At 41.4% G+C, this 288358-nt stretch overlaps 1 protein-coding gene and 2 non-coding genes across 17 annotated transcripts; all 3 read right to left on the reverse strand.

Moving 5' to 3' along the window:
* Positions 1–24557: 24557 nt before the first annotated feature.
* Positions 24558–175143, reverse strand: HUWE1 (HECT, UBA and WWE domain containing E3 ubiquitin protein ligase 1). Of its 15 annotated transcripts, XM_063804867.1 has the most exons (86): positions 174990–175118; positions 174672–174770; positions 172583–172722; positions 168465–168602; positions 142654–142722; positions 136817–136915; positions 135973–136179; positions 133943–134095; positions 122825–122887; positions 121077–121154; positions 120156–120203; positions 120001–120069; positions 119522–119621; positions 118104–118204; positions 117340–117490; positions 117081–117208; positions 116329–116469; positions 115998–116103; positions 114392–114640; positions 113771–113872; positions 113209–113289; positions 105926–106032; positions 105556–105733; positions 104329–104420; positions 103117–103328; positions 97441–97498; positions 96114–96290; positions 93178–93423; positions 91960–92093; positions 91152–91246; positions 88690–88881; positions 83717–83933; positions 83029–83151; positions 81892–82129; positions 80926–81156; positions 79530–79652; positions 78934–79029; positions 78078–78347; positions 76918–77070; positions 75828–75955; positions 75536–75617; positions 74058–74234; positions 73234–73393; positions 72606–72964; positions 69895–70090; positions 68461–68628; positions 67203–67348; positions 66715–66781; positions 65310–65524; positions 61359–61570; positions 60435–60617; positions 56829–57001; positions 56335–56483; positions 55507–55582; positions 54592–54690; positions 53872–54005; positions 53517–53685; positions 51949–52177; positions 51115–51293; positions 50732–50821; positions 50416–50570; positions 49143–49188; positions 46401–46688; positions 44404–44659; positions 44077–44207; positions 43032–43246; positions 42667–42955; positions 42432–42534; positions 40725–41271; positions 39435–40035; positions 38470–38591; positions 38202–38358; positions 36792–36924; positions 36323–36525; positions 35604–35731; positions 34228–34324; positions 31443–31598; positions 30626–30871; positions 30100–30217; positions 29319–29459; positions 28148–28435; positions 27914–28019; positions 27157–27274; positions 26285–26466; positions 25809–25966; positions 25423–25709 (listed from the first exon to the last, which is right to left on the reverse strand). In XM_063804867.1, the coding sequence occupies exons 5-86, from the start codon at positions 142696–142698 to the stop codon at positions 25571–25573; spliced, it is 13377 nt and encodes a 4458-aa protein (XP_063660937.1). In that variant the 5' UTR covers positions 142699–142722; positions 168465–168602; positions 172583–172722; positions 174672–174770; positions 174990–175118; the 3' UTR covers positions 25423–25570. The 15 variants fall into 15 exon arrangements, 13 of the variants coding, with proteins under 13 accessions (XP_016798453.1, XP_063660941.1, XP_063660938.1 ...); XM_016942964.3 differs by lacking the exons at positions 25423–25709; positions 114392–114640; positions 172583–172722 and adding an exon at positions 24558–25180 and having other exon boundaries at positions 25776–25966; positions 174990–175143; XM_063804871.1 differs by lacking the exons at positions 25423–25709; positions 172583–172722; positions 174672–174770; positions 174990–175118 and adding exons at positions 24558–25180; positions 172277–172559 and having other exon boundaries at positions 25776–25966; positions 35649–35731; positions 43080–43246; positions 67203–67345; positions 118104–118225.
* MIR98 (microRNA mir-98) lies at positions 47984–48102 on the reverse strand. The gene has a single exon (NR_032010.1). It is a non-coding gene; the product is annotated as a microRNA mir-98 (primary transcript).
* On the reverse strand, positions 48954–49035 carry MIRLET7F-2 (microRNA let-7f-2). Its single transcript, NR_035555.1, has one exon. It is a non-coding gene; the product is annotated as a microRNA let-7f-2 (primary transcript).
* Positions 175144–288358: the final 113215 nt, after the last annotated feature.

Raw genomic sequence — 288358 nt, forward strand, 5'->3', positions numbered from 1 at the left:
GGGAGGCCAAGGTGGGGGGATCACGAGGTCAGGAGATCGAGACCATCCTGGCTGACACGGTGAAACCCCGTCTCTACTAAAAATACAAAAAATTAGCCGGGCATAATGGCGGGTGCCTGTAGTCCCAGCTACTCAGGAGGCTGAGGCAGGAGAATGGCATGAACCCGGGAGGCGGAGCTTGCAGTGAGTGGACATCCCGCCACTGCACTCCAGCCTGGGTGACAGAGCAAGACTCTGTCTCAAAAAAAAGAAATCCACCCGCCTCAGCCTCCCAAAGTGTTGGGGATTACAGGCGTTGAGTCACCACGCTGGCCAACAGTCATTATCTTAAAAAAGGGTCTGTTCAGGTGTGGTTCATCTTGGTCTTCTTTTCTGCAAAAGGTGATGAGAGAACAGGGAGGAGAAGAAAAAACAATGGTTCTCCTTGGTGGGTCTGGATCTTAGGCAGATAAAGGACTTCAACTTATATGGGAGAAACAGTGGGGGATTTGTGGGGAGGTCAGAGAAACCTTGAGGTTTCTCCAGTTCAGCATGTTAAAATGCCATATTTTGGGGTATCAGCTTCTGAGCCCCAACGTTATCACTACAAATTAAAACTACCTTTTCCCTAAGGCCCTACAAGCAGGAGCTAGTCAACTTGGCTTTGAAGAAACATCACTCCAACAGCTTATATTTGGACAAATGTTGTATGCACAAACCAGAAAACCTGTCAGATTGCCACTAATTTTCACAATTGACTTCCTCCAGACTCTAGAAATACTAGTTTATAGAGTACTCCAGACATTAACCCTTGTTTTTCTTCTGTTTTCATAGAAATTCCTCTTAAAGGCCGGGCGCTGTGGCTCATGCCTGTAATCCCAGCACTTTGGGAGGCCGACGTGGGGTGGATCATCTGAGGTCAGGAGTTCGAGACCAGCCTGACCAACATGGTGAAACCCCGTCTCTACTAAAAAAATACAAAATTAGCCGGGTGTGGTGGCACATGCCTGTAATCCGAGCTACTTGGGAGGCTGAGGCAGAAGAATCGCTTGAACCCAGGAGGCAGAGGTTGCAGTGAGCTGAGATCGCGCCATTGCACTCCAGCCTGGGCAACAAGAGTGAAACTCCATCTCAAAAAAAAAAAAAAAAGAAATTCCTCTGAAGATCTATTTGCCTGCCTCATATATAAAGACCTAGCTTTGAGAGCGCATCTGCAACACCATCTCCTGAAATGAGACACAACTATTTAACTGAACAGGCTGGGCACAGTGGCTCACATCTGTAATCCCAGCACTTTGGGAGGCTGAGGCAGGAGGATTGCTTGAGGCCAGGAGTTTGAAACCAGCATAGGCAACACAGTGAGACTCCATCTCTACAAAAAATAAAAAATAAATTAGCATGGCATGGTGGCACATGCCTGTAGTCCTAGCTACATGGGAGGCTGAGGCAGGAGGATCCCTTGAATTCAGGAGTTTGAGGCTGCAGTGAGCTATGATCATGCCACTGTACTCCAGCCTGGGTGACAGAGCAAGACTCTATCCCTAAAACAACCAACCAACCAACCAACCCTGAATCAACCTATTCTCAGGACTAAAAGCATGATTCAAGAAGATATGGGGCTGGCTGTGGTGGTTCACGCCTGTAATCCCAGCGTTTTGGGAGGCCTGAGGTGGTAGGATCACTTGAGACCAGGAGTTCGAGACCAGCCTTGGCAGCATAGTGAGACCTTGTCTCTACAAAAAAATTTTTTTAACATAAAAAATAATAATAAAAAAGAAGATACAGAACAGCACACTCAATTTTTTTCCTACTTGTTCAAATCTATGTTTTCTCCCCCTGTGCTTATTTCTTATCTCAGAATGTCTAACCCAAATCTCTCCATAGCTACCAATTCTACTTTAATATGTGAAACTTTCCGAAAATAAAGTTTCAAATGGGGGACTAAAAAAAACCAAAAATATTGCACCCCAAAATATACTTCTTTGACATATTTTCAGATGGCTATTCAGAGGGCCTGCAGACAGGAATAGCCCTGCAAACTGCCTTTTGTGGAGGACATTTGCATCTGTAGACAAAATCTGCATTGATGAAATAAAGAGCCAGGCTTTCTCCACCCCCACCCTCTTGTCCGGATCTAGCAAGGATTGGCTTGTGGGAGAGAGAGACTGAGAGTCTGACACCTATGGGGGTCTGACAGAAACGTATTCTGAAAGCTGCTACCAGTGATGTTTCTTTCTTTTCTCTTTTTCTTTCTTTTTTTTTTTTTGAGATGGGGTTTCGCTCTTGTTGCCCAGGCTGAAGTGCAATGGCGTGATCTTGGCTCACTGCAGCCTCTGCCTCTTGGGTTCAAGCAATTCTCCTGCCTCAGCCTCCTCAGTAGCTGGGGTTACAGGCACCCACCACCACACACGGCTAATTTTTTTGTATTTTTAGTAGAGATGAGGTTTCACCATATTGGCCAGGCTGGTCTCGAAATCCTGACCTCAGATGATCCACCCATTTTGGCCTCCCAAAGTGTTAGGATTACAGGCATGAACCACCGCTCCCAGCCCAGTGAGGTTTCTTCTGCATAACAAGACCACCTTTGCTACTCAGGTCTTTCCTCTCCTCTCCCTCCCATAACCAGTCTTGCTTTGTTCCCCTATTATTTCTGTAACCTCAGGATGGTATAAAACTTCAATCTTCTGGTTCTTTCTTTGAGTTTTCATATTTCACATGACTTCCATTGTATTAGTTTGTTCTCACACTGCTATAAAGAACTACTGGAGATTGGGTAATTTATAAAGAAAAGAGGGTTTTTTGTTTGTTTTGTTTATTTATTTATTTATTTTGAGACGAAGTCTTGCTCTTGTCATCAGGCTGGAGTGCAATGGCACGATCTCGGCTTACTGCAACCTCCACCTCCCAGGTTGAAGCGACTCTCCCACCTCAGCCTCCCGGGTGGCTGGGATTACAGGCACCTGCACCACACCTGGCCAATTTTTGTACTTTTAGTAGAGATGGGGTTTCATCATGTTGGCCAGGCTGATCTCAAACTCCTGACCTCCAGTGATCCACCCACCTCGGCCTCCCAAAGTGCTGGGATTACAGGCGTGGGCCACCGCACTTGGCCAAAAAGAGGTTTAATGGACTCACAGTTCTGCATGGCTGGGGAGGCCTCTGGAAACTTACAAAGATGGCGGAAGGTGAAGGGTAGGCAAGCACTTCTTACCATGGTGAAGCAGGACAGAGAGAGAAAGAGCAAAGGGGGAAGTGCCGTACTCAGATCTTGTGAGAACTCACTCACTAGCAAGGGGGAAGTCTGCCCCCATGATCCAATCACCTCCCACCAGGCCCCTCCCCTGACTCATGGGGATTACAATTCAACATGAGGTTTGGGTGGGGACACAGAACCAAACCATATCACCCATGCACATGTGTACACATTAATACATTTTGTATGCCTTTTCTCTTATTAATCTGCCTCTTGCCAGTTGATTTTCAGTGAATCTTCAGAGAGTGAAGGGGAAGTTTTCCCTCAGTCCCTACAATGAGTTAATCATACTTTTTTTTGTCAGTGGTTAAAATGCTTTTGTGAAAAAGAAAAATGCTTTCCTCATCTGTAGTATAGGACTGTCAGAAGACAAATTACAACAAATGTAGTTTAAAGATCTCAGTTGTCTTTATTCACGATTCTAGAACCAGGCCACATATCATTCCATAAAACTGAATAAGTGTTCCAATGAGCTAAGCAGAAGAGGTTGGCTTCATAGAGAGAGACTGAAGAAAGCGGAAGCAAAGAATGAAGAGCATATTAGTCTTTCCAAAGCTGCTTTTTTGTAAAGGGGAGACAGGGAGACAAAGCAAAGTAAGGCTGATTAAAGCTGACTCTTAAACAACATAGATTTGAACTGTGTGGGTTCACTCATATGCAGATCTTTTTCAAAAAATATATAATAAACATTTTTGGATACTTGTGACAATTAAAAAAAAAAGCAGGCTGGGTGTGGTGGCTCATGCCTGTAATACCACCAGCACTTTGAGAGGCCAAGGTGGGCAGATCATTTGAGGTTGAGAGTTCAAGACCAACTGGTGAAACCGTGTCTCTACTAAAAATATACAAAAATTAGCTGAGCATGGTGGCACATGCCTGTAATCCCAGCTACTTGGGAGGCTGAAGCAGGAGAATCACTTGAACCCAGGAGGTGGAGGTTGCAATGAGCCGAGATTGTGCCATTGCACTCCAGCCTGGGTGACAGAGGGAGACTCTGTCTTAAAACAAAACAAAACACAGGCCAGGCACAGTGGCTCACGCCTGTAATCCCAGCACTTTGGGAGGCTGAGGTGGGCAGATCACGAGGTCAGGAGATCGAGACCATCCTGGCTAACATGGTGAAACCCCATCTCTACTAAAAATACAAAAAAAAAAATTAGCTGGGCATGGTGGTGGGCACCTGCAGTCCCAGTAAGGGAGGAGACAACCTCTCATATTGTCTTATGCCCAATTTCTGCTTCCAAAGAAAGAAGAAGTAAAAACTAAAAGGCAGAAATGAAATCCACAGGCAGACAGCCCAGTGCCACACTCTGGGCCTGGTAGTTAAAGATCAACCCCTGACCTAATCAGTTATGTTATCTATAGATTCCAGACATTGTATGGAAAAGCACTGTGAAAATCTCTGTCCTGTTCTGTTCCGTTCTAATTACTGATGGCATGCAGCCTCCAGTCACATACCCCCTGCTTGCTCAATTGATCACAACCCTCTCACGTGGACTCCCTTAGAGTTGTAAGCCCTTAAGAGGGACAGGAATTGCTCACTCGGGGAACTCAGTTGTTGGAGATGTGTGTCTTGCCAAAGCTCCTGGCCAAATAAAGCCCTTCCTTCTTTAACTCGGTGTCTGAGGGGTTTTGTCTGTGCTTGTCCTGCTACATTTCTTGGTTCCCTGACTAGGAAGCGAGGTGATTAGTGTACGGTTGAGGCAGTCCCTTAGGTGGCTTAGGCCTGCCCTGTGGGGGACTCTGGCCAGCTTGAGCAACGCGGATCCTGAGAGCGCTCCCGGGTAGGCAATTGCCCTAGTGGAACGCTTTGCCAGAGCAGCACGTGGCAGGCCCCTGTGGAGGATCAACGCAGTGGCTGAACACTGGGAAGGAATGGGCACTTGGAGTCCGGACATCTGAAACTTGGTAAGACTAGTCTTTGGAACTTGCCCACTCCATTTGAGTGGAAGCGTGGCCTGAGCACCCATGGTATGCCTGTACTGGCACTTTGGTTTTTGTTTTTGACTTGACTTGGATTGCTTGATACTTTGGTTTTGGTTTTGACCTGGCTTGGATTTCTGGATACTCTGATTTTGGTTTTGATTTTGGTTTGGTGTAAACTGTAAAAGTGTGTGTGTGCCCTTTTTACCTGTTCCTTGTTCTGTGGTGTGCATGTGGTGTGAGCATGGTGTTTTGTCTCAAAGGAGCATGAGTCAGGCACAAAGTAAGCCCACCCCACTAGGAACTATGTTGAAAAATTTCAAGAAAGGATTTAAGGGAGACTATGGAGTACTATGACACCAGGAAAGCTTAAAACTTTGTGTAAGATAGACTGGCCAGCATTAGAGGTGGGTTGGCCATCAGAAGGAAGCCTGGACAGGTCCCTTGTTTCAAAGGTATGGCACAGGGGAACCTGTAAGCCAGGGCACCCAGACCAGTTCCCGTACATAGACACTTGGTTACAGCTGGTTTTAGACACCACCCCCCACCCCTCCCACCACAGTGGTTGAGAAAACAGTAGCATAAGTGGCTGGCAGAGGCAAGGAAAGACCAGCAGAGAGAGAGAAAGGAAAGAGACAGAGAGGAAAAGAGGCAAAGAGAGAGAGGAAGAGACAGATAGGAAGAGACAGACAAAGAGGGAGTCAAGGAAAGAGAAAGAGGGAGTCAAGGAAAGAGAAAGAGGGAGGCAGAGAAAGAGACAGAGGCAAAAGGAAAGTCAAAGAGAAAAAGAGACAAAATCAAAGAGAAAGAAAGAGATATACAAGTAGTTAAGAAAAAAAAAAACAGTGTACCCTATTCCTTTAAAAGCCAAGGCAAATCTAAAACTTATAATTGATAATTGAAGGTATTCCATGTAACCCTGTAACACTCCAATACCACTTCATTGTCAGTGTGAACAAGGGCGTATCCCAAAAGCACTGAGGCCTTCCTATCAAAAATCCTTAACCCAGTAACCCGTGGATGGCCCAAATGCATTCAATCTGTAGTGGCAACTGCTTTGCTAACAGAAAAAAGTAAAAAAAATAACTTTTAGAGGAAACCTCATTGTGAGCACACCTCACCAGTTCAGAAGTATCTTAAGGAAAAAAAAAAAAAAAGGATGATTTAACATTAACCACTGATAATTCCCTTAACCCAGCAGGTTTCCTAACAGGGGATCTAAATCTTAATTACCATACAAAGGTCCGACCAGACCTAGGAGGAACTCCCTTCAGGACAGGATGATAGATGGTTCCTCCCAGGTAATTAAAGAAAAAAAAAAAGCCATCTATACCAATTCTAAGTTAATTTGGACTAAACAAGATCTTATTAATAGCAAAGGATAATTTAAATCCCAAATTTACAAGGTTTTCAACAAAAGTAAAGTTTGCTAAAAGTTAACAGTGTAACATGTATTATAGTAACTTCTAATCTTGTGGCCTTAGACAGTCTAGTCCACAGACATAAAGGAAGTTAGCTTTGGAAAAGAATAGTAATCATATTCAAAAAAAAGGGAAAGAAAGGGGGGGCAGAATTTATGTAAAAAGAGTGTTATATGGTAAATTCTTGTCCTGAAATAAATTAACTGGTTGTTTAAAGAAAGAAATGTTTGTAATAAGTCAGAAAGTTGAGGCATGTCAAAGAATTGTCTGCAAAAGTCGTGAAAGAGAAAAATGTTATAAAAAAAGAATTTATGAAAGAAATGTTGTATAATTTAAAAGTAACTAGGCCTCTTGAATGTAAAACTATTGAAAAAAAAACAGTTTATGTGCAAGGTATATAAGGAAAGTAAAATATACCTTTGGTAAAAGGATTATAAGGAGGCATAAGAATGTAAACTTTACCTACATTAAAAGGTTAAAAAAATGATTGTTTTGAAGGTTTAAGCAAGTTTTAAAATGTTAATTGTAAAGAAAATTCTGTGTGTAAACATATTAGTTAAAGTTAAAGGGGTATCATCCAGTTTTTCTGTGAACTGGACGTTAAAGTAAAAACACAATGAGTTTTTCTTAAAGCACCAACCTACTCTTTAACAAAAATTATAAAAGGTTAAAAAGAGTCTATAAAAATCTTACCTTATGGTCCAACATTAAAAATTGAATAAATATGTATACAAAGTTTTATTAAAACTAAGTTTAACATTAATAACACACTAATATAAAGGTGAAGTTTAGCTTATCTGGTATAAAAATCATACAGGAAGCATTGTCAAATATAAAATGGTGTTTGGCTTCTTTAGTCCAAAAACTAATAAAAATAGGTGCTAAAGGAAATTTCTCAGTAGAAAGGCACCAAGAACTATAAAGTCCACTGCTGATGTCCCCACATTAAAAACAAAAGGTCAGTTTCTTAGAAATTATATACTTGGTTTACCTTCCACTTTCCTTTCCCTCAAAACTAAAAGTCTTTTAGCACATGTACCACCCCTAGAATTTCCAGTAAACCAGCACCAGCCTGAAGATCACGTTCTCATCAAAGGGTGAAAAGAAAGGAAACTCTAGCCAGCCTAGGAAGGCCCCTACCTTGTGCAAACCACCAAGACTGCTGTTCGTACAGCTTAAAAAGGATGGACTCATCACACCTGAGTGAAGAAAGCGCCACCCCCTCCAGAGTCATGGGCCATAGTCCCAGGGGAAAACCCTACCAAACTAAAGCTAAGAAAAATTTAACTCTTTCGTCTATTCTATTACTCTTCTTTCCTTGCTCTATTGCTGACCATCTAGTTATAACCAAGTCAATTTTGCCTCAAACTATTGCATTTAATGCTTGTCTTGTTATACCCTGTGGGGACTTGCCAAGTCAAAGACAGCTCTCTACTTCAGAAAAGTACCTCTGTCCCTCCTGACTCTCCTCAGACTGGGCATTAGTAAATTAGGACCATTTAATCCGAGGAAAGTTCAATAAAGACTCTAGTGTCAACCAGGAGTCTTGCTCCCCAGTGTAGAGCTTTTATGCCATAGTTGGTCCAAAGTTCTGTGGACCACTAAAGAGCAAGGATGGACTGCCCCAACTGGTTTTTGTAATTTCCTAAAATCATACATTCATTTTACTAGATAATCATAGAAGTTATAGACTTAAAACAAACTTTGGCAATTAAGACAGGATACCAAGATGCAAATGCCTGGTTGGAATGGATCAAATATTCCATCTGCACCTTAAACAAAAGCAATTGTTATGCTTGTGCACATGGCAGGTCAGAGGCCCAGATTGTCCGCTTTCCACTAAGGTGGTCCTCCAGTCGACCAGGTGTAGGCTGCATAGTAGCTCTCTTCCAGGATTCTACAGCCTGGAGTAATAAGTCAGGCCAAGCTCTCTCTGCTATATTCCAAAGTCCAGTACCCTGCGGGTCAGCCCCCAAGGGCCATCCAGCCTCCATCTCCCAACACTAAGTTCACTTCGTGTCTCTCACGACAGGGAGGAAACTTAGTGCTCCTTGGAGACCCGAAGGGATGCAGTGAGCTTAATAATTTTCAAGAGCTTATCAATCAGTCAGCCCTTGTTCATCCCTGAGCTGCTGTGTGGTGGTATTGGGGTGGACCTTTACTGGGCACTCTGCCAAATAACTGGAGTGGCACTTGTACTTTAGTCCAATTGGCTATCCCTTTCACCCTGGCATTTCATCAACCAGAGGGAGGAAAAATAAGACATCATAAAGCAAGAGAAGCCCCTTATGGGTCTTTCAACTCTCTTGTCTATTTAGACGCAATTGGAGTCCCACGGGGAATACCAGATCAATTTAAAGCTTGAAATGAAATAGCTGCAGGATTTGAATCAATATTTTGGTGGGTGACAGTTAATAAAAATGTAGGTTAGATAAACGACATCTATTACAACCAACAGCAACAAGCTTTTCATGAGTTAAAAGAAAAACTCATGTCAGCCCCAGCCCTGGGGCTACCTGACCTGACAAAACCCTTTACACCCTATGTGTCAGAAAGAGAAAAAATGGCAGTTGGAGTTCTAACCCAGACTGTGAGGCCCTGGCCAAGGCCAGTGGCCTATCTCTCAAAACAACTAGACGGGGTTTCCAAAGACTGGCCCCCATGTCTAAGGGCCCTGGCAGCAATGGCCCTGTTAGCACAAGAAGCAGATAAACTAACCCTTGGGCAAAACCTGAATATAAAGGCCCCCCATGCTGTGGTAACTTTGATGAATACCAAAGGACATCATTGGTTAGCAAATGCTAGATTAACCAAGTACCAAAGCTTGATCTGTGAAAATCCCTACATAACCATTGAAGTTTGCAACACCCTAAACCCAGCTACCTTGCTCCCAGTATCAGAGAGCCTGGTTGAACATAACTGTGTAGAGGTATTGGACTCAGTTTATTCTAGTACGCCCAACCTCCGAGACCATCCTTGAACATCAGTAGACTGTGAGCGGTATGTGGACGGGAGCAGCTTCGCCAACCTCTGCAAAGTAACTCTGAAGAAGATGACAAGCCCTGCTCCAGTCACACCCGGAAGCTGACTGGTCCACGCACGGCTGAAGCATGAGACAACTCATCGTGGGACTCATTTTCCTTAAAATTTGGACTTTTACAGTAAGGACTTCAACTGACCTTCCTTGGACTGAGGACTGTTCCCAGTGTATACATCAAGTCACTGAAGTAGGACAAAAGGTTGCTAGGATCCTATTATTTTATGGTTATTATAAGTGTGCTGGAACTCTAAAAAGAACTTGCTTGTATAATGTTATTCTATACAAGGTATGTAGCCCAGGAAATGACCAACCTAATGTGTGTTATGACCCATCTGAGCCCCCATGACCACAGTTTTTAGAATAAGATTAAGTACTGAAGACTGTTGGGGGCTCATAAACGATACGAGTAAAGTGTTAGCCAAAACAGAAGAAAAAAGAGGTGCCCAAACAAGTCACCTTGAAACTTGATGCCTGTGCTGTCATTAATAGTAATAAGTTAGGAATAGGATGTGGTTCTCTTAATTAAGAAAGAGGCTATATGGCAGAAAATAAGTACATTTGTCATGAATTAGGACTGTGCGGAAATAATGTGGATACTGGTCTTGTCATTTAGGCTACTTAGATAAAAAATGGAAAAAATCCTGTCACCTTCAGCAAGAGAAAAGTGGCCCTTCCCGTACCAGTGGTGAGTGTAACCCCTTAGAACTAGTAATAACTAACTCCTTTAATCCTCACTGGAAAAAAAGGGAACGTGTAACCCTGGAAATCAATGGGGCTAGACTGGATGCTCAAGTAAATATCATAGTTTGAGGAGAAGTTTATAAACGCTCTCCTGAGCCAGTATTTCAAACCTTCTATGATGAACTGAATGTGCCAGTACCAGAAATTCCAGGAAAAACAAGAAATTTGTTTTTTCAATTAGCCGAGCATGTAGCCCAGTCTCTCAATGTCACTTCATGTTATGTATGTCGAGGAACTGTAATGGGAGATCAATGGCCATGGGAAGCCGGAGAATTAGTACCTATAGACCCAGTTCCTGATGAATTCCCGGCTCAAAAGCATCATGCTGGTAACTTCTGGGTCCTAAAAGCCTCAATCATTAGACAATACTGTACAGCAAGAGTGGGGAAGGACTTCACCCTTCCTGTGGGAAGACTCAGCTGCCTTGGGCAAAAACTGTATAATAGTACTACAAAACAGCCACCTAGTGGATTTCAAACAATACTAAGAAAAATCCATTTAGTAAATTCCCAAAGTTGCAAACTGTGTGGACCCACCCGGAGTCCCACTGGGACTGGACAGACCCCACTAGATTATACTGGATATGTGGGCATAGACCTTATGCCAAATTACCCTACCAGTGGGCAAGTAGTTGTGTTATTGGCACTATTAAACCATCTTTCTTCCTAATGCCCATAAAGACAGGTGAATTCCTGGGCTTCCCTGTATATGCTTCCCGTGAAAAGAGAAGCATAGCTATAAAAAATAAGAAAGATAATACATGGCTCCCTGAGAAAATCATACAATATTATGGGCCTGCTACTTGGGCACAAGATGGCTCGTGGGGATACTGGACCCCCATTTACATGCTCAACCAAATCATATGGTTACAAGCTGTCTTAGAAATAATCACTAGGCTGGGTGCAGTGGCTCACACCTGTAATCCCAGCACTTTGGGGCCGAGGCGGGTGGATCACGAGGTCAGGAGATCGAGATCATCCTGGCTAACATGGTGAAACCCCGTCTCTACTAAAAATACAAAAAATTAGCCAGGCGTGGTGGCGGGCGCCTGTGGTCCCAGCTACTCAGGAGGCTGAGGCAGGAGAATGGCATGAACCTGGGAGGTGGAGGTTGCAGTGAGCCGAGATTGTGCCACTGCACTCTAGCCTGGGCGACAGAGCAAGACTCCGTCTCAAAAAAAAAAAAAAGAAATAATCACTAATAAGACCGGCAGAGCCTTGACTATTCTAGCCTGGCAAGAAACTCAGATGAGAAATGCTATCTATCAAAATAGATCGGCTCTTGGACTACTTGCTAGCAGCTGAAGGAGAGGTCTGTAGAAAATTTAATCTTACTAATCGCTGTCTACACCTAGATGATCAAGGGCAAGTAGTTAAAGACATAGTTAGAAATATGACAAAACTGGCACATGTGCCTGTGCAAGTGTGGCATGGATTTGATCCTGGGGCCATGTTTGGAAAATGGTTCCCAGCACTAGAAAGATTTAAAACTCTTATAATAGGAGTTATAATAGTAATAGAAACCTGCTTACTGCTCCCTTGTTTGCTACCTGTACTTCTTCAAACGATAAAAAGCTTCATTGCTGCCTTAGTTCACCAAAATGCTTCAGCACAAGTGTACTATATGAATCACTATTGATCTGTCTTGCAAGAAGACATGGGTAGTGAGAATGAAAGTGAGAACTCCCACTAATGAGTGAAGTTCTCAAAGTGGGGGAATAAGGGAGGAGACCACCCCTTATATTGTTTTATGACCAATTTCTGCCTCCAAAGACAGAAGAAGTAAAAACTAAAAGCCAGAAATGAAATCCACAGGCAGACAGCCCAACGCTGCACCCTGGGCCTGCTTAAAGATCGACTCCTGACCTAACCAGTTATGTTATCTATAGATTCCAGACATTGTATGGAAAAGCACTGTGAAAATCTCTGTCCTGTTCTGTTCCGTTCTAATTACTGATGGCATGCAGCCTCCAGTCACGTACCCCCTGCTTGCTCAATTGATCACCACCCTCTCACGCAGACCCCCTTAGAGTTGTAAGCCCTTAAGAGGGACAGGAATTGCTCACTTGAGGAGCTCGGTTGTTGGAGACTTGAGTCTTGCCAAAGCTCCCGGCCGAATAAAGCCCTTCCTTCTTTAACTCGGTGTCTGAGGGGTTTTGTCTGTGGCTTGTCCTGCTACACCAGCTACTTGGGAGGTTGAGGCAGGAGAATGGCGTGAACCTGGGAGGAGGAGCTTGCAGTGAGCCAAGATCGTGTCACTGCACTGCAGCCTGGGCAACAGAGCAAGACTCTGTCTCAAAAAAACAAACAAACAAACAAAAAACTGTTAGTGGCAGCAAATCCATATGTGTCTGTGGCAATGTTAGATATGAATTCTAAATTTCTCTTCAAAGAATCAATATGTCAGTATGTTCAGTTCTTTGCCTTGTACTTTTAAACTTAACTTCCTCGTAAAGCAACCTTTTTTGATTACCTGCTCCACCCTGACTCATTCCGATTACCTGCTCATTCTCCACCCTGACTCATTCTGATTTCCTGCTCTGCCATAACCATTTTTCCTGCCAAACCACTCACCCCATTACTCTCTTTAAATTAGCCAATTGAATTAGTTTAGCCTGTGTGGTCTAACCCTAGCCAATAGGGAAAAGACACAGCAGCAGGTGCCACATGCGTCAGGGATAAGAACCCCTTCCCCTCCCTTGTCCAAGTGTGTGCTCACCATTGCTCCATCTGTAAGGGTGCACCCTTCTATAGAAGTACATTGCCTTGCTGAGAATTAAAAAGAATATTTTATATTCAAGTGCTATTTCTTTTGCAGCACTGAAACTTTATTTATAACAGCAACCTCAATTCTTGCCTCCTTGAAGAAAGAATTTGACTGAGGGGTACAAGGCAGAGTGAGAGACTGAGGAAAGTTTTAGAGCAGGACTGAAAGTTTATTAAAAAGCTTTAGAGCAGGAATCAAAAGAAGTAAAGTACATTTGGAAGAGGACATAGTGGGCAACTTGAGAGATCAAGTGTGCATAGTTTGACCTTTGACTTGGGGTTTTATACATTGGCACGCTTCCGGGATCTTGCATTCCCTCTCCCCTGATTCTTCCCTGGGAGTGGGCGTGAGCATGCATAGCAGCCTGCCGGCGCTTGGGAGAGGAGCATGCACAGTGTGTTTACTGGAGTTGTACGCATGCTCACTTGAGGCATTCTTCCCTTACCAAATGTCCCTAGAAAGTCATATACATCTTAGTGTGCATGCGTGAGTCCACTTGTCAAACTCCTGAGATATTGGGAAGCTGTTGATCACCAGTTTCAGGTTTTTCTATCTATCAGGAGACTGCCTTTCCCTGGCACTGGCTGCAACCAATTATTATTTTAGAGAGATAGTTAACAACCACTTGACCATCACCTGATGGTCACCTGACATTCCTGGTTAGGGGGGAGGGGGCAGGGCCCTCTCCTGCCTTGCTCATGTCTGACTAGCTACCCTACCCTACTGTAACAAAACCACATAGCCTAGAAATATTGAAGACATTAAGAAAAAGGTGTGTCATGAATGCATAAAATACATGTAGATGCTAGTCTGTTTTATCATATACTACCATCAAATATACACAAATCTACTATAAAATGTTAAAATTTATCACAACTTATGGGCCAGGTGCAGTGGTTCATGCCTGTAATCCCAGTACTTTGGGAGGTTGAGGTAGAGGATTGCTTGAGCCCAGGAGTTTGAGACCAGCCTGGACAATGTAGCAAGACTCTGTCTCTACAAAAAATAAAAAATTAGCTGGGCGTAGTTGTGCATGCCTGTAGTCCCAGCTATTCAGGAGGCTGAGGTGAGAGGATCACTTGAGCCTGGGAGGTCAAGGCTGCAGAGAGTGGTGATCAAACCACTGCACTCCAGCCTGGGCGACAGAGCAAGACCCTGTCTCAAAAAAAAAAAAAAAAAAAACCCAAAACAAAACATGCACAGAAGCTGGGTGTGGCGGTGCACACCAGTATTCCCAGCTACTTGGGAAGCTGGAAAAAAAAAACAAAAAAACTGAGGCACACACTTAGAGATTGTACATGGTACCCTTCCCAGTTGAAAGAAATATAAACAAATGTAAAGATGCAGTATTAGATTATAACTGCATAAAACTGTAGTACATGCTGTACTACTGTAATTATTTCATAGCCTGTTGCTATTGTGATGAGCTCAAGTTTTACAAGTATCTGCTTAAAAGGCTGTGTGATGCGTCTTCTCCCTGAGCAGTTAATCTCTCCAGTAAATAGTGTATCTCAGAAAAAGTGATCTCTCACAGTTCTCAAGTATTTTTACTGTGTTTAGTGCAATACTGTAAGCCTTAAATATTACCACAGGACCCATAAAAAGTGCCAATAGTGATGCTGGAAGTGCTCCCAAGAAGCAAAGAAAAGTCAAGACATTCCAAAAAGTTGAATTGCTTGATATGTGCCACAGATTGAGGTCCGCAGCTGGAGTTACCCACCATTTCAAGATAAGGACCATTGTAAAAAGGAAAAGGAAAATTTTGAAGCCATTGCTGCAGCTTTGGCAGCAGGTATGAAAACCTTGCGCTTTCTGTGAAATACCTTTTTATCTTGTATTTAAAGTGCAGCTTTTATGTGGGTGTAGGATTGCCATAAGAAAGGCATACCTATAGATTCTAATTCTAGAAAAAGTGAAGTCATTACATGACAAAGAAAGGTGAAGGATCTAAAGCTGGATAATTTAATGCTAGCAAGGATGGTTTGATAATTTTAGAAAGAGGGTTGGCGGCCGGGCACGGTGGCTCACTCTTGTACTTTCCCAGCACTTTGGGAGGCTGAAGTGGGAGGATCGCTTGAGCCCAGGAATTTGAGACCAGCCTGGGCAACATAGTGAGACCTTGTCTCTACTAAAAGTTCAAAAAAATGTGCTTGAACCCAGCAGGTCAAGGCTGCAGTGAGCCCTGATAATGCCACTGCACTCTAGCCTGAGTGACAGAGTGACACCTGGTCTCGAAAAATAAAAATAAAAATAAAAATAAGAAAGAGGTTTGGTTTAAAGAATGTCAAGATAATCCAGGCATGTGCAAGCCTGTAGTCCCATCTACTTGATAGGCTGAGGCATGAGGATCAACTGAGCCCAGGAGACCAGGAGTTTGAGGCCAGCCTGGGTAACACAGTGAGACACTATCTCTATAAATAAACAAATAATAAACAAACAGACAAACAAATAAATAAAAAAAGTCAAGCTAACAGGAGAAGCAGCTTCTGCCAACTAAGAGACAAGTTCCCAGATGCCATTAAGAAAATCATTGAGGCCAGGTGTGGTAACAAGCCTGTAATCACAACACTTTGGGAGGCTGAGGTGGGAGGACTGCTTGAGCCCAGGAGTTTGAGACCACCCTGGGCAACATAGCAAGACCCCTTCCCTACAAAAAAATAAAAAATTAGCTGGGTATGGTGGTACATGCCTGTAGTCCCAGCTACTCAGGAGGCTGAGGTGGAAGGATGACTTGAGCCCAGGGGTCAAGGCTGCAGTGAGCCATGATTGTGTCACTGCACTCCAGCCTGGGCCAACAGAGTGAGACCCTGTCTCAAAAAATAATAATAATAATAAAGAAAATCACTGAGGAGAAAGGATATCTGCCTGAACAGGTTTCAAATGCAGATGAAAGTGCCCTATTTTGGAAAAAAAGATGCCACAAAGGACGTTTATTAGTAAGGAATAGAAGTGAGCAGAAGGATTTAAGGCAGGAAGGGACAGACTCACTCCTCTATTTTGTGCAAATGCTACTGGGTTTATAATCAGGACTGCCCTTACCTATATAGCTCCTAACTTCCGAGCCTTGAAGGAGAAAGATAAACTACCAGCTGCTGGTCTTTTGGTTGTACAAGAAGGCCTGGGCAACAAGACCCCTTTTCTGGATTGGTTCCATTGATGTTTTGTCTCTGAAGTCAGAAGTACCTTGCTAGTAAGGGAGTGCCTTTTAAAGTTCTTTTGACATTAGACAATGCCTCTGGTGACCCAGAGCCCCATGAATTCAACACAAAAGGCACTGAAGTGGTCTACTTGCCCCCCAAAACCACATCTCTAATTCAGCCTCTAGATCAGAGAGTCATAAGGGGCTTTAAGGCTATTACACACAGTACTCTAAGGAAAGGATTGTTAATGCTGTGGAAGAGAACCCCGACAGTGGGAACATCACGAAAGTCTGGAAGGATTACACCACTGAAGATGCCATCATTGTCACAGAAAAAGCCATCAAGCCTGAAATAAATTCCTGTTGGAGAAAACTGTCCTGATATTGTGCAGAACTTAACAGGATTTATGACAGTACCAATCAAGGAAATCACAAGTTTGTGGATATGGCAAAAAAAGGTGATGGGTGAAGAACTTCAGGATATGGATCTTAGTGAAATTCAAGAGCTAATAAACACCACACCAGAGCAAGTAACAGAAGACGTCTTGATAGAGATGAGTGCTTCTGAACCGATACCAGATGATGAGCAAGAAGACGTAGAAGCAGTGCCAGGAACCAAAGTGACATAAGACAATCTGGCAGAGGGTTCTGATTACCAAAGAATACTTTTGACTTCTTTTATGATGTGGACCTTACTATGATATGGGCACTGAAACTAAAGCAAACGGTGGAACCATATAGAAAGATTGGTACCATATAGAAACATTTTTAGAGGCATGAAAAAGCAAAAGTCAGACAGAAATTACAATGTATTTCTGTAATTACACCAGTGTGCCTGCCTCTTCTGCTTCCTCTTTCACCTTCTCCACCTCTTCTGCCTCTGCCAGCCCTGAGACAGCAAGACCAACCCCTCCTCTTCCTCTTCAGCCTACTCAACAACAAAGATTGAGGATGAAGACCCTTATGATGGTCCACTTCCACTTAATGAACAGTAAATCTCTTTTCCTTATGATTTTCTTAATGTTTTATTTTCTTTAGCTTACTTTACTGCACGAATACAGTATATGTTACATATAACATACTAAATGTGTGAATTGACTATATCGAGGGAGGGACCTGATGGGAGGTGATTGGATCATGGGGTGGTTTCCCCCATGCTGTTCTCGTGATAATGAGGGAGTTCTCACAATATCTGATGGTTTAAAAGTGGTAGTTTCCCCTGAGCTATCCCTCTCTCTCAATATCTCTCCTACCACCTTGTGAAGAAGGTGCCTGCTTCCCCTTCGTCTTCTGCCATGATTGTAAGTTTCCTGAGGCCTCCCCAGCCATGTGGAACTGAGAGTCAATTAAACCTCTTCCCTGTATAAATTACCCAGTCTCAGGCAGCTCTTTATAACAGCGAGAAAATGGACTAATACGGAAAACTGGTACTGGAAGACTCAGGTACTGCTATAAAGATAATCTGAAAATGTGGAAGTGATTTTGGAAATGGGTAACAGGCAGAGGTTGGAACAGTTTGGAGGGCTCAGAAGAAGACACGAAGATGTGAGAACATTTGGAACGTCCTAGAGACTTGTTGAATGGTTTTGACCAAAATGCTAATAGTGATATGGACAATGAAGTCCAGGCTGAGGTGGTCTCAGATGGAGATGATGAACTTATTGGGAACTGGAGTAAAGGTCACTCTTGCTATGCTTTAGCAAAGAGATTGGTGGCATTTTGCCTCTGCCCTAAAGATCTGTGGAACTTTACACTTGAGAGAGATGATTTAGGGTATCTGGTGGAAGAAATTTCTAAGCAGCAAAGCATTCAAGAGGTGACCTGGCTGATTCTGAATGCATTCAGTCAATGTTCACAAAGAGATTATCTGAAACTGGAACTTTTATTTAAAAGGTAAACCGAGCATACGAGTTTGGAAAATTTGCAGCCTGACCATGAAGTAGAAAAGAAAAATCCATTTTCTGGGGAGAAATTCAAACTGGCTCCAGAAATTTACAAAAGTGAAGAGGAGCCTAATGTTACTCACCAAGCCAATGGGGAAAATAATCTCCAGGGCATGTCTTCAAAGCAACCCCTCCCATCACAGGCCCAGAGGCCTTTTAGGGAAAAATGGTTTTGTGGGCCAGACCCAGGCACCCCCCCCCCAACCCCGCCCCTTGCTCTGTGCAGCCTCGGGGCTTGCTGTCCTGCATCCCAGCCTCTCCAGCTCCAGCTGTGGCTAAAAGGGCCAAGGTATTGCTCCAGCCTTTGCTTCAGAGGGTGCAAGCCCCAAGACTTGGCAGCCTCCATGTGGGGTTGGGCCTGCGGGTGTGCAGAAGACAAGAGTTGAGGTTTGGGGCCAGGCGTGGTGGCTCATGCCTGTAATCCCAGCACTTTGGGAGGCTGAGGCGGGTGGATCATTTGAGGTCAGGAGTTCAAGACCAGTCTGACCAACATGGTGAAACCTTGTCTCTACTAAAAATACAAAAAATTAGCCAGACATGGTGGCATATGCCTATAATCCCAGCTACTCTGGAGGCTGAGGCACAAGAATTGCTTGAACCTGGGGGGCAAAAGTTGCAGTGAGCTGAGATCATACCATTGCACTCCAACCTGGGTGACAGAGCAACACTCAGTCTCAAAAAAAAAAAAAAAAAAAGAGATGAGGTTTCAGAACCTCCACCTAGATTTCAGAGAGTGTATAGAGACACCTGGATGTCCAGGCATAAGTTTGATCCAGGGGTGAAGCCCTCATGGAGAACCTCTACTAGGGCAATGCAGAGGGGAAATGAGGGGTTGGAGCCCCCATGCAGAGTCCCCCCACTGGGACACTGCCTGGTGGAGCTGTGAGAAGAGAGTCACTGTCCTCCAGGTCCCAGAATGGTAGATCCTCTGATAGCTTGCACCATGCACCTGGAAAAGCCGCAGACACACAATGCCAGCCTGTGAAAGCAGCCGTGGGGGCTGTACCCTGCAAAGCCACAAGGGAAGAGCTGCCCAAGGCCTTGGGAGCCCACCCCTTGCATCAGTGTTGCCTGGATGTGAGACATGGAGTCAAAGGAGATTATTTCAGAGCTTTAAGATTTAATGACTGCCCCACTGGGTTTCAGACTTGCATGGGACCTGGGGCCCTTTGTTTTGGCTAATTTCTCCCATTTGAAATGGGAACATTTACCCAATGCCTATACCCCCATTGTATCTTGGAAGTAACTAACTTGCTTTTGATTTTACAGGCTCATAAGTGGAAGGGACTTTCCTTGTCTCAGATGAGACTTTAAACTCAGACTTTTGAGTTAATGCTGGAATTAGTTAAGACTTTGGGGGACTGTTGGGAAGGCATAATTTGTTTTGAAATGTGAAAAGGACATGAGATTTGGAGAGGTCAGGGGTGGAATGATATGGTTTGGCCCCATGTCCCCACCCAAATCTCATCTTGAATTGTAATCCCATGTGTCGAGGGAGAGACCTGGTAGGAAGTGATTGGATGATGGGAGTGGTTCCTCCATGCTGTTATCATGATAGTGAGGAAGTGAGGAAGTTCTCATGATATCCGATGGCTTAAAAGTGGCAGTTCCCCTGTGCTCTCTCCTGCCATCTTGCAAAGAAGGTGCCTTGCTTCTCCTTTGCTTTCTGCCACGATTGTAAGTATCCTGTGGCCTCCCCAGCCATGCAGAACTGTGAGTCAATCAAACCTCTTTCCTTTAGAAATTACCCAGTCTCAGTTCTTCATAGCAGTGTGAAAACAGACTAATACAGACTGTTTATGTTATTAGTAAGGCTTCTGGTCAAGAGTAGGCTATTAGTTATTTAAGGATTTTTTTTTTTTTTAAATGGTGTTTCACTCTGTCACCCAGGCTGGAGTGCAGTGGCATGATCTTGGCTCACTGCAACCTCCACCTCCCCACACAAGCAATCCTCCCACCTCAGCCTCTTGAGTAGCTGGGACTACAGGTGTGCACCACCACACCCAGCTAATTTTTTTGTATTTTTTGTAGAAACGGGGTTTCACCATGTTGCCCAGGCTGGTCTCGAACTCCTGGACTCAAATGATTTGCCCACCTCAGCCTCCCAAAGTACTGGAATTACAGGGGTAAGCCACCAAGCCTGGCCATCTTTTTTTTTATTATTATATTTTTTGTAGAGACATGGTCTCACTGTATTGCCCAGGCTGGTCTTGAACTCCTGGACTCAAGTGATCCTCCTGCCTTGGCCTCCCAAAATGTTGGGATGACAGGTGTGAGCCAACTGTGCCTGGCTAGTATTTGAGTTTTTGGGGAGTCCAGTCATACGTGGACTTTCATTGGCACGGATGGATGGTCAGTCCCCCATCCCCCACGTTGTTCAAGGGTCAATTGCAGTTAACATCAGGTAACTTCAGGCTTTTTTGTGTAAGGATTAAAGCAGAGGGAGCTTTATTATCATGCTGATTGAAGATTTAAACTGACTTGTTGGGGAAATTGGATGTTCTCTCTCTCTCCTGATTTGTTGGAAGGTCAGGTAATAACTTAGTTTAGGTTTGGTGAAGTGGAACTTTAGTATGGGTGACTCCATTTTTATTTTGTTTGGTCTGTTGGAGCCTAGTGCAGGAGCTTAGTTCAAACCAATGGCCTCCTATAATTTTTATTTAACAGGACTGATATCTCCCTGCTACCTATCTCAAATGCATTGTAAAATTTAATAAATTATATATCTCAAAAAGGGTGTTTTGAAACATTTCAGATGTATAAAAGTTATGAAGTTTCACAGTACATAGCATTACAAGGAAAATTCACTCACGTACCCAGCACAACCCAGCTTAAGAAACAAAACATCACTGGGCACGGTGGCTCACGCTTCTAATCCCAGCACTCTGGGAGACCAAGGTGGGTGGATCACTTGAGCCCAGGAGTTCGAGACCAGCCTGGCCAACGTGGTGAAACCCTGTCTCTACAAAAAATACAAAAATCAGCCAGGCGTGGTGGCATGTGCCTGTAGCCCCAGCTACTTGGGAGACTGAGGTGGGAGGATGGCTTGAGCCCTGATGGTAGAGGTTGCAGTGAGCCGGGATCGCACCACTGCACTCCAGCCTGGGCAACAGAGTTGAGACTCAGACTCAACAAAGACAAAATATTACTTTAAAAGAAAAGAAAAAGGCCAGGTGCAGTGGCTCACATCTGTAATCCCAGCACTTTTGGAGGCTGAGGTGGGCAGATCACAGGAGGCCAGGAGTTGAAGACCAGCCTGGCCAACATGAAGAAACTCTGACTCTACTAAAAATTTAAAAAATTAACCAGGCGTGGTGGTGCACACCTGAAGTCCCAGCTACTTGGGAGGCTGAGGCAGGAGAATCTTTTGAACCTGGGAGGTGGAGGTTGCAGTGACCCGATCATGCGCCACCACACTCCTGCCTGGGTGACAAAGCAAGACTCTGACTCAAAAAAAAAAAAAAAAAAAAGAGAAAACATCACCAATGTAGTTGAAGCCCTGTGTAATGTGCCTCTTCCCAGCCACATCCCCTCTGTCTACCCCTGCATTGTCCCATAACTTATCCTCAACATTGTGCAAGATTTTATCATCCTCATGGTTTTTCATACTCTTCATACATGTTGCATGATTTTGAGCAGGTCTTATATGTATGTACCCTCCTGAAACTTTTTCTTTTTTTGAGATAGGGTCTCACTTGCTACCCAGGCTAGAGTGCAGCGGTATGATCTCAGCTCACTGCAGCCTTGACCTGTCTCCTAGGATCAAGTGATACTCCCGCCTCAGCTTCCCAAGTAGCTGGGACTACAGGCACGCACCACCACGCCCAGCCTGAAACTTTATCATTGAGATTGTGCATGTGATGTATGCAATTGATATTTTTACTACTGTGTAGGATTCCATTGTAGGAATTTGTCACAATTCATTTATGTTAGGTAATAAGTTTATGTGAATAGTTTGTTCATTATAGCCAAGTTTCTTGCTAGACTGTTTTAAGTTCCAATACTTTTTGTTTTTTTTTTAGACGGGGTCTCGCTGTCTCCCAGGCCGGAGTGCAATGGCGTGATCATAGCTCATTGCAGCCTCGATTTTTGGGGCTCAAGCGATCATCCCACCTCAGCTTCCCGAGTAGCTGGGACTACAGGCGTGTGCCACCATGCCTAGATTAAAAAAATTTCACTAGAGAGGTCTTGCTATGTTGCCCAGGCTGGTCTTGAATTCCTGAGCTCAAGCAATCCTCCCACTTTGGCCTCTGAAAGCCTTGGGATTCCAAGCATGAGCCACCATGCCCCGCTCCAATAACTTTTGACTCCGTTAGCAAATGTTTAAGTTATACCTTTTGTTTCCTGTTTTACTGAAATAGAAAACTGCAGAATAGCAGAACAGCACTAATAGTGATAATTAGCCACCTTATCTTTCAAGTGTGATGTTGGCTGTTGGTCTGAAACTACCTTATCAAGCTAGCTTTACCTTTAAAGGTTGCCAGGAATGGTTCTTGAATGTGAACAAATGCCCTGCCATCTACGGGCAAAGATTTCTCATCTGACAATGAGGCGATTAATATTACACTACACATATCCCAGGGGCAAATCACACTTGATCATGCTCTATTTTTGTAGTATCCCACTGAATGAGATTTGTTTCCATTTCCCATAGGATTATTCCATCTGTACTCCACATCCAACCCCCAACCTCCAACCCAGGAACCCCCCCCCTTTACTTTCAAATTTAAATTACCTGCCAGACCTTTATTTCAAAGAACCAGTTAATCTTACTGCTTATTGACAAATTCTACTCTTTCTGCTTATTTTTTTTTTTTGAGACCGAGTCTCATTCGGTCACCCAGGCTGGAGTGCAATGGCGTGATCTCAGCTCACTGCAACCTTCGCCTCCCGGGTTCAAGCGATTCTCCTGCTTCAGCCTCCCAAAGTGCTGGGATTACAGGCGTGAGTCACGGAACCTGGCTGGGACTGGCGCGGTGGCTAGGACTGCCAGTAGCTGGGACTGCAGGCGCACGCCAGCATGCCCGGCTAATTTTTGTATTTTCAGTAGAGACGGGGTTTTGCCATTTTGGCCAGGCTGGTCTCGAACTCCTTATCTCAGGTGATCCACCCGCCTCAGCCTCCCAAGGTGCTGGGATTACAGGTGTGAGCCACCGCACCTGGTGTATCTCTTCCATTTTAAAGTCCTGCTGGACTCTAAGCAACTAAACTCCTGCTGCCTTGAATTATATGACCCCTCTCTGCTTAACCTCAACTCCTGCTCAGCTTTAGGCTGCAATCCAAGTGCACCGACGATGGAAAGCTTTCCCTGACCCTCCAGGCTAGGTCAGGCACTTCTATGTGCACTGAGACCCCTTTCTTCATCTGTCACAAAACTAATCACTGTCTTCACCTCCCTACTAGAAGCTCAGTAACACGGATGGGGCAATTCCTCTGCCTTCTCAGTCATCAAAGCAGGGCCAGGCACAAAAGAGTGGGAATACTAAAAAAGGGGAAAATGGCTAGCAGCCTTGGCTCCAGGACCAGGGGATCAGGTTAAAGACACACCCTTTCTTTCCTAGACCCACACTTTGGGACAAGGTCAAGGGGACAATCTGTTCAGAGGTAGCACCCCAGGAAAATGAGAAAAACCACACAAGGCAAGCACCACTTGGGGTTATTTTTTCTAACTAAATTTTTATTAAATTATTTTTTTCTTTGAAGGCTGGAACCATCGAAGTCCTTAGATCAGCTTTAAGCACTGGATGGAGTAAAAACCACAAGGGACTACAAGGTGATCTGTGAACAGACTGGCAGACAGATGACGAGAGAGGGAGTGACGACAACAAAAATAGACAAACAAAAAGAATGGTCTTCTGGTGACCTAGTTAAATTACTCGCTTATTAAAATTAGAAATAAACAAACATTAATGAAATAAAAATCTAAAACTGAGCCCCAGACTCAAGACTACTAGAAAGGCTCACCAAGTAAAACCCTCAGTTGGGTCAAGTGAGCTCTCTGAATGTTTTGTACAACCTGCTGCAGTTTGTTCCCCTTGAGCAAGGTGATACTTTGTCCTGGGCTGCAATCTCTAACACCATCACCATCCCCAAGTGCAGCTCCCATTCTAAAAAAAAAAAAAAAAAACAGATGCCCCTACCCCCAATTCCTGGTGAACTGCTCATCTCTCCTGACTGCAGAAACTGACTCTGAAGGAGGAAGTTGCACCAGTGGTGGAGGCAGGTGGGCAAGCGGGTAGGGCAGGGATGGTTTCCTGGAGAATCCATCTTTTCTCCAGATGCCTAGCATGTGCTTAAGAGTTTTTTTTTTTTTTTTTTTTTTTAAGTTTGAAAAAAACTCCATTGTGAAAAGTGAGTTATGAAGAGTGCTCTTTATTTGAAACCTCCACAACACAGACGCCAATCTTGTCTCGCATTGAATCATTAGCTGTGCACATCAACACATTCCAAGCACAAATTAAGAAATGCAAACAGAACAAAAAAATATATATATATATAATTTTTTCCCCTATCCAAAGGTTTCAAGTCTCAATGCAGCAAATCCTTCTGAACACAGAATCTGAGGAGCACACTGTTCAAACAGTTGGGACAGACAGGTCCCTGCAAAGGCTACTGCCTTTTTAAAACACATGGGGTGGGGATCATGGACGGCATGGAAAGGGGAGAGAAGGTGAGGAAACAGGCGGCGGGGAGAGAATGAGAAGAGGAACAGGTATGCGCTGGGGAAGATGGGGCAGCTGGGACACACACGGTGAGTTGGTGGATTTCATTTATTGGTTTTTGACAAGTTCTTTCTGGTTCTTTTTTTAACTCCCCCCTCCCCAGGTCCAACAATGGTAAAAAAAAACCCCACAGAGTTGGGCAGGGCCTTATTAGGCCAGCCCAAAGCCTTCAGAGCACTCCTGGATAGCCAACAGTAGCATGTGGCGGAGCTTCTCAAAGCTCTCATAGGCAGGCAGATCCAGCTGATTAAAACTAAGGAAAGAAGAAAGATCAGTTTGTGGTGAGGGATGACAGATAACCAAATCTGTGTGTTCCCATGGTGCCCACCAGCCCCTCCCCTCCCTGAAGAAACCAACTCCCTGCTTCTTGATGACTCCCAATCTTGTCTCAGCCCAGTATATCCCCCTTTATCTGGCTCCCAAACTGGCCATCAGGCACCAAAACCAAAAATCTGACCCTGTCACTCCTCCTTAAACACCCTGGCCTCACTCGCCCATAGGCTAAAGTGCAAACTTGAAGGAGGTTTTCAGAGTCACTGGTAATCGGACCTCTGCTGAGCTCTTTAGACTTTTGCTCCCTGCAACTCCTCCTTGCTCCAGTCACGCTGGCCCTGGAATACACCATGCTCTCTTGTGGTGCTGTTTACCTGACAGTGTCTCCCCAGCCTCCACTGTGTCTAGCACATCTCATCTCAGACATCACCTCCATAGAAACACCAAATTGTGAGTTACCCAAGGTCCAGGACTCAGCCACATTTGCGTTCCCAATCTTGGGTAGGGTCCTGAAAACATCAAGTATGCAAGCTCAACCTAAGCACTGAAAAGGAGAAACAAACCCTTCCTTTTACCATGTGTGAGCTGAAGGCAGGCGATCTGTGGACCTGTCATCTCGATGGATCTGAAACTTCTGAATGCCATTCATGCCTTCGAGGGCAGCAAAGCCTTGCAGGGGTACCTTGGAAGTACCCGTGACAAACTGGAGGAACTTGGCACGGTCAGCTTGGTCGAAAGAACGCAATGCTCTCCAGAACCACTGGATCTGTAGGAAGGGACCCATGAAGCCAGTGTTAGGTAGAAAGCTCCTAGAAGCAGGGTGGGGGGGATGGAATCTAGGAAACAGGACTGGACTTGGTATCTGAGGCAAGTCCCTTCTGTGGGATGAGCTTTAGCTCCTTTCATTCATAAGACGGCCAAGAGAAGTCTGCTATGCTTCAGGAGAACAAAGAGTTAGATATAGGTAGACTGTCTTCTACATGCAACTTCCTCTAAGAGTACTACTGGTTTATTTGGTATCACACAAACTAGCATTGCCTAGGGTAAGAGGACCATATGAGAAGGGATGCCAGCAGCAGCTCACCTGAATAGAGTTGGACTGGTACTTGTGGTATTCAGTGTTGGATTTCAGATCATCGATGTCAATGGTGGGCAGTCCTGATATAAGCAGCTCTAACTCCTGCTCAGTGAAGATGGAAATGAGGCGCTTTGGAATGATCTCATAGAAGCCTTCTAAGAAAGCCGCCAACTGCTTGCGGATGGCTCCTGGTGAGATAACCAAAAAGCCAAATGACTTCTAAACTCACACAACCGTAGAGGTCAGAGATCCCCCATCTGGCTCCCATCTACCACTGTTAGCTGGGACTACAGGCATGCACCACCACAACTGGTTAATTCTGCCCAGGCTAGTCTCAACCCCCTGGGCTCAAGCTATCCTCCTGCCTCAGCCTCCCAAAGTGCTAGGATTACAAGTGTGAGCCACTGTGCCCAGTGAAGTTAAGCTGGGTTTTTTTTTGTTTTTTTTTTGAGATGGAGTCTCACTCTGTTGCCCAGGCTGGAGAAGAGTGGTGGGATCTCAGCTCACTGCAAACTCCACCTCCCGGGTTCAAGCAATTCTTCTGTCTCAGTCTCCCGAGTAGCTGGGACTACAGGCGCACGCTGCCACACTTGGCTAATTTTTTATTTTAGTAGAGACGGGGTTTCACCATGTTGGCCAGGCTGGTCTCAAACTCCTCACCTCAACTGATCCGCCCACCTTGGCCTCCCAAAGTGCTGGGATTATAGGTGTGAGCCACCGTGCCCAAAGTTAAGTATTTTTGATCAAGTGTTTTGTCTTTTGTGCAAGGCATTTGTGGCTCTGTCATAGCAGAGGAAAACAAAACATGCCTATCAAATGAATCAAGTCTGACCTCTTCTCATATTGAACAACTAGAGGTCTAGGAACATTTCCCCTACCTGTCATTCTCATCTGGCATACCAGGTGTACATACTCCTTCTTATTCTCCTCTGTTACCAAGATGTTGGCCCCATTGGGTTTGAGGTCACGAACTTCACAAACTCCAAACTCTTGGACCTAGAACAACCAAAACACCAATCATACATATCAGACTTCGTCTAGGATGGGATTAGATACCTAGGAACACACCCTAAACCCCTTGCCATGTCCTGGGCAGAGAGATGAGGCAAGTCCATACAAAACAGTGACTTTTTCTACTACTCATAGCTCGCAACTCCCCTTATAGGGAAAGGCTTTGGGTAGGAAAGAGGAAAATACTCTTTGGCTCTAAGACCCACAAAAAAGGCAGAAGAGAGTAAGGCAACTATCAGTGGTAAAAGGGAAAAGGGAATGGCTAACATACGTAACGGAATGTAATCTCTTAGGAAAAGAATTTAGGAGAAGAGTAACCTTAATTGCCTTCATTTTCCCCCCACTTACATTTGTACGATTTTTCTACAAAGACCTACCCTTGGGAATGAGGAATTATGTACTGGAGTTTTTTTTTTTTTTTTATAAAGGTGAAACTAGGAAATGGCCTGCAAATTCTGGTTTTCCTGTTTGTGATGTCACTCACAAACACCTGCTACAGCTTTAAGAAGTCAAGATGCTTCCTTAGAACTATGAGAAGGTCACGCAGTGCTAGTTCTAAGGTGAACCTGGAATGGATCTTCCAGATTGGCTGGGATGTGCTGTGATTAGGATTTCCTGACCTACCTCAGTGCTGAAGGTGAGGTCATAGCCTAGTGTGGAGACATCATTTTCCAGCAGATAAACCAGACCTTGGTAGAAGTGGTAATCTTCACTCTCCATATCTGTATATCTAGAAAAACACAATTATACAGGGTCATGGTTTGCGAGTGGGGGGGGAAGAAGGAGCACAAGGATGGGACACAAAAAGACCAGACCCCCAGGACTGAAGACAGTCCCAGGACTATGCCTCATCCTCACCTGACTGACTTGCCCAAGATGTGTTTGTAAAAGGATCGAGTAAAGTAGCACTCCAGAAGACGGTTGTCATATACAGCTTTGGCCACAATGCGTCCGACAAACTTGAAGTAGCTGAGGTGGTTGGGGTTGCAGTGGGAAGATGGATTGATGGTGTAGGTGACTCGATCACCAGGTGAGGTACGGAACAAGGCATACATAGGGTTAAACATCTCTCGAGAGATGATCATATACCACTCCCGCAGGAGCCCGCCAGCGTCCTGCCCTTCTTCTCCTTCAAATACTATATACCTGCATAAGAAAGCAGAAGCAGAAAAGAGCTGTGCAGAAAACCCAGGATACATCCAGTCATTTGTGTGAGTGAGAGACTGTGAAGCAGTGTCTGGGGAGTGCAGTGTCAGATGAAGAGGTAAACAGAGAGTGCCAGGACAGCCCAGAAATGGGGTGGAGATCTGGGAGCAAACAAAAGCACCACTGACAGAGGAGATGTCCCAAAATAGTCAAGGTTAACAGATATTCCAGAAAACACCAATAGGAAAGGTATCAGAGAAATAAATGAGGCCTTGCTTAGGTGAAGTGGGGAGGGGAGAAAAGTGGTATTAGAGAGGGATAAGCCCAGAGTCCAAATTCTCTAAAGGTATTTGGTGGTGGAAGAACATGGCATACAGTCTGTCTAGGGAGACTCCCTGACTTCTTGTGATTACACAGTTGGAGAGCCCACAAGAGATGGGGAGGAATCATTAAACAACTCCAATAGGTCTTTCATCTCATCAGCTCCTACACTCAGTATTACAAACTGCTGATCTCCTCTAGGTGGCTTCAGAATCACCAGTGAGCAGTTACCAGTTTGGTGGAGGCCACTCATACATGGTCATTCCTAGTATAGCAATATTAAAGCTCTCATTGCAAAGCCAGCAGGTATATCCTTATAAACACCAAAGACTTTCCTGTCTGTCTGGGAATTGTTGGGTAGCTTAGCTAAAGGGCCAGCCAGCAGGGCAGGCCCAGAAGATAGGAGACAACTCAGTAAGATTATCTAAAACCAGATTCCTATGGGGAATTCCTATTAGGGAGGGCAGCACCTCCCTAAATTTGAGGCTAGAGCAAGCCATCGCTACTGTGCAGGAGGCCCCACCTCCCACCCGCCATCTTTTCTCCGTTCCTGGGCCCTTACAATCGATTCTTCATTTCTTCAGGGGATTTGCGATGCAGCTCACGATAGGAGTCTTCAAACACATGGTCACGACGGACATGCACAGCCATGTCTTCTTTCCGGAGCCCCTCATCTAAACGCTCCAGCTCTTGGCGGAAATATCTTGGGAGGTAGAAAAGGAAGGAAGATAGGATTAAGGGTGGCAGAACAAATTTGTTTGTGTGGTTAGGAAGAAGACCCACAATGATGCTCCTTCTATCCTCCAAACACTTTGATCTCTGCTCCACACCTGTTTGGGAAATGCCCAGTAGTTGGGAGAGGTAGATCACTCATTACCAACTCTAAATTTTTCTTACCTCCACTGAGTAAGGGCCCACAAAGACTGTGACATGTGATTTCTGCCACAAGCAGGTAAGCATGTATACATGCACGAGGAGAAGGAGAGGCATAGGGATGACTCCAGGAGTGTTGTGGAAGCCCCTGGAACCCTGCTGTGTGTGTACTATGGCCACCTGTGCCTCCTGTACTACCCCCAACGGATGGAACAGAACTTTAGAAATTGTGTGGTTCAAAAATCATGTGACTCTGTTTTGCTGATGAAAAATGCAGATGGGGTGGAGAAGCCCAGGAGTATTTAGGTATGATGGCCATCAATGCTACAGCTGTCTCTTCCCTCCCCACCACCACCCTTCCAAGTGCTGTCACCAAAGGAAATTTGTGGCCTCAAGAGTAACTTCAGAGGCGAGTTACCATTTGGGGAGTTCTCACCACCCCTCTACCCCCGAATATCCAGGACACATACTTGCGCTTGACATCGAAGTCGAGGACACGAATGTAGTCTACCAGGACAGCAAAAGGCCCATCAGCAAGGTGGGTCGTGGACTGCCGTAGGATCTGGTTTAACACAGTGCGGTGAGTCTCTGAGGGGAGAAGTGACAGCAGGAATTAAGCACATCATCTGCCCCAGAAGCTGTAAGACAGCCAACCAGCTAGCAACTCTCTCTTCCTTCCTCTTCCTTATTTCAGGGCTCTAAAAGGACTAGTCAAAACCAAGGGCCAACCCTTGAGGTGTGAACGTGAATCTGAGCATTTCTATTCTAAACCTGAGTATCCTGAGGCCAAGGGAAACCATGCAGGGTTTACGTGCACGGGTGTGTGTATGTACACACACACACACACACACACACACTCTCTCTCTCACACACACACACACACACACACACACTCTCTCTCTCTCTCTCTCTCTCATCAACTAAGGATTAACTGTATGAAACAATCCTGTTTAAAATGAAGCCTTCTACACCTGGCAGCCTAAAAGTTCCCCGTACCTGCAAAGCGAAGGAACTTCTGTGTGTCAGGGGGCAGGCTTGAGGAGATGTGCATAGATGAGGGCTCCCGGGAGAAGAATGGGTCAAGGGAGGAAGGCGTGGCTGGGGTTAAGGGGGCAGGGGAGAGTGGAGGAGGCTCGTCCTTGATGTGTGCCAGCTGGCTCTCACGGGTGTCTCGGACAGGAGGCTTGCTCTCCCGCTCTGTGGCATGGACCAGAAAGAAGGCCTCGACAGCAGGCTGTAGCACTAGGGTTAGGAATGATGGAGAAGTAACATTTTACTCTGCAAACTTCAACATGCAAACCTCTTTGCCATCATAAACAAATTATAAAAATAAATAAGGAAGAAGAAATAGTGAAAACTAGGCTAGGTGTGGTGGCTCACACCTATGATCGATCCTAGCACTTTGGGAGGCCGAGGTGGGAAAATTGCTTGAGCCCAGCAGTTTGAGATCAGCCTGGGCAACATAGTGAGACCTCATTTCTGATTAAAAAAAAAAAAAAAAAAAACAATGAGAACTTGCAGGGAAATATGGTAGAATCAAGTCACAGAGGAACTTCCTTGAAGCCAAAGAAAAATGGGATAGCTAACCAGTTATAAAGATTCCCTTTGTCTATAAAGTGAAAGACACCAACTATTAAAAGAGAAGGTCAATCTTTTTTATACTGAAGTCAGAGAAAAAACACTTCTCTTTTGAATTCTCATTACAGAGACACTGAGGGAGAGGAGTAACCTGGAAGGAAGAAAAACAAGCTGGCAGGAAGGGCCCCAGAGCAGACCACTGGGTTGGGACCTGGGCCTTTAGGACACAACTCACCTAGCACTGCATGCTGGTCATGGGATTCCTCTAGTTCCTTTAGACACTCCCCAAGCATGTCCCACAGCTCGTCCAAACTCAGCTGCTCGCTGAGCAGGGGTAACTCAGGTGGTCTCTCTTCCTTTTCCTTCTCCCCCTGTGGGGTTCCATCGGAGGCTGGAGGGCACACAGAAGAGAGTCAGAAAGTCTTCAAAATTTCCCTTCTGCTTAGATCTTTCTAGACCACACGCACCAACTAATATACAGAACAAGTAGAGGGGACCACTGGCCACTGAGTGGTACTCACCGAGCAACATCTGAAACAAGGTCTAGGACCTGCACTGGATGGCATTTACATTAAACAGAATAAATAAAATAATGAATCTGGTTCCTCAGTTGCGCCAGCCACATTTAAGGTGCTCAAAAGCCACAGGTGCTACTGCAGATCCAGACAGTGCTAGTCTAGTCACTGCCTCACTAGTTTCAAGAGAATCTGTGGATTATTTCAGGGTACTGTAACAACAGTGGAGCTTTGGATGGTTGCCTTCCAGTTTACACAGGACGTTTTAGGACACTATTGTCATTGAATTCTGACAGCTGGCCTTGGAAAGTAGGCTGTCTTTTCCTCATTTTGGTTTCTGAGGAAGACAGCACCAGGACATCAAACTAAATCTTTCTAACCTTAAGTCTAATGCCTTTTTTTTTTTTTTCCCTGAGACAGTCTTGTTCTGTCGCCCAGGCTGCAGTGCAGTGGTGCGACCTTGGCTCACTGCAACCTCCGCCTCCCGGGTTCAAGCGATTCTCCAGCCTCAGCCTCCTGAGTAGCTGGAATTACAGGCACAAGCCACCATGCCCGGCTGATTTTTGTATTTTTAGTAGAGACTTGGTTTCACCATGTTGGTCAGGCTGGTCTTGAACTCCTGACCTCGTGATCCACCTGCCTTGGCCTCCCAAAGTGCTGGGATTAGAGGCGTGAGCCACCACGCCCGGCCTTCTAATGCCTTCTAAATTAGTCATCTTGTCCTGGGGCAGTTTAAAACCCTGAGAAGCCATGGTATGACAGATGGAATCCCATGGCTGGTACTTTTCCTGATACTCACTGGGGGCTTATTCTAACCTCTGCTCAGTAGCTAAGCAGCAAGACACAACCCCATCTTCTGGGTGGGGAGTAAGTGACTGTTTTCTCATCAACCCCCGATCCCCATACACCTGGCCCTGCTTAGGTTTCTTCCTGACCTTTGCTGTTCATCCTTTACCCAAATCCTGACTATTCTTCAAGGTTCTGACAGCCTTAGGTTTGAATCCTGGCTCCGGTACTTGCAAATCATATGACCTTAGGTAAAAGAAGGTGAATACAGAACACGAGAATAATATCTATCTCCCCAAATCCTGATGAAAGATAGGATAACAATGGTTGTCCTACAAGAATACTATTCCATGGGAATGTGTTACGAGGGTGCCAAAATGTATTCTATGTATGACTGACTTTGAGAAATGCTGCTAACAATAGCATTCATCGTGTGCTTCTCTAACCACTATACATGTTTTAACTCATTTAATCCTAACAACTGAACATTCCTATTTTAAACAAGGAAACCTAACAAAGAGGTTTGCCTCAGGCCCCAGAAGCAGTAAATGGGGGAGCCAAGATTTAAAACACGGGAGACTAAGGCTGGTCGGCCGTGGCTCATGCCTGTAATCCCAGCACTTTGGGAGGCCGAGGCAGGTGGATCACTTGAGGTCAGGAGTTTGAAATCAGCCTGGCCAATATGGCGAAACCCTGTCTCTACTAAAAATACAAAAAAAAATTAGCCAGGCATGGTGGCAGGCGCCTGTAATCCCAGCTGCTTGGGAGGCTGAGGCAGGAGAATCACTTGAATCCAGGAGGCGGAGGTTGCAGTGAGCCGAGATTGCACCACTGCACTCCACCCTGGGAGACAGAGCTAGACTCTGTCTCAAAAAACAAAAAAGAAAGAAAGAAGACATGGGAGACTGAAGTGAGAGGATGGCTTGAGGCCAGGAGTTCAAGACCAGCCTGGGCAACATAGTGAGACTCCATTTCTATAAAGATAAAAAAAATTAGCTGGGCATGGTGGCCTGTCCCTTACAGTCCCAGCTACTCAGATAGCCAAGGCAGGAGGATCGACTGAGCTCAGAAGTTTGAGGTTGCAGTGAGCTATGACTATGTTACTGTATCTTAGCTTAGGTGATGGAGAAAGACCCTGCCTCAATAATAAAACAAAAGATTTAAAACACATGCTGGGCTGGGCGCAGTGGCTCATGCCTGTAATTCTAACACTCTGGGAGGCCAAGGCAGGTGGATCACCTGAGGTCAGGAGTTTGAGACCAGCCTGGCCAACATGGCAAAACTCGTCTCTACTAAAAAAAATACAAAAACTAGCCAGGTGTGGTGGTGGGCGCCTGTAATCCCAGCTACTTGGGAGGCTGAGACAGGAGAATTGCTTGAACCCAGGAGGCAGAGGTTGCAGTGAGCAGACATCGTGCCACTGCATTCCAGCCTGGTGACAGAGGGAGACTGTCTCAAAAACAACCACCACAACAAGAGAAAACCCCACAAAAACATGCTGTCTGAATGCATGATATCCCACCATTTTCTTTCCTTTACTACAGGAAAGAAAAGTGTGCCTTGGTTGTCAAACACCTGTCATCATTTACAGAAACCAGGGTTTACTGGAACAAATGGGAAAACACTGGGCTTATATATGCTGGGAGCAGGGGATTCAGCAGACATTCCAGAAGACTGGCTATCCCTTTTGCTCGGCTGGAAACAGGAAGTAGTACTGACCAATGGATTGAGTATCTTGAGCACTGGGAGATGGCTGGTCCACATCCATGGGTGATTCCTCCCTCCGGACAGACGCCTCTGACTGGCTAGACTCCGACTGGATAAAAGGGAGACAAAAATCACATAAGGGTGCAACTCTGCTTTCCTTAGAGACAGGCTAGAGGTTGGCCCTTCCACTTCTCATACATTGAGCTTGCAAAGAAGCTTCCCATATTTGGGTGGGGAAAACTGTAGCTATCCAGGACAAAAGGATGCCTTTCCCAACTCTTCTGCTTTTCTCCACTGTGTTTTGTAAGCTTTTCCCAATAGCTCCTTGGATGCCTACATTTCCTACAGTCTACAATCCAGACCTGTGACCAGTCAGAACTAGCCTCCTGTATATAGACTTCAAGTCTTCTTCTGTTGTGTGTGTGTGTGTGTGTATGTGTATAAAAAATTCAGATGGGTGGAAGGTAGGTCTGCTCTTTGTTTCTCTTTGCTCACAAAAGGGGAAATAATAGGAGAATTAGAGCAACCTCTCATGAGTGGGATTATTTAAAAAGCCGACATCTTTTCGGGTAATGGGAAAGAGACTCGGCAGAAAAAATACTCCAGAATAACAGCTTTATTTTCCCTTTCTACCTTCCTGGAGTCACTGCCCCTAAGTTCAAGGCTTTTCCCTGCCTACTCAATAAAACCATACTGTATAATAGTAATTATACGCAAAGAAATATCGGGTCTTAGGATACCTTTCTTGGATCTTGGAAAGGTAACTTACATGTTGCAAGGACAGGAAAACAATGAGGGAGTGCCACAGCATACACATGTGATGCCAGGCTTTTACTGCAGCCACTCAATGCCGGGACCCCAACACTGAGCTGGCTACTTAAGTACCTGAAGGTCTCCTCCTAAAAGTGCCTGAGTGCCTAGGTGCCAAGGGATTATGGAGAATAAAGGCAGAGGGCAGGGTGCAGGGAGCAGCCACAGACAGAAGTGGCTGTGTGGGATATGTACCAAGCTTGGGGGACTTTCAATGGTAGGATTCCTGAGATGTTTCTGATGTACCTGCATTGTTCCATGGGACTGAAAAAAAACTTCACCCCATAACCCCTCAGAAACCAGACAACACTTAGCATCAGGCAGTTTGCAAAAGCGCCACTGTTGACTGGATAGCTGGGAGTGGGGTATGATGGCCAAGCTTTAAATCAAATCAAACCAACAAACCAATCAACAAATAGGAAAACACCAACAGAAAGTAACCCTTTTGTCCAGAAGCATTCATATAGCAAACTTAATGCAAAAGCATACAAGGTAAAGGCAATGAAACCCCACTGATGACATGGTGGGGGGATGAGTGGAGAGACAAATGAATGAGGGGCCACAGGCATCATGCTAACCGTTGCTGCTTGTTGCTGTCTCCGCGCCCTTTGACCCTCACGTACCATTTGTATAATGGCATCAGCCTCAGCCTCCAGCTGCCGAACAGCTGCCTGGATGCTGCTAGCTGAGCCTAAACCGGAGGAACCTGGGAGAAAGAGAAAGAGGAAGGCAAGATATAAAATATAGGAAGAGGGAAAGCCCAATATTCTCTCTCCTATCTCCTGGGCTGCCACAGGGCATCTTGCTGAGGTCTTTTGAGCTTTAGCTCAGGAAGCTTCAGAGTGCTCATCATCAGGCGCTAAGATTTACCATTACAGATAAGGGCAGGGGGCATGATGCTAGACAGACGGATGGTTTTGTGCGAGAGGGTTCTGTGGGACAGGAGGAAAGAGGTAGGGAAAATGATTTGTCAAGCCACGGCTTAGTTAGAAATGACCAAGGAAGCAGAAAGGAGATGCACCTAGTGAGTTAAGTCTTGTTCAGCAAAAGGCTGGCCCCCAACTTCCCTGCCAGATTTCCACTCCCCCTTAATTCCCACTCCCCCTAATGAATTTCCTACGCAGATAGCTTGAATGAGATGTAGAATGCAGCCATCAACATTCTGAAAAAAGGATAATCATTTTCCTTTTGGAAAGGTCAAACAGGAAGGAGACAGGCCGTTAAGTCCTGCACCTCCAAGGAATCTGGCTTTACCGCCACCAACCCTTCCCCTCAACTGGACACTCTAGTTCCATACCTAGCCTGCCTGTCTGCTTGGCTTTCTTGTTAGCCCGGCGCGTGTCGTCCCGGAGCTGGATGATGACCTGTAGTACCCTCAAGAAGAACTTCTGGGTAGATGTCTTGGATGTCAACATGGACATAGAAGGCAGCTGGAGCTCCCGGCCACCCAAAGGTCGCTTCTGAGATGCCACAATTACCACATTCTCAGCCATGTCAAACCTGGATAGTGTAGAGGTGGCTTGCGTATATTGACAGCATCAAAGTATAAACACCCAAAGCAAGCAAGGCTTCCTGGTGTCAACCAGAGGGGTAAGGAAACTCAGAAGGAAATCTTCCAAGTAGGAAGTAGAAAAAAATGGGTCAAGTGTGTATAGGAAAGATACGAAAATCACCCAGAGAAATAAAAAAGACCAGGAAACCAGCAAGAGCCATCTTCCAGAATATCCCAGATTCAAGCCCCCAGCCAAAGGGTGGCTACCACCCACCTGCTCTGCATTTTGCCCTTCAGCTTGGTGGTCTGTGGCTGCTCCTCAGGCAGGCCATCAGGAGAGAGGGTTTCACATTGGGCTCGCCGCTGCTGCTCGAGGTTGTATTCCCGCAGCTCGGCCAGCAGGGTACCTGAGCAGGCAGAGGAGTCAGCAAGTGTTCAGAGACTCCCCTGGTAAAGTGGCTAAAAGCCAAATCTCTCTAAGACACCTGCTTAGGCCACTCTTCATTGCTCAGCTGCAGAGAACCTAGAGCGAGCTGGAATCGTGCTCTGTTCAGCTTATTATGCGTGTCCACGAACCGTCACCTGGGACTACCAATTCACCTATGGCCACAGGGATCTGCTAAATCTGCATGAAATGAGTTTCATGTAGAAGAGAAACAGTATCTCCTCTGGAGCTAAACAGACCATGGTTGAAATCCCATATATCTCTCAAAATTACTGAGGTTCTGTGGTGGTTTCAGGCAAATTTCTTGACCCCTTGCCCAATTTGCTAACCAATATTAATACTGGGATGGGAATATTACTGCCTAACCTCACAAGGTTGCTGTGAGAATTAAGAGATAATTATATGGTAGAGTGCCTAGACAGTGCCTGGCCCATAGGTGTGGAATAGATGGTGGCAGCCAAGAGAGAAAGGTCAGAGGCCAAATTCTTTCTGGAAGAACGTTGTAATTTTCATGCAGCAAAGAACACCCTGAGTTATACAGGCCAACCAACTCTCCCATCACCCCAGACTTAGGGACATGGGGGTGAAGGAGAGAGAGAACTAAGTATGTAGCCAAGATCTAGGGAGACTCATGATTGGGATGAGGGTGGGACAGGGTAGACAGACTCTATGTTGAAAGAAAACCTGGCTGTACTCCTTGGTCCAATCACTTTATCACCCTGGGTTTTGGCTTTCTTCTCAGTAAAACAGGGAGGAAGATGATAGAAACGAGGTAATTTGTAACTGTTCTTAGAATTTTTGTACCCTCAAAATTACACAAAAGCAGAGAGTACTATTCTGACTCTATAATTCCTGAGGCTGAATGCAGTGTAGGCACATACTTTGAAGGGGTGAAGCTGCCTCAGCTGTCTTATCATGGGGCTCTTACGAGTGCCCAGCATGGAGAAGAAAGGAGGCACTGCTGTTCCCATGTGTTCTCTTTTCCCTTCATTAAGCACCACTGTGTGCCGGGCAGCGGGGATGAGGAGACAAACCCAGCCTTGCTTTCAAACAACTGAGCAGGGGAAAACAGATGATAACCCAGGGTAATCTGTGTTACGACAGAGGGAGCATGGAGGCTGTGTTATAGGGATATGGAGGTATCTGATTCAGCTTGGGGATTCAGGAAAGGATTCCAGAAAGAGGAAGCACCTAAGTGGAAACCTTCAGAAAGAGAAAATGCTTTACTCCTGCTATTACCTATTTGTTTACAAAGGGTATAACCCAGATGGCGGGCTCCATTCAGTAGCAGCTTGAGAACAGTGTCCCGGGTCCCAGAGTCCCCCCGGGAGAGCTGCAGTAGTACGTTGGCTGCATCCTCTAAGCCTTCCTCAGAACAAGAGTGGGATGTCAACACCTGAGAAAAAGAAGACAGAAGGAGTAAGCCCCAGCCTGAGAACAAAATCATTATCTACCCTGTTTATCCTTTCTCCCCAAGTCTTAGCAGATCAGAAGAGCTTGGACTCACCTCTACAGAGAGCTGTAGCTGGTTTTCAGTGAGGCCAGAGGACACCATCTTAAAGTCTGTACTGCTGCTGCCCCCATCACTCACCTTCGCTGGAGATTTGCTGCCCTTAGTAGTGGGAGAAACTTTGAGGAAACAGACAGAACACTGTAAGCCTCTCTGAAACTCACAAGCCAGGGACTAAGTGACAAAATCAAGGAATCGCTGAATTGCCCAGGGCTTCAAAATGGGAAAGTACTGAAAAAGAAAACCCACCCACCAAAGGCAAATCTAAATGACTTGGGATGATAAAGGCTTTTTATTTTTTATTACAGACACGGTCTTGCTCTGTTGCCCAAGCTAGAATGCAGTGGCACAATCACGTCTCACCATAAACTCAAAGAGGACTCTTATGACTGTAACTTCTAAGCTGAAAAAGAAACCCCAGGCATTTCTTCCAACTATTCCCCCACCATCATGGCCCACTCTATTCTTTAAAACCTACTTCTTCAGATAATTCTTTCTTACTAATCTGTGGCAGGGCTCATTACCTTTATTTCCTGGGATGATCTGGTTACTCTGAATCACACTGTATCCTGCCTGCCCTTGAACTATTTCCCATGAGAACTGGCTCCCTCAACACAACTGTAAAGGCTGGGAATTCCCTGAGGATGGAACTTAACTTTCTTTCCTCCTTCTGGTGCCTAGCCTAGGGAAGCTACATTCAGTGAATGCCTGCTGACCTTCAAAAGAGTGTGTGTGTGAGAGGCAGGGGAGAGAGAGAAAGAGAGACACACAGAGAGACGGGGATGGAGGGAGACAGAGCGAGAGAACTGGGACAGATGAGGGTGAGAATGAACACATTCTGCTCTCACAAACACAAACCAAGCTGATTGCTATCACTGAGGGAGAACTATCTGGATGGAAAAGGGGGTGAAGTGGGTGCCACAGTATATACCCCACAGCTCCCAGTCTACATCCACACTTACTTGAAACAGTAGTGGTAGCAGTCGTGGGGGTAGTCACTGTGGTCGAAGCAGCTACGACAATGGTGGAAATAGCCGTGGCAGCAACCAGGGCTGGAGCAGAAGTGACAGGGGTGGGTGCAGTAGGGGGTGTGGGCGTGGTGGAGGCGGCAGTGGTGGTGGTGGTAGATGTGGTTGAGGTGGCAGTGGTGGTGGAGGAAGCACCGCTGCCAGAATTAGCCTGTGCTTCTGACACCTTGTTTTCTGGGAGAGCAATTGAGATGAGAGAAAGGAGTCTGAGGAGCTTCTCAGTTAAGAGAGAGCTCCGGCGGATGACTGGGTGTGACAACATGTTCATGAGCTGCCCCAGTGGAGAGGCCTCGAGGCTGTATGGAGAGGTTTCCCCCTCACCGCCAGCGCTCACTGGCACTGACTTCACGGAGTTCTTGCCTTTCCGGCTGACATTCATGTTGTCCAGTTTTACCAATAAGTCCCAGAAGTCTGTGCAAATGCCACTGTTGGAGGACTGTGAGGAGCATGGGCTACAGGCCTTATTGCCCCTTTCCCGATCACTCTCACAGTTTGTTTCTTTGGTCCGCTGCTGTGTGAAGTGGCTGGGAAATACCTGCCGGGAAAAGGAGGACAAGGCTTGGTCTAGGACGTCTTCACAGAGGATGAGCCTTCCTGATAGGGAAAAGACAACTGGTTCCCAGACTCCTTCAGACAATTTTGGTAAATATTGGCGGATATGTCATATAAGAGTTTTATCCAACAGACAGTAAAGCAGCCTAGAGAAATGAATGAGGGCTTTGTAGCAATACAGACTCACGAGCAAACTTTTCCTGAGCTTTAGTCTCGCACTTATAAAATGGAGATGATAACTACACTTCCTTGCAAAGTTGTTGGAGATTAAACGACATGATGTATTTTGCACAGTGCCTGGCACAAGGCAGGCCTTTGATAGATGGCAGCAATGCTTATTATTGAAAGAACACTAAATTCTAGGTCCAGCTCCATCACTTTCTAATCGTAAGACAAAATGAATAAAATGTTCTGAATCTCAGGTTCTTCATCTGTAAAACAGGAATCATACAGCCCAGTTGTTTTGATGACTAAATAAGACATACATAAAAATGGAAAAGAATGAAGAAAAAACCCCAGAAATATATAGGACAATCCCCTAGAAACAATACAGGGCTCAACACTTAAAATAAGAGCAAAAAGACACGCTAGCCTGCTTAAGTGTTCAACTTTCACCCAGGCTCTTGCTGCCACCCTTCTTCCATCCCCAGGAGTTGGGTTTGAAACCCTCACCTTGGCCAATTGAATGAGTGTATCCAAAACGTGTCTGCAGACAACAGGAGCAGCTTGGGGATGGATGTGGACGGTGGAGCCACCGCTTGCATGCTTCTCGGTATGTTTACGCCCCCCTGAACGCTGGATCTGAAATATATTAGTCCTGCAGCCTAGGGCTGCATCCATGGATACTGAGAGCCAGGAAAGCTGGTTGGAGCTCTTCGACTCCATCTTGTGTAGCAGGTCCAGGGGACGGTTCTCATGGCTACTTGACCCACAGCTCTTGCTCGACTTTTTGCCCTTTTCCTCACTTGTAGTGAGTTTGGGTGTTTCAATGCATAGCTCACTCTCACTGCTGCGCTGCAAGATGGAGAGCAGACTGCGGATGACCCAGTGGCGGGTCTGGGCATGGTAGCAGAGATTTCTCAGTACTCGGTGTAGACGGCTAGTATTGAGCTTTGGCTCATCCACAAAAAGTAGGACCAAGAGACAAGAAAGGGCTTCGTGGTCCAGAAGGAGCCGTCCTCGGAGGCGGAGGAGAGTATCTACATTACTGCCAGAAGGCCTGGAAACAGAACATGGTTTTTGGGTAACACTTCAGTGGCTAGAGCTCTGGGATTAGGCATAAGAATGGGGGAGGGGAATGAGCTAGGTATCTCCAAGGAGGCTTGAGAAAGGTGGGTGTCCAGTCCAAGGGCTCTTCATAGTAACAGCTGCCCTCTTGGGTGTCTACTATGTACCAGGCACTTTACAATGACTGTACATCATCCTTTCAGGGCTGCTGTACAGCTTAGAGAATCAAGCCCCCCACCCCCACCAGCTTTTTGTTGAGATGGAGTCTCGCTCTGTCACCCAGGCTGGAGTGCAGTGGCGTGATATCGGCTCACTGCAACCTCCACCCCCTAGGATTCAAGTGATTCTCGTGCCTCAGCCTCCTGAGTAGCTGGGATTACTAGTGCGTGCCACCACACCCGACTACTTTTTGTATTTTTAGTAGAGATTGGGTTTGCCATGTTGCCTAGGCTGGTCTTGAACTCCTGGACTCAAGTGATCCACCTGCCTCAGCCTCCCAAAGTGCTGGGATTATAGGTGTGAGCCACGACAACTGGCCGAGAACCACCCATTTTTGAGATGATAAACAAGAGGCTCAAACAGGTTAAGTGACTTGCCCTACATCACACGGCGACTGAGAAGACAGCACAGATTCCAGCCCAGGTATCATCCATCGACTGGTAAAATCTGACCATACCTAAGTCTAGGAGACAATGCTAGTTTCTGCCTTCTCTAGACTACCAGGAGTTTGTGGCCTTGTAGGAACCAATCACTCCTTTCACATTTTGGCATGTCAGGCCCACTCTGTTTTAGCCTGGCTAACTCACTCCTCTATACTTCCTTAGCCTAGGTGTTACAAACTCAAGGCAGGTGGTTAGTTGTTTTACTACTTGCATGGGAGACAAGTGGTGTTCCTTCTTGTTAAAACCATAGTTAGCACCTGCTGCCGGCCTGCTTTTGCGATTGTGGTCTTTGGTAGCAAGACTAACCAAAAGGTGTAGTTTTCTGAATGGGGAGTCCAAAGATCTGGCTCTCTCACTTATTCAAGGAAATGGCTTAGAGAGACCATCCATCCTGCCTGTCAGGATTTCAGCTTCTCCACCTATAAAACTAAGGGAGCTGGGCTAATAGACTTGAGTGGTGATATGGTAAGGTAAAAATAGACAAACGTACCTGTTATGGCTGCTGCTACCCCCCATCTGGAAGGTGCCACCTCTCTGCACAGCAAGGCGAGTATACTGGACCCCACGGTTGCCACTTAAGCGACTGGTGAAAGCTGGAAGGAAAGAAAAAGAAAACTGAGATTGTGGAGAGGGTGTAAACTGGATATAGGTAATACAAAGGTAAGAAAACATAGCCTCATCTGGCTAAAGCTTTCCAGAGCCCTCCCACTTGCCTCCCTCTGTACCCGGGCTTCGGAGAATAGCAGAAAGTGCGGAGGTGCTACTGTGCCCAAACAGACGCTCATGCATGAGCTGTCGCTGCCGGGCTTCTTGCTCTCGTCTCAGGGCTTGAGCCTCAGCTGCAATGTCAGGTGGCATCACAGCTAACACACTGTCCTCCATATCCTCTAGGACACTACGGCGCAGGTCTGAGGGCAGAGTCTGGATGAAGGTCACAGGGTCCATAGGGGTGTCTGAGCTGGCATTCTGTGCTAGTTCTCGTCGCTGCTGCTCAGCTCTCTGCTGTGCCAGTACCTATGGAGCAGAAAAAGTCAATGAGGGCATTTCTCCTGCCAGGCAGCCTGGCCCCACCACCTTCCCGCTCACATACTTCCTCCTGAATGGCTGGAGGCAGGGCAGCCAGAAACTCAGGGCTCACTTCAGTCACACCAGGATTCCCCACCACTGCAGGCGCTGAGCTATTTGTGGAGGGGGCAGTCCGGGTTGGTGGACGAATGCCTAGCTGGTTCTGTAGAACTTCCCGACGGATGTCATCAGGCAGGGCAGCCAGAAAAGAGGGGTCCACACCTTCAGGGAGACTGATACCTGAAGGGAGATATAACATGTGAAGGGATTCACGCCTTATTAATTGCTTGAGACGGGGTCTTGGTCTGTTGCCCAGGCTGGAGTGTAGTGGTGCAACCCTTGCCTCACTGCAGCGTTGAGCTCCTGGGCTCAAGTCTTCCTGCCTCAGCATCTTGAGTAGCTGGGACTACAGGCATGCACCAAAATGCCTGGCTAATTTACATATATATTTTTGTAGAGATGGAGTCTCCCTATGTTGCCCAGGCTGGTCTTAAACTCTTGGCTTCAAGTGATCCTCTGACCTCTGCTTCCCAAATTTTCAGGATTACAGGCATGAGCCACCGCGCCCAGCCTCTCACACCTCTATTGGTGCCTAATATGTACTTGGAGAAAATAAACCCATGTCACTCCTTGAGGGAAACCAGTGTATATGTCTTCACTGCTTGCAAGACATGGGACACAGAGAAGGCCCACCCCACCTTCCCTGGGCTCAGAACAGCTTTTGTTATTTGCTAGACTGCATGCACTGTTACTTACCCTTCATAAATAACCTACCACGCAGATATCATCACCCCCTCGGTATCATTCATGATCACAGAAATTAAATAATGACCCTAGGTTATAAAAGGTAGAAGTGGCAGAGTGGGGGAATTTGAGTGAGCCAAGATCAGTCTGACTCCTAAGGCTGGACCCGTTTCATTATGCCATACCAGCACCCCCCCTTATTGTCAGTCCTCCCACATACATGCCCTCCATCTAAATGGAACTGTTTGGCTGGTGGGCATTTCCATGCCAAGGGCTACTAGAAGCCAAAACAATCCCAGGATGACCTGGGCATACACGGAACTCACCCGCAAGGGGATCTTCTTCTTCACTGCTTGTTGAAGGCAACGGCTCTTCTAGGATTCCTCGGGAATCTGCTCCAGAAATGGCCACGGCAGAATCTCTGGTGGAAGAGCTCTCAGAGGATGCAGGTGGGGAGCTGAGGGAAATCATGCTCAGGTTGCTGTCTGTATTATGTCTTCTCGTTTATAAAACACTGCTACAATACCCCTTTCTCACAGAAACCAGGTTTATCTCCCCAGCATAACAAGCATGTCCATTAGTTGACGAGTATGAAATGTGCTTTGAAAGACCCTCCAATATATCCTACCCTTCTTTTGCCCACACATGCTTACCTGTCCTCAGGTGGCTGGGCAGATTCCCCTGACCCATCACTCCTGCCTTGCACTTCCGCCACAGCTGGTGGGGCATCCCCAGGAGTGGAGCTGCCTGCTCTGGGCTGCTCAGAACTGCCAGCTGCTGAAGTGTCACCCACAGCCTCCTCTAAGGTACAGGAAGCCAGGCTGCTTGTATCCATAGGAGAGCCTTCCAGCTGACTGCTGACAGCCGTCAGTGCATCAGAATCCTCAGCTCTCTCTGGGGAAAGTGAGGCTAGGAAGAAGTCGCAGGGAGAGATTACGTTTCTATCTGGAACCGGGGCAAAATGACAGATAAGGTGTCTTTGATAGGGCTGCTTCCTTAGGGGCATCTCAGCTCAGATTTCTCACTTCTCCCTTGCTGTCCCCCTCTCAATCTCACTTTGAGATTTCTAAGGTTCAGCTGAAGCCCTTTCTATCAATTCTTGAACATTTACTGTGTTCCAGGCATGCCTGTGAAACATCTTCCTTAGGCAATCCAGGTAAGGGATTTTTTTTTGGCAGGGGGATGGAGTCTCACTCTGTTGCCCAGGCTGGCGTACAGTGGCGCAATCTCGGCTCACTGCAATCTCCGCCTCCTGGGTTCAAGCAATTCTCTGCCTCAGCCTCCTGAGGAGCTGGGATTACAGGCACCTGCTACCACGCCCGGCCAGTTTTTTGTATTTTTAGTAGAGATGGGGTTTCACCATCTTGGCCAGGCTGATCTTGAATTCCTGACCTCATGATCCACCTGCCTCGGCCTCCCAAAGTGCTTGGATTACAGGTGTGAGCCACCGCGCCCAGCCCGGGTAAGGGATTTTTTCACTTTGATTCACTGCAGGCACCACTTGCACGTGCATATCCCTGTAGTTCTCTAAATAAACAAGGTTTCGGTAGGGCGCAGTGGCTCATGCCTGTAATCCAAGCACTTTGGGAGGCCGAGGCGGGTGGATCACCTGAGGTCAGGAGTTCCAGATCAGCCTGGCCAACATGGCAAAACCTCATCTTTACTAAAAATACAAAAATCAGCTGGGCATGGTGGCGTGCACCTGTAGTCCCAGTTACTTGGGAGGCTGAGGCAGGACAATCACTCCAACCTGGGTGGCGGAGGTTGCAGTGAGCCAAGACCACACCACTGCACTGCAGCCTGGGTGACAGAGCGAGACTTTTTCTCAAAAAATAAATAAATAAAAATAAAATAAAATTAACAAGGTTCCTTGAAAGAAAAAACTGACACCTTAAGGTCTCTCCAGAGAACTTCACAAGCAAGATGGTATAGAGCAGGGATGGCAAGCAGGTATCAATTTATCCTGTTGAAATACTGCTGAGAAGACTTTTCAGGCCCCATTTCAAACCAGTGAGAAATAGTGTCATGAGATAAACAGTGTCTGCCAGGAGAATGGGAGAGCTCTAAGTGTGGGATGACATGCTTGCCATCCTGGGAACTGTGGAAGGAGAGAGTAAGCTTTAAAGTCAGACAGATCTGGGTTTTAATTCTAGTTCAACCACTTATAGAGTGACTTGGGCTAATTATTTCATTTCTGAGTTTCAGTTTACTCATGTAAATAACACCATCGATTTTGGAGAGTTTTTTTTCCCCCCCAATAGAGATGGGGTCTCACTATGTTGCCCAGGCTGGTCTCAAACTCCTGAGCTCAAATGATCCCCCTGCCTCAGCCTCCCAAAGTGCTGGGATTATGAGTCATCATACCCAGCTGGAGAGTTGTTTTTAAATAATAAGCCTGGGGTGATGGCCCAGAAACAGAGTAATTGCCTCAATGAACTGTTGGTATCATCACCAATATCATTAGACATTCAACTATCACCAGTTCAGGACCTCAACTTCACTTAAGAAAGTGAATGCGCAAGACGAGATCTTATTATTTGAGAAGTTGAACTCCTACTATTTCTCCCAAGCAAGAGAGCAAAGAGAAGCTACAAAGACATCCTTTCTTCCCTCTTGTTTCATCCTCCCCAAATGTTGAAATTCTACTCACTTATAGTGGGAGCTGGGGATAACTCCATCTGAGTTGTTTCTGCTTCCCCACTTGGCCTTGTGGGACCCAATTCCTCTGGCTCTACAGGCATCAATAGCTGTGTAGAGCTGCCCCCTTCTCCAGCTGGAGACTGCAGCTCCTGAGGAACCTCTCCCAAAGCTGGTGGGGTTGGGAGTGTTGGTTGCTGTTGTGAGGATTGCAGAGTGCCAAGGGTCTCCTTGGACTCAGATGTAGCTGCATCAGTTGAAGATGGGGTTGTTGGGTAGCTGTCAGGCATAGGCGTCCCATCTTTCTCGGAAAGAACAATAATAGTGGTTAAGGGGCAACCAGCCAATGATGAGAGAAGCCACCCCAATCAGCAAATGTGGCCTGATAAGTATCCCACCCAGCCAGTGATCATCCGCACAACAAAAATACTCCAAGGAACATCTCTGGTCTGGTATACTAAGGATGAAGGTTAAGGCACAGTGCTATCTCTGTCCTAAGAATGCAAGAACTGGAGCTCTGACTCTGTGGATTCTAAGAATAAAATCCTTTCTGTGCCCTGCAGGTGGAAGGGGGAAGATGTCAGGCCATATAGGGTGAGGCTAAATGTCTCTGACCTATAGGTACGCAGAAAATCTAACTACCAAAATCCTATTGATCCTCCCACTTCATCTATTTGGAGCAAGAAATGGTCAGAATTTCGTTCAAAACTCTATTTGTTTTTTTTTGGAGACAGGGTCTCACTGTTGCCCAGGCTGGAGTGTAGTGGCACAATCATGGCTCACTGCAGCCTTCACCTCCCGGGCTCAGGTGATCCTCCCACCTCAGCCTCCCAAGTAGCTGAGACTATAGGCATGTGCCACCACACCTGACTAATTTTTTGTATATTTAGTAGAGACAGGGTCTTGCCATGTTGCCCAGGCTGGTCTCAAACTCCTAAGCTCTAGCAATCCACCCACCTCGGCCTCCCAAAGTGCTGGGATTACAGGCGTGAGCCACTGCGTCCAGCCCTTCAAAATCTTTTTTTTTCTTCCTGAGACAGAGTCTTGCTCTGTTGCCCAGGCTGGAGTGCAGTGGCGTGTTCTCAGCTCACTGAAGCCTCCACTTCCTGGGTTCAAGCAATTCTCCTGCCTCAGCCTCCTGAGTAGCTGGGACCACAGGCGAGTGTCACCAAGCCTGGCTAATTTTTGTATTTTGAGTAGTGGCGGGGTTTCGCCGTGTTGGCCAGGTTGGTCTCGAACTCCTGACCTCAGGTGATCCACCCGCCTCGGCCTCCCAAAAGTGCTGGGATTACAGGCATGAACCACTGCGCCTGGCCCAAAATTCTTAAAGTATGCTCTCCATTCCCTTGCACACATTCCTGTTCTATTACTAATAAAATGCAATCATTACACAGTTGAAGAATAGCAAAATGAGTTCATGCCCAAAGGTAAAATAATTATATGCTCCAATTAATGAAAGACAAGTCACTTTATAATGACATCTGCCTCACCCTAAACACCATCTGTCCCCTTCCATGTCTCTTTTCTTCCAGTCCAAATTATCCAAGGAACATCTACAACTTTGTCTGATGGAGGCAACACTGCTAAGACTAAGTGTGAATATGCCACACACCAGGGAAAGTAGTAAGTTGTATAGTTATCTTCTAATTGGGGCCTAATATCCCTACCCCACAACAATACAACTTACTACCTCACCCTGGCATGAGCAGAATCCTCTAATAAGGGCAGCAGGCAAAAGGCCATTTTACATGGTGACAGACTCTTTTAAAGATCTTTTGCTAGATTAAGGGTACCAAGGCATCTACCCTACTTCACTGCTTTAAAAAATATTGTGCAGGCTTTGGTACAATCATTTTCCAACTCAAGTGCGAAAGGAGACAGGTGTAGGGAGGCAGAAGAATGTTCTGAGGAAATACGGGTGGGGGAGACATATGATATCACATGAACCAACTGATAGAATCACAAAATGGCTACTGACCATTGTTAAGAAGATCAGAGGGAATAGGAAACATACGGCAGTCATACCACTAAGCCCAGAGAGCTACCTTCATGAACAGCACACTATCCAAGACAATGTTCCTAGACTTTTAGATTCCATGGACCAATAAAATTTAATTAAAAAAAGAACAAAAAGTAGAGACTAATGTAGGGGTTGCCAACTTTTAGTTTAGCCATGTAAGAAAAAACATCCAATCAACATCATTTAATAAAAATATTTTGGTACCACAGAATTAGGAATATGATCTCTAAATACAAAAACAGCCTTTTAAATGGAATAAATTCAGCTTTATGAAAAAGGCATTAAAGCTCCTTGATTTTGTTCGTTTCCACAGAGGACTGGCATTTGAGAACCACTGTCATCAGTTATTCTCATGAAGTGCCACACCATGGTGGTCATCAAAGGACCAGCCACTTCAAAGATGTACATGAACATGCTGTTTCAGAGGACAGAGTTGCAGTCAGGAAATGAACAAGACACATGACCTCATTACCCATGCCAGAACAAAGTAGATAATAACCAGAACAAGAACCTGAACAGAGCCAGTCGGAGAAGAAGTGTACCACCGTGGGAAAGACAGTAGACTGTATAGTTATCTCCAAGATGGGGTATGACCCTAAAACTATACAATCTACTACCTCATCCCACAGAGCACCAGTGTCCATCTTCAGCCTATGTGGGCCAGCTACTCGGAACTATCAGGATAAAGAAGCAACCAATTGATTAGTAAGAAGGGAGAAAGGGAAGGAGAGTTACCTGAGAGATTCTGTTCAGTGGAGTCATTTGACTTAGATGCAGTACACTGCAAAAAGAAGGGATAGACCAATGTGGGACTTTGCAAGCACCTAAGATAGAGGTCAACTGTAATAGTCACCATCCTCCACCCAGACCATCTAGGAGTTCAGTGATCTAATGGAGAATGCTTTGGCCATGTGACCAAAGGAAGGTGATCATTTCACTGTGCAAATATATGACCAATTTCTCTATACATACTCAGGTTCAAGAATGGTTTGGGGCTGAGGGGGAAATAAATATGGAAGGAAACGATAATAAAAACCCCTTAGGAATGGGCACGATCATGATCATTCTAGCAAGAATTTCTTGGTTTCATCTATGTATTTTTTCCCTTCATGGGGCTTATTTTTTATTTTGTCCACTCTACTCTTTTCAGTCACAGGCTAGGTTCACTTATTTTTCATCCTATATCAAGTGTGAAACAATGTGTGTATTAGGTAAAAAGTTCTATATAAAGATATTTGTTAGATCAACCTTGTTATTTTAACTGAACACTTCACTACCCTTATTTTTAATCTACCTGATTCCTTAACTGCTGAGTAGGGTATACTAAAGTCTTTCACTCTCAAGTCTTATTTCTTTGTATTTCTATCAGTTTTTCCCCCTTTTATATCAAGTGATACACTGTAATGTATAATTCTATCAACATTTACTCAGACATTTAAAAGATCTCTGTCTGAGGTCCCAGAAGTTTCAGAAAAAAGTAGGTAACTTCCTTCTAAACCAAAATTGTATTAGTGATTTTATACATGTGAGCCCTAGAAAAAATGACATGTGGTGATGGGGTTCAGAGTACAAACATTTTCTCTGATCTGACACCTAGGCTGATCTTACTCAAATGACGGAATGGGGTCATCTCGGTAAGATTCCCCACACTGGCAGTTCACCGACAGAAATGGAAGTGGGCGACTAAGAGCATGGACTTAGATAAGGTTTTTCTCCTTGTCTTGATGCTGTCCTTGGCGGTAGAGACTATGCAGTGTGACTGTTGAGTGAGAAGCCATTCTGCTTCTGGCTCCAGTTTTTCCCTTGACACTTGAGAAATCTCCCCTCTAGGTTTGAATTCTTTCCCCTAAAAACCAGGTCAATGTATGGTGAATTTGAAATAAAAAATTTCCCAGGTTCAACGTGAACGTTCTAGGATTCTTCAGTGATTCCTGGTGCCATGTGTATGCCAAAACCACATTACGGCAGACACAGTCAAAGATGAATCCTCCCAGCCCTTGGGAATCACCTGTGCACTCTGATCCCTGTTCTCCTTATCTTCTTTGCCTTTATCAGTTATCTTTGTTTCTTCCTCAGCCAGTTGTTTCCTGCGCTTCTCTCGCCTTTCTTCCAGCTCCTCATCCCTCAGGAATTCCAGGTGATTGACAATGGACACTTTAACCACTGTTTCAAAGAGGCAAAAATCAAAGGCTGCTCTGGTGGGGTCAGGGAGGAAGCCAAGAGGCAGAGCTTGTAGCCACAGAGAACCAGGGAAACAACTCTCCACACGTTTGCCCTAGCTCTGGAAGGCTCACTACTGCCCTGATAACCAAGCTGCCACGCACCTGAAACACAGTCATGCATGCTCTCAGCATCGAGAACTTTGCATTCTTCTGTCCAGCGGGTCAGGGCTGTGGGGATGCTGGACAGGGTTCCTGTAGGGACAGCAAAGGGGAATGAGATTCTTGGCCTTGTCAAGCATTAACTGATCCACCGATCCAAAAATTGCAGTATTTCCCTAAAAGGACCCAAGGTCTATCACAATGTTTAGAACATAACAAGTACCTAGAGACAATAAAGTTTTTGTTGCCCATGGCTAAGTCACTGAGTGGTTCTGACTGCTATAAAATGGGGGTTTTCTATAGGGCAGACACTGTCTTGCTTTTCCTCAGCAGGGAAAAAGTAGAATCTGACAAATTCTACCCTCCCTTTCACCACACAAACTTGCCTGCTTGGCTGGTAGCTGTGCTCTGATCATGGAAAAAGTCATCCAGCAGCTCATCATCAGAACGGGCGATGATGTGGACGTCATCGTTGCCTACCAGGAGGCGGGCCCGACCCCGGCTTTGTAGGGGAAGGCTGCTGCTCAGCTGAAGGATGTCAGCAGCAGCTGAGGGACCAAGCAACCTGTAGGGTAATGGTGGGTACCATGATCACTGTTAAGTCCAGAGGTGCCCTGCAACCTGTTACCATGAGATCCTCTTCATGCATCCTCTATTAAATGCAGAACATGATTATAAACCTGATGATGTGCACACAAGTCTAAGTTATTTTTCTGAATACCACCCTGGTTTTGTACTTAAGTTGTATATTATTCCATAGTTCCTGGCACCAAGTGGGTGTCAATAAGCTCCCACGTGCCAGGCACTGCGTCAGGTCACATTGCCTCCACTACACCCTCTCTGTTGTCTGTACACCAACCATTACAACACTTATATGCCTTTCTTTTACTTCTTAAGATTGTTTGTCTCACTAAACTCTAAGCCTGAGGGCAGGGATCTTGTCCCGTCTATATCTAAAGTGTTAAGTGCTTGGCATGAGACACTTAATAATTGCTAAATACATGCGCAGAACTATTGACATAATTTGGTATTCCCCAAAAGGCTGCACTCCCCAAAAGGCTGCACATGTAATCCACAAAGAAATGGAACAAATACCTTATTTGTGTGTATGACAAGAACATTAAGTGATGGACTATTTCCCCCAAGGTTAAGACAATGCTAAAGCACAGTGAAAATTCTTACAAGAGCTCCGATGAATCCAACAGATCTCTGTAACTCACCTCTGCAGTATAAGAGGAGGGTTGGGCTGGCGATTCCCAGGGTAGTGAACATGAATGGTGTGGCCAGTATTGGCCGTCAGCTGCCTTAGGGTCCTCTGACTGCGCCCGATGCCCTGGGTGAGACGAGTTGTTGAAGAGCCACTGCCCAGTGTCAGAGAACTGTGGTCTGCATGGCGCACCATCAGTGGATGGGTGGTAGGGATATTTCCTGGGGATGGGGGGATGTCTGCTGCAAGGACAATATGTAAAAGGGTCAGTGTCAAAAAGAAATTTCTTCCATGTTTGTTCAAGCAGAATCATGTCTCCTGGGCCTTACTTCCTCACACGGAAACCTGAGCTTTGTCCTTTCTCCCTCATTCCCACAACTCATCTACAATCACTGACACTACCATAGCTTATGCCATCATCTCTCACTTAGATACTGCAACAGCCTCCTAAATAGTACCTTTTCCCAATCCATTTTCCACACTACAGTCACAGTGATGCTTCTAGGCCCCTCAGATACATGCTGCTCCCTTCACCTTGAAGACTCCTCTCCCGCTTCTTTACCTGCTCTTCTGTTCTTGGCCTAAGATGTCACTTTCTCTGTGAAGCCTGACTTCCACAGATTGGGTTAGGTAACTCTTTACCTCTGTGCTCTCTTACTATAGTGCAATGTAATGCCTGCTTAGTTATGATTCCTAATAAACCACTCCTATGAAGAACGAGGACTGTTTTCTTCTTTACTGCTGTATCCCTAGTACCTAGGATACAGTAGGCACTCCTCAAATATTGTTCAATTTGCTGAATGGACAGAGGCTCAACTCTAAGGGAAACTGATGAAAATCACAAAAATGCAAAATAATCATAGATGTTATCTTCAAAGTTATCTAATCCAACCCATTTTTTTCTCGAACTTTTCATTTACAGGTGACAAACTGAGGCTCAAAGAGGTAAGAGATTAATTGGCCAAGAAAACAGACCAGAACAGTTCAGTGTTTTCTGCTACATCATGCTTGCGATTTAAGTTGTCAAGACCTGCCCTATCAAGACAGCTTGATTCTAAGAACTCGATTCTAACTTGACGCTAAAAGGGAAGTTTCACGGTGATGGGGGAGGAAGAGATTCACTCGTTCTCCCGAAAAGACGCATCCTGGATGAATAGAGTGAGTATGTTCAAATCTGCTCCCCAAAGCCAAGCTCAAAGGTGACCATTCAAACCCTCAAGATCTTGTGTTATGGACATAAGGATTATTGATTGCCCTGCCACTGTGGTGTGCACATGGGTGCCTGATGCAGTCAGCCTTGGTCTCTTTCTTTTTTTTAATCAAGCAAATCATCAAGTTGTCCAGGCTCTAAAATGGCTGCCTATTTACTGAGGTGAAGGGAACAAAAGCAGCCTCTCACTATTCCTTCTCCTAAGTATACACTAATGAGACAGATGGATTCAGATATCCCTTGCCCCAGGAAGTCAGCATAGGAAAAGAAGTGCTGTCTGTATCAGATCGGTTTGGTCCACTGCTTGGCTTACCCTAGAGAAGGGTATAAGAATCAAGAGAGAAAAACCCAGCTGAGCCCCTGTATCTTACTAGCACTGGAGAACATGTTGTCAAACTCAATGATGAGATCATCCTCCCGGTCAAAGCGCTCAAATCGGACCAAGGGAGAAGCGTTCATATCAGGATAATCCTCATCCAATTCCATCTCAGAGCCATCGTCGTCATCGTCTTCATCTCCCTCTTCACCTTCATCATCCTCCTTAAGGGAAAATAGGAGATGGAGAATTGCTGGAGGTAAGGGTTTTCTGAAGCCTGGTGCCATGGCCACATGTGCACATGAGGGAGGGAGACGCTGAGGCTAGCAACCCAGACTGTTGGTTTTCTGCAGCTCTATGTTCCCATGGAAGAGGTCATCTGAACCAACCCAAACGCAGTCCCCCCTCACCTGATCATCTTCCTCATCTTCCTCCTCCTCCTCCTCTTCATCCTGACTATCATCCTCATCCTCGTTACTGCCACTGCTGTCCTCTTCCTGAGTGTGCTCCTCCTCATCCTCAGGGTCCAGGATATTCATGGAATCTAAAACAAAGGGAGCACATTGGAGGACTAAACTGAGTAGCTAGAAAACAGGCTACTGTGCAGGCCAGCAGGCTGAGTGGGAAGGTGATGGGATATCTGACTCTATGAGAGGAAGAACCAGATCTGGGGTGATGTACAGACTTAGTGAGCCAGACCCGATTTCCTGAGAGTGCCAATCAATGCATCAACACACTGAGCAGGGTGGCTGAATGTGGAGGCTGGCTAGAGGGTGGTGCTTGAGGAGCCATGGTCTAGGACTTGGCCAAGTCTGCTGGTGCCCCCTTGCCTTTTCAGCCCTACTTTGCTATTGACTATATCCTGTTGGCAAGAGGGAACCTGGAGCGATGATAGCAGGCGGGTGAGAAGAAAGCGAACCAAGTAAGAAGTGACAAACTTTGGGCAAGCAGTAGTAACATGTTATTTGAAAAACTGGCTGAGGATAAAGTGGATGGTGTATGTCAGCGCATGCAGACAGATGCTTCCTTATTCTGCACATGTGGGCAGCTGCCTCCAGGAAAACCCTAGTGTAGTGTCTGTCAGACGTGCAGGGCAAGAAGGGAGGCCTTTCTGGCCTCGGCACTCTCACCTTCTCGGTTGGCCTGCAAGGTGGAAGCTTGGCTGAGGTTGGAAGGAGCTTCATCCATCAGCACGTCCTCTTGTGATTCATCCTCTCCACTTCTGCTCACTGAAGGTTACAGAGCAGAGCCTTCACTGAACAACAGAGGACTTCCCTTTCCAGACTGGGTGTGTCTAAAGTAGCTATGTACACCTAGCAGATATCCACTTTTTTTTGGATGAGGGAGAAGACCTGGATTGTCTGCTGTCAGCTAGCTAGGTGAGCTTGGCCAGTCACTTTACCTGTCTGAGTCTCAGTTTCCTCATCTGTAAAACAGGATGATCACATCTGCCCTGCCAATCCCACTAATTGTGAAACCACAGAGGATACTGGGTATAAAAAAGCTTTGTAAAACTTAAGAATACATGTCTACTTCCATTTATCCTTTGATTTCCTTGATCAACAAAGTAAAAACAAGTAACACATACACCCTCAGAGCCAGGTGACAGTAGGGTACCTTTGCCATTTTCCCTCTGAGATTTATAAAGGGCCACCCTCAGGGAATGATCATTCTTTTTACACTACTGAGACTCAGGGGCAGAAAGCCCCTGGACTTCATTGAAGAACTGAAAGGAAGCGCTTTCTCACCCTACAGCCTCCTCTAGGCCTCCATGAATAAACACTCTTTTGATGTGCTTGATGTATCATCTGTATCAATGGCCACTCCCACCACCTCCCCCCCACAGGCAACACTTCAGACTGCCACAGGCCTGTAGACGTCTTGTGAATTTCTCATCTGTAAGACCGTCAACATCAAGACAAGCAGCGATCTAGGCTGGCTATGAGCCCTTAGGCAGAGCTGAGCAAGCAGATGATGAGAAAAAGGGTCCTCCCAAGAGAGACTGAGGCAAAGGAAGAGGCTATACTCAGTTCTGGGGCTCTCACCTATAATTGTACTGTTCCCAGATCCGCCATCCCTCTCAAGCAACTCATCTATCAGGTCCTCCAGCTCATTCTCAACCTGGAGAGAAATAGAACATATATATGGATGCACACAAGTCTATCATTGTGCTAGCACCGAAACCCTAAAAAAGGCCAGCAAAGCAGCATACATTTCTAGGATAACATGTGACAGAGGATGTTATGTGAAACCACACATTCGGTGCTAATTAGCACAGAAACTACCACGTGCTACCAATCCACAACCAGACTATCCTTCAAATGGGTCCATCCCAGTTATCTGATACTGGGTTGTCTTTATACTGTCCAGGAAGACATAATAGATCTTTTTAAAGCCAGCAGCTTAGGACCACAGGCCCAATTTCTTACCCAATGCTACCAGCTCCAGAAATTACAATGCTTTCCTTTAGGGTCTTTAGAAGACTGCTGTTTTAATGCCCCAGCAAAAGCTGGTGCTATAGGCATAAGGTGGTGTTAAGGAGCTTCCAATAATGACCAGAGCCAAAGTAAATCAAAGACCCGGGGCCCAACGGTCTCAGGTCAGCTTTCTACTTCAACATTTCACCTGTGCCTAAGTTTTCTGGTTGGGATCTATATCATTTCATAGTACATGGCATCCTGGCCCTGCCCCCACCCCTCTTTTAATACAGTACAAACACATTTACTGAGCATCTACTAAGCATATCACCCATGCTCCTCTGCAAAGCAGCCAGCATTGAGGCAAGGATCTAAAGTACTCACCCACCCACACCACCTGGCAAGGGTTTGGTTCAGCGCCGCAACAGGGAAATGCTGGGTGATCTGCCTCCCTACCTGCATCTCTTGTGAACTGAGCACCTCAGGCTGCCCAGCAATCACCACTGAGTCGGTTTCAGCCTCCCCATCCATGATATCCCCATCTGCCACCTCTGTCTGAGTGACATCATGATCCTCCTCCTGCACTTCTGCTTCCCCAGGCTCGCCTGAAACAATCAACCAACCAGCAAAATAATCAAAGAGTGCCTATGTGCTGGGCACCATGAGGCAAGCGCAAAGACAATAAGGTCCCTTCCTTGGGCAAGTTTGTTAAGTTCTCAGAGAATAAACGAATGGGTGACAAAGGAAAAGACAAGGCTACGTGTGAGGATAGCCAAACAAGGCTGCATTTTGAAGGAATTCTTTGTGGGGCAGATTCCCACGCCACTATGACAGATCTCTGGAAGGCCAGCAAGTTCCCAGGGAAACACCACCAAGCCAGAACAGTTGTGATCCCAGGCCCATAAAGCAACTACTCCCACCTCTCCAGTCCATTGGCTCTGATTCCCTACCTGGGTCCTGCTGGTTGCTACTGGAATCTTGAGAGGCTCCTTGGGCATCCTGCTCAGACTTGTTCTTGCTAGAAGCACTCTTGCTGCCAAAAAGGCTACTGGGCTGGTTCACAATCCGGGAAAGTGTTTCCAAAGGCTTCAGAGCAGCATTGACTGTGTTGGCCATGTTGGGACTGAGATAAGGGAAGATAAAGAGATGGACTGAGCACAGAAATACTAGGTGTCTATCTTCTAAGTGACACTAAGCTTCTTACAATGGAATCTACTAAGAGAAAAGGGGCATAAGGTCGTACAACTAACACTCTACTTTTGTTTAGAAAAAAAAAATTTTGACTTAAATGTCTTCAAGGAACCCACCCTAAAAGCAAGAGTTAAATCAATGCCATATTTCATGGGGCCATGGAAAGCACATGAGTAACAAATTCTTGACTGGAAATCAGAATGTATTCTGGATGACCACATGCAAGCAAGCCACTTCTCAGATGTACTCAGGATTTTTTTTTTTAAAACCACCAGCATTTAGTCCCCAAACCCTAAAAGCTCAAAGGAAGGAACATGATAAAAGTTTTCTTTTTTTTTTTTGGAGACAGGGTCTCGCTGCGTCACCCACGCTGGAGTACATTGGCACAATCTCAGCTCACTGCAACCTCCACCTCCCAGGCTCAAGTGATCCTCCCACCTCAGGTTTCCAAGTCGCTGGGACTACAGGCGTGAGCCACCATGCCCAGCTAATTTTTCTATTTTTTGTAGAGATGGGGTTTCGCCATGTTGCTCATGCTGATCTCGAACTCGTAAGCTCAGGCAACCTGCCCTCCTCGCCCGGCTGATAACAGTTTGAAGTCCTGTGAATTTCAAATTATACTCTGTAGGGCTTCCTAGAGTTCAATAAAAGTACAATAGGGGCTGCAGTTGGGAGGTGTGGTGTGATTTCTAAGTGTAATAAGGTGTGTGAGACCAACCAGGTGCCCACTAACACCAGAGCAGCTCTGCTTTATGTGTGTATTTATGTGTGAGTCTATGTATGTATGTATGTATGTATGTATGTATGTATGTATGTATGTGTGTGTGTATATATATATATATGCTCACTAGTAGTACCAAGATGGCAGTCTCTGATATCACATCACACTAAAAGTAACCAAGACTCATCAGAACAAGTGATCCCAGGAATAGGGCAAGGAAGGGATAAGGTAAGCCTGGGATATCTCATTGTGCCAAAAAGCTTTCAAAAATTAATGGGACAGCTGGGCGTGATGGCTCACACCTGTAATCCCAGCACTGTGGGAGGCTGAGATGGGAGGATTGCTTGAGCCTAGCCTGAGCAACATAGTGAGACCCTGTTTCTATAAAGAGGAAAAATAACAACAAAAATGGGGAGAAAAAATTAATGGGATCATTACCACAGGCCCAGCTGAGTATCAGAAAGAATAATGATAGTAATGGAATTATTCATTACAAAGTGGAAATCTAACAGAAACCACCCTCCCACCTCAGCCTCCCAAAAAGCTGGGACGACAGGCGTACATGCCCAGCTAATTATTGTATTTTTTTGCAGAGACAGGGTCCCACTATGTTGCCCAGGTTGGCCTCGAACTCCTAGGCTCAAGTGATCCACCAGCCTCGGCTGTGATCAAATTTAGCATCACAAGTATTGGGACCAAGTGGTATTCACCTGTCTCCTGACGTGATGTGAGAAGGGCAAATATCACCCATGTAGTATTTTTGCCAAAAATGTTTAACCTGACCCTAACCATTAAGGGAGCAATTACATCAATGTAGACTGTGAGATGTTCTATAAGACACCAAGCCTGGATTCATCAAAACAGGAAAATGTCATAAAAAAAAAAATGTGACAACCAAATGCAACATGTGATACTCACTGAATCCCGGATCAAAACACTCTCCCTCAGAGTATAAAGACATAATTGAAATAACTGGGAGTATGTGTATATAAAATTGTATAAATTTAGTATTATTATATTATTGGTAAATTTTTTGGATATGACAATGGAACTGTACCCATATAAAGGAATATTTGTTCTTAGGAGACAGATGATCAAGTACTTAGAGGTAAAGTTTTACAGTGTTTTCAACTAATTTCAAATGATTCAGCTCCTGAAAGGACAGGAAGGGAAGAAATAAAGCAAAATGTTCAGCAGTGGTTAATCTAGGTAGACACATGGTGTTCATTACAGTACTGTGAGTTTGACATTTATAAATGTTTCAAAAAATTGATAGGTTTGTAGCAAAAGGACAATTTAGTCATCTTGAAGGGGCCACATAGGTCAAAGGTGTAATAATTTGAGCATGAAAAAGTGACTGCAGTGATCCAAATAAATTCAATCACTAGTTTCAAAACAAAACAAACATGAAAAGTCGAGTCCATAATACGACTTAAAAAATAGAAAGCCAGAAAAAAACCTACATTTGAATCTCAAATGTAAATAGAAAGAAATTAAGTTTTTATACTGCCTTTATAATAGAAATTATATTTTAGCACAACCAGACATTCCCTGTGAGGCTAACACAGAAAAATGCCAGTTAATAATGTATTCGAAATGAGAAATTAGAAAGCTTTTATTCATAAGCCTCAAACAAATTAATTGATCCAGGCAAGAATTATCAACTGATGTTAAGCCTATTATTTAGGTATATGATTGATAGTGCAGACATTTGTAAAGTGCCAAAATAACAGAGATGACTTTCTAGTAAGAACAAAAAGTGACAATTATCATGGGAGATGTGTCTCCCATGATACAATATGAGCTATACATCACCTAGGCTACACATTTCAGCCCAAAATGTTTAAACTGCTTCAATAAGCCTCTAAAGCCTCTAGACCTAACTAGAAGTTTACAGAAAATATCAGGAAGTAAAGGATTAAGTTAAACTACACTGCAAGGAAGCAACTGCACCAAGTTTAGAAGGCAAAAACACGGTCGCTTCAACAAGCTAGAATCATGAACAACAAAAACAAAATAAAGATCGAAATAATGAAAAAAAATTGTTTTAGAATAAGAGAGATTCAGAAAACATAGCCAGATGTAATACAAGTCCTTAATTGGATTCTGGTTTGGAGAAAAATGCTTAATTATGGATTTGGGCATTAGGTAGGATGAAACTTATTTTCATAGCAAGGAAGTGACCAGTAACTGAAAATAAAAACGAAAATGCCCCAAATTTCCCCCAACACAATAGCATGTATCACATCATGTTAGTAAAGAATACATTATTTATGCATGCAAAGAAAAACACTGAATAATAAACCAATAAGGTAATCATGGTATCTGGGTGGTAGGAATACAGTGTCTACTTCTTATTTTTACTCATCTGTATTTCTTATAATATACATATAATCTTCTAATAAGTGGTAATTTTTAAAGTGGGGGGAAGCTTGAAAAAAAAATCACTATTATAGTTCAACTCTTGAGTTTATAGCAAGTAAGAACCAAGGCTTTAAGAAAGACAAGTGCTAAAAGCCACAATAAGAAAGACTTGGGTCTCCCACTTGTACCCAAAGTTTTCCCACTACACCAGCTACCTCAACATCATTCATGTAGTGAGGCTGAAGAGAAGGAAAAGCCTGGGGCTGGGGCATGATTTTACCTGGACAGGTCTAAGCTGTGAGGTACTCTGGCCAGGTCATTAACCAGTCCCTTCTTCAGGAAAAGCCGAATGATGTTGTTCATGCCATTGTGCTGGGTCTTCGCTGTGGCACTGCTGTAGAAGCTGGAGGTGGAGGGGCAGGACTCCATGATAGTACTGATGATACACATCACTGCCTGAAGCCTGGGAGAGAAGTTTTGACATCTCTATCATATGAATATAGCCATTTCTCAGGCCAAGTCTTCACAAAATAGCCTCAGATAACCCTCCTGTAACCTTTGTATTTCCTTCTGGAAATAACATCTAAATAAACAGGTGAGAACACACTCCCTAAGGTGATAGCATTCGTTTTCTCTTTTTTAGACAGGGTCTCACTCTGTAGCAGGGTGGAGTACAGTGGCGCAGTCCTGGCTCACTGCAACCTTCCTGGGCTGAAGTGACACTCCCACCTCAGCCTCCCGAGTAGCTGGGACTACGGGCGCGTGCCACTACGCCCAGCTAATTTTTTGTAGAGACAGGGTTTCGCCATGTTGCCCAGGCTGGTCTTCAACTCCTACTCCTGGGCTCAGGCAATCCACCGGCCTTGGCCTCCCAAAGCACTGGGATTACAGACGTGAGCCACCGTGCCCAGCCCCTACTTTAAATAAAATTTAAAATATAAGATCAAATAACCTGCTCAACTTCCTTGAAGACCTTAAAAATACACTTAACATTTCCCTTTGTTTTCTCTAGGTTTACCCACTTACTCTAATGGTAATCAGTGCTCTGGGTATTTTCAACCGCCAGAACTATTTGAGCGGACCAGAGAGTATATGATGCCAGTATGACAAAAAGTTTTGTTCAAGTGCAAAACCACCCATGGACTAAGAAAAAGAATAAGGGGATGTTCTTGGCTATTAGCCCTGGGACAGGTATGAATCTTACCTGGCATGTTTCTCTGTACTCTCAGCCATAGCCAGTGCCCGTCCAAGGGCTGCTTTTACTTCATTCACTAGGGCCACCTGGGCATCTGTGCCACTCCCTGCAGCAGCCAGGCTTGCGAGGAACAGGCGGGCCAGGGCAGGGGTGTCCTTGTCTTCTGCATTCTGGGTATGTGGGAGCAGGTGGTCCAGAACAAAAGCTAGCACACTGCAGTCCTGAAAAGTCATGAATCACGACATTTACTTACAAGCACAATTATGCCATATCATTTGCACAGGACCAAAGATACACACACACATAGTATTTCCTTAAGTCACCCAATGAGTGATTATTAGGTCCACTTTATAGATGAAGAAGCCAAGGCTCAAAGATACAAGCAAGTAAGGAGCAAACCCAGATTTTAGAAAACTTCCAAATGCCACCCATTTCCCACTGCACAGCTTATACACTGTTATGTAGATGTCATGTATTTTTAAAAACATTTTTTAAAAACTTTATTTTTATTAAAATGTTTTTAAGGAGATGAGGTCTTGCTATATTGCCCAGGCCAGAGTACAGTGGCTATTCACAGGCATGATCATCGCACACCACAGCCTCAAACCCCTGTGTGTGTGTTCTCACACCTCAGCCTTCCAAGTAGCTGAGACTACAGGCATGTGCAAGTGGCTTGCACAGAAGAATTTAATCAAGGGCTGAGGATTCAAACCTTGATTCCTAATTAAGTGCTATAAACCCTTCAGTGTTCAATTAAATTGAAATTATTTACTGACACCTACAATGTGCCCAGGACCCTGTGCTACAATAGAAGCTGGTAAGAGCTGAGCAAGAGACAGCAGAGTCACAGAAACTAATATGCAAAAATATTTAATGCAAGGTTATTTAAAGTAACGAAAAAGGCTCAATAGAGGAAGGAAATTAAGTCAGACTCTTCTTTTTTCTCTAACTACAATTCCTGCCTAGACAATTCCTTATCTTAGAAACAAATTCTATTGTCATTCAAGCAAATTTTGGATGAAAATACACTGAACATTTTTGGAACTACATAGGTGACAGTTGCACAACACTGCGAATGTACTAAATGCCACTCAACAGTACACTTTAAAATGGTTGACTTTATGTAAATTTTACCTCAATAAAGAAAATGCATTGAATAATTTGAGAGTCTGAGAAACTGAATAAAGTGACCTTGTCAAAACAAAACAATTAGAAATAACAATTAATTTCCCAGTAGTGAATACATACAAAGTTAAAACTATTTTCTCAATAACCACGTAGAAAGGACTTAGCTTTGGAATCATAGCCCTAGCTTCCAATTTTAGCTCTGCTACTCTGTAGTATGGTCCCAGGCAAGTTACTTACCTCTTTGAGCCTTCTCTCCTCTATTAAAGAGATCACTATCAACAACCTTGCAGTGTGGAGGTGAGGATTAACAATAGTATTTATAAAGCACTTACCAATACCCAGTACTGGTAGGTCACTGGACACATATTAGGCAGATACTTAATAAATTTGTAATTAAATATGTTAATCCACAGGTAATACTATTATACATTATGAATACAACTGGCATAAATGAGTTAAAGCTTTGGAATAAAGCCTGGCTAGGTGTGATGGCTCATGCCTGTAATCCTAGCACTTTGGGAGGCTGAGGCGGGAGGATCACTTGAGGCCAGAAGTTTGAGACCAGCCTGGGCAATATAGCAAGACCTCAAAAAAATAAAATTAGCTGGGCGTGGTAGCATGTGCCTATAGGTCCCAGCTACTTGAGAGGCTAAGGTGGGAGGATCACTTGAGCCTAGGAGTTCAAAGCTGCAGTGAGCTATGATTGTGCCACTGCATTCTAGCCTGGGAGACAAAGTGAGACTCTTAAAAAAAGGAAGCCTATTTATGTATTTATAGGACTTATGTCCAGAATATATTTTAAAAACTCAATAGGAAAATAGAGTAAAAGAGCTGAATAGACATTTCCCAAAAGAGAATGAACAAATGGCCAATAAAGACATGAAAAAAATGGTCAACAGGGAAATGTAAATTTTAACTATAATGCAATACCACTACAAACCCATTAAAATCGGTAAAATGAAAAAACACCAACTGTTGATCTCCCATATGCTGCTGGTAATAATATAAACTGACCTGGCCACTCTGGAAAACTTTTAGCATTAGCAGAACAACTATCATACTCTAGAGCTCAGCAACTCTTACTCTTAGGCATATACTACCCAACAGAAATTGGGTAGTTCACGAACTTATATATATGCATAAGAATGCTCATAGCAGCACTATCTGTGATAGCTCCAAAGGCAAAATTACCCAAATGTTTATTAGCAGTAGAATGGGTAAAAGATGTATTTGTTTTGGTACATGGTACATTCCACAGTGGAATTTTATACAGATGAAAATAAACTTCACCTGCACACAAAATGAATCAAGTATGTTAAGCAAAAGAAGCCAGGCAAAAAAGAGAGTACATTCTATGAGATTCCATTTACATGAACTACAAAACCAAATTACGGCACTAGAACTCAAGATAATGGTTATCTTGAGTGAAGGTGAAATGGTTGGGAGGAGATGCACTAAAGAACAAGGAGGGCAGCTTCTAGGGAGCTTGTAATGCTTTATTTAACTTGGCTAGTGGTTACCTAGGAAAAACAGACTATTTAAGATTTGTGTATTTTTCTATGTATATTAAACTTGGATTAAAGTAAGAATAGCTTTAAAAATGGCGGTTGCTTTCAAAGACGGCAACACTAGTGCCCCTACTCACTCTCAGACCCTTTTGCCACTTACTAACCATAAGATTACAATGTGATCCACAAAACAAGGCACCCTTATGGGAAAAAATATTTGGGCACCCATTTTACATATGTGGGAACATGTGATACAGTTTCTCAAAATGCCCCACTCACTTAAAAAATCTAACCTGAGGATAATTCTGCATCAGGACACTTCATTCTTTTCCACAGCTCTACTAATGAACATTTAAGGCTTTTCCTTTATTTTTATTACCAATACTGCTACCACATCTGGTGTCTTTGCACATGTGTGAGTACATCTGGAAGATGAACACCTATATTCTTATTTATATGGTTTATTCAACTGTCCTTTAGACACTTTTACTTAGATGTCCCACAGATACTTCTCAAAACTCCTCATTTTCTCTTCAAACCTTCCCCACCCCATTCTATTTTCTTGTTAGATGCCAACCCATAAAAGCAATTAAAAAAACCCCCACAAATCAAGAAACATCCTTGAGTCTTAATTTCCTTTTTCATCTTCCAAACCCAATTCTTGTCCATTTGTACCTTAAAAATATTTCTTCAACTCACCCATTTTCCTCCAACTTCACCAAGATCGTACGTTACTAGATTACTCTATCAGATTCCTAACTGTTCTCTCTGACTCCAGTCTTCCCTCTTCAATCTCCACAATGCATAACGAGGGACTTTCAATAGAACAAATCTCATTAACTCTCTCTCTCAGTGAACCTAATGAAAAAAGGCCTAGCTCTTTCAGGTTTTTTTTGAGACGGAGTTTCGCTCTTATCACCCAGGCAGGTGTACGATGGTGCGATCTTGGCTCACTGCAATCTCTGCCTCCTGGGTTCAAGTGATTCCCTTGCCTCAGCCTCCCGAATAGCTGGAATTACAGATGTCCGCCACCACGCCCGGCTAATTTTTTTTTGTATTTTGAGTAGAGATGGGGTTTTGCCATGTTGGCCAGGCTGATCTCGAACTCCTGACCTCAGGTGATCCGCCTGCTTCAGCCTCCCAAAGTGCTGGGATTACAGGCGTGAGCCACTGCACCCGGCCTTGCATGTCTGAAGATGCCTCTTCTCACTGATTACTTGGGTTAGCACTTAGCATGCACAGCTTCCCAGGAGTGTCTGACACAGGCGGTACCCAAATGATGGAAGTACAGTGTAACAACTTAAATAGAAGTTGGAAATATTACCTCTTTGATCAGTTCAGACTGGCCCACAGTGTAGCTGTAGTTGGCAATCAGGGTGGCAATACCAACATAGGACCTCACCAACTCTGCCAGAAGACGAAGGATAGTGGAGGTAGGCATTAAAGGTTTGCTGCCCTTGCCTTTCTGTTTGCCTTCCTCAGAGGCCCGGTCCCCTTCTTTATCTTTCTTCCCATCTCGAGACTCCTCTGGAGTTGAAGCTGTTGAGAAAAGTCAAACACTGGTTCAATTCCACACTGGAACACTGGCAAAATCAAGTCTTAGGTGGAAAAGAATGCTATTTCTCCTCCACTTTAAGCCACCTGTACAAACTGAATGCTCTCGTGACACTGCAGTGCAAGAGCAGAGAACCAGGATAACTCAGGTCTCAGATTTATGTGGTTACAGTACAACAGGGATGCTCTGCCCAACTATTTGTGCATTTCCCTCCATTTCCCTCCTTTTACATACTCCAGAAACACTCTACTAACAGTTCTTCAAACATGTCTTGCTCCCTTACTTCTTTCTTCCGTCTGCCTAGCACACTTTTATCTAGTTCAGCTCAAATGCTGACCTCCTCCATAAATGCTTTCCTGTCTCATCTAGACATACTGTGAGATACTTTACATGTCCATTATATCTTATCCAAGTATGCCTTCATTCTGGCAGTTATCCTGCATTATAACTCTTGCAGGTCTCAGTCACTGGACAAAGTACTTTAAGTACAGGGAACAAATCTGATCCATTTTGGTGTCCAATATAGTCTGCCACATAGTGGGTAATGCTTCCCTTGAATCAGCACCATCATCCACACTATACACTACATATGGCCAGTAAACCCAGTAAAATGAGTTAACCAATTATTTCACTAATATTAGCCTTTTAAATTTATCTCCAGGAACTAGTATGATTTTAAACAAAATGTCTCCTAAATTGGATCACAAAGACCTTTCCTATCTAAGGAGAAGCAGCTCTTTAAAGGTCTCATTAGACTTACTCCCAGGGACATTTTTCTAGTTCATGGTGAATAGTCAATGGGCTCTGTTAACATTGCTGGAAGACAGGCATCCACCACGTAAAGCATGTAACTAGAATAGTATCACTGGCATAAAATCTCTATAAGCCAGTTTTTAGAAACCCCCCAAATAATTATGGCGTGATTTAAAAAGTAAAACTAAAATTTGTTACCACAGCAACCATTACTAGGTTGGTTAACTTACAGTTCCATTAACTTTAGCATATAGAGACCCTTTATTACAGAACACTGAGCTCACCTGAGAAAGTTCACTTAGACCAGTAAACGTAATAATTAAGTCTGTATTCTCCTACCCCCTGCACAGGACACCTACAGTTTTTTCAAGTTGTTTTCCTAAGGAATAAGAACATGGTAGTGAGAAAAGCAAATCATTACCCTCTCCTTGGGAGGTCCCAGATGCGGAAGTCTCAGTGGAGGCACCATCTGCAGCAAAGACCTGACTCTGTAGAAGAAGAAAACTCCTGAGCTATTATGAATTTCAAAAGCACCCGTCTGCAAATGGCAGAACTCCTTCCCAGGGCACTGGCTGGGAATGCCACAGATTCTCTTTGGCCAACCTTTTAACCACCTTACACCTTTATACTATAATCTGTGGGAGGCTATTATAAATACAGTGACTGGGAGACTGTGGGGGAGGCGGGGAAGGAAAGGGAAAAGAAAAAAAATTAAAGAACAGTTCTAATCCTAGGAGAGAAAAAAAAGTCTCCAGGGACACCCCAATTTTGTCTTTACAGGCAACAGATAATTTACAGATACATCACAATTAATATCTTTGAAATTCCCCGGGGATAGCCCTAAATACTGAGACCACACAGGCATTGAAAAATGAGAAGAAAGATAAAACGCTGTTGGAATTGACTTACATTAATGGAAAAACCTGACTGCGTATCAAAGTCACTGCTCTGACGCGTAAGTGACCGGTACTGCTGGTATACATCATCACCCATGTCTTGCAGGAGCTGGCCAACCTCTTGGGTCATAACTCCAGGTTTAGGATCAGATTTATCTGCTAGGAAAACAGTAACAACCATCAAAAACAAAATAAACCTCTTCTACAATTGGACAGTGTTAAGGCCTATCTAGTCAGTCTTGGTCAATTTCACATCAAGTGGCTATGACTGTTTACATGGTGCTATTACAGATAATGTTAGAGTGCCTCACCCTAAAATTACAAAAACTAGTCTTGTGACCACAGGCAATTAACTTAGTCTCACTTTCCTAAGCTGTAACTACAAACCTTAAGTGAACATACCTGGCACTATTGCTCATGCAGTGGTAGGTCAATAAATGGTTGCCACAGCTATATAGCTGAACTATTTTGGGGAGGTGATAAGAGATAGGGTAAAGATTCTGGGGTGGTAGGAGAACCAAGGAATTCTATATGGATCAGGGTTCTGTACAGATGAAAAGCACCAAGGTCAAGACTCAGATTTCTTTTGCTTATTAAAGGCAGCATTCATCAATTTTTGGCAATTCTGTGGACCTATCAAGTAAGTATGTCCTGAATAAAATCCAGAAGGACCTTACTATAATGGAAACCTATGTTCCAAGCAAATCAATCATGACTTTCCTAATGCTTATAACATGCACCTTAACTAGGAATAAAGGTGGATGGGTGTGGTGGTCTCAACAGTTAGGAAACTCAGACACACCTCCTAATATTGCCTCCAGCTCTTCAGACAATAAAAAGGTTTTGCTTGAGTATGAAAACATTAGAGACTTCCTGGTGTCTTATTTTCAACCTCTCACAGAATGCTATTATCTCCTTTTAAATCTTTGTTCATTCTTCCCCCTGTATGGTGTGTATTCTCATATAACAGAACTCTGGCAATCTCATCCATTCAAGGTTCATTTTAGAAATCATGTACACAAAGAAATTTTCTTACCTGTGCACCCTCACTAGGTAAGGTGCCTCACCCTAAGGACTTACCACCATCCTGGTATGTCATACTATATGACTATTAGCTTCTTCACAGACATGCAATGGGTATCTTATTCATCTTGAGCCCCAGAGTATGGGCACATAGTGAGTGCTCACTAAGCCATGAGTTGGCTGAAATGACCCAGGCAAAGTAACATATCCTCTAGTGCCCAGCCTCCTGAGGTAGGCTAGCCACATACCTTCCTCTGGAGCATGGTATGCAGCCAGAGCATTCAGCATATCATAGATCACTTCCTTGATAGTATCAGGGATGACAGGCAGAGGTGAGGGCTTCAAAGGGGTGGTCTTCACCAGCTGTACAGCATTAGGGCCTTTAATTCTAAGATTCTCAAATTCATCATCTGAAGCTAAGCCAAAATGAGAGAGAAAAACCAGTCAATCATGAAGCAGTACCTAAACTAGGTTACTAACAAAGACTCAGAAGGGGGCATGTGTAATATACAAGGCTTGAGATAGGAGACCATTTTCAATTAAAGTTCAAGTACTCTACTATAAAACCTGGTTTATACTTTCCTTAAATTCCACAGGATTTAATATAGCAGTACCAAATAGTAAAGGCTTGAGTTAGAGAAAACTGGTTTTGAAATCCAGTTGTTAATTCAACAAACCTCAATTTTCTCACTCTTCAAATTTATTTTGAGGATTAAATGAGGATATAACTGAGAAATGCCCAGCACAGGGGCAGGCACATAGCTGGAACTTCCAAAATAATTTTATCCCCTTCTCAACGTTTTATTAAAAAAAAAAAAAAAAAAAAAAAAAAAAACAAATCCAACAAACCTACAGAAAAGTTCGAATAGTATAATAAACATCTATATACTTTTCATCCAGAATTACCAAGTGACTACTCCTAAATACATCTACTTGTAGCTCCTAAGATCAAGGACATATATTTTCTTTTTTATTACCAAAAAAGTCAGCAGAGGGGAGATCAAGGGTATTTTTATACAAAACTGCAATACCATTATAATACCCCCCAAATTTAACAGATACAATTACATTACCTAATACATAGCACTCAAATTTCTCCAAATCTTTTATCTGGATCCACAGCCCAACCAAGGCTGGTGGTGATTATCTCTCTAGTCTACTTTTCTCTAGAAGAAATGATCCTGTATTTTTTCTTTCATAACATTAATATTTTTGAAGAGTCTAGGCCAGTTGTCTTATATAGAACATCTCACAATTTGTATTTATCTAATTGTTTCCTCATAATTAAATACAGGTCAAACATTTCTTGGCAGGAATACACAGATGACGTCTATTTAGCACTGTGTTACACGAGACATACATCCATTTAACCCTTAATTATCATTTGATTTGTAAACCATTAACTATATGTAAAGCCTACTGCCCCACCAAAATGAGCTCTTTGAAGTGAAGGACTAGAATGAATGAGTCCTCAGTGTCTCTGGCAGGGATTACAACAGGGCAAGGCCCAGAGAAGCTACTGAAGTACCTACTAAATTGACCCAAACGATCAATTAGCCAGCAAATGTCCTAATACTTGCCTAAGGAGGCTCTTCAAGTTACAGACCTCCTCATAAATAAATTTCTGGATTTATACCAGGCCACAAACTTAATATCAAAGGCCAGGAGCAAGTGAAACTTACCAGTTCCTGAGCCTCGAGGGGCAGGAAGGGCGATGCGGATACAGCAGTTGGCCACTTCTGTGAATATGTCTGGATTGCGGCATGCGGCTGGCCCAAGGACACGAAGGATGTAGTTGATCTCCCGAGAGCCGAGGCTGCCAGACACAACACCAGAGGTAGTGCTACCAGCTCCACTTGTAGCTGCTGAGCGAACAACCTAGTAAAGAGAGAAAGAAACACTGTCGATTAAACACTACTTTCTAAAAATACAACTGCAGTCAAGAGTTACCAAGACTAAAAGCTTTTGATTTTTGGGAGAATGACATTTTATTTTTAAGTCCCGTCCCATCCCTTCTTGATTCAAAAAACCTGGCTTATAAAAAAGTTGCAGCATGTCTCAAAACTATCAATTATTAGACCAGACTGCATGTGATCTTTATAGAAACTGGGAGATGTGTCAAGACTATAAACCCCACATAACTTCCACATTAAAGTGTCAGCTCCTGAGCCTCTCCAAACGCTGTCACAATTTTAAACCAGAATGGTTCAAAAACATGTAACACTGTAATCCACTTAGTGTACAGGAACACAATTAAATATTTTCTTTACGCCTCAAAGTCAACCATCAGTCTGAGATAATGATAGCCACTGGAGATAACACAGGGCTTACATATAGCTATGCTTCTGCTCTTCTCATAAAATTGCTTGTTAATAATGGAAAAATCCATGAAAGCACGAAGAAAATAACTCAATTGTATTATTTTCCATTATCTGTTATTTCACAAACTACATGCTCACAATGAAAAACATCTTTTGGTATCTTAATGTTTTTGTTTTTTTTTGTTTTTGTTTTTTTTAACCAAATCAATCATGCCCTTTAGCACATTATACCCTCTGTATCTTGCCTGTCTGGCTGTAATTATAAAATAATTTCCATTTAATAAACACAGAAAAGTTTAATTTCAATATTAAGGATAAGCCATAATTTATCCAGCCCCCTACTGCTGGACATTAGACCTCTAGTTTCTTGATATTACAAGCAATTCCACAGTGAACACTCTTATATATGCATCTTGGTATACTTGATGTTAGTTATCAGATAAATTCTTAGCCATAGAATTTCTAGGTCAAAGGATATCTTAGACCAAGAGTACCAAATTGCCCTCCGATGTGGCTACACCAATTTCCACTCCTACCGAAAGTTAAGAGTATGCCTGGTTTTCCACACCTGTACTAGCAATGAATAGTACCAAGACTTTACATTTTGCCATCTTGATACGTTAAGACTGTCACTGATGTTCCTTTGTTTCCCACACCCCAACTATAATTTACCTAAAGTTAAAACTTTAAAAGTTTTCCCTCATCCAATGAGGACCTACACTTTCTCCTAGCACTTTGAACTTGTAACTTTTAAACATTTCTTTATAGAAAGCGTTTCAAGCATTTCAAGTTTCTAAAATCAGAATTTAGTTGTATATAGTTGTTCCTTCCCTGCTGGGTTATCTCCTGGACTGTGGATCACCATACAAGCTACCTTTAACAGCTCTCTTTCTCTTGATTTGGCACATGTGAGGTGAAATCAAGCAGGCTGTGTAAAGAACTGTCTGAAGAATCTAAAATGTATACTCAGATATACAAAAACTGATACCACTTTTCTGGCAAGTTAAAAAATACTTGTAATGCCTTTTGATCCAATTACTAAAAATCTCTAAGTAACGATCTTAAACATGAACAAAGCTAGGCACAAAAACGCATATTGCAACACTGCTTATAAATGCGGGAAACAATGTCCCAAGAGAGGAAAACGGAAGCAAAGTCTATTAACAGTCATTATTGATGACAAAGAATCAGCAGAAGAAAGGATTTTGTATTAAGTACTGAAGAGGAAAAGCCTCACTACTAGGACATTTGCCCCTCAACCCTCCACTGTTGTCTTTTTTTTTTTTTTCTTTTGAGACAGAGTCTCGCTCTGTCACCCAGGCTGGGGAGCAATGGCACCATCTCGGCTCACTGCAACCTCTGCCTCCCAAGTAGCTGGGATTACAGGTGCATGCCACCACACCCACCTAGTCTTGAACTTCTGACCTCAGGTGATTTACCTGCCTCCCAAAGTGCTGGGATTAGAGGCATGAGCCACCACACCCTGACTATTGTCTTAACTTTACAAATGTTTTTATTTTTTATAAGTACGTTGCTATTTCTTCCACTGGTTTGTAAGTTTCCTAAAATATAATAACCTGTTTTCTGATCTGCACAATGGGTATTTGTTAAGTGTCTATCACAGTGCCTGGCAGATTACAAACATTCAAAAAGCTTTAACTATACTTTTATATTCCAAAATACAGTGTTTTGAGAATAGGCTCTTGGCTGAACACCCGAGAGGTACTCCTACAAAGGAATGATTCTGAAGGTATGAACTTGGGGGAAGGTATCCCAGTTCTTTACTAACGGTTTTTGGCTTGGTTAATGAAACCTAGATTAAAAAAAAAAAAAGAAAAAAAGAAAAAAAAGAAAACCAGATTGCTGGAGAGGACTTTCTAGCAATAGGATCATCCTACCATACCTAAGCAAGCCCCCAAGCATAGAGTTGGAAAATTCTGTTGGGTGGAGTATACAGTATACATATCTAGCTATATACCCTAAGAAGAACCAGAAGTCTATTTGTTCTCAGACCAAGGAGAACATAGGTATGATGTAAAGCTAAACCAGAATCTGATACAAAACACACTCACCTTTTCCATGGTATGACGAAGGGTACAGGGGTCCTCAATGATGTGTCTTAAGAGAAGGGTGACCAGGGGAGTAAACCCATTGAAGCCTGAGCTCTGGGTCAAATTCAAGATCATGCGGGTACTCTTCAGTTCTGCAAACATCATGGCATATTTGTGGTCCCGGGTGAGCCTCAGACAGAGACGAAGGGTGGCATGCAAAGTATCTGGGTCCACAGGGACTCCCAGCATGCTCACGCAGGCCCGGATTAAAACAGTCACCATATCTTCTGTCAAGCCCTGGATCAGGATCTCCCCGATTTTTGTTTCCTCCAGGCTTGTCTCCTTTTCAGTGTTTGTACTCTCTAGGGCCAAAGGGGTATCTATAAAATGGGAAAATAACAGTTTTAGACAGTTTAACTTGATGTTTATTTCCTCCCACGCCTCCCTCCTAAGTAACTGGCCAAGCACTTGGGTCCTATTAAGAGAAGCATGCCAAATACCAATTTTAAGATCAGATGAAAAAGCATAAGGGAGGCCTACGTATCTTTAATCTGTTAATCAAGCTGATGAAAATAACTCACAATGAAATTGGCCAGACCTTAAGCCACAAAGGCACATTAGCTTTAGGTAAAACACTCTTGGTACATACCATTGCCTTTATTTTCTTTACGTTTGATATCCATTTCTTTGCTTTCTTCCAGCGTCTTCTCTAGTTCCTGTCCATTGCTGTTTTTTGAATTTTTATTCAGCCGAGGTACCCTGAGGAGAGTCAGCATCACAGGGCGTCGGTTCCCTGTTTCCTCATTAACCTAGGAATTCAAACAGACATTAAAAAAACCTCTACCAAAAACGAATTATAAAGGTGGGGGAGGGGAGGGACATCTCCCAGGTAAAATGCTACAACAGGAAGGAACTCTGGCAATTTATCCCACCTTTATCATTTACAGAGAAAAAACCTGAAAGTCCCCAGAAGGCAAGTGGCATACACAAGGCCTTATAATGAACTGTAAACCTTCCAACAGAGCAAATACCATCCCTAACCACTCCCTAGCCCTTGACTAAACACTTAAAATCATTTCTAAGAGGGATAGTATCAAATTGCTACAGACCCAAGGTCTAATCAATGACCTTAGGAAGACTCGATTTTCTGAAATCTATACTTAATTAGGTAATGGTAACTCTCCTCCTCCTAACACGTTAGGAATGCTGGTTCAGAAAGAAGAAAACCAAAACACATACCCCTCTTTTTGATAAAGTTTACGGTAGGGGTGTCCAATCTTTTGGCTTCCCTGGACCACACTGGAAGAAGAATTGTCTTGGGCCACACATAAACTACACTAACAATATTTGATAAGCTAAAAAGAACGACGACAAAAAAACCTCAATGTGTGGTGTTGGGCTGCATTCAAAGACATCCTGAGCCATGTGGCCTGTGGTCCACGGGTTAGACAAGCTTGGTGAGTGAGCATGTACCTGCACCATTGTAGTGAATTGGACAGTGTATCTTCTTCGGCCTGCAGTGAATCGCACGCTTGTCTCTCCAGATTTCCAGGCAGAATCAATAGTGCTATTGTTGCTTGCACTGTAACTACACCAACGCCCAGAGCGATCATCAAACCAGCGCCAGTTGTTGCTGTTGGATTGCAGGTACTAAACATAAAAGTACAAAGTTTCTTTGTATTTCTTTCAAGGTTGATTAGAAGAAATAGTAACTTCATCAGTGTTCACTGCTAAAACTCACCCAGGAAAAAGAAATATACTGGACAATATATTTTAAAAACCAAAAGAACATTTTTCATATGCATTTACTCTCACATTCCTTAGTCTCTCTGCTACACGCTTAAAAACATGTCTTCTAAAGTTCAGGTGTTGAAAACTTAATCCCTAATTTAACAGTGCTGGGAGGTGGGGCCTAATAAAAGATAATATTAGGTCATGGGGACTCCGCCCCTCATGAATGGATTAATGTCATTATCCACGGACTGGGTTAGTTATTGTGACTGGGTTGGTTATAAAAGCGAGTTTGGACACCTCTTGCTCTTCCACCTTCTGCAATAGAAGGATGCAGCACTAAGGCTGTCACCAGATGTGGTCCCTTAGATCAGCCTCTAGAACTATGAGCCAAATAAACTTGTACAGTTTATATTAAATATTTTTTTTGGAGACAGGGTCTGACTCTGTCACCTAGGCTGGAGTGCAGTGACGCGATGCCGGCTCGGTTCACTGCAACCTCTGCCTCCCAGGCTCAAGTGATCTCCCCACCTCAGCCACCTGAGTAGCTGGGACCATAGGCACGCACCACTATGCCTGGTTAATTTTTGTATTTTTTGGAGAGATGGGGTTTCACCATGTGTTGCCCAAGCTGGTCTTGAACTCCTGAACTCAAGTAATCTACCTGTCTCAGCCTCCCAAAGTGCTGGGATTACAGACGTGAGCCTACAGTGCCCAGCCTATGGTTTATAAATTAGTCCGTGGTATTACGTTATAGCAACAGCAAAACGGACTAAGATACTTTTCCTAGACAAAAAAACTATCTACAGTCCCTTATCTTGCCATTTTCTACTTTCCTTTTGTTTCTACTGATTTTCCCTAAAAGGGGAATGTTCACCTGAGATGTACTGAAACAAAAATCCTGTTTCCAAGAAGGTAGTGAGATGATGTGGCACAATAATCTTCATCTAAGGAGTGTTTGCTTTTTGGAAGGATTGCTGTATACTCAGTCCCTTACATAACAGAAAAGCCGCTCCTCCTCTGGAGATAGCACACTCCTTCAAAATTTACTTCCAGAGTAAATTATTCAGAAGAGAAACCTAGCTATGAAAATCCCTTAAGAGATTTATACATTGGTCAGAGACTTCTATATTCTTCACTACTCTCTCATATTCTCTTCTGGTCTACTCTTGCCTCAGGAAGCTAAACCGTCCTGCAGTCATACATACTACATTACACACCTTAGTCATCTGGGCTCTCCTTTTTGAGGAGATGGCTGTCTTTTCATAGAAATCAATCAGGAGCAACACTGGTGTGATCCACCTAAAAAAGAAAAATGATCTGTTTTGGGAAAGCAAGAAACCTGCACGAATTGGGAAAATGTATCTTAATTTCATCAGATGCTTCCTTTATAATTTTAAAACTACATAAGTACCACAAATTTGCCCCATACATGCCCCAGAAGAGTGCCTGACTCAGGCCCATGTCCCAGGGAAATAGAAACGAAACTAGGGTAGATATAGGGTTACTCACTTTGGGGTCTGGACTTCCTTCTGCTCCTTGGCTGCCTGGAGGCAGGGCTGAACCACTTCCAAGAGTTTGATTAGGACATTAAGGATGCCACTTGATTCAACCACCCAAGCACAAGGTAGCTTCAACTCCTGATAGATCAAAGGGAAAAAAAAACAACAACCAGTCTTATCCCAATTGCTTAAATGAACAGGAAAAAACACTAAAAGAAAATACAAGACTTATCCCAATTGCTTAAATGAACAGGAAAAAACACTAAAAGAAAATACAAGACTGTTACTTGCGATTTGTTTTAGATGGGGATCCATGAATGATTCTCTCTTTAGTACTCTGAAACCTTTCCCACAAGTATCTATTTACAAAGTGCTACAGTAAGAGTTATCACTTCCATGATAAAGGAAACCCCCAAGACAGCTGATACACAGTTTGACTCTTATATTGGATTTATCCCCTGAGTTTGCTGTATGTAAAGGCTTCAGTTCATTAAGTTCAGGTTTTAAAGATAATGAGCCACAAATGAAGTCATTTGTCCAAGGTCAATTGCCTCCTAGTTCCTACGTTGGTTGGATCAGGTCTTGCCCAAACCACTCTCTTGCCTCAAATAATCTGCTGACTAAATAGGCAAGGAAAAGAGAGAGGAATCTGATTTCATCTAATGTCTATTACCTCAATATTGACCACATCCAATTTGCATACCCTACTCTACTATGTGGCTGCCAGTTAGGTTTCCTCAGAAGAGCAAAAAATATTCTATGACCAAGCTCTGTTAGTAATTTAAATACTTTTCTTTTAAACTACCACCTCACAATTCTGACTCAATTCAATTAATGCTTGTTCTCAGAAGCCCTTCTCACATGAATCCAAAGTGATGCATATGACTTTCCTAAACCCAGATAAAACTGTTATCATTCTAACACAGAATGCTGTATTTTATACGTAATTATATGCATTTTAGCCTATCAGAAACTGGGCTCATGAAATGCAGGACTCATGCCTTATTCTTCGCTTTTTCGTCTTCAATGCCTCATATATGTTAAGTGTTTGATAATTCTTTCATGAATGAATTACAAGGCCCCAAAGATCTAAATCTTACCTCAAAAAGTAGCGTTAAAAGCAAGATTCTAGTAGCCAAATTGGAGGCCTGGGGCAGTGTGGCCATCTGACTTATCCACTCTGACACGGTTTTTGTGTCACTTGTTGTCAGGGGAAGAGCAGCTTTGATCAATACATCAGCAGCTTCCCACACCTAGAAAAGCAAAAAAAGGGTTAAGTCACGGAACCGCAGAACAAGATGAGGTTTCTGAAAATATTCTCAACCTTTTAAAATACTCCCTCTGCCTCCAACACATTCACTAAAGAAAGGTAGGTAAATCTAACATATTTACCATAGGGATTTAGAATCTATATCAAAAGATGTATGCTACTAAAGGATCACCACTAAACAATTACTTTATTAGGCTAGACTATAAGCAGCCTAAAATCTAAGTTAAAGGAAATGAGTATTTTAAAACTTCCTGGTGCATACAGTCAACCCCAAAAAGGTTCTATCAACTTATACTTCCATCAGCAATCTTTCATCTCTCTCTCTCAGAATTATTGTTAAAAAATAGACACTAAAACTTTCTGTGAAAAAATGTTTTATCCAGTTTTCCTTTACTTGTGTTCTTGTGCATTAAAGTTCTATTTTACAAAGCCCAGAAAAAAGTTTTCCCTTTTTTAATTTCTTTCCCTGCTTCTAGAATGAAACATTACATAAAACAAGATTCCAGTAACTTAAAGACAATCGAAATGTTAACTGGCTATCTGGGTGTGGGGATTTAAGGTAATTTCTTTCTTATCCCACTTCTATAATTAGCATAATTTCATAATGAGAGAAAAGAAAAAGAGGACAAATATCAGGTCACAAGTATTCATCAGGATGGGGACTCAGTTGTTCAAGCGGCTGTTACATAGGAAAAAACATTTATTCAGTATTAGTCCAGGGGACGAACCTGACTCAAGGGTGAGGCACATTTTAGACATTTTAAGAGAAAAGTAGAAAAGGAGAGCTTTGTTTTTCCCTTCTAAAGACATTTTTGTGTGTGCGATGTAGTTAACACACTGTTTCAGGATTACCAGATCGAAAGAATCCAAATAGAGAATATACCCATATCAGGTAGAATGAAAATATGCTGATTTTTCAGAAATCAGGTTTTGACACAGGCAGGCAAACCACTTCACATACTCCCCTCTTCTGACCCCTTGAGAGCTCACCTGATTGACTACTTGCTTCAGAATCATGTCACGATAATCTGCTCCATTACGTTTGATTGCTGTCATGATCAGGTCACACACACGGTATACTGTGTCTGGCAGCTCATCAAGAAGGTGGAAGCAGCCTGGCAACATAGTATCTGTGAAAGTGTGGAGCTCATCTTGTTCCAACGGGTCAGCATCCTGGAACTTCTCTAGACATTTAGCCTCTTCCTCCTCCTGCTTTTCCCGAGCTTTCCGTTCCTCTTCCTCCTTCCGGCAAGCAACTTCCTGGAAGCAGGGAAGGAAGTGTGAATAATACACAGGAGAGGTGAAGGAGGAAAGATAAGAGAGACTCTGAGAATGTTTTTGCTCTACCATATGATTACCCTCAACCTTCTCCTCAAGCAGTTGATACTTTCATCCAGGATGTGGCAGCCACAAAGTTTAAGGCAAGACAGGGAAGGTAGAAGGGAGGGACGCTTCAAACAACTTTCACTGTCAAGTCACTTGTAGCATTCTATACTACCTCCCGCAAAATCATTTCTAGACACTGTTCTATATTCTGTGCCAGCAGGGAAAATTAAAGTAACTGTCACCTAGAAATATACAGCCAAGTTCGGCCTAATGGCACTACTGAGTACACTTTGGGTCTCTTATTTGACAATAAAGATTAATGCTTCATATGCCTCCCTTAAAGCTTCAGGTCAATACAAGGTAGCTCAATAATGGATGGCAAAGCTGGGATGAATTAGTACTCTTCTCATGTCTTCCTTTAGATTTGAATTCTATCAATTAGTTTGCAATACTAGCAGAATTTCACAGAATACTAAGATTCATGTGCCAAGCCCTTTAGGATGCAGTGTTCTATAGTTACCTCAGGTGACTCTGCCCTTTGATCCATTGGAATATCCTGTCCCAGAGACATAGCAATTGCTCTCATCATCTGGTCCTCTTCAGACATGCTGAGATCCTAGAGTGTTAAGAGAATATCCAGTAAGGATACACACTCAAAACAAAGAAACCCAACAAGACCACTGCAACTCACAGGGAATCAGACATCTTGTGCTCAAGCTAAAGAGAGAGGAAGGGCCTCAAAATGCTGCTCTTGTATAAGTCAAACCCTATCAGGCTTATGTGGTTACTACGAACAAGAACAGATGAGGAAAATCACACGTAAAACTAAGTATAGGAAGGAGGCTTACAGTGTGATCATCTATTCTACATCTTAGAAAAGTGTGCCTCTTCTATTGTTTTGTGACTGGGGGTTCTTCTGCAAACAAAGTATAGTAATTTGTATTGCTGGGGGATAGAAAACTTCTGTTATTATGAAAAGAAAATACTGGCATGGACATGTCTGAAAATGAGAAGCAGTTTATAGAAAGGAAGACCAATGACAGAATAATAAGGGGAAAAAGGACTTCAGCAGTCAAACCAATATCCTGGAAAATCACTGCTCCTGAGCCAACTTACCCGAACAACTCCTCCCATGATTGGAGGAGGGTGGGTTAAAAGGTACTCTGTGGCCTGCTCCATGGTGCTGGTGTTCAACAGTGCCTCCATTGCATGTTCCCTTGTGAAGCCCATGTCCATGAGCTACATAAAGAATGCAAGGGCTCAGAATCACATAACGGAAATCCAAATACATTTTTAAAAGGAAGGAACCTTTTCAAGATGGAAATAACTTTTTCTAACTTCATCTGGGCTGAGAGCATTTATGAGCTAGGGCAATTAGGTAAAATGAACAATCCTTTCTGTTTGGTGCTTCTATAGCATTCTAAGCTACACATTGGGTAAGGAGCCAAGAAGATTCTCGATTTCATCCTCTAAGAAAGTTAGGGGGGGATGCATGGTTATTATGATTAACAGGGTTATTATAATTAAAAGATTGAGACTCATACAAAGAAGTATAAATTGGTCCCAACTTTCTGGAAAACAAACTGGTAACAGAGCAATTGCCTGAAAAACTGACCTAGTTAATCTACTACCAGGCAATAATCATGAGATGTATGGAAGGATTGGTACGTAAGGAAACTATACAACACAGTGTTAAAACATCAAACTGTAAGAAAATTAGCATCCAACAATAAAAGAATGACCAATAAGTAAAAAAAAGTTCTTGATAACAGCAATAAGTATATGTATTATTTGATGTTAACGACGTAAAAATTAGGCACAAGACTGACTGAAAAAGGAGACAATGACTATCTTGTGTGATAAAATTACGAATGCCTTTTAAAAGTCTTGTATTTTCCAAATTTGGTAATGAGAGTATTTATTACTTTAATGATAAAAAACGGGACAGGTGTATATAGTAGACAGATTTGAACAGGACTCCAGACATAAAAGCTAACACACATACATACAAACTCCAGGAAGAAAATCTTAAAATGCTCTTTGAGATGGAAGTGGCAGGACTTTACATGCCTTTCCCCTCTCCTCTTTCTGGCCTCCCAATTTTTAAAATGCCCCTTATACATTTTATTTGCAAGTGAAAACAAAAGTTTTGTAGGTGACTAAGGTTTCAGAAAGCTCTTGTTGGAGAATAAATCTGGTTCACAATATCCATTCTCTTTACAGGTTAACCAGAAAGTAACTGAGGACAGTTTGCCTCCACTGAGGCAGCAGGAGGCTACTGAGAATACTCATCAACATGCTTGAAAGGAGTATTACCTGTGCAGAGCATCAGGACTATACTCCAGTTTTCCTCAGGAGAAAAAAAATAAATACTAAGAGAAGGAGGAAATTTAAACTGTCTCCTGGTTAATGTGACCAGGGACTCAGTGGTATGTGAGCTTAGAAAATCCATAAGCATCACACTCCATTGGGTGCAAAGTCTGGACCCTGGAGTGTGAGGCCAGTACCCTACCTGTTGCAGTTGTTGCTGGTTGACTTGAGGTTCCCGGCGGGAGCCACCTTCCTCTTGCCCTGTATCCTCTTCTCCTCGAGACCCCTCCTTCTCCTTGCTTAGTCTCTCTCGAATCACAGGTTCTCCTCGGAGGATGTGGCATAGAATGGCCAGCATGGATTCAGCCATTCGTCCACCATATACCTTCAGGGGTTTCCGGTTCCATAAGTTTTTGATGCAAGTAAAGGCTGCCTGTAAGTAATTTGGAAAGTGTGCGAAAATCATTTTGCCTCAATTCAAAGCTCAGAAGGATTAAGTTAAAGACCTATGGAACAGTCCTTCCACAACTAGTACCAACAACAAAATAATTGGCCAACATGAGGAGGTCTAAGGAGGCACAGAGAAGAGGCATTTTACTCAACCTTAAGCAGTGATATAGTTTGGAATATTTGCTCTGCCCAAATCTCATGCTGAATTGTAATCCCCAATGCTGGAGGTGTTTGGGTCATGGGGGTGGATCCCTCATTGTTTAGTGTTGTCTTCATGATAGTGAGTTAGTGTGTACCACCCCCTCCACCTCCTGGCTCCTGCCATGTGACATGCAAGCTCCCACTTAACCGTCCGCCATGACTGTGAACTTCCTGAGGCCTCCCTAGAAGCCCAGCAGATGCTAGCACCATGCTTCCAAAGGCTGCAGAACTGTGGGCCACTTAAATATCTTTTCTTTATAAATTACCCAGTCTCAGGTATTTCTTTATAGCAATGCAAGAACGGCCTAATGCAAGTACCAATCTGAAATTTACAGCTCAAATGTTTATCACGGAAAATTCTCAAATGGTCTATATTCCCTTACGTAAGGCAGCCCTATCTGGGAGTTGGATCCAGTGGTTCTTAAATAAGCATGTTATTTCATTAAACAGGACAAAATAGAGTGGGAACTACTTAGCATGAGAAATTCCTTTTGATTTTAGAATACTGAATACTCACTTTCTGAGTTACCACAAGGAAGCGCAGTGCACTGAACTGGGGAAAGTTCTGGACACCTCCAGGCAATTTGGCAGGCAGCGAATGTGGAGATTCAAGCACCGTGGTGGGATTCACCATCTTCTCCACCAGCATAAGCCAGGCATCTAGGAATTCTCCTGTGCCATCAGGCAAGTCTGAGTGTTCCAATCCCTCAGAAACAGGAACTTTACCTCCCATGGACAGAGCCCAGTTGAAAGTTCTAAATTCAAATAAGGAAAAGTAGACAGAATATTAGTATTTTACCCTGGCAAGGGGGGTTTACATCTAAAAGGTCCTCAATCTCTATATTGGCCCTACACGTCCCTCTTCTTAGAACTATTACGTCTAATCTGTCCAACAGTTTTCAGCTATACTATTTTTTTCTTTTGTTCTGCCTCTCCTCCGTTACTTTTTAGAGTCTTAAAAACCTAAACCAGCTGGGCGCGGTGGCTCACGCCTGTAATCCCAGCACTTTGGGAGGCTGAGGCAGGTGGATCACGAGGTCAGGAGATCGAGACTATCCTGGCTAACACAGTGAAACCCCGTCTCTACTAAATATACAAAAATTAGCTGGACGTGGTGGCGGGCGCCTGTAGTCCCAGCTACTCGGGAGGCTGAGACAGGAGAATGGCATGAACCCGGGAGGCGGACCTTGCAGTGAGTTGAGTTTGCGCCACTGCACTCCAGCCTGGGCGACAGAGCCAGACTCCATCTCAAAAAAAAAAAAAAAAAAAAAAAAAAAAAAAAAAAACACAAAAAAACCTAAACCAGTGAAACTCATCTTGAAATCATCTGACCAAGAATAGCAGAAAAATTATATTCAGAGAAACAACAGAAAAAGACAAACCTATTTTAAAAACCCATACTTGGAACTGGAAGCCACATGAGAAAAAGCAGAGACCCTTACAAACACAACTCTAGGGGAGGCTAAATCCTACCCTCCAAGGTAAACGGAGACAAACATGGCTACTTCCCAGAACACTGAAGGATACAACCAATAGCTATTTCTATATATCCCACTGTTACAAGATAGGGTACTTAAAAGCAGTGGGCTGGGAAGGCACACAGCAAAGATCAAACTCCAAGAAATGCTCCTCTGTGAAGCAACTTGATCCTTACTCAAAAAGAGCATTGTGGCCTCCGGAGCAGAGAAATTTTTGCAGCATGAGGTGGTAGGGATACTTCCTCTCATCAAACAGCATTGGGGATGTGAAACCAACTGAACAGATGAAGAATGTCAGCCTGAAAGTGGAAAAAAAGGCAAAACTTTAACCTTCTGTAAAGCAGAGACAGAAGCAATAGGAAATTCATGTAAAAGGCAAGAGTAAAATTTACACACTGAAGTGACACCTCCCACCTACTAAAGAATACAGGATGAGTATCCCTATCAGAAAATTCAAAATGTTCCAAAATCTGAAACTTTTGATTGCTGACGTGACGCTCAAAGTACATGTTCATGGGAGCATTTCAGATTAGAGATGCTCAACTGATAAGTATTCCGCAAATATTCCAAAACCCAAAAAATTCCAAAATTCAAAACACTTTCGGGCCCCAAGCATTTTGGATAAGGGATACTACCTATATAAGACCACTGAAATGCAGTTTGACTGTAAATACTTAAAATATTACCCATGTTCTGTACTAGGTACAACCAAAACAAGTAACTTACACTTCATTTTCTAGAGTAAACAAGGGACCTCCAAATTCTCAAATTCAGTGGCTCACTCTCCATTTTAAGTAGTATAGGAACAACTTACATATTTTTTATTGTAACTTTCTAGTCCCTGAATCTCAAGCTGAACTTCACCTGAATCGGGGAGTAGGTGTATATGGTGGGGGCTGCCAAGATAACCCCTTAGTCAAGAGCTTAGTGAGAGCTGAGGCTGTTGATCGCGCGGCAGGTGTCGGTGCTGTAGTGGTGCTGGCAGCATGATGGCTCCTTCTCTGGCGGACAGGAGATCCCACACAAAGTTTAACAAGAAGTCCAAATAGCTCAGCAAGTGCTCGGCCTAATCTGGAGGAAGCTGAAACCCAGAAATCAGAATAAGACTGTACAGTATTCTCAGAATGGTTTAATTACAACAGACATATTACCATTAACATATTTTTATGACTCACCACTTCCTCCTACAACCCCTAGTTAACACTTGGATTTGTTCTACATTCAATAATCCAAAAAGGAAGTCCCACAAGGAACAAATGCCACTTTTGACGGTAGGAGACAGATATGTGGCACTCAATAGATACCAAATGTAAAAGACAAATAAGCACTCATACTGCTAGAGGAACATAAATTGAAACCATATTTAAGTTAAATGATATCTAGTGGATGATAAAGTCACTTAAAATGCCTACAGAAAACTTTTAAAATGCCAAAAATGATTAGCCACTTAGATAAGAAAAGATCACTGACAATATACATAGTCTGATCACAACAAAAAATATGTAGTCCCAAAGGAAAAAAAAACTAGGAAAAGCAGGAAAATTTTTACAAGTAGCTTCTTAAGTAATTGGGCAGATTATGGACATCTCAAATTTTCCATTTCATAGGATGCTTTTCAATATATAATTCAACAAGGAAAAGGCAGCATACAAATATAAACATATGTAAAAGAAAACACAAAAAACTGAGTGCTTTCCAGCTTCTCTTTAAATATTTCATTTTTTTAATATTTCTACAATGAAATATACTTTTAAAATCATAAATGAAAATGTTGCCATAGCATTTTAAAAATAAACGTTATTTCACGTTTTTTCATGAAACGTTATTTCATGATCCAGAGACAAGAAGGGCTAGGTCTGAATCAAAGTACAGCTGACGCTTGATCAACACAGGTTTTCAACTATAGATGCCTAACTTATGTGTGAATTTTTTTTCAATAAATATACTGAAAATTTTGGAGATTGGTGACAATTTGAAAAAACTCCCAGATGAAACATGTAGCCTCAAAATATTGAAAAATTAACAAAAAGTTAGGTATGTCATAAACGCATAAAATATATGTAGATACTAGTCTATTTTATCATTTACTACCATAAAATATACACAAATTATAAAAATTTAATATTTATCACACTTATGCACATACACTTATACACGGTGCCATTTGCAGTAAATAAGCAGTATTGAGTAACTGGATAAAATTTAGTACATATTATACTCTGTAATAATTTTGTAGCCACGACCTGCTGATACTGTGGTGAGCTCAAGTGTTGCCACAATCTGCTTAAAACACTGTGTGAGGCTAAGCACTTCTACATGAACAGTTCATCTCTCCAGTAAATTGTGTAGTGATCTCTCATGGTTCTCGCATTGTTTTTCATGTTTACCGCAATACTGAAAACCTGGAATAAACCTGGGTCACTCTATGACCCCATATGAAGTGTCACTAGTGACGTTGGAAGTGCTCCCAAGAAGCAGGGAAAAGTCATGACACTTCAAGAAAAAGTTGAATTATTTGATATGGATTGCAGATTGCCCACCACTTCAGGAAAAATGAATTCAGTGTAAAGACCATTGTAAAACAAACAAAAGGAAATTAGTGAAGCTGTTGCTGCAGCTACACCAGCAGGCTTGAAAACCTTGCACTTTTGTGAAATCTTTTTATTTCATATTGAAAATGCACGTTTATGTGGGTACAGGATTGCCCTAATAAAGACAAATCTATAGATTCTAATGCAATTCAAGAAAATAATGAACTCACTATATGAAAACTTAAAGCAAAAGGAAAGTGAAGGATCTAAAGCTGGAGAATGTAAAGCCAGTGAAGGATAATTTGATAATTTTAGAAAGAGATTTGGCTTAAAGAATGTCAAGATAATAGGAGAAGCAGCTTCTGACAACCAACCAACAGGCAACAGATAAGTTCCCAGACACCACTAAGAACATCATTGAGAAAGGGTATCTGCCTGAAAGGGTTTTTCATACAGACAAAAGTGCCCTACTTTGAAGGAAAAAAAAAAAAAAAAGGCCACAAAGGACGTTTATTAGTAAGGAATAGAAGTGAGCAGAAGGATTTAAGGCAGGAAGGGACAGACTCACTCCTCTATTTTGTGCAAATGCTACTGGGTTTATAATCAGGACTGCCCTTACCTATATAGCTCCTAACTTCCGAGCCTTGAAGGAGAAAGATAAACTACCAGCTGCTGGTCTTTTGGTTGTACAAGAAGGCCTGGGCAACAAGACCCCTTTTCTGGATTGGTTCCATTGATGTTTTGTCTCTGAAGTCAGAAGTACCTTGCTAGTAAGGGAGTGCCTTTTAAAGTTCTTTTGACATTAGACAATGCCTCTGGTGACCCAGAGCCCCATGAATTCAACACAAAAGGCACTGAAGTGGTCTACTTGCCCCCCAAAACCACATCTCTAATTCAGCCTCTAGATCAGAGAGTCATAAGGGGCTTTAAGGCTATTACACACAGTACTCTAAGGAAAGGATTGTTAATGCTGTGGAAGAGAACCCCGACAGAGGGAACATCACGAAAGTCTGGAAGGATTACACCACTGAAGATGCCATCATTGTCACAGAAAAAGCCATCAAGCCTGAAATAAATTCCTGTTGGAGAAAACTGTCCTGATATTGTGCAGAACTTAACAGGATTTATGACAGCGCCAATCAAGGAAATCACGAGTTTGTGGATATGGCAAAAAAAAGGACATGGGTGAAGAATTTCAGGATATGAATCTCAGTAAAATTCAAGAGCTAATAAACACCACACCAGAGCAAGTAACAGAAGACGTCTTGATAGAGATGAGTGCTTCTGAACCGATACCAGATGATGAGGAAGAAGATGTAGAAGCAGTGCCAGGAACCAAAGTGACATAAGACAATCTGGCAGAGGGTTCTGATTACTAAAGAATACTTTTGACTTCTTTTATGATGTGGACCTTACTATGATATGGGCACCGAAACTAAAGCAAACGGTGGAAGAAAAATTGGTATTGTACAGACACATTTTTAGAGAAATGAAAAAGCAAAAGCAACCAAGTCAGAAAGAAAGTACTGTGTATTTCCACAAAGTTACACCAAGCATACCTGCCTTTCCTTCTACCTCCTTGACCTGTTCTGCCTCTGCTATCTCAGAGACAGCAAGACCAACATCCTCCCCCTTCCTTCCTCCTCCTCAGCTACTCAATGTGAAGACCACCCAGATGAAGACCTCTATGATGATTCTCTTAATGAACAGTAAATATATTTTTCTCTTAAGATTTTAACATTTTCCTTTATCTAGCTTACTTTAAGAATACAGGATATAATACATATACAAAATGTGTGTCCATCGACTGTTTATGTTACTGGTAAGGCTTCTGGTCAATAGATAGCTATTAGTAGTTAAGTTTTTGGGGAGTCAAACGTTATACATGGATTTCTGACTGTGTGGAGGAGTTGCCTCAACCCCCATGTTGTTCAAGGGTTAAATCTATGTCTTTTCAGGATATACATGCACATATAAACTCAGTGTGTAAAAATAGGCTCTACTTGAGCCTAGGTTACATATCCTGCTAAAATTTAGTAATAAGCTCAAATGTATACAGTATAGGAACAAGGAAAACAGTCCTTTCTTCTTCCTATTACATCCAAATTAAGATTTCTTTATCCTAATTAGGGAATAGGCTACAGATATGGGTATACCCAGACTTTGAAAACCTAATGAATCCAATCATTGGGTTTACACTTTCTCACCACTGCTTTCAGGTGAACAGATAGCAAAGTGCTTAAAGGTAGTCCAAAGACAAGAGGATGGCAAAAGGCCAGTAACCAAAGAGAAACAGTATATGGACTGGGTCCACACAGAAACCTCTGAATGCTCCAAGATCAAAGAAATATGACAAAGCAAGGAGAGAGAAATATGAACATCTTCTTGCTTGGTCAATTTTCCTTTGAAGGTAATGTTGGTAGACTTTCAAATTAAAATAAATGGAGAATTAAACTAATTAAAAGTAAAATGTAAAATGCAATGGGAATTTGAGGTAACAAATGGAAACACCAAAGGCCATTTTCTGTTTGCTTTTACGAAGGGCCCCAGATTCCTCTAAGTTAGGTCTCCATTTTCCTCTATATTAAGGTGCCAGAAAGTGACGACAATTTACGAACACACAAATAGGTTCCCAAACATTGGTATTACATTAAAGGGGAAAAAAAGGGCAAACAGACCAGTGCAAATCATTAATGCAGTTTTGTATGCTGCCAATACAGTCTCAATAAAGCTGCCAAAGTGACTTTAATATAAAACACCTATCAGACTATGTCTCTTGCCAGTTATGTTCAAGGAACACAAAAAGAGAAGACTAGGTGGAAGAGCCAGATAGTTATCAGAGAATCAAGATAGCTTAATAACACAAGCACCAAAGGAAGAATATTTCTAGATGGAGATGGTGGGTCAACTACCATGCTGCAGACAAGTGAGAAGGGACTTAGGACCATGCTGCAGACAAGTGAGAAGGGACTTAGGACAAGGACGTTGTAGATGCCTTGCTGAGACATCTCAGTGAAATGGAAGGAGCAGCAACAATATGCAATAGTTGAAGAGTAAGTAGGAGGAAGAAATTAAAGAAGGGAGGGTAGTAGATATGGCTCTCAGGAAGGGATTCTGTCATGTCTGTATCCGTAGCAGCTAGTACAAAGCCTGTCACATAGCAGCCACTCAACAAAGAACACTTAAAAGTGAGTCACAGAAGTTTTAAACTTCCTTAGGTGAAACAACATAGCCTTTCCAACTCAATCTGTTTCAAGACTAAGGGACTGAAAGCCAGAAAAGGTAGGAGAAAGGAGAATGACTCACCTGATAACAAAGGCTTGATTTGCTTAATTCTGGCAGCCATTGCTGGTGTGATTTTAGATTTGCCCTTAGAGTCTGAAGCAGTAGGTTCATCTGTCTCCATGGGAGCCAACGTGTCACCATCTAGCCCAATGCCTTCTAATAAGCCCTGGGTAGAAGCATCCATACTTCCAGCTGCTCCATCCTGTTCCCCATCTACAGATGTATAAGAGGGGAGCAATAGGACAATGTAGAGCCAACATTTACCTGGTTCCTTGAGAAGTACTGACAAGATTACCTATGGTTTTTGTTACTCTTTCAATTCCCATGGCTTCCTAAATTTGAAAAACAAAAACACAACCCAAATATTTTACTGATATGCTCCTCTGGAGTTCTAAGTACCTAATGCTGACATCTTCAAATGACAGCATATGAATAGTATTAACCCAGGGCTACCTTGGAAGACTGTTGTAGGCACAGCCCAACCCAGGGGGTACCATTCACATGGACTACAGTGTGCACAGTACCCAATGCTGTCAATGTGGATGCCCTACTAGAATGTTACAGCTTGTTAAGTTCAAACTAGACATCACAGATTACCACTGGACAATTTTATTTCCTAGCATTTAAGAATTATGTATATGAATGTGACATGTGTCTTTTTCTTTGGTATATGCGTGCTCTTAGATCTAAGAATGAGCTTTATGCAAACTTATAAAACAAGTCACCAAGTTTTTCTCTTAACATTCCAGAAAAACTGTGGAGAAGCTGAGTCGTTTTTGTTAAATGTGTTAAATTGCTAGAAAAAATATATCTGTTAGAGAGGCAATTCTTTGACAGTGAATCTAATTTCATTCTCAGTTCTTAGTCAATTTATTCTTTCCCTGAGTTAAATTTAGTATGTTTTGACTAAATTTGAAATTCTCATTTTGTCAGGTTTCTTTACAGTTTATTAATGTTATCCCATCCCTCACAATAACCAGCTGTCATATGTAAGTCCTTGTTTGTTGGTTCTAAGCCTATGTCAGCTTTATTAGTTCCTTAGAAATTTCCCTTTCTAGTAATTTCTGTACAAGTTTTAAGCCTATCTGATACTTTTTTTTTTTTGGAGACAGGGTCTCGCTCTGTCATCTAGGCTTGAGTGCAGGGGTATACTCATGGCTCACCATAGCCTCAACTTCCTGGGCTCAAGCGATCCTCCCACCTCAGCCTCCCTAGTAGCTGGGACTACAGGCATGTACCACCATGGCCGGCTAATTTTTGTATTTTTTTTGTAGAGATAGAGTTTCGTCATGTTGCCCAAGCGGGTCTCGAACTCCTGGGCTCAAAACGATTCACCTGCCTCAGCCTCCCAAAGTGTTGGGATTAGAGACGTGAGCCACTGTGCCTGGCCTGATGCATTTTTATACACAGAATTATCTTCATTGCTTTCTTAATAGTTTATCCTTTTTTATTTCCTCATTGATACTGAACACCGGAGAAAAAACATTCTGGAAAAGTTGCTTGTATTCATTTTAGGTTTGTAGCATTAGAGTCAGAAAATTGTGTATGATTTCTACTTACCGAAATTTGGAATTTTTTTTTTTTTTTTTTTTTTTTTTTTTTTCCTGAGGCGGTGTTTCGCTCTTGTTGCCCAGGCTGGAGTGCAATGGCGCGATTTTGGCTCACTGCAACCTCCACCTCCCAGGTTCAAGCGATTCTCCTGCCTCAGCCTCCCGAGTAGCTGGGATTATAGGTATGTGCCACCACGCCCGGCTAATTTTTTGTGTTTTCAGTAGAGACGGGGTTTCTCCATGTTCATCAGGCTGGTCTGAACTCCTGACCTCAGGTGATCCACCCGCCTCGGCCTCCCAAAGTGCTAGGATTACAGGCGTGAGCCACCGAGCCCGGCCAAAATTTGGAATTTTTATCATGAGATAATATAAAAGCAATCTTCTTTATAAAACAGCACTGTCGATAGAAATATAACATGAAACACATATATAATTTAAATTTTCTAGTAGCCACATTAAAAAGTATTTGTTAATACCCTCTGATACAGTAATTTCTAGGAATCAATTTTACATTTGTAGAAAAGTAGATACAAAAATGTTCATTTTTTAAAAATAGCATATTAGAAACTTAACAGGGAATAGTTAATTCGTGTACCTTTATATGGTACCTAACATTAAGTGAAGAAAGAGATCTACGAAATGTTTTTATCTAAGACACTGGCAAATGTATTCAGAGAAAAAAGACAGGCAGACACTTCCAAAATGTTTTTTTTTTTTTTGGTGGCAGAAATACGGGTAATTCTTTCAACTACATTTTCTAAATTTTACCATTATGTATATATGTTTTTATGGAAGAAATGACTAAAAATTAGTGAGAGGATGAAAACTAGACTATGGATGATAGAACTAACTAAAAATTTTCATAATAAACCTATAAAGACGTAGGAACAAAACTTAGAAGTAATGACTAACATTTTGGTTTCTTAGAGTTACCTGATCTTTTTCCGCCCTGGGTCGTACCTGCCTTCTCATCCTTTGGAACCAGTTTCTGCATATCTGCCTGGCCAAATTCACACCCAGATGGTAGGCTGCAAAAAGAGAAATGCTGAGCAAAAGATATATATATATATATATATATATATATATATACTGATAATTCACCTCTTATATTGTAAATGGTCTCTAATTTGCTTGGCTGACACTATCCCTCCTATAGCAGGCAGGTTAAACTGAATGTAATAAAGCATCTATAATTCCTGAGGTAGCACCCCACAAGCTTTCCAATTCTTTTTTTTTTTTTTGGAGACCCAGTCTCACTCTTTCGCCTGGGCTGGAGTGCAGTGGCATGATCTTGGGCTCACTGCAACCTCCACCTCCGGGGTTCAAGCAATTCTCCTGCCTCAGCCTCCCAAATAGCTGGGATTACAGGCGCCCGCCATTACGCCCAGCTAATTTTTTGTATTTTTAGTAGAGATGGGGTTTCACCATGTTGGCCAGGCTGGTCTCGAACACCTGACCTCTTGATTTGCCTACCTTGGCCTCCCAAAGTGCTGAGATTACAGGCGTGAGCCACCATGTCCAGCCACAACTCAATTTTTTGTATCTGGCTAATAACAGGAACACATTTTAAACATCTACCATGACGACAAAGCATTTGTCATCAAGTTCCTAGGCTGGGAAGAGGGAAGGACAAGGAGGCCTCTGAACTCTCTTCCATACCCTCCTATCACCAACCAAAGCAATCCTCCAGGCTCACCGAACTTAGATAACAAAGTAATAAGAGAGAGAGCCATTCTCTTACCTGTTTGGGGTACACAGAGAGAGGAGGACAGTGCTTTCCCACACCAGGGAACAGTATAACTGGCTCAGCTTGCTCAAAACACTCAGACCCAATTGAGAGCCCCACTGGTTTACGGAGATGGAACGAATTTCACTCTGCAATCATAACAAGAATTTCACCTTTGGGATGTTCTCTGAACAATTATACTTAAAAAAAAAATCGACCTTCAACAGTTTTATAAGGGTAAGGGATTTTTCTTCATTGCTATTCTCAGAGTTGTCCACCTCATCAAAATGTCCACATTCAAGACGACAGTTCCACAAGGTATCCTCTTACAATATTTACAAACTATTTCCACAACATCCGTTCTCATTGTTTTTTATAAAGTGAAAGAAAGGCATCAGAGGCTACTCTTTTTTTCTGAATCAAAGAAATGGTTTTACAGGTTCATTAACTACTTTCTAAATTATTTGGTAGGGGTATTATTATTTCCATTCAATTTCTTTACTTCAGTAAATACCTAGATTTAATTCCTTGAATGTTTCATTTTCATTTTATTTCATTTAATAAAGAAAAGTCATAAAAATCAATCCCTAAGCTTTGTTAAGTAATTTAATTTTCTAAATCCTTTATACTTGTGCTTTTTTAAACTTCAGATTTGATTGATTCACAATTAACAGAGAACACACTCCTGCTCAATAGCATAAAACAGGGCTGTTGAACCCTGTTTTGTTTAATGTTGATACCATTAATCTTTAGAATCAATTATCTGAGGAATAAATGTAGTAAAACTGTGAGGACATACACAAAATGCCTTCTTTCTGGAACTATGGATTATGGATTACAGGTCAAACGTTTGATATGTAGAAAATTTTTAGTAATTTGTTAATTACTATTGATTTAAATGTTCTTTGGTAAAATGTTCTACCTATGCCATCCCATTATCAGACCTATAAGGACTCGTGGAAAGATTAGAAAGTACTAAGGCCAGATGAATACCCAATTGATGTTTGTCTGTAATAACATGTTTCGCTCTCAAGAAAGTCCACTTCATCACATAATAAGTTATATAGTCACTCAACTTTTTGACAGTCAAAAAAATCTCATCCTAAATTGGACTGTTCTTTTAGCTGCTACCTCAGGCAGACCTCCTTTCAAGCATAGTAACCCTGCTAGGTGTATGCCCTAGATATTTCACTGCCTTTAAATTAATATGTTCACCCCTAAGGTTATTTTTACCTGTCCAACTCTGCAAGTATGAACAAACATCATGATGTAGGCATGGGCAGCAGTGAGTGCATGCAGCAGAGGTGTGGCCTGGGCTGAGAGGGTAGCATCAGCAACATTGCCTGCGCAAGCCAGTTCTCGCAACAACACTGAGCCCCCAGGGGATTCAATGGGGCGGTGTAAGGGCTCCAGGGAGGAGAGGATGGAGTCCAACTGAAGGAGACCCTCTTGAAGGACTTTGGGTTCATGTGACAGTGTCTGAAACAGGAAGAATAATTAAAGTGTTAATATACAATGAACTTCAAATTCATCATGTCTTTTAATAGTCACAATGGAAGTGACAATTAAATGGAAGCCTCTCAGATTTTGGATATGGCCATGGTCTCTCACCTGGTAAATGGTGGAACCCAAATATGAAGTCAGGTACAACATACCTTAACATCTCTTTCTAGAGCAACACACTACTTTCAAACTTGGTGAGCCAATAACACTTAAAAGCTTATGATGGTCAAACTGAATACTGTTACGGCAAGGATTCTACACTATAGGATTAATTCCAAATTTTGCTCGATAGGAAACAATGTTAGGCAAAGTTCCAAAGCATGGAAGTGAGTCACTATTACACTGTTCTTTTCTTCTTAAAACAAAAGCGATTATTCTGAGATAGGAATCAGGTAGGCAATTTGTTTTTATCAGACAACCCAAGGATTATTACGACCCTTGTGATTTCCTCTCAAGTCTGGAGAAAAATCTGACAATAAAACACCATCACTTGCCATGCAAAGATAGGAGAAATCATGTGCCTTCCTATGGCTTTAAATACATCTATCTATCCTTCCACAGCATCTTATAGGATATTTTCCCCTCTCTGTGATGAAGAGCATTTAATTCAATATTTCAAAGAGTAAAACAAAATAAACTAAACGAAGTCACGTCACAATTATGGATCTTTCCAAGTCTGTAAGCAAATGGATTTCTCATTCAGCAGGAATTACTTATCACTCTGCAGCCCAGCTAACAAAGGAGTTTCACAGATTTAATGCAATCACTATCAAAATTCCAATGCTGTTTTTTGTTTTGGTTTTGCAGAAATAGAAAAATCCCTTCTAAAATTTATATGAAATCTTAAGGGACCCCAAATAGCCAAAACAAGTTGGGGAAAAATTTTTGGAGGTCTCACTCTTTTTGATTTCTATTACAAAGTTACAGTGATCAAAACTGTGATACTGGCATAAAGACAGACGTAAAGACCAATGGAATAGAATAGAGAGCCCAGAATTAAATCTTCACATATATATGGTCAAATGATTTTTGACAAAGGTACCAAGACCATGCAATAGGAAAGGACAGACTTTTACCATATAAAAAATCTAATCAAAATGGATTAAAGACCTGAATATAAGAGCTAAGTTATAAAACTCCTAGAAGAAGCCACAGTGGGAAAGCTGCAAAACATCGGATTTGGCAATGGTTTTGTGGACACGACACCAAAAACACAGGTGTTTACACAGGCAACAAAAACAAACAAAGAGAAGCTGAACTTTATCAAGATTAAAAATGTTTGTGAATCCAAAGACAACCATGAAAAGGCAACTCACAGAACAGGAAAAATATATGCAAATCATATACCTGAGAAGAAATTAGTATCAGGTATTAATACGTGTACAAGAATACACAACTCTTACAACTCAACAAAACAAATAACACGATTAAAAAAGAACAATGAATTTGAATAGACATTTCTACAAAGAAGATATATACATGGATAACAAGCACATGAAAAGATGTTCATTATCACTATGCATTAGGGAAATGCCAGTGAAAAACAAAATGAGATACACTTCCTACCCACCAGAATGGCTATTATCAAAAAACAGAAAATAAGTATTGGCTAGGATGTGGGAAAATTAGAATTAAAAGTAGAGTCTCAAAGAGTTACATGTACATCCAAGTTCACAGCATCATTATTATTCACAACAGCCAAAAGGAGAAAGCAACCCAAGTGTCAATCAACAGATGAATGGATAAACAAAATGTGGTATATACACACAATGGAATATTATTAGGCCTTACAAGGGAAGGAAATTATGACACATGCTACATAATGGTTGAACCTTGAGGGCATTATGCTAAGTGAAAAAAGCTGGTCGCACACACAAAATATTTTATGATCCCACTTATATAAGGTACCTAGAGTAGTCAAATTTAGAGACAAAAAATAGAATGGTAGTTGCCAAGGTCTGGGGAGAGGGGAGGATGAGAAGTTCAATGGCAGAATTTCATTTTTGCAAGATGAAAAGAGTTCTGGAGATTGGCTGCACATCAATATGAATACACATAACACTACTGAACTCTACACTTCAAAATGGTTAAGATGATACATTTCATGTTATGTGTAGTTTACCACTATGAAAAAAATAAAGAAGCTTCATTTTTGGCAAAATATGAGCAATGAACTACCATGTCAATTATGTTTAAAATACATGACTATCGGGCTTGAAAAGGGGGGAATTAAATATCGGCAATGAACTACATGTCAATTATGCTTAAAATACATGACTACCAAGCTTGAAAGGGGAGGAAAATACATGGCTAAACATAACCATAAACATAGAATGTGTTTAAAAAGCACCTATAACAAAGAAGGGTGAGGTACTAATAAAACCCAACTAGAAAAGCTTTCTTGGAGATACACTTTTCCCTCCAATAAACTCTAATGATGTAGAACTACATACCCAACCAATGAACAAAGAAAAAATACTTTGACTTTTCAATGAGAAATAACATGGCACACTATATATTAGTCACAAAATTCACTTATACAACATAACACAAATTTATTCATTATTTTTTAGTTGAAGGGAGACCATACTAAAAACATATATACAGAAGTATCGCAAAATTGATTTCCAGAAAGAAATGAAAACATTTGGCCAGATGCTTCTTACCAATATGGATTTGCAGACACCTGCAACAGCCTGACAGGCAGCAGATGTGGGAAAGTCAATGGGCAGATTGGGAAGACCCAAAATGGTAACCAAAGGCAACAGTCCTTTCTGATTCACAAATTCCTGGCAGTGGTCATCTGTTGTATTGTTGCTCAGAATAGATTCCACAAATTTCATCTAGGTAATAAAAATTTTTTAAAGAAGTTAGAGCCTGACAGGTGGAACTAAAAGGCCAGCCTGGAATAAGGATGGGGTAGCCTTCTAGTCATGATATTAGTGTTTTCTAGAGTATCAAAACCTCAGATAAACCAGATGTATGATACGGATTCTAAAACATCCAGGAAGTAAAGAATATCTACGATTTCTGCCCAATCTCCATTTTCAAGCACACCAAGAGTCAGATAATTCAAGATAACAGAGAAGTTAAGTGACTTGCTCAGGGCCACATTATGAATTAGTGGTACAATCATGTTTAATCTCTTAATTTGCTATTTAGTGCTCCTTGCCTACCTCTCTCCTGCAGGCAAACATCATGGAAAATTTCCCCCAAATGTGCTTATAATGCAAATGAAACGCATAATGCAAATGAAACACTGAACTCTGGAAGAGTTTGTTTCAAACAAAGAATTTTTTTAAGAGTAAAAAAGTAAAATGTGGGCAATAAACACACAGGCACAAGACAAACTATCTCTAGAAGTCTTGGAAGTGATTAGTAGGCTGAAACAAATGCTAAGAGGTCTCTCCCTTATTGGTAAACAATTCTGGGAAAATTCAAACTCTTCACTTTTTTGGTGAGATACCCAGGAAGTAATGGGAAAAAAGGGGGAAAATATATGTTGGACACATTTGGAAAACATATTACAGGTTGTATATTTCATATTCGAAATGCTTGGGCACCATGAGTGTTTCAGATTTTTATTTTTGAATATTTGCATTATACAGTACAGGCTGAAAATGCTCCAGTGAGCATTTCCCTTCAGTGTTATGTTGGTACTCAAAAAGGTTCAAATTTTGGAGCATTTTGGATTTGGGATGATCAGCCTGTACTAGACTGGCAAAACAAAACCTGTTACAGATTCCTGTCTGGATTCTAATGGAGAATGGTAACAGTGAACAAAAAAATCTGGAATACAAAATAATGGGGATCGTGTTGGCTAATTTCTGGCAAACCAGTCTAGAACAAAAACAAAAGGGTGGCACATCTTTCCCCTCTTAATTGGATTCCAATTAAAATGAATATGGTAATTACTGGACTCTGATAACGAAACACATTTTCCAGAAAAGCACATATACATCTTTACTCAGTTTGCCCTGTGTTGAATCTTACCACATTAAGGATGTAATCCATGAGGGGAATAGGAATACGTTCCTCTGTACCAACAACCCTGTTAGGGGAGAAAAGAGTGAGTTACACAGAAATTCACAATACCAGTATTAAGAGAACAGAGGAGGAGGCACTGTATAAAATTCTAGGCCTTTTTCTATTTATTTATTTGCTTATTTTTTTGAGACAGGGTCTTGCTGTCACCCAGGCTGGAGTGCAGTGGCACAATCATGGCTCACTGCAGCCTTTGCTTCCCAGGCTTATGGGGTAGAGATGAGCCTTTAGACTTATATACCGCAGGAAAAAAACAGCTGAAATCAATCCTGAATCTACCTTTCCAAGCCTGACCAAGGTTGAAAGCATAAAGGGGACAACCAAGCCTTTAAAAACTCAACATTAGTATACATCACAAGAGAAGCTATCCTATCTTTGGCAAACTACTGTTAGGGAAATTTATCCACATGAGAACACTAAAAATAAGTTCAATTAAAAGACTCAACATTTGCTTGAAGAAAGAGGCTAGACAAAGAAACACTTAAACATCATACGATGTTTTTGCATCACGTTTAAAGTTATGGAGAGTAGGAAATAGAATTTAATTTAGTTCAAAGATTCATACACCTGAGGTCTCCCTTCCCTAACAATTGGTATTTGCAGCATGACAGTTCCTGAACTATCAAAAAACTGATCAGGTCTTTTGTCTTTTCAGTTGCTTCAATATTGCACAGCAGATGAGAAGGCTACAACATGCCACAGCTGCAGAAAATGCAGCTCAATGCAAAAAACTACACATATAGTATATTGTGATGAAACAAAATATACCTCTAAGATAAACCCCAGGAAGGAACAAATACTTTAGAAAATGGAGTATTTTGGACACAGGCCCTTGAAACAGATTTGGGCACAGGGTGCAGGAGAGTGGGATGGGGCAGAGACAGAGGGAGAGGTAGAGGAAGAAGACAAGAAAGTTGGCAAGAAGCTAGTAGTTCTCATCTTTGAGCAAGACAAAATGTAAACAAAGATTTGCCAGGCACAAGAACATTTGGCAGCAGAATATAGAACAGGAAAAGAGAGTGGAGAGGCATTATGAATGACTTCAGTGACAAAAATACCCAGAACCAGGTTTGGGTAGGATGTTGTGAACCTCCTCAGTGAAAAATGTGGGGAAGAACTTTGTAGAAAGGGAGTATACCTATAAGGCAAGACTGAAATGATTCCATGAGAAGACCACAAACCTTTAAGTTCCTCCTCAGAACCACTGCAGCATTCCATGTTACTTATATCAATTACCTATATAGATCCACCTCTATCGATAAGGAGTGCAGGTGTGGATCCCGCCCAGAGACACCCAACCCTTTGAAGAAGCCAGATATAATGGCAAAGAGCCTAAGCAGTAAAATCAAATGAGACCTATATGCCCCCTTCATTTGCTACATGGAAACTGGGGAGAAGAACAGAGAGAAAGCAAACCAATAGTGGTTCTTAATATAATTTCAGGAATAAATTTGTTCAGTAACCACTTTTCTCCTTCCCCTCATCTTTTGGCTCTCAGGCCCAAGAAGCCATACAGGAATAATCAAAATGATCAACTCTTTCCAACAGGACTCAACTTACCAACTGATTTCAAGAAAAGTCCTTCTAAACTTCCTGTCTCTCTCCCTTTCCCCAAACATACACACATTCCCAAACTCTGGTCAATTTTCTGTATTTATGGTGGTGGAGCCCCAGCTCATGCCCCCATCAAAAGTAAAGGAGGATATCAATTTAGTGTCATAGTATGATGTATATGGGGTTTTTTGGGATGGGGGGATGGTCAGGTGCTTCCTCCAGCTTTTGAGGAGACAGCTGACTCTGACAAAGGAGCCCTCCCAGTGGGCCACATTTCAGGGAACAACTGCGTCTCTGCACTCATTGCCTTTAAATTCCAGACAATTGCTATTCAAGTTCTAAAGATGACAAAGACTTTATATAGTCCATTTCTTTCAAGCTGCTCATGAGTGGTGGGTGGTAAGCTAGGCACACTAATGCAATCAACCACAAAGTGAACCGTGATGCACCAACTACAAACCCTGGTTACTTAGCTGCCAAGTATATTCATCCCCAGCAATATCAGATTTTCTGAGATCAAACAATTCAGAAGGCAGAAGAAAGGGGGCAAAAGACAGGTATTTAGAACTACTTGTGGTGAGTGAGTCTGAGTGTAGAAAGGCACCCCACGTACCTGGCGTAGACTATAGTGCCTAAGTTTCCTTACTCCAAATCTCCAGCACAAAACCATGTATTTCAAGAGTAAATACAAACACCATTTGCAAATACTAGCTGCTGATTTTGTAAAAAAAAAACAAAAAAGAAAGGGTACTGTCTAAGCCTGGAAAAAACTCAGAAACCCAAGTCCATCAACAGGAAAATGGATAATCACTATACAATTATCACATAACAGAATACTACTCAGCAATGAAAAGTAACAAGTTGCTGACAGATGCAATAACATGGATGAACCTCCAAAACACATCAAACAAAGAAGCTAGATACAAGAAGGTATATACGTCAGATATAATATACACAAAAGACTTTATATGGTCATTTTATTTAAACATATTCTGGAATAGACATAATAATATGATGACAGAAGTAAGATGAGTAACAGCCTCAATTTTGGGCAGGGAAACTGGAAATGTAAAATCTGTATGGAAATCATACCTGAATTTAAACTGCTGATAAATTGGCCAGGTGCGGCGGTGCACACCTGTAATCCCAACACTTTGGGAGGCCGAAGTGGGTGGATCACATGAGGCCAGGAGTTTGAGGCCAACATGGCAAAACCCCATCTCTACTAAAAATACAAAAATTAGCAAGGCATGGTGGCACGTGTCTGTAATCCCAGCTACTCAGGAGGCTAAGGACCGAGAACTGCTTGAACTCGGGAGGCGGAGGTTGCAGTGAGCTGAGCTCGTGCCTCTGCACTCCAGCCTGGGTGATGTAGTGAGACTCTGTCTCAAAAAAAAAAAAAATAAATAAATAAATAAAATAAAATAAAGATAAAAGTTAATCATTTTATGTGTGTATAAGGCATTGGAAAACAGATGAGAGCATGGGAAACAGAAATTCGGAAGAACTATGGATATGGAGGAAGGGATGGGCAAGACTTCTGGGGAGAAGGGTGACACATATTCCAAATCTTTCTAAGCCCTTTCACCATATTGTGAGAAAGTACACAATTCCCCTATAAGAATTGCCTGGGATAGAAGATAAAAAGAACTTTTGCTGTTAATATATTGTGGTTTTCAAAATGAAGCTAAGTTTAGACAGTCTCTTGCTTTTTCTTCCTTCCCTAATAATTTACTTAGTGACCCAATCTAGGCCTCTGAAGATGGCAGAAGTGAAAAAATGTATGTGTCAACATCTGTGAGACTCCTGGATTATGCAAATGAGGCAGTGATGAGCATCCAGAATGTAGAAAACTACTGATACTGGGGTACAGTAACTACTAGAGTCCTCTGCATCTTAGAAGTTACATATAACTATCACTGTGGTAGAATATTAATGCTACTGGGTTTATATTTCTAATTTCTCTTCATTTTCATTCATGTCTCATTAGGCCTAGCTCTCTAAGCATTTAAGACTTCAGGAATCCTTCATTTAAGGCTCTTTATTCATTTCAATAAACAAACCTACTGACTACCTACTATATACAAAGTGATAGGGATACACTGGTGAAAGAGGCAATGTCTTGCTCTTGAGGAGCTTATAGGTGAGTGAGGAAAACCATTAACATGTATGAATAATTTTAACAAAACTGTTGGGAGAACACAAGATTGAGTTCTCATTTGGAGGTAAAAAACCAACCAACCAACCAACCAACCAACCTACCTCCTTCAAGAATAAGACACTTGAACTAGCCTTACAGAAATCTGGTGGATGTAAAAGGAGGTGATGTGGGAATGGGGATGGCTGTGGATAGAACATAGTGATACATGATAGCCCAAGAAAGGAAAGGAGGGTAGGCAAATGAGGGTAGTGTGCTGATTAACTGTGTCAGCTTGAAATCTGGGCACATCAGATGTAAGGCATCTGGAAAATATTCAGGTAGGGACGTCACATGCAGATGAATATATATGAGCTTGAATTAAAACCACCACCACCTACACCTTAAAATTTTTCCTTATTTGTAGCCAGGAAAAGGAACCCCACACTCCAGTAGGGTCACTGACATTCAAGGGTGTGACAAAGGAAGCACTAAGACTCGTCTACAAAAAAAAGTCGTGCTTTTTTCCAGGGTGTCCTCCTCTTCTAGAAAAAGAACATTTAAAAGAGAACAAAAGATACTGCTAGAATGAAGATAGGTTTGCCTTCTCAGACAGGGTAAGGTAACTGTTCAACAAAGCAATATACTTAGTAGTTAATGCCTCTCCTTAAAACACTTGACACCCACAGGCTCATCACTATTTAGAGTTCCAAGAGGACATACCAGTTTCGGATTCTAGGCTTTTGCTCCTGTTGTCAACTCCACCTTAAATTTTAAGTCCCAAGGTACCATTCAGGACCAGCTCAAATGCATTCATAGCTGTGCCTAAAATGCTCAAGCTTTTCTCAGAATGACTTACCTACACACTAAAAGACCACTTATTATATGAGCGAGTGCACGACTGTCCAGAAAGATCAATCCCATTTTCAGCATGCAGGTGACTAAAAGTTACAGGTATACAGTTACAGTTCATCCTTGGTATGTGAATACTGCTCAAAGAGCCTGGTGGACTACCCCCTACCAATCACTAAGCCTTTAAGCAAACTCCCTGCTTCCATCTAAGCAGTCAATTCTTGACTGTTTACAGTCATATAGTAAATTCCAAAGCCTTCTACTAATTAATCTGGAACGAACAGATAGTAACAAAATGAACAAAAATAAAACAACAAGCAACAACAAATCTTCACACACCCCTTAAGGGCTTCTTAGGAGACAGGCTTCAAAAGTACATTGTTTTTCACAGATGCCTGAAAAAAATCAAGCAGTCGATGTGGAATATCAAATCAACAAAGGGAAAATAAGGTCTCTGTGCAAAGTCCATTAACTTGATGGACCAAATTCTGATTCAATTTCATCAACAGCTTTTAAGAATGAGCACTTCCTGGCCGAATGCGGTAGCTCACGCCTGTAATCCTAACACTTTGGGAAGCCGAGGTGGGTAGATCACCTGACGTCGGGAGTTCGAGATTAGCCTGGTCAACATGGTGAAACCCCATCTCTACTAAAAATACAAAAATTAGCCAAGTGTGGTGGTAGGTGTCTGTAATCCCAGCTACTTGGGAGGCTGAGGCAGGAGAATTGCTTGAGCCCGGGAGGTGGAGGTTGCAATGAGGCGAGACCACATCATTGCACTCCAGCATGGGCAACGAGAGCAAAACTCTCTCTCAAAAAAATCAATAAAAATTAAAAATTAATTAATTTTTTTTAAAAAAGATCACTTCCTAAGGCAACCAATACAATTAAATACCAAAGCACAAATGACACACAAGGGTCAAAAAAGGAAAAACTAATACATTCTTAGAACCGGTTAGAACTTTAAAATGATCTAATACAACTCTCTTGCTTTTTATAGATGAAAGTGTTCATTAAGACTTAGAGAGGTGATAACATGCCCAAGATTATATGGCTAGATGATCTGTTCTGTAAACACTTACTGCTGATTAGGCTCAGTTTCATTTTGCTGGGTAGAATTAAAGCTCTGCATGGCCTGTACTTCCTCTTCCTCCTCATCCTCACTAGAGGCTTCTTCTGCGGCATGATTAGACCTTGGGGGAGGAGCAGTGGCAGTGCCATCTGCCTTCTGGATTGATGGCTTCTGACAGATGTATTTGGGGTCCCTTCCAAGATTACAGATTTCTTCAAGTAACTGAAAGGCACAGGAAATAAGATTACTTATTAGTAATCATGGAATGGGGAGGAGGAGACAGCTAACATATTTAGAGCGTTTTCTATGTGTTGTGTATTTGCCCAAACACTTTGTATACATGTTATATACATAATTCCCAGAATATGGTCATTAATTCCATTTTATAAACAAGGGAATAGAAGTGCTGCAAACTTAAATAATTTGTTGAGCGTCACACGGCTGTATAAGTGACTGACGAACCTGACTCCCTGTCCCAATTCACCAAGCACCAGGAACTTATATACCAATTTCAACAACAATTCTAAAAGGAAACTGGCAGAGCTAATAAGGCGGGGGTGGGGGGCAGCCACAGGGATCAACAAACGGAGACTAGAAAGGGTAATATGCTTTACAAACTTAATCTAAGCCATGTCTGCTTGTCCATATAATATATAAAAGAAATCATTATATACAGGTTACATTAAATGGAAAAAAATATTTAAGGAAAACAATTCTCAATCTAAAATACTTTTTTTTTTTTTTTGGAGACAGAGTCTTGCAGTGGCATGATCTTGGCTCACTACAACCTCCGCCTCCCGAGTTCAAGTGATTCTCCTGCCTCAGCCTCCAGAGTAGCTGGGACTACAGGCACACGCCACCAAACCCGGCTAACTTTTGTATTTTTCGTAGAAACGGGGCTTCACCATGTTGTCCAGGCTGGTCTCAAACTCCTGGCCTCAAGCGATCCACCAGCCTCAGCCTCCCAAAGTGCCAGGATTACAGGCGTGAGCCACTGCACCCAGGCTAAAAAAATTTTAACAGAGACTTCTTTCTAAGATGAACTAAAATGACAACATCTTTTTATAAAGGACCAACCTAAGGACATGGAAACAATGAGGCAGACATAATGCTCTTACAGCTATAGCCCAAGAATCCTAATGACCTCTAGTAGGCCAATCTTCTAAAACCTTCCCCTTCTCTGCTCTCTCATGCTCATGGTCACATCCTTATCACTTTCTACCTTGATGATGGCAGTCGTTGCATCTGTTTTAAGGGTGGGCTGATGTCTCATGAGCTCATCGACAGCACTCCCCAGGTTGGATGCAGTATCCCCTTAAGGCAAAAAATGAACTGTTAGAATTAGAAAGACTGAAGAAAATAGAGCTTGGGCTCTTTTCTGTACCAACATATAAAGTGGAAAGAAGAAACTGAGCCTGGTTATGATTTTCTTTCCTTTAAAGACTTTATGTCACCCAGACTGGAGTGCAGTGTCACGATCTCCTGGACTCAAGCGATCCTCCCACCTCAGCCCTCCAAGTAGCTGGGACTACAGGTGTGCGCCTCCGTGACTGGAGAAATTTTTTTTTTGGTAGAGATGGGGTTTGGCCATGTTGCCCAGGCTGGTCTCAAACTCCTGAGCTCAAGTGATCTGCCCACCTTGGCCTCCCAAAATGGTAGGTGTGTGCCACTGTGCCACGCCAGGCTGTTGTGATATTTTTTTCCTTTTTTTTTTTTTTTGGTTGTGATTTTCTAATGCCACAACTTCTTTAATGAATTTGCACCCAGCCCCTATCCCCCCAAATCACTAGGGAAAAGGAAGGAATCAGTTTGGTAAACTATTTTAAAGTAACTATGTGTGCTGCACTCTACTCTGGCAATCTTTGCTGTCAAGATCTAAACTAGTATTACAGAGTGAGAGAGAAGAAAGATGTACAAACCATTAACCCTCTGGCTGCTCCAGTTAAGAATGATAGTGTCTAAATGCTACAGTGGTGGCTGAAAAGTACAAAGCACATTTTTGAAAACTGTAATCTTTCTGGAGCCCTACCTTTTTGCTAATAATCTCTCAATGATCTGGTCTCAAGTATACTCAGTAAAAAAAAACTATCCATGTGTCGTTATCTTAGAGAGTTGGACATCAGAACACTAGATTACCAGATGAACACCTCAGGACTCCATATTTCTCATTGCTGCAGACCAGATGGTGAACCTGGAAATCTACCACTGCTTCTTAATACCTATTTTCTACCAGTACCATGAAAGTACAATGGTGAACTGTTGAGAAGCATGTAAATATTATGAACAGAGAAGCTGAAGTATTCCTTCTGAAGTATAATAGAATGTATGATGATAATTCCCATTAAACTTAGCACACCTAACCAGTAAAATGATGAGAGAGATGATCAAGGAAGAGTTTCCTTGCAAACTAAATCAATTTTCTACTATAAAATAAATCTTAACAACGTACCAAGGGGATCAGAACTTCTCCTCCTCCGCATGGCTGGGAGGTAATCTGGAGACAGAAGAACTTTGAAGAGGCGTTCAAAAGGCTGACACTGAACAAAAGACTGAAGACCTCGGGCATTCAAACAGAGTGCACTGAATACATTTGGGAGGGAGCCAAGGACTTCACGGGTAGCAGGAACCTAAAGAGAAAACAAAGTGAGCTTGAATGCATCTAAAAGAGTGTAGATGCTAGGAAAATCCGGCCATGGGTATCAAGCTGAGATAGAAGGAATTTTGACAACCAGGTCCCAATTAGATTCAACACTACACACAGAAGAGATAGGATTTTCACGCCCTAAGACATTCTTTACAGAGTAGCAGAAAAGACTTACATCTTTGATAAGCAGTGCATGCAGCATGACATCTGTCAATCCATTGTCCTGGAGTGAGGAGAGCAGTGATGGTTCTTGAAATACAAACACAGTCACCACTTCAGTAGCTAAAAAAAGATGAGAAAATATGGAAAACTGAGAGATTCCTCACAGAAACTGAAAACAAAACACCACAAGCTTAAAAAAAAATACATACTCAATGTCTAGCAATTTAAACCCTTGTGCTTACTATGAAATTAAAGATCCTAATACTGCTCCATCAGAGATTCAATACTATAAAGAATCTAGTGACTACACTTACAGGATTTTTATGGGCATATTTTTATGGGCATATTTTTACATAAATGAGGTTACACTGTTTTATATATTTTGCTTTTCCCCCACAACTGTCATACCGTATAATGTCCTCTCCCGACACAACGACCCATTCATTTTGAATGGCTGCCTACTATTCCACTAAATGCATGTACCACATGTATAAAAACCAGTCCTCAATTGTGAAAATGATAAACCTAAACATATATCCGTTTTTGTCTGCTTTTAACAGGAAAAAAAATCTATGATGTAGGCTTGCTGGGTTAAAGCAAATGCAAGCTTTACTGATGAAAATAGATAAACTGCCTCATACAAAGGTTATTCAACAATTTTAAACTATCACCAGCAATGCGAGAGTCCTTGAGTATTAATCTGACCAGTTTTTGACATTATAATATTTAAAAATGTGCAGTAATAACTACCAAAGCTTCTGGAACATGGGAAAAACTCTACTCAAGAGGAAATAGTACAGCATTAAAGTATTTATTAAAAAGTAACCAAACAAGCTATGAAGAATTAACAGAAAAAAGAATTCAGTGAAACCGAAAGCAAAAAGGATCAACAAAGCCAATATCTAGCTTTGTGAAGACACTGGAAAAGCTTATAAACCTATAGAAAATAGAGCAATAATATAAATTAGAAAAAAGAGCAGTAATATACATTAGGAATGAGAAAGGAGATTTAACTAGATACAGAAAAAAATATTTTATTCTACAAAGTATATGCCAACAAGTGAAATAATATAAATTAGAAAAAAGAGCAGTAATATACGTTATGAATGAGAAAGGAGATTTAACTAGATACAGAAAAATATATTCTACAAACTATATGCCAACAAGTGAAATGTATAGTTTAATAAGAAAATGTCATAAAAATCAAATCTCAGGAAGTGACAGCAAAGCAGACTAGACCAATAACAAGAATTTTTTTTCTTCTTTTTTTTTTTTTAGACGGAGTCTCACTCCGTCGCCCAGGCTGGAGTACAGTGGTGCAATCTCGGCTCACTGCAGCCTCCACCTCCTGGGTTCAAGCAATTCTTCTGCCTCAGCCTCCCGAGTAGTTGGGATTACAGGCACCCAACACGCCTGGCTGATTTTTCCATTTTTAGTAGAGATGGGGTTTTTACCAGATTGGCCAGGCTGGTCTCGAACTCCTAACCTCAGGTGATCTGCCCGCCTCGGTCTCCCAAAGTACTGGGATTACAGGCGTGAGCCACCGTGCCCGTTCCAGAATTTTTAAAAGGGAAAAAAAAAATCTAGGTAATAGAGAGGCACCAAGCCAATAGTTTTATTAAACCTTCTAGGAATAATTAAGACAAAGTTTCCCAACTCATAAGACTACAATAACTACAATAACTTTAATTTAAAAACCTGACGAAGAGGAATATACATACAACACCCATAAACCATGTATACAGAACAAACTTGTTTATGGTGATGCCTAAGATCTAAAAGAAACCAGAGGATTTTCTATTCAAGATGGTGAATACAGCATCTCTCCTTTAACCCAAATGCTAGGGGAATGGCAGATATATAGCAGTTACCGGGGACCAACAGTTTTCAATGGCCTTTGGGATTCCTCATGGGCTATAAACTTCTGAAAAATTTAAGTCCTTTTTGGGGTTCCTATTGGTATGACACTCCCCTCGATTGACTTACATTTGTAGAAATGTATGAATTCTATAGAGTTACTAAAATTGAGTATTTAAAAACTAAAATTAGTATTCTACAAGCAATTACTAAGACATCAAACCTGTTATTTTATCAAGAAGTCGCAACGACACTATGCACTGGGACCCCTATACAAAAACACTGATAACCGAGAATTAGAATTAAAGGGTATATACACGCACAGAGCAACCAGCTGTGTGTGGAACCAAGCAACTAAGAAATGGAAAAAAGGTAATTAGGGTTTCCAGGAGAAAGTTAAAAGGAATCAGAGAAATAGGAAAAAAAAAAAAAAAAAAAAAAAGGCAGAAGCAGGAACTATATACAGATAAGAACAAGAACCAGTGTGACACCATGGTTATCTACAATAATGTAGCATTAGAATACAATGAAGAAAACAGCCACCAACTTCTGAAAGAGAAGTCTGACACCTTAAAAATTACCCACAGATGTACTTCAATAGAACTGAAAATGAATCCAATAGAGTTTGGAAAGTCAAGGTTACAGAGAAGAGAGTAAAGGAAGGCAGAAGGTCATCACAGTCCCTGGGCCCAAATGCCATTGCATCCCCATGCCACTAGCCCTACTCAAACCCTAGCCTCCCAATATGTTCTTTGTGCCCTGTCGTGCCATTGGCATCATCACCAGTGGGGGCTCACCATACCAGAGGTAAACACTCCTTTTCTCACTGGCAAATCAATTTTATTGGGCCACTGCCCCAATCTGCTGGCACAAATCGCTATGCCCACACAACTGATTGTTATACAGACCCATTCTTGGCTTATCCTTCCTGCCCAACTACTGCCAACACCACCACTATTACAGCCCTCAGTTAGTTCCCTTTGGGCTTCTGGTAACACCGACTCTGACCAGGGTACGTACGTTACCGCTCATTCAGTCTGGGCATGGGCCTTTTCAAACAAGGCATCACCTTGGAGCTTCCATTTGTCTTTTTTTTTTTTTTTTGAGACAAGGTCTCACTCTGTTCCCCAGGCTAGAGTGCAGGGGTGCAATTATAGCTCACTACAGCCTCAACCTCCAGTACTTAAGTGATCCTCCCACCTCAGCTTCCTGAGTAGCACACCAGCATGCCCTGCAAACATTTTTATTTGTTGTAGAGACAGGATTTCACCATTTTGCCCAGGCTGGTCTCAAACTCCTGGGCTCACGGCTCAAGCAATCTGCCTGTCTCAGCATCCCAAAGTGCTGGGATTACAGGTGTGAGCCAGTGCCTGGCCCATTTGTTGTACTGTTCACAGAAAGCAGGCCTAATAGAGGCATAATGGCTTGTTCAATGCTCTCTTAAACTTACAAAATGGACAATGGTCTCTTAAATGGATCTCTCTTTTGCCGATTGCCTTAGTTGTATGACATCTGAAAAAACACAATTAGTGCTTCCTTTGTCCCCTTTCTAGCCTCAAAATGAGATACTTTCCATCTATGAGTCTATAATACCCAAACAGAATCCCCCTCACTTAACGACACCTCCTCATTTGATATTGGTGCGATCCACGGTGGACAGGAGCCTAGGTTGAAAGTAGGTAACAGGATGGGACCCACAGAAAATTGAGGGCCCTCACCCTCTAAGACTATGCAGAAGGTCTCTGCCAAAGTCCTTTCCTAATATGATGGTTTTAAAGGACTGCTAACTGGAGATCCCTCTTCATAGGAAATGAAGGTCTTAGTCTCTCTGCCTGGGTTGACATACACAACTGTATGGTTCTTCCAAAGAGGAAAGAAAAATCTTAAGTTAGTTCCTAGTACCAACATTCTTAGACAGGAAGCCAGTTCTGGAACCACCTTATTATTACAGAGGTATTGAATGGGAGACTATTGCAGGATATGGGATGGCAATGCCTGTGATTTCCATAATAAACTGGCACTTCGGCATGCCAAAAGTCTACGCACCACAGGCCTGAAAATATCTTTGTGGAATATTCTGGCTCTAGTTGGCCTGTCTATACCTCATTTGGCTCATGGTCTGGGTCTGGGATACTACTACCCCAGCTCAATGCCAAACTTCTTGGGCTCCTTTTTGCCCATGCTGTGATCCCACTTGTTTAGGGGTAATCAGTGCATAGCTTCCCTATCTGAAATTATTCTAAAACTCTTGTAGGCAAAGGGATACTGAGTTACTTTTATAATAATTTCTCAAGTGCGAGCCTAGGGCTTCTATCCATCCAGCATACCAAAGCATCCTAGATGATGACTTCAGTACAAATGACAGTCCCAGCCTTGACACTAACACCCTCAAGATGGTAACTGCCCTTGTAACTGCCCCCACATAACTCATCATAACTCCACTGCCCCATCAACTCTTTGACAGCCCACACTCCACTTTCACTATTTACACTCTAATTTCACTATTCCAGTCACTACCTATATTTCCTGCTTCCCCTCACTCAACCTGATAGATTGTATCTATGTATTAGTAACAGAGAATGCCACCTACATACTAAACCTCCAGCAATATTAACAGATACCCTAGCCCAGGCAACTACTCATACAACTATATCTTGCTCCCTTGGAGGATTTCAATACTCGTATTGACAACTTGCTACACTCTCTGGTTAAGTGGTCAATCATAAGCATGATGACGTTAGCACAGGCTACAAACAGACCCAAACAGATAACATGAGGGGTAAGGCAGGAGGTGAGAAAGAAGAGAGGGGAGTTGGGGAAGTTAAATGGGATACTACAAATGAAATACAGGTGGCTAAAAGTGGCATAGAAGAGCCAGAGGTCGGACACGTGAGGGAGAAAGGAGTCAGAATATTTAGTGGGTTTGAGTGTGAAATTATAAGCAGGACATCGTGACCTCACTGGGTGCTTCCATATTAAACTTCCCCCTTAAGGATTTCATGTCTTTCCCAGCCTCTGCCACCAACTGATAGTACATACAATGATGCCCCCCTGTTGAGAATGTCCACCCTGATATAAGTTTGCCCCCTAGAAACTCCAACTTCCAACCTCTTGGGCTACTGATTCTTCTGTGTTACAACTCCTGCTCAGCAGGGTTATACATTTTATTCAGCGATCCTGTTCCCTTCTACCCATACAAGCTGACCTATGTACTATGGGCATTTAGTGCCCAGGGCACCTCAAATTCAACTAGAAAGTCTAGCTGTTTTATCAAGTCTTGCCACAAAAAGGAGCACTTTTTACCTATTCTGGGCCTCATCAGAATCTTTGGTGTAACGGGCACAAGTTTAGGTATTTCCAATTCTGTAACACAGACTCAACTCATAGAGGTTACCCAGACATGTTGTAACTCCTGGCAGACCACATTAACCAAACAGTTCAGGCCTTAGAAGCCCTCAATGAGGGACAAAGCAGTTTAGTTACTATGATAGTTGATAACAGACTGGCATGAAACTACCTACTGGCATTTCAAGATAGTGCTTGTGCCTTAAAGGGACTTCCTGTTGCATGATCATTAATAAAGAAAAGGTATCCAGAATAGTTCAACAAAAATAAACCCAAACTGCCAATTATATTATTAAAATACTCCAAGAGGTTCTCAGAACTCCCTGATGTCTTTCCTGGGCCATCTCCTTCCACCTGGAGTGAAAGGCTCTGTACTATCATTTGGGGAGCTAAAATAACAATGGCTAGTCTAATTATTTAGGTTTCGCTTTGCAAATTTGTTCTCTCTCAAGTACAAGTGTATTTTATAGGAAAACTGGGAGGTTGCTATGCTAATTTAAATGTCAGGGATGAATTAGGAAAACCATAGGGAAGGAAGTTGGACCTTCACTGACCTTTGATTTAGTGCTCTAAGTCTCATTTCCTGCCCGTGTCCCTCACTTCTGGCATCATTCTCATAGGGCTCACCTGCTCCTCACCACTATCCCAGCACCTAAGCACTATATCCTCTTGCTGCCTCCCTCTTTTAAACAATATCCCTGTCAATGGCAATTGCTCCTTCTTCTAAGCTTCCCATTTATAGAAAAATGCCTGTGTATCCTTTTCTCTTTCTCTCTGTTCTGGACTTTCTCCCAGAAGATGGGCATTCTCCCTGCCCCTGGCCTTGAGACGTCCCCACCGTAAAACAAATCTTAAAAAAAACCCAAAAAAACCCCAAAGAACTATTGTCTGAATTTTGCCATCTGAACATAACCTTAGCAGAGACCTTTTCCATAGCACGGTAGAGTTGCTACACCACAAGAAAACTTCCTCAACCTGACAAAATTGACAAAACCTTCAACACAAAACCTCTGCTAACTTCATTCTTAATGGTAAAATATTAAATGCTTTTCCCTCTAAATTCAGGAACAAAGCAAAGAGGCCCATTCTTATTTCTATCCAGCACTGTATCAGAAATCTTTGCTAATGTCATAAGACAAAAAAAAAAGGCACAAAGACCATAAACAAAGTAAAAATGCATTTGCAGATGACAAGATTATGTAGAATATTCTAAGAAAACAAAACAAGTATGTACTAATAAGTGAACTGTGCAAGATTAAAAGATACAAGGTTAATATACAAAAATCCTAAATTTCTTCAGCAAGGGGGCAAGGAAGTATCTAAGTTGTAGTAGCCAAAACTAGTCTCCCCAACACCCCAAACTGTAAAACACAATGCTTGCTACTGCTACTACAAGGAGACTTTCCCTATTTCCACGTCTCCTACTAAATTCCTTTAGCGTTTTAAGAATTATAGCACAGATAAACAAAATGTATGATAACGTTACTCACTACAAATGTACTACTTATCGAAGGTATATTTAGCACCCAGAAAATAGGTATTTACTTAAAACTGAATTCTGACCTTTATTTCATCACCAATAAGACAGATATCTACCCGGCCTCTCTGTTTTATATCCTTGCAGGATTTTACTATTGACATTTGTCTACTGTCCAGGTAGACAGTAGAGATGGGGTTTTGCCATGTTGGCCAGGCTGGTCTCAAACTCATTACCTCAGGTGATCTACCCGCCTCGGCCTCCCAAAGTGCTGGGATTACAGGCAGGAGCTTCCATGCCCGGCCTCTCTGTGTTTTATATCCTTGCAGGATTTTACTATTCATATTTGTCTATTAAAAATACAAAAATTAGCCAGGCACGGTGGCAGGCACCTCTAATCCCAGCTACTCGGGAGGCTGAGGCAGGAGACTCGCTTTAACCCGGGAGGCAGAGGTTGTAGTGAGCCGAGATTGCGCCACTACACTCCAGCCTGGGCAACAGAGTGAGACTCTGTCTCAAAAATAAATAAGTAAATAAGTAAGTAAGTAAATACAGAGAGAGAGAGAGCTCTGCCAGGTTATCCCAAATTGTTATAACCAACTATCAACTCCACTTACCTAGGAGGAAGAGTGATGGGCCATAGTATTCTGCATTGCTGATGATGTGTTTCAGGGAGGTAGGCAGAGAACCATCCATCACTAAAAGAAAAGTGAACATTATGGAGAATATGAATAGTCTGGAAAGGTGTGAGGAGTGGGGATAATTGAGTGATATGTTATGTATTATCACACTGTGGTCCTCAAAGCCTGTGTTAATTCTAATCTAATGGCCCCCAGTTGTCTCCTCCTATTTTATTATTTGTCCATGCAATAGGCTTTCTAACATGGGTTAAAAAAAGAAAGAACACAAACACTTAAGAGTCAGAGAGGGGTAATAAGACGGAATTAAGCACAGAGTCGAAAGCTGGAAAAGGGGAAAAAAAGGGTAAATCATTATGAAAATAGCTAAGCAACACTTATATCTAGGAAAAGTGACACAAAACAACTAAAAGCTATTGAAAATGGCATGGCCTTTACCAAAGACTGCCTTGTAAAACAACAGGTGCCAGAATAGTATGAAAAGAACCAATCTTTGAGAGAGTAAAATATCCTCCAAAAAAAGTTATCTGGAATCAAATACCATGTCGTATGCCATCTGAGAAAGCAGGGTCTTGGATGGCCTTCTTGAGGAAATTCAACATGGATTTCAGAAGTGCTGCTCGTTGTGGAATACACTGGACTCCTGGCAATGAAGACAAAAGAATTATGCTGAGTTCGCCATTAAACCACAATGATCAAGCACATAAAACAAAATTTTAAGAGATCCAAATACACTATAATAAAATTAGAAGACATTCGAAGTGAGGTCTCTGAATGTTAGGAAGAATACTTAAGCTTTGAAATTGGAAAAATTACTAATACTTTTAATTTTACCAATACTAAAAGTCTACAGTAAAAAAGAAAAATTACAAAGTAAAAAGGTTCAACTTTTTTTTTACCTCACTCAGTTCCCATTTTGGATATTATCTGCCCTCCAACATGGCTGTTTTGATAATCAATGTGCAAATTGTTGGAAAAGTATAAAATGCTATGAAAGACATGTTAATATAAGAAAATGGAACACCAGAATGGTGAAGGAGCATGAATAGTCATGGGATGCTAACCTCCAAATGTACCATTTAAGTTCTGCCTAAAGCCGCCTTCTTCAATAGTTTAATAACTCTACCACTCTGAAAGACTGCACATCTATGTGTGTACGCACCAGGACGGGGGCCAGGGCCAGGGCCGGGGCCAGGGCCGGGACCAGGACCGGGGCCGGGGCCGGGGCCAGGGCCGGGGCCGGGGCCGGGGCCGGGGCCGGGGCCGGTGCCGGGGCCGGGACTGGGACCAGGGCTGGGGCCAGAAGAGATGTTAGTGCTGCTGCTGGAACCTGATGCCCTTAATTCAACATCCAGCCTGTGCTCCATAGAGATGGATGAGCCTGGACTGCTTTCCATAGCCACATCTGCAACTAAAGTACAAGTTATGATAAAGAAACTTACTAGAATAAAAGGTACCACAAAAAGAAAAATTTTGTTTGAGAAAATTTCTTCCATTAATGTGAAATGAATATAAAAATGAAGATCAGGAATACTGAACCCCAAAATGAAAATATATCACTAGTTGCATGTATTAATACGTACATACATACACGTGTGTGTGTGTGTGTGTGTGTGTGTGTAAATTAACAATCCTACAGAAGTCCTTCAATATTTCTCACCTACCAAACTGGGGAAGAGGGGGAGAGTGGTAAGTAAAATGTGCAATTTCATATACTACTAGTTGGTAGTATACAAATAGGTACAGCTTTTCAAAAGAGTAATTAATAAATATAAAAAGCATGAAAAGATTAATACTCAATATTCCGATCTGGAAGAATGTCTATGAAACACTGAATGAGCAATGCAAGATGAACAGTATGTTTATGATCTCATCTTCCCATTCTAAAATACTACATACATACTTAACATCAACATGTATTTGAATATGCATAAAAAAGCCTGGAAAGATCCGCACCGAAACTAGTAGCTATGGTAGGTAAGTGAGCATTCATTTTTACTTTATACACTTGAATAACTGAGTATAAGATACACAATCATTGACTACAGTTTATAAAATGTATTAAGGCTCCATCAGTGATAAAATACTATTTACATTTTGAAATCACTGCAGCCTCAAACTCCCAGGCTCAGATGATCCTCTCAACTCAGCCTCCCAAGTAGCTGGGACCACAGGTGCATGCCACCCCACCCGGCTAAGTTTTGTATTTTTCGTAAAGACAAGATTTTTGCCATGTTGCCCAGGCTGGCCTCGAACCCCTGGGCTCAAGTGATGTGCCAGCCTAACAGATGTTGTTGCCTACCCAACAACCTTTTTACCTCTCCTTTCTCTTCTCAAAATAGGTAAAGTTTTAAAAGGTCCCATTTTAGTCTCTCTCTCTCTCTACCAAGCATATTTCTAACACCTAGGATGTTATCAGGCACTGCAGCAGTGAAAAAGACAATATCCTGATCCCATGGAGCTTGAATTTTAGTAGAAATAAGAAATACATAAGAAAATTACGTGATGAAATAAAACAGATTAACACCACAGCTATAGCATCTGCGTTACCTGCCATCTCTACTCCAAAGAACTAGTACCTTTCTTTTCTTATTATCTTTGTGAAAAACAAATTTGCAAATCACTTACATAGAAAAAAAATTTTTGTTGCTGAAAGTATATACTCAAGTTAATTGTGTACTTTGGAATTTATGAGGAAGAATGAAAACTGGGGTGGGATGACAAAAAATCTCAAGCACAAAAATACTGACTTAATAACTGTTAATTACCATCCATATCAGTTTCCATTTCCTCTCCTTCTTGTGTAGTATTGGGTCTCTGGATCTTTGGCTTGATCACAAACGGACATTCTTTTCGGCACAAATCTACTTCATGCTACAATCAAGAGAAAGGTTATAAGAAAATCAAGTATATATATATATATTTTTTTTTTTTCAGGGATTGAAAACTATTATAATGGAAAAACACTGCAAGCAGATACACAGTTGATTTCTAGAAACAGAAGAGACTGTAAGATCGCTCTTTAGGGTTATCAGGACAATCCTTAGGTTCAGCTCTGAGTATTAAATTCTGTGCAAAGTATTCCTTGTATAATAATACCTCAAGTCTATAAATGAAGATAGAAAGTCCACTATGGGATTGAAAAGCTGCCATATCCAGGTTGGTGATAAGGTCAACCACTCTGACGGCTCTGGTGACAAATGTTATCTGGTCCTGTTCATCGCCAAGAAACTTTATGACCTATCACGGAGAAAAAGAGGCAAAAACAATGAACTATAAAGACACAAAGTTGTAAAAATTGCATGCTTTTGTATACATGTAGTCTGGGGCCTCAGTAAGGCAGCACAGTATGGGGGAAAACATGTGTTTTATTTTTGGTGCCTGCCAAATGACAGTTCTATGACTTCTGCGACTCAACCTCTGAGGTAATGGGGACATCAATTACTTTGCAGGATTAAGTAAGATATTTAGGGAGAAAAAAGCTGGTGCTCATTGCCCTGCACATAGTAAAGGCTATTACTACTACAACACAACTTACAAAGTACCCTGACATATATTTTCCCTATGGTTGTGTAAAGGCATGATAACATGTGGCAATGTTTTAACCAGAACCCATGACCTCCTGACCATTCTACACTATGATAAAAGTCTCAATAATGGAAGTAGCTGCTCTTAAACATTGTTAATTAGATAACTAGAAAGCCAAACTGGCCTTCTACTTAAGTATAACTTTTTCTGGATAAGCTTTCTTATATTATTTGCCCTCACTGTGAAACACCCCAAACTTGCATCTCTACACCCTTAGTTGATTTCCCCATGTAGTTTAAAAAAAAAAAAAAAAAGTACAGCACCTTCAATAAGGCTTCCATCATTCCACAGGAGACCAAGGCTTCACCACCAGCATCGTAGCTGGCCAGATGGTATAAAAAAGAGAAGAGAGCAGTGGCAAATTGGTGAGGGTATGGATCCATGGATGGATCTACAAGGGAGGTGGGGAGAGGGAGAACAAAAACAAGCTCAAAATTGCTGTTAAGCAGGCAGGATGTTAAAAAGACAAAGGCAGAGGGCAAATGTTTCTTCTTGCCTAAGATAATCACCATCAAAACTTACCAATCATGGCCTGGATACAGTTCCTTACAAGCACTGGCAAAAATCCATGGTAGGAGGCAGTTCCAGTACAGTCAATAATACTGCTGAGTTTGGGAGTTCTCTCCAAGTGGACAATTGATGTTAATGTTCGTAAAGAAGCTGCTTTAATCTCCTATTAAATTAGAAGGTAAACACATAATGTGTCAAATATAATAAGATGACTGAACCAAGTTCCAGTCGCTAATATCCAAACTTTAAAATATAAGTCATTCTACTGGTAACTGCTTGAGGGGATGGAGGTCTGTTGAGAGCAACAATGAAAATCTAGTATTTGTTAGTTTTGCAGTTTAATACCCAAAGAGGGAAGTACTGGGAGTTCTTTCTAACCCTCTGGGAAAAACCAAAAGGCAAACAAGTATAAGCCTGATATACAGAGAACATTAATGCAGGATCCCTGATTCAAAAATCTGAAATATTCCCAAATCCAAACCTTTGGGAATACCTGCATGCCAGAAGTGGAAAATTCCACACCTGATCTCATGTGACAGGTCACAGTTAAAATGCACAAAATTATTTGAAATATTGTATACAATTGCCTTAAGACTACGTATATAATGTGTATACGAAACATCAATGAATTTCGTGTTTAAACTTGGGTCCCATGCCCAAGATATCTCATTATGTATATGCAAATATCCCCTCCCCCCCAAAAAAAGTCTCAAATCCAAAATACTTCTGGTCCCAAGTGTTACAGCTAAGGGTTACTCAACCTGTAAAATACTTACCATAAGCTGCTTATCCGTTATCTGAAGGACATCTACCAACTCCTCTATCAAGCCATTATACAAGATACTGTTTGCTGATTCCTGCAAGGCATTGGAATACACTGCAAAAGGAGAAACAAACACTTTAGGCAAGAAGGCAGTGGTCAAGCCACTGCCCAATAACAAACTTTTTGGTATCTATAGGTTCTGGGGAAGAATTCCATTCCCAACCAGCAATGGAGGGCAGAATCATCACCAAATTAAATTCTGAAGGATTGGATCAAATACAACTGATAATCTCTAAACAGACACTGAATTGACAGATTCCACTACTAAAGGTATTATTAGTCTTGAGAAAGAATTTTGGGGATGGAAATAGGAAAAGCTCTGAGTTAATTTTTCATAACATTACTACTTGATGTAACTCCACTATGACTTGAATATAAGATTTCCATTTTAGCCTCTTCCTATGCTTCTGCTTTTACTGTAAACACGTGTAAAGAACAGAATTTATGGACCATTGCAGAGTAAGTCAGAAATTTGTGTGACACTGTAGTAAAACTTCAGAATGTGTGTAATTCACATCCAATGAATTCCACAATGAGGTTAATACCGGACACAGTACCCTGAAGCATGAACTAATGGGATTTAGGCATATTCATTTAGTTTTCAACAAAGATTTCCTGAGCACCCCCTAACATGTCAGAAATCATGCTAGATATGAGTACACATAAAAGAGCAAGAATTTCACGCCAAGAAACTCATAGTTTAAGAGAAGGCAAGTCATAACATAATGAACATCAATAATAACAGCAATGGTTACCATTTTATATCTTCTATGTGCTTGTTCTGTGCTAGATTGCTTTCTAGGTTTTCATTTAATCTTTAGACCAGCCTCTACGGTGAGTATCTCAATATTAAACGAATAAGCTGAGGCTGAGAGGATAAGTGTGGCTAATAACCTACAGAATCAGGGACAGAGTACAGGACTGATTACAAAACCACGTGTTTTCCATTTTACTGTGCCACAGTAAAAGAAGTTAAATGCACAGTATTGACTACTGAATATTTTGTGACTTAATTCAAAATGATATCCCTGAAAGGATGAGAGAGGAGGAAGACACAATGGCAAGAGAAAGAGTAGGGGGACAGTGAACGATAGCTACAAGCATATCTATTAAAAAAAAAAAAAGAGGCGAATACCAAGAATAAACCCAGGTGACATGTCAATCAACATCATCATACCCTCTTTCTGGTCCAACATTAAGGAGCTCAAGGATAATGAATAAATACAGTGAACACTGGGAGGGGTGGAAGTATTTAAGTTGCTACCTAGGTAACTATAATAGGACTCATAGCAACAAAGATGAATGAAGTTCAAAGGAAATCACGCCCAAACTGTCTAATACGGCCTGGTAATTAAAGTATTCTTCTCTTACCTAATATAGATATTGCATGCAGTCTGGCCTGAACTGCCTGCAATCGCTTCCTGTGATTAGAAAAGCCATGGGCCAGTCGTATGTGTGTAAATAACAGCATCTGTAGAGAGATAAGACATACATTTTAAAAACATCAATGAAAAAGGTGAATATTCTTTATGAGGGCTAACTCAAAAAACAACACAACTAAACGTTTTCTCCTTTGATATCCGAAGTGTTCAGAAAGCTACCAGCACTTATTACCTGCTCATGGTGAGGTAGTTTATGTTTTCCTCAAACTCTCATAAGGCCTAGGAAGTTATTAAGTGTTAACCTCATAAAAGACAAGGAAACTAAGGCTCAGAGAAGCTAACAATTTGCCCATGGTCTGACTCCAAAGCTGACATTCTTTCTGCTATGCAATCTCCCACCCCAGTACATATCATTAATCTATTTAGATAACAACCACATCCTGTGGATGTTTTAAAGCCACATCATACCTGCTTATCCTTAGGAATGCTGTACATTTTGGTAAGAGATTCCATGATTTCAGAAGGGCTTTCTGAAATCTACATTAAAAAAAAAAAGATATAGTTAGGAACAAAAAGTGAACCAAACATTAAGAAACGAGCCAAGAGTCAAAGATTCCTCTTACCTTGTCAAGTTGCTCTATGTGAATATAATGTAGTGTGTTACTAGTTGTCTAAAATTAAAAAAGACAAGAGAGCTGTAAGGAGTCACTGAACACTCTAGCTTCCCCTGCCATAGAGCTCCAAAGGGCTGTCTGAAAACCAAGATGTCACCTAATAGGCTGAAGCCTAAGTGAATGCTCTTAAAATCAAGGTAAATTGAGAATCTTCCAAAACATCCATCTTATATGTAGAATATTCTTAGGAAAGCTCCTTTAAAACCAGTAGTAACAAACTATAATGCACATAGCCAGGCACATTTCATATTCTTCTTTGTCCTTTTTTAACCCTCCACTGACTTAATATCCATAGCAGTATTAATAGCAAAGACCAAATTCATGAAAATATTTTCTCTCTGAATATGTATTAAGAGTTGCTTTCAAGGCAATTAAGCTAGAAAGATTATTTATTTATTTAATAGTATAGGTAGAAGAGAAATTGTATTTTCACTAAGCTACTTCTAAACCAAACTCTTTAGTACCTCCTCAAACAATACAAAATGACCAGATAATTTAAGCAGGACACTATCCACAATACATAAAGACTTTTGCAGGCTTCCTAATTAGAGAAACCTGAGCCATCACCATCCAAACTACTATACTACATGTTGGAATTCTCAGAGACTGTGGGAAAAGCACATAGGTCATAGCAGTGCCTCATAATGGATGGGACTTCCATCTTTTGGCAGCTCCCAACATAAGACCCAACCCTATCAGAGTTGGGGATGCAACTAACACTCCTGAGGAGCTGCTAGGTATATTTATAGTTTGCGAGGGCAGCAGTGTAGCTCAAAACCATTTATTCATTTAACTGAGGAGTTCAAGAAGAGGCAATCCCAGTTACAGTAAATTGTAGACTTTGTCAGAACAAATCTGAATCAGACTCACCCTTTTCTCAATTTTGACCTCGGCCCCAGGATCTGCATAGAATTCAAAGTGTAGTGTAGTTGCACTGGGTGGATATTTCTGTGTATAAAGCACATCAAAGAATCAGACATTGAGTTTCAACTGATTATAAACATTATCCCCCACATCTTCCCTCAAAGTCCTAGCCACTTGTTCAACTTATTGTGGCAGAAGAATAAGCAGTACATTCAGTACCTACAGTGCCTTTAACTGTTTGTCTTAGAGCAGAGCTCAGATAGGATGAGACTTTTCAAACAGAATCAAAAGGACAGAGCCCAGAGCTCCCAAACCTTCTGCATTTCATACTTATAAATTTCCAGTTTCCCTTTAAGAGATCAATTTTGACTGTGGCTATTCCCAAGGGGGAAAAGAGGGGCAAGACTGCCAAGCAGTAATGAATAAGAATCCAAGAAAGGATGGAGAACAAATACCAGGGCCCAGAAACCAGCTAAAGAATGGAAAAGAACATTCCTATGAAAAACCTTGTACCTATCATCAGCCTTCTGAAATATTTTATTCAAAGTATGCCTCATAGGCATATCTTCATAATTCTTCAAACACTTTCCTTCTATACCATTCTACACCACTTCTCATGGTATGTTTTCTGCACAGGTAGATACCAAGACAATATAAACCAGACCCTGACAAAACATTCTCTTTAACTCTAGAAAAGCAACATGATGAACAAAATTAAGATGACAGCAGAATGCCCACTAAAATGTCTCACTGAAAGACACCACTTGCAGTGGTTGCCTCTGGAAAATTAAGAAGTTACCACTGCATACCTCTTTATACTCTGAATTTTTTAACATGTATATGTATTACTTCCTTTTAAAGTACACGTTAACCTTTATGTTGTCATAATTAGAATTCCAAACTCTGAATATACTTCAAGATTTATGTAGTTTTGATTATTAAACAGACAACACTCACCTACTGTATCACCCAATATCTCTTCATAAAATAATCACTAAAGAAAAGTATGCCAGCTAACGTGGGAAAGTAACTTGATCTAATCTGTGGTTTTCTGAGACCAGAAAAGAGCCATTCTCGTTAGGAAAAAAAGGCTTGCTAAGATAAATACACTAAATTTCACTGCAGCCATTTGTGCTAAACATGACAAACTGACAAGACAAATCCCACGTGGAAAATACAGTTGCTTCCAGATGCAAAATAATTATTGAAAACCAAATTGTGTTTTGTAGCTCCACAGCAACATATCAAAGCAGAAAGGAGGATGGCCTGAGCTCATAACTTAAACATGGGTGAAAGGCAGAGAGATAAACAAGGAAAGCACATAAAACATTATAAGTTCTCAATAAACCTAATGGTAGAACTGCTCTCCAAGCAGCCATTCCTAAATCACACCACACTGTCCAGAGTTCTGATACAATAGTTCCAGTGTGAGAATGCAAGCGAACATACTTTCTGGGATTTAAAAAAAATCACATTAAAATTAATTCAACAAATACAGCTACCTACTCAAGAACTGGGTATGAACACACACTCTATTTCTCAGATTTTTTATCTACCGCCAGCACATCAAGAGCCCAAGCACTGCTAGACTGCTTCCTATAGACGTGGTTCAGCTATGTCTGAACTGATCTTAGGTTCCTCAAAGGTCTCGATGTGAAGGCGTCACTTCATATACCACAATTCATTGTAAAGTAAGGTTCACAGAGAGGCCACAGCTCTGTCAAAAGACACCCATATCCCAAAGAGTTACTTACCATCATATGCAAGTCTCTGCAACATTCTGCAAGTCCAAAGCCATTCTCCTTTCCACCCCAGCTCTTGAAAAAGGAAAAAGATAGTGTTAAGACAGTGCTTATGGTGACTTTGCGCCACTGCACTCCAGCCTAGGCAACAGAGTGAGACCTTATCTCTCTTTCTCTCTATGTATATACACATACATATATATATTTAAGAGTGTGTGGCTGCTTGGAACATAATGTTGAGAAGACATCCAATGTGAAAGTCAAACAAGCGGAAAAAACGAACAGAAATAAGAACTTAAGAATCAAGGCAAGATGGTCTGCCTGAAGGTGATTTCTTCAATGAGATCAATTTCACTGTTCAGTGAGGATGCTCCTAGGAAGAACTCAAGCAGCAACTGCCAGCCATTGTATTCCACACCCCTGTAGTCACGTGTGCTGACAGGTCCCTCCTGTCCTATCAGGCCTTGCCTGAGGCTCTGCCTACTCACCTTGCGCACTAGGGAGGAAATCATGCTTTCCAGTTCCTCTCTTTTTGACATGAGCTGAGTTACAAAGCAGATTCTACCTTACTTATTACTACTGTACTTTGCCACTCAAATCTAAAACCTCATCAACAAGCTCCTGAGATAATGGGGGGAGTGGCTCAACTGGCTTCTAAATACAAAACTTCAGCCACATAGTCTCACTTACTAACTAGCCTGCATGTTAACAGCCTTTAAAATATCACTTTAACATTAAGAGCATTAACGTATTTTATTTTTAAATCATTCATAATTATTTTACATATATTACATAAAATATGTATTTATGTATGTAAAAAATATATATCTCCCTGCCTCATGGGGCAAGGCATATAGTTCAGGCAAACAATTGACGAAGTGAAAGAAATGAGATATTATTTGAAACAAATTTATTAATTTGTTATGTCAAACTGAAGAGATATTTTCATATTACAAATATAAAACATATTTCATATAAAAAGATATTTTGTATAATTTTTTAAAATTATAAATATGTAAATTATATAAATTTTATATAAAATTTATAAAAATAAAAATTATATATATGTAGCTATATATGAAGAGAGTGTGAGAGATAGACAAGGTCTCCCTCTGTTGCCTAGGCTGGAGTGGAGTGCAGTGGCACAATCACAACTCACCACAGCCTCAAATTCCTGGGGTCAAAGGATCCTCCTGCCTCAGCCTGCCACACAGCTAGGACTATAGGCATATGCTGCCACCACGCCAGGCTACATTTTAAAAATGTTTGTAGGAGCCTTGCCATGTTGCCCAGGCTGGTCTCAAATTCCTGGCCTCAAGTGATCCTTCTGCCTTGGCCTCCCAAAGTGCTGGGATTACAGCTGTGAGCCACCTTGCCCAGCCAAGCATTATCATATTTTTAAGTCTGGCATGATTGAAGCACAAAATGCTACTTATATTCTATGTCTTCATTTTATTCCTGTCTAGTGTGGGTCCCAATCACCTCGGATCTGGGCTGCCACCATGAACTAACATGGCTCTCTCTCTACATCTAAGTGTTTCCTCTTTGTTAAATGCTATTATATCACTACTTGCCAAAGAAGTCTCAAAAACAAACAGTGTAAACCACTGAAGATGCCAGTCACAAAGGTACATACTATAGAATGCTATTTCTAAACCTGTAAATAAATAAATAAATAAATAAATAAAACATCATCTGACTATCCTGTGAGAAATAAGCTTTCTCAAACTACACTTGATCTACTGGCAGCATTTCTCAATCCAGGTATCATATATGAAACACAGAACATGGTGAATGATCATTTTATTCTCCAAATAATGGTACATAACTAGCACCACCTTAGATGCACAAGAGAGAAGTCTCTTTGCTACATTAATAATGGATACCTTAGGGCATTAGGGCTTACTTCTCTAGTGAAAACCTAAGTGAGAAAGTCTGCCTGGACACAGATATGTATATCCCCCACTCCCAGCTGGTTAAAAACAGACTGTTCTACTAGGAATGCTGTCAGTGAAAATGGCAGAATGGGGAACCCCATAAGCCCACACCTTCACAAAAACAGTGAATAAACTGTCGGAATTCAAGTCTATCAGAACTCTAAAAAATAATCAGAAGTTTAAAACAACTAGGGAAGTTTAAGGCAATGAGACAAGAATCTGTAAAGTACAAGGTTCGACATTCATTAAGATGTTTAACAGACGGCCAGGTGCGGTGGCTCATGCCTGTAATCCCAGCACTCAGCCAGTGGGAGCCCGAGGCGGGCGGATCACCTGAGGTCAGGAGTTCGACACCAGCTTGCCCAACATGGTGAAACCCCGTCTCTACTAAAAATACAAAATTAGCCAGGCATGTGGTGCATGCCTGTGGTCCCAGCTACTAGGGAGGCTGAGGTGGGAGGATGGCCTGAACCCGGGAGGCAGAGGTTGCAGTGAGCTGAAATTGCACCACTGCACTCCAGCCTGGGCAACAGAGCGAGACCCCAAAAAAGGTAACAAACACCTGGTGCTAAATATGGCCAAATAGTCACGTATTAAAGATATTCACTGTAGCATTATTTACCACAGAAAAATACTGGAAATTACCTAAGTAAGAAGAAAACTGTGAAGTAAATTGAGATAACCATAGATGGCACAATTGACAGTACCTAAAATATTCACATACAGAAGGTATAAAATCATACTGTAATGGAATCAATTTCTTCTTTCATGGCATTAGTCTCATTCTTGAAAATATCTTGCCACTTCAAGCAGCATACAACCATGCAGTTATACTTTCTTTCAATGCTTGTATAACTTCATGTTTTTAACATTTCAGCTTTTTGTTACATCTTAATTTTACTTTGATGAGGTAGAATCTACCTTAATTGCCTCCCAAAGAGTAAGCCAGTTTTTACAACACCATCTTATTTGAATAATCCATTCTTTTTCTGCTAATCTGAAATGCCATCTTAACCATAAATTCGATTCTTACACATTGGATCTGCTTCTGGAACCTACTGATTGGTCAATTCCACTCTTAATTACCACACTATTTAAATTACTATAGCTTTATAAAATGGTTTAATACCTAATAAGTACTTCATTACATTTTCAATATTTTCTTGGCTCTTCCCAGGACATCTAGTGAAGACGAAGACACATGCAATTTGCTGAAAACCATAAAGTAAGGATGAGGGTATAAAGGCTTGATGCTACAGAGAACAGACAGGTAAGTCAAACCAAAAGTCTGAATCTGCAAGGCAGAATAAGCTTGAAAGGCTGTGTATCTACACAATTATTTTCCTTTTGTTTCTTCTGTTATTCCAACTAATTGTTTCAGAATACTTTTATTAGTGTCACCACAAAATCCTTCTTGCCAACTTTTGCAACCTGATAAAAAACAAGCACCTTTAATTAGAAAGTTTTGGTAAGCTGAGATCCTTAAAAAACCCTGCCAACTCAAACGTGACTCATGAAAGTCTGTGGTGTTGTTATATTTACGAACTAGTAACATTATATGAAATATAAAGAAATGTTTCTTGTGAAGAAATATTCATCAGATAAAGACTAAGAAAATATACCAAAATGAGTAGATACACAATTATGATAAATTTTGTTGCATACATAAAACACCAAGCACCTATTTTTATCAGGAAGACAAGTTTGTTTCGCTGCCAACAAAATCAACATATTAAATGTTAAGATTCTAGGGTACTTTTTAGTCAGTACTATTCAGAATAACACTAGTTCTTTGCCCTTATTATTATTAATTTATTATCTATTTATCTTGCTTTCTCAAGTACTAAGTAAGCTTGTTTTTATTTAAAAAAACGAACATGACCATGCTCAAAGAATCCCCAAATGCCTAAGACAGGAAGAACAGATATTATTCTTCACATTTTAGCAGAAGCAAAGAGCCCAGGGCCTTTGTCCAAAAATAATGGTGAAACCCCATCTCTACTAAAAATACAAAAAAATTAGCCGGGCATGGTGACGGGCGCCTGTAGTCCCAGCTATACTTGGGAGGCTGAGACAGGAGAATGGCATGAACCCAGGAGGTGGAGCTGGCAGTGAGCCAAGATCGCGCCACTGCACTCCAGACTGGGGGACAGAGCGAGACTCCGTCTCAAAAAAACAAAAAACAAAAAAAAAAATACATAAGTAACTTCTGAGCCTCACAGTATTCACCTATCTGGTAGTGTTACTGTAACATCCTAGCCCTTAAGTAGATATCCCATAAATAACTATATTCATTATGCCACAGAGGCATATACAACACTACCTCACACTAGACAGGATTTGCTAAATATTCAGACATCAGGAAAAAGGCTTGATGCCCTCTAAGATGGAATTATAAGAATTTGATAAAAGTTTGTAACTTAATAAAATAGACTAGGCCAGTGGTTCTCCGTGGACCAGCAGGTTAGTATTAATATTACCTGGGAACTTTATAGCAATGCAAATTCTGAGGCCCACTCCAAGCCTAATGAATCAGCAACTCAGGAGTTAGGTGGGATGGAGGTGAGGAAGACTAATATATTTTTTAATAAAGTGATTCTGATGCATGCTCAAGTTTACTAGACCTAGAGTATACCAGACCTTCACAAAAGCCAGCCAACTGGCTTTCAACTGATTCAACAAGTCTTTCTGGAGAATTTTCCCTACATCTGTAGTTAACTAATCACTGTTCACATTCACAATTAGCCCACATCACTGGGTTGACCTAGTCATTAAAAACTACTATGAGGAAAGACACCATATCCAAAGTCACTTTTCATAAAGACCAAAACACGATATTCAATCTTTTATATAAAAGCATTGACTGAACCATTTTTGAAAACATCACATACAAAACACAATAAACAAAGACAATATACATGAAGATTAGGGGAAAAAATACTTTTAAGATGACAAAGGACTAACATCTCCAATATGGTTTTACAGAGTAGGAAAAAGTAACCAAATGGAAAAATGGACAAAAGATAAAACTTTTCACAAGAACAAATCCTAATGGCCAAGCATAAAGATGCTCAAAATCATTACTGATCAGTGAAGTGCCAATAAAGTCACATTGAGATTTCTGGGACTCTATCTTATGATCTCCATATCATCTCTTATAATATCATATTAAATGTATCAGTAACTAAATTCATATATAAGATTGCTTAATGTAGCATCATTCATAACAAATATAAGTATGCATCAATAGGGAACTTGAGTAAAATATGGTACATCCAAAGCATGGAATACTATGCAGCCATCAAAAGAACCCTATAGTTATACAGGGGACTTTAAAGTGATTTTTGAACAAGGTTTGAAATAAGAAAACAAGGATGTAAGGTATCCTGCATTTGTAACTGAAGGACAAAAACACCCTCAACAGTCAATATAATATGAAGATAATATATAGAGAAGAATACATTTGAGGTTACGGGGAGGTGAACCAAGAGGGAAAAGGCTGTACTGAAAATAATCATGTGACAATATGCATGCACTTATAAAATAATGCGTGTGTAACATTTTAAAAGAAAGCAAATACAAAAGAATGGCATGTAGTTTCTCTGGTTGACATCCATCTACAAATGACAGCTGTTTATTAAGTACTTCCAACATGATGGCATTAACCCTACAGGTTTTATTTATGACTTCCTTTACTCTGATCCTAAAAAAACTATGAGGTAGATATTGTAACCCCCAATTTACAGACACAGAAACAGGTTAATATTTGTTGGCAAAAGTAGGTTTCACATCCAAATCCAGGTTCTTATACACATGCAAGTGAATGTGTTTGTTGCAAAGGAAGTTGCCTGAAAAGACTGAAAAGACATGAACCAAGATTTCTATGAGCATTGTTAAAGAAGCCCACAAGGACAGGCAGTGGCTCACGCCTGTAATCCCAGCACTTTGGGAGGCCAAGGCAAGTGGATCGCCTGAGCTCAGGAGTTGGAGACCAGCGTGGGCAACATGGCGAAACCCCATCTCTACAAAAAATATAAAAAATTAGCCAGGTGTGGTGGTGCATGCCTGTAGTCTCAGCTACTAGGGAGGCTGAGGTGGGAGGATCAATTGAGCCTGGGAAGCTGAGGATGCAGTGAGCCGATATCGTGCAACTGCACTCCAGCCTGGGTAATGGAGTGAGACTCTGTCTCAAAAAAAATAAATACATAAATAAAAGAAGCCCACATGAACAAGTCAAGTTTTTAGAGCAATTTTACATTTTAGAGAAACATGAAATTTTTAAATTTTAATGAGGGGTATTAGTATTGGAGATACCATTACTAAATACCTAATTATCTCTAAACCTCAAAAACCTGTAAAAATCTTTTATCTCTAAACCTCAAAAACCTGTAAAAATCTTTTATTGCAAAGCACCAAACACATCAATCTATTACCAAAGGCTGCAATGTACTGCACCTGTCAAGATTCCAAATTCTCCAGGACTAGAAATTAACCTCCAATCTACAATCTCTTTAGATCAATTCAGAGCAAAAAGTAGCAAGCCTCTCAAAGGTAAAAAGTGTCGAAAATGCAAAGGGACAAAAAAGCAATCATTTAAGCAGTCCTTTCTGTGGTAAAATCATCCAAAGGAAGAAAACAACTGGATCTGAATTACCTAAAAAACAAAACAAAGAAACATACCCCTGATACTTTATATATGTGAGCCACTTATACCAAAAACAGTTTGCATTTTAACTTCTACTTAAATTGTCAGAACATTTAATTAAAGTATGAAATATTAGTGTGTTTATATCAGCCTAAAAGTAGGGTGATGTGAATTCTGTCAGATGCTATTGTGGTCCTATACAAATAACCAAATTAACATGATCAAAGCTGTATTTTTAATGACTTCTAGGTCTGTTAACTTTCTTAGCAAAGTCTTCTTTATCAAAGATCTTAAAAGTCACCTGTATTTACCACTAAATACGTTCCTAGGATTTATGTCAAGTGTGAAGAAAAGTTCTAAACACATTTACCCCTCAAAACAGCCTACTGTCCCACTGTTCTAAGCAACATAAGGTATACTCTTTCATTTTGCAGATGTACTGTCTATTCCTGTGCCAACTGCAAGACTTGGCTTAATCATAAAAAGCCTTATGATAAAAACTTGGCTTTATAATAAAACCACTATAGCTTTATGATATTATCTGATACAGCAACTCACCCTGATTCATTATCAGTGTTTTCTCATTTACTTCTGTGTCTCAGTTGATGCTATTAACAGACTTCCACTTAATCAATTTGACTGACTGATTTAAATGAGAAAGGGAATTATTTCACAAAAACTAAGTCGAATATTTTGCAAAATATTCATCTAAAAGGCAAGATGCTAAAATAAAAAGTGTCAAATTATGAAGAGATTCAGGGGTAAACTCTAAAAAATTTAGAATCCTGTATGCAGGTTCCTTTTCTTCAATCGGTGCAACACCATAAAGTAATCACAGATTACAGTTGTAGTTTATGTCAGAAAACAGACTGCTTCTTACTAAGTCTTATGGCCCCACATAAGATGGGAAAGGGAATTATTTTAGTTTTTAAAAAATCATATGTATCAATCACTTTTTAAACATTTCCTGCTTTAACAAGATTTTTAAAATAATTAAACTACCAATCATTGGTCCTAATTTCATTAAAGGGCTTCTACTACATTAAGTCTTCCCATTTAAAAAATGTTACTTGTCTCTATTTAGACCATTTTTTAAATCTGTAAGTAAAGGTTTAGTGTTGGTCTAACAGATCTTAAATACTGCTGGTAAGATTTATTTTCCCTTATCCATAGGGATACATTCCAAGACCCCTAGTGGATATCCGAAAATACAGGTAGTGGCAAACCCTATATAATACACCCACACACACACACATTTTTTCCCTATACATACATACTGATGATAAAGTTTAATATATACTATAATACAAGTTATGTGAATGTGGCTTCTCTCTTAATATATCTTATTGTATTATACTGCAAGTAACTGAAACCATGGCAATCGAAACCTCGGATAAGGGGAGACTACTGTACTTGTTCATATAACTGTCCCATTATTGCCCATTCAGATTCCCTTCTATCAAAGGTATAACTTTTGATGTCTGCTAATTTTTCTTCCTTGAAACTATATGTTGCATTGTGTACATCTTTTTAAGTTTCAGAAATGGTACTGAGCAATGAAAATTGTTGCTTTTACTTTTTTATGCACTAACCACTATGTTTAGAAGCCATCAATGTTGCTGTATTATTTGGTCCACTGTTTCTAACTGCTACATACTCCATAGTGTGCATGTGCCACATTTTACTTATTTGAGTATCTACTAATGATGGATACCAAGGTTGCTTCCAACTCCTCACTACCACAAATGATGATGCAATACTCTGACAGAGATCATGTTTATGGAAATGATGCGATCTCACCTTTCAAATATATACACATGAGAACCAGTCTACACTCCTATGAACAATGTATGAGGGTTCCCATAGCTTCACATACCTGCCAGGACTTACCATTATATAGTTTTCTAATTTCTGCAAATCTGATGCTTACAAAGCTGTACCTTGTTTTATTTTTATTTCTCTAATTACTGAGTATGGGCATCTACTCACATGAATTTCCTGTTCTATAAATTGCCTATCCATATCCTTTGCTCATCCTTGTTGATCTGGAAGAGTTCCTTGGATATTCTACATTAGCAGTCCCTTTTCAGTTTTAAAACATTGTTAAACATTTTTAATCTACCATGGGTCTGTTAACTTCTGTTGTACAAAGTGCTGCCTAATTTTGTACGCAGACCAGCTGCTTGCTATTACACCAATTGTTTGCAAGTTTTATTGGTCCATGACAAAATGAGGTTGTACCAGAATGTTATTTAACTACATTGGTAACTATACTATTTAGTACAACTGACATTTTTCTTGATGAAGGAAGCAGTGTGTTGATTTATATTCTAGTGTAAGGGCCTAAGGAGTAGCCTGGAGCTATGTGTTTTTTGTTGGGAAGTATATTTTTAAATACAATATTCAAAATTTTACTTTTAGGTTTATGCCATGGGGATTTTAAGAATTCTTTCCCCACCATTGTTATTACAACATAACCTCCTACATTAACTGCTCTTAAATTTACAGTTTTAGCCAATATGACTTATTTTACAGACAGAATATTTGCTTATACTGTGAATGGGGTCTTTTCACCAATCATTTTCTTTTTTTTTTTTTTTTTTGAGATAGAGTCTTGCTCTTGTCACACAGCCTGGAATGCAGTGGCACAATCTAGGCTCACTGCAGCTTTCGCCTCCCGGGTTCAAGCGATTCTCCTGCCTTACCGTCCTGAGTAGCTAGGATTACAAGTGCCCACCACCACGTCCAGCTAATTTTTGTATTGTTTTAGTAGAGATGGGGTTTCACCATGTTGGCCGGGCTGGTCTCAAACTCCTGACCTCAGGTGATCCGCCTGCCTCGGCCCCCCAAAGTGCTGGGATTACAGGCGTGAGCCACCACGCCTGGCCTCACCAATCATTTTCTAATTGGTTGCTATTAATACATGGAAGAGCTATCTGTTTCTGTATATTGATCTCTTGGCTACCTCACTGTGCTTTTACTAGTTATAATAATTTTACATTATCTCCCCAAGAAACAAAGAGACTCATCACCTACATACAAATAGTAACAAATATTCTCTTTTCTTTTTTAGAGACAAGAGTCTCGGTCTCACTCTCTTGCCCAGGCTAGAATGCAGTAGCACGATCCTGGCTCATTGCAGCCTTCACCTCCCAGGCTCAAGTGATCCTCTTAACTCAGCCTCCCAAGTAACTGGGACCACAGGGGTGTGCCACCACACCTGGCGGATTTTTGTACTTTTTGCAGAGATGGGATTTCGCCATGTTGCCCAGGCTGGTCTCAAACTCCTGGGCTCAAGCGATTTGCCTGCCTCAGCCTCCCCAAGTGCCAGTAATAACAGGCATAAGCCATCATGCCCAGCCCAAATTTTTTCTTTTAATATGTATTCTTCGCTTCTTTCTTTTCTGTTGGTTAGCATCTGTACTACAAATGTAAATGACAGAAGTTAATGTCTGACATTTTTGTGTGACTTTTGAATTCAATGGAAATGCCTCAGCTCCCCCATTATGACTTCTGGTAGGTAACTCTAGTTTTCTTAAAGTTTATATGAAGCTTTTGTTAATGAGATAAATTTTATCGAGTGCTTTGGAAGCATCTATTGAGTAATAGTTCCTTTTTCCTTTTAACTGTGGACTTGGGAATCCAATGTTAAACCTCCTTGTGGTTTTTAACAGTAAGAGGAAATATTTACAGTATCTTAAGAAAACAGGTCACATGCATGGATACATGTGTTTCCAAATGCAAGAAAAAAATGCTCCAACTTTAAGGGAGGTCTCATAGGGATGAATTATAGGTGATTGACATTTTGTCTACATTTTCCTAGAATTTTCAGAATACAAGTTATATTTATAATTATACAAAACTAATTTATAAGTAATCATGGCACCTGAATTAGCCTGAAAACTTGAATTACTTTGAGGTAAGCATTAAATATACTTTTAAAAAGCCAGCCATAACACTTGTCTTCTAAGAAAGCTTTCCAACAGTGGGTTACCTCTCAAAGCTAAGTATGTATTAAGAAGTTGCCTCTGGGAACACTGGGCAATAGTTTGGTAGAGCTGAACTTTTATATGAGAGCTTTTGGCTTCAATTACAATCACTACGACTTACTGATCACAGCACTGAGTACCCCACAATTGATTTCATTCTAAATCAACCCTGAAGTAGATATGTTAAATTCCCAGAAGAGGAAACCAGTATCGGCGCTAGTAAGCAGGGCCAGGACTCAAATCTAGATCTTATTATTGCATTATACTTCCTTCTCACACAGAATTGAATCTAATTTTGAACTTTCCTTTCAGAAGTGAAATTGCCACTTTTGAACAGAGAGATTTTCTTTGGTGAGCAGAGATTAAAGAATTCCTTCAAAATTACTTAATAACTGAGAATACTTAGGTTTTAAAAGAGGGCACCAATAGTTCTAACTCAATTAGGCCAGTGAAGTTAACTTAGGGATTCTAATATATTTTAACACTCCAAGAAACACCTGTTGAAAGGAACCATATGCTCCAATTTTTGCACCCCTCCAACTCTTCACCCAAGACTCACCTCTGCCAAATGTTGTAGCCGAGTTAGCAGCGGGGTCCTCTTGTCAGATCCCAGACGAGTGATGTAGTTTGATCTTTTGCTAAATACATATAGGAGATTAAGGACTGCCAGCACCACTTGCATATCAGAGGAAGCCAATAAAGTTGTCAAATGCTAAAGGGACAAAAAAGGGCAAAGCTCAAGGTATCAGGCACAACTGGCCTTGAAAACAAAACAAAATGTACTTGTCAACATTTACAAAGCTATCAAGAAGTTTAGTCACAACAATACAAAAAATATATAAGTATTTGTACTCGGGAGGCTGAGGCAGGAGAATGGTGTGAACCCGGGAGGCGGAGCTTGCAGTGAGCCGAGATCACGCCACTGTACTCCAGCCTGGGCAACAGAGGGAGACTCTGTCTCAAAAAAAGAAAAAAAAAAAAAAATATATATATATATATGTATTTGATAATCTACAACATGCAACCTTATCCCCAAGGAGCTTATAATCTGGCAGTTAGCTATAAAGTGCAATAAAAGTAAAAAACGTAAATAGTGGTTCAAAATTGCGCAGGTTTTCCCACAGGAAGGAAAAGAGACAAATACACATGTGGGACTCAAGAAGAACATTAAGTCTCTAACTGGACTAAAAGTATTGTGAAAGAAAGATATTTTATGTTCTCTTCTGTATCCTTTATGACAAACATAAAATTGAAATTAATTAAAACAGGGTCCTTCATACAGAAGCTAAAGATATCGATAACAGCTCGTGGCAATTATATAATATATAACTGTTACAGTACAGTATATGCTCATAAGGAACCTGAGTGACTACTCTGGATTTTGTTGTTGTTGTTGTTTGGAGACGGGGTCTCTCTGTTGCCCAGGCTGGAGTGCAAAGGTATGATCATAGCTCCCTGCAGCCTTGACCTCCTGGGTTCAAGCAATCCTCTCACCGAAGTCTCCCGAGTAGCTAGGACTACAGGCATGCACCACCACGCCCCGCTAATTTTTGTATTTTTTGTAGCGATGGGGTCTCACTATGTTGCCCAGACTGGTCTTGAACCCCTGGGCTCAAGTGATCTTCCCGCCTCAACCTCCCAAAGTGTCAGGATTACAGACATGAGCCACTGCACCTGGCCTTACTTTGGCTTTTAAATACAATTAAAATTCACCAATACATTGAAGCACTTGGTCAGAATTAAAATCAGTATGTAATATAGCTAGAAATGAACCAAGGCATTTCCAGTTGCCAATTATACCGAAGGTCATGGACTTCCATGGGCAGCGTATCTATTTCATCTTCAACAGACTGCCTATTTACCTCCCACTTAAAGCTCTGTATGTTAGGCCTTTAGTTCAGTTATCCCACTTCTTTTCCTAAGCCATTTTCTTTTAAGTTGTTTGTTCTGATTGTTTCTCTACTGAAGACGTAGGAAAACACACCTAAAATTAACAGGGCACCTAACTAATGATGATAAAAAGTCTAAAGTTGGGCTTCTATAAAAAGAAAATAATTTCTTCTTACAGTGATTTTTAACCAATTAAAAAGCTCACTGATTGCTGCACCTACCTTACTCTTCAAGGACACAAAGGATGCTATGAATATATATTTTGGGATGGGTGTGGCAGAGTACAGAGAGACTTTAAAGCAGCACACTAACACTTAAGAGGAGTAGTAAGTACATTAATGTGATGAGAAAATCAAACTATTTCTAGGAATTTAAAAGTAATGTGGGGCTGCTCTAACAACCTAGGGCAAAAATCAATTCATGCAAATTTCCTTAAATACTTTAATACATATATAACATTTCTCATTCATTTCTTGAATCTTGAAAAGGCAAAGCAAAGGTGATAGTACAGAATCTTCCCATCAACCCTATGAAGGATAGTATCTATATCCAAGAAACATTCTACTATTATCTTTGACAATGAAAAACCCAGAGCTCCACAATGAAAAGGAAAGAAGCAATAGAAATAGCAATTTCCTTATTTCTGGATGTACACAATTCTAGTTAAGAACAGGGTACACAGGCTTTAACCTCCCCTACCTCTATGGAACTGTACAGATGCCGGGAAAAGCTGTACTCAATGAGCAAGGCTGTGAAGTTCAACACCGCCAAGAGAAGCATTTTCAGTTGCTCTCTTTCTGGCCTATCACATACGAGCATCCATGACATATTCTCCACTGTCTGTCCAGCATCTGCCAGTATTCCATCGAAGCGGTCCAACAGGTCCACCCAGTGATATAACTCGCACTGGAGAGGGGAGGAAAAAGAGGATGTAAGAATAAGGTAGAAGCGCCGCATGGGTGCTTTCTAACTGAGCTTTGTTACAAGAGATTGCTGAGCATGACACCTAGACAAGTTCACGTCCCACCCTTGCCCATATGAGAAAGATCATACTCTGAGCTAAAAGTGCTGTAGTTCATTGTCATACCCATCTAGATATATGTGCTAACACCAATAGACACCATAAAACCCCTAGAGCTAGGTCTTTAGATGGAGAACTCCGGTTACATTCTAAGATCTACGAAGACAAGAGAACTATCCTTGCCAGAATCCATTTTATCAGAAAAATTCATTTTTAGAGTTATCTAATAAAAATTCTTCTAAACTAAAAATCCAGAAATTATCTCAAACTTATATTGTCAAACCACAGGAATTCTGTGATTGAGATTCTTAAGCATCACCTGTGAAATCAATTCTCCATCCTCAGCCAGCAAAATTTTCCTTGCCACTGGTTTAAAGCTGTGTTAGGCACATGGCACATGCTAGATGCTTATTAATTGCTGAATGAGGCTATCCCATTGTGGTTTCTTATTCCATATCAGAGCATACAAAATGATGTATTAGTATGGTGAGTCCTGTCTTTTGGGAGCTTGACTTCACATACCTTTCCAATGTTCCATGTTTTGATCTGCTGCAGTTCCAAGAGAAGTTGCTCATCATTACAAACTTTGAGTTTGTCTATTAAGGCTCTGCAGTCTGCAGGCTGAGAAAAGAAAAGTATTCACAAAAGATGTTTTGGAATGAGGGAGTTGCAAATAAGGAGAATCAGAAAAGGAACCCTTAAGCTCACACAGCAATTTTCCTTTTGCTAGGATTTACTACTTAAGAAAACGAGATGTGCCAGACAATCTCTTGGGATTAAAATGGAAACCTCATGAGAAAATGCTTTTATTCCCCAACAATCCACCTGGGCTTCAAAAAAAAACAAAAAACAAAAAACAAAAAACAAAACAAAAACCCACCTTGGATTTGGATAAAGGTAGATGCAGACAAACTATTTGGAAAGGTACTGACAACAAAAACAATAATAAGTTAAACATCTAAAAAAAAAAAAAAAACAAGGAATCTATACCATGGTCTGAAAGTTAACCAGAATGCCTGGTAGGTTATATTGAATCAGAGACTGAAAAGTCCTAGTGAATTCACAATTAAAGGTGAAGATTAGCACTAGCTATATTTTTCTGTTACATAAAATCCTTCACTTGTAAGATGGTAAAGAGCTTCCGAACTTCGTAAAACTAGGACTCCATTCTTTCTTGGGGTTCCTATTTCCGTACATTTCTGCTCTCTTCTACTGATGAATGGGTCCATTTGTCAGGTAACAAGGAGTGGATTGAGCATTTATAGACAAGTTTCTGAAAGTGGAAGGAGGGAAAGGGATAGGGGCTGGGAGAGAGAAGCCTTCCGTTAATGAATGGCAGCTGGGAGAAGTGATTATTACACTTGTTCTTTAACTCCATAAAGGCAGTACAGCATCCTGGGAATGGATCAGAGGTCTGGAACCAAACAAGTCTGGATTCACTTTTTAACTTCATGTTTACTAAGCTGTTTGATCATGAGCAAGTCTAACCTCTAAGCCACAGCTCTCTTATCAGAAAAACAGACCTAATAGCTACCTCACAAATATGAAACTCAAACGTCTGCCACATACATAAAATACTTATCTCCCATTACAGGAGCTTAAATATTCAGAGACAGCATACTATTAAAAAGAGTATGACCCTTGGAATCAGGTAGCTGGTAAGCTACCTCTTTGAATCTCAGCATCCTCTTCTGCAAAATAAACTAACACGTACCTATATATCCAGCAATGCTGTCGTGAGATTCAAACTGGGAGAAACGTATTTTCGGCATCTGAAACAACATGGAACCTAACAGGGGTTTCTTTAAGCTAAGTCCAAACCTTTTCTCCCTCTAAGCGTTATTAAGATCTACCTCAAATGTTCATGGTAATTAAATATATGTAAAATCCTTGGCACAAAATCCTTCCATAAACCAGGCCTGCACTTTTTCCTCTTCTCCTCTAAGATGTAAGTTGAGGGAGAGGCAGTGAAGCAGCAGAAGTAGATAACATGGAAATTTGAACCACCTGCTTATGCAGTTCACTTGTGCCTGCTGGACCTACTTGGGTCCAGCATCAAATGTGTTACTTCTATTTCTAATGGGATGCAGCTGTACAAATCCAATTTTACGATGTGTAGGTAAGATGCAGTTCATGATGAACATTTGGATCCTGTAATAATTTGGTATGTCCCATAACCAGGCATTCAGTCTTTACCAAGGCCCAGTAGCAAGCCGGAAGCTGCTTTTGTGAATGTAGAATAGCTGGTGGCAGAGGACAGCACAGCCAAAAATCTAGGGGTCTTACTTGTAATTCTATTGGGGCTTGCCAAAAGCACAACATGGCATCTTTAGCTGACACCTAAGTCAGTCACCTGGGTCTACTAGGTCATAATGTCCAAGTGATAGGGCAACTTATATCATAGCCTGGACCTTTTGCAGAGTCTTTTCTAGATCCAAACCTTACTAACACTTTAGTGGTTCCCCACTAAATGTGTTAGAGGTTATCCAGTAAATAGGTCAAAATAGCATGCCTAAATGTGACCAACCAATATGTTGGCTCCAAAATCCAAACGCATCACACATTGTTCCTCTTTCTTCACAGTGTGTGGTACAAGGTACAGCAACTTCCCTCTCACTTTAGAAGGGATATCCCAATATTTCCCAAACCCTGGGGCCACTAGAAACTTTCCTAATGTGAAAAGGCCCTCAAGCTTCCACAAGGTTTGTTTCTGACTCTCTGGCACAAATATGTCTGAGGCATCTAAGGTGTGCTTGTGTTTTCTGCTCACAAGATCCAGTTAGCATAATGGCATCAATTTAATGTACAAGTACTATGGTCTCTGTTTTATCAGACTATCAAGGTCTCTTGCATTTTGCAGGAGAAAGCAGCAAGCACAACGTTAAGATATAAGAAAGTATTTGCCAGTTCGATAGCTGAATAACAATTGCCAGGGTTTACAGTGATTTATTTCAATAGATACCAAATCTGGGGAAAAAATCCTTTGCACAGCTACTGATACACAAAGTGATCAATAAAAGCCTTTCATAATAGTACCTAGCATTGACCACAGTATGGGAAATGGGGGCAATCTTGTATGCTGCTCAAGGAAAATAGACAACTCAAGTCTTAAAAATGTCCATAACCAGTGACATAAAAATTCCACTTCTAGGAGTTTATGCTAAGTAACTTGCTAGTAACTAGGAAATAAGAGCCAGAAATCAGTATATGACTCCAAGAGCAACCCCTTACAATCCACTAGGTTAAAAATTTTAATTTGCTTTTCTCCAATTACCCGCAAAGTTGAATCTTGCTGGACGTTTACTGGGTTTGTTCTTTTCTTAAATGCCCTATGCCCATTTTGTCATTGGGATATTCATTTCTCCTGATTTAGCTACTGAAAATATTAACTACACTGGGTTACAAATATTTTCCCCAGCTTGTCATGTGTCTTCCCCCTCCCCCACCCCACCTGAGCTTATTAAGGGGTAAATGGTATACAAAAAAACTGCACGTAATTCATGCATACAACTGGGTGAGTTTGGATGTATGTATACACTCACGTTGCCATCACCACAATCCAGGTAATAAACATATCCATCACCTCCAAGTTTCCTTGTGTCCCTACGTGTGTGTGCATGAATGTGTGTGGTAAGAATACTTAACATGAGATCTACCCTCGTAACAAATTTTTAAGTAGAGTAGTCCCTCTGTATCCGCTGGGGATTGATTCTAGGACCCCCATGAATACCAAAATCTATGCTGCTCATCCTTTGTATAAAATGGCAATGGTATTTGTATATAACCTATACACATCCTCCTATATACTTTAAACCATCTCTAGTATTACAATACTGAATTCAATGTAAATAGCTGTTACACTGCATTGCTTCAAAATTTCTATTTTTACTTTTGTATTGTTCTTTTTTATTGTTTTTTCCCCCAAATATTTACTATCCAGTTGGTTCCATCTGCAAATGTGGAACCCACACACGGAGGGCAGACTATACTCAATACCTGACTGTTAACTATAGGCACTATGTTGTTCTACAGCAGATCTCTGGAACGAACTTACCTGGTATAATTTTATACCCACTGAGCAACAACTCCCCCTTCTCTCTCCCACCATTTCCTGGTAACTATCATTCTACTGCCTACTTTTACACCTTTGACTATTTTAGATGCCTCATATAAGAGGATTCATGCACTATTTGTCCCTCTGCGGCTGACTTATTTCACTTTGCCTAATGTCTTCCAGGGATTAATTTCCAAAATATATAAGGAACTCCTGCAACTCAATAGCAAAAAATCCCAAATAACACAATTTAAAAACGGGCAAGGGTCTTGAATAGACATTTATCCAGATGTCTATTTACATACAAATAGTTTTAAAATATATAAAAAGGTGCTCCCTATCAAGGAAATCAAGGGAATGCAAATCAAAACCACAATGAGATATTACTTCACACCTATTAGGATGGCTATTGTCATGTCTTTTTAATTTTGGATACAGTATTTAACATTTCCATTATGGTTTTTTTCCTTTGTTTTAATGCTTGGAAAGACCATGCCCACTTAAGACAAAGTAAACATTCACCTACATGTTCTACTTCTCCTATAGCTTATTTCTTTTAAAAACATTTGACTTTTGGTTTATCTAAAATTTATCGCAATATAATAGTCCCACATGCTCTACAAGATAATCATTCTAGCATGGTTTCCTAATACCGTCCCTTCTTTCCAATTTATAATCCCTCTATTACCATATATCTAGTTCTTATATACACTAGGATCACTTTTCTAGGTCTTCTATTCTCGTAGCAGTAGATTCTTACATTGGTTCCACTTTAAATTTTTAAATTATAGTTTCTTAAGCAAGTTTTCTTTTTGTCCTTCAGTAAAAGACATTCAAGTACACAGTTGTCAAAACTTCTAGATGCCAAAACACATCAAAAACAAAATCAAAAGCAAATGAAGATATTTCCAACAGATATGAAAATGAGTACGTTCAATATATATGGCATTCAGTAAGAGAAACACTGATATTCCAATGTCAGATACAAAATGAACGGCACAAGAAGATAACTGATATAGAACAGTGAAATACTTTCTTCCCCACTTATGAAATTAACAAAAATTTAAAAGACAATCTGTAATACTGACAAGGGTATATGAAGAAAGTGCTGCTCATACTCATTAGTACAATGCTAAATGAAAAGGGCAGGATAATTGTGTGTGCACATGTAATAATTTTTTAAAAGACTGGAAGAAGCCTGGGCAACAAGGCAAGATCCTGTCTCTACACAAAATAAAAAATTAGCCAGGCATGGTGGCATGCACCTATGGTCCCAGCTACTCAGGAAGCTGAGGTGGGAGCATCGCTTGAGCTGGGAGGTCAAGGCTGTAGTGAGCTGTGATCGTGCCACTGCACTCCAGCCTGTGTGACAGAGCAAAACCCTGTCTCAAAACAAACAAACAAACAAAAAAAACTGGAAGAAATGCAGCAAAATGTTATTGTTATCTTTTGGTGATACTTGCCAGGTACTTTTACATTTTTTGAAAACCAAGTGGCTTGTATTTACGATATGAACTAACTTACGTGCCAGATACTATGCTAAGCAATTGCCTCACATCAAGAAGGAAAAAATTTTCAGCCCCATTTTGTAGCTGTGGAAACCAGGCAAGTTAATAACCTCTCAGCCACAAAAGTCTGGTAAGATACAAACCTAGGTCTAATTCCAAAGCTTCTGCTCTTTGAACTAAGCACAAGGGGTCAACAGGACTATCACAATGCAATACCACTTCCTTAACCTTAGAAAGCAGTTCAAGCTAGCTGGTGGAATATTACTAGATTAAAGCTGGGATTTCTACTGTCGACAAAGGGTTAATTGATATGACCACCCAATACACAAGTTAAGCTGAATTGTGTGATTAAGAATCAGTAATAAAGACAGCTAAAACACTGGCCTTAACAAAAAAACTAGTAAGAAAGATGTTACCACTTTCATTTTCTAAAAAACAAAATTGCAAGATCCCAGAAGTACATTAAAAATCTGAACCCATATCTGCTCTTTCCATTATACCACACATCCTTTCTGCATAGGAAGGAATTGCACAGCAGCCTGAGAGCTGACTTCAGGCACACACAGCTACGAAGAACTAACTGATCAGTGTTCACTTTCCACTGGTCTCTTGGCTATCCATTTTTTTGATCCAGGGAAGTTCAAAAGAAAATCTTACTGTTTCTAGACAAGTTGTTGTTTTACTGCCTTTTGTATATATGGGTGATGAGATTTGAAGAGCATGGATGAACTGTTCACAAATATTTTTTTATTTTTTAATGAAGAAAAAATAAGCAAAGTAAACTTTTGGATACTTACAGCCTCAGTAGGTGTCTTCTTCAGTTTAGTCCTGTCTACTTTCATGATTTCAATTTTCAGCTTTACGATCTGAAAAAAGAAAATCCCAAAAGAAGTGAGAACTTAAAGCTACAATCTTGAGCTCTACAAGCTTGGACATAGACAATACAGAATGAAGAGCAATGCAAAATGCTTAAAGTAAAAACACTGGAGTTATGATGCTATGCCAACTCAGAGGCACAGCTATCGGGTAGAGAGAGGTAAAGAATCTCTCCAGATCAAACTGGCCCACATCCCTATGTTGCACAAGACTGAAACCAAATCAGGCCAAAATGAAAAAATTTTTTTTTCTTTTACAAGCATCTCAAACTCTTAATTGAAAATAAGAGTGTACAATGTTTGCAACACATCTCAGGATGGAAAAACTCACCATAGCCCTGCAGTTTCCTGATAACTTCCATTTCTAGGAATTAATCCAAAGAAAGTCGTAAAGATGTACACAAATATTTAACCACAAGAATCCATACTGCAGGACCATGTATAATAGTAAAAGACTGAAGAAGACCTACTGTTCCATCACAAGGCTAAAAAAAAGATCAAATGTCCAAAATACGACTGGTTTAAAATGGAATATCACACAACTGTTAAAAATATTGCAAACAACTATGTAATACACAAAGATGTTCATGATGAAATAAAAAGATTACAACACAGAACATACGGTATAAAACTTATGTCTAAAGAAAACAGCTTAGAGGTGCTAGGCATCAGAATATTAATTCATTGTTAACCAAAAGGATTAAGTATGACTGTTTTACCTATGCACCTTTTACTGTTCCTACCAATAAGAGCAAAGGCAAAACAACACTTTTTTCAACTAGAAAATGAAGTATAAGGATCACAACAAAAATATTCTGAGCACAGAAAGCAATCATTTTATTAAGCCATGTAATTTGGAAGGCTCAAAAGCAGACAACAGCCTGATCAGATCCACTGTATAATCCCTAGATCTTTGATGGCAGACAAGTCCTCCAAAGCACAAGAAGAAATAAGTTTCTCCTGTTAGCAACTAAGACACATGCACAGAGGTAGAAGTGGGTTGCAGGCTCTTCACACACAAAAGATTCTGCTATTAACAATGTATTTAACTCAGTGGCAGTCACTAGAAATCAATGTTCCTCCCCCAAGAAGGCTGCCATAATATAAAGCTGACCAATTACAGTATAAATTTTAGGCAGCTTTTTGCCTAGATTTAGTCCAATATACTCAGTACTATGGAAATAGCGTGTATTTGCCTGTATGACCTGTATCCATTCAATCAGCAGGCATTCAAGGAAGAGTTTGTGAAAAATTCAGAATACGTTCTAAAACATTTCTGCAGAGACCATTCCTTAAGAAGAAAAAATGTTTTCTATGGTTGATATTTAGGGTGTGTAATTCCAGATTACTTGTTAAAAAGTTATCTCAGTATCAATACAAAATGAACAAAATGCCTGATGCCAGCAACCTCAAAATATCTCAAATGAAGCCAACAGGATTCTGGCAACAATCCTGTCCATGTGGTGGAAACTATAAGCTGAGCTATTTGTACGCTTACTCTCAAGGCTTTTTTCCTCCCCTTTTCTCACAAACGTCTTACGCAAGTGGCTGTCACACTATTGTCGCTTCAGTCATTTGCAGGGAGGCTATTAAACTGCCCCTGCTGCAAGACGTAGCAGCCAGCCTCAATACAACTCAAATAACTGATGCTTTCCCTCTAAGATTAGGAACAAGGCAAAGATGTCTGTTATCATGACTTTTATTCAACATACTGCTGAAAGTTCTAGCCAATATAATACAGTAAGAAAAAGAAATAACAGGCACACAGATAAGAAAAGAAAAAATTAAAACGGTCCCTATTTGCAGATGTCAAAGGATCATCCACATAGAAAACCCAAGAAATCTATTTTAAAAGCCTCCCAGAGGATGGGCGCAGTGGCTCACTGCACTCCAGCCTGGGCAACAGAGCGAGACTCCATCTTAAAAAAACAAAGGCCAGGCAGGCGCGGTGGCTCACACCTGTAATCCCAGCACTTTGGGAGGCTGAGGCGGGCGGATCATGAGGTCAGGAGATGGAGACCATCCTGGCTAACACGGTAAAACCCCGTCTCTACTAAAAATACAAAAAAAGTAGCCGGGCGTGGAAGGACAAGCCTGTAATCCCAGCTACTTGGGAGGCTGAGGCAGAAGAATTGCTTGAAACTAGGAGGCGGAGGTTGCAGTGAGCCTAGATTGCACCGTTGCACTCCAGCCTGGCGACAGAGCGAGACTCCATCTCAAAATAAAAAAAAAAAAAAAAAAAAAATTAGCCAGGCGTGGTGGCGAGCACCTGTAGTCCCAGCTACTCAGGAGGCTGAGGCAGGAGAATGGCATGAACCCGGGAGGCAGAGCTTGCAGTGAGCCGAGATAGTGCCACTGCACTCCAGCCTGGGCGACAGAGCGAGACTCCAGTCTCAAAAAAAAAAAAAAAAAAAAAAAAAAAAAAAAAAAATCAAAGCTCTAAATACATGGAGAGATCTAAGACTCTAGTAAAGATGTCAAATCTCCTAAAATTGTTATATAGGTTTAATATAATTCCTATTCAAATCCCAGCAAGATTTTTTTTGTAAATAAGCTGAGATTATTCTAAAGTGTATATGTTGTACAAGAACAACAATGGCTGAAACAATTTTGGAAAAAAATAAAAGACGGAGGAATTGAATTACCCTACCCACTTTTAAGACTTACTATATAGCTACAGACATCAAGTAGTACTGATATATATACAAATATCAATAGAGCAGAATAGAGAACCCAGAAATAGACTCATACAAATATGCCCAACTGATTTTTGACAAAGGTTAAAAAAAAAAACAATTCAGTCAAGGAAAGATAGTTTTATCAACACATGGTGCCAGAGAAAGCAGACATGCACAGGCAAAAAAGATGAACTTCGACCTAAGCCTCACACTTTATATAAAAAATTAACTCAAAATGAATCACTTAAATATAGAACAATAAAATTTACTAGGAGAAAATATTTGCAAACCATATATAGTATCTAAAATACATAAAGAACTCTCAAAATTCAACAGTGAAAAGTCAAACAATCTCAGTAAACTAGGAATAGAGAACTTCTTCAAATTGATTAAAATATCTACAAAAAAAGCTACAACTAATATCTTAATGGTCAGGAACTAGGAGCATTCCCCCTTAAATAATCACAAACAAAAAAGGCCAGGCGCAGTGGCTCATGCCTGTAATCCCAACACTTTGGGAGGCCTAGGTGGGCAGATCATTTGAGGTAAGGAGTTCAAGGCCAGCCTGGCCAACATGGCAAAATCCCTTAATCCCAGCTACTCAGGAGGCTGAGGCAGGAGAATTGCTTGAATCCAGGAGGCAGAGATCGCAGTGAGCTGAGATCGCGCCACCGCATTCCAGCCTGGGCGACAGAGTGAGACTCCGTCTCAAAAAAGAAAAAGATGTCCTCTCTTACCACTGCTTTCCAACACTGTATTGAAAGTCCTAGCTAAAGCAGTAAAGGAAATAAAAATTATAAAGATTGGGAAGGAAGATACAGAACTGTCTTTTTGTCAGAGATGACATGATCATACATGCAGAAAATCTGAAATAAGGAAAAACACCCTGGAGCTAACAAGCAATTGCACCAAGTTTGCAGGATATAAGGTTAATATACAAAAGTCAATTGCTGGCCAGGCGCGGTGGCTCAGGTCTGCAATCCCAGCACTTTGGGAGGCTGAGGCGGGCGGATCACAAGGTCAGGAGATCGAGACCATCCTGGCTAACACGGTGAAACCCCGTCTCTACTAAAAACACAAAAAATTAGCCAGGCGTGGTGGCGGGCGCCTGTAGTCCCAACTACTCGGGAGGCTGAGGCAGGAGAATGGCATGAGCCTGGGAGGCTGAGCTTGCAGTGAGCCAAGATGGCGCCACTGCACTCCAGCCTGGGGCGACAAAGCAAGACTCCGTCTCAAAAAAAAAAAAAAAAAAAAAAAAAGTCAATTGCTTTCCTATATACCAGCAACGAACAAGCAGAATTTGAAATCAAAAACATTTATATTAGCACCCCAAAACTGAAAAACTTAGATATAAATCTAACAAAATATGTATAAGGTCTATACAAGGAAGACTATAAAATTCTGATGAAAGAAATCAAAGAACAATTAAATGGAGAGATATTCCAAGTCCATGGATAGGAAGATTCAATACTGCCAAAATGTTAAGTCATTTCCAACTCCACAGATTCAATTCAACTCCAATTAAAATTTCAACAAGTTATATGAATACTGACAGACTGATTCTAAAATTTATATGAAGAGGCAAAAGATCCACGATAGCCAACACAATATCAAAGGAGAAGAACAAAGTCAGAAGACCTACATTACCCAAAATCAAGTCTTATCATAAGACAACAGTAAGTAAGAGTATTGTACCGGTAAAAGAATGAACAAATCAATGGAACAGAATTAGGGAGCCCAGAAGTAGAACCACATAAATATTGTCAACTGATGATCTTTGACAAAGAAGCAAAGTCAATATAATGGACAAAAGATAGTCTTTTCAACAAATGGTGCTGGAACAACTCGATACATACATGCGGAAAAAAAAAAAATCTAAACCGAAATTACATGTTTCACAAAAATTAAGTCAAAATGGATCACAGACCTAAATGTAAAATATTCTGCTCTGTAAAAGACACTGTCAAAAGAATAAGTAGACAAGCCAGACTGACAGAAAATATTTGCAAAAGACATACAAAGGACTGTTACCCAAGATACACAAAGAACTCTTAAAACTCAACAGTAAGAAAACAAGCTGATTTAAAAATGGGCCAGTGGGCCAAAGACCTTAACATACACCTCACCACAGACAGACAGATGGCAAATAAACATATGAAAAGATACTCCACATCATACGGCATCATGGAAATGCAAATTAAAACCATGATGATATATCACTACGGCCAAAACCCAGAACACTGACAACACCAAATGCTTGTGAGGATGTGGAGCAAGTGGAACATTCATTCACTGCTGGTGGGAATGCAAAATAGTACAGCCACTTTGGAAGTCAGTTCAGCAATTTCTTACAAAACTACTCTTACCACATGACCCAGCAATCAATACTCCCTGGTATTTACCCAAAGGAGTTGAAAACTTATGTCCACACAAAAACCTGCACATGGATGTTTATAGTACCTTCATTCACTATTGTCAAAACTTGGAAGAAACCACAATGTCCTTTGGTAGGTGAATGGATAAACTGTGGTACATCCAGACAATGGAGTATTATTCAGTACTAAAAAGAAACGAGCTATCAAGCCATGAACAAACATGGAGGAAACCTAAATGCATATTAGTAAGTGAAAGAAATCAGTACAAAAAGGCTACATACTGTATGATTCCAACCACATGACATTCTAGAAAAGAAAAAACTATAGAGACAGTAAAAAGATCAGTGGTTGAGGAGGGTTAGTGGGGAGGGAAGAATGAAGAGGTGGAGCGCAGAGGATTTTTTGGCCAGTGAAACTACTCTGTATGATACTACAATGGTGGACACATGTTATTATGTGTCTAAACCCCAAAAGTATACACCATGGGTAAACCCTAATGTTAACTATGGCCTTTGAGTGATAATGATGTATCAATGTAGATTAATCAATTGTAACAAGTGTACCACTCTAGTGGGAGATGTTGATAACAAGGGAGGCTATGCCTGTGTGGAGGCAGGCAGTATATGGGAAATTTCTGTACCTTCTGCTCGATTTTGCTGGGAATGTAAAACTACTCTAAAAATAAAGTCTATTTTAAAAAAACAATCCTCCAAAACAAGAGCACAGAGTAACTTATGCACTGAAATAAGCAAATCACAACCATTTTACTTTTTTAATGCAGATGAGTCACTGATGAATCTTCAAACAAATAAGCAACTTGCTCTAACTAATGCTGTTTTGACCTAGTGTACTATACTAGTCAAGTGTCTGTAACTACAGAAAGACTGGATAATTAATGCAGCCAAGTAATTTACTGGAGAGTATCTGATAGCTCACAGAACTGACAGAAGGCTAGAGCTCCACGTGCAGAAAACTAAGAGGAACCAAGGAAGCTAGGGAGCCTGGAACTACAGCCAGACCCCCCACGGAAACAGCTTAGCTTGGGGTACTTCTGCTGCCAACACAAGACTCTGGATGCCTAGAAACTATGCTGGTGGCATAATTCTAAATCATCTCAGGTTATTTGCATGAGTGGCGCTAGACTCTAAGTCCCAAGTGTAAGCATTTGATGCACCCAATAAAATAACAGAGCCAATATGAATGCACACACACAAATGTTCCCATAACAAGTGCCATCCTACCTTGGTGTCTATAATTCTACTGCAAGAAACATTTGTAGTTTAAAAAACCAAGACATCACTGTCCATGAGACATCAACTTTAAAAATTTAGAAGTTGTTGTGTTCTCATATTTCTAAAACTGGTTTCAACGGTGGGAGGGGGGAACGTTAGTATACTGAGTGTCCATTACAAGCCAGACAATACTGAGACTGGAGTTCCCCAAAGTGTGTTAGAATGTCTTGCTCTATAAAGGGAGACAAGAATCCTGTAATTTGGGAAATGTTATAGACAGAATTTCTCTTCCACTAGGGCAGTCACATAGCTAATTGACATTATTAATGGCTCTAAGACATCTTAGGTAAAGGAGGCTTACTAGCGCACAGAACCATTTTCTCAAGTGGCATCTACTCAAAGTCCAATTGAAGTATTCCAAAGAATACAGTTTGAGACATGCTACCTAGGGAATTCATATGATATTTTTTCATACAGTCCTCACCACTCAAGTCAAGTTTTGCCTCTATTTACAGATAGAAAACTGAAGTAAGAGAGAAAAAAAGTACCTTTCTTGGTCAGTAAATGTTAGCACCAAGATCTAAATCCAGGTCTGACTACCAAGTCCATGCTTTAATAACATGCGATTCACCTTTTTTTTTTTTTTTTTTTTTTTTTGAGATGGAGTCTTGCTCTGTCGCCCAGGCTGGAGTGCAGTGGCGCAATCTCGGCTCACTGCAAGCTCCGCCTCCCGGGTTCACGCCATTCTCCTGCCTCAGCCTCCCGAGTAGCTGGGACTACAGGCGCCCGCCACCACACCCAGCTAATTTTTTGTATTTTTAGTAGAGACAGAGTTTCACTGTGTTAGCCAGGATGGTCTCGATCTCCTGACGTTGTGATCCGCCCGCCTCGGCTTCCCAAAGTGCTGGGATTACAGGCGTGAGCCACGGCACCCAGCCTCACCTTTTTTTAAAACCAGTTTTATTACTACAAAATATTGGCAGATAAGAATAAAAATTTGTGACAGATTCTTCTAGACTGCTGAATCCTATTTGTTTGAAAAAATTACTCCAAGAGAGGAAACTAGGGCCCAAGATGAGAAGCTGAGATGCTGTAATTTCACTAATGAAAGGAACAGTAACTGGGGAATGAGTTCTACCTCTTAGAAGTTAATCAGGTGAAAACCCTATTACATTAAAAAAAAAAATCCTTCAATAAAAATAAGTTAGTTTGAAACAAATTCCTAGAAATGGCCTACTGCCTTTGTTGGGTCAGAACCAGAACTCAAGGCACCAAGCAATCTCTATATATAATAAACATTTCTTCCTAAACTTAGGTTAGAAAGATAGCCAACTTCAAAGAAAACAAGTGAATTACTATGAATCACCATCCGTATCTATTACCATTACTTCAATACTTTCATCTAATATTTTTTTTCACTTCCTTATTCCCCCAACCTTTCCTTACACCCCTGAGGTTTGAATCTTGGTTTTGTACAGTTTACCTGCAGAACAAGTGTATACAACTAAAATATCCTGAGGGAAGCCACTCAAAGCGTGACTCATACTCTATAGTAATCACCTCCAGTTGATAATATTTAAAAATAATGACTTTCAATACTGAATCAGTTTAAAGGCACAGGACACCTGTAGTTCCCAAATCTGGCTCAAGAGCAGTTGGATGTAGTGAAAGACTAGCCTTACTAATCAAGTGTGGTCCAAGGATCAGCAGCACTGACATCACCTGGGAGTTATTAAAAGTTGCAGAATTTCAGGCCCCACCTAGATATGAGGAGTCAGAACCCGCATTTTAACAAGATCCTTAGGTGATCCATATAACAAAGTTTGAGAAGCACTAGATCAGAATACAGACTCAGAAAACCTGGGCTAGAATCCCTGCTATATCACTTACTCACTGCATAACCGCGGACAAATCCACCTCTCTATGCTTGTTTCCTCAACTGTGTAATTATTCTTTCCATTTAGTTCTTGGAACACTCTAATTTCTAAGTTCGCCGCTGGAATGTTTTTGCCACCCCTCCTTTCCCACAACTAGTTCCATTTGAGGAACTGACATTTAAACTAAGACCCAGAGAGGCTTTCCATGACAACCCACCTCAAGTTGGTCCCACTGTAATTTTTCCATTATAGCACCCAGTTTATTTCCAATTTCCTTCATAACAAGTATCAATTGTAATTACTGGTTTGATTTTCTAAGATGTTAAGCTCTCAGTACCTAGCACAGTATCTTCCACATGATAGGTATGCAAATATTTGTAGAATGGAGTTCAGGAAAGACGTATGCATTAAGAATAAAATCTGTGATTGTCAGCACACATATATTACTTGAAGCCATGGGTCTGGAGATGACTGCTTACAAAGAAGGAAAGGAGGAAGCCCGCAACTGAGTTATTTGCTCTAGCATTTAAAGGTAAGGCAAAGAAGGGGCCGGGTACAATGGCTCAAGCCTATAATCTCAGCACTTTGGGAGGCTGAGGGCAGATTCCTTAAACAAGACCAGCCTGGGCAACATGGTGAAACCCCGTCTCTACCAAAAAAAATACAATACAATAAAAGTGTAAAGGAAAGAAGGAAAACCCAGCAATGGAGAGGCTAGTGAGGAAAGAGCAAAACTAGCTAATTATGCTATCACGAGAGACGAAAGATGGCAAGAGTGATCAACTGCATCAAATGTCAAAATGAGGTATGTCCACTGAAATTGGTAATAGAGACAATTTGACAAGCAATTGTTTCAGTGGGATGGAGGGAATGGAAGCCAGACTAGAGTCAGGGAATCAATGGAAAGTGAGAAAGCATAAATGGTATGTGTAAAAACCTCTTCTGAAAATGTTGGGCCAGGGGCAGTAGCTCACGCCTGTAATCCCAGCACTTTGGGAGGCCGAGGCGGGTGGATCACCCAAGGTCAGGAGTTTGAGACCAGCCTGACCAACATGGTGAAACCCCGTCTCTACTAAATACAAAAAAATTAGCCGGGTGTGGTGGCGCATGTCTGTAATCCCAGCTACTTCGGAGGCTGAGGCAGGAGAATCGCTTAAACCCGGGAGGCGGAGGTTGCAGTGAGCCGAGATTGCACCATTGCACTCCAGTCTGGGCAACAAGAGTGAAACTCCGTCTCAGGGGAAAAAATATATATATAGGCTGTAAATGGAAGCAGAGAATTATGGGGTCACTGAAATGTAGAGGAAAAGGTAAATAAAGACACTAGCTTATGTTCTCAAGTGGCTGCAAACTGTCTTGAAAAGACGGAGTAACTGTAAGAATCCCTTTGAAAATTGGAGGTAGGGGACCATTTAGCCTCTATTTCACTGTAATATAATAAGCACTTATGCAGGTTTGAACAGAATGATATCCAGAATTTGGACAATCCTCTCCCGAACCCCTCAAATCTTGACTGGATATCCCACCATATGTGATTACATTGTACTCTGTACCTATCACTTCCCTATTTATGAGAAAATGTCTGCCACAGGGTGGGAAAGTTAAAAAAAAAAAACCTGGGAAGGGAAGAAATACACATTATTAGTAGTTGGCCTCTAATGGTTGCCTCTAGGTGGCAGGGTAACACATAGTTTTATTTATGCTTCATGCTTTTCTAATCCTTCCAAATTTCCTATAAATCATGGATCCATTTATAACCAGATTTCCTTTTGTAATTTGTTTTTTTAAAGAAACAGGGTCTCATTCTGTCACCTAGGCTGGAGTGCAGCGGCATGATCTTGGCTCACTGCAGCCTCAACCTCCCAGGCTCAAGCAATCCTCTCACCTCAGCCTCCAGAGTAGCTGGGACCACAGGCACACTCTACCACGCCTGGCTAATTTTTATATTTCTTGTACAGACAGGGTTTTCGCCATGTTGTCCAGTCTGGTCTCGAAGTCCTGAGTTAAAACAATCCTCCTGGCCTCAGCCTCCCAAAGTGCTGAGATTACAGGCGTTAGCCACTGTGCCAGGCCTAAAATTTTCCTTAAGGAAGAAAACACTGGCCCCTGAGCCAAAGGACATGCACCAGATTAAGAACGCCATCTAAACGAATGCCTTAGATTAGCTGCTGCCTACTCTAGGAGCTTCTTCCCTACATCTTCTGGTGTTTGGAGCTTGGCACACAGGAGGCACTTTGGTTGATTATTAGCAGGTAAGAGATGTTGCACGTAAGTATGGGAGTGGGGATGAATCAAAATGAGCCTAAAATCCCCATAGAAATCACGGAAGCATTACGGCAGTTCTTAAACAAAAAATGCTTAGAGAAAACTAAACTCCAAAGTACCACAAAGCAAAATACTTTATTTTTTGCCTTGCAACGATTTCCTTTTGCCTTACAGTCTCTGAAAGTAAATTCAGGTGAGAGCTGCCCTGAGCATTCTTCATGTCAACAAGCAGTAAGATGCATCTTGAAATCCAGCCTGCTATTCACTATTTGATTATAGAGGAATAGGTGTCACTGATTATGATTTGTTAAAGGGGACACCACATAATTGTCAGGCCTTTCCATCCTATCTAGTTTCTGATTATCTATTAATACATTAATATCCACTCAACAAATATTGTGAAAAACATTTATGATCATAAAAAAATAGCTAACACTTACTCTATACCTATTGTGCATTATCTTTAATCCTTGGAGATGAAGACTGTGCCCAGTTTACTGAGAGTGGCCACATACCTATTAAGTGGTAAAACGTGGATTCAAACCCAAATCTGTTCCACAACTCTACATTGCACATAATGTCTATATGCACAGCCCACCTTGCTACGCCCCTCTCCTACAGACACCAGTCTCCCTATCCTTAGCCACATAAAACATGACTCTCAAGTGCCCTGAGAACTGCTGACCTAGGTTTTACTGGGCACTGACAGTAAAGTGTCATAATAAAGCAACTGAAAAATAGCCTTTACTCACCCAAGACAAATCTGGAAATTATTTGCAGAAATACCTTGAAGGAGTCTCTCATTTAAAATCTGAAAACACACTATACCTCAGATTAAGAGTTTATGCTGGCTCTGGGTGTTTCTCTGCACTGCAGTTATGCTTAAGCAAAGAAAATATGGGCAGGGAGGGATACTAAGAAAGAGGAATCTGAAACCTCCAACACTGACTTTGAATGTGAGAATGGTATCTGAGAACACATCTCCTGCCACATCCTCTATTCAAACAGTCTGGGGAAGCTGCAGATCTGGGAGTTATCCTTCCCGGATACTCCCAATTACTTAGAGAAACTGGCATCAGAAGAACTAGGCAACCAAACATGGCTCACCAAAGTTGCAGATTATCAATTTTACCAATACAGAGGAAATGGCAGCATGCTAAGGAGCCCTTCTTGGTATTCTCAACAAAAAATAAAAACAGCAATGCCTAAGTGTAAGTTAAGCAAATTAAGCAGGAGAGGAACAGACTCCTTGTCTACACATTTTAAATTGGTGCTCTGGAATATTCCTAGTCTACACCTTAAGAATTGTCAGTTTCTGGCTGCATGCCTGTAATCCCAGCACTTTGGAAGCCTGAGGTGGGAGGATCACTTGAGGCCAGGAGTTTTCCCGAGACCAGCCTGGGCCACAGAGTGAGACCTCCGTCTCTACAAAAAATAAAAATTTATAAGAAAAGCCTGCCCATATCGAATAGGTGAATTTCACCCAGAAGGGCCACAGGCAGCATTCAATGAGTTCAGGAAGTATTTTCATTTGTCAGAAGTTATTTTAAAATTATCTTAAAAATAACTTACTTCACCCGAGACTTATTTTGAAAACTAAAAATGCCTGACCACACAGGCATTTCAAAGCTATCTAATTCAGTAGGTCTGAAGTGGGGATTATTTTTTTCAAGCTGTACAGGTGATTTGGCAGCACAGGCCAGCCTTGAGAGCCATGGCATTAGATTATTATTCAATATATGCTTTGCCATTCTGTGACTTAGGAACTTGCTTTAATAAAAATAGAGGGGAGGAGCGGGGTATAAATAAAACAATAGCCCTGTGTTGATCACTGTTCAAGCTGGGTGACAGTTACATGGGTGTTCATTATGCTTTTTTCTATTTTTGTATATGTTTTGAAAAAGTCTCATAAATTGAAGTTATTTTAAAGTGAGACTTTTTCCTGCTGGATCCATCCATTCTATCCTCCACACTGTTGCCAGAGCAATCTCCCTAAAACTCAAAACCTACCTACATCAAGTACAAATTCCTTATTTAAACCAGCATCCAAGACCTCTAGGACCTGGTCCCTGCTTACCTCTCTTACCAGTGCTATGATATTACATAATATTTCCCTCAGCTCCCCACATGCTTTATTTAGCCCCAACTATATCCTGCATATTGATCCTCAATCAGCACACCTCTTTACTTACCTGACAGTCTCCCCACTATGCTTGCTGAGTTCTGCAAGAGTGGGACTGTATCATATTTATCTTTGCATTCCTGTACCAGCATATGAACTGTCATTTATTAATAGCAGATTAATAAATGAATAACTATCCAGTAAATGCTTAACAAAACTAAAAAAAATCCAAGTCACATTAAACTCTTGGTGAACTGAAAAAAACAATTTAGATTCATTTAACCTTCATCTTTCCATTCAACAATTATAAACATACTATATGCAGGGCATTGAGATGAATACTCAGATAGCCAGGTGTACAGAAATGTAGAAAATAAGGAAAAAAATCAGAAATAAAATAGATTAGAAGCAATCGTAATATAAAGGCAACGAAGTCAATATAGAAAAAAAGAGAATTACAACTTCCTCATGCCCAAAGGCTGAAAACACAACCAATTATAAGATCAATACAGAAGATAAATTAAATTTGCATAATACAGAGTATATCTTTAAGCAAAAGTGACACAGTTAGCCAAGCTTACCCTTGACCACTGTGTAGAAAAATAAGTCTAGAAAAATATATACAGTTGCTCTTCAACATATGATGGGATTATATCCCAATAAACCCATTGTAAACTGTAAATATCTAAGTCAAAAATGCACTTACTGTACCTAACCGACCAAACATCATAGCCTAGCCTACCTTAAACATGCTTGCAATATTTACATTAGAGCCTACAGTTGGGCAAAATCATCTAACACAAAGCCCGTTTTATAATAAATGTTCAATGTCTCATGTAACTTAATATCGACTGAAAGTGGAAAACAAAATGGTTATGTGGGTACTCAAGTATGCTTTCTACTAAATGTGTTTCGCTTTCACACCATCGTAAAGTCAAAAAATCCTAAGTTGAACCATCATTAAGTCGGGGACGCCTGTACTAAGAAATACAAGAACAAACAACATAGCAATTTAGACATCTTAATGACATATAGAGAAAAACAAGTGTAGAGGAATCTTTAGAATTCCTCATCCTATACTGAAGGATGACCACTACAAAAACCCTGAAATTCTGTGGGAAATTTTACATATGTTGGTCTTTTTCCCGGAAGACGGTCAACAGCTTTCATTGGCTTCTTAAAAGGATCTATGACCTGAAGAACATTAGGAACCAATGCCCTAAAGAAAGTTAAGACACTGTCTACCTAGCCATGACAATGTTTTCCCTTGTATTTCCCTTTCATTTATGAAACACAGGTATATGGTATTTTTTTCCCAAAGCCACATGATAGACTACTGTCAAATACAATAAAGATGGTACCAGATACCAAAGAAACAGAATTCCACCCCTTTTGCATTATTCAGCTCCAATTCTCTCATGTCCTTGGGTTTGCAGAGAAACAAGCAGCATCTCTAAAGATCAAACCTCCCCGGCCGGGCGCGGTGGCTCACCCCTATAATCCTAGCACTTTGGGAGGCTGAGGTGGGTGGATCACGACATCAGGAGTTCAAGACCAGCCTGGCCAACATGGTGAAACCCCGTCTCTACTAAAAATACAAAAATTAGCTGGGCATGGTGGCACACACCTGTAGTCCCAGCTACTCGGGAGGCCGAGGCAGAAGAATCGCTTGAACTCGGGAGGTGGAGGTTGCAGTGTGTCGAGATCATGCCACTGCCCTCCAGCCTGAGTGACAAAGTAAGACTCCATCTCAAAAAAAAAAAAAAAAAAAAAAAAGTAGAGGCTGAAGACTACCACTGGAAGAAAAGTAAAAATGAAGTAAAGGACAACAGCATAATGGAAAAGCCTGGGAAACAGTCAGATCTGGGCCTAAATTCCATTTACTAGGTGTGTGATCTTAGACAAGTTGCCATACATCTCTGAGTCCAGTCACCTCTGTAAAATAAACAAGTCTATCTCATAGGATTGTGCCCAGCAAAGAGTAAGCCGTATTGCTATTTGTTCTATTTCTTTTGGCTCCAGATTAATCTAAAGGCAGCAACCTTATGCTAGGTATTCTACAGATTGATAAGACAGAAATACAGATATATAAATCTGATCATATGCAAAAGAGCTGGCCTTTTCAATCTTTCTACACATTACCTGCATATGAAGGAGAACATACAGTATATACTAATCTCCATACTGTTAGCCATAACTGCAGACAACCAACAACTTAAACTCTACTTTGATGACAATGAGATTGGGAGGCTCCAGTTTCATTCTCCAATTATACAGTTCTGCAAAAGGTAAACAGTCTACCAAATAATGTGCAGGCCATGCCACTTAATCAAAAATTTTAACTGGGTCTCAACTGTTTTGAGCTGGTTCAAATGAATTTGGAAGGAATGGAGACAAAGATTCTTTTGCATGGTTTAAAAGAGCAAGTTATTTATAGCAATTATCAACCTGGCAGCAAACTCTTCCCAGGATGTTGAAAAGAATTCCAACTTCACAGGTTTGTTATGAGGATCAAATTAGTTCACTGATAAGAAAGTTGTAAAACAAAGCCTTTAAAAACAAAGGTGTCCCAACATATAGAAAAAAATGGCTGTCTGAGTAAATTTTATAGTGCTCCACACAGCCTGGCACATAGTTATTTCAAATGTTCTTAAATAAACCAGACAATTCTGAACAATCTACTGCTTTAAAACATATCTATTACACGAAAGATGCTTGCTAGAAATGAAAGTGAAGTATGCAAAGGTACTCTAGTTCTCAGCCACCAACTGGCTTTAAGACCTTATGACATTCTGGGCTTCCAACATGATGTAAAATGGAAGTACAATAACTAAGATCCCTTAAAGCACTATCTGCAGTACTTTGCCTTCAGTCTAAGACAAATGTTAAATATTAAACATGAACAATCTGAATTATTTTCAAAAACTAAACAGCTAAAACTAACCATGCTAGTTTTCTACTTGCCACAAATTCCTAGGTTTTTAAAAAATAAAACTACACTTCTGCAAATAATTCACTTTTAAGCTAAGAATATTTTTAAAGATCAAATAGACTTTGCCAGGAAGAAAAACAGGAGCTACTGGCTAACCATTTGGATGAAAATAAAAGTACACACCTACTTCACACCATTACTTCAGCATAAAAAGCTTAACATAGTATAAAAATACTTAACATAAGTATATACCTAACACAGTAATACTTAACTATAATGCTAAAAGGTGTAAACTATTATTTATTTTGTTTCAATCTTTTTAAAAATAGCAAACATGTTATAGTTTAAAACAGTTGAAAAAAGGAAGGGAAAATAAGATGGACTTAGAAAGCATCCCTTTAATTTGAAAAAGTTTTACAAGCAGGAAATTCAGTCTCATCTACTGATTTATAGCATCCATACATGCATGAAAACACATGGCCAAATCGAACTGTTCCATGAAAGAGCTCCAAGTTGATCTCATGTCAGAAAGTAGTAACTACGGTTAAAAGGGCAAAGAAACTGAGCTTTCTTTGGATTTTTGCCTTTCTCACGTTGACTTTCTACTTTAAAATTCCCCTATTTGGGGAGTAACTTTCTCATAGGAAGAGGACCACTTACTTTGTATTTCTACAGATGACACCAGATGGCACATTTAGAAATAAAGTTCAGTTTTAAGGAGAGATAAAACATAGTGAAAACAATACTGGACTAGGTAACCTGGGTTTGATGCTCAATTTCACCACTATCCAGCCATGTTACCATGGATATGTCATTACTCCTACCACTGGGCCTATAAAATAGTTTGATATGGATAATAGGAAATATAGGGTATCATCCAGCTTTTCTGTTGGACATGAAGACTACCCTTTTAAAGCTGTTGGTAATTTGCTAGAGGGAGAGATCTGAATTCACCCGTAAAAGCAGCCTGTCTTTACTTTTTAAAAGCAAAAATCTAAAATTCTCTATGTAAAAGGATATCTTCTAGTGATGTCTGCATCTCTCCAGACTATACTTCCTTTTAAGGCTGGTCTCACCAAGATATTTAAAGAAATGTAAGAAGCCGGGACCTGGACTCCAGATTGGGTTAACAAACTGCAAAGCCCTCCAAGGTAGAAGAGTCAAACTAGCCCCTGGAAAAATATGGCAGCAGATATGTATGTACATACGTATACATATGTATACGTACATACGTGTATGTATATGTCTATGTATATACGTGTACATACGTATATGTATATACGTGTATATATGCAGTGAGCCATCTACAACAATGATACTGGCTATATCCAGATTTATACTCTTCTGATTTATCAAGGCTTATCCTGATGTGCTACAATATTGTAAATCATGATGGATCATATACTAAACATATCACAGTGAAAAATGCAAGGTTAGCCTTTCTAAAGGCCAATTTAGCAATGAGTATTAAAAGCCTTACATTTTTACATTCCGGTTGTAGAAATTTCTTAAGGATATAAATATGGATGTCACGCAATGGACTTTGGGGACTCAGGGGGAAAGGATGGGAAAGGGGTGAGGGATAAAAGACTATAAATTGGGTTCAGTGTATACTGCTCCAGTGATGGGTGCACCAAAATCTCACAAATCACCACTAAGGAACTTACTCATGTAACCAAATATCACCTGTTCCCCAAAAACCTATGGAAATAAAAAACTAAAAATATTAAATATGGATCTCATAAATATTTATCTATTAGGATGTACCTATGCTTCTTTCTTTCATTCGACACTTATTTACTGAATGCTGAATTACCTGTATGTTAGGAGGCATTACTTAAAATCATGAGAAACTGGGACTGGAAAAGTGTGAACACAGCAAACTGGTTAAATAAATTCTGCATACAATAAAATACAATGTAGCCATTAAAAATGCTACAGAAGCTGGGTGCAGTGGCTCACGCCTGTAATCCCAGCACTTTGGGAGGCCGAGGCGGGCGGATCACGAGATCAGGAGATCGAGACCATCCTGGCTAACACGGTGAAACCCCGTCTCTACTAAAAATACAAAAAAAAATTAGCCAGGCGAGGTGGCGGGCACCTGTAGTCCCAGCTACTCAAAAGGCTGAGGCAGGAGAATGGCGTGAACCCCGGGGGGCGGAGCCTGCAGTGAGCCGAGATCGCGCCACTGCACTCCAACCTGGGCGACAGCGAGACTCCGTCTCAAAAAAAAAAAAAAAAAAAAAAAGCTACGGAAGTATACATAATGACAGAGACATGGAACAGGGGTCAATATGTGGGAAGAGCAAAGTTAAAAATACCATTTCTACACCAGTTTGGAGAAAACAGCTTGGAAAAAAAGACAGTTTGGGGACAACTGAGAAAATGTGAATATGAACCGGATATTAGATAATATTAAGAAAAAATAAACTCCCTAGGCGTGATAATGGTATTGTGGTTTTGTAGATGTCCTTACTTTTTTTTTTTTTTTGAGACAGAGTCTCACTCTGTCGCCCAGGCTAGAATGCAGTGGCGTGATCTCAGCTCACTGCAACCTCTGCCTCCTGGGTTCAAGTGATTCTCCTGCCTCAGCTTCCCGAGTAGCTGGGACTACAGGTGCCACCACACCCAGCTAATTTTTATATTTTTAGTAGAGGCAGGGTTTCACCATGTTGGCCAGGCTGGTCTCGAACTCCTGACCTCAAATGATCCACCCACCTTGGCCTCCCAAACTGCTCAGATTACAGGTGTGAGCCACTGCGCCCGGCTGAGGTGTCCTTATTCTTAAGACATGCAGCTGAAAGATTTAAGGATAAAGTGTCATCCTTACTTCTAATGTTGAGAAAAATCAAACACACATCTGTACATATAAATCTAATATGGCAAATACTTAATTGTTGGATCCAGCTGATGGTATACAGATGTTCATTGTGCTATGTTTTCAGCATTTTTGTTTGAAATTTTCATACAAAATTGAAAGCTGGAAGGGAGGTAATGAATTACATTTTAAAAAGAGCATTTCTGAAAAAATATATAATATGGCTACAGAGCAGTTAAGAAAAGCCTTCGAAGAAGATACTGCATACCAAAATGTTAAGAGTATTTTATCTGTGAGTTTGGGGTTTGCGGAAATTTGTCTGTTTATCTGTATTTTTCAACAATAAGCCATGTATAATTCTACAGTCATGAAGATTACTTAAAAACAAATTCAGGAAAATGTTTTCAAACAAGAGTTAACAAGAAAATGAGCAAACGAAAAAAAGTTCTATTCCCAAAGCATTCTTACTAAAATCAGAATGCTTCTTACAAACTCTAAAATACTGTACAAATTTAATATTATTTAATAATAGGTTTTTATGTGGCCACCACATCGGTTTTGAACTTTTACTTACATTCATAATTTATACCATTCTCACAGTAGAAAAATTCAAGCAATTCATTGTACTGATTGTAAGGGGGGAAGGGAATGCTGGGTATTAAAAAAGTATCTCCTGTTTACCTATACAGGTTAAGTATCTCCTATCCAGTGCTTGGGACCAGCAGGATTTCAGATTTCAGATTCTCAAATATCTGCCTATACATCATGAGACATCTTGAGGATGGGGCTCAAGTTTAAACACGAAATCCATTCATGTTCCATACACACCTTATACATACAGCCTGAAGGTAATTTTACACAATTTCTCGTATAAATTTAGGTGGCACAAGTACAGTTTTGTTACATGGGTATATTGTGCAGTAGTGAAGTCTAGACATTTAGTGTAACCATCACCCAAATAATGTTCGTTGTACCCTATACAATATTTTTAATAATTCTGCTCATGAAACAAAGTGTTAAGTACTTAGGTGTAGAATTTTCCACTTGTGGCATCGTGTTGAAACTCATTTTGGGGCATTTTGAATTTTGGATTAGGGACACTCAACTTGTGTTACTTCCAACTCCACAAAAAAATGTAAGGCAAAAATAAATGTTAAAAATGATCAATTCTGGAGTGGGGGTAGGGACAGGGATTGTTGTATTATTCTCTGTACTTCTGAGTATATTTTTCAGAAGTAGAAATGCACATATTACAGAAAAAGGTAAAGTTCCCCATGATCCCTCCTCCCAAATAAAGTTGTCAGTTTGCCATGGTTTTTTTTAAAACATAAATAGCATCACATAGCATGTACTCTCTTGCAACTTGCCAAAATTGCCTCCAAAATAGCTGTATCAATTTACGCCACTTGTAGGCAGTATTATAAGGCCAGACTCTTCCTTATACCTTTTACGATGACTTGATATTATCAAATTATTTTTTACCAATCTAATGACTAAAAATGACCTTATTTAAATTTGCATTTCTGATTATTAGTTTGAGTACCATTTCTTGTTAGTGGACGTTTTTAGTTTCCTATTCTGGGAAATGCCTATCCTTAAAATTTCCTACTAGATTTCTTTTCTTATTCCTTAAATACTACCCTTATCATTAAGATGTGAATACACCAAAATGTTAACAGTGACTAAACATTGTGGTGGAATTATGTATATCCTCTCCCCAAATATGCACACATTTTCTAGTTTTTCCTGAATTCAGTGATTAAAAACTAGAAAATGATAAAATGGATGAAAAAAATCCTTTTAGACAAAAGCATTACTTTCAGGATACTCTACTACAGGTTACCCTTAAGGAGGTCATAAAATCTAGCTCAAAGAAATAAATGCATCTAAAGAGTAAGTCTTGTGAAGAAATGAAACAATAATGGTTTGAGACTATTGATTCATTTGGGATACGTTTAACTAACTTATTTGTATAGCATTTTTGAATTCATGAAGTACTTTTCATTTATCTTGCTTAACCCTAACAAAACTCTGTGACATTCTCTGATGCCTTCTTGTAAACTGCTATAGCACATTTTGTTCATTCCTCGTATTACCATACTGACCCTTTTGTGTGATTTGCAAGTCTCCTTCCCCTAGACCACACTGTCCTACATTCTCCAGTCACTTATCTTTGTATTCCCAGGACATAGCTGCAATGACTACGTCCTCAATAAATATTTGTTAAATGAATATCACCATCTTCATTTAAAGGATGAGGAAACTGGCTCAGTGATGAGGTACTCTGCCCCAAGTAACATAGCTACTAAGTATTTTATATAAATTATAATGACCTTATCTTCGTACTTTACAAGCATTTAAAAATACATCATCTCGCTTTAATGCTCACAGCAACCTATGAAATAGGCTTTCCGATTACTGTTTTATAGATAAGAATGGAAATTTAGTGATATACCCTAGGCCCACTCGAATCCTAGTTTATATGAAGTACAGCTGTTTCTTTACATTGTACTTGATCACTACCTGGGTATGGGAGCCTCTATTTTTATGTACCAAGTACATTAAGGGTAGGGTATAGGGGAGGAAAGATGGAAGTAAGGCAGTTTAAAGGCACAGGAAAGAGGCTGGAGCCCAGGTGTACAGGCCCATCTAAAGACCATAAACTGGTATTGTAATGTCAACTGCACGTGCCACTCTGAAATCCAATATTGGCCCAAAGGTTTTTCTTCATATTACCCTGTATTAATAGAAGACAATTGTTGGCTTTCTCACATATCAGCAGTCTCAAAGGATGGGGAGGCACACAGAATTAGGAAAGCTGTGAGAAACAATGGACAGGCTATATCATGCATAGACAGTGCAGGGGAAGAAATGATGACACAAAGGAAAAGGCTAAGGAACTTTAAACATGATTTCACAGTCCTTAACTCGACTGTGAGTTTCTCAAGGGCAGAGACCAAGTCTCATTCATTTTATGTCCCTTACTCCTTATACTTAGCAACATTCAGTAAATGTTATGTTAAAAGAAAAAAAAAGATATATTAAGCTAAAAACTGAACAATGACTTCCATTTATTGAGCAGCACTTATTACATGCCACATACTATACTTTAGATATTATGTGTAATGTTTAAAAAAATAAGATTTACCTGTTTGCTGACCTGCCATGCATGGTGCTGCTCAAATGTGTTAACAGTGGTGATACTGATGACTATTAGGAATACTTATTATAGGTTACTAAGGTTACAACAGAACCTTGAACACCCTGAATAGGAGGGGCCAGTATAGACGGAGAGAGATCAAGGTAACCAATGTAATACACATTACAGAACTGGCTAAGACCCTTCAGAGGGTATAAATGTGACTCCTAAGGAGTTCCAAAGTGAAAAACTACTCTATGGAACATTCAGTTATCACTGGCCAAAGTCTCAGACCCAAAATAACTCAAGAACAAACCCTATCCTGCCTCACCACTGATGATCCCACACAGACCTAAAGGGTCCAGACACATTTTGTTACATGGCCATTATTTTCACCACCCTGACTGCCCACCTCTGAGCTGTTGAAGGAGTTAAGTGAAATAGTACATTAAATAAATTACCATCTACTCATCACCTACCATGTACTAACACCTTACATTTTCTCTTTAATTCCAATAACCATATGAATAAGGTATTTCCCCACATCATAACTGATACAGGTTAACTTGCCCAAACTGACAGACCTAGTTAAGTGGCCAGGCCCCAAATCTGGAACTGCCTGGGCTCCATGATCTTCCTATGATTATCAAGGCTTCTCAAACCTTTCCACCTAAACTCTAATAAAAAGGTAGAGAAGAATGAAGAGGCAGGCTAGGGAGGTTAAGTGGAAAGAGAAAAGTGGAACTTGATAGAAAGTTCCAAGCTACCCTTGGCAAAAACAGAATTTCTTTTGACTTCACCTTTTATCTTAATCCTATTAGCTGATTCCAGGTCTGGGGCAGAAATGCACAAGAATGCGCCTGGAAACATCTTGACATACCAGATAGCAAGGAAGCTATCAAAGACTACTAGAGAGCATGTCAGTAAGAATCAGGAGCCAACTTTAAGAGAGTCCCACTAGCCACAAGAAGGGCAATTTGAACTTCACTAAGGATCAGAACTGCAATGTATTGAAACCCATCAAATGTTGACATCTATGGATGCATAGTTATATATACACTTATATGTGTAACCTTTTGAAGATGACAGGGAACCAATTCATCATCTTGAAAGCAATGTTTTAAAAAATTGAGTATTTATCCTGCTCTTCCTATATAAACTATATTGCTGAGTAACCAAATAAAAGATGAGGGGAAACAAAATTATTCCAGCTAACAGATGAAAACAAAATGATAGCATCAGAACGTCACCATTTTGTAGCCCCCCAACAAATTAATGGATCCAAAAAATTCAAGTCATCATAACATAATCCATGTTGTGAATGAACACCCCCCCACCCCCCGCAATATATTTGCCAAAGGGAACGAACCTGAAATTTATCAAGCCTCTGGATCCAGCTGCCAATTTGCAGGAAATAGAGAAGTATCACCTGGGAACTTATCAGAAATGCAAAATCTGGGGCCCCTCCTAGATCTACAGAATCAGAAACTCTGGGAGTGGGGACCAGCCATCTTTTAGGAAGTCCTCTAGGTGATTCTGATGTTCCCTAAAGTTTCAGAACCATTGTTCTAAGCACTTTATATGCATTAACTCAGCTAAATTTCTTCAGAACTCTATAAGGCAGGCAGTATTATCATCATTTTACAGATGAAGGACCGTGTGGCACAAAGCAGTTAAGTAATTTGCACAACATGACACACCTGGTAAGAAATGGGAGTCAGAACTTGAACTCTGTGAATCTAGCTCCAGAGTCCATGTTCTTAATAGCTGTGCTGAAAGGTCTTTCCACCTGTAAGAACTCAATTGTCAGAATGCCATAATAAAGAATATTGGAAGTTTAAAAAAAAAAAAAAAAAAAAAGCAAAGACCAGGAGAAACATGCCTCACTATAAAATAGACAGGAATATAAGAAAATAATCATAGCAAATAATGTACCCAAAGTAATCTTCCAAAATCATTCCAAAACATAAACAGCCACCAAATGTAATATACCCACGCACTTCTGGGGCAATTATCTCTGATATCTAATTACGAGGACCTAAAACCTGGATTGTGCTAAAGGTGGTACATAAATTCATGACAGTATCCTCAGACTCATCAATCTTTTAAATCTAAATGGTTATAGTGAAAGGTCATTCCAGAATAATTCATCTCCCTACTTTTAGTCACCATTTACTTAATGACTACCGAAAGGAAAAACTGCTGTCTTTCAATACCTAAGATTATACCATCAGAATCTCAGAGTTGAAGAATTTTAACATTCATCTAGTTCAATCAGCAATCCAGACTGAATCAGATCTACAATCCCAATCTCCACGTAATGGTACATTCATAATAAATTAAAACATTCCAACTTTCTGTAAAATCACATTATGGGATCATTCTATGCCACCAACTGTAATTTTTAAAGCCAAATGACTAAAAACTTTTAAAGAGAACTTAAAAGTTGAAAATGCTCAGGTTAACAGCCCAAACAAAACCTACAGTTGTTTTACTCATGGAGCCACTTCTTCACTACCTGAAAGGATTTCTATATCCAGAAGACCAAGCTGGTCAACAAGTACATCAAGTTTTAACAACACCTATGAAACATCAAACGACTTAAAAGTTGAGTTATTCCTGACATTAACATATATAAAACATCTAGTAACCAGTCATTGAGGAAACAACGAATAATACAGCAAAACACCAAAAGCCCAAGTACTTATGAATATCAACCTTATAGATAGTGAGATCATCATAAAGCAGCCTAAAAGTCCTTAAAGGACTTTATGCTAAGGAAACATAAATTTCAGATGAAATGAAATGAAAAATCACAGTAGGAAAACTAAGGTTGTGTATAATAGCTGAAAATCAACATGTAAGTAGAAGCTCTCAAAAATTGTTTTAGTATTGCCATTTCAAGAACTGTATGACAGCCAGGAACTCATTATTAGGTCTTAATAGCTTAGAAGTTATGGGTCAGAACAGCTGAGACACTAACATCAAAAGAATAAAAAGCAACATTATAAAGTAGTATAAAAATAACTAAATCACCTAAGGAAATTGAAACCATGCATGAAAAACCTCAAAGGCACAATCAGGTCATTAGGAAACACTAGCTTCTTCCACCAGGAGGCCTACTTTTCATGTGGAGCAATGAGCAAGGCCAAGACATGGAACTGAAGTCAGGTATCAAATCAGACTTTGCCACAGAAAAAGGAATCCATGACTAGTTATTTTAGGATAGTGCCTATGACAGCACTATCAACTCCAACTAGGATACAGGAGATTATAGCCATTGTTCCATTATAATGGGTCCTCCAGGGTCTTTAATTGAGCAAGAATGGGTTAGACACCACTACTGGGCTGTAATCCCCAAATATGGCGGGCGGGAAACTATATATAGGACAATTTCTTCAACAAATAAATTGGAAGAAAAAAAAAACAAAAGACAGAACCTGCAGATTAAAATAGATTTAACAGCTGTATCAATGCTTTGCAATAAATGTGCTTTCTCAGGATCCTGATTCAAACAAACTGTAAAAGAAAAAAAACAAAGCTTAAAAAAAAAAATCAGAGAAATCTGAACATTTTATATTTGATATTTTTAAATATCTGTTAATTTTTTCAGTTGTGATAATAGTTTTGATCTTATATTTAAACAGCCCTTGCCTTTTAGAAATACAAACAAGTATTTTACAAATAAATATGACAGGGATTTATTCCAATATAATCCATTGAGGGGGGCAGTGTTTAGAAGTATAGATGAAACAGGCTGGGCCTGGTGGCTCACGCCTGTAATCCCAACACTTTGGGAGGCCAAGAAGGGAGGATGGCTTGAGCCCAGGAGTTTGTGACCAGCCTAGGCAACACGACGAAACCCCATCCCAATTTAAAAAAATTTAAAAAACCAAACAAACAGAAGTATAGATGAAATAGAATGTGCAAGTTGATACTATTAAAGCTGGTGATGGGTAAGTGGGGGGATTATTATACTATTCAATTTTTGCATGTTTGAAATTTTTCGTAACTTTAATAAGAACTGGTTAGACATAATGCCTTGCAATTTTATTTTTTGAACGATGCCTAGGGTGATTTAAAAAATCATGTACAGACATCATTCATTTAAACAATTCCCTTTAATTCAGTAATGAGCTCCACTTTAAAAAAAGAAGCAACCAGTACCACATCAGATCCAGAGAATGGAAGAAACCAAAGTAGCTCCATTACAGAATGGGAATACATCCACCCCTACTATCTCCATTCCAGGAAGTAAAATACAAATACTTCCCACAAGATTTACAAAAACTAACCTAAAATCACAGCCAATCATACTCATCCTGGTGGGAAATTCCCCACACTGCTCCAACAGCTTCCCGAACCTTCCTGACCAAGTTGGCCTGCTGGTTTCTCTGGATCACTAACCCACTCAGGTCAGGCTGCTGGAGGACCTACAAAAAAAAAGTTGGGGGAGAGGAGTGAGATACACAACACATTTATTAGGGTGTGTGAGGAGGGTTAACCATTCTATTATGTTCAAACATAACTAGTTATTATTTCTAAAGCAATAGTCCTTACATATCTATTTGCATTTTTTAGGACCTGCTTTGAGAAGTAACTGAGGAATTCAGCACCAACAACTCTAATACTTCTAACGCTTAGACAACATTCCTGAAAACTGAGTTCTCAACCCAAATGAAATTATAGAAGACAGTTTATTTTTTAGACAAGTTTATACCCTCAATATAAACACTAAGGACGTATTTGTTTCATTGTTTCTGTGAAAAAAAACAACAACTGTACATATAAAAATTATTCTTCACCTTCATACATGCTTTTTGGCCATACTGGGAGACAAACGATAAACATCCTGGCAACTCAAGTTGAACTTTGCCATTGAACCTTAGACAAAGTTTTTATTTGGTATTGTCACTCCTTCCTCTCTTCTCAGAGATCTACCTAGAATAAGTTAAACTTTTAGGTCACACCTAGATTATCATTCCCAGATTTATTCTATTGCTCAATAAGGGTCAAATTGAAATTGAGGTTTAATAAATTTGTGATCACTGCTTAACCCACTGTAAAATGCACCAATGCAAAATCTCAAAACAGAAAGTGATTTCCTGCCCTCCAATGAAAATGGAAGAAAATTTTATTACCTACAAAGCACTTCAAATTAAATAAAGCAGACCCTGAAGTTCAAAACTAGAGTCCACATACAGCTAATTGTGGGATGGTTACCTCCTGTAAATTTTAAATCCTAGTAAACTTTTCACCACCATGTTTCTACTTCAATTCCCATCACCCAGCCGAAGTAAAATAATGGGGATGGTTGTGCTTGTATTAAAGGGTTGTTGCTAGAATTAGTTAAAAAAAAAATTGTAAAATGCTACACTTTAATATTGGTCTAATCAATATATTAACAGTAAGGAAGCCTGTAATCTCAGCACTTTGGGAGGCCGAGGCGGGCGGATCACGAGGTCAGGAGATCGAGACCATCCTGGCCAACGTGGTGAAACTCCGTCTTTACTAAAAATACAAAAATTAGCTGGGCATGGTGGCGCGCGCCTGTAGTCCCAGCTACTCTGGAGGCTGAGGCAGGAAAATCGCTTGAACCCAGGAGGCGGAGGTTGCAGTGAGCCGAGATCGCGCCACTGCACTCCAGCCTGGCGAGAGCAAGACGCCATCTTAAAAAAAAAAAAAAAAAAAAAAAAGTAAGGAAAACTTTCTCCAAGTCAAAGTCACATCTGTTTAATAAGTACATTAGAAAATATAAAATGGCAATAACACAACAGGAAGTAGTGTATTAAAGAGCCAGCAGTAATTTGCTATGGAAAAGAAGCTGGGTATTCCAAATGATCTTTCTCTCTCGGACAGGAATTATCTTGCTCAGGTAAGAAGATGCCAAATAGCAGATCCCCACACTGATCTGAGGAACCAAACAAATGAGGGAGGGGAAAAGTAGCATGAATACTTGAAAACAAGCTAACAGAAGTTCCTTTTACCACTGTGAAATGCATGACACCAAATTACTTTTGTAGAGTGAATGACAGGACAGACTGCCTTTGAAGGAGTGGAAGAAATGAGTAGGCAGGGCATGAGGCACCCCTTCCAAAAGGTAGAACACTTGGGTGTGGTTCTTGACAGGAACATTATGGCTGGTGGTCATTCCAGGATAGTGATTACGCACTGAAATTCCTAGACCATTAGAAGGAAACAAAGAGTGGGAATCACGTTCAAACATCATGAACCACTGGAGATAAAAAGTTTGGCCTATGAGGAAAAAAATATAAACGTTATAGATCTGGCCTAGAAATACACCAAGAATGTACAGTTAAAGAAACAAAAATCTCTTACTCTTTCCCAGGTCATAAAATTAGCATATGACACAGGTACATCTACCAATGTATTCTTACACCAAAAAGTAATCCTAATTTATTATGTGCCTACCATGAGCTAAACATTTTATTTTACTTTTTTTTAACTAATTCTAGCAACAATCCTCTAATGTAAGCACAACTATTCCCATTATATAGATGAACTGAGAATCTGAAAATTTGCCCAAGGTCACAAGGTTCAATGTGAACCCAAAACACACACTATTAATTTCACCATACCAGACCGCCGCCTATGACTGGGGAATGTTGGTATCTCCTCAATCTATGCAACACTGGGGCTAAAAGAAAACAATGCTGAACATGTAATCTACAAAGGAGAAACAAATGTTAGGGAATTAACTGCCTATAGTAACGGTGGCATGGGGGGAAGAGGAAATAAAGAACAGGGCAGACTGGGGGGCAGGACAATCAATGCTGTTTTCTAGTAAATGGAAGGGGTAAAATGTAGTGGAGCCTGAGAGGAAGGTTATCTTCCTTCTAAGGGATTCAGCTCCTGGAAAAGGAGTATGGGGAGTGGGGGATAGAAAGATTAAGAAGTGAGAAGCAGGTAAGAGGTGCTCAGCAGCAAAAATAGATGTCCACAGACCAAGAGGCTCCAGAAACTCAGAGCAAGGCAGGGAAAAGGGGCGGTTCCCAGGCTTGCAGGGGAAATGGAAGAGGCAGGGAAGACAGAAAGCGGGTTTACTGGAGAGTTATCCTCTACAGCCTTCTGAGGGGGAGGAATGAGGAAGGCAAGGCTAATGGCCGTAAACGAAAAGGCCACTTAAACTGCAATATCCAAACACCGACCCGTTCATAGTTTCGCTTAACAGTGGTTTAGCAGCATGCAGAGCTAAGAAATCCGGATCAGAGTCATACAAACATGAAGACTTGAGGAAATGGAAGGCTACTATGGCTCCATCCACAAAGATGGAGTAAATGCAGGCAACAGGATAAGCTCTATTCAACGCCTGCGCCAAGGGGACCAATGGAAGGGGGAGACACGGCGGGCTAGGGGACTTAGGCTAAACTCGAATTTAGAACTGGGGAAGGAGTCACAGGGAAAAGCTTTGACTCCCCCCTCCCTTAAATACCAGCCTCAACTATCCACGTAGATGAAGATTAGATGGGACGACAGAATTAGGAGGGGTGTGGGGAGAGGAGGAGGAGTACACCAGTGACACTACTGCTTGAACCCTAAGCCTTAGCTCTAAAACCGCGAGAGTTGGCGAAGATGACCCCACCTCGAGAAAAACCAGGGTATTCATCCGGGTCGTCGGAGGTGCTGAGAACGGAGGTTGGCCGGCAGAAAAGGTAGGGGAAAGGGGCCACTCTTCATTGGTTGCTCCTCTTTCCCACCGTTCAATTTAACCCCCAACCCCACTCCCCAGCGAACTCCAGACTCCCCTCCCACCCTTCCCAATCCGCCCACTGCGGCGGCGACAACGGAGGCGTTGACCGATCGGTGGGGCAAAGGCGGGCCCACACGCGGCCGAGGCCCAGGAAATGGTGTCGCCTCAACGGACAAGAAACGAGGTGGTCTTCGCCTCAGGTCTAGTTTACCGGCACCCCGGCGTTTCGCCAATCGTCACCTCCTTAACGCTGGGTACCTCAGAGGCGTCATAAAGGCAGATAGCCAACACCTCTGTGCTGGGTCCTGGCCGGACAGACATCAGCCTCCGCCGCCATCTTAACAGCAGGCGGACCGACCCTAGTCACTGCCCCCCCACCCCCCACCCCCGAGCTACCTCAGCCACCGCCAACGAATCCCACGAGGACGTAACCCTGCTCCCGCGAGAATTCTCCGGCTTAGAACGGCACGAGCCGAAGACCTTGCCGCCGCCTCCGCGGCTACTGCAATCAGTAACCGAGCCACCGCCGCCTCCGCGCGATCCCGCGAGAACCTCTACCGGACGGGAAAAGCCTGAGCCCAGCCCTTTCCAGACCCCTCCTCCCTCCCACCAAAGCCGAAGTAGCTACAGCTTCACCCTACGCGAAGCGAAAAGCAAATGACGCACAAACTAACGAAGCAGTGAGGGGCGGAGCCAACCTACCACGGCCGGCTCCCGCATGCGTTGAGAACTATCGCGATATTACGCTTTAGCCTCGGCGAGACCTTCTTAATTCACCGCAGGATGCCGCCCGCGCCTCGCCTTTAGGAAACATGAGATATCGCGAGACCTGGTGCACACTCCTAAAAAGGAGAAAGGCGGAGCTTCATGAAAATGACTGGGAGTTTTTCGGGGGAAGGGAGGAACCTCCCGTCCTGCAGGGATCTCGCCTACCACGAGGTTTCCGACCCACTGCGGAGCTGGCTGCCAAACCTCGCGATGACACAGCTCAGCGCCAAATCTCGGCCATGTCCTGAAAACTGCCTCCGCCCCCGATCTAGGTGTCTAGAGCCTAGTGCTTGAGGAAAATTTAAAAAGTCAACCTGTTTATTCTCACGCTTCCGGGCAAGGCTGTACCAATTAGCCAAACTCCATTCTGGAAGCGGAGCAAAGAGTCCCCCATTGTTACCTGTCTCCAGGAATAACATATTATCCTGGACTAACATTTAAAAGACGTTCAATCTCACAGTAAGCACACAAATGCAAATGAAAACAATGACATAACATTTTTTGCCCATTAGATAGGGAAAAGAATTTTTAAACCTACATTATCCAGACTCCTTCCCTCGCCGCACTGCAGGCTAACCTGAATCCATCTTAATCTAACTAAAGGCCATATCATTAGTTCTAGTTCCAAAGCCACCAATTTTAACTACTGAAGCTTTACCTTGGCATAACCAAAAAGATCCAATAAAGTGGTTTTCTCCAAACAAAGGAGTCTGCCCTCAAAGGAATATTCAAGCTTCGGGGATGGGGGGAAATGCCTGAAGCTTTTAATATGGCAGTTTTTCCACGTCTAGCCAACAGTGTTTCTCCAATAAATCTTGGGATCCAATCTGGCTTGATTTGTGGGCTTTTCCATTCTAATGCATTGTTCTGTCCGTTCTAATTTAAATAGTTCCTTTAGAGTACATTTTAATAGCCAGTAGTACAAATATCCCTATCTTTACTTACGTTTTAAAATATTTTTTTTCAGTTATTCTTAGCCATTTTTTTCCCCCGGATGAACTTTAGAATCGTAGTAAGTTCCAAAAAAACTTGGTATATTTATTGAAATTGCATCAACTGTATAAACCAATATAGGAAAAATGGACATCACTAAAATATTGAGCCTTATTATTCAGAAGCATAGTATTCCTTCTCTTTTCATGCAGATGTTCTTTTATGGTATTCGTCAATAAAGTTTTATAGTTTACTTCTAGGTATTTTTATTCGTTTCTCTTGCTATTGCGAACAGGTTTTTTATTATTAAAATTTCAAAATGCTTATTGCTTATAGATAGGAAAACTGCCTATATAAACTATTGATATTTGCCTATTTACAAACAAAAATATGATCAATTTCGCCAGTAATCAGGGAAATGCAAATGAAAACAATGACATATGATTTTTTTGCCCTTTAAATTGGCTAAAATTACAAAGATTGATAATACGTGTTGGCATAACTGTGGAAAAATAGGCACTCTCGCACAACATTAAAGAGTGTAAATTAGTACAGGCTTTTGGGAAGGCAATTTGGACAAATCTATCAAAATTCAAAATGCATATACACCCTGACCCAGCGATTACTCTTCTAAGAATTTCTCCTACAGAAATACTCATACATGGCATGATACATATACACAAACCCATTCATTATGGCATTGCTTGTAATAGTCCCCTCCCTCCCCCAACAGAGAAACAAGCTAATGTATATCAATCGGGAAATGGTTAAATAAACTGTAGTACAATCATACAATGCAGCTGTTTAAAACCCAACATAAATTTGGATTCCCGGATATAAGAAGATCTACAAGACATATTCTCAGATTTTTAAACAAGCAGTTAGTCGAAATGAATGTGTGTGTGTGTGTAGTACCATTTAGATATCAAAACATATATATGCAACGCCTAGTAGTTACCCGCGAAGCCTGCCTGCCCGCCCCTCACCTTCCCTCTCCTCTGAGGCCGCCTTCCTCGAACCAGTGAGAAACGCTGAAGGCCCGGCCTCTACTCTCTCTTTAGGGCCACTTGGCCATGGCTAATGCCGGTACCTCGCATCCCCTCTGTCAGCCGCTCTCTTGCCGCGCCGCCGGCAGCTGCCGGGCTGCCCCCGAAGATGCGGCTAGCTCTCCGCTGGCGCCTGCCGAGGCCTGGGGGAGGGGAGAGGAGGCGGGGTTCAGGGAGGGTTGGGGCAGGCCGCCCTGCCCCTCCAGCAGCCTTTCCCGCAGGCTCCCCAAGGCCGCCACCTCCGCGCCTCCGCGCAGGGTCCCGTGGGAACTCCCCCCCCAACCTCGCCACTGCCACCCGCGAGAAACCGAGAACGGCCGCGCGTACAGAGCTCGCCCTCCAGCCCAGGGATAGACGCTCACCTCGGCCGCAATGGCTCCGCGGGGCCCGCAGGAGCGTGCGGGGTCCGCGGCCCTGCTTCAGCCCTGCTTCAGCCCTGCTCCAGCCCTGCTCCAGCCCTGCTCCCCTCGCTAGCCCTCAGTCGAAAGCCTCCCCGCTTCGGCTCAGCTCAAACTCGATTTGGGGCTCCACCCACCGCACGCGAAGCCCCGCCCCTGCCCCTCGGGAGGGAGCTCCCTCCGCGTTGAAGTCGGGTCCCTTGCAGGGGACCGCGCCTGAGCTACCCAAGGCCCAGTAAATGCAACCATAGAGGATGATAGGGTCGCTAAGAATTGGGATTTGATTCGAGGCACGGTGGAAGCCGCGGAAGGGAACATGATTTGATCTGATTTACCTTTAAAAATTAACGACCTCGCCAGATGCCTTGTGAAGAATGGGGAGTGTGGGGCAAGAGGGCAAGGCTGGACCCAGAGCGGAGGGTGGGAGACGACGTGGGAAGCCGACCACCCAGAGTTCACGCGAGCAAACCCTTAAAACACTTCAGGCACATAGTAAGCCCTCAATAAACATTCTTTTTTCCTCCTTTAATTATTTGGAACGGCAGTGCGATTGACAAGGATCCTGTAGAGGATCTGCATCTGTAAATACATGGGAATAAAAAGGACCTGGTGGGAGATCACCTGTTAACCCTACTTAATTATTGTGGGCTGCGGACGACATTGGAAGGGCGAAGAACTTTGACTTGGAACTCTAGCTACTTCGATAAGATTTCAATTTTTAATAAAAAGTATGTATTAATTTAGTATTTAAAGACAAAAGCACTATTAAAAGAACTCCTGAGACATCGAGGAAATAAAAACTGTGATTATACCCTCCACTTCTCTAATTCCAGCCCTCCAGAGCAGTGGTTCATCCCTCGAATTGAGAATCTGCTGAATGGATCCCCCACCCCAATATATACTTACACATAAAATGTTGTATATGATCTCAGGAGATGTACAGGGCCCCTTCGAGATACACTGTTTCATTGAATATTTTTACAATTTTTTTTTTTTTTTGAGACAAAGCATCACTCTGTCACCCAGGGTGAAGTGCAGTGGCACGGTCACGACTCACTGCAGCCTCGACCTCCTGGGCTCAAGGATCCTCCTGCCTGCCTACAGTCTCCCAAGTAGCTGGGCCTACAGGTATGCGCCACCACGCCTGGATAACTTTTTATTTTTTGTAGAGGCGGGGTCTCACTGTGTTGCCAGGCTGGTCTCAAACTCTTAGGCTCAAGCAGTTCACCCGCCTCGGCCTCCCAAAGCGGTGGGATTACAGGCGAAAGACCCGGCCCATCTGTAACATTTAGTGGCAACATGAAGCTATACTTTCTTTAGCATGTAATTAACTTCGGTTTTGTTCTTTTTTCATTTTAAAATTGGTTTCCTAATTACACATGATTATTGTAAAACACGGATAAATTTAAAGTTCCCCTTACATTCATATACACAAATAGAAAAGCATGGCTTTGTTTTTGTTTTTCATTTAAAAAATAAATAGCATCCTTTTTATGTATTGTTATGTTAATTGCTTTATTCACTTAATGTAGCTTGAAGATCTTTCCATGTCAATATATATAAATCTACCTCATTTATCTTACCTACTGCATAGTATTCCACTGAATGAATATACTGTAATCATTCATCTATGGATAAACACATGTTATTTTCAATCTTTGACTATTACAGTGGGTTTTTTTTTTTACTGTTAACAATGCTGCAATAAAATTCCTTGTACATGCTTTTTTCTGCAGATGCTAAAATATTTCTGTGAGATAAACATGGAGAAATGAAATAGTTGGATAAAGGTAGCACACATTTTTTTTTTTAAGATAGTGTCTCACTGTCACCCAGGCTGGAGTGCACTGGTGCGATTAGGGCTTACTGCAGCCTTGACCTCCAAGGCTCAAGCGATCCTCCCACCTCAAGCAATCATCCCACTTCAGTCTTCCCGCGAGTAACTGGGACTATAGGCGTGTGCTATCACGCCTGGCTAATTTTTGTATTTTTTGTAGAGATGAGGTATCACTACGTTGCTCAGGCTGGTCTCAAACTCCTTGGCTCAAGTGATCCTCCTGCCTCGGCTTACCAAAGTGCTTGGATTACAGGCGTGAGCCACTGTTCTCTGCCCAAAGATAGCACATTTTGAAATTCTAATACATAATGTCAAATGACAAATTGCCACATAGAATGACTATTTCAGTTTATACCTCCACTAGCAGTGAGTAAGAATTAGCATTTCCCTAAATTCTTACCCGGACTCGATATTAACCAATCATTTTAATATTTTGCCAATATAATGGGTGAAAAATGTCTCATTATTTACATTTCCCTGATTATTAGCTAAGGAGTATTTTCTTTCTTTCTTTCTTTCTTTCTTTCTTTCTTTCTTTCTTTCTTTCCTCTCTCTCTCTCTTTCTTTTCTTTCTTTCTTTTTTTTTTGAGACAGTCTCACTCTGTCTCCCAGGCTGGAGTGCAGTGGCATGATCATGGCTCACTGCAGCCTCGATCTCCTGGGCTCAAGGGATCTTCTTGCCTCAGCATCCTGAATAGCTGGGATTACAAGTGCAAGCCACCATGCCTGGCTAATTTTTTTGGTGGGGGGAGGGGGGAGGGGGGAACAAGATGAGGTCTCACTATGTTGCCCAGCCTTGTCCCAAACTCCTGGGCTCAAGCAATCCTCTCCAATCTGCCTCAGCCTCCCAAAGTGTTGTTTCAGGCGTGAGCCACCGCACTGTGCCCCAAGAGATTTTTATCTATTTTATTATGAAAGTTTTCAAACATACGACGTTGAAAGAATTTTACATCTGTATACCCACCACATTGATTTTACCATGTTTTGTTATAACTTTACTACATATATGTCATTTATCTATCCACCAATCAAGCCATCTTATTTGTATGCATTTCTCTTTCTCACGTAACTAAACTCTCCAGAGTTTATTCTGTTGATATTTTCAAAGAACTATTTCTTAGATTTATTTTTCTGTTCTACCATTTTTCCCATTCTCTACTTAAGTTATTATTTTCAGCTTTAATGTTTATTAATATCTTCCTCCAGTTTTCTCTAAGTTTATTTTTTTCAGTGTTTTACTTCATATGAAGTGCTCTCATTCTTATTAATTTCTAGTTTATAATTTTAGGTTTGATTTCTTCTTTGACCATGAGATATTTAGAAGTATTTTCTTTGTGAGGTGACTCAAATTTTTTCTTATCTGGATGTTTTTGTGGTTAGAGGTTAGCTGTACTGCACTGTGTTCCATTAATGTGACTTCTATTATTTCTACTATTGGAAATGCATTGTGCTTTCTTTTATGATTCAGTACCTGATCAATCTTGGCAAGAGTTGCATAGGCATTTTTAAAAACTTTATAGCGTACAATTTATGTGCTTTTATAACTGTTTTCTTCATACATTTAATGGAATATTGGTTGCTATGTATGTTTATGACAGAAGATAGTCTTGGTAGATAGTCTTTTTTTTTCTTTTAGAGACAGGATCTCACTCTGGTGCCTAGAGCTAGAGTGCAGTGGCACAATCATAGCTCACTGTCACCTCAGACTCTTCAGTATCTCTCTTTACCCTGTTTAAAGTTTTTTTTTTTCCTTGAATACTATTTTTCTTTCTTTCTTTCTTTTTTTTGAGACACAGGACACAGTTTCACTCTGCCACCCAGGCTGGAGTACAGTGGTGCAATCTCGGGTCCCTGCAACCTCTGCCTCCCTGGTTCAAGCGATTCTCCTGCCTCGGCCTCCTTAGTAGCTGGGATTACAGGCCCATGTGCCACCACACCCGGCTAATTTTTGTATTATTAGTAGAGATGGGGTTTCACCATGTTGGCCAGAATGATCTCGAACTCCTAACCTCAAGTGATCCACCCACCTCAGCCTCCCAAAGTGCTGGGATTACAGGTGTGAGCCACTGCGCCCAGCCTGAATACCAATTTTTCTAATATTCATGCTGTCATTTTTGTATATGTAAATATCTTTTTTTTAACTGATTACAGAAGATCAGACAAATCCATAAATTATTCGAATAGAGTTAATGGCGTGATGTATATTCTTTCAGAACTTTTTCTATATATACATTTACACCTATATTACAATGCAGATTTTTTAAACCAAAAAAGGAGAAATAAAGATATATTTAAGTTTTACAACTTGCCTTATTGACAATGCATTCTTGAAATTCTTTCTGTCAGTGTCTATACGTTTACCTTATTCTTTTTAATTGATCTCTGGAGCTGGCACTTACACAGTGCCTGGCCCATCACTTGCTTTTTTTTTTAAAATTAAATATTGCTTCAGGGAAGCCTTCCTTGACCCCCGCCGCCCCGCCAAAACTGGATCAAGGTCCACTGTAATACGCGTTCATAGTACTCTGCTATTTTCCTCCCAAACCACCCAAAACAATTGTACAGTTGTGTGATTAATATCTGTTCCTCCCCACCCTACGCACACACACCTCACACCTCTACATTGAACAGTGAGCTCCTCAGAGGCAGGGACCAAGCCTGTTTTTTTTCCTACTCATACACCAGCACCTATTATAGTGCCTGGCAATTATATCTGTTCGATAAATATTTTTGATGCGATTATGCCCATTTTACAGGTTAGAAAGCTGTGCAAATTAAGTAACAGTTGTCCTATAAGAAATCCCCTGAGGCTACTCAGAAATAAATAGAGGTAACAACAGATTATGAGTGCCTTAACATGCCAATACATAACATATTTTCCTTATTTTTAAATTATTCACATAGGGTAGATATTCCTTTGGATTGTTACTGAGTTTTCATTATTATGGAGAGTGCTGAAATAAACATTCTTGTAGTAATAGCTTTACACATGTTTGTACTCCTATAAGATAAATAAATAAATAGAAATTGAATTCCTGCAAAGGGAATGCACATTTTTACAATTGGATAGATATTCCCAAATTGCCCTCCAAAAGAGATTACACGAATTTATATTTGTAGTACCCGAGTATGAGAGTGCCTTCCCCCCCATACCCTTGCCAGAGCTGTGCATTTTCACTAATTTTTTTCTTTGGTAATCTGATACTTACAAAGTGATATGTCATTCTTTTCATTTTCATATCTTTGATTTTTGGCGAGGTTGAATATCTTTTAATTAGTTTCTTGGCCATTTGTATTCTTCTTCTTCTAAATGTATAGCTTGTTTGTACATTTTGCCCATGTTTTTTGTTGAATAGTCTTGTTGTTGAGTTGGAATAGCTCTTTTTATATCACGGATAATACTCTTGTCTTCCTGTCATAAATATTTTCTTCATTTTTTTGTTTGTGTTTTAACCTTGTAAAGCTGTTTCTTAGAACATACAAGTTTAACATCCTTTATATAATCAAATTTGTTATCATTTCATTTATTTATAGTAGCTGGTTTAAGTGCTGTGTTCTGAAAGGCTTTGCCCACTTCAAGACTAGAAAACTCTTCGTCTATGTTTTCTTCTAACGCCTTTATGGTTTTGAATATTACATTTCAATATTTGTCTCATGTGGGTATTATTTTGGCGTGTAGTACAAACGTAGGATTCCAACTTTATTTTTTTCTCAAAATCTATCCAATTGTTCTTCATAATTATTGAATAGTTGACATTTCACTCATTAACTTAAAATGCCCCCTTTATCAAATACTAAATTCCCTGACATTTTGGGATGCATTTGTAGAATCTTCTGTTCCATTGTGTAATAGTTAAGAGTGCCAGAACTGGAGCTGGATTTGAGCCCAGCTCTGCCATTCATAGTTTCCTCTTCTGTAAAATGGGGATAATAGTACCCACCTCATAGGGTTGTGATTACCGGATAAGTTCATTTATGTACAATGATTAGAACTGTTCCTGGCCTTCAGTAAGTATTTGGTATTTTTGTAGTATTTATTATTCTTAAATTTTTAGTATTGCTTTTTATTTTTCATAGTATACAATCACATGATCTGCACATAATATTTTTATCTCCTTGTAGAGTGACTGTTAATCAACTTGAACAATTTGGAGATGACGTATTACAACTCTACTTATCCCTCATCCTCATATGTTGTCCAACCTAGGTATCTTAACTCTAGGTAGTTAGGAAGGGAGAGGAGAAAAGAGGAAAGGAAAATGAAGCCATCCGTATTCACAGATGGCATGACTGTCTACACAGAAAATCCCAAATAGCGTGCGCGCGCACACACACACACACACACACACACACACTTCCCTAGAACTAATACATGAATTTAGCAAGGTTGCAGGATACAAAGTCAACACACAGAAATCAATCACATTTCTTTACCCTAGCAATGAACAATACTATTTGTAATAGCTCCCCAAAAATAAAATGCTTAGGTAAAAATCTAACAGAACGTGTACAGGACCTTTATGCCGAAAACTACAAAATGCTGATGAAAGAAATCTCCGAAGTCCTCAATAAATGGAGAGATAGACCGTATTCAGGGACTAGAACACTTAACATATTAGAGATGTCAGTTCTCTCTAAGTTGATCTATAGGCTTCATGCAATTCCTATTAAAATCCCAGCAAGATTTTTTGTGGATATATATCGACTCTAAACTTTACATGGAAAGGCAAAAGAACAAGAATAGCCAAAGCAATTTTGAAAAGATTAATAAAGTTGGAGGAATCACACTGCTATACCTGATTTTAAGACTTACCACATAACTGCAGTAATCAAGACAGTACGGTTTTGGAGAAGAGACAGACATATAGACTAACATAACAGAATAGAGAATGCATAAATGGACTCATACAAATCTTGATCAAAACCTCACACCTTATACAGAAATTAACTCAAAATGGAGCATAGATCTGAATATAAATCAAAAAACTATAAGAAAACATAGGGGAAAATCTGGAACTTTCTTTTTTTTTTTTTTTTTTTTTTTTTTTTGAGAGGGACTTTCACTCTTGTTGCCCAGGCTGGAGTGCAATGGCACAATCTCGGCTCACTACAACCTCCGCCTCCCGGATTCAAGTGATTCTCCTGCCTCAGCCTCCCCAGTAGCTGGGACTTACAGGCACGCGCCACCACGCTAGGCTAATTTTTTTTTTTTTTTTTTGAGATGGAGTCTCGCTCTGTTGCCCAGGCTGGAGTGCAGTGGCATGATATTGGCTCACTGAAACCTCTGCCTACCGGTTCAAGAGATTCTTGTGCCTCAGCCTCCCGAGTAGATGGGACTCGGGCGTGTGCCACCATGCCTGGCTAATTTTTGTATTTTTAGTAGAGACAGGGTTTCACCATGTTGGCCAGGTTGGTCTTAAACTCCTGACCTCAAACAATCTGCCCCCTTCGGCCTCCCAAAGTGCTGGGATAACAGGCATGAACCACCACACCCGGCCTGTATGTTTTTATTTATATGACATTTTTTCAGAAGACAAACTATAGTGATAGAGAACAGGTCAGAGATTAGGCATGGAGGCATACGAATTCAAAGCAATAATAAGATTAAGTTTTTGGAGGTGATAGAACTTTTCTGTATCCTGATTGTGGTGGTGGTTACATTAATCTATGCATGTGTTAAAATTCTTGGAACTATACACAAAACGTCAAATTTACTGTATTGATAAAAGTACAGGAAATGACGCTATAATTAGAATGACACCTGCTATGTCTTGTAGGTCAGTACACAACTTTAGGTTTATCTAACCGTGTTTTTACCCTTACAATTTCTTCTGGGAATTCTAAGCTCACTGTAAAATATCCTTAGTACAGGTAAGCCTCTGTGCTCAAACCAGTTAACCCTGTCTTGTTCTACAAGGTGCATCATTAGAATTCTTTCAGTTACAAATAATAGCAAAGCCAAACACACAGTATTTTATTATTTCCCATAAGTCCAGCTATAGAGGGATTCCAGGGCAAGTAATTCAGCAGCCCAGCAATGTCACTAAGGACCTAGTTTCCTTCCATCTGGTTCCACTATCTTCAGCCTATTAGTCCTTCACCTTATGATTACAAGACATCCACAGGTACTCAGGTATCCCAAGGCCATACAAAAGCATTAAGAGTCTGGAAGAAAGAACATAACTGTTATGTGTCCTTTATTAAGACCAAGAGAAACTTTCCCTATGCCCCCAGTAGATATCCCCTCTTATTGGCCAGAAATTGTGTCTCATGCCCATGCCTAAACCAATCATTTGGCAAGGGAAATAGAATTATCATGATTAGTTAGCTCAGACTAGTGCCACTCATTGTGTGGTCCCTGGACTGGTGCTAGTCTGTAAACTGTTGGTTACCAGACTGTGACAAGCTGAATACAGAAGTTGAGAATACACATTTAGAAACTTGTATAACAAATTGAGTAATTGTTATGTCTTTTGAAGCTAATACAAATTTGGGGCTTGTATTTTGTAGGTCTTCATTTGAGAATCCCTGCTCCCTTGATGTACAGTGTTGCCCTATGTGAGAACAAAAATGGGGTCTCTATGAGGGAGGAAGAAAGTGAAGGATGGCCATTGGGTATAGGACATCAGTAGTGTGGGCCATACAGAAAATGGTAGGGATGATATTGCTCCTAGAAATCCTGGAAAATTCTACACAAGAACAGAATTTGGGACCAGCACCATGGAGCAGGCTCTCCTTTTGGCTTTACTTGCATGCTCTTCTGTAGTGCTACCACTCCCAGGGTGTAGAATCCCAAGCAATTGTGTCTGTCTGAGAAGCCACACCCCAAAACCTGTTTCCCAGCAGGCTCAACATTACCTGTGGTTTTTTTTTTTTCTGATACCAGACAGTGGCTCCTTAGAAAGCTATGATTGGTTTACATCTGCCCATCTTGCTCACAACAACAGCAAAAACAAAAAATAAAGAGAAAATAAGTCAACTGGACATGCCCATCCAGTCAGCTAGTCATGGTGACTGACTCTGTGGCCTGTGGTAGTGGCTTTCAAAGGTTTTTGAGATAAATTTACAGAATAAGAAACATACCATATTTGACATCACAACTCAGTACATATACCTGTGCATGCAAACACACACACACACACACACATCTGAAGCCAGTGTTTCACAAAACAATATTTACCTTTATTATGTAATGCACTCTGTTTAAAGAAAAAAAAACTATTTCTTTTTTTTTTCATATTTCTATTCATTATGTTAAATATTGATTTCACTCCACTAAATTGATTTCACAGCCCACCAATGCTTTAAGACCTGCAGTTTGGAAAGAACTGCCCTAAGGGGTGAGATGTAATGGTTCCAATTCCAGCGGCCTTTAGAATGACCACCAGTAGCCCCGTGTGGGATGTTGTAGCTCCCTTTGTGTCTGCTTCAGATTTTAGCCCCAACCTAAAACAATGCTTCTGCAACCTTGTCTTTTTCCTCATCAGCTTCTCAGACTTCAGAGTTCCGGCCTCCTAAATCAGCTGCCTTAGCAGTGAGAAGGCCGGAGGCCCTCCAGGCTGTGCGCGGAGCCTGAGTTGCCCTAGCAACACTTGGCTGTAATTGACTCCCGCAGTCACCTGCTCCAGCCTAGCCTGCTTCTCTGCACTATGGACTGTGGCCCCCTTTTCTCCTGCCTTTCTTAACAATTTCTGCATCCTCATTATATAGACAGATGTCTCCTCATTCCTCCCCCTCCCGATGGATGGTCAGATTCTTGGCATACACCTCCCTGGCACTCTCCACATTGCCAAATACTCGCTCTGACATGATTAGACACTCACAGAGATGGATGATTTGCATTTCTTTCAGATCACAAACAACCTCTAGTGCTGGCCAATTTAACTGAGAGAACACAAACTCGAACGTAGGCAGGGGCTAAGCAGGTCATACAAGAGCCTGGATGGAAACTGTACCCCCTCGTAAATGAAGCAGTGGCTATTCCATCCAGCTTATTTTGCCCTATAGAAATGCACATCCACATAGCCAGAATCTTTGAAATCTTCCAGAGAAGCCATAAAATCTGGGTCTTTATATGAACTCTACCAATTTTTATATACTGACAAGTAATTTACAAAATATTTTTGAAAATTCTTATGGGCTAAATCCAACACATCTGTGGGTTGGATCTATTCAGCAGGCTACCAGTTTGCAAATTGTGTTTTAAACTCTCTTTCATCCTCTGCCTTGCATTTGGACTTGATGTCCTCTGCCATCTGAGGCCAACAAAAACAAAAACAATAACTGGGCTTAAATTAACTCTAAAGTTCTCTCCCTCCCAGATAGGCACAGCAATTAGGCAAAGGCTCTTAAGAGGTGTTCATGGAGCAAAACCAGTCGGTTCTACTCTCTCTACTGAGCACCAGAACACCCAATTCTACCTATTCTTCTGTTCCAGTTTGTTTCAGTCATACAGTAAGAATGTAAGGCTGTAAGGCTGGCCACTGGAGAAAGCCCTGACCTCTGGGGGAGGGGGCCCATCCCTGGGCTCTTCCCTTTGACCGCAACCATAAATTAGCTGACATCCCCCATTCTTGTATTCCCACCTGTCCACGAAATAGGAACTTCTGCTCTTTCAGAAGTATTGTGAAGAGAGCTTCCCGCAGCCCCTCCGCACCTCCTCCCCACAGTGGCTTCATTCGTGAGGTTCCAAGATAGGACTGAGTGCTTGTTGCTCAGCCCCTGCTGAGCTCCCTGCTCTCTCTTTTTCAGAGTTCCCTTGCCCACAGCACACCTATGTTCTCTCTGCCCCTCCATGTGGTCAGCCTACGAGGGTAGGGAGGCCTGCAGGTGGATGAGCACCCTTTCTGTGACTGGTGGGGTGAGGGTCTGCTGTACAGATCTATCTGTCACCTCAGGAGGGTGCAAAAGTCTAGGTTTGGGATGAACGAGTTGGAAACCTAATTCAGGCTACAGGCCACAGACCTGTTCTCCAAACCAGTCTTAACAACAATACATCTCAATATTCTGATTCCTCTTTAATTCCTGTGTCTATTTCTCAATTAGGAATTCAGTGGAGGGAGAGACTGGTGTGATTATATGATCTTTGGAGGGATCCCATGGTGTATGAATGGGGAAACCTTGAGAAATGGATGCAATGACTGGCATTTGAGGGAGGCAGTTCTCTTTGTAGCAGTATAGTGGCTGGTATGCAAAGGTGTTCTGGCTGTTTTTTTTTTCTTTTTCATAAGGGCAGGCCCTAGAAAGTACTGGCCATGTGCATCATTGACTTTGGGAGTTTACAGAAGTTTATATGATAACTGGTGTCTGCAGGCACATAACTGCTTTTCATAGACAGTGGCCTTAGAAAACATAAGTCTCAAAGGTTTTTGACCTTGCAATCGTAGCTGGTATCTAAAAGCAGATAGGCCCATGCAAACCCTAAGTAAGAACAGGCTGTGCATGCTTTTGTGGCTGAGGCATGGATAAGAGTATCAGGAAAATAATATTTTAGCCTTGGCTAAGGTTTGCCTCAAAACAAAGTTTCAATAATCAGACTTTTCACTATCAGAAGGCTGAAAAATATTTGCTCCCTTTCCTCTATTTCTCAGTCAGGATTACAGGCCAGGACTTTAAACTGCAAAAGTAGCCAAATTCCATGTGAACCACAAAGTACTAGAGTGAGATTGTATCTTCTACATTTTAGTAGGTGGCATTCTATCAGTGCTGTTCCTCTATCTTGTTTTTTTTTTTTTTATTATTCCACATTCTATGAGGAATGTTTTTTATTTTTTTTTATTATACTTTAAGTTTTAGGGTACATGTGCACATTGTGCAGGTTAGTTACATATGTATACATGTGCCATGCTGGTGCGCTGCACCCACTAACTCGTCATCTAGCATTAGGTATATCTCCCGATGCTATCCCTCCCCCCTCCCCCCACCCCACAACAGTCCCCAGAGTGTGATATTCCCCTTCCTGTGTCCATGTGATCTCATTGTTCAGTTCCCACCTATGAGTGAGAATATGCGGTGTTTGGTTTTTTGTTCTTGCGATAGTTTACTGAGAATGATGATTTCCAATTTCATCCATGTCCCTACAAAGGACATGAACTCATCATTTTTTATGGCTGCATAGTATTCCATGGTGTATATGTGCCACATTTTCTTAATCCAGTCTATCATTGTTGGACATTTGGGTTGGTTCCAAGTCTTTGCTATTGTGAATAATGCTGCAATAAACATACGCATGCATGTGTCTTTATAGCAGCATGATTTATAGTCCTTTGGGTATATACCCAGTAATGGGATGGCTGGGTCAAATGGTATTTCTAGTTCTAGATCCCTGAGGAATCGCCACACTGACTTCCACAATGGTTGAACGAGTTTACAGTCCCACCAACAGTGTAAAAGTGTTCCTATTTCTCCACATCCTCTCCAGCATCTGTTGTTTCCTGACTTTTTAATGATTGCCATTCTAACTGGTGTGAGATGGTATCTCATTGTGGTTTTGATTTGCATTTCTCTGATGGCCAGTGATGATGAGCATTTTTTCATGTGTTTTTTGGCTGCATAAATGTCTTCTTTTGAGAAGTGTCTGTTCATGTCCTTCGCCCACTTTTTGATGGGGTTGTTTGTTTTTTTCTTGTAAATTTGTTTGAGTTCATTGTAGATTCTGGATATTAGCCCTTTGTCAGATGAGTAGGTTGTGAAAATTTTCTCCCATTTTGTAGGTTGCCTGTTCACTCTGATGGTGGTTTCTTTTGCTGTGCAGAAGCTCTTTAGTTTAATTAGATCCCATTTGTCAATTTTGGCTTTTGTTGCCATTGCTTTTGGTGTTTTAGACATGAAGTCCTTGCCCATGCCTATGTCCTGAATGGTAATGCCTAGGTTTTCTTCTAGGGTTTTTATGGTTTTAGGTCTAATGTTTAAGTCTTTAATCCATCTTGAATTGATTTTTGTATAAGGTGTAAGGAAGGGATCCAGTTTCAGCTTTCTACATATGGCTAGCCAGTTTTCCCAGCACCATTTATTAAATAGGGAATCCTTTCCCCATTTCTTGTTTTTCTCAGGTTTGTCAAAGATCAGATAGTTGTAGATATGCGGCGTTATTTCTGAGGGCTCTGTTCTGTTCCATTGATCTATATCTCTGTTTTGGTACCAGTACCATGCTGTTTTGGTTACTGTAGCCTTCTAGTATAGTTTGAAGTCAGGTAGTGTGATGCCTCCAGCTTTGTTCTTTTGGCTTAGGATTGACTTGGCGATGCGGGCCTCTATCTTGTTTTGAATTGCATCCCATTCAAGAGGCAAGCAAAAACAAACAAACAAAACAACAACAACAACAAAAACACAACTATGAAGGGGCTGCCTTCTTGAATTTTTGTGGCACATTCACAGATTCCTAGATTCACCCCCCTACCACCACCTCTGCATGGCCTCAGGGTGGCTCTGGATTTATTAATTACGGGAGCCATGACCATGACTTTGGATTTTAAAGACCCAGACCATGCGTTTAACCTAGGAAGGCAGGTGATTTTTATCAAGTTACAGCTAGAGGAATGGGAGTGTTTATAATACAAAGGATATATCATCTTGTATTGAGGTGGAGAAACAAGTCATGAAATTATTAAAATTCCAGAGGCCAAGCAAAAACCTTTAAAGACTAACTTCTCTAGGAATATGGTTTGTTCCTAAAATCGAGAAGGTACTGAATTTCTTTCAAAATAATGCTTCATATCGATTTATTTGTGAGTGAAATAACATGATGTCCTGGGATTTACTTTAAAATATTCCAAAAAATGCATGAATAGATGAATTAAAATGTGTGAAGTGTTGATAATTATTGAAGCTGAGTGATTCATTATGCTATTCATATGGGTTTGTTATAGTATTCTTTCTAATTTTGTATATGTTTGAAATTTCCCGTAGTAAATCGCTAGAAAAAGTAAGAATAAGCTTTGATCTTACTGTCAGAACAAGAGCAGTGAGACAATAAAAGAAAAAAAGTACAAGAAGATATACTGTTTAAGATGGAGAAGGAAAATTCTCATCCTTAGGAATTCTCATCCTTAGGAATCAATTCTTATGAAAATGTGATCTTGGAGAACAAGCTAGACAGAGATGAAAGGAAAAAGAAGATACACCCAAGATCTAAAGGTTCTTAAAGATGTAACTAGAAAACAGGGAGCTATTTTGTTACTAGGTCATAGAGGTTATCTAGGTCTCAAAGAGACCGGGGAAAGACAGGGAGAGAAGAAAAAAAAGCACTGGAATTACTCTACTGGTTGGAATCCAGATCTACAATACTATTGAGTGGTGTCCTCCTAAAGGTGCACTTAAAGAGTCCATATAAATTTAGAGCAATTAGAAAAAAACCACATGGTAGAAAAATGCATCTCCGCCCCCATGCACACCCCTCCCCGACCCCAAGCTGCTCACACTTTAATCCCTACAACCTGTGAATATGATATATTAATATGACAAAAGGGACTTTGCAGATGTAATTAAGGTACAAACTTTAATATAGGGAGATTATCTTGGATTGCCCAGGTAGGCCCAATCTCATTTTGGCATGAGCTCTTAAAAGCTGAGAACCTGCTCTGGCTGGCAGCAAAAGTGATACTGCAGAAGGAAAAGTCAGAGAAATTCCAAGCATAAGATGTAGGGGCCATGTGCAAGGATGGGATAGAGGCCTCTGAGAGCCAAGAATGGCTCCCAGCTGACAGCCAACAAGTAAACAGGGTCCTCAGTTCTATCAACATAAAGAGCTAGATTTTGATAACCTGAATGAGCTTGGAAGCAGATTCTTCCCATAGCCTCCTGATAAGAGAGTCTAGCTGGCTGATACCTTGATTATGGCCTTGTGAAACCCAGAGCAGAGAAACCAGTTGAGCCAATCCAGACTTCTGACCTACAGAACAGTAGGAGAACAAGTTTGTATTTTCAAGCCTGTAAGTTCTGGTTGTCTGTTCTAACAACAATAGGAAACTACTGCATACCATCATATAAAGTGGGTACATAAAATTTGAACAGATTTATGAAGGAAAGACCAAGAGGATCATTGTAAAATATATCATGCATTTTATTTATTATTTTATTTTATTCTTTTCAGGCAGAGTCTCACTCTGTTGCCCAGGCTGGAGTGCAGTGGCGCTATCTCGGCTCACTGCAACCTCCGCCTCCCAGGTTCAAGCAATTCTCCTGCCTCAACCTCCCGAGTAGCTGGGACTAGAGGCGCCCACCACCACGCCTGGCTAATTTTTGTATTTTTAGTAGAGATGGGGTTTCACCATGTTGGCCAGGCTGGTCTCAAACTCCTGACCTCAGGTGATCCACCCGCCTCGGCCTCCCAAAGTGGTGTGATTACACACTCGTGAACCACCGCTCCTGGCCTGTCATGCATTTTAGATGAGTTTCAAGGCAACACATTTATGGGCCGAGAAGCAGGTATGGCATGTCCTTGTGGGTACATGCTCAGGACATGTGTAGAGTTAGAACTCCACGAGAAGGAAACACAGAAGATGAGACATACTACAGGGGAATCAGGCAAGCTAATGATAGACTGAGTTAAACCTGGAATATATATTGATTTTGGTCAGAGAATACCTCCTGGTGGAATTATACAATTCCAGTAAGGTGAAAGTAGATAAGAATTGTTGAACAGTGGATGCTTTTGCCAGATCCAAAATTTCTTGACTGCATATCTTTTACTAATGATGAACCTCCAAGTCACAAAGAGTTTGTTAGGAAAACAAATGGTTGCATGTGAAAGAAAAATTAAAGAAGAAAGGAAAGAAAACACAGTGATTGAGAAAGGAGTGGCCATCATGTCAGACACTGCTAATTGTCTTCTAATATCTGTTCTCACTTTCCTTTAAAGTTATTATCATTTTAGAAATGTGTATGCATCCTCAGCTAAACATTGCATTTCCCATTCTCCATTGCAGCTAATTATGATTAAATATTAGTCAATGAGATGAGACTGGAAAAGATGTGTACTCATATATTTTGGGTTGAGCCCTTACAGTGAAAGGTGGATCCTCTTTCCTTCCCTTCTTCATCCTGTTAACTAAAATTGTGAGCTATTTTGTAGCATACGATGGGAGCATCATTCTAGCGATGACGAAAAGAGTAAATGAATGGATAGCCTCATGGAACTACACTAGCCTTGTACTGTCTTCTGGTCTGTTACATCTGAGGGAAATAAAGTTCTGTTGTATTTAAGCTTCTGTTCATTTGTGTTACTGTTACAAGAAGCTGGACCTATATCCTAACTAACATAGCCATGTACATGTTAGGTAAGGAAAGGTGACCAACCCAAGGAGCAGATTAAAATGTTGAAAATTTAGCTGAGGCCAGGCATGGTGGCTCATGCCTATAATCCTAGCACTTTGGGAGGCTGAGGCAGGAGGATCACTTGAGCCCAGGGGTTTAAGACCAGCCAGAGCAAGATAGTGAGGCCTCGTCTCTACAAAAAATTAAAAAATTAGCCGGGCATGGTGGTGCACACCTGTAGTCCCAGCTACTTGGGGAGAGGCTGAGGTGGGAGGATGGCTTGAGTCCCAGAGTAGTTCGAGGCTGCATGAGCTGTGATTGTGCTACCGCACTCCAGCCTGGGTGACAGAGTAAGATCCTGTCTAAAACAAACACCTTAGCTGAGCATCTGGCTCAAGATGGTGATTTGAGGCCGGCACGGTGCCTCATGCCTGTAATCCCAGCACTTTGAGAGGCGGAGGCGAGAGGATTGCTTGAGCCCAGGAGTTTGAGACCAGCTTGGGCAACATGGTGAAATCTTGTCTCTAAGCATGCCTGTAATCCCAGCTATTGGAGAGGCTGAGGTGGGAGGATCACTTAAGCACGGGAGGTTGAGGCTGCAGTGAGCTGTGATTGTGCCACTACACTCCAGCCTGGTTGACAAAGCCAGTCCTTGTCTCAAAAAAAATATATAGTGATTTGAGCATTTGCTAAAACCTGCCATCAGCCCTGTTTCAAATACCTAGAAATCTTGTGTAAATGTTCCCAACTTTTTATTGTGAAAAATCTGGAATATATGGAAAAGCTCAAACTAGTACAATGAATATCATCATGCCCATCACTCAATTTCTTCTTTTTTTTTTTTTCTTTGAGACGGAGTCTCGCTCTGTTGCCCAGGCTGGAGTGCAGTGGTGCGATCTTGGCTCACTGCAATCTCCGCCTCCCGGGTTCAAGCGATTCCCCTGCCTCAGCCTTCCAAGTAGCCGAGATTACAAGTGCACACCACCATGCCCGGCCAGTTTCTGTATTTTTAGTAGAGACGGGGTTTCGCCATGTTGGCCAGTCTGGTCTTCCACTCCTAACCTCAGGTGATCCGCCTGAGTGCTGGGGTCACCTCAGGTGATCCTCCCAAAGTGCTGGGATTACAGTCGTGAGCCACAGCACCTGGTCCCATCACTCAATTTCAACAACTGTTAACATTGTGCTCTATTAGCTCTACCTATCTGTCTATCTATCTAATTTTTTGAACCATCTGAAAGTGAGTTGACTACATCACTCCTAAGTACTTCAGTGTGTATCTTCAAAGGTTGTTCTCCTGTATAACTATAAAACCTTTATCACAACTAAGTATATGAACAATATTCTAACAATATTTTAATGTAGTCTAATAACATCATCTAGATCATATTTTGCTTTCCCTAATTGTTCCCCAATGTCTTCATAGCTTTTTTAAAAAACCAGGATCCAGTTAAAGTTCATGCAGTGCATTTCGTTATGTGTTTTTGTTTGAATTTGGAACAGTTTTTTGGAACAGTTGGAATTTGTCCCATCTTTTTATAAAATATTTTTAAGGTTAAAAAATAAACAGCTGTGCTTGAAAACAAAAAAAAGGAGATCTCCAGGGGTCAGAAACAGAATGAGAACCTATAAAGGAGAGATAGATACGTGTGCAGATGAGGAAGCCAGAACTGACACCGGCTATAGGGGCTGGAGTTTCAGTTCCTGCTTAGACAGAGGAGCTGAGGCCCTACATGTGTCAGGAAATCAACCTAGAGTGAGCAACACTTCACACATGAACATTAAAACAAAAACGAGGTGTAATTTCTTACCCATTAGACAGACAAATATTTAAAATCTCCCCCAAGCGGCCGGGGGCGGTGGCTCACGCCTGTCATCCCAGCACTTTGGGAGACTGGGGTGGGCAGATCACCTGAGGCTGGGAGTTCGAGACCAGCCTGACCAACATGGAGAAACCCCGTCTCTACTAAAAATACAAACTTAGCCGGACGTGGTGGCGCATGCATGCAATCCCAGCTACTCGGGAGGCTGAGGCGGGAGAATCGCTGGAATCCGGGAGGCAGAGGTTGCAGTGAGCCGAGATCGCGCCATTGCACTCCAGCCTGGGCAATAAGAGCAAAACTCCATCTCAAAAAAAAAAAGAAAAGAAAAAAAAGATCTCCCCAAAGCATTGGGAAGAATGTGGGGAAATAAGCATACTCCTACACTGCTGGTAGAAATATCAACTGGTTCAACCACTTTAGAGAGCAATTTGTCAAAATGTTGTGAAAAAATAAAATCTGATGATGTCATACAATGGAACACTGCACTGAAGTGGTGCTAGATCTACATATAGCAATATGGACAGGTCTCAAAAGCATGCCGTTGAATAAAAAAAAGATACAATTATGTAAATGGATATGCACAAAAATACTATACATAGTTTATGGATGGATGGATGTTTGTAAAGTATAAAAATGGATGAGACTACACTCCAGACCATAGCAGTTGCCTCAGACGAGCATGGCAATGCAGGTGGTAGCTAAACAAAATTTTAGCTAGATTTCTAAGATTTTTTTAATTGCAGAAAGCAAATATGACAAGATGTCTACAATTCTGGGAGATGGGAATATGGGTTTTTATTATAATATTCTTGTACTTTTTCTGTAGTTTTCACATTTCTCACAATTAAAAAGAAAGAGGAAACTTCAGCTGAGCCTGCTCCAAAGGAGAAAGGGAGCTACAAGAGTGGACAGAAAGAACTGTTACTGCTGTTGTTGAAGTTCCACTTAAGGCCTAGAAAATTCGAAGGCTTCTTGCAAGGGCGGCAAGCCCAAGGCAGATAAATTTTTCCTCCCCAGGACCAAAGGGCACAAGCTTCTGAATGTCATTTTAGGAGTCCACTGAAGGCAATTTGTCACATAAAATATATTGGAAGTAGAGGGGAAACCACCACTAAGAGGCAGGCTTTATGTAATCAAGGAATTCCAGAGCAAGAGACAGTGGCAGTAACCACTGAGGCACAAAACTAGATGTGAAGAAATGCCAATCCCAGACCAAGAAAAGATGATGTGCCCAGAATGCAATAACAATCCCCCAAAGATGGTTATGTACTAATCCCTGGAATTTGTGAATATATTACTTTACATAGCCAAAGAGAATCTGCAGATGTGATTAAGGTTAAGGACCTTGAGATGGGGAGATTATCCTGGGTGAACCCAGCGTAATCATACAAGTCTTTAAAAGTAGAAGATGATGGAAGAAGAGTGGATCACTTGAGAAATCACATGAGAAGGACTGACTCTATGGTTGCTGACTTTGAAGACGGAGGAGGGGCCACAAGCCGAGGAATGTAGGTGACCTCAGTTTATAGGCAGGAAGAAAATGGTGACCTTGGTTCAACATCCGCAAAGAACTGAATTCTCCCAAAAAGCCCAAAGGAACACAAAGGGTATTCTCCCCTAGTGACTCCAGAAAGAAGCTATGAACTGTGAACCTGGAAGAGCCAATTTTTCAAGATGGAACCCAAGTGGCTAACTGGGCCTAAATTTAAAATAGAGCCATTGCAGTCATTGCTGACTAGAGGTCCCACATATACTCAGAGTTTCCAGAAAGCACACATCTTTTTTTTTTCTTTTTAAGACAAAGTCTTGCTCTGTTGCCCAGGCTGGAGTGCAGTGTCACCATCTCCTCTCACTGCAACCTCTGCCTCCTGGGTTCAAGCAAGTCTTCTGCCTCAGCCTCCCGAGTAGCTGGGATTACAGGTGCCTGCCACCATGCTTGGCTAACTGGCTAATTTTTGTATTTTTAGTAGAGGTGGGCTTTCACAATAGGAAACTACTACATACCATCATATAAAGTGGTACATAAAATTTGAACAGATTTATGAAGGAAAGACCAAGAGCATCATTGTAAAATATGTCATACATTTATTTATTTAGAGACGGAGTCTCACTCTGTTGCCCAGGCTGGAGTGCAGTGGTGTGATCTCGGCTCACTGCAACCTCCACCTCCCGGGTTCAAGCAATTCTCCTGTCTCAGCCTCCTGAGTAGCTGGGATTAAAGGCATACACTACCATGCCCAGCTAATTTTTGTATTTTCAGTAGAGATGGGGTTTCACCATGTTGGCCAGGCTGATCTCAAACTGACCTCAGGTGATCCACCCACCTCGGCCTCCCAAAGTGCTGGGATTATAGGTGTGAGCCACCACGACCGGAAGCTCACATCTTTTAACTTTGGGACATTCAGAACTCGTCAGAACCAGCCAATCAGAGCTCACTTGCCTTAGCCAATTAGGGCTCAGCTGTATCAACCAATCAGGGCTTGGCTGTATTGACCAATCAGAACTCAGCTGCCTCAACCAATGAGAACTGACTTTCAATCTTTCGTTGGCATAAACAGGCCTTATTGGGAACTTGGGCAGAAATTTTTACTATGAAACTGGAGCATGGTGGCATTCCTTTGTAGTCCCAGCTACATGGGAGGCTGAAGTGGGAGGATCACTTGAGCCCAGGGATTCCAGGTTACGGTGAGCTATGATCACACCACTGCACTCCAGCCTGGGCAACTGTGTCTCTGAAAAACAAACATGCAAGCAAACAACAACAACAAAATAAGCTTTCCTTTTGTTCTCTGGAATGCACCTTCATTTTACACTGGAGGCTGTGACCCAGGTTTGCAAACTGTTCACTGGACTAAAGTCTCTTTCCTCTAAATTCCTTTTCAGAGAACTTTTGTTCACAGAACAAGCCCACCTTAATTATAGCCCAGTGAGACCTGCGTGGGACTTCTGACCTACAGACCTGTAACATAATAGATGCATGTTTTAAGCCACTAAGTTTGTGGTAATTTGTTATGGCAGCAACAGTAAACTAATACAGCAAGGGTCTGAATCACACTCGGAGCCATGACTATTCGAAAAGGAGGTGGCTGCTCACAGGAGAGTGTGGAAAAGCTGTGTCACCAAACTGAGTGCAGCCTCAGGGCTATGCTGAGATGCCAGAAGCACAGGTTCAAAATGGGGATTTAAGAGGTTTTAAATAGCCTGGATTTTTTTTTTTTTTTTTTTTTTTTTTTTTTTTTTTGGTAATACGGAGTCTTGCTGTGTCACCCAGGCTGGAGTGCAGTGGTGCGATCTCGGCTCACTGCAACTTCCAGCCGCTGGGTTCAAGCGATTCTTCTGCCTTAGCCTCCCTAGTAGCTGAGACTACAGGCACACGCCACCACACCCGGCTAATTTTTGTATTTTTAGTAGAGATGGGGTTTCACCATATTGACCAGGCTGGTCTCGAACTCCCGACCTCATGATCCGCCCGCCTCGGCTTCCCAAAGTGCTGGGATTACAGGTGTGAGCCACCGCGCCTGGCCAAATAGCCTGGATTTTGAAGAAGGAAGCCTTGAGGATGGCCTGAGGACTATGGGTGTCACCCCAGGAAAATCTAACTTTTCAAGAACACAGGAATGTCCCAAATGTCACCTTCTGAGGGAGGAAACAGTAAACATGCATGGAACTCCACCCTACTCCCGTTTGGTAAACCAAGTGCCATAATTAGTCTCTAGATAAATCTCAGCAGAGTTTAAGCTTAAGAGATTGTGGACCCTAGACAACTAGCACAATTTAACTTGTCTCCTGTTGAAGCTGAAAGCAAGGCAGTTTGTTTTTTGCTCTCACGTTTGCTATGTTTATTCTTCTTTCCCCCAGAGATCATTGTCTCTGCTATAAGCTTTGCTTTCTGACAGCAATGTGGGTCTGATATACCAGTACAGTATTTTATGTACTGGTTTCTAGTACCATAATTTTACTTATAATAACTGCTTTGGAGTTGAGGTTTGCTTGTTACTTTTTTTTTTTTTTTTTTTGAGACAGGGTCTCCCTCTGTTGCCCAGGCTGGAGTGCAGTGGTGATCACAACTCACTGCAGCCTGTACCTCCTGGGTTCAAGCAATCCTCCCACCTCAGCCTCTCCTGAGTAGCTGGGACTACAGACGTGTGCCACCACGCCGGACTAATTTTGTATTTTTTTGTAGAGACAGGGTTTTGCCATGTTGCCCAGGCTGGTCTCAAACTCCTGAGTTCAAGTGATCCCCCTGCCTCGGCCTCCCAAAGTGCTGGGATTACAGGTGTGATCCAGTGCGCCTGGCCCTGCTTGTGACTTCTAAGAATTTAAAAATTTCTTTTTTGAAGTGGAGTCTCACTCTGTCACCCAGGCTGGAATGCAGTGGCACGATCATACTGCAGCCTCAAACTCCTGGGTTAAAGCGATCCTCTTGCCTCAGCCTCCTGAGTAGCTGGGACTACAGGTGCGAGCCACCATGTCTGGCTAATTTTTTCAATTTTTTGTAGAGATGGGGTCTCATTATGTTGCCTAGTCCTGGCCTCAAGGGATCCTCTTGCCTTGGACTTCCAAAGTGCTGGGATTACAGGTGTCAGCCGCCATGTCCGGCCTCCAAGAATTTTTTTCTTTGATTAACCTTTTATTAATACAGAAGCAGTATATGTGCATTGTAGAAAATTAGAAAATATAGAGAAGCAGAAATATAATAAATAAATAAGTAAAATTTCCACCTCCCAGAGATCACCACTGTAAGACCTTAGTGTATAACCTACAGGATCTGTTCATGTGTGTCTATGCATGCTTTTATTTTATTACCAAACTGAGATCATACTACACATAATGTTCTTCAGTCTGTTTTTTTCAATCATTAACCTCCCTTTTGCTATTTCAGTACATTTCCAACCCTTCTAACACCCTGCTTCTATTCATATTTTCCCAAATGACCTAAAAATGTCCTATACAGTTGTTTCATCCAAATCAGTACCCAATCCAGACCATGCATTGCATCTGGTTTATGTCCCTTAAGTCTCTTTTAATCTAGCACAGACACCAGTTTTTAATGATACCACTTTGCTGAAGATACCAAGCCAATAGTTCTGCAGACTGTTCCACTTACGAGATTTGTCTGATTGCTTTTTTGCGTTGTTTTCTTCTAAATTTTGTGCATGTGTCATTGATGCTGGGAAAATCTTATGTGCCCAATTAACTCTTTGAACTCTTAGAAAGTGGGACATATGAGAATCTTGACACTGGATTAATTTTGTCTTGAAGGTCCTACAGGAACTTCACCAATTTCAGTGGATGAGAGCCCAGGTTGCAGTAGCCGAAGGAACCTCCAATCTCTCCACACCTCAGAGCAAGATCCTTCTAGCTGAGACTGAGCAGAAACAGAAATCGGGGAGGAAATAGTTTTGGATTTAAATTTCTCTGGCATTTTGGAATTAATCTTTCTCCCAAGATTTTCAGAAGTGGAGAGACTTTGTATTGTTCAAATTTGGACATTTATATATTATTTGGAACATTTTAATGCTATCATTTGGGCTGAACATGCAACTTCTGCTGAACTCCATTGGAAAATGTGGCTGGGCATAATTCAGGATGGGAAATACAACAGGGATAGCTTTTACAGCCTGGAATGCAGCAGGGAACTTGGAGTTAATTTAATTAATGTCCTACTCTGATCCACTTCAGAGTTTTTTGGAGGCAAAGCAGAACTGTCCCAGTGTTAGTGCTAGGAGAAGCAGTAGTTGATATTGGGAGAATGGTTTCACGAAAGTAGAACCTGGACTGGCCTGCTGAACTCTAGTCTTCTATCCCTGATGCAGGCAGCCACATTTCTAATGGCCCATGGCTTTGGCTATCAAAAACAACAGGTTAAGATAACACAAGTGTGAAGATTGGCTGGGCGTGGTGGCTCACGCCTGTAATCCCAACACTTTGGGAAGCCGAGGCAGGTGGATCACTTGAGGTCAGGAGTTCGAGACCAGCCTGACCAACATGGAGAATCCCGTCTCTACTAAAAATACAAAAAGTAGCCGGGTGTGGTGGTGGGCGCCTGTAGCCCCAGCTACTCGGGAGACTGAGGCAGGAGAATCTCTTGAATCCAGGAGGCAGAGGATGCAGTGAGCTGAGATCGCACCATTGCACTCCAGACTGGGCAACAAGAGCGAAACTCCGTCTCAAAAAAAAAAAAAAAAAGTGTGAAGATTATTAGAGGAACCATGATCTCCCTTGTTATGAGCTAAATGGTGCCCCCTCAAAATTCATATGTGGAAGCTCTAACCCCTAGTACCTCAGAATGTGACTGTATTTGGAAACAGGGCCTTTAAAGAGGGAATTAAGTTAAAACGAGGCTGTTGAAGTGGGCTCTCATCCAATCTGACTGGTGTCCTTATAAGAAGAGGAGATGAGGTTACAAAGAGAGACAACAGAGAGACAACCATGTGAAGAGGCAGCAAGAGAGAGGCCACCTGTAAGCCAAGGAGAGAGAGAGGCTTCAGAGGAAAGCAACCAGGCTGGCAGCAGCTTGATCTTGGACGTCCAGCCTCCAGAACTGTGAGAATATCAATTTCTGTTTTGGTTTTTTTTTTTTTTTGAGATGGAGTCTCGCTCTGTTGTCAGGCTGGGGTACAGTGGCATGATCTCGGCTCACGGCAACCTCTGCCTCCCGGGTTCAAGCGATCCTCCTGCCTCAGCCTCCCGAGTAGATGGGACTACAGGGCGCCACCACGCCCATCTAATTTTTTGTATTTTTAGTAGAGACGAGGTTTCACCATGTTGGCCAAGATGGTCTCGATCTCTTGACCTCGTGATCTGCCCGCTTCGGCCTCCCAAAGTGCTGGGATTACAGGTGTGAGCCACCACGCCCAGCCCAGTTTCTGCTGTTTAAGCCACCAAGTCTGTGGTATTTTGATACAGCAGCCTGAGCAGACGAATACATACCTCTTCCTATGTTCCTACCGGCACGCGAAATAGAAACTTGCCCTCTTTCAAAAGTATAGAAATCACCTGAGGGGTTTTAAAAAATACTCATGCTTATGCCCCACATTCCAGAGATTCTTATCTAATTGGTCTGGGTGGTGGCCAGATTATGAGGTTTTTAAAAGCTCCCCAGGCAATTCTAAACTATAGCCAAGGTTGAAAACTACTGGGCTCAGAGGTCAACCAAGAGTTGCATGGCACAGCAGCTGGAGATGAACAGAGACCAGGGCTTTGCCAACAAAGCAGGAGAATGGTAGGAATGCAGCCACCCCACAAAACTTTTGGGGAAAGTTGGTTCTATGACCGGGAATTTGGGTCTTTGTGGACTGTTGATTACAAACAACATTTTCTTAGCATTTGGTGATCCCACCAAGTTTTTCATCAATACACATAAGATGTCAGTTTTTAGGTTCTAGGAACAGTACTATAGAACAGATGCTTTTTTTTTTTTTTTTTTTTTTGAGACAGGGTCTCAGTCTGTTGCCTAGGCTGGAGTGCAGTGGCACAATCACAGCTTACTGCAGCCTTGACCTCCCTGGCTCAAGTGATCCTCCCAGCTTAGCCTCTCGAGTCACCGGGGCCACAGGTGCATGCCACCACACCTGGCTAATTGTTTTACTTTTTGTGGAGATGGGGGGGTCTCATCATGTTCCCCAGGCTAGTCTTGAACTCCAGAGCTCAAGTGATCTTCCTGCTTTGGCCTCCCAAAGTGTCGGGATTACAAGCATGAGCCACCGAGCCCAGCCAGGAGCAGATTCTCTTGGCCTTCAGTAGGAGCCCACAAGAAAACCAAGCCCCGTACCTTCCTCACACATGTTAATTCTCTGCCCTAAAGTGGGCAGTCACTCACAAATTTTTGAATTACATAATTGGGGCCAGGCACGGTAGCTCATGACTGTAATCCCAACACTTTGGGAGGCTGAGGAGGGAGGATCCCTTAAGCCCAGAAGTTCAAGACCAGCCTAGGCAACATAGGGAGACCTTGTCTCTATTAAAAAAAAAATTACATAATTGAGGCTGGGCATGGTGGCTGATGCCTGCAAATCCAGCACTTTAGGATGTTGACGTGGGAGGATCACTTGAGCCCAAGAGTTTGAGACCAGCCTGGGCAACAAAGCGAGACCTTGTCTCTACAAAAGGTTTTAAAAATTAGCTGGGCTCAGTGGCATGCACCCAAAGTCCCAACTACTCAGGAGATTGAGTCAGGAGGATCATTTTAGCCCAGGAGTTTGAGGCTGCAGTGAGCTTTAATGGCACCACTCTACTCCAGACTGGGTGACAGAGTGAGACGCTGTCTTAAAAAAAAAAAAAAAGAATTACATAATTGAGCTGGGTATTGAAGTGTGAACTGAGCCACATAATGCTTCCAGATTAGATTGGAGACACTGTGGTCATGTGCCTGTACACTGTGCCACTGTACGGCAATTCACATGTGGAAAGTGGATATTCCAGCACACATATTCTTGTTTTAAAATTTATGTTTAATTAATTAATTTTTTTTTGAGGCGGAGTCTTGCTCTGTCGCCCAGGCTGGAGTGCAGTGGCGCGATCTCGGCTCACTGCATGGTCCGCCTCCTGGGCCTCCCGAGTAGCTGGGATTACAGGAGCCTGCCACCATGCCCAGCTAATTTTTTGTATTTTTAGTAGAGACGGGGTTTCACTGTGTTAACTAGGATGGTCTCCGTCTCCTGACCTCATGATCCACCGGCCTCGACCTCCCAAAGTGCTGGGATTACAGGCTTGAGCCACCGCGCCCGGCCTAATTAATTTTTTTTAGAGGCAGTCTTGCTATGTGGCCCAGGCTGCTCTTGCACTCCTGGCCCCAAGCAATCCTTCCACTTCAGCCTCCCGAGTACCTGAAATTACACGTGCAAATCGACATGCCTGGTTTATATTTAATTTGCATACAGTAAAATTTGCTCATATTAGTGTACAGGTCTATGAGTTTAAACAGATGCCTAGAGTCATAACAACCACCACAATCAAGATATAGATCAGTTTCTTGCCCCTCCAAGATTCCTTTGCCAGCACATATATTTTTGGCATGCAGACACCCTCTATACCCGCTAAGTCTCAGATGCTCAGCAGCTCTGGTAACATCTTTGGTACAGCCTCGAATACAGCACACTTTTGGCCCTCCCGAAGTGGGCACAGCAGGTAGAGACAAATGGGGAAAGTGGGTCCACGCAGTCATGAGAGGAGGAGATGGCCCCACAGGTTGAATCTCTCCCCAGTCATACTCCCATGGCTGGAATTCAAAGCTCTAGCAAGAGGCAGACCCATTTTGGTCTGGTTTCAGGGCATTGTTAGTGCCTTATCACTTAGAACTAGATTCTATACTGAGGCTTAGAGAGAGAATCAATTGCTTACCAGATTTCAAATGTACCAAGATCAATTTTGAAAGCCTTTCTACTAGTGCACACTGGAGCAGCAGGCTCAATACCAGGCAGTTATTGCATCATCTCAAAAGAAACATTCTCATAATCAATTAAACTCATTACATTTGAATATTCAGTTCCTGCCAAAGCACAATTTAAATCCTCATTTCAAAATAATGTGTTCGCAGAAATCAGGTCTACTACGTAAATGACATCATGAAACTATTTCAAGAAGCATTACAACGTCTTTTGCCAAGGCAAAAGTTATTTGAAAGGGGCTTTCCAGCATTGCTTAGAACATATGTGCTCGCTGGTACTAAACTAGATACTATGGAACAATGGTGGCTAGCCTTACGGTCTCTAATTTTAGTATTCATAACAGAATGGGCATTTACAGAGAATCCCCTTTGTAGATTTGTCATAGAAACTGTCCTTGGGGACAAAGCCCTTTGGGACTTCTCAGAAGTAGGACAAATTCCTGAAGGAGTTACAGGTGCGTATCAGTCTAGAACCTTGATTGCAAGCAACAGAATTGGACTCTAGATGATTTAGGCAGAAAAGGAATTCATTAAAAGGATATTTGGGCAGCTTCCAGAATCAGTAGGCAGGCTGGAGAAGCAGGTTTGCAGCCAGGAACAACACTCAAACCACGCTGCAGAACTGGTCTGGTGAGGAGCCCACTGCAGCAGCACCTCAGAGCACTTGTCCGCAGTTTTCACCAGGGACACCCTGCAGGGAGCTCTATCTTGCTGCAGATGCCAGCACTGCCTTGACAGAGAGACTCTTCCAGGGTCCTTGAATCTTTGTCTTTAACTCCTAAGGCAAAGTTGAGAGTGACTGGGCTGGGGTATGTGCCAGCCCCCTAGCTGTGAGGGAGAGTGAATGTAGAGGGAGGTAGGCTCTGCCTCCTTCCAAGAATCATAAGATGGGGAAGTCCCCAACCAGAGGAAGTGGGTTCAAATGTACACCCAAAAAGAATAGCAAATGACCCAGCACAGGCTGACAGTTGGAGGCTGCTTGGTGTCACGTGGCACTAAGTTAGTCATTGCTACCTCATTTGGGGGCAGAGTAGGCTGACCCTGAGCTGAGGAAACTGATCAAAGAAAGAAACAAGAGCTCTGTTTCCCTCCAGAGCCTTAATATTTTGCTGCAAGATTGGAGGAAATTAGAACTGACTAAAGGAGAGGGGAGCTGTACCAGGAGCTTCAGTGCCTGGTACAACTCAGAGAAAGCAATCGGTGTTGTCCTGAGAATACAACTTCCTTGTCTAGAGAGCCTGGCATCCTGACTTGGGTGGTCTGGGGGTGAGTGGGTGGTAGTGGTGGGTGGGGAGAGAGATTTTTAGAGTGACTTGTACTTTTCTCAGCAAGCCATTGCCTTTGATCACTCGATGGGCTGCACCTAAACATAACTGGGGACAAAGTCAGGCACCACAATATAGTTTCTAGTTGCAGTCATTTAGTTCCAAAGATAAGAAGTCTAGATATAACAATTCTAGGGAACTTCTGCTCTAACATTCTTAGTGTATCAACTCTTACCTAGAATCACATTTGCTGACAACAGTACTTGGATCAGCGAGAGTACAGAAACACAAAATTGAGTCTCACCATCCCTGAAGAGACCCACAACCAGAGGGATTTAACTGACTTTTATTAAACATATTTGGGATGCTCAGATCTGGTCAGAAACAGCAGTGGAACAAGTATGAGGCATTCTTGGTACATACCTGAAATGCCACAAGGATGAATTAGTGCCATAGGTTTTGCTGCTGCATCTAGGTGTTTGGATATTACACTTGGCTGCCTACTGATCTCTGATTTGAAATGGGTGAGGGTGGCAAGACTACAGGAAACTTCACTCAGTGTTCAGCCACCCTTGGTCCTACCACTTAGCCATTACTGCTGCTCATTATGAATAAGAAAAAACAAAAGCAAGGGTAACAGCAGGCTAAGGAGACTGAGTGCTGCCGTAAAACTTGGGGCTGCCTGGAGAGCCATCACTAGCTACCTATTTCCTAGCATGTGGTAAGGAAACTTGGGCCTTTCTGCTGTGTACAAGGTGTAGACACAAAGTGGGTCTAATCCAGATAAAGTGATCTACCAAAATAACTTCTTGCTTATAAAATAATTGGTTAGAAAAATTATCCCCACATACTCCAGGGTAGACAGAGAACAACCCCTCCCCACCTCTACCCACTCAGAACAGAAGGCAAGAACAAATCCCTTGAGGGATACAGCTTTGTATGAAATTGAGGAAAACTTCATCTAAACCATGAGAAAGTGAGGGAGTTGGGTAGTGAATTCAAGTAAGAAGAGGGCGACAGCCACCTATCAAGCTGCCTACTCACGTGTAGCCCTGAGGAATCCTGTGCAGCACCCTTTGAACCAAACAATTCATACATGGAGGTAGGCGGGTAAAGCAGACAGTGCTGTCTGGCTGCCCAAATCCATTTCTCCCCCTTCTTCCTTGTTGGCTTGGTCCTGTTGTGGTCATGTGCTTAGGGAAAGGACTCTACCCTTGCCTTCTGTTGCGGTGATGGTGGAATCTTGAATGGTCAATGCCAGTAATTGATGGACTCATGCTCCTTGACAGTGATTGGGTTAGGTATGGGTATGTGACATAGTCCTGGGACCTGAGGGGAAGTCTCTGGGGACTTTTGGGAAAGGGTTTCCTTGTAATAAAAAGAGATTTATGGGAGGAAACTCCCCTCTTCTTGACAGGATGTGGTCTGCATGCAATGCTGGCACTGCTACAGCCACCTTGCAACCAGGAAGCAACATCTGCTGTCAGCAGAGGAAGGCAGAGAAAAAAGAATGAAAGCCCCTGTGCCTTTGATGATGCCATTTGATTGATGATTCAGTCAACTCTGAAACCACCATGTAGGAATTTTTGTACTAATTCTAGAAAATGACCCATCCCATTTTATCTGGGAAAGGGTCGTGGGATGGAGAGTGAATTGTGTGTGTGTGTGTGTGTGTGTGTGTGTGTGTGTGTAGGCACAAAGATTTTTACTGAGAACATAGTGTAGCAGCAGGTTATGAAAGCTCAAATTTTGGCAAATACCTTGTGGCAAGGAGTCCCTGGGAGTAGGCCGAGATCCTGAACAAAATGAAACATTTACTGGTCCTTCAAGGTAATGAAGACCAGCCACTGGGTGTAGTAATGTAGCTGGTCAGTGGCTTGAGAAGGGCCAGGCTAATGGACCAGAAGGAGTAGTACCATGAGAAACACTGATTTGGACCACAGAACCAAACTTACACCCATGGCCAGGAGCTAAGTCTCAAGGGCATCCATCCCATGAATAGAAACATTATGTTACTTGTGCTTCAAGATCTTGCTACCCACGCCTCTGTGAATACATGAGAGAACTGTTGTCCTTGCTGCACTCTAGGACCTCACCTTATCACTACCCTCTTGTCACATAAATGGAAACAATATGCTGTCTGTGCTTTGAGACCTTGTACCACAGTCATCTAGCCAACGTGTGAGAACTTTTAGCCACAGCACTTGAAGGAGTGCTTTCAGATCACCCTGGACATCTACTGGTGTCAGAGAGGAGCTCCTATATCTACACTTTGTGACATGGACTGGGACATTTAGTATATCACCAGCTAGGGATAGGGGGCATAGACATTGTTACACCCTTGCAAACTGAAATACTAGGCTGTGATACCAACCTTATTATAAAAAGCAACGGCAGGCTGAGTGCGGTGGCTCACACCTGTAATCCCAGCACTTTGGGAGGCTGAGGCAGGCAGATCACCTGAGGTCAAGAGTTTGAGACCAGCCTGGCCAACGTGGTGAAACCCTGTCTCTACCAAAAACACAAAAATTAGCCGGATGTGGTGGCAGGCACCTGTAATCCCAGCTATTGGGGAGGCAGAGGCATGAGAATTGCTTGAACATGGGAGGCAGAGATTGCAGTGAGCCGAGATCCCACACTGCACTCCAGCCTGGGAGACAGAGTGAGACTCCATCTCCAAAAATAAAAAACCAATGACAATGTGGGTACTAAAACTATATGGCTGGACTTAATTATAAGGCAGTCATCCAAATCTAGAACATGCTTATAATTGTTGTATTTAGATTATTATCAAAAGAAAAATACAAAATTAAAATGTATTTGAAGAATTTATGAACAGCTGAGAATACATTTTTGGATCCCCAGAAGACCATGGACCCTAGTTTGAGAAACATTAGGTTAGGACAGTCTCAGAAGAGATTCTCAATATGAGAAGAAGTAATACTGAAACCTAAATTGGACTTTTCTTTGTGTGACATGAGGAGTGATGACTAAAGGCTTAATCTAATGTTTCTTAATATAGTATGCATAAGAATCACCTACAATGCTTGGTAAGATGTACATTCCTAGGCCCTACTCCCAGCAATTCTGATTCAGTAGTTCAGGCATGAGGTCCAGAAGTGTGCATTTTACACAGGTGATTCTGATTCAGGTGTATCACAGATCATACTTTAAGAAACACTGAACCTGCCAACAAGAAATGGGCCACTAAAGTGGATACAGTCCCAAGAAGGAGAATTCTCCCCAATAATCATCTTCCATGGGACCAAGAGGGACAACAGGCCAGAGGAATTCTCCCAAGACAGAGCCAGAGTTGGGAGCAGAGAGATTGGTTGATCAAGGCACTCACTCTACTATCAGGGAAGAGGATCTTTGCTACCCCAGTGTAGTCAGGACTTTGGACTGGTAGTGACTGCTATGTGCTGTTTCCTCTTCCCTTTTCCAAATGGTAGGTGTCTTGTTGTTGTTGTTGTTGTTGGTTTGTTTTCAAATTAATGAACTTTATTTCTAGAGCAGTTTTAGGTTCATAGAAAAATTGAGCAGGAAGTACAGAGAGTTTCCATATACCATCTCATCCGTCTGCCAACTCCAAATGGTAGTTTTAATTTCAGTTATCTGGTTTTCCTTCTACTGTTGTGCACTGTCTATATTGGAGTTTGCTTAAAAGTATAATTTAAATATGGTTTGCCCAACCATGAGGACTGTATCATTTCAGATTTTTTTCAGTTAAAAGTGATAGAAGGCTGGGTGCGGTGGCTCATGCCTGTAATCCTAGCACTTTGGGAGGCTGAGGCTAGAGGATCACCTGAGGTCAGCGGTTTGAGACCAGCCTGGCCAACATGGTGAAACCCTGTCACTACTAAAAATACAAAAATTAGCCGGACATGATGGTGAGCGCCTGTAATCCCAGCTACTTGGGAGGCTGAGGCAGGAGAATCGCTTGAACCCAGGAGACAGAGGTTGCAGTGAGCTGAGATCGTGCCACTGCACTCCAGCCTGGGTGACAGAGTGAGACCCGTCTCAAAAAGAAAAAAAAAAAAAGTGATAGAAAACCCACCAATACTGGCAAGCAAACAAATATTTTTTAATTTAACAGTTTTCTTGAGATTGAATTGATATGTATTAAATTGGACATATTTAGGTGTCCAATTTGGTATATATATATAATCACAATCAATTTATATATCCATCACCATCTGTATTAGTCAGGGTTCTCTACAGGGACAGAATTTTATGGATAGATGTATATCTGAAGGGAGTTTATTAAGGAGTATTGACTCACACGATCACAAGGTGAAGTCTTAAAATAGGTTGTCTGCAACCTGAGAAGCAAGGATGCCAGTCAGAGTCCCAAAACCTTAAAAGTAGGGAAGCCTTCTTTTGTGCAGCCTTCAGTCTGTGGTCAAAGGCCTGAGAGCCCCTGGCAAACCACTGGTGTAAGTCGAAGAGTCCAAAGCTGAAGAACTTGGAGTCTGATGTTCGAGGGCAGGAAGCACCCAGCATGGGAGAAAGATGAAGGCCGGAAGACTCAGCAAGTCAAGTCCTTCCATGTTCTGCCTGCTTTAGTCTAGCCGCCCTGGCGGCTGATTAGATGGTGCCCACCCAGATTGAGGGTGGGTCTGCCGCTCCCAGGCCGCTGACTCAAATGTTAATTTCCTTTGGCCACCCTCAAAGACACACCCAGGAACAATACTTTGCATCTTTCAATCCAATCAAGTTGACACTCAGTATTAACCATCATACCATCCAAAATTTCCTTGTGACCTTTTTTTTTGAGATGGAGTCTCACTTTGTTGCCCAGGCTGGAGTGCAATGACATGATCTCAGCTCACTGCAATCTCCGCCTCCTGGGTTCAAGTGATTCTCTTGCCTCAGCCTCCCAAGTAGCTGGGATTACAGGTGTGTGCCACGATGCCTGGCTAATTTTTGTGTATTTAGTAGAGATGGGGTTTCACCATATTGGCCAGGCTGGTCTCGAAGTTCTGACTTCAGGTGATCTGCCTGCGTCAGCCTCCCAAAGTGCTGGGATTACAGGCGTGAGCCACCACATCCAGTTCCTTGTGTCCTTTTGTAATCTCTCCCTCTCACCCTTGTCCCTCTGTCCCCATCCACAGAGAATCACTGATTTGCTTTCTGTCTCTATAAATTAATTTGCATGTTCTAGACTTTTTGATAAATTGAATCATGTAGTATAATAAGCAGTCTTTTTTGTCTGGCTTTTTTCATTCAGCATACTTTATTATTCTGAGATTAGGTTTATTTATTCCTTTCTTTCTTTTTTTTTCTTTTTTTCTTTTTTTTTTTTCAGAAACGAGGTTGCCCAGCTCTGGCTGCTCTGTTGCCCAGCCGGGAATGCAGTGGTGCAATCAAGGCTTACTGTAGCCTTGACCTCCTGGGTTCAAGTGTCCCACCTCAGCCTCCCAAGCAGTGGGACTGCAGGCGCACACCACCACGCCTGGCTAATTAAAAAAAAATTTTTTTTTGTAGAGATGGACATCTCGCTATGTTGCCCAGACTGATCTCTAATTCCTGGCCTCAAGTGATCCTCCTGCTTCAGCCTCTCAAAGTGCTGGGATTGCAGGTACGAGCCACTGTACCTGGCCAGTAATTCATTTTATTACTGAGTAGAATTCCGCTGTATGAATGTATCACAATTTGCTTATTAATTCACCTGCTGAAGGACCTTTGTATTGTTTTCAGTTCAGGGTTATTAAAAATAAAGTGGCCATCAACATTCTTGTACAAGTCTTCATATGGAAACATAGTACTTTCATTTCTCTTGGGTAAATTCTTAAAAATAGAATGGTCAGGTCTTTAGCCCTCTCCCTCCCCCTCCCCATCCCCATCCCCCTCTCCCCACGGTCTCCCTCTCCCTCTCCCTCTCTCTCCACGGTCTCCCTCTGATGCTGAGCCAAAGCTGGACTGTACTGCCACCATCTCGGCTCACTGCAACCTCCCTGCCTGATTCTCCTGCCTCAGCCTGCCGAGTGCCTGGGATTGCAGGCGCGCGCCACCACGCCTGACTGGTTTTCGTATTTTTTTGGTGGAGACGGGGTTTCGCTGTGTTGGCCGGGCTGGTCTCCAGCTCCTGACCGCGAGTGATCTGCCAGCCTCGGCCTCCCGAGGTGCCGGGATTGCAGATGGAGTCTCACTCACTCAGTGCTCAATGTTGCCCAGGCTGGAGTGCAGTGGCGTGATCTCCGCTCGCTACAACCTCCACCTCCCAGCCGCCTGCCTTGGCCTCCCAAAGTGCCGAGATTGCAGCCTCTGCCCGGCCGCCACCCCGTCTGGGAAGTGAGGAGCGTCTCTGCCTGGCCGCCCATCATCTGGGATCTGAGGAGCCCCTCTGCCCGGCAGCCACCCCGTCTGGGAGGTGTACCCAACAGCTCATTGAGAATGAGCCATGATGATGATGGCGGTTTTGTCGAATAGAAAAGGGGGAAATGTGGGGAAAAGATAGAGAAATCAGATTGTTGCTGTGTCTGTGTAGAGGGAAGTAGACGTAGGAGACTCCATTTTGTTCTGTACTAAGAAAAATTCTTCTGCCTTGGGATGCTGTTAATCTATAACCTTACCCCCAACCCCGTGCTCTCTGAAACATGTGCTGTGTCCACTCAGGGTTAAATGGATTAAGGGCGGTGCAAGATGTGCTTTGTTAAACAGATGCTTGAAGGCAGCATGCTCGTTAAGAGTCATCACCACTCCCTAATCTCAAGTACCCAGGGACACAAACACTGCGGAAGGCCGCAGGGTCCTCTGCCTAGGAAAACCAGAGACCCTTGTTCACTTGTTTATCTGCTGACCTTCCCTCCACTATTGTCCTATGACCCTGCCAAATCCCCCTCTCTGAGAAACACCCAAGAATGATCAATAAATACTAAAAAAAAAAAAATAAAAAAAATAGAATGGTCAAACCATGTGGCAGGTATATATGTAAGTTTTTAAGAAAGTGTCAAACTGTTTTCCAAAGTTCCTGTATTATTTTATACTCCATTAGCAGTGTATGAGAGTTCCAGTTCCACTGATTTGGTTAGCCTTTTTAATTTTAGTCATTCTAATAAGAGGGTATTGGTATTTCGTTGTGGTTTTAATTTTCATTTCCCTAATGACTAACGATGTGAAGTATCTTTTCATGTGCTTAAGTTCCATCTATATATCTTCCTTGGTGAAGTGTCTGGTCAAATCTTTTGCCTGTTTTTTAAAACTGTAATTGGGTTGTTTGCTTTCTATGACTGAGTTTTGCAAGTTCTTTACATACCGTAGATACCTGATGTTGCTTGGATGTTTGTCCCCTCCAAATTTCATGTTGAAATTTGATCCCAGCCGGGCGTGGTGGCTCACGCCTGTAATCCCAGCACTTTGGGAGGCCGAGGCAGGAGGATCACGAGGTCAGGAGATCGAGACCATCCTGGCTAACATGGTGAAACCCTGTCTCTACTAAAAAATACAAAAAATTAGCCAGGTGTAGTGGCAGGCGCCTGTAGTCCCAGCTACTCGGGAGGCTGAGGCAGGAGAATGGCGTGAACCCAGGAGCCGGAGCTTGCAGTGAGCCAAGGTCAAGCCATTGCACTCCAGCCTGGGCGACAGAGTGAGACTCTGTCTCAAAAAAAAAAAAAAAAGAAAGAAAGAAATTTGATCCCAAATGTTAGCAGTGGGGCCTGGTGGGAAGTGGTTGGATCATGCGGGCAGATCCCTTATAAACTATCCTTGCAGTAATGAGCGAGTTCTCACTGTATTAGCTCCTATGCGAACTGATTTTTTTAAATTATTTATTGATTTTTTTGTTTTCTGTAGAGATGGGGTCTCGCTCTGTTACCCAGGCTGGTCTTGTACTCCCAGGCTTAAGCTATCCTCCCACCTAGGCCTCCTAAAGTGCTGGGATGACAGGAGTGAGCCACTGTGCCTGGCAAAAACGGATTGTTAGAAAGAACTTGGCACCTCTTCTTCTCTCTCTTCCCTCATCTTTCACTATGTGATGCCTGCTCCTCTTTGCCATCTGCCATAAGTGGAAGCTTCCCAAGGCCTTCACCAGAAGCAGATGCTGATACCGTGCTTCTTGTGTAGCCAGCAGAACCATGAACCAGGTAAACCTTTTTAAAAATAAATTACCCAACTTCAGGTATTACTTTATAGCAACACAAATGGACTAAGACAGAAAACTGGTACCAAGAGTGGAATGTTGTTGTAAAGATACCTGAAGATGTAGAAGCAGCTTTGGAGTCAGGAAATAAGCAGAAGTTGGAAAAATTTGAAGGCTTCAGAAGACAGGAAGTCCACGGAATGTTTGGAATTATTAGGGACTGGTCAAGTGGTTGTAACCAAAATACTAGTAGAAATATGGACAGGAGAGGTCAAGCTGACGAAGTCTCAGATGGAAATGAGGAAGTTATTGGGAACTGGAGCAAAGGTCACACTTGTTATGCCTGAGCAAAGAACTTGAGTGCATTATGTCCATGCCCAGGGGCTTTGTGGAAGACCAAACTTAAGAGCAATGACCAGCCGGGCATGGTGGCTCGCACCTGTAATCCCAGCACTTTGGGAGGCCAAGGCAGGCGGATCACAAGGTCAGGAGATCGAGACCATCCTGGCTAACACGGTGAAACCCCGTCTCTACTAAAAATACAAAAAGTTAGCCGGGCGTGGTGGCATGCGCCTGTAGTCCCAGCTACTCGGGAGGCTGAGGCAGGAGAATCACTAGATCCTGGGAGGCAGAGGTTGCAGCGAGCCGAGATCATGCCACTGCACTCCAGCCTGGGCGACAGAGTGAGACTCCGTCTTGGAAAAAAAAAAAGAGCAATGACCTTGGGCTTATGGCAGAAGAAATTTCTAAGCAGCAAAGCATTCAAAAAGCAATGCAACTGTTTCTAAAAGCAGATGATCATATATGGAAGTAAAAGAATGACTGGCCGGGCTCCTTGGCTCATGCTTGTAATCCCAGCACTTTGGGAAGCTGAGGCAGGTGGATCACCTGAGGTCAGGAGTTTGAGACCAGCCTGCTAACATGGTGAAACCTTGTCTCTACTAAAAATACAAAAATTAGCTGGGCATGGTGGTGGGCACCTGTAATCTCAGCTACTTGGGAAGCTCAGGCAGAAGAATCACTTGAACCCAGGAGGCAGAGGTTGCAGTGAGCTGAGACAGCACCATTGCACTCCAGGTTGGGTGACAAGAGCTAAACTCCATCTCAAAAAAAAAAAAAAAAAAAAAAAAAGGAAAGAATGACCTAAAGTTGGAACTTATAATTAAAAGGGAAACAGAGCATAAAAGTTTGGAAAATTGCAGCCTGGCCATGTGGTAGAGAAGGAAAAAGCATCTTCATAAGGGAAATCCAAGGGTGCTGGAGAACAACCACTTGCTAGATAGAGGATAAAAGGGAGCCAGGTGCTAATAGTCAAGACAATGGGATAAAGGTCTCCAAGCCATTTCAGAAGACTTCCAGTCCACCCCTCCCATCACAGGCCCAGAGGGCTAGGGAGACAGAATGGTTTTGGAGGCCAAGCTGGGGCACCACTGCCCTGTGCCACTTTCAAACGTTGCTCCCTGCGTCTGTGCTGCTGAGACTCCAGCTGCAGCTCAAACAGCCCCAGGAGCGACTCCCACCACTCCAGAGGATGCAAGCCATGAACCTTGGTGGCTTCCATGTGGCATTAAGTCCACAGGTGCACAGAATGCAAGAGCCACGGAGGCTTGGCAGCTTCCCCCTGGATTTCAGAGGTTGTATGGAAAAGCCTGGGTGTCCAGGCAGAAGCCTGCCACAGGGGCAGAGCCCCCACAGAGAGACTCTACTAAGCCAGTGCTGAGGGGAAATGTGGGGTTGGAGCCACCACAAAGTGTCCCCACCAGGGCACTGCCTAGTAGGGCTGTGGGAATGGGGCTGCTGCCCTCCAGACCCCAGAATAGCAGAGCCACCGGCAGCGTGCAATCTCAGCCTGGAAAACTGACAGCCATTCAACTTCAACCCCTGAGAGCAGTCACATGGGCTGTGCTCAGCAAAGCCACAGGGGTCGCACTGCCGAAGGCTTTGAGGGCCCACCCTTTGCATCTGTGTGCCCTGAATGTGGGACATGGAATCAAGGATTATTTTGGAGCTTTAAGATGTAATGTCTGTTCTGCTGGGTCTCAGACTTGTGTGGGGCCTGTTGCCCCTTTCCTGTGGCTGATTTCTCCCTTTTGGAATGGGAATATTTACCCAATGCCTGTACCATCATTGTATTTTAGGAGTAAATAACTTGTTTTTGATCTTACCTGGTAGGAACTTGCCTTGAGTCTCAGGTGAGACTTTGCACTTTGGACTTTTGGGTTGGTGCTCAGGCCTGTAATCCCAGCAGTTTGGGAGGCCGAGGAAAATGGATTGCTCAAGTCCAGGAGTTCAAAACCAGCCTGGGCAACATGGAGAAACCCCATCTCTACTAAAAATACAAAAAACATTTAGCTGGGTGTGGTGGTGCACACCTGTAGTCCCAGCTACTTGGGCTGAGGTGAGAGAATCACCTGGGCCCGGGAGATTGAGGCTGCAGTGAGCCAAGATTACACCCCTGCACTCCAGCTTGGGCAACCAGAGTGAGACCCTGTGTCAAACAACAACAACAACAACAAAACAACCTTTGGTGACTATTAGGAAGGAATTATTGTATTTTGCAATGTGAGAACGACATGAGATTTGGGTAGCCAGGGGCGGAATGATATATTCGGATATGTTAAAATTTGATACCTAATATTGAGGTTGAGGCCTGGTGGGAGGTGTTTGGATCCTGGGATGGCTCTTTATGAGCCATCCTCATGGTCAGGAGTCAGTTCTTGCTGTATTAGTTCCTATGAGTACTGATTGTTAACAAAGAGCCTGGCACCTCCTTCTTTCTCTCTTCCCTCCTCTCTTATCATGTGATGCTGCCCCCTCTTTGCCTTCCTCCAAGATTGGGAGCTTCCTGGAAGCTTCCTGAAGCCCTCACTGGAAGCAGGTGCTGGCGCCATAGTTTTTGTTTTGTTTTGGTTTTTTGTTTTTTTGTTTGACAGGGTCTCGCTCTGTCACCCATGCTGGAGTGCAGTGGCATGGTCATAGATCACAACAGCCTCAAACCCTTGGGCTCAAAGGATCTTCCTACCTCAGCCTCCCAAGTAGTTAGGACTACAAGGCATGTGCCACCACACCTGGTTAAATTTTTTGTTTGTTTGTTTGTAGTGACAGCCTTTTGCTATGTTGCCAGGGCTGGTCTTGAACTCCTGGGCTCAAGCAATCCTCCTGCCTCCCAAAGTGCTGGGATTACAGGCATGAGCCACCACGCCCAGCTGAGTGCGCCATGCTTCTTGTACAGCCTGTAGAACCATGAGTCAAATAATCCTCTTTTCTTTATAAATTACCCAGCCTCAGGCATTCCTTTATAGCAACACAGACTAGAACATCCCACTTATCTGCAGTTTCACTTTCTGCAGTTTCAGTTATCTGAGATCAACCGAAGTCCAAAAATATTAAATGGAAAATTCCAGAAATAAACAACTCATATGTTTTAAATTTTGCGCCATTCTGAGTAGCATGATGAAATCTTACGCTGTTCTGTTTTGTCCTGCCTTTGGCTGTGAATCATCCCCTTGTCCAGCATATCCATGCTGTCTATGCTACCTCCCCACCCCATTAGTCATTTAGTAGCTAGCTTGGTTATCAGATGGAAAAAACATAGTATACATATGGTTCAGTACTATTCCTAGTTTAAGGTGTCCACTGGGGGTCTTAGAACATATTACCTGTGAATAAGGTGGGACTACTGTATTCCGGATTCAAGTTCTTTATCAAATATATAATTTGCAAATATTCATTCCCATTCTGTATGTCCTTTCATTCTTTTAACAGTGTCTTTCAAATGGTAGAATTCTTTATTTGATGAAGTGAGAATTTTTGACTCATTGTTTTAGTTAGAATGCCTAACAGAAAACATAACTCAATAAGAAAACAATAATTAACTATAAGAAAATTTTATTGGCCAGGCGCGGTGGCTCACGCCTATAATCCCAACACTTTGGGAGGCTGAGGTGGGTGGATCACCTGAGTGGGAGTTCGAGACCAGCCTGACCAACATGGAGAAACCCTGTCTCTACTAAAAATACAAAATTAGCTGGGCATGGTGGTGGCACATGCCTGTAATCCCAGCTACTCAAGAGGCTGAGACAGGAGAATTGCTTGAGCCTGGGAGGCAGAGGTTGCAGTGAGGCGGGATTGTGCCATTATACTCCAGCCTGGGCAACAAGAGTGAAACTCTGCCTCAAAAAAAAAAAAAAAAAAGGAAAGAAAAAGAAAATTTTATTATCTCCAACTTATTATAATACAGGTTGAGTATCCTTTATCTGAAGTCCTTGGGGCCAGAAGTGTTTTGGATTTCAGATTTTATAATATTTGCATTATACTTTCCAGCTGAGCATCCCTAATTTAAACATCCAAAAATTTGAAATGCTCCAGTGAGCATTTCCTTTGAGTGCCAAATCAGTGCTCAAAAAGTTTCAGATTTTGGAGCATTTCAGGTTTTGAATTTTTGGATTAGGAATACTCTACCTGTAATAAATTCTGAAGTAGGATGACTCCACTGTTGGTTAATTTAGCTTCTCAGCAATATTATCAAGGACCCAGATTCTTTTTTTCAATCTTTCTGCTCTGCCATCCTCAGGCTCCTGGTACTCTTCAGGCTAGTCACCTCATAGTTGCAAGGTGGCTGCTGAAGTTCCTTGCATCACATCCAGACATGCAGTAGAGAAAGGAAGAATCTAGACCATCTTTTCTATCTGTCTTTCATTAAGAGTGAGGAAACCTTTCTTAGAGGAAGCCCAGAAGACCTTTACTCACATCTCATTGACCAGCACTGGGTCACATAACCATCTACAAACTAGACTAGCATAAACCCCTTATATCAGGGGTTGCCAAACTACTGCTAGTGGGCCAAATCCAGCCTGCTGCCTGTTTTTGTACAGCCTATGGTATAACAGTGGTTTTTATATTTTTAGGTGGTTAAAAGAATTAAATGAAGGATAATATTTTGTGACGTGTGAAAATTATGTGAAACTCAAGTTTCAGTGTCCAGAGAAAGGAAGGGGAACCTGCATGTGCAGATCACATGGCAAGATAGAAATAAAGAAAGAAAGAAAGACAGGAGTAGGCGTCAGGCTTTTCTCTTTCTTTCTTTCTTTCTCTTTCTTTCTTTCTCTGTCTTTCCCTCCCTCCCTCCCTCCCTCCCTCCCTCCCTCCCTTCCTTCCTTCCTTCCTTCCTTCCATCCTTCCTTCCTTCCTTTCTTTCTCTCTCTCTCTCCCTTTCTTTCTTTCTTTCTTTCTTTCTTTCTTTCTTTCTTTCTTTCTTTCTTTCTTTCTTTCTTTCTTTCTTTCTTTCTTTCTTTTCAGATGGAGTCTTGCTCAATTGCCCAGGCTGGAGTGCAGTGGCGTGATCTCAGCTCACTGCAACCTCTGCCTCCTAGATTCAAGCAATTCTCCTGCCTCAGCCTCCCGAGGAGCTAGGATTACAGGCGTGCACCACCACGCCTGGCTAATTTTTGTAACTTTTAGTAGAGATGGGGTTTCTCCATGTTGGCCAGGCTGGTCTTGACCTCAGGGTGAGCCCCCCAACCTCACCTCCCAAAGTGCTGGGATTACAGGCATGAGTCACTGTGCCCAGCCAGTGTCAGGCTCTTTTCAACAAGCAGTTCTTATGGAAACTAAGAGTGACAACTCCGTCACTCCTGCAAGAATGGCACCAAGCCATTCATGAAGGGTCCACCCCGAGGATCTAAACAACTCATACCAGGTCCCACCTTCAACAATGGGGATCATAGACCAGACACGGTGGCCCACGCCTGTAATCCCAGCGTTTTGGGAGGCCGAGGCAGGTGGCTCACCTGAGGTCAGGAGTTTGATACCAGCCTGACCAACGTGGTGAAACCCTGTCTCTACTAAAAATATGAAAATTAGCTGGGCCTTGTGGCTTGGGCCTGTAATCCCAGCTACTCAGGAGACTGAGGCAGCAGAATCTCTTTAACCTGGGAGGCGGAGGCAACTTCTGTAGACAGCCAAAGACAGAAAATCAGACAGTCATGTGCCAGCGTAATGTTGTTTTGGTGAAGAATAGGCCACATATACTATGGTGGTCCCCTAAAATTATAATGGAGCTAAAAAATTCCTATCACCTAGTGACGTCTTGATGATCCTGACCCTGTGTTGGTCTAGGCTAATGTGTGTGTTTGTGTCTTTGTTTTTAACAAAACAGTTTAGAAAGTAAAAAAATTAAAAATATAAAACAACTTATAGAATAAGAATATAGAGAAAATATTTTTGTATAGCTATACAATGTATTTGCGTATGCTGTAATAATTTTGTAATCACCACTATTGAGGTGAGCTCAAGTATTGCAAGTATCTGCTTAAAATGCCATGTGACACTAATCATCTCCATGTGAGTAATTCATATCTCCAGTAAAAAGTGATCCCTCATAGTTCTTGCATATTTTTCATAATATTTACTGCAATACTGTAAACCTTGAGTAACAGTATGGAACCCATATGGGGTGCCACTAATGATGCTGGAACTGTCCCCAGGAAGCAGAGAAAAGTCATGACATTACAAGAAGAAGTTGAATTGCTTGATGTGTTCTGTAGATTGAGGACTTCAGCTGCTATTGCCTGTCATTTCAAATAAATCCAGTGTAAGGATAATTGTAAAAAAAGAGAGAGAGAGAAAAGTAAAAACCAACAGCTGTGAAAACCTTGTACCTTCTGTGAAATACCCTTTTATCTTGTATTGAAAATGCAGCTTTTTTTTTTTTTTTTTGAGATGGACTCTCACTTTGTCGCCCAGGCTAGAGTGCAGTGGCGCCATCTCGGCTCACTGCAAGCTCCGCCTCCCGGGTTCACACCATTCTCCTGCCTCAGCCTCCCCAGTAGCTGGGACTACAGGCGCCCGCCACCATGCCTGGCTAATTTTTTGTATTTTTAGTAGAGACGGGGTTTCACCGTGTTAGCCAGGATGATCTCGATCTCCTGACCTCATGATCCTCCTGCCTCGGCCTGCCCAAGTGCTGTGATTACAGGCGTGAGCCACTGTGCCCGGCCCCGAAAATGCAGCTTTTATGTGGGTGCAGGATTCCTGTAAGAAAGTGATATGTATAGATTCTAATATGATGTGAGAAAAAGTGAAGTCATTATATGGCAACATAAGCAAAAGGAAGGTGGAAGATCTAAGCTGAACAATTCATTGCCAGCAAAGGATGAAACCATAATTTTGGAAAGAGTTTTGTTGTTGTTGTTGTTGTTGTTTGAGACGGAGTCTTGCTCTTGTCGCCCAGGGTGGAGTGCAGTGGCGCGATCTTGGCTCACTGCAACCTCTGCCTCCCAGGTTCAAGCGATTCTCCTGCCTCAGCCTCCCGAGTAGATGGGATTACAGGCACCCGCAACCACACCTGGCTAATTTCTGTATTTTTAGTAGAGACGGGGTTTCGCCATGTTGGCCAGGGTCGTCTCAAACTCCTGACCTCGTGATCTGCCCGCCTCGGCCTCCCAAAGTGTTGGGATTACAGGCATGAGCCACCGCAGCTGGCAAGAGTTTTGGTTTTAAAAATATTAAGATAACAGGAGAAGCAGCTTCTGCTGACCAAGAGGCAGCAGACGAGTTCCCAGATGCCATTTAGAAAATCATTGAGGAGGCCAGGCGTGGTGGCTCACGCCTGTAATCCCAGCACTTTGGGAGGCCAAGGCAGACAGATCACCTGAGGTCGGGAGTTCGAGACCAGCCTGACCAACATGGTGAAACCCCGCCTCTGCTAAAAATACAAAAGTTAGCAGGGTGTGGTGGCATGCACCTGTAACCCAGCTACTCGGGAGGCTGAAGCAAGAGAATCGCTTGAACCTGGGAGGCAGAGGTTGCAGTGAGCCGAGATTGCACCACTGCACTCCGGCCTGGGTGACAGAGTGAGGCTCCATCTCAAAAAAAAAAAAAAAAAGAAAGGAAGAAAGAAAGAAAATCATTGAGGAGAAAGCATATCTGCCTGAACAGGCTTTTAATGAAGGTGAAAGTGCCCTATTCTAAAGAAAAAAAAAAAAAGCCACAAATCGCATATCACATCTACTAGTAAGGAAGAGAAGTGAGTACCAGGATTTTTAAGGCAGGAAGGGATAGGCTAACTCTCCTGTTTTGTGTAAATGTAGTTGAGTTTATGATCAGAACTGCCCTTATCTTTTTTTTTTTTTTTTTTTTTTTTTTTGAGACGGAGTTTAGCTCTTGTTGCCCAGGCTGGAGTGCAATGGTGTGATCTCGGCTCACTGCAACCTCCGCCTCCCGGGTTCAAGTGATTCTCCTGCCTCAGCCTCCCGAGTAGCTGGGATTACAGGCATGCACCACTATGCCTGGCTAATTTTTTGTATTTTCAGTAGAGACGGAGTTTCTCCGTGTTGGTCAGGCTGGTCTTGAGCTCCCGACCTCAGGTGATCCATCCGCCTCGGCCTCCCAAAGTGTTGGGATTACAGGCGTGAGCCACTACTCCGGGCCTGCCCTTATCTATTAATATAAAGCTACTAATCCCTGAGCCTTGAAAGGAAAAGATAAACACCAGCTACCAATCTTTTGTTTGTACAACAAGAAGGTCTGAGCAATGAGAACCCTTTTTCTGAATTGGTTCCATCGAAACTTTGTCCCTGAGGTCAGGAAGTACCATGCCAATCAGGGATTGCCTTTTAAAGTTCTTTTGATATTGGACAATGCCCCTGGTGTCCCAGCACTCCATGAGTTCATCAACAAAGGCACTAGAGTGGTCTACTTGCCCTCAAACACAGCATCTCTAATTCAGCCTCTAGATCAGGGGATCATAAGGACCTTTAAGACTATTACATGCAGTACCCTATGGAAAGGATTGCTCTATGGAAGAGAACCCAGATAGAACATCATGAAAGTCTGGAAAGATTACACCATTGAAGATGCCATCGTTGTTATAGAAAAAGCTATGAAAGCCATCAAACCTGAAATAATAAATTCCTGCTGGAAAAAAACTGTCTAGATGTTGTGCAAGAGTTAACAGGGTTTATGACAGAGCCAATCAAGGAAATCATGAAAAAGATTGTCAATACAGCAAAAAGGTGGGGGGTGAATAGTTTCAAGATATGGATCTTGGAAAAATTCAAGAGCTAATAGACACCACACCAAAGGAAATAACAGAAGACATCTTGATGGGGATGAGTGCTTCTGAACCAGTACCAGACGATGAGGAAGAAGACGTAGAAGCAGTGCCAGAAAACTGACATTAGACAATCTGGCAGAAGGTTTCCGATTATTCAAGAATACTTTTGACTTCTTTTATGACATGGACCCTTCTATGACATGGGCAATGAAACTAAAGCAAATGGTGGAAGAAAGACTGGTATTGAATAGAAACATTTTTAGAGAAATGAAAAAAGCAAAACAGTCAGACAGAAATTATGATGCATTTCTGTAAAGTTACAGAATGTACTTGCCTCTCCTGCCTCCCCTTCCACCTCCTCCAACTCTTCAGCCTTTGTCACGCATGAGACAACAAGACCAACCCCCCTCTTCTTCCTCCTCCTCAGTCTACTCATTGTGAAGATAACAAGGATGAAGACCTTTATGATGATCCACTTCCTCTGAATGAATAGTAAATATGTTTTCTCTTCCTTAAGATTTTCTTAATGACATTTTCTTTCCTGTAGCTTATTTTATTGTAAGAATACAGTATATAATACATATAACATACAAACTATGTGTTAATCAACTGTTTATGTTATCAGTAAGGTTTCTAATCAACAGTAGTTAAGTTTTTGGGGAGTCAAAAGTTATATGTGGATTTTTGAGTGTGTGGAGGTCAGTACTCTAACCCCTACATTGTCCGAGGGTGAACTGTAATTTGCAATTTTCTAAAGTTACCACCTATTTATTGCAACAAGTCCATTTCAATGTGGCTGGATGTGGTGGCTCATGCCTGTAATCCCAGCATTTTGGGAGGCCGAGGCAGCCCGATCACCTGAGGTCGGGAGTTCGAGACCAGCCTGGCCAACATGGTGAAACCCCGTCTCTACTAAAAATACAAAAATTAGCCAGACCTGGTGGCTGGCATCTGTAATCCCAGGTACTCGGGAGGCTGAGGCAGAATTGCAATGTACCCAGGAAGTGGAGGTTGCAGTGAGCCGAGATCGCGTTGTTGCACTCCAGCCTGGGTGACAAGAGTGAAACTCCGTCTCAAAAAAAGAAAAAAAGGAAATGTTTTCTCAGAATTGTCCCCTCTCTTAAATTTTTGAATCTTTTCATGAGCTCACGATTTGTCTCTGACTGCTCATTCTGAAGAGGGGACTTAATGTTTGTCTATTACTGGCATTAGAGACAGGTTCTCTCTGAGATGGTATTTCAGACAAAGGAGAAAAGAGAAAGTTCATATTTTCTGTAGTTTTATTTTTCTATGTTGGGGGATTCAACTGTGACATGAGGAATATGACATGAGCTACCAAAATGTAGTTATATGCCAGGGATTTTAACTGTTTTTTGAAATGATGAGCTTTCTCCCCTCAAGTAGTCTGTGGGCCAGTGCAATGTTGTGTAGTTCCCAATGTCTCTCATGACTTGAATTTTCTCCTTAGAGTGAGATTTCCTTCCATTTTTGCCTCAGGCTCCTGCTGTCTGAGGTTTGGAGTTCCTGTGTCAGGTCATAAGTGTAATTGCCCATGGAAAATAGGGAGCTCATGGTACAAGAACCTTCCTGATGTGCCAACGTTTATTATGATAGCCTGCAGTAAATTGGGGCATAATACCCCTCCTCTAACTGGTTCAACGACCTTCTTTAGGATCTTGCTGTGGTGATGCCTCCCACTTTTCATGCCATCTGCAGCAAATGAAGGCTGGGGTCAGGCTTCAGCTAGTTGATCCCGATGTGAAATGCTGGGACAGTTATTACAATCCGTTGGGTCCCTCTGTGGCATCTCTCTGCTCCCAGTTCCTGCTACTAACTTTGAACATTTCCAAATCTTTTCTGGGGAATAGCCCTCTTACCTTTTAAATGAGCCCTACTGGCCGGGCGCGGTGGCTCATGCCTGTAATCTGAGCACTTTGGGAGGCCAAGGCAGGCGGATCACCTTAAGTCAGGAGTTCGAGACCAGCCTGGCCAACATGGTGAAACCCTGTCTCTACTAAAAATATAAAAAAATTAGCTAGGCGTGGTGGCGCATGCCTGTAATCCCAGCTACTCCGGAGGCTGAGGCAGAAGAATTGCTTGAACCTGGGAGGCAGAGGTTGCAGTGAGCCGAGATCACGCCACTGCACTCCAGCCTGGGCGACAGAGCAAAACTCCGTCTCAAAAAAGTAAATACATAAAATTTTAAAAAACTGAGCCCTACTTTGCCTGTGTTGAATTGTATGTTAGTTGCTGCTTTTATCAAACTGTCTTTTAGATGTTTTATAAAGTTTCTGATATATTCGTTGTTAACTGAGAAAGACTTTTTCCCATTTTACACTTCTTTGGTTATTTCAATCAGATTATGAAAGAAAGGGACTTAAACATGTGTGTTGAAATCATTATCTTCTCTGCATACCAAAGTGCTTAGGGATGATGTATACTGATGTCTCCAACTGACTTTGAAATGCATCAAAATAAGATAAGTTGATGGATAGATATATGTGATAAAACAAATATAGCTAAATATTAATTCTAGAATCCAGGTGATGAGTATGAGTGTTCACTATATAATATCTATAATTTGTTATATATTTGAAAAATATCATAATACAATGTTGAAACATCATTATCTTTAAACTGGAAATCAATTCTTTTTTTTTTTTTTTTGATACAGAGTCTCACTCTGTTGCCCAGGCTGTAGTGCAGTGGCATGATCTCGGCTCACCGCAACCTCCACATCCTGGGTTCAAGTGATTCTCCTGCCTCAGCCTCCTACGTAGCTGGGACTACAGGCGCCTGCCACCATGCCTGGCTAATTTTTTTGTATTTTTAGTAGAGAGGGGGTTTCACCATGTTGGCCAGGTTGGTCTCGAACTCCTGACCTCAGGTGATCCGCCCGCCTCAGCCTCCCAAAGTGCTGGGATTACAGGCGTGAGCCACCATGCCTGGCCTGGAAATAAATTCTTAAACTTAACTTCGCTTCACATTTGTTTGGAGAACATCTTCAAGTAATTTTCACAAGAAGGTACTGGTGATGTATATTTTCTGAGCCTATGATTATCTTTTGCCTTCTTAAAACGTCTCTACTTGAATTATGCCCTCTGTCATACAATCAGTATTTCCCTCTCAACTAGATTTTTGCCATACCCTAGCTTCTCTAAACTTAACAATCATCCTTTGAGTCCTTCTGCAGATACATCCACATTAGGGGATGTGCCAGCCTTTCTTGTTCACAGATACATCCCCGAGCCTAGAATAATGCCTAGGCCTTATTAGTCATTTAGTAACTATTTGTGGAGTGAATAAATGAATATCTCTGTTGTTCTTAATGAGCCACACTTCTAAAAATGGTTGTCTGTACTCTTCTTTATTGCTACCACCTCTTGACTTCCCTTATCACCCCCTTTAAATTTGGTTTCTACCCTCATAACTCAACTGAAATGGCTCTTGTCAATATGACTGATGGACTCCATATTGCCAAATCCAATGGCCATCTTACTGCCTTCTAATTCCTACTTTCAACAGGATTTGACACAGTTTACCACTCCTTCCTTCTTGAAATGTTTTCTCCCTCAGCTACTGTGACGCTACAGACACAGAAGGTTTGTAGGTTTGCCTCTTGTACTTCTTTATGATTTCCCTTCCTCTACACTTTGGAGCTCCTCAAGACTTGCTCCTGAACCCTCTTCTCTCTCTAAATGTATGCCCCTAAGTGATTTCATTCAGTCTCATAGATTCCTAATTTAAACTCTCTAGCCCATACCACTCCTCCAAGATCTAGATTAATACATCCAACTGCCTAGTGACATCTCTGCTAGGATGTCTCATAGACATTTCAAATCTAACATGTGAAAATGCTGATTTTTCTCTCCCCTCTCCTTGAAGCCCAGCTTTGCCCCAGTCTTCTCCAGCTCAGAAAATGCCAGAGATATTTAATGGTTTTACTTGATTTCTTTCTTTTTCTCACTCCTCATAATCCAATAGTAAATTTATCTAATTCTATTTCTAACGTATACCTCAGATCTGTCTGTGTCTATCCCACTCCACTGCCATCACTGTAGTCCAAAGCTACCCTCTGTGTCCTGGAATAATGCAACAGTCTTCCAGCAAGTGTTTGTGCTTCATCCTTGCCTCCATATAGGCCAAGCTCTACAGAGCAACCAGAATTAACATTTTAATCTTATTTCTGGACTTCCAGTTCTTGCCAATGTGGAATAATCCCATTCCTTCCTGGTCTTCCTTCTTAAAACTGGCAAACCTTGGACAGAACTCAACAAACAAGCATAGGAAGGCTCTGAAAAGTAGAAAGAAGAAGGCACACTGCCCTGGGATCTTATGACTTGAGGAATGACACAGCAGTGAGTTCCCTGGGTTTCCTTAGTGCTCCTCATATTTCTTGATTGGTGAGGGTGCTGGTGATGCTTCCAACCCCAAATTGCCAACAGCACACACAAAAAAGCTCCAAGAAAAACCTCTCCCATCTAGTCAAAAGGCCAGGAAAATGGTGGCCTAATTGCAGAAAACTTTTTGGCTTTTGTCCTTAACCTATTATCTGCATGTGGTGGCCCCAGTTCTGGACATCGATCTCCCATGCAATCACATTCAAAGACAGGAAAGAAAAAAATTTTCCTTTGTATCAGGGAGAGAAATCTTTCCAAGAAATCTCACAGCGGACTCCTTGGGTCCCATTGGCCAGTATTGGGTCCACCGCCTAGTTGCAAAGTGAATATTTAGCTTTCTCAGCCTCTATGATGAAAAGTGGTCTAAGAATTTTTGGGTCTTTCTCATGAATTCTTTGTGTAAAATCAGAAAAGCTGACTGTCCGTAGGGACCACTCATGAGCTCCCCAGTGTTCAAAGAGCTGCAATGATCCTATCTTCAGACACAAAAGCTTTTGACAAAAACATCCTTTCCACGCTCCTGTGCACTTAATTGTGGTCCAGTGCTGTGCTCTTCGAATGCCTCTTCCTGCTCTTCAGAACTGTTGGAGGGACCCATCTGCCTCCTGCATCCTCTCTGTGGCCAACTAGGAATCATTTGACGCATTTTGGTGACTTCCATAAAAAGAAGATACTTCAGAACTGAAATCACCATGAGGAAGGGGGCAAATAGGCACACTCATGCTGTTCTCCAAGGAATCTATGATTTCCCACATCAAACACACAGCCAGGGAATTGTTCCTGGAGGTTGTGGCCACCTGGGTCATGGATAAGTGGAGAATGTATCTTCCAGAAGAATTACACATGCAGAGAATGTACTCATGTTTTTCCTATAACAGATGAGTCCCTTTCTAGGGAAGAAGATCCTTACACTCAACCAGATGGCTCCAGTGGTTCTCAACCTGGTTTTCAGTTCATCTTTACTAAACATTATGTTATGTCTTCCTAAGAAGAAGACGTGTCTGAAAGCATCCGGTGTTATTGTGGTTTAATACACAGGATGAATTTAAAAAGCCAGAATAACCACCTTCTGGTGTATCCTGATATATTGGCTTTGAAGGATTCCAGAGAGTGTCAGCCTACGTAGGACAGTCCAGGATTATTAATTGTTTCCAATTCAAGTCCCTTGAAGATCAGCAGGTTCCCCAAGAGGCTTTCTTCTGATATTTACTTATCTGCCTCAAGACCAACCTGCCAAGGAAAACACAATGGCCTTTCATTCCCTCCCAGATATCTCATTCTGGATGGCAGGGGGAAGATATGAATACAATCCCACCTGGAGGACTTTCACAAGAGATCCAGTTCATTCAAGTTCCAAAGAGAGTCATTGATAAGCTAATGTCTGCCTCCTGGGAGTTCCATCCCCCAACCCTAAAAATATTGACTACCCCTCAATATTACCTTCCTTCCCCCATCTCCCTGGCTCCTGTGAAGAAGGGTATGGGGGCATCTGGCCATCCTTGGATTGTTGAGTCATCGCTCTCCTGTGATTTACCCCCTTGCATGTTCATTAAATATGCATGTGTTTTCATCCTGGGAACAAAAAAAAAAAAAAAAGAAAAAAAAAGTGGTCTAGACTGTTAACAAAGAAAAGAACTGAAATGACTGGGGCAGGAAACCAATAGTGAGTGTTTGTCATATCTTCTAAATTAGGTTGTCCCATGTTGTTCTGAATCATGACTATTTGTTTTCTTCTTGGACTCTATCTCAGTTTGAAGTTATTTATTCATTTATGTCTTTGCTTTTGTTTTTTTTTTTTTTGAGACGGACTTTCACTCTTGTTGCCCAGGCTGGAGTGCAATGGCGCGATCTCGGCTCACTGCAACCTCCACCTCCCAGGTTCAAACGATTCTCCTGCCTCAGCTCCCGAGTAGCTGGGATTACAGGCATGCACAACCACGCCTGGCTAATTTTGTATTTTTTTTTAGTAGAGATGGGGTTTCTGCATGTTGGTCAGGCTGATCTCGAACTCCTGACCTCAGGTGATCCGCCCGCCTCGGCCTCCCAAAGTGCTGGGATTACAGGTGTGAGCCACCGCACCTGGCCTACTTTTTAATTATAAGTCTACCCCACAAGACTTTTTTGGGCTTCACAAGGTCAGGAAACATATCTGCATTGTGAACTGTTTTATCTCCAATAGGTAGCACATTGTCTAGCATGGAGTAGGAGCTCAAATATCTTACAGAATAAATGAATGAAACTGAACACATCTTTTTTTTTTTACTTTACATATGAAAGAATTTTTCTAAGTATAAAATTCTTGGGTCACAACCATTTCCGTTAAAAACTATAGACATAGATCTCTTGTCTTTTGGAATTTAGTATTACAGGGAAGGTCAGCTTGATTTGTAAGCAACCTGTTTTGTCTTCTAAAGAAACTTTTTATTTTGAAAGAATTATAGATTCACAGAAAGTTAAAAAGATAGTACAAAGAGATCAAGTATATCCTTACCCTGTTTCCCCCATTGACATTAGTATAAAGTATGTAGATATGTGTTGCCACCACTGCAGTCAACATACAATACTATTCCATAACCACAAAGATCCCCTGGTGCTATGCCTTTTTAGTCATACCCAGCCCTTCCCCATCCCCTACTATCCTAAAAGCCTTCAGCCACTAATCTATTCTACATCACTATTGTTTTGTCTTTCCAAGAGTATTATGTAAATGGATCATACATATGTGGCCTTTTGTGATTAGCTTTTTTCATTCAGCATAATGCCCTTGAGAGCCATCCAAATTGTAGCATGCATCAATAGTTCACTCCTTTTTATTCTTGAGTAGGATTCTATTGTATGGATGTACTAGAGTTTGTTCAGCCATTCAGTCATTGAAAGATGTTCTGGTTGTAGCTGTTGTAAACATTTGTGTACAGGTTTTTGTGTGAACATAATTTTTAATTTCTTTGGGATAAATGTTTAAGAGTACAGTTCCTGGATCATATCAAAATTGCATGATTAGTTTTATAAGAAACTGTCATACTTTTTGAGAGTGGCTGTACCATTTTACATTCCCACCAGCATTCCCATCATCAGAGATCCGGTTTCTCCATATCCTTGCCAGCATTGGGTTTGTCACTATTTTTTTTATTTCAGCTGTTGTAATAGGTGTGTAGTCGTCTTCATTTCCATTTCCTTAATGGCATTGAATGTCTTTTCATATGCTTATGTGCCATCCATATATCCTCTTTAGTGAAACTCTCCTTTGATATATTTTGTCTACCTTCTAATTGAATCGTTTATTTTGCACAATTGAGTTTTGAGATTTCTTTATAAATTTTAGATATGTCTTTAGCAGATATGTGATTTGCAAATGTTTTCTCCCAGTCCATAGGTTACCTTTTCATCCTCTTGCCAAGGTGTTTTGCAGAGAAAATTTTTAAAATTTTGATGAAGTGCAATTTGTTGATATTCTCCTTTTATAGATCATGCTTTTGGTGTCAAGTCTAAGACCACTTCAACAAGCCCTAGGTTCTGAAGATTTTCTTCTATGTGTTCTTCTAAGATGACTAAAATTTTACATTTTATGTTCCAATCTATAGTTAATTTTAAGTTAATTTTTGTATAAGGTTTGAGGTTTAGGTTGAGGTTTATTTATTTGCTTATGTATATCCAATTGCTCCAGCACCATTTGTTGAAAAGGCTGTTTCCTCCATTGAATTATGTTTGCGTCTTTGTCAAAAATCAATTGCTGAGACTTGTGTGGGTCCACTTCTGGGTTCTCTATCTGTTCCATTCATCAATGTGTCTATTCTTCTACCAATAACTCACAATCTTGATTATGGTAGCCAAATGATATGTTTTCAAATTAGGTGAAGTGAGTCCTCCTACTTTATTATTCTTTTCCAAAATTGTTCTAGCTATTATAGTTCCTTTGCTTTTCCATGTAAATTTTAGAATAATCTTGTCTATATCTACAAAACATCCTGCTGGGATTTTGATAAGAATTTCACTAAACCTGTATATAAATTTTAGGAAAATTTCTATCTTTATTAAGCTGAATCCTTCACAGTATTTTCTCCATTTACTTAGGTCTTCTTAAAATGTATTTCAATGATGTTCTGTAGCTTTCAGTGTACAAGTCTTGCACTTATTTTGTTAAATTTCTTTCTTTCTTTTTTGAGAAGGAGTCTTGCTCTTGTAACCCAGGCTGGAGTGCAGTGGCACGATCTCAGCTCACTGCAACCTCCACCTCCTAGGTTCAAGTGATTCTCCAGTCTCAGCCTCCAGAGTAGCTGGGGGTTACAGGCATCCACCACCACGCCTGGCTAATTTTCTGTATTTTTAGTAGAGACGGGGTTTCACCATGTTGGCCGGGCTTGTCTCGAACTCCTGACCTCAGGTGATCCACTCGCCTTCGCCTCCCAAAGTGCTGGGATTACAGGAGTGATCCACCACGCCCAGCCGAATTTATTGATTTTCAAGGACTCAGTATGTGCTAAAAATACCATCAGTCAGCCAGGCGCAGTATATATATATATATTTTCTGAGATGTTTGAGAGTAAACTGTGACCTAGTGCCCTTTTATCCATAAATATTTCAGTGTATTTCCTTTAAACAAGAGCATCCACAGTGTCCATAACCATAGTGCAATTATCAAAATAAAGAGTTAATATTGATACGGTACTATCATGTAATCAACAGACCTCACTCAAATTTTACCACCCAATAATGTCATTTATAGGAAAAAAATGACATTGACATTTTTAAAGAGTACAAGCCAGATATTTTGTAGAACGTCTCTCATTCTGGGGTTGTCTAATGTGTTTTCATAACTAGATTCAGGTTATACATTTTTTTTAGCCAATACATTTTAATTTCAGTTATTAGATTTTTAATTTCTAGAAAGTCTGCTTGGGCTCTTTTCAGACCTATTTGTTTCTTGATCATATTTTCCAGGTAGAGAGGAAACAAGTGAACTTTATTATTTTCCTGCAAATACTTATGCAACATTTTCAGTACCATTTGTTGAAAACCCCATTCCCTCCCCAACTGGCTTGTCATACTTCATTTGTCATTTACAACAGAAGCTGTCTTAATTACCATTAGATCTCTACAGCCCTTCCATAAAAGCGTACTAATTGATGCACCTAATACAAAGAATTCTAACAGCTAGTAGGCTCCTCTCGAGTATGCCCACACTTCTGCTTTCACAAGATGGATTGTATGATTACTAAGAATCAGTTCTATTATTCTCAAACCTATTGATGCCATTGCACTTGGAATGGTAATAACATAATTTGGTTAAATAGTACATAAACTGATAAAATAAAAATGTGGAAAAAATGAGAGTTGTAGTTTCTTTAAAAACTAAGTTGAGTGCTTTGGGAAGACTTGATAAAAGCAAATCCATTTTTTTAAAACGGAGTCATTAAATACGATTGACACAAATGCAGAATTTATAAAGAAATTTCAAAATTAAATAGTGAAAAATAGACAATCCAATTGGAAAACAGGCAAAAGATATGAAGAGACATTCTATGGAAGGGGATATATGAATGACACATAAGCATATGAAAAGACATTCAGTATCATTACACTTAGAGAACTTAAAATTCTGAAAGGATCCTGCTCTTGGATTGCTTCAGAATCCTCTTTAAATTCTTGCTCCACTTTAAAGAAACCGAAACTATATCTCATAGATAATGCACTGTGGGTATGGTTTATGTTGGAAAAATGAGGCCAAAGGCCAATCAGTGGAAGAACACACAAAGAAAATGCCTTGATCTTAAAGATTGGTGAATAAGGCCTGGCATGGTGGCTCACGCCTATAATCCCAGTACTTTGGGAGGCCAAGACAGGCGGATCATGAGGTCAGGGATTCAAGACCAGCCAGGCCAGCATGGTGAAACCCCGTCTCTACTAAAAATACAAAAAATTAGCCAGGCATGGTGGTGCGCACCTGTAATCCCAGCTACTCGGGAGGCTGAGTCAGGAGAATCACTTGAACCTAGGAGATGGAGGTTGCAGTGAGCCGAGATCATGCCACTGCACTCCAGCCTGGGCGACAGAGAGACACTCTGTCTCAAAAAAAAAAAAAAAGGCGAATAATGCACATTTATATATTTATATATTTTAACTTAACATTTTAATGTATTAATGTATCATATGTGTTATTCCCTGATTTACTGACTTTTTCCATTAGCTGCATCAGATAAGAGGGCTTCTACTCTACCAAGTCCCCCCTTTACAAATCCTGTTTTAATATGCAAGGTTTTCAATAATTTTGTACATCTATATTTTATGTTCCTATAAAATTTGACATTTTATAGAGTTGCTGCCCAAAGCCTTAGAAGCTTCTCCTCATAGAACACATAAGAATATTAATGGTGTATGAGTCATCTCATCATATCATTTTAAGCTTTGGGAGGACTAATATGATTTGCAAATAGACAAGAATACTTGAGTAGCGTGTCCATGGGAACAGTGTGGTGATTATGCATATCATCTTCTTTTCTTTTTGTTCCTTTTACACTTTTGGTTGCTACTAAGCACAAACATCTTGGAATTGGCTCTAAAATGTGACCCTCTGTCAGCATCATCTGAGAAGAGCCTCTAATATTGCCTTGTATGGCATATTTTATTTTATAATTTAAAAATACAGAAAAATGCAAAAAATAATATAAGAAACACCAATAAAAACTACCCAGGGTTCTCAATTGTTAACCTTTTATCACATTTACACACTTTCATAACACATTCAAATCTGCATTATTAAAAGTGATAAAAACAATTAAGCAATTAAGTTGAAGCATCCTTTATCCCCCTCATTTTCAATCCTACTTCCCTCTTCACATCTGAAGGCAAATACTATTGTGAATTTGGTTTGCATATTTTAATACTATTTATACACATTTATGTCTCTGTAAGCAATAAAGTATTGCATTATGTACTTTTTAATTTTACAGAAATACTTTCGGACTATACATATACATAATATATATTGTTGTGCAACTTGCTTTTCCACTCAAATGTTGATAATATATAGATCCAGTTCATCTCTTTTAACTGCTATGTAGTATTTGATTGTAGGAGTGTACCACATTTTATTTATCTATTTACTTATTCAGAACATTTACACATTATCCTTTTTTTTTTTTTTTTTTGAGATGGAATCTTGCAGTGGCGCCATCTGGGCTCACTGCCATCTAGGCCTCCTGGGTTCAAGCGATTCCCCTGCCTCAGCCTCCCAAGTAGCTGGGACTACAGGTGCGTGCCACCATCCCCGGCTAATTTTTTGTGTTTTAGTAGAGACGGGGTTTCACCATGTTGGCCAGGATAGTCTTGATCTCCTGACCTCGTGATCCGCCCACCTCGGCCTCCCAAGGTGCTGGGATTATAGACGTGAGCCACTGCGCCCAGCCACATTATCCAATATTATACTATTACAATTCTCGAATGAATATCTTAGCACATTCTCCTGGTACACATGTTGGAGAGTTTCTGTAGGGAAAATAACTGGGAGTAAAATTACTGGGTAATATGGTAAATATACTTTTTATATTATTAAATAGTGTCAAATTGTCCTCTAAAGTGATCGTCTCAATTTACACTTCCACTAGCAGTGTGTGAGGGTTTCTGTTGTTACATATTCTGTGTCAAAAGACTTAAATTTTTGCCAATGCAATAAAGGTGAAATGATATTTCATTATTTGAATGTACATTTCTTGATATTCAGTGAGTATTAGTACCTTTTCATTTCGTTTTCCTTTTCTGTAAAAGTCTTTTCATTTACTTGGCTTCTTTCTCTGTTGAGTTTCATTTGTCTTTTTCTTATTGAGTTACGGGAATTCTTAATACATTCTGGAGGGTTTTTTTTTTTTGTCTAAGATATGTGTTGCGAGTATCTTTTCCCAGACTGTCACTTGTCTTATTAATCTACTTATGGTGCTTTTATTTTACAGTAATATTAATTTTAATAAAGTCAAACCGATTCTCTTCCTTTATGGTTTGGGCTTTTTATAATTTGGATAAGAAAATTGTTCCTGCTCCAAGGTCATAAATTCTCATATATTTTCTTTTAACAGGTTTAAAATGTTGCTTTTCACATTTGGAGGTTTAGTATATTTAGAATTTATTTCTGTGTAAGATATAAGATAGTGATCTAATTTTATTTTTTCCATGTAAAAATATGTTTTTGCAACACCACTTATTGAATATTCTTTCCTTTCCCTAGTGTTTGAAATGCCACTTCTATAATATTCTAAGTTCCATGAACCTGTTTCTGGGTTTTCTATTCTCTTCCAGTAATCCATTTGACTATTCCCACATCAGACTCACACTGTTTTAATCACCATAGCTTTAAAATAAATCTTGGCTATATGGTAAAAAAGTCACCTTCCTACTTCACTCTAGTTTTTTTTTTTAATTTTTACTTGATATATAATATTCGTACATGTTATAAAGTACATGTGATATTTTGTGACATGCGTAGAATGTGTAATGATCAAGTCAGGGTATTTAGGGCATCCATCACCTGCAGTGTTTATCATTTCTATGTGTTGGGAACATTTCAAGTGCTCTCTTCCAGCTATTTGAAATATACAATACATTATTGGTACCTATAGTCACTCTACACTGCTATCGAACATTAAAACTTATTTCTTCTATCTAGGAGTATGTTTGTACCCATTAACCAACTTTTCTTTTCTTTCTTTTTTTTTTTTTTTTCAGACAGAGTCTCACTCTGTTGTCCTGGCTGGAGTGCAGTGGTGCGATCTCAGCTCACCACAACCTCTGCCTCCAGGTTCAAGCGATTCTCCTTCCTCAGCCTCCCGAGTGGCTGGGACTACAGGCACGTGTCACCATCCCTGGCTAATTTTTGTATTTTTATAGAGATGGGGTTTCACTATGTTGGCCAGGCTGGTCTTGAACTCCTGACCTTGTGATCTGCCCACCTTGGCCTCCCAAAGTGCTGGGATTACAGGCATGAGCCACTGCAGCCGGCCTCATTAATCAACTTTTCATCTTCCCCCACCCTACCCACACACCCTTCCCAGGCTGTGATATCTGTCATTCTACTCTTGAGATCAGATGAAATCAGGTGCATTCCGCGTGGTATGGCTGTAGAGCTATCATTCTACTCTATCTCCATGAGATCAACTTTTCTAACTCCCACATATGAGTGTGAACATGCAATATTTGCTTTTCTGTGCCTGGCTGATTTCACTTAACATAATGACCTGTAGTTCCATCCATGTTGCTGCAAATGGCATGATTTCACTCTTTTTTAAGCCTGAATAGTATTCCATTATGTATATATATCACATTTTTATTTATTCATTTGTCCATTAATGGACACTTAGGTTGATTCTGTATCTTTGCTATTGTGAATAGTGCTGCAATAAACATGGAGGTGCAGGTATCTTTTTGATATATTGATATATTTACTTAGACTAAATACCCAGTGGTGGGATTGCTGGATCATATGGTAGTTCTATTTTTAGTTCTTTGAGAAATCGCCATGCTGTTTTGCATGGTGGCTCTACTAATTTACATTCCCACCAACAATGTATAAAAGTTCCCTTTCTTCTGCATCCTCACCAGCATCTGTTATTTTTTGTCTTTTTGATAATAGCCATTCTAACCAGGATAAGATGATATCTCATTGTGGTTTTGATTTGCATTTCCCTGATTAGTGACATTGAGCATTATTTCATATACCTGTTGGCCATTTGTATGTTTCCTATGGAGAAATATCTATTTATATCCTTTGGCGACGTTTTAATGGGATTGTTTGCTTGTTTTACTGTTGAGTTGCTTGAGTTCCTTGTATTGTCTGGATATTAGTCCCTTGTTGGATGAATAGTTTGCAAATATTTTCTCCCATTCAACAGGTTGGCTTTTCACTCTGTTGATTGTTTCCTTTGCTATGCAGAAGCTTTTTAGTTTAATATAGTCTAATTTGTCTATTTTTATTTTTGTTGCTTGTGCTTTTGAGGTCTTAGCCATAAAAATCTTTGCCTAGATAATGTTCTGAAATGTTCACCTATGTTTTCTTTAGTAGTTTTATAGTTTCAAGTCTTACATTGAAGTCTTTAATCCATCTGAAGTTGATTTTTGTATATGGTGAAAGATAGGAGTGCAGTTTCATTTTTCTGCATATGGATATCCAATTTTCCCAGCACCCTTATTGAAGAGGACAGTGTTCTTTCCACAATGTATGTTCTTAGCACATTTATCAAAAATCAGTTAGCTGTAAATAGGTGGGTATATTTCTGGGCTCTCTATTCTGTTCCACTGGTCTATGTATCTGTTTTTACACCAATACCGTGCTGTTTTGGTTACAATAACTTTGTAACACATTTTGAAGTCAGGTAGTGTGATGCATTCAGCTTTGTTCCTTTTGCTCAAGATTGCTTTGACTATTCAGGCTCTTTCATGTTCCCATATAAATTTTAGGGTTGTTTTTTCTATTTCTTTAAAAAATAATCTCGGTATTTTGATAGGAATTGCATGGAATCTGTAAATTACTTTGGGTTGTATGGTTATTTTAACAATGTTAATTCTGATGCATGGGCATGGGATGTCTTTCCGTTTCTTTGTGTCCTCTTCAATTTATTTCACCACTATTTTGTAGTTTTCCTCAAGAAAAAAAACTATGGTTTCTACTGAATGTGGATTGCTTTTGCCGGGTGTGGTGGCTCACACCTTTAATCCCAGCACTTTGGGAGGTTAAGGCGGGTGGATCACCTGAGGTCAGGAGTTCAAGACCAGCCTGACCAACATGGTGAAACCCCATCTCTACTAAAAATACAAAATTAACCAAGTGTGGTGGTGGGCACCTGTAATCCCAGCTACTCGGGAGGCTGAGGCAGGAGAATCACTTGAACCCAGGAGGTAAAGTTTGCAGTGAGTCGAGATCATGCCATTGCACTCCAGCCTGGGCGACAAGACCGAAACTCCATCTCAAAAAAAAGAAAGAAAGAAATTAAAAACAGAAATACCATATAAACCAGCAATTCCTTCTCAGTGTACATAACTGAAGGAAAGGAAATCCCCATCTTGTAAAGAAATCTGCACTCCCATGTTCATTGCAGTATTATTTACAATAGTTAAAATAGGGAAACAACCTGGGTGTCCATCACTGGATGAACGAAAAAAGAAACTGGTGTGTGTATGTGTGTGTGTATATACACACACACGTATATACATGTTGGGGGGGTGTATACATATATACATGTCTATAACACAGAATATTATTCAGTCTTAAAAAGGAGAAGATCTTGCTATTTACCAGAACATGAATGAACCTGGAGAACATTATGCTAAGTGAAATAAGCCAGATAAGGGAAGAAAAATAGTGCATGATCTCATTTATATGTAGAATCTTTTTTAAAAAGGCCATCGAGAATAAAATAGTGGTTACTAGCAGGGGAGTGGAGAGGGAGGAAATGAGATGTAGGTCAAAAAATACAAAGTAGCAGATATTTAGGATGAACAAGTCAAAAAATCTAATGTTCAATATGAAGACTACAGTTAGTGATAGTCCATTGTACTCAGAATTTTTGCTAAATGAGTAGATTATAGCTGCTCTTGCCACAGGGGAGAAATGTGAGTAACAATGGGATATAATGGATATGTTAATTTGTTCCACTATGGTGGCCATCTATATATATGTGTGTATATATATGTATATATACATCTATATATGTATATATAGATGTATATATACATGTATATATACATCTATATATACGTATATATAGATGTATATATATATACATCTATATATACGTATATATAGATGTATATATATACATCTATATACATCTATATATACGTATATATAGATGTATATATATATACACACACACATATATATATATCTTTTTTTTTTTTTGAGATGGAGTCTCGCTCTGTCACCCAGGCTGGAGTGCAATGGCACGATCTCGGCTCACTGCACGCTCCGCCTCCTGGGTTCACGCCATTCTCCTGCCTCAGCCTCCTGAGTAGCTGGGACTACAGGCTCCCGCCACCACACCTGGCTAATTTTTTTGTATTTTTTAGTAGAGAAGGGGTTTCACCGTATTAGCCAGCATGGTCTCGATCTCCTGACCTCGTGATCCGCCCGTCTCGGCCTCCCAAAGGGCTGGGATTACAGGCGTGAGCCACCGCGCCTGGCCCATTTATAAATATATATATAAATATATATATAAAAATCATATCATATGCCTTAAATATACACAATTATAGCCAAAACAATTTGGCAAATTAAGAACAAATTTGGGCTTGCACTTCCCTATTTCAAAACTTACTACAAAATTACAGTAATCAAGACTGTGTGCTACTGGCAAAAAGATAGATATATAGACCAATGGAAGAGAATTGATAATTCAGAATAAACCCTTACATTTATGCCAAGTGATTTTTGACAAGGGTGCCAAGACAATTCAGAGGAAAACAATAACCTTTTCAACAAATGTTACTGGAACAGCTATATATTCACATCTTCTCATCATATTCAAACGTTAACTCAAAATGGATTTTAGACCTCATGCAAAAACTAAACCTATAAAACTCTAGAAGAAAATATAGAAATAAATCTTCATGGTCTTGAATTAGGCAATGGTTTCTTAAATATGACCCAAGGCAAGGGTCACAGAAGAAAAAATATATATAAATTGGACTTCATAAAAATAAAAAACCTACATTTTATACTTTTAAAGGGTGCCATGTTGTCCTGTATTTTAGTTTGTCTTGTTTGTTTTTAACTCCTGAAGACATTAATGTTTACCAACACTCATTCTTCATTCCTTTTCCATCTTCAGTCTTTCCATCTGAGATCACTTTCCTTCTTCCTGAAATACATTCTTTAAAAGATGTCCTTTCATCAGGGTTTATTCATGGCAAATTCACTTATGTTTGACTGAAAATGTCTTCATTTCAACCTCATTTTTTCCATAATTTGTAAATATTTCAGTATTAATCTCTAAAGATGACTCATTTGTTATAAAAGTAACTACAGTATCCATTTCATGCCTAAAAAATGAAGAAGTTTAAAACATTATGAAATAGTCAAGCTTTTAATATCATCAAATACCCAATCAGTATTCCAATTTCCAACTGTCTCCTAGATGCCATATTTTGTTTTATAGTTTGCTTTCTTGAATCAGGATATAAATAAAGCCTGAACATTGTAATTAGTTGATATATCTCTCACATTCCTTTAGATCTATAGGTTTCCCCTCCACCTATTTTTTTCTTTGAAATTTATCCTTTGAAGAAACCAGGTTGTTTGCACTATAGACTTTCCCAAAATTTGGATTTCACTGATTGTTACTTTATTCTTTTTATTTTATTTTGTTTTATTTACTTTTTTATTGTGATAAAATACGCATACAAAATTTGCCATTTTCACCATTTTTATTGATACAAAATAATTGTACATATTTATGGGGTACATGTGATATTTTGATACATGTAACATGTAATGAGCAAATTAGAATAGTCCATTTTAACCATTTTCAAGTTTATAATTCCATAGCGTTAATTACATTCACAATATCTGTCCTTTTGGGATTGGATTGTTTCAGTTAGCACAATGTCTTTGACATTCATCCATGTTGTAGCATATGTCAAAATTTCATTCTGTTTTGCTGCTCAATAATATTCCATTGTATGTATATACCACCTTTTGTTTATCCATTCATCTGTTAGCGGATATTTACATTGTTTCCACCTTTTGGCTATTGTGAATAATGCTGCTATAAACATGAGTGTACAAATAGTTGAGCCCCTGCTTTCAGTTTTGGGGGACATATACCTAAGAGTGGAATTTGCTGGATTATACAGTAATTCTATGTTTAACTTTTTGAAGAACCACCCAACTTTTTCAACAATGGCTGCACCAGTTTGCTTTCTCGCCAGCAAGGTACGAAGGTTCCAATTTCTCCACATCTTCAACGACATTTTATATTCCATTAAAAAAAATTATAGCCTGTACTCCCAGCACTTTGAGAGGCTGAGGCGGGAGGATCACGAGGTCAGGAGTTCGAGACCAGCCTGGCCAATCTGGTAAAAACCACATCTCTACTATAAATGGAAAAATTAGCCAGGCGTGGTGGGCGCCTGTAATCCCAGCTACTTAGGAGGCTGAGGCAGGAGAATCACTTGAACCCAAGAGGCGGAGGTTGCAGTGAGCCGAGATTGCACCACTGCACCCCAGCCTGGGCGATAGAGTGAGACTGCATCTCAAAAAAAAAAAAAATTATAGTCACCTTAATGGGTGTGAGATGGTATTTCATCGTGGTTTTCATTGTATTCCCCTAATGACTAATGATGTGTAGCACCTTTTCATGTGGTTATTGACCATTTGTATATCTTGCCTGGATAAATATGTATTCAGATACTTTGCTAATATTTTTATTTTGGTAAAATATACATAAACTAAAATTTACCATTTCAATCATTTTAAAGTGTACAATTCAGTGGCATTAAGTACATTCACACTGTTGTGCAAATATCACCATATCTGACTCCAGAACTATTTTGTCATCTCAAACTGAAATTCTATAGCTATTAAACAGTAAATTCCTATTCTTCCCTCCCTCCTAGTTTCCATTAACCTATCTTCTGTTTCTATGAATTTGACTAATCTAGGTATCTCATATAAGTGGAATTATACAATGTATGTCCTTTTTTGTCTGGCTTATTTCCCTGAAGCATAATATTTTCAAGGTTCATCCATGTTGCAAAATCTATCAGAATTTCTTCCTTTTTAAGGCTGAATAATATTCCATTGTATGTATATACCACATTTTGTTTATCCATTCATTTTTTGCTGGACATTTGGATTGGTTCCACCTTTTGGCTATTGTGAACAATGCTGCTATGAATATTAGTTACAAATATCTGTTCTAGTTCCTGCTTTGAAATATTCTGGGTATGTACTTAGAAGTGTAATTGCTTGATAATATGGTAATTCTATGTTCAATCTTATGAGAAACCGCTGTACTATCTTCCACAGTGGCTGCACCTTTTCCATTCCCACCATAATGCACAAGGGTTCCAATTTCTCTAAATCTTCACCAACACTTGTCATTTTCTGTTTCTTTTTTTGGTATGTTTGTTTTGGTTTGCATTTGCCCAATGATTAGGGATGTTGAAGATCTTTTCATGTGCTTATTGGCCATGAGTATATCTTATTTGGAGAAATGTGTAAAGTCCTTTGCCCAGTTTTTAATTGGGTTATTTTTTGTTGTTGTTGAGTTGTAAGAGTTCCTTACATATTATGGATAGTATTCCCTGTATTAGTTTGCTAGGGCTGCCGTAACAAACTACAGACTCGGTGGCATAAATAACATAAATTTATTTTCTCATTATTCTGGAGTCTAGAAATCCAAGATCAAGGGTGGTTTCATTCTGAGGCTTCTTTCCTTGGCTTGTAGATGGCCATTTTCTCTTGTCTTCACATGGTCTTTCCTCCGTGTTTATCCGTCTCTTAATTTCCTCTTCTTATAAGGTCACCAGTCAAATTGGGTTACAGCCCACCCTAATGACCTCATTTAACCTTAATTACCTCTTTTAAGACCCTATTTCCAAATACAGTTACATCGAGGGGACACAGTTCAGCCCATAACAATTCCTTAGCAGATACAATGTTTTCTCCCAGTCTGTGGGTTACTTTTCATTCTCTCTCTCTCTCTTTTTTTTTTTTTGTTTGATACAGAGTCTCACTCTGTCTCCCAGGCTGAAGTGCAGTGGTGTGTGATCTCGGCTCACTGCAACCTCCTTCTCCCGGTTTCAAGTGATTCTCCTGCCTCAGCCTCCCGAGTAGCTGGGATTACAGGCATTTTTCATTTTCTTGATAGTGTCCTTTCATGCACAAAAGTTAAGTCCAATTTATCTATTTTTTCTCTTGTTGCCTGTGCTTTTGGTGTCATATCCAAGAAATCATTGCCAAATCCAGTGTCATGAAGATTTCCTCCTATTTTCTTCTAAGAGATTTGCAGTTTTAGCTCCTATGTTTATAACCTTTCAGTCTTTTGGCCAAGATCAGGTGTAGCTCGTATGTTTAAGTCTTTGATCCATTTTTATTTTACTTTTTTACATGGTGTAGGATAAGGATCCATCTTCATTCTTTTGCATACGAATATCCAGTTTTCCTAGAGTGAACTGTTGAAAAGATTTTCCCATTGACTGGTCTCAGTGTCCTTCTCAAAAATCATTTGACCATATGTATGAGGGTTCATATCAGGGCTCTGAAGTCTGTTCCATTTGTCTATATGTCTGTTTTTATGCCAGTACTACACTGTTTTGATTACTGTAGCTTTGTGGTAAGTTTTGAAATCCGGAAGTGTGAGTCTTCCAATGCTGATCTTTTTCAAGGTTGTTTTGGGTATTTGGGGTCTCTTAAGAGCCATATGACTTTTTGGATAAGGTTTCTTATTTCTGAAAAAAATGACAAGGGGATGGTTTCTGTCAATTCATTTTCTTAATCTGAATGAACCATGTTTTCCTGTTTCTTTGTATTCCTTGTGATTTTTTTGGTTCAAAATTGAGCATTTATTATTATAATGTAATAACTCTGGAAATCAAATTCTCCCATTTCCCTAGGGTTTTCTGTTTTTTTTTTTTCAGTTGAAGGCTGTAGGAGTCTGTTTGCTTTTCGATCTTTCCAAACTATTTTTCAAAGACTATTTCTTGTCACACGTGCTCATTATAATCTCTGTTCCTTTAGCTTGTGTTCAGCTAATATTTTGATAGAAATTCCTCTGAATTCCAGGGGTAGAAACAGAGAAACAAACAAACAAAAAATCCAAGGAGAGAGAAAGAGAAAGAGATCAACCACCTCTCCTAATCTTTGCAGACTGGCCCTCTGCTGAGGTCATCCTTACCAATTAGTTAGGCTTGTTCTGAGCCTAGCGATCAGCCTGCTTGTTGTGTTAAATCCAATATCTGGCCCCTCTCTAGGCAGCTTCTGTTGCCTGATTTTTTTTTCCATTATTGGTCACACTTTCCTGTTTCTTTGGTAATATATTGTAGCAACTCTAGATACTGATTTCCCTCCCCTCTGTCCAATGTTTGTTTATGTAGTTGCTTGTTTTGTTGTTGTTGTTGTTGTTGTTGTTGTCATTGTTTTCTGCGTATTTTTTGGTAGCTTAACTAAACTATTTTATTGAAGGCTATCTCCCTACAGTATGAAACCTCTGGTGTTGCTCCTCAGGGTTCTGACTTGGGCATGTGCACAGTCCCCATGAGATGACAGTGCTTTTAGCAGGGCTCATTTTGACAGTCTCTTTCCCTGATCTCTCTGTCAAAGTATCTACTTCACTTGGTATCACACACAGCTGTCAGTCTCCACTACTTCCTGGTGGATTGCTCTATTCTATTTGACAATGCTGTGGGGCATAATTTGCTCCACAGTCCGATTCAGTGAGTTTCAGGCAGGGGTAGTTTTTAAGGCCAGGCTATGAGGTTTGTTATAATCCCAGCAGGGTTCTTCATAGCTGTATAGTTCCCTGTTTCTGTCAGGTGAACTAGCTGGCCTATGATTTTGCTTGTTGCTCTAAATTAAGAGGAGCTACTGTTTTCAAGTGTTCTCAGTTTTCGACTTCCTCACACTCTATTACAGACAAAGTCAGTTCTTTTGGGAGAGCTTTGGAGCTCCTTTTCTTTCTTTCTTTTTTTTTTTCAGATGGAGTCTCGCTCTTTTGCCCAGGCTGGAGCGTAGTGGCTCGATCTCAGCTCACTGCAATCTCTGCCTCCTGGGTTCAAGCAATTCTCCTGTCTCAGCCTCCCGAGTAGCTGGGATTACAGGCGCACACCACCACACTTGGCTAATTTTTGTATTTTTTAGTAGAGACAGGGTTTTGCCATGTTGGTCAGGCTGGTCTTGAACTCCTGACCTCAGGTGATCTGCCTGCCTCAGCCTCCCAAAGTGCTGGGATTACAGGCATGAGCCAGGAGCTCCTTTTCTTATATATTTCCTCTCCCCCTAGGAAAAAATCTCTGAGCCCCTACTTGGGCACTGAGCAAGGCAGTAGACCCTTGTCTTCTCAGCTTGCCTCTTCCAGAGTGGAACCTCTGTTCTATGATTGAACTGGAGTGAAGTTGATTGGGCCACCTGTATTCCTGGACTTTCATCCCTGGGGTAGAGCCTCTGCCCTACGAGCAGGAGCTAAGTGGAGGAAGGGAGCCCCCATGCCTTTTGACTGCACTCGCCAGGAATTTAGCCTCTTCAAGTTGGAAGGGATGAGAAATTCTAGTGGCTTGTCCCTCCAGGTCAGGTATGGTAATTGTTGGTTGGGTGCTGAGAAGAGAGGGAGCTCATCTTTCTTGGCCACACCCACCTGGAGTGGAGCTTCCATCAACTCGAGTGGGAAAATGAGGAAGGAGGGAGTGAGTGGGTTGTAGCTCAAAAGCCACAGACTCTTACTGTTCTTATCAAGTTTGAGTGAATTTTCTTGAATGAATGCCTCTTCATTTGCTCAATTTCTAGACATTTTAAATGGCTGTTCTTTCCATCATTTTCATCAGTTTTGCTTGTATGCTAGGGTGTGGGTCCATGGAGCTCACTATACTGTCCTAGAAGTGGACTTCACATCTTGGCCATATTTTTTTTAATAATGCAAGATAATTGAACATGTTTAAAGGCTGAGTCAGGAGAAACGGAGAGGCTGAAGATAGAGAAGTGAGAGAGGAACTGATTTATCAAGATTCCAGATGAGATAGTGGGGAATAGGACATATAACACTGGTAGAAGTAGTCGACGTGAAAAAGAGCACCTCTTCCACTGTGTCAGGGGGAAGGAGCGAGTACAGGACAGGTAGGAATGGTCAAGTTTGTAAGTAGTTTGTTGTAAGGAGTTGAGGACATTCCTGTCTGTTGTCTTCTATTTTCAATGCAGAGAAGGTGAGATGACAGTGAGTGTGAGGGTGAGGTAGAGGAGTGGGAAGGCTGAAGAGAATGGGGATTTGGCAAAACTGCTGTGGAGACTCGGGCTAGAATTTCATATTTTCTCTGCCTTCAATGGGAGATGCTCAGAATTATGTGTGTGAGTACCTCTTTTAATGTCTCATGAAATCACAAATGAGTTTCTGGTCCTGGATGTTTGTTGAACTGGCCACAAGATCAACTGCCTTGGAATTTTATTCCAAGGCAAATGTCCACTTAGAAATGTCTCCTGGCCGGGTGTGGTGGCTCACGCCTGTAATCCTAGCACTTTGGAAGGCCAAGGTGGGCAGATCATGTAAAGTCAGGAGTTGGAGACCAGCCTGGCCAACATAGTGAAACTCCATCTCTACTAAAACTACAAAAATTAGCCGGGCATGCTGGCGCATGCTTGTAGTCCCAGCTACTTGGAAGGCTGAGGCAGGAGAATCTCTTGAACCTGGGAGGCAGAGGTTGCAGTGACCCAAGATCACGCCACTGCACTCCAGCTTTGGCGACAAAGCGAGACTCTCTCTCAAAAAAAAAAAAAAAAAAGAAAGAAAGAAAAAAACAAAACAAAACAACAAAACAAAGAAGTGTCTCTGTGCCTCCTTTTTTTTTTTTTTCCAGAAAATGGAAACTTGGGAATTCTGCTCCCCCTCCTTCCTGCCACAGCTGTCAGGAAGCTCAGGGGCACACTGAGCCCCATACTCTCTGAGGCGCCTGCTCACATACATTCCCTTGGCTTCCTTCCTCTCAGAGCTCTTTGTTCTGTTTTCTTCCCCACAGGATTGGTTCTACCCTCTGTTTTAACCTTTAAGGAGAATGGGGGAGGGACCTGCCATTTATAGCTTAGGGCTGAAGAGTGCAGGCTGCAGGGACTCAGATGGCCTATGGGCCCAGGTTCCAGCTGCTGCTGTGTGTCCCTGGACAAGCAACTCATTCTGTCTAAACCTCTGGCTCCTCATCTACAGCACAGGCATGACCACAGCTCCTACTTCATAGGCAGTGCTTGTGGGAAATAAATGAGGCCATTCATGTAAAGCGTTTGGAGCCATACCTGCATCTCAGTGAGTGCCACCTAATGCTAACGAGTACAATGATCCTGCAATCTTCTCTGCAGCATATAATTGGGAGGGAGGAATTCTCTCAAAGTCTCACAGTGGTCCTGAGCTGTAGATGGCATCTCGTCCATTTTACAGATGGGAAAAGTGAAGTCGAGGCTGGCTTTGATGGTCCCACATCAGGGGAGTGTCATCGCTGGGATTTGGATCCAGTCTGTGTGTCTGTCTGTGTGCCTGTCAACAGGGTCGAATGAGTTGGGACCTCCTATGCTAAACAGCTTTGTAGGGGAAGCCACATGCGCCGGGGATTTCTCTGCATCTCTCCTCTCATCTCTTAGATGAGGTGAGCAGGCCAGCTTCGTGATTCTCCAACCTGGCTGGACATCAGGGCCGCCTGAGACTGGTTAACGACATAGCTTCCTGGGCCCCACCCCCATGCTACTGAACCAGACCCTGAAGTTTGGGCTCCAGGAATCTGCATTTCTAGGAGCCCATGTTGTGATTCTGAGGTAGCCAGTCTGGCCTTCCAAAACCTCTAGGTGAGATTTGAAGCAAGTCTGTGAGGCAGGACGCTCCTCTTCCCTCCAGGGTGTGAGACGGTGTCCTCCAAAGAGCCTGCAATTGCTGTGCGCTCACTGACCTGCCATTCTCAGTGGGGATCCAGGGAAAAGCACGATTTGGCCAGTGTGGCTTCTACAACCTCAGCAAAATAAACAAGGAAAGTTTCACACAAAAATTCCTCATTCACACTTGTTTTCTCATTCATTCATGCATTTACTTTCACCCACTCTTTCCTTCGCTCACATTTATTCATTCCTTTTTACACTCACATTCACTCTCTGTGTCAGGCAGAATGCTGTCCCAAAACACATGGCAAACTCCATGGACAAACTGATGATAAACTCATGAGGACATAATTTACAGAGGTAGGTGGCATTAGAGGACCCACAAGGGATGGGCAGAGACGGAGGAACTGAATCTGCCAAAAGCCATTACCACCTCAAGCCCTGAAGGGTCAAGGTGCAAGGGCAGTTAAAAGAAAGTGACAAGAGTCACAGCCACGGAAGAAGAGCGGCCCATGGGAACTGATGGCCCGAGTTAGGGGAGCCTCGCGACAGCTAAAGCACAACCCGGCAGATAGGGAGGCATAGGGATAAATACCCGAAAGCTCTCGCTGTGACCTCTGAGCATCGGGTGCCATTGTCTCTCACTTGCAGGACAAGGAGCCCAGATGATACAATCAGCAACGGTCAGTCTCCTGAAGCACAGAGCGGGACAGGCATAGATGGGGAGTGGATTTAGAGGGGCAAGTGGGGAGTAATGAAGACAGTCCTCCACCATTAGCCCCTGAGCAGCCCTTCCTCCTGCTTGGGTCTGGCCCAGCCACCTGTCCCACCTCAAGATCTTCAATGTGGGCACATGCTACATGGTAACCAAGGGCAGGATCACATCCAGAGCCACACACAGTAACCTCATGAACATCCCATCACGCCCCACTCCATATATCTATGCCGGCATGGTGAGAGCAAACTCAACCTCAGAGGCCGCATTGGAGGCAAGCAGGTAGGGAGGGCCACACACACCCAGATGGGTTGGCTGGGCTGTCCCAGGTGGGCTGGAGGTGTAGGGGTGGCCACATTCTGGGTCCTGAGGTGGGTGACCCAGGGATGGGGCAGAAGCAGATTTCGTCACTCCTGCTTTTCCACCCATCAGCCACTCAGTCTCGCCTCAGCTGCCGAATGGCTCCCAATGCCACCTGCTCTGTAGGTCTAAGAGCTTGGCCCTGGCACACAAGGCCTGCCCAAAGTCAGCTGCTCCATGACAGTGACCCTCTTGGCCCTCCCTGACTGGTCCCCTCATCTTTCTCACAACTCTGTGCCTTTGCTGGTGCAGTTTCCCCACCTAGACTGCCCTCCTCTCTTCCGTCTGTCGGCGGGTGACCATCACTGGTCACACAGACAGCTGCCCTGAGACACCCACCCTTGAATCACTCTTCTCCCCAACTCAGGGTGGATACTGCCCTTCCCACCTCACCGCGACACAGGTGTCACACTGGCAGCCCCTGTCCCCATCCATGACTCTGTCCTTCCTGCCCACCCCCCAACTCCCTTCCAAGGCCCAGGAAGCCCTCCCCATCTTCTCCTCCCTCCCAGGCAGGTTGCCATGCCCTGGGCTCCAGCTCTCCCAGTTCTGGCACATGTGTGGCTCTCTTGACCTGAGTCTCTTCTCCCCAGCCTAGCACAGTGACCTGCAGGTTCTTTTTTTTTTTGACCTGCACGTTCTGATTGCTGGCTGAATAAAGGGATCCATTTCTACAGCATTTGGCCTTGTGCCTCAGCTTGTTAGCACAGGTATTGTTCCTGCTGGCAGGACTGCTTGGGGGTGGGACAGGTGGGAAATGAAGTGCAGGAAGGACAGTTGTTGTCATGATTGTCATTTATTGGACACCTACGCACAGTTATAGTGCCATCTGCTTCTGCACGTGGGGCTCATTTCATTTTCACCATAGCTCCGTGGGGTGGGCATTCCTGCCACCGGTTTAAGTATGAGGAAGCTGAGGCCCAGAGAGGAGCAGAGAGCAGCCCCAGGGCAGGTGGCCAGGACAAGACAAATCCCAGACAGAAAGCTGGGCCTACCCGCCTGCCCTCAGCTCCCCCATTGGAGAGGTGGGGGTGCCCCAGGCAAGGCACTGCCCTGATGGCCCCGTCCTAGTGGTTCCCTTTCTGTTACCTCCAGACTGACAGCCTCCCCTCTAGGTAGACTCTGACCTGTTACTCCCCCATGGCCCACTCCTCAGAGCAGAGTCAGAGGCCGCAGGAAGTGTGACCCTGGCCCATGGCAGCCCCTGCAGCTAGGGCCGTCTTGGTTGGAGCCAGCCCAACCTTGCCCACACAGCTTGGAGCCCAGATGGACATGTCGCTGTCTCCACAGGGCACGCCTCCCTGCACACAAACCTGTGTGTGTGCATGCATACAGCCGGCGCCACCTTCACATTCATCACAGAGACCAGGCCCAGTTTACAAAGCACCTCCCCTTCGAGGTAACTCTCACTTGCGCAGCACCCACCCTGTACCAGGCCACGGTCTGGGTGCTCCCCATCCACTATCTAAAGTGCGGCCCCCAGAGAGTAGGCCGGGTGAGCCAATGCTCTTTGGATATGAGGCCAGAGAGGGGCAGGGACGTGTCCGAGGGCACAAGGGACCATGTAAGGGAGCTGGGGGAGTTTACCCTACGGCTCCTTCCTCCCAGTCAAGGGCTCCTTCCACCAGAGCACGCTGACTGCTGACTCATGTCCATAATGAAATGTATGTATGAAACGCCTATAGCCGCATATAGAAATGTGTGCCTGGACCTATGCACCTGTGCAGATGTTCCTAACACATGCCATCAGCGGTTAACAACATGCCTATACACAGAAGAGGAAATCACTAGCTCCTCTGGGCTCCCACAGCCCTTTATGGTTCCCCTCGGTGCTGCCAGTGTTTCCCTCACTGGATTGGCTGTCTTGAGAACAGGAACACCGCAGCACCCAGCACAGGGTGCTCACTACATGGAACCCTGCAGTCACTATACATTGCAGTTGAAGGAACAAATAAATGTCTGACAGATTGGGATGCTGTGTGGAGCCTGTGAGAAGCCCCATCTGGAGAATCAAAGCGCGAGCTTCTAGCATTTTGGAGCAAAAGCCATGCTCTCTTCATCAAATAACCGCTCACCTTCTGAGAAGTGGCACCTGGCACCTGACGATTAATTCAACAAGGTTGAACTACTGGCTCCTGGTAGAGTATGAGCACTTAACCACGGGACCCCAAGTGACCATGCACCTGAGCTGCTCACCCTAGGCCTGTGCCATCTTATCCACCAAACCATAAAGTCAGGCAGGCAATGACAATGCTTCGTCACCAAAGGGCAGTGGTCAAAGGAGATCAGACCGGAGCAGGTCCTGCAGGCACAAGTGAGTTACGGGAGGCTCACCCTCCCCATAACACCTTCTCCTGCCGCATTGCTTGCCCTCCCTCATCTCACACTGAGGGCCTTGTATGGAGTTCCCAACAACCAGCTTCCAAAGAAGGAAAAAAGCCCAGGAGCATGGTTTGCAAATGACACACATGATAAGCAGGAACTAGCTGGAGGCTGAGCTGTGGTGCAACAGCCCCACTCAGGTGTGACCCTGACGGGAAGTAAAAAAAGGAAATCCTCTTCAGAGTCAAAACTCAACAGCCTCATCCATGTCCCTACAAAGGACATGAACTCATCATTTTTTAAGGCTGCATAGTATTCCATGGTGTCTATGTGCCACATTTTCTTAATCCAGTCTATCATTGTTGGACATTTGGGTTGGTTCCAAGTCTTTGCTATTGTGAATAGTGCCGCAATAAACATACGTGTGCATGTGTCTTTGTAGCAGCATGATTTATATTCCTTTGGGTATATACCCAGTAATGGGATGGCTGGGTCAAATGGTATTTCTAGTTCTAGATCCCTGCGGAATCGCCACACTGTCTTCCACAATGGTAGAACTAGTTTACAGTCCCACCAACAGTGTAAAAGTGTTCCCATTTCTCCACATCCTCTCCAGCACCTGTTGTTTCCTGACTTTTTAATGATCGCCATTCTAACTGGTGTGAGATGATATCTCATTGTGGTTTTGATTTGCATTTCGCTGATGGCCAGTGATGATGAGCATTTTTTCATGTGTCTTTTGGCTGCATAAATGTCTTCTTTTGAGAAGTGTCTGTTCATATCCTTTGCCCACTTTTTGATGGGGTTGTTTGTTTTTTTCTTGTAAATTTGTTTGAGTTCTTTGTAGATTCTGGATATTAGCCCTCTGTCAGATGAGTAGATTGCAAAAATTTTCTCCCATTCTGTAGGTTGCCTGTTCTCAGCAAACTATTGCCAGGACAAAAAACCAAACACCGCATGTTCTCACTCATAGGTGGGAACTGAACAATGAGAACACTTGGACACAGGAAGGGGAACATCACACACTGGGGCCTGTTGTGGGGTGGGGGCAGGGGGGAGGGATAGCATTAGGAGATGTACCTAATGTAAATGACGAGTTAATGGGTACAGCACACCAACATGGCACATGTATACATATGTAACAAAACTGCACGTTGTGCACATGTACCTTAGAATTTAAAGTTATATATAACCTCAACAGCCATGCATGTGGTTGGTCTCTGTCCAGAAAGCGACCTGGCCAGGGGCACTGATCAATACAGATTGCGTCTGCCAGATAGAGACTGGGAAGGAACGAGATTGGAGAATTGATAGCAATAATGACCATGTAATAAAATACCTAGAGTACTCATTATGTGCAAGGCACAGTTCTAATTGCTTTGCCTGCATATATATGAGGAGCAAGTGGACAGATCTCTCAGGATGGGTTGTGTGGGGATATCTGTGTCCCACGTGAGTACTCACCAAAAGGAGCATGATTACCCAGCCCTTGGAAATCTGTCAACCTCTTCTCCAGACACGCAGTGCTTGTTCAATGAGCCAATGAACAAAATTATCATAGTAGAAGGGATGGATGTTATGCACCAGTTCAACATTGATTTACCTTCACTTATGTTGCCTTGGCTATCAACACTGCTGAGTGCCCAGTCTCTCAACAGCAGAAACCCCAATATGTCACCATTGCCTAGAGAGACCAACAAGTCTTTGAATGACAGGAGTATTACATCGGATCCCCTCCATCATGGAACTGGCATTAATTTATCCTCACTGAAATAATCACGTATTCTGCAATGTATTTGCCTTCCATTTCTACAGTGCGTCTATCAGCACCATCATCCTTCAATTTTCTAATTACTTTATACAGCTTATATACCACTGCAATATCCCATGCAATATTTTTTTCTGATCAAGGAACACATTTCACAGTGAAAGACATAAGATAATGGTCTCATGACTATGAGGTTCTCTGTTCATATGACATAGACAATCACCTATAAACAATTGCTCTTACAGAAAGGTGGAATGGCCTATGGACTATATGGTTATGGTGACAATTAGGAAATAGTTTGTGAGATCTAAATGCCATTCTATAGAATTCAGTATGTTCTCTGGATTAACAACCCATATATGCTCCTTTTTATCCCATAAACAGAATATTGTATGTCTAGAAACCAAAGAGTAGAAATGGGAGTAACACCTGACACCAATTCGATTAGTAAAACTTGCAAAACTTTTGATTCATAGGAAGTTAAGACTTCCATCTGGCCATCTGGAGTTCCTCATGCCATGGAATCAATGGGCAAAAATGGGGAGAGTGAGGTTCCTATGTTGGCTGGGATGAGTGATCTTAATTATCAAGGGGAAATGGGGAGTCTGCTACACAACGGGATTGGGGAGAGCATTTTCTGGGACCTAGGGGATTCACTGTGTGACCCTAGTTCTGCCATGTCCAATGGCAAAAGTTCATGCAGATTTTAATGACTCAATAAAGGTGGGACTTCTGAAAGCTCAGATTCCACATAATCATTGCGGAGACAACTTCTAGAGTCCCTTAGGAGCATAATACACAACTCGAACAAGGCATGTTCAAGATTACTGGGCCTGTGGAGAAGGACTCAATGTAGCTTTTATGAGTCCCGGGAAATCACCCGGGTGCTTTCATTCCCACCACATCCAGTGATAAAGGTTAGCCAAAGAATACAGTAGCCATACACATACAGGACCACAAAGAGCCTCGCCTTACCAAGAAAATAACCATGACCAGCTAAGGTACTTGTTAAAGCAAGGGGAACCTATGGATTTAATAGAGAGAAAGGGAAGTCAGAAACACCAGCTCTGGTCTCTGGACAAGATGTAATAAGGACTACAAGCAGTTTCCTTATTTCCTTCTTTGCTCTCTCTCTCTCTCTCTCTCTCTCTCTCTCTCTCTGTGTGTGTGTGTGTGTGTGTGTGTTTGTATATATGCATATACATACACTTACTTCCATTCTCTTTCTTTATCTTCACACTATATATTGTAGAATATAGTGTGTGAGTAGTGGTTCAACGTACAATTTAGTTTATAGCTTGCAGCATATCTAGAAGAAATCGCAAGGTGACTGGAAGAGGAAAGGATATCACCTAAATTCTTGGACTTAGAGCCAGAGATAATAGAGGATAAGATTTGAGATAATATCCTTTTAAAGAAGGAGTGAATAGTGATTACATATACTTTAGTAGCATTATGTTGGAACAAGGCACTTTTGGAAGTGTTAATTTAGGGAAAAGCTTGCTATCTATTTTGCCCTCATAAAGGGCTGGTCTCTACTAAGTACTTCTTGTTTTCTTTCCTTTTTGTTTTCTGGCTACCCATTATTCATATTCTATCTTGTTTTATTCAGTCAAGGCAAAATACTACTCTAGGGCATTCATTTTCAAAGGAGGTGATATCATCCAAAACAAGTGAAAGTTTGTCCTTCATGAGAAAAAAATCTTTGCTATTGGAATGGACTGTGGCCCTCTAAAGCTCAGCCTTACTTGACAAAATCTTATTCCTTAGTATATAGTTTGTCTTGCTGGGTTTTCTTGGGTATCACATGAAAAGCACTGACATTGAATTTACTGAAGATATGCTAAATGTATGGAAGATCAGTGATATAGAGCCGTGTTGAATAAATGATTCTGATTGGAGGACTTTCTTTCAAGTACTAATTCTTAAAGTCCTATTGCAAGAGTTGACCTGCTGCCTATTGTCTGCCATTACCTAATTTATGTTTGATCTTCAGTGTTTTTATCTGTTACTCAAGTTTTGATAATTAAATATAAATAAATTTAATTGTACAAAAATCATTCAGTTCATCACTAATTGTGTTAAGTACTGAACAGAAAGAATGTCAACAATATGTGAACGACTATCTGCAGCTAGCTATATTAAAAGTTATTTTGTTTTTAAAAACATTTTTTAATTTTTAATTTTTGTGGGTACATAGTAGGTGTATATATTTATGGGATGCAGGAGATATTTTGATACAGGCACGCAATGTGAAATAGGCACATCAGGAAGAATGGAGAAACCATCCCCTCAAGCATTTATCCTTTGAGTTACAAGCAATCCAATTACACTGTTTTAGTTATTTTTAAATGTACAGTTAGGTTATTATTGACTATAGTCATCCTGCTATACTATCAAATAGTAGGCCTTATTTAAAAGTTATTTTTTCTAACAAGCAAAAGTTAAAAGTTACTTTTACTAACAATAATTTTTAAGAAATAAATTTTAAAATTATTACATATTTTCTGGAAAAATAAAACTAGGGATAATTTTTAAAATTTAACTTACAAAGTTATTGTTATTATGTAGTTATACAAGTTGCTAATATACATATATAATTTGACACATTAAAATCTATATAGGTAAATAAATTATATTTAAAGTTGCTTGGCAGATACAGTTATAAAATTAAATGTTAATAGTTTTTTATATTCCTAAATTAATTAAAACTTTTATTTAGTTATTCTTAACCCTGTATCGAATAAAAAGAGTAACTTTTATGCTTACTCTTTCTAGGTATAAAGTGCAAATATGCAAATAGTTATTAAATATATAATATACCTGTGATATTAACATTTTAGGGGGCAATAATGAAAAATAGATGGAGAACTACTTTAGTGGCTCTGTCCAACCCTAGCAAAATGGTAGATACAATCTAGAATTGCTTGGTATTTAATTAATAATATACTGAAGGAAAGACTGAAAATTGTGGGAGTTCATTCATTATAGTAATGACCTACAGGTTGATAATGGTGGCAAAAACATGAATAAGAGTGTGTTCCCATTTCCTCTGCTATTCCTTCTTCCCTGATCTGGCCACTTTCTACTTGCCTGGAACTAGACTCGCTCTCATTCTCCCTGTCTCACCTATGTTCAGTCCTTAAATCAGGAGAGTGAGGTGTCAGGCACTGTTCTAGGTGCTGGCTACTGAGTGGTGAAGAAGGTCCCTGCTCTCCTAGATCTCACATTTTAGAGAGAGGATGACAGTCACAAACAACCAAATAAATACATGAACAAAAGTCATTTCACAAAGTCAAAAATACTTTGAAAACAATTAAAAAAAAAGGACAAAGGGTAGTGTAATGGGGTGAGGATGGAGAACAAGATGAAATAGTTTAGTCAGGGAAGGATTCTCCATGGAGGTGAGAGTTGAGGTGAGCTTGAATGACAAGAAGTTGTCAGTCATTTCATGAAGACCCAGAGGCATGGCATCCCAGGGTGACAGATGAGCTTGGTGTATTCAAGGGAATCCAGAAAGAAGTCCAACTGGAGGCAGCAAGAGGAAAGACTGGTACTAGATGAGGTAGGAAAGAAGTTCTGGAGTAAGATAGTGTAGGGCCATGTCAGCCATGGAAGGGATTTAGCTTTTATTCGAGGTACAATGAAAAGCCATTGGAGGGTTTTGAGCTGGGAGTGACGTGATCTGAATTTTGTATTTTAAAGCTTACTCTGTCTGATGTGTGGAGAATGAGTTCTAGTGGGAGCAAAACTGGAAACAAGAAGGCCATCTAGGAAGCTAGTTACGAGACCAGTTAGACAGTCCAGGCAAGAGACCATGAGAGCTTGGGCTAGGATAGTGATTGTGGAGAAAGATATGTGGACAGTTTTGGAATAGATTTTTACCTGGGCAGCACTACCAATCAAATTGATCCCATTGAAATTTATAGAGACTCCATCCAATAACAGCAGAATGCACATTCTTCTCAAGCTGACATGGAACATGAACCAAGATAGACTGTATTCTGGGCCATAAAACACACCTTAACAAATTCAAAAGGCCGAGTGTGGTGATCACACTGGTAATCTCAGCACTTTGGGGAGGCTGAGGTAGGAGGATCGCTTGAGGCCAGGAGTTCAAGACTAGCCTGGGAAATATAGCGAGACCCTGTCTCAACAAAAAAATTAAAAATAAAAAATTAGGTGGGCATGATGGTGCACACTTGTAGTCCCAGCTACTCAGGAGGCTGAGGGAGGAGGATCCCTTGAGGCCAAGATTTCGAGGTTGTAGTGAGCTATGATTATGTCACTGCATTCCAGCATGAGTGACAGATTGAGACCCTGTCTCCAAAAAAAAAAAAAAAAAAACCCACAAATTTAAAAGAATAGAAATCATACAAAGTATGCTCTCAGACCACAATAGAAATAAAATAGAAACCAGTAACAGAAAGACAGCTGGGAAATCCCCAAATATCTGGAAATTAAATAACAAATTTCTAAATAACATATAGGTCAAAGAAGAAGTCTCAAGATAAATTTTTAAATATTTCAAATTAAATGAAAATAAAACTGCAATTTATTAAAATTTGTGGGATGATAGAAAATCCCAAATAATCTCTGGGGGTGGGCACCACTCCTGGAACTAATGAGAATATATATAGCAAGGTCACAGGGTACAAGGTCGATACACAAAAAATCAGTTGATTTCCTATATACCAGCAATGAACAATTAGAATTTCAAATTTTAGGAAAGCAATACTATTTTCAACAGCAGCAAAACAATGAAATACTTAGGAATAAATATAATAAAATATATACTGGACCCAAATCTAGAAAACTACAAAACACAGATTAATGAAATCAAAGAAATCTAAATAAAGGGAGAGCCATTCCATGTTCATGACGAAGAGGACTCAATGCTTTTAGGATGTCATTTCTTTCCAACTTAATGTATACATTCAGTATCATTTCAATCAAAATCTCAGCAAGCTATATTGTAGACATAGACAAAATGATTCTCAAGTTTTTATGGAAAAGCAAAAGACCTAGCAAAACCAACACAATACTGAAAAAAAGTTGGAGGATTCGCATTATCTAATGTCAAGACCCCACAGTACTATAAAGCTACAGTACAGAAGACAGTGTGATTGAATGTGGAAAAATACAAACTGATTTTGCTCTGCTCTCACAGAACAATCAACAAAGGTTTCTGTGACCAGATGTGTGGGAGTACACACACTAAATGAGCAATCAGTTTTCTAGTGGACACCAGATGAATGTCCTCTAATTTTATGTAATTTTGATACTAACTACCCGGAGATGGCGTCAGATCTCACAGGTTGAGAGCTGTCTCCAAGATTGTCACATCCCCTCCCTGATCCCCACCTCCGCCTTCAGATGTGACTCGGAAGCTCCAGGTTATTGTATCAGTGTTTTTGACAAACTGGCTATATATTGGGTTTCCACAACCCCCTCACTGAGTTCCATGAATTTGTTAGAGTAGTTCACAGAATTCAAGGAAACACTTACTTAATTGATTAGATTTTTTGTTTTTTTTTCAGTTAAACAATGATTTTATTGCTTGAGTACATAGACAATTTATGCGACCAAGGCAGAGGCTGTGGATGACTCATATTTCCAATCAAGAGGGAGGACTCACTTGGTGTTATAATATCAGGCCAAATGATGAATCCGGCTCTCTATCAGAATCAGATAGCATTTAGCATCCTTATCTGATTCATGAGGGAGTCAGGCCCTTGGCCAGTTTGTCAATCTGCTCCTTCACGTCATCGGAAGTCAGCGTCAGCCACCAGGAGCATGCATGCGACCCATGATGGCAGCGGTCAGGCAGCAAAAATTCCTTATTATAAGGAATATTACAAGGGATATAGATGAAAAGATGCATGGGGCAAGGCCTGTGGGAAGGGGCACAGTGCTTCATGCCTTCTCCGAGTGTGCCACCCTCCAGGAGTCTCCACGTGTTTTGCTATCTGGAATCTCCCCAAGCTCTGGCCTTTTGGGTTGTTATGGAGGCTTTATTATGCAGACATGACTGATTAAATCATTGGTCATTGGTGATCAGCTGAACCTTCCCGGCCCCTCTCCCCTCCCCTGAGGTGGGGAAATGGAGCTGAAAGTCCCAACTGTCTAATCCTGCCTTGGTCTTTTTGGGGACCAATCCCCAATCCTGAAGCTACCTAGGGGCCGGCCGTTGGCCATCAGCCAACTCATTAACATATAAATAGACATCACTTTGGAGATTTTAAAGGATTTTAGGAGTTGTATGTCAGGAAATGGGGAAGACCAAATATACATTTTATAATAATCACCGTGGTGTTAAAGAAAGAATGCATACAGAGATCAATAGAACAGAGTGGAATATATTTTGAGGTAAAGCCAATAGGACTTGTTGGAAATATGAGTTGAGGAAAAAAAGGAATCAAGCGCCATCTGTAAGAGATGGGGGAAAGATCAGGTTAGAGAACGTAAAACGTCTTCCCAACTTTAAGTTTTAATCAAGGATTTTCGGGTCTATGATTCTTTGAGCTGCCCCCCATATTCCTCCTAACACTACAGCTATTCTTGGGGCTGAGGTCTCCCTAATTACTGGCCCCACATCTCCAAGCTCAGCCTCCCTCCCACTTCCCTTTCCTCTTCCATGGAGGGGGTGTTGAGGGCTCTGCCAGTGGGAGCCAATGAGCAGGGTGAATGCTGCCTCTAGTCCTGGTTTTAAGAGGCTTCAAGCTATGTGTGTCAAAGATCCCAATGCCCTACAATCAGAGCGTTAAGGAAGCATGAGACAAGCTGGGGAAGGGAAAGAGAATGAGCGAAACAGAAAAGAAGATGAAGAAAGAGAGATGGGGGAGGGGAGGAAAAGGAAAAAAGAGTAAGTGACCTGGGGACATGTGGGGAGGGGAGCAGGCCACAGTGGCACACCTGGGGCACAGAGCATCCAGCACTGCTGGCCTCTGCCCATGGCCACAGCAAGATCCCCTCCTTATTTGCAGCTGTTAAGAGAGCAAAGAGGCTGTTATTGGGAGACATAGTCCTCTGTAGTGACTATATCTGGTCAGGGTGGGAGGATGGATGAGGAGGAATGGATGCATTTAGAGAAGTGGTTCTAAACCTTTTGTTCAGTCATAGACCTGTCTGTGAATGAAAGCCATGGCCTGCAGACTCTCCCCAGAAAAATGCCACTAGATATTATAGACCAAATTTTGTCTACAATTCAGCACGTTCATGAATGCTTTGGAATCCTCCAGGATCCATAAGCCTGTGTGTCGAATCTCTGACATATAGAATATTTAGGAGATAAAAAATCAACATGATTAGTGACGGATTGTATGTGATGGTTGACAGAGTGGGTCAGAGAGGAAGCCTGGGTTTAATGGCTGAGGTAGCTGAGTGGATGATGGAACCATTCACTGAGACAGAGAACACCCAAAGAGGAACAGGTTTCTGGGGAAAATACTGAATTCAATTTTGGACCTGCCAAATTTTAAGTGTCTGGAATGTCCAAGGGGAGATTTCCAGGAGGCAGTTGTAAGGGAGGAGACCACTCCTCATATTGTCTTATGCCCAATTTCTGCCTCCAAATAAAGAAGAAGTAAAAACTAAAAGCCAGAAATGAAATCCACAGGCAGACAGTCCGGTGCCACACCCTGGGCATGGTTAAAGATTGACCCTTGACCTAAACCAGTTATGTTATCTATAGATTCCAGACATTGTATGGAAAAGCACTGTGAAAATCCCTGTCCTGTTGTGTTCCATTCTAATTACCGGTGCATGCAGTCCCCAGTCACGTACCCCTTGCTTGCTCGATCGTTCACTACCCTCTCACATGGACCCTCTTAGAGTTGTAAGCCCTTAAGAGGGACAGGAATTGCTCACTCGGGGAGTTCGGTTTTTGAGACGTGAGTCTTGCCGATGCTCCCAGCCAAATAAAGCCCTTCCTTCTTTAACTCGATGTCTGAGGGGTTTTGTTTGTGGCTCGTCCTGCTACAGTTGGGCATGTGGATATGAAATGCAGGAAAGAAATGTAGGCTGGAGCGATAGAGTTGGGAACCATCAACATGCAGATGGTTATCAAAGCTATAGGAATGGGTGAGGTCATCTACCAAGACCGCACAGAATGAGAAGAGAAAAGGGCTGGACATAACCTTATCAAACAAAAACATTTACCAAAAGGGCCGAGAAACAGGGGCCCACAAAAGGAACTGAGAAGTAGTGGCCAGAGAGTAAAGAGTAAAGCCAGGAGAGTGCAGTGTCACAGAAACCAAGGGCAAATCTCCTTCCAAATGGAGGGGAGAGCTCAACAGTGCCAAATGTTACTCAGACAAGGTCTGATTTAAATCCACCAGATTTAGCAACAAGACCACTGGTGATGAGCACTTTCCATGGAGTAGTGGGAGTGGATGGCAAATGACAGTGGCTTAAGAAGGAAAAAGTGGAAGGCAAAATACAATGGGTTAAGAGGTGACAGACGAAAAAAGGATTAAAAAGCGAACCAGAGGTGAGGAATTATGGACAATAGTGCAAACAACATTCTTTTTTTTTTTTTTTATACAGAGTTTTGCTTTTGTTGCCCAGGCTGGAGTGCAATGGTGCAATCTTGGCACACTGAAACCTCTGCCTCCAGGTTCAAGTGATTCTCTTGCCTCAGCCTCCCAAGTTGCTGGGATTACAGGTATGCACCACCATGCCTGGCTAATATTTTTGCATTTAGTAGAGAGGGGGTTTCACCATGTTGGTCAGGCTGGTCTCGAACTCCTTACCTCAGGTGATCCACCCACCTTGGCATCCCAAAGTGCTGGGATTACAGGCGTGAGCCACCACACCCGGCTGCAAACAATATTCTTAAGCTACAGACAGTTCCTGGTTTACCATGGTTTGACTTATGATTTTTTGACTAAGATGTGCAAAAGTGATATGCATTCAATAGAAGCTACACTTTGAATTTTATTTTTTCCTGGGCTAGTGATAGGTGGTACGATACTCCTATATGAGATGTTCAACACTTTACTATAAAATAGGCTTTGTGTTGGATGATTTTGCCTGACTGTATGCTAATATAAGTGTTCTGAACACATTTAAGGTATGCTAGGCTAAACTATGATGCTTGGTAGGTTTGATGCATTAAATGCATTTTTGACTTATGATATTTTCAACTTACAAATGGGTTTATTGGACGTGACTCCATTAAAGTCAAGGAACATCTGTATTTGCCCATGACAGGGAGGAGATAAATAGGGCAGAAGCTAAAGAATGATGAGGAATTGAGTCAGTGTTTTTATTTTTAAATATATTTATTGAGGTATAATTGCAATGCGTAAAATTCACCTACTTTAAGTACACAATTAAATTAATTTTAGCAGGCTTACAAAGTCGTACGATCATCACTACAATCCACTTTTGGAACATCTCTACCACCCCCAAAACATCCCTTGTAGTCCCTCTCTATCACACCAGACAGACATTAAACTACTTTCTGTCTATGGATTTGCTTTTTAGATAGGAGAATTTAATATAAATGACATCATACAATATGTGTTCTCTTATGATTTGTTTCTTTCACCAAGTATAATGTTTTTGAGTTTGAGGTTTATTTATGGTGTATCATATATCAGTACTTTATTGTTTTTAATTGCTGAATAGTATTTTATTTAATAAATATACCATATTTTGCTTAACTGCACTCACTGGTTGAATGACATTTGGGTTGTTTCCACTTTTTGGATATCATAAATAATGTTGTTATAACCACCCAAGTACAAGTCTTTGTGTGGACATGTATTTCCATTTCTCTTGCCGGGTCACATGGTAAATTTAATTTTGACTTTTTAAGAAACAATAGCGAAGGATTTTTTTTTTTAAGTTTCAAGAGACTTAGGCTGGGTGCGGTGGCTCACTCTTATAATCCCAGCACTTTGGGAGGCTGAGGCGGGTGGATCACGAGGTCAGGAATTCAAGACCAACCTGGCCAAGATGGTGAAACCCCATCTCTACTAAAAATACAAAAAAATTAGCCGGGCGTGGTGGCGGGCACCTGTAATCTCAGCTACTAGGGAGGCTGAGGCAGAGAATTGCTTGAACCTGGGAGGCGGAGGTTGCAGTGAGCTGAGATCCCTCCACTGCACTCCAGCCTGGGCGACAGAGTGAGACTCCATCTAAAAAAAAAAAAAGATTCAAGAGACTTGAACATGTTTGAAGGCCACGTCAGAGAAAGGAAAAGGCTGAAAATACAGAAGGGAGGGAGAGAGGGAACTCAGAGATCAAGTTTCCTGAGAAAGTAGAAGGGAATGGGGCACAGAATTCAGGTGGAAGGATTAGTCAACAAGAAAAGGGGCACCTCTTCCCCTGGAATAGGAGGGAAAGAGCAAAGAGTAGTCAGATTGGGATGCTCAGGAGTTTGTATGTACTCCATGTCAAGGAGTAGAAGACATCGTTGTCTGAAGTCTTCTCTTTTCAATCCGGTAGGAGATGAGGTCATCTGCCGAGGGTAAAGGTAAAGTAGAATTGTGAAAACGCTGAGGAGGATGGGAGTTTGGCAGAGCGACCATGAAGATTTGGAGAACTGATCAGGAAACAAGATTGCCAGAGAGCATAGAGGGCCGGGTAGAAGTTGGGGAATGTGAGTTTTTAGTGGCTCCCGACAGAGCAATTTATGGGCCCAGGATTGACCTAGAGAAGATGGAAGGTATTTTCATCTGCAGTTGGGGCTGTGATGGAAATCTTAGCTGTGTTATGTCACGTCATCCTTGGTTCCTGACCCTGCCTGGTTCTCCAGGCCTCTCATGGATCCCCTGGATTACCTGACACCCCTTTCTCTTAGCCAGGGTAGGTTGGCTTATGCTTTGAATAATAATATTTTATTTTATTTTACTTTTTTGAGACAGAGTGTCATGCTGTCTCCCAGGCTGGAGTGCAGTGGTGTGATCATGACTCACAGTAGCCTTGATTTCCCCAGGTTCAGGTGATGCATCAACTTCAGCCTCCCAAGTAAGTAGCTGGGACCACAGGTGCACAACAACACACCCAGCTAATTTTTGTATTTTTTGTAGAGACAGGGTTTTGCCATGTTACCCCAGCCAGTCTTGAGCTCCTGGGCCATCTGCCCATCTTGGCCTCCCAAAGTGCTGGGATTACAAACATAAGCCACTGTGTCTGGCCAATAACAGTTTAAAAGCCCAAATCTCAATGACTTGACACACACAAGTTTATTTCTTGCTTAAGCAAAATGTACTGCAGGTCAGAACAGCTCCCTTCCAAGAGGTAACTAAAGTATCCAGGCTGATGGAAGCTCCATCATCTTGTGGCTATCTCATCTAGTACCCGAGGCCTTTATGGATGTCATAGCAGAGGAAGAGAGTGCAGGAGGGTTGAGCACCAGTTCTCTGGCTCATTGGTCAAAGCTAGTGACATGGCCTCCTCTTCCTCTAAGAGGACTGGGAAATTCAGCAAACAGTAATTGACTCTACCACATCTTTTAAGAATAGTGTTTTCTGCTACATTTAACCAGAGTTACTGCCATTGCTTTAATTCAAGAACTCTGACTAGTAAAGGATATGGGGGTGAGAATATTTAAAGATATATATCTTCAATTTTTTTCTGCTTACAAAAGTGATACATACATGTTATAAAAATTTGAACGTGGCTGGGTGCAGTGGCTCATGCCTGTAATCCCAGCACTTTGGGAGGCCGGGGCGGGTGAAACACGAGGTCAGGAGTTCGAGACCAGCCTGGCCTACATAGCAAAACCCCGTATCTACTAAAAATACAAAAATTAGCCAGGCGTGGTGGTGAGCACCTGTAATGCCAGCTACTCGGGAGGCTGAGGCAGGAAAATCGCCTGAACCCATAAGGCAAAATTTGCAGTGAGCCAAGATCACACCACTGCATTCCAGCCTGGGCAGCAGTGTGAGACTCTTGTCTCAAAAAAAAAAAAAAAAAAAAAAAATTGAACGTTACATAAATATTCAATGTAGAAAGTGAAAAATCCCTCATAATCCCACACTCCCAAGATAACTATATATTTGATATATATCTGGTATATATTTTTATATATAACTATATACTTACATAGTTATATGCATTACATATACTATATATATAACTATATATTTGGTATATATTTTTCTTTATATCCTACTAATAGGAAATAGATTTTTATCAAAAATAGGATCACACTACAGCTATTGCTTTGCAATTTCCTTTTTAACTTAATACTATACTTTGATATCTTTCAAAGATATGTAGATGTGTAATTTTCTTTTCTTTCTTTCTTTTTTTTTTTTTTTGAGACGGAGTCTCGCCTTGTTGCCCAGGCTGGAGTGCAATGGCACGATATTGGCTCACTGCAACCTCTGCCTCCCGGGTTCAAACGATTCTCCTGCCTCAGCCTCCCGAGTAGCTGGGATTACAGGCTCCTGCCACCACGCTCAGCTAATTTTTGCATTTTTAGTAGAGACAGGGTTTCACCATGTTGGCCAGTCTGGTCTCAAACTCCTGATCTCATGATCCGCCCACCTCAGCCTCCCAAAGTGCTGAGATTACAGGCGTGAGCCACCGTGCTCGGCCTGTAGATGTGTAATTTTCTTATTCCTTTATCCTTATTTTTATTTTTAAATAATTTTTAATTATGCAAGTAATATAGAACTAGCTTCTCCTTAAATTTTTTTTTTTTTTTTTTGAGATGGAGTCTTGCTCTGTCACCCAGGCTGGAGTGCAGTGGCACAATCTCAGCTCACTGCAACCTCTGCCTCCCAGGTTCAAGCTATTCTCCTGCCTCAGCCTCCCAAGTAGCTGGAACTACAGGCGCATGCCACGCCCACCTAATTTTTTGTATTTTTAGTAGAGATGAGATTTCGCTACATTGGCCAGGATGGTCTAGATCTCTTGACCTTGTGATCATCCTACTGCCTTGGCCTCCCAAAGTGCTGGGATTACAGGCATGAGTCACCACACCTGGCCTTAATTTTTTTTTTTTTTTTGAGACGGAGTCTTGCTCTGTTGCCCAGGCTGGAGTGCAGTGGCGCGATCTTGGCTCATTGCAAGCTCTGCCTCCCGGGTTCCCACCTTCTCCTGCCTCAGCCTCCCGAGTAGCTGGGACTACAGGTGCCCGCCACCACACCTGGCTAATTTTTTGTATTTTTAGTAGAGATGGGGTTTCACTGTGTTAGCCAGGATGGTCTTGATCTCCTGACCTCGTGATCTGCCCGCCTCGGCCTCCCAAAGTGCTGGGATTACAGGCGTCAGCCACCACGCCGGGCTCCTTAAAATTTTTTAAAGCTTTAAGGTTAGGCTAAGGTTCTTTTTGACCATAACCCAATTCAAATTTTTTTGTCTGCCTTTAGCATGCATTTGAATGATTGCATAGTATTCCTCCATTATATGGATACAATCTACTTTATTTGCAGAATTCTCTATTTTTTAACATTTGTGAAAGTTTTAATAGTGACAACACAGGTTACAAAAATCATAATTTATATTTGTAAAATATATCTATAACTATATACAAAGATGATGTAATCATACAAAGATGCACATGGTGATTTCTTCTGGTGATATTTTTGGTACTTTATCTTCATTTTCTTCTATGTGCTTTTCTTTTTCTTTCCTCTTTCTATTTTTAATTTTTGTGGGATATAGTAGGTATGTATATTTATGTATATGGTGTTTTGTTACAGGCATGCAATGAGAAATTAGCACATTATGGAGAATGGGGTATCCATCCCCTCAGGCATTCGTCCTTTGAGTCACAAACAATCCAATTACACTCTTTTAGTTATTTTAAAATGTACAATTATTATTGACTATAGTCACCCTGTTGTGCTATCAAACACTTATTCATTCTTTCTGACTATTTTTTTTGTACCCATTAATCTTCCCTGCATTTCCTCCCTTGTCACTACCCTTCCCAGCCTCTGGTAACCATCCTTCTACTCTCTATGCCCATGAGTTCAATTGTTTTGATTTTTAGATCCCACAAATAAGTGAGAACGTGCAATGTTTGTTTGTCTTTCTGTGCCTGGCTTATTTCACTTACCAATGATCTCTAGTTCCATCTATGGTGTTCAAATGATAGGATCTCTTTTTTTTTTTTAAGATTTTTTTTAAGATGGGATCTTGCTCAGTCGCCAGGCTGGTGTGTGCAGTGGTGCCATCTTGGCTCACTGCAACCTCTGCCGCCCAGGTTCAAGCGATTCTCCTGCCTCAGCCTCCCAAGTAGCTGGAACTACAGGCACATGCCACCACACCTGGCTAATTTTTGTATTTTTAGTAGAGACGGGGTTTCACCATGTTGGCCAGGATGGTCTCGCACTCCTGACCTCGTGATCTGCCTGCCTCGGCCTCCCAAAGTGCTGGGATTACAGGTGTGAGCCACCACGCCCGGCCAATCTCATTCTTTTTTATGGCTGAATATTATTCCATTGTGTACATGTACCACATTGTCTTTATCCCCTCATCTGTTGATGGACATTTAGGTCACTTCCAAATCTTAGCTATTTTAAACAGTACTGCAACAAACACAGGAGTGCAGATATCTCTTTGATATGACGATTTCTTTTCTTTTGGATATATACCCACAGTAGGATTGCTGGATCATATGATAGCTCAATTTTTAGTTTTTTAAGGAACCTCTAAATTGTTCTTCATAGTGATTGTACTAATTTACATTCCTAATAACTGTGTATGAAGGTTCCCTTTTCTCCACATCCTCACTAGCATTTGTTGCTGCCTGTTTTTCGCCTGCCTTTTTAACTGGGGTGAAATGATATCTAATTGTAGTTTTGATTTGCATTTCTCTGATGATCACCTTTTCATATACCTGTTTGCCATTGGTATATCTTCTTTTGAGAAATGTCTATGCAAATCTTTTGCCCATTTTTTGAGCTCCTTATATATTCTGGTTTTTATTTTTTTTGAGACAGAGTTTCGCTCTTGTCACCTAGGCTGGAGTACAATGGTGCAATCTCAGCTCACCGCAACCTCCACCTCCCAGGTTCGAGCGATTCTTCTGAGTAGCTGGGATTACAAGCATGCACCACAACGCCCGGCTAATTTTGTATTTTTAGTAGAGACGGGGGTCTCACCATGTTGGCCAGGCTGGTCCTGAACTCCTGACCTCATGTGATCCACCTGCCTCAGCCTCCCAAAGTGCTGGGATTACAGGTGTGAGCCATCATGCCCGGCTGTATTCTGGCTATTAATCCCTTGTCAGACGGGTAGTTTGCAAATATTTTCTCTCATTCTGTGGATTGCCTCTTCACTTTGCTGATTGTATCCTTTGCTGTGCAGAAGCTTTTTATCTTGATGTGATCCTATTTGCCCATTTTTGCTTTAGTTGCCTGTGCTTGTGGGTTGTTGTGCTCAAGAATTTTTTGCCCAGCTCAGTGTCCTGGAGATCTTCCCCCAATGTTTTCTTGTAGTAGTTTCATAGTTTGAGGTCTTAGTTTTAAGTCTTTAATCCATTTTGATTTGATTTTTTATATGGCAAGAGATAGGGGTCTACTTTCATTATTTTGCATATGGATATCCAGTTTTCCCAGAACCATTTATCGAAGAGACTGTCTTTTCCCCAGTATATGTTCTCAGCACCTTTGTCAAAAGTGAGTTCACTGTAGATGTGTGGATTTGTTTCTGGGCTCTCTATTCTGTTCCACTGGTTTATGTGTCTGTTGCTATGCCAGTGTCGTGCTGTTTTGGTTACTATAACTCTGTAGTATAAATTGAAGTCAGGTAATGTGATTCCTCCAGTTTTGTTATTTTTGCTTAGGATAGCTTTGGCTGTTCTGGGTCTTTTGTGGTCTGGGTCTTTTTTCTTTATATCTTTCTCTTATCTGATGGCTCTAGCTAGGACTTCCAGTACTATTAAATAACACTGGTGAAAGTGGGCATCTTTTTCATTTTCCAGATCTTGGAGGAAGAGCTTTCAGTTTTTCCCCATTCAGTATGATACTAGCTGTGGGTCTGTCATATATGGCTTTTATTATGTTGAGTTATATTCCTTCTATACCCAGTCTTTGAGGGTTTTTTTTTTAATCATGAACGGATGTTGAATTTTATCAAATACTTTTCAGCATCAATTTAAATGATCATATGGTTTTGATCCTTCATTCTGTTGACATTATGTATCACATTAATTGATTTGCATATGTTGAACCATCCTTGCATCCCAGGGATAAATCCCACTTGGTCATGATGAATGATCTTTCTAATGTATTGTTGAATTCAGTTTGCTAGTATTTTGTTGAGGATTTTTGCATCAATATTCATCAGAGATATTGGCCTGTAGTTTTCTTTTTTTGATGTGTCTTTGTCTGGTTTTGGTATCTGGGTAATACTGACCTTGTAGAATGAATTTGAAAGTATTCTTTCCTCGTCTTTTTTTTTTTTTTTTTGAGTCAGAGTTTCACTCTTGTTGTGCAGGCTGGAGTGCAATGGTGCGCTCTCGGCTCACCGCAACCTCCGCCTCCAAGGTTCAAGTGATTCTCCTGCCTCATCCTCCCTAGTAGCTGGGATTACAGGCATGCACCACCACGCCTGGCTAATTTTTGTATTTTTAGTAAAGATGGGGTTTGTCCATGTTGGTCAGGCTGGTCTTGAACTCCCGACCTCAGGTGATCCACCCGCCTTGGCCTCCCAAAGTGCTGGGATTACAGGTGTGAGCCACCGCACCCAGCCTTTCCTCTTCTAATTTTTGGAATAGTTTGAGTGGGACTCATATTACTTCTTCCTTAAATGTTTGCTAGAGTTCAGCAGGGAAGCCATCAGGTCCTTAGCTTGTCTTTACTGGGAGACTTTTTGTTATGGTTTCAATCTTGTTATTTGCTTTTGGTCTGTTCAGATTTTGGGTTTTTTCCTGGTTCAATCTTGACACGTTGTGTGTATCTAGGAATTTGTCCATTTCGTCTAGATTTTCCAATTTATTGGCATAGAGTTGCTCATAGAAGTCACTGATAATCCTTTGAATTTCTGCAGTATCAGTTGAAATGTCTCCTTTTCATTTCTGATTTTATTAATTTGTATCTTCTCTCTTTTTTTTTAGTCTGGCTAAAGGTTTGGCAATTGTGTTTAACTTTTCAAGAAATCAACATTTTTTCACTGATCTTTTGCATTTTTTTCATTTCAATTTCATTTATTTCTCCTCTGATCTTTATTGTTTATTTTCTTCTACTAATTTGGGGTTTGATTTGCTCTTGCTTTTCTAGTTCTTTAAGATGAATCATTAGATTATTTGAAATTTTTCCTCTTTTTTTGATGTAGGCATTTATAGCTATAAACTTTCTTCTTAGTACTACTTTTGCTGTATCCCATAGGCTTTGGTGGTTTTTTGTATTTCCATTATCATTTGTTTCAATAATTTTTTTTCATTTCCTTCTTAATTTCTTCACTGACCCACTGGTCATTCAGGAGCATAGAGTTTAATTTCTATATATTTTTATAGTTCCAAAATTCCTCTTGCTATTTATTTCTAGTTTTATTCCATTGTGGTCAGAGAAGATGCTTGATATTATTTCAATTTTTTTGAACATTTTAAGACTTGTTTTGTGACCTAACATATGATCTATCTTTGAGAATGATCCATGTGCTGAGGAAAAGAATGTGTATTCTGTAGCCATTGGATGAAATATTCTGTAAATATCTATTAGATTCATTTAGCCTATAGTGGATATTAAGTCTGATGTTTCTTTGTTGATTTTCTGTTTGGAAGATCTGTCCAATGCTGAAAATGGGGTGTTGATGTCTCCAGCTGTTATATCAGGGCCTATCTCTCTCTTAGGTCTAATAATCTTTGTTTTATATATCTGTGTGCTCCAGTTCTGGGTGCATATATACTTAAAATTGTCATATTATCTTGCTGAATTGACCCCTTTATCATTATATAGTGACTTTTTTGTCTCTTCTTACAGTTTTTGCCTTGAAATCTATTTTGTCTAAAATAAGTATAGCTACTCCTGCTCTTTTTTAAAAATTGTATTCTCTACCAAAAAGAATCAGGACTCTTTGGAAAACTGGCTGATTCCAGGGATGTGGTAGTTAAAATACAAGATGGACCTAGAGCATCTTGTGGTACCAGAAATCAAGGAGGTGCTCAAAGTAAGATGGAGACATGCCAAAGGACACAGGAGTTTGGAGGGCTTCCTACTGGTCAAATATAGAGTATTTGAACATCAGAATAAAGAACGATATTTATTAATGCGTAATAACCAATTGAGTAAAATAGACAACTGCTGTGGTTTGGATATGGTTTGTTTGTCCCCACCAAAACTCATGTTGAATTTTGATCCCCAGTGTGGCAGTGTTGGGAGTTGAGGCTTAGTGGGAGGTGTTTGTCAGTGGGAGCAGATTCCTCATGAATCGCTTCATGCTGTTTTGAAGGTAGCGAGTGAGTTCTCACTCTGGCAAGACTGGGTTAGTTCTCATAGGAATCAATTAATTACCCCAAGAGTGGGTTGTTATAAAGCCAGGGCACCCCTTCCGATTTTGTCTCTTTGCATATGTTCACCTCCTCTTCGACCTTCTCTGCCACATTATGACACAGCACAAAAGTCCTCATCAGAAGCCAGGGCTACGCCATGGAACATCCAGCCTGCAGAATCAGGAGCTAAGTAAACCTCCTTTCTTTATAAATTACCCAGCCTCAGGGATTCTGTTATAGCAACACAAAATGAACTAAGTCAACAACCATGAGCTCATGAGGATATAAATAAATAAATGTACAAGGGAAAGTGCTCCCTTAGACTGGAAAGTTAACTAATACATGTCAAAAGAATGCATTTGAGGGAGCCAAGATGGCCGAATAGGAACAGCTCCAGTCTACAGCTCCCAGCGTGAGAGATGCAGAAGACAGGTGATTTCTGCATTTCCAACTGAGGTACTGGGTTCATCTCACTGGGGAGTGTCGGACAGTGGGTGCAGGACAGTGGGTGCAGTGCAACAAGCATGAGCCAAAGAAGGGCGAGGCATCGCCTCACCCGAGAAGCACAAGGGGTCAGGGAATTCCCTTTCCTAGTCAAAGAAAGGGGTGACAGCACCTGGAAAACGGGTCACTCCCACCCTAATACTGCACTTTTCCAATGGTCTTAGCAAACGGCACACCAGGAGATTATATCCTGCCCCTGGCTTGGAGGGTCCCACACCCACGGAGCCTCACTCATTGCTAGCACAGCAGTCTGAGATCAAACTGCAAGGCAGCAGCGAGGCTGGGGGAGGGGTGCCCACCATTGCTGAGGCTTGAGTAGGTAAACAAAGTGGCCAGGAAGCTCGAACTGGGTGGAGCCCACCGCAGCTCAAGGAGGCCTGCCTGCATCTGTAGACTCCACCTCTGGGGGCACGGCATAGCCAAACAAAAGGCAGCAGAATCCTCTGCAGACTTAAATGTCCCTATCTGACAGCTTTGAAGAGAGTAGTGGTTCTCCCAGCATGCAGCTGGAGATCTGAGAATGGACAGACTGCCTCCTCAAGTGGGTCCCTGACCCCCGAGTAGCCTAACTGGGAGGCACCCCCCAGTTGGGGCAGTCTGACACCTCACACGGCTGGGTACTCCTCTGAGACAAAACTTCCAGAGAAACGATCAGGCAGCAACATTTGCTGTTCACCAATATCTGCTGTTCTGCAGCCTCCGCTGCTGATACCCAGGCAAACAGGGTCTGGAGTGGACCTCCAGCAAACTCCAACAGACCTGCAGCTGAGGGTCCTGATTGTTAGAAGGAAAACTAACAAACAGAAAGGACATCCACACCAAAACCCCATCTGTATGTTACCATCATCAAAGACCAAAGGTAGATAAAACCACAAAGATGGGGAAAAAACAGAGCAGAAAAACTGGAAACTCTAAAAATCAGAGTGCCACTCCTCCTCCAAAGGAACGCAGCTCCTTACCAGCAACAGAACAAAGGTGGACAGAGAATGACTTTGACGAGTTGAGAGAAGAAGGCTTCAGATGATCAAACTACTCTGAGCTAAAGGAGGAAGTTCGAATCAATGGCAAAGAAGTTAAAAACCTTGAAAAAAAATTAGACAAACGGCTAACTAGAATAACCAATGCAGAGAAGTCCTTAAAGGACCTGATGGAGCTGAAAACCAAGGCACGAGAACTATGTGACGAATGCACAAGTCTCAGTAGCTGATTCGATCAACTGGAAGAAAGGGTATCAGTGATGGAAGATCAAATGAATGAAATGAAGTGAGAAGAGAAGTTTAGAGAAAAAAGAATAGAAAGAAACGAGCAAAGCCTCCATGAAATATGGGACTATGTGAAAAGACCAAATCTATGTCTGATTGGTGTACCTGAAAGTCACAGGGAGAATGGAACCAAGTTGGAAAACACTCTGCAGGATATTATCCAGGAGAACTTCCCCAATCTAGCAAGGCAGGCCAACATTCAAATTCAGGAAATACAGAGAACACCACAAAGATACTCCTCGAGAAGAGCAACTCCAAGACACATAATTGTCAGATTCACCAAAGTTGAAATGAAGGAAAAAATATTAAGGGCAGCCAGAGAGAAAGGTCGGGTTACCCACAAAGGGAAGCCCATCAGACTAACAGCTGATCTCTCGGCAGAAACTCTACAAGCCAGAAGAGAGTGGGGGCCAATATTCAACATTCTTAAAGAAAAGAATGTTCAACCCAGAATTTCATATCCAGCCAAACTAAGCTTCCTAAGTGAAGGAGAAATAAAATCCTCTGCAGACAAGCAAATGCTGAGAAATTTTGTTACCACCAGGCCTGCCCTACAAGAGCTCCTGAAGGAAGCACTAAACATGGAAAGGAACAACCAGTACCAGCCACTGCAAAAACATGCCAAATTGTAAAGACCATTGAGGCTAGGAAGAAACTGCATCAATTAATGAGCAAAATAACCAGCTAACATCATAATGACAGGATCAAATTCACACATAACAATATTAACCTTAAATGTAAATGGGCTAAATGTTCCAATTAAAAGACACAGACTGGCAAATTGAATAGAGTCAAGACCCATCAGTGTGCTGTATTCAGGAAACCCATCTCACATGCAGAGACACACATAGGCTCAAAATAAAGGGATGGAGGAAGATCTACCAAGCAAATGGAAAACAAAAAAAGGCAGGGGTTGCAATCCTAGTCTCGGATAAAACAGACTTTAAACCAACAAAGATCAAAAGAGACAAAGAAGGCCATTACATAATGGTAAAGGGATCAATTCAACAAGAAGAGCTAACTATCCTAAATATATATGCACCCAATACGGGAGCACCCAGATTCATAAAGCAAGTCCTTAGAGACCTACAAAGAGACTTGGACTCCCACACAATAATAATGGGAGACTTTAACACCCCACTGTCAACATTAGACAGATCAACGAGACAGAAAGTTAACAAGAATATCCAGGAACTGAACTCACCTCTGCACCAAGCGGACTTAATAGACATCTACAGAACTCTGAACCCCAAATCAACAGAATATACATTCTTTTCAGCACCACACCACACCTATTCCAAAATTGACCACATAGTTGGAAGTAAAGCACTCCTCAGCAAATGTAAAAGAACAGAAATTATAACAAACTGTCTCTCAGACCACACTGCAATCAAACTAGAACTCAGGATTAAGAAACTCACTCAAAACTGCTCAACTACATGGAAACTGAACAACCGGCTCCTGAAAGACTTCTGGGTACATAACGAAATGAAGGCAGAAATAAAGATGTTCTTTGAAACCAACAAGAACAAAGACACAACATACCAGAATCTCTGGGACACATTCAAAGCAGTGTGTAGAGGGAAATTTATAGCACTAAATGCCCACAAGAGAAAGCAGGAAAGATCTAAAATTGACACCCTAACATCACAATGAAAAGAACTAGAGAAGCAAGAGAAAACACATTCAAAAGCTAGCAGAAGGCAAGAAATAACTAAAATCAGAGCAGAACTGAAGGAAATAGAGATACAAAAAACCCTTCAAAAAATCAATGAATCCAGGAGCTGGTTTTTTGAAAAGATCAACAAAATTGATAGACCGCTACCAAGACTAATAAAGAAGAAAAGAGAGAAGAATCAAACAGACGCAATAAAAAATGATAAAGGGGATATCACCACCGATCCCACAGAAATACAAACTACCATCAGAGAATACTACAAACACCTCTATGCAAATAAACTAGAAAATCTAGAAGAAATGGATAAATTCCTGGACACATACACCCTCCCAAGACTAAACCAGGAAGAAGTTGAATCTCTGAATAGACCAATAACAGGCTCTGAAATTGAGGCAATAATTAATAGCTTACCAACCAAAAAAAGTCCAGGACCAGGTGGATTCACAGCCGAATTCGACCAAAGGTACAAGGAGGAGCTGGTACCATTCCTTCTGAAACTATTCCAATCAATAGGAAAAGAGGGAATCCTCCCTAAATCATTTTATGAGTCCAGCATCATCCTGATACCAAAGCCTGGCAGAGACACAACAAAAAAAGAGAATTTTAGACCAATATCCCTGATGAACATCGATGCAAAAATCCTCAATAAAATACTGGCAAACCGAATCCAGCAGCACATCAAAAAGCTTATCCACCATGATCAAGTGGGCTTCATCCCTGGGATGCAAGAAGGCTGTTTCAACATACACAAATCAATAAACGTAATCCAGCATATAAACAGATCCAATGACAAAAACCACATGATTATCTCAATAGATGCAGAAAAGGCTTTTGACAAAATTCAACAGCCCTTTATGCTAAAAACTGTCAATAAATTAGGTATTGATGGGACATATCTCAAAATAATAAGAGCTATTTATGACAAACCCACAGCCAATATCATACTGAATGGGCAAAAACTGAAAGCATTCCCTTTGAAAACTGGCACAAGACAGGGATGCCCTCTCTCACCACTCCTATTCAACGTAGTGTTGGAAGTTCTGGCCAGGGCAATCAGGCAGGAGAAGGAAATAAAGGGTATTCAATTAGGAAAAGAGGAAGTCAAATTGTCCCTGTTTGCAGATGACCTGATTGTATATCTAGAAAACCCCTTTGTCTCAGCTCAAAATCTTCTTAAGCTGATAGGCAATTTCAGCAAAGTCTCAGGGTATAAAATCAATGTGCAAAAATCACAAGCATTCTTATACACCAATAACAGACAACCAGAGAGCCAAATCATGAGTGAACTCCCATTCACAATTGCTTCAAACAGAATAAAATACCTAGGAATCCAACTTACAAGGGAGGTGAAGGACCTCTTCAAGGAGAACTACAAACCACTGCTCAATGAAATAAAAGAGGATACAAACAAATGGAAGAACATTCCATGCTCATGGGTAGGAACAATCAATACCGTGAAAATGGCCATACTGCCCAAGGTAATTTATAGATTCAATGCCATCCCCATCAAGCTACCAATGACTTTCTTCACAGAATTGGAATAAACTACTTTAAAGTTCATATGGAACCAAAAAAGAGCCCGCATGGCCAAGTCAATCCTAAGCCTAAAGAACAAAGCTGGAGGCATCATGCTACCTGACTTCAAACTATACTACAAGGCTACAGTAACCAAAACAGCATGGTACTGGTACCAAAACAGAGATATAGATCAATGGAACAGAACAGAGCCCTCAGAAATAATGCCACATATCTACAACCATCTGATCTTTGACAAACCTGACAAAAACAAGAAATGGGGAAAGGATTCCCTATTGAATAAATGGTGCTGGGAAAACTGGCTAGCCATATGTAGAAAGCTGAAACTGGATCCCTTCCTTACACCTTATACAAAAATTAATTCAAGGTGGATGAAAGACTTAAATGTTAGACCTAAAACCATAAAAACCCTAGAAGAAAACCTAGGCATTACCATGCAGGACATAGGCATGGGCAAGGATTTCATGTCTAAAACACCAAAAGCAATGGCAACGAAAGCCAAAATTGACAAGTGGGATCTAATTAAACTCAAGAGCTTCTGCACAGCAAAAGAAACTACCATCAGAGTGAACAGGCAACCTATAGAATGGGAGAAAATTTTTGCAATCTACTCATCTGACAGAGGGCTAATATCCAGAATCTACAATGAACTCCAACAAATTTACAAGAAAAAAACAACCCCATCAAAAAGTGGGCAAAGGATATGAACAGACACTTCTCAAAAGAAGACATTTATGCAGCCAAAAGACACAGGAAAAAATGCTCGTCATCACTGGCCATCAGAGAAATGCAAATCAAAACCACAATGAGATACCATCTCACACCAGTTAGAATGGTGATCATTAAAAAGTCAGGAAACAACAGGTGCTGGAGAGGATGTGGAGAAATAGGAACACTTTTACACCGTTGGTGGGACTATAAGCTAGTTCAACCATTGTGGAAGTCAGTGTGGGGATTCCTCAGGGATCTAGAACTAGAAATACCATTTGACTCAGCCATCCCATTCCTGGGTATATATCCAAAGGATTATAAATCATGCTGCTATAAAGACACATGCACACGTATGTTTATTGCGACACTATTCACAATAGCAAAGACTTGGAACCAACCCAAATGTCCAACAATGATAGACTGGATTAAGAAAATGTGGCACATATACACCATGGAGTACTATGCAGCCATAAAAAAGGATGAGTCCATGTCCTTTGTAGGGACATGGATGAAGCTGGAATCCATCATTCTCAGCAAACTATCACAAGGACAAAAAACCAAACACCGCATGTTCCCACTCATAGGTGGGAATTGAACAATGAGAACACATGGACACAGGAAGGGGAACATCACACAGGGGCCTGTTGTGGGGTGGGGGGAGAGGGGAGGGATAGCATTTGGAGATATACCTAATGCTAAATGATGAGTTACTGGGTGTAGCACACCAACATGGCACATGTATACATATGTAACAAACCTGCACATTGTGCACATGTACCCTAAAACTTAAAGTATAATTAAAAAAAAAAAGAATGCATTTGAAAATCTCTGGCTGGGTGCAGTGGCTCACTCCTGTAATCCCAGCACTTTGGGAGGCTGAGGTAGGCAGATCACAGGGTCAGGCGTTGGAGATCAGCCTGACAAACATGGTGAAACCCCACCTCTACTAAAAATACAAAAATTAGCCTGGCGTGGTCGTGGGTGCCTGTAATCCCAGCTACTCAGGAGGCTGAGGCCGGAGAATCGCTTGAACCTGGGAGGCGGAGGTTGCAGTGAGCCAATATCACCCCACTGCACTCCAGCCTGGGCAACAGAGCGAGACTCTGTCTCAAAAAAAAAAAAATCCATAACCTGTATGTAATCATGAGGAAACATCAGACAAACTTACATTAAGGGACAGCCTACAAATAACTAGCCTGATCTCCAAAAATGACAATGTTATGAACCATAAAGAAAGACCGAGGCTGGGCACAGTGGCTCACACCTGTAATCCCAGTGCTTTGGGAGGCCAAGGTGAGTGGATTACGTGAGGTCAGGAGTTCAAGACCACCCTGACCAACGTGGTGAAACCCTGTCTTCACTAAAAATACAAAATTAGCTGGGCGTGGTGGTGCATGCCTGTGAAATCCCAGCTACTTGGGAGGCTGAAGCAGGAGAATCGCTTGAACCAGGGAAGCGGAGGTTGCAGTGAGCCGAGATCTTGCCATTAACACTCCAGACTGGGCAACAAGAGCAAAACTCCATCTAAAAAAAAAACAGACCAAGGATCTCTTCCAGATTGTAGGAGACTAAAGAGATATGACAACTAAATGCACATGATTTGTTTTTTTCTTTTGCTATAAAGAATGTTGTTGAGGAAATTGGCTAGTTCTGAATAAGGTCTGTAGATTATGTATTTAATAGTATTACGTATTTTTTAGTTTTCTGATTTTGATAATTACTCTGTTTACATAAGATAATCCCTTGATTTAGAAAATACACCCAGAATTATTTAAGGGTAATGGAGTACTATGTCTGCAACTGATTCTCAACTTGTTGAGGGGAAAAAAGAAGTAAACATACAAACACAGACACATATATGAGAGACAGGGATAAATGGAGTAGGATAAAGCAAATGTGAGAAAATGTTAACATTTGGGGAATCTGAGTGAAGAGTACACAGGAGTTCCTTGTGCTTTTCTTAGAAACTTTGAGTAAGCCTGAAATTTTCAAAATACATATATAAAAGAAAACACACACACATACTTGCATGGGCTTAGAGTAGCCACACAAAGGCCATAAAAAGTGGTAACGGTGGTGATCCCCAGTGGAGAACTGGGGACCCGAGGGTGAGCAGTGAAAAAGAAACTTAATTTTCACTGTATACTTTCCTGTGTTGTTTGAAGGGTTTATCCTGTGCATGTATTACACACTCCAAAGTTCCCCTCAAATACTACCGTTTCCAAAAAGCCTACTTATTTTTCCTAGCCTCTTTCAAACAACCATCCTTCTTTACATTACCTCCCAAAATAAGACACAGAAAATCAAACCTAAAACATGGTCAAACAAATTAAAAAAAAAAAAAAAAAGAAAGAAATGCTGAAACCCACACAGGAAGGAATTCCGTAAGTATATCTATTCAGTGACATATTTTTGGAGCCATTTAAATAATGTTTATAAAGAATTCTAATGGGAAAATATTTACATGCAAATTGCAGCATAAAATTGACAGTACAGCCTGATCCCAACTATGTTCTGTTTATTTGTTAAGGTCTAGAATATAGACTAAATACACCAAGGTGCTAACACTGGTTGTGTTTGGGTGGTAGATAGTATGTGGTTTTCCCCAAATTTTCTTTTTCTTTTTCTTTCTTTCTTTTTCGACACAGAGTCTCATTCTACTGCCCAGGCTGGAGTGCAGTGGCGCAATTGCAGCTCACTGAATCCTCCACCTCCTGGGTTCAAGCAATTCTCCTGCCTCAGCCTCCCAAGTAGCTGGGATTACAGGCATGCACCACCATGCCTGGCTAATTTTGTATTTTTAGTAGAGATGGGGTTTCTCCATGTTGGTCAGGCTGGTCTTGAACTCCTGACCTCAAGTGACCTGCCTGCCTTGGCCTCTCAAGTTGCTGGGATTACAGGAGTGAGCCACTGCACCTGGCCCCAAATTTTCTTTTTCTTAAAATTTTAAGTCAATTCATTCATTCATCCATTTATTAATTTTTATTATATATATAAAGATGCACAATGTGATGTTTTGATTAACATATACAAAGTGAAATGATTATCATGATCAAGCTAATAATATATCTATGACCTCACATAGTTATTTTTTGTGGTAAAAATACTTAATATTTACTCTCCTAGAAAATTTCAAGTATATGATGCATCATTATTAACTGTAGTCATCAGGCTGTGTGCATTAGGTCCCCAGAACTTATTCATCTTTAACTGAAAGTTTACATCCTTTCACCAACATCTCCCTGGTTCCTTTAGCTCTTGGTCCCTGGTACTATACTTCTACACTCTTTTTCTACAAGTTCATCTTTTTTAGATTACACATATATATGAGACCATGCAGTATTTGTCTTTTTTTTTTTCTTTCTTTTGAAGGAGTCTTGCTCTGTCACCAGGCTGGAGTGCAGCGGTGCGATCTCGGCTCACTGCAACCTCTGCCTCCTGGGTTCAAGTGATTCTCCTGCCTCAGCCTCCAGAGTAGCTGGGACTACAGGCGCCCGCCACCATGCTCAGCTAATTTTTGTATTTTTAGTAGAGACGGGATTTCACCATGTTGGCCAGGATGGTCTCGATCTCTTGACCTCGTGATCCGCCCACCTCAGCCTCCCAAAGTGTTGGGATTACAGGCGTGAGCCACCGCACCTGGCCAGTATTTGTCTTTCTGTGTCAGGTTCATTTCACTTAGCATGAAGTTTTCAAGGTTCGTCCATATTAATCTTTTATCAGATATATGGTTTACAAATACTTCCTCCTATTCTATAGGTTACCTTTTCATTCTGTTGATTATTCCCTTTGCTGTGCAGAAACTTTTTAGCTTGATGTAGTCTCATTTATTTTTGCTTTTGTTACCTGTGCTCTCGGTGTCACATCAAAAAATCATTGAGAAAAACAATGTCATGGGGCTTTTCACCTGTTTTTTTCTAGGAGTTTTATGGTTTCAGATCTTACATCTCAGTTTTTAATCCATTTTGAACTGATTTTTGTGTGTGATGCATGATAAAGATTGCATGGATAAATACCACTGGATTGTGGTGAGTGATCCTTTTAATATACTGTTAAATTTAGTTTGCTAGGATTTTGTTGAGGAATTTTGTCTCTATGTTCATCAGGGATATTGGCCTGCAGTTTTCTTTTCTTTTCTTTTTTTTTTTTTTTTTTGAGACGGAGTCTTGTTCTTGTTGCCCAGGCTGGAGAGCAATGGCGCGATCTCGGCTCACTGCAACCTCCGCCTCCTGGGTTCAAGTGATTCTTCTGCCTCAGTCTCCCTAGTAGCCACCACCCCTGGCTAATTTTTGTATTTTTAGTAGAGACGGGGTTTCCTCATGTTGGCCAGGCTGGTCTCGAACTCCTGACTTCTGGTGATCCACCCGCCTCGGCCTCCCAAAGTGCTGAGATTACAGGTGTGAGCCACCGGGCCCAGTCAGTTTTCTTTTCTTAAGGTGTCTTTGTCTGGTTTTGGTACCAGGATAATGCTGGTCTTGTTAAAGGGTTAGGAAGTGTTTCCTCCTCCTCCATTTTTTGGAAAAGTTTGAGAAGAATTGGTATTAATTATTCTTTAAATGTTTGGTAGAATTCACCAGTGAAGCAATCAGATCCTGGGTTTTTCTTCACTGGGAGATTTTTGATTACTGATTCAATTGCCTTACTTGTTATTGGTCTGTTCAGATTTTCTACTTTTTCACAATCCAGTTTCAATAGGTTGTATGTTTGTAGAAATTTATCAGTTTCTTCTAGGTTATCCAAATTGTTGGCATACAATTGTGCACAGAAGTCTCTTATGATCCATTATATTTCTTTGGTATCAGTTGTAACGTCTCCTCTTTCATTTCTGATTTTATATGCATAGCCTTTCTTTTTTCTTTTTCTTTCTTTCTTTTTTTTTTTTTTTGAAACAGAGTTTCACTCTTATTTCTCAGGATGGAGTGCAATGGCGCAACCTCGGCTCACCACAACCTCCGCCTCCCTGGTTCAAGTGATTCTTCTGCCTCAGCCTCCCGAGTAGCTGGGATTACAAACATGCACCACCATGCCCAGCGAATTTTGTATTTTTAGTAGAGATGGGGTTTCACCATGTCGGTTAGGCTGGTCTCGAACTCCTGACCTCAGGTGATCTGCCCACCTCTGCCTTCCAAATTGCTGGGATTACAGGCGTGATCCACCACGCCCAGCCTCCTTTGTTTTTTCTTCGTCTAGCTAAGTATTTGATTTTATTTGTATTTTCAAAAAACTAACTCTTAGTTGTATTGATTTTTTTTCTATTGCTTTTCTAGGCTCTATTTCCTTTATCCTCTGATCTTTGTTATTTCCTTCCTTATGCTAACCTTGGAATTAGTTTGCTCTTCTAGTTCCTTGTGGTGTAAGGTTAGGTTATTTATTTGAGATGTTTCTTTTTTCTTCATGTATATGTTCACTGTTACAAACTTTCCTCTTAGAACTGTCTCCCTGGGCCTTAGTTTCCTTACCTATAAGGGCGAGGGGAAATAATAGCACCTACTTCATAAGCCCTCTCAATTTCCATCCTGCATGCCTTTTCTTCCACCACACCTCATTGCTCAAGGTCTAACTAGATCTAATTTGGACTGTTGGGTCACATTACCCTGAATTAACTGACCCAAACCCCCTCCTAGAGAATTCACATCCTGGAGCAGAGGGAAAACTGGCAGGCAACAAGTGATGTCACGCAGGCTCTCTTAAGCAACAATGCACAATCACAGAGCTGAATCCAAATTTCATTCATCATCCAACCATTTATGCACCTGAATTCATGCAGTGAATGGCCACTCTGGAAGCAGGGGGCTAGGGAGTAGACTTGAGGTTGTTCATTTGAGGGGTTTTGAGACTGAAACAGGACAGTGGCAGAGGATGAGGAAAGAAGGTGGATATGAAAGGCAGAAAGGAGAAAGTCAGCTAGACTTGGTGGATCAGCTATGAGGAAACAGGAGGATTTTAGGCTGCACATAAGGCAGAGGGCACAGAGGAAATTGCACAAGTTTAAGGGGGTGATTAAGACAAAGATAAGTGCCAGAGGAACTCTGAGGGCTGAGAAATCAGTGTGGGATAGAATGGGCAGAAACATGTAAAATGAGGAGGATCATTATAAGGAGGAGGGATTCGGGCTAAGACTCACTGTGTGACTTTGGGCCAGTCACTATCTTTCTCTGGTCCTTTAGGTTTCCACCTGCTAAACTGGGAGATGGAGAATGATAATTGGGAGGAATAAATTACATAAGAGAATGTTCAAGAAATGCCTAGCCCTGTAGGCAATATGGATGGGAAGCATGTGGCAGGTGTGCTTGGTCCAGGGTTGGGTGGGGCTGGGCTGCCATTTGGGCAACAGCGATGCCACAGGCAGGAGGACACATATACATGCAGACAAAGGAGCGCATGGGAGAGGGGAAATGTGAGCTGGACCCATGCATGTTGGATTTGAGGAGCTCAAAGGCCAAGGCAGTCAAATCAATGTTACCCTGGGAGGCCCTGTCTTGGCAGTTAGCAGAGAGGGGCTTCTCTGGACTGTGACTCCTAGACTGCCACTTCCTCAGGAAGTACCCAGGTCTGCGAGGCCCGAGTCCTCTGGGTTTTGTTCCCAAGTCACCACCAGAATTGCTGTGTGAAGCTGAGTCTGTTCTGAACCACTCTGGGTCCAGGTTCCTCATATGAACAACACAAAAAGGCATGTGTGTGTTGGTGGGGAGGTGGCGAAACATTTCCAAAGGTCCCCTCCCGGTTTATTTTGCTTCAGTTCCATGGCCCTAAGTCCTTTTTTAAAAGTCTAGTCCTGTCTCCATTCCTACTTTGTTGTGTCCTTGAGTCAGCTGCTGGACCTCTCAGAGCTTATTTTCACATCAGAAATATCTCTAATCTCCTGATTGCACAGGAGAGTCTCTAACACCCAATGACATACCCTGAAGGACTCTCACCCTCATCTTAACCTGGAAGCTTCAGATAAGTCAGGAAAGTGAGATGCTAGTTACAGATAACTCCAGTTCTGAATCTTCCATCTTTTTTCACTGCCCTCCGCTCCAGACTGTCAGGAGCTTGCAGCACTGGCTCAATTGCCAAACTCGTTGCTATGACAACAGTTACAAATAACTCAGATGCAGATGAAGATTTTAACCCAAGAGCTGCTGGGCCAAGGGCTTCTTGCTTCCTCCTTAGACCAGATGAGGGAAAATCCTAAAAATTATTTGGGATCAAGTCATTCTCTTGCTCAGAAGCCTGCCAAGGCTCCTCAATGTCAAGAATAGTAAATCCTGGCATCCAAGCCCCCCACCCCTCACAAAATCTGATTTAAATCTTTCCAATCACTTGCTTCCATTAAAAAATGATCACTCCTGTTTTTTTGAAACCTACACCTACCATGTCCTTTGTTGAATGCTTTATATACATACAATATCTGCAGAAATCTTCCCAGAACTCCAACAAGTAGACATTATTATTAGACATTATTATTCTCACTTTACAAAGGAGAAAATTAAGGTCCATGGATACAAGTGAGTTGAGTAAAGAGGTCAGAGAGTAAGAATTCAAACTCAAATCCATAAGATTCCCAAACACACGCTGTTTCCATTGTCAATGGTTCACAGATGTTGCTCTACAGACCTGACATATCCAAAGAGTCTGTGGCAGATATGGGTTTCCATTCAAGAAGACTGAATGCATTTGTCTCCTCTGACTCTTGAGATCCTAAAAAATAAGAGTAAAGGAATCAAATGTATAAACTCACAACTCCAAAGAAAGCTGGAGGAGTTCCCATCAGTGGTGAAGAGATTTCAATAACTTTCTGGCAAGCAGAAAGGGGCGGGAGGGGCGGTAACTGAGAAAGCAGGGCAGGGGAAGGAAAGAGCAGAGTCCACATGTGGGAAGGGATCCACCGGGAGAGAGCTCATCTACCCTGCCAAATCCTGGAGAGGTGCAGTAAAGGTATCCTGATGGTGGAAGCAAGACATAAAGCCTCAAACAGGGGATAATTGAAAGTGTGTATTAGAACAGTTGATCTCCCTCCACCTTCCCCTTACTTCATGGGTAGAAATCACAAGAGCCAAGTATCTACACTCCAGCAAAATATCAGAGAGGTCACCAAAGAAATCAAACAGTCCCAGAGCAATGGTCTCCACATTCTGTAATTAGAGGTCCTCTGGCAGATTGTGCAAGTCTCCATCCAGTCACCTTAAAGGAAAGCCCAATAGTAGACTTGACAAGCCCCTTCCCCTTACACAGAGCTCCGAGTCAGCATTTTATTGTGTTCTTAAATCAATGGGCTGATAAGCTTGCACATTTATGAAAAAATATGCTAATAGGTTTATAAATGAACTGATGAAGCAAATGTGAAAAACAAAGGCTAGGCACATTCAAGTGGAAAAAAATCAAGCAATTATTAAAACCAGAAACATTTTTAAAAATTTTAAGGTAATTGTAGTACGTGTCTTGACTTTGTAGTGACTACTGATTTACTAGGAATTGGGATATAAACCTATGAAAAGAGTAAATGGAGGGAAAATAGGGGATGGAAAAGAGATAAATCCTCTTCTACCATAAGGAGATGTCAAAAGATAATGTCTCTAATTGCTAAGTTAGAAAAATACTAATATAAGTATATTATGAAGAATATTATGAAGAATCATGGTGGTCCGTCACTTAAAACTCCTTTCAGCCATAAGTAAAAACAAACAAACAAACAAACAAAAAAAACACCCAACTGACAGTGTCTTAAACACATATGGCTTTATTTATTTTTCAGTTAACAGGAAGTGCGGCATGGGTTCAACTGCTCAATGATGTTATCAAGAAATCAGGTTCTTTCTGACTTTCTTCCTTCACATGTTGTCTTCATCCTCATGCTAATCCCTACATAGTCACAAGATGGTTGTTACAGCTCCAGACAGCACGACTATATTCAAAGCAGAAATAAGGAAGGGGATGGCATTAGCTATGTAAGTGTCTTTGTTCAGGAAGTAAAAGGCCCCCAGCAAACATCTCATTGGCTATAGCTGGATAATATAGCCATCCTTAGCTACAAAGGAAGCTAAGAAAGCAAACAGCTGGTTGTTTAGCCTCTGAATTGGAGGTGGCAAAGGAGAAGGGATTTGGGAATGGTAAATTCGGAAGAAACAGCTAAAAGTGTTGAAAGCAGTTTCTTGCAGGACACGCAGTGGGAAGAAGTGCTACAGGATATTGCTAGGTTTTGTTATGAGCCCTTTAGCAGCATTTTGTTTCTTTTAATGATGTGCATATATTACTTTGATAAAAACTAAAATTTAAGTGTTGGATGGGCGTGGTGCCTCACGCCTGTAATCCCAGCACTTTGGGAGTCCGAGGGCGGTGGATCATGAGGTCAGGAGATCGAGACCAGCCTGACCAACATGGTGAAACCCCGTCTCTACTAAAAATACAAAAATTAGCCGGGCATGGTCGCACGCACCTGTACTCCAAGTTACTCAGGAGGCTGAGGCAGGAGAATCGCTTGAACCTGGGAGGCGGAGATTGCAGTGAGCCGAGATTGCACCACTGCACTCCAGCCTGGACGACAGAACGAGACTCTGTCTCAAAAACAAAAAAAAAATTAAGTGTTATGGTTTTATGAAAAAAAAATTTTTTAAATAAAAGCTGGTAGAAGTTTTCTGTCTCCAGAGGAAACAACGTCAATTCACCGTGGAAGCAAACTTACCAGAATAGTCTTTTTACTTAAACTAAGGTCTCTCAGGTATCCCCACTGATCTTAGAGAAAGTTGTGCTATCACTATTAATCTAAATGTGACTGGTGGAAACCAGGACAGCTCTGTGATGTAGTTATGTGGGTTGACTGTGGTTAGACAGCCCTGGTGCCATTTCCTGTTCCATTTATTAGCTTTGTGACCCTGAGTGAATGACACCTGGAAGCCTTACTTTCCTTTTTTATGAAATGAAGATAATTCTAGTGCCCGATACAGAGTAAGCACTCAGAAAATACTAACTACTATGATTAAAATGTTAAATGTTCTGGACAGAGTGTGGTGGCTTATGCCTGTAATCCGAGCACTTTGGGAGGCCAAGGAAGGCGAATCACCTGAGGTCGGGAGTTCAAGACCAGCCTGACCAACATGGAGAAATCCCGTCTCTACTAAAAATACAAAATTAGCCAGGCGTGCTGCTGCATGCTTGTAATCCCAGCTACTCGGGAGGCTGAGGCAGGAGAATCACTTGAATCTGGGAGGTGCAGGTTGCAGTGAGCTGAGATCATGTCATTGCACTCCAGCCTGGGCAACAAGAACGAAACTCCGTTCTCAAAAAAAAAAAAAAAAAGTTAAATGCTCTGTGTAGTGACAAAATCTGGGTGTACTTTAACAATATTATGCTTCCACTGAGTTAATTTTTTATCCCAAACATAGTTTTAGACTAGATTGTCACTGAAAATTATTATGTGTTCTTGAGAGACGTGTGTGCATACAAATGGTCAACAGATATGTGAAAAAATGCACAAAATCATTAATCATTATGTAAATGTTAATTAAAGACAGAATGAGGTATCACCTCACACCCGTCAGGAAGGCTAGTATCAAAAAGACAAAAAATAACAAGTGTTGACAAGGATGCAGAGAAGGGGCAACCCTTGTATGCTGTTGGTGGGAGTGTAAATTAGTAGAGTCATCATGGAAAATTGTGTAGACGTTCTACAAACTAAAAATATAACTACCATATGATCTAGAAATCCTGCTACTGGGTATACAGCCAAAGGATTTGAAATCAGTATGTCAAAGAGATAGCTGCACTTCCATATTTATTGCAACATTATTCACAATAGCCAAGATATGGAATCAACCTAAATGTCCATCAACAAATGAATGGATTAAGAAAATGTATACATTCACAATGAAATACTATTTAGTATTTCAAAAGAAGGAAATCCTGCCATTTGCAACAAAAAAGATGAACCTGGAGGATATTATGCTACATAAAATATGCTAGGTGCAGAAAGTCAAGTACTGCATGATCTCACGTATATGTGGAATCTAAAACTTAATATACCTGTTAATCAAACTTAATATACCTGTTAATCAAACTTAATCAAACTTATAGAAGCAGAGAACAGAATAGTGGTTACCAGGGGCCAGGGGTTAAGGGGAATTGAGAGATGTTGGTCAACAGATACAAAATTTCAGTTAGACAGGAGGAATAAATTATTTTGAGCTCTATTGCACAGCATGGTGAGTATAGTTAATAATAATAATGTATTGCATATTTCAAAATTGCTAAGAGAGCAAACTTCAAATTTTCTCACTACAAAAATTGATAAGTGTTTGAGGTGATGGATATGTCAATTCACTTGATCTAATTACTTCACACTGTATACATATATCATAACGTACCCCATAAATATATACAATTCTAATTTTTCAATTAACAGTTAAAAAGTTTAAATAAAAAGGAAATTATGTAGCCCAGAAAGGAATGAGATAATATACACAAAGTGTTGAAAAAAAAAACAAAAAAATCTTCCAACCAAGAATACTATATCTTGCAATATAGTCCTTCAAAAACGAAGGAGAAATAAAGACTTTCTCACACAAATAAAAGCTGAGAAATTTCATCGGTACCAGATCTTCCTTACAAGAATGCTAAAGAGAGTTATTCAAGTTGAAACAAAAGGATGCTAAACATAAGCATGATAGCATAAGAAAGTATGAAACTCATTGATAAAGGTAAATATATAGAGAAATATAGAAAATTATATTACTGTAATGATGGTGGGTTAACCACTTTTAATTCCAGTATGAGTTGAAAGATTAAAATATTAAAAATAATGATAACTAAAATATATTTAAATGTACACAATGTGAATAGATGAAAATCTTGACAATAAGACAATAAAATATATGGAGTGGAAAAGTTACGATGTAGCATATATGTATGCAGTTGAAGTTGTTATCAGCTTAAAATAGGCTGTTATAAAATTTTTTATATAAATTCCAAGGTAATGACAACCACAAAAATACCTGTACAGGAAACACAAAAGAAAAAGAGAAAGGAATCAAATCATAGCAATACAAAATATAAAACAAACAAAAAGGAGCACAACAAGAGAAGAAAAGACAGACAAAAGAACTACAGGACTAACACAAAACAATTAACAAAGTGGCAATTGTAAATTCTTCTTTATCAATAATTACCTTAAATGCAAATGAACTAAACTCCCCAATGAAAAGACATACAGTAACTGAACATATTAAAAAAGAAAAGAGCAAACTACATGCTGTCTAAAAGAAACTTGTTTTAGATTTAAAGACACAAGAGGCTGAAAGTAATGGCACGGAAAAAAATCTCATGCAAATGGTAAACAAAAGAGAGAAGGGGTGGCAATTCTCATATCAGACAAATAATAATTTAAGTCAAAAATTGTCACAAGTGACAAAGAAGAGCATCATATAATGATAAAAAGACTAATCCGCCAGAAAGATATAATTGTTACAAATATATATGCACCCAACATCAGTTCACTTAATTTCATAAAGCAAACATTGACAGGCTGAAGGAAGAAATAGACAGCAATACAACAATAGTAGGAAACTTCAATATCCCACTTTCATTAATGGGTAAAACACGAAGATAGAAGATCAATAGGGAAAGAAAGGACTTAAATAACACCATAGACCAAATGGACCTAAGAGACATATATGGAATATTCCACCCAACAATAGTAGAATACACATTTTTTTAAGTGCATATGGAAGAATATCGAAGATAGACTACATGTTAGGTCAAAAACATTTCTTAGCAAATTTAAGATTGAAATCATACCAGATAAGTTTTCTGATGGTAGTGAAATAAAACTAGAAATCAATAGCAGAAGGAAAACTGAAAATTTTCAAATAAGTGGAAATTAAACAATACTCTTTTGGAACAGCCATTGGGTCAAAGAAATCAAAAAGGAAATGAGAAGATATCACAAGTCAAATGAAAAGGAGAACAAAACATATCCAAACTAATGGAATGCAGCAAAAGCAGTACTGAGAGAGCAGTTTATAGGAAGAAATGCTTACATTAGAAAAGAAAAAATATCTCAAGTAAACAACCTTTCAACTCAAAGAGCTAGAAAAAAAAAGAACAAACTATGCCCAAAGTTAGGAGAAGGAAAGAAATAACAATAATTGGAGCAGAAATAAACAAACTGGAAAATAGAAAAAATCAACAAAACTAAAATTTTTTTAAAGATAAGTAAAATTGACTAAAAATTATTGAAGACTCAAATAAATAAAATCATAAATGAATGAAGAGACATTACAACAGATATAAAATAAACACAACAGATATAAAAAGGATCATAAGAGACTACTGTGAACAATTATATGCCAGCAAACTGGATAAACTAGAAGAGTTTATTTAATGGATAAATTTAATGGATAAATTCCTACAAATGTACAACCTACTAAGACTAAAGCATGAAGAAATAGAAAATCTGAGCAG

Source organism: Pan troglodytes, chromosome X, assembly GCF_028858775.2.
Source record: "Pan troglodytes isolate AG18354 chromosome X, NHGRI_mPanTro3-v2.0_pri, whole genome shotgun sequence".
Lineage (NCBI taxonomy): Eukaryota > Metazoa > Chordata > Mammalia > Primates > Hominidae > Pan > Pan troglodytes.

What these genes read in the sequence shown, in the direction of transcription:
- HUWE1 (XM_016942954.3), bottom strand. Translation starts at nt 142,698, where the DNA reads ATGAAAGTAGACAGGACTAAACTGAAGAAGACACCTACTGAGGCT. An exon ending in TGCTATTCTCCGAAGCCCGG is followed by an intron (nt 42,535 to 42,666) that starts GTACAGAGGGAG and finishes CTTTCCTTCCAG; the next exon opens with CTTTCACCAGTCGCTTAAGT. An exon ending in ATCTTGGGCAAGTCAGTCAG is followed by an intron (nt 28,020 to 28,147) that starts GTGAGGATGAGG and finishes GTGTTTTTCTAG; the next exon opens with ATATACAGATATGGAGAGTG.